This window comes from Lotus japonicus, chromosome 3 (assembly GCF_012489685.1).
Source record: "Lotus japonicus ecotype B-129 chromosome 3, LjGifu_v1.2".
NCBI lineage: Eukaryota > Viridiplantae > Streptophyta > Magnoliopsida > Fabales > Fabaceae > Lotus > Lotus japonicus.
Window position 1 is genome coordinate 9,808,064 of NC_080043.1, and position 277,162 is coordinate 10,085,225.

Below are 277,162 nucleotides of genomic sequence, written 5' to 3' on the forward strand. Positions count from 1 at the left end.
TGTTATGATTTCTTTAGGCAGAGTATGATCTGCCAAGAAGTCAGCTACTGCTTGCCCCTTAATTGCTTTTAATGGGGCATAAGTTAGTGAATATTCAGTTAGGGCCAAAGCCCATTTACCAATTCGACTGTGTAAGATAGGTTTGGATAACATATGCTTTATTATATCATAATGGGAAAAAACCATTACATCGATTGGCTTTATATAATATTTCAGCTTTACACAGGAGAAGTACAAGCATAAGCACAATTTCTTGATCGTGGTGTACCGAGTTTCTGCGTCATTTAACACTCTACTTAAGTAAAATATGGCACTTTCGTTGCCATCTTCATCTTCTTGAGCTAGCATGCTTCCAATGGTTTCATCTGTGGCAGAGATATACAGCTTCATTGGCTTCCCTCTTAGTGGTGGTACCATCACAGGTGGGTTGGATAAGTACTATTTGAGTTCATCAAATGCTTTTTGATGCTCTGCTTCCCAGCGGAACACGTCTTCTTTCTTAAGTCGAAGAAGTGAGGAAAATGACTTGGTCTTCTCGCTGAGGTTGGTAATAAATCTCCTCAGGAAGTTAATCTTTCCCAATAACGACTGCAGTTGTTTCTTGCTGGTTGGTGGACTGGTGTCGAGAATGGCTTTAGCTTTGTTTTTGTTGATCTCGATGCCCTTTTTATGCACCACAAAACCCAAAAAATTACCTGCAATAACACCAAAGGCACATTTAAGGGGGTTCATCTTTAAGCCATATTTTCTCATCCTCTCAAAGGATTTCCTTAGATGCAATAAGTGGTCATCCCTTGATGGGGATTTCACCACAATATCATCAATGTAAACCTGCATGAAAGTTTCAATAAAATCATGAAAAGTGGTATTCATTACCCTTTGGTAGGTCGCGCCAGCGTTTTTCAACCCAAATGGCATGACCACCCACTCATATGTCCCCAAGGCACCAGGGCATCGAAAAGCTGTCTTCGACACATCCTCTTCTGCTATGAAGATTTGGTTGTAGCCTGAATAACCATCCAACAAGCTTAAGTATTTTTGAAATCTTCAATTCTAGTGCTTCAAAACATCATGAACACATTTAAAATACTAAATAAGACATGTGAAGCATAAAGTTACACAGTTTTAAGCACAACTTCACAAAATCACTACCCTAGTTCTAAAAACACACTAAAACTCATGGTTTCCCAAAACTCTGGGTTCTATCTTGATTCACATAACTCAAAAGAGGATTTTTATCCTTAAAACTTTGAAAAATCAATCAAGAACCAAAAGTGAGGGATCCTAAGGTAATCTGAAAACAAAAACAAGAGAACAAGAGTAAGAAAACAACAACTATGCACAATTCACATATATACAACACACTTATGTATCAAAATCATCACTTCATGACTAATGACCTAATTAGGATTAGATTCACTAGCTGATTCATTCTAGGTCAGATTCAAAGAATTTCAATTCTCAAATCATGTTATAGGTGATCAGGCTACAACAAGAATTAATAACAAGAACAAATCAGTGAAATTGACACATAAGAACAAAGCATAGAATATGTACACTATTTACCTTTTTTACAACTCAAATCAACATTCCACTAGCTTCACCAACATTACAAACACAATCCCCGGCAACGGCGCCAAATTTGATAAAGGTTTTTTCCTCATTGTTTGTACTGGTTTTGGCGTAAACCTTTATGATTCAATCATAGTAAAGCAGATACGGGTTTATCGTCCTCAGGGATTGTGTGAACATTAGTTCCACCAGTTAAACATTGATTCGAGCAGATGAAAAGATGTTTGATAAATTGTTTTTGTAGTTTTTATATATAAAAGAAAACATCAAAAGAAGGTTTACTGGGGTAACACAGAAGAAAACGTATTTAGAAATGTCATCACCTAGTCCTTTGATTGTTTTCAACTCAAACACTTATGTAATGGCTCATTTCACTTATGATGTTGAGAGCTATCCACCTAACTATCCCTATCTATCAGTTGGAATTCCTAGACGTAATCCCTTACCATCTAGAATACCCAAAAGGAATAATATAGCTCAAGTTCTCTCTCAAAGACATTCCCAATGACCAATCTATCCTAAGACAAGGTATCCTAGGCTTGCGAATCTCCGTTCTCACCCGGAAACTCCTGTTAGAACTCATAACTTCCACCTGTCACGTAGAAATTCACTATTGTTCCTACCCAAGATATTCTCACCCTAAGACAATTGATACACTAAGAAGTTTCTCTCTTGGACCGGACCCACACCAATCTCTCGATCTAATGCTAGTCCCCTGAAATCTAACATGGATCAATCGATACTTGAAGCACAGAAAGCAGAACTTTAACAACGGTGTTGTAACCTAAGACATAGGTGTCTACTTTCATTGAACTAAGCATACACAAACTCACAATAATCTTCCGATCTATTTATGAATTAGTGAAACTCTTTTGATTATCAATTGATTGGTTAGAAGCATGGAGTGCAAAGAAAAACACAATACATGAAAGATTATCATTTACATTGTTGAAAGAGCTTACAACAATCAAAGCATCAAGTTATAACATCCTAAATACAAAAATAGAAACAAAAAGTACAAGGGAAAGGGAAGAAATAACCGAAACCCAAGAGGAGACGATGTAACCACGACCATGGAAGCTTTCCTAAGCTTTCCATGGCTTCCAGGAGGTTGTCACCGTCCTCCCATGGCTGCCATCACCATCTTGAAGCTTCAATCCATCCAATCCTAACCCAAGGACCCCTCCTCCATGAAGCCCAGTTCCCTTGCTTTGTTATGGTGCCAAAATTAGGAGAAAATCGAAGAGAATAGGAGAGATCCTTCAAAAATCTGATTTCTGGCCTTTTATATGTGTTTGAGGCGGCCACAGGGTGTTGGGCGCTCATCAGAGGCCGCCGGGTGCCCTGCTTCCTTCAGCATTGGGTTTCTTTAGCTACTTGGGTGCTCAGCGCTCTGCAACTCTAAATAATCAATTTTCTCTTTAAACTTGGATTCTTCATGAATATCTTCCCTGCATCAAAAGTCCAAGTTAAGCTCATGAAATATATAATATTTATATTATTTCTAAGTTAAAACTAAGTACTTACTAAATCAATTACTTTGGGGATAAAATGATAAAAAATGCAAGCATACAAGTCAAATAAGTGCTTAAAATGATATTCAAATATACGTAAAATGAGCACTTATCAGCTGTGTCATCCGCTCATGGCATCAGGTTTGCAAGCTTCATTGAGGTTCAACCCCCGGATGGGATCCAATGTCACTGAATACTCTGAGTATGGATTGAAATATTGATTGGCCACTGTGTCCAAAGGAGCAATTGTGGCTAAGCTCTTCTCGAAATTCTTCTTGCCAACGTAACTTGTCTCTGCTAAGTAGTAGCTTTGATCTGCTTGCACATTTTCGACGACCCCATCTGATTTCCAAATGGATATACGTTGGTGCAAAGTTGAGGGCACTGCTCCCACGCCATGAATCCATTCTCTCCCTAGCAGCAAATTGTAATTGGCCTTTAAAGGGACCACAATGAACAATGTGGAGCGGGCCACCGTTCCTACAGTTATGTTCAGCATGATTGCCCCCAAGGAAGAGCCCGTCTTTCCTTCATAATCGGAAAGTACCATATCATGAGGAATTAGGTCTGCTTCAGTTTTGCCCAACTTTTTGAGCATAAACTTAGGCATCAGATTGATTGCAGCTCCTCCGTCGACAAGGACTTTGTTAACTCCTTTCTCTTCGACTTTAGCCCAAACGAATAGTGGCTTCAAGTGGCTCTTCATCTGTTCTGTTGGCCTTTGGAAAATACCTCTCTCATCTTCGACAGACCCTTTTTGCATCACGTAGTAACACAAAGGGTTATCATCTGGCTCTTCTTTGACATAGTAGTCTACCTCGCTTTCTGTAACCTCTGAGATTCTATCAAATTCGGCAGGCAAGATAGACACTATGCAGATGATGTTGAGGTCTTCTCCATCACTGTCGTCGAAATCTTCGAGCATGTCTTCATCTTCGTCTTCAACAACATCTTTTCCTTTTTCCTTGGCCGGGTTTGGTGGCACAGTTGTTCCCTGTTTGATGGCGTGGTCCAGCTGATTGATAATCGACGCCACGCTAGGTTCATTGCGAGGGTTGTCTTTCTGGCTTTATGTCCCATAGTGAACGGAACTTGCCACCTCTTTCCCTTTCAAAACGTCTAAACTGAGTTCTGGTCATTTGCTCAGGAACATAGTAGTTCCCAGAGCCATAGAAGTAGCTTCGCGACACGCGAGAGTTGTTGATGTAAGAAGATCCCTGGCCCAAGTCGATTTTCTGCCACTTGTGGTGTTGTTTTGGCCTTGGAGGTGCTGGCCTGAACCATTGGTTTTTTGGTAATCCAGCATCAGGGACATAAGTCTTATCCTTGCCTCTTAACTTCTGGCCTTTATGGCCATCGAGTTCCTGGCCTCTCTCGACCCACTCTTCGTGGGGATACTTCAGCCTTCTAGACACATGCGCTTTCTTCTGATAATGTTTTTTCATTTCAGAATCTTGGTAGGCTTTGGCTGCAGACTTGTCGAAGACGGCGCTGCATCGATGGCACAGCATGACTTCTTTCTCGCCATCTTTGCTCCGGGATAGAAATTCAACAAGAGTTTCTCCGGCCTTGGGGTAAACTTCATCTAAGCTCACCTCTTTCTCGACCTCTGACTCCTCGACAACAGTGTTTTCCTCCTTCGCTTCCCCGAGTGTCAGGCCCAGATCTAGCTTTTCAGAAATATCGACCATGTCAATATAGAAAGGTTCCACATAGTTGGTCTCAGCTACCTGCAACGGGTCAGAGTCAATCTTCATTTGGCCTTTAGCTTTCTCATCATACTTGAGTCTCCCTGAATCCAATGCCCCCTGCACAAGGTCCCTGAAACGAACACACTGTGAGGTCCAATGACCGAAAAGTTGTGATATTTACAATACTTCTTCCCTTTCCTTTGTTCAGGAGAAGGAAGCTTTTGGTCTTTGGGGACCACAAGCAAACCATCAGACACAAGTATATCATAAATTGCATCACATTTGGTCACATCAAAAGTATAAGTTTTCACGGCAGGAATGGTGTTCTTGGGGTTTTCTTCCCCAAGTTTGTTTTCATATGGTTTCAATGCTTTACAAACGTAAGGATCGTCTGGCTGGAGCTCAGCCAGATTGACATCATTTATGTCGACGTCTGCAGGGACTTCTCGATAAATACACAGACTTTGACACACTGGGTCAGTGTCTATGTACGCTACTTTTTCCTTCTTTGGCCACTTAGTAGTCTTGGCCTTTTCTTCAGACTTTTCAGCCTTTAGTAATTCGATGTGCCTCACTCTGTCTGCGAGTAGGGACATATCTCGAATATATTGAGTATCGATTTTCTTTCTAATAGAATACTCTAGACCACCAGCGGCTAAGACGACTAGCTCATGTTCAGGGACATGAGTGAAACATCGAGATTTAAGCATCCTAAACCTGTTTAGATAATCATTAATGGACTCTGCTGTCTTTCTTTTGACACTAGCCAAATCCTTCAAGCTCACCTTGCACTCTCCCCTAAAGAATTGTTCATGGAAAATTCTTTCCAATTGGGCCCATGTATGGACTGACATTGGGGCGAGGGTGGTGAACCAGGTAAACGCATTCTTAGTTAAAGAACTTGGGAAGTACTTCATTTTTAAATTTTCATTAATGGCTAAGTCCCCTGCTTCGATCTGGTACCTGGCTATGTGTTCTACAGTAGACTCTCCTGAATCCCCAGAGAACTTAGTGAACTTGGGGACCTTCCAACCTCGAGGAAGTTTAGATTCGAGAACTTCTTCTGTAAAGGCTGACAAAAATGGGGTCTATTCGCGAAACCCACGTTGAAGCCATGTTGGTTCAACAATTGTTCCACTACAGCAGCAACATTTTGTTGCCCCCCCCCCCCCCCCGCGTTCTGGTGTCGAATTCGTTCCAGCACACCATCAGCGTGTTCATCCCTATTCACCATATACACATTTTGCAATGGTGGTTGCACTGCCTCGTTTCCCCTAAACAAAGGGTTTGCCCCCATATCTTGGTGTTGTGGCGCTTGATAGCGCACAGGAGCGGGGACATGGTTAGGCAATGAGATTTGATTAACCCCTGGTGCCGGTTGGATTTCGACTGGTGCCCCCAAGGCTGTAGCCAAACGATCCATCTGACGTGCCAAATGCTGATTATTGGCATTATTATTCTGGAGCACGGGGTTAATTATTTCACCTATTTGGCGAGATAGCATGTTAACCATTTCATGGTTACTATCATCTACTTGTTGCGTAATGGCTTGAAGTGAACCAGTGTTCATACCTGTAGACAAATAAATTTGTGAACTGGACCCAAGAATAGGGCCGGTAGGACTAACTCGACTTCCTAAGTTCAACATTGTCCCATTTGCCCCAAAGGGGGGTATGCTAAATGGGGGAACATTCTCGGGGAAAGTCGAATACGTGCCCTGTACGCCCTGCATTATAGATGTAGGCATACCATAAGGTATGTCTCCCCTTGTAACCGTTGGAACAATTTGTGCCTGCACTGATGTAGACACAGGCATTTCTGCAACTGCAGAAGTTGCCAAGTTCTGGGTTGGCATAGTGGTGCCAGGCCCCATCCCGGTAGATACTTCTTCATTATTGTTACCGCTACTTCCCCCGGGGCTGCTCTGATTGCCCACGTTAGATCCTTGGGGGGAGGTTCTTCCTCGATTGCTTGCCATACTTACAGTCTTACCACTTCTCAGGTGCATATAAAACGTAAATCACAATCAAGGCAAGTAACAAATACCAAATAGCATGCAACAAACCAAACACACAAAACGCTTCTGTAAAACTTAGTTTTCACAAAAACGGTCCCACCGGGCGTGCCAATTTGTTTACGGTGGTTTTTGGTAAACAAATATCTTCTTAGTTCGACTAAAGGAAGTTTAGATTCAGGGTCCTTTTGAGAAAACGTTTTGCCAAAGTGTTGTGTGTGAGTTGATATTTTTCGACAACAATGAGCAATTTGAACGAGACTGAATTTCATTAAACACAGATCGATTACACGAAGATCAAATAGTAACAAAGAGAAATGAAAACAACAGGAAACGTAGATTTCAACAAGAAACTACACAATAGGACTGATAGTTGACAAGCTTAAATGCAAGAAAACTAAACAACTGGTTCTGTAACGTACTCCTCCATCATCACGTCTTGCTCCTTGAGTCTCATTGATGTGGACATTTGAGCTTTCTGGTGATTTTTTAGAGTTGAGTTGGGAACCCTTTTCCTGATGATTCTTCTCGTATTTATAGTGCTCCTTTCTTCCCCCACGTTCTTGGCGGTTGTCCTTCATCGCATGATGGCTTCGTGGGTTTGAATTTTGGCGCCTTGCCCCACGTTCAGCCGGTAGCTTTGAGCACGTGACTTTAATTGTTTGTTTGCGACGTGGGTGGCCTTGAATCATGGGTAACCGCCGCCATTCGTGGCATCGTGGATATGCACACGTGCTGATAATTGCCCACCACTCGGTAACTGCTTCCTTCGCTGAGTTTGTCGAATTGTCGAATTTTCCCTTACTTCCTTGACTTTGGGGGATGTTACTTGATGAGCCTCAAGCCCCATCATGGTCCTTTCTGTCGAGAAACCATCTTCCTGACACCGGTGTCGAGGATCGTAGCGTTAAAGATCTTGGCTCTACACCTAGGTACTAATTATAGTATGAGAGAAAAAACTTATGGAAAAAGACATAGATACTACTAAAATTTTCGCCATTTCCTATGGATTTTCTCCAGATATTTGCAGAAAATCAATAAACAACAATATGAATTGTAATAAGAACTTAATGTATAAATAAGAACATAAAATGTAATCTATGTAAAAAAAAAAAGGACATAAAATGTAATCACAACACTTAAAATTAAATTTAAAGAAACATGAAAGAACATGAATTGAAAAAGCATTGAAAAGCAACATTGTATTAAAAGTGTAAGGTTCTAACAAACGCATATTCAAATGAATCCCAGAGTTGCTTCTTCAGTCATAGTTACTCGGGCAAACTGAGTACAAATGGTTTTATGAGTTTAAGTTTGCGAACCGTTATTACAATGAAGAAAATCCTATATCTACAATAGAACAACGGTCAACTACAAGATGGACCCATGACTCTGACTTGTCTTTTTCGATGATCTTTAACCAAGCCTATTATGTGAAACAAGCCTGATCCTAATTCGTTATCTAGTCCCTTAGATTCAATAAGTGAGACTTACAATTCTATATTACTTTAACAATATAGTGCACTTACTTTGCAAAGCGTGTATTATTTTAGTGTGACAAGAGGCGCTGAGACAACTCATTTCATTCTGGAAACCGTTAAGGTTCTCCCGAGCATAAGTTTCTCCTATATGTACAACTCGAATGTAGGTGACTTTAAAATATGTCTAGTATTTGCAAGGTTGTTGGGGCAAGGTGTAGAAGATAGAAATGGGAGAGATTCCACATCTTCATGGAGATGTAGAACAACTGTCATCTGTTAGAATTGAGTACCTCTAAGCCCAAATCACATTATATCGCTAACCATAGGGATTGCCACATAGGTCCCTTGATTCCAGGGTGGAGCAAAATGCCTAGTTCCTGAATACGTCACTGGACGGTCGCGTTGTCCGATTGTATATGTGCAGGGGTTGCTACGGGATGGCAACATTGCCTTAGAGCATCTCCAATGGAGTCATTATTTTGAGATCTTAAAATAAGATCCGGATCTTATTAGATCTCACCATTGGAGCTATCTTACATGGCATGAGATCTTAGCAAAAGCTAAGATCCGTGCCTTAGCTCAGGTACTCTCAAATGTGGGATCTTAAATAAAATAATATTTTTTTCTCTCTCCTCCAATACCATAACCAAAGTGAAAAATAAGGAGGGAAATAAATAATATAAATATATTGGGTATTGTGGGCCCGGTCAAAAGTATAATAAGATCTCAACCACTAGAGTGAAATGTGCATAGAGACCTTATGAGTGTCTTAAATCCTATGTGGCAATCTGGGCCCACAAAAAATGAGTAAAGTCCCAAAATAAGTTCCTACCATTGGAGATGCTCTAACGTTAACTGGGCATGGGGCTGCACATGGATATTATTTTGGAATTTGTGTGGTAAATGCAAGCCTGGAAAGAAATAAAGAGGGGTAGGGTGTACGGTGTACTTGAAGTGTGTCTCCTCAATGTTTATACATACATAGCATTGTAAATAACAAATTAAATATTATCCTATAATGGTAGATATTACCAAGGTTGACAGAATCGCGATTCTACGTAGGACGAGAAATGTGGTGCAAAATCGTAAACTCGTATAAACGTAGCAGGGACGCTACGATTTCACAAATATATAAATATATTATATGCATATAAATTCATATATTTGCATACAAAATACCTTAACATAAAATAAAAATCTCTTTAAAAGCTCTAATGTAGGCTAAGCAATTCATTCAAACTAACATCCATATAATCATCATTCCATTCAACTTCATCTTCATTTTCTTCATCTTCATTTTCTTCTTCATCTTCACATTCACCATGGTTTTATTGCTCTAGAATCTCTATATCCAAACTCTCATTCTCATTTTCATTTAGAGTTTCAAAATCAAAGTTGTCCACATCCAAGTCTTCATTGTTTTCATCAAAATCTTTCTCCATAATCCAGAAAGTAGAATCGGCGACGACCCGTGATTCTACGATTCTACCCGTAACAACGACGATTTCACCCGATTCTACTCGATAGCGATTCTACTACCGATTCAACACATAGGGGCCTTGTAACATCGTTGAATCGTACGATTCTACGAGTTGACTCGCGATTTTGTCAACCTTAGATATTACTTCAATTAAGAATTTTTAATTTGTTCTCATAATGCGTAGGAATTCCTCGGACCAAAGTACTAGTCCTATTATTTTATTATGCAACAGCTCCATTATTTATTTGCTTGAAATTTGGACTATGAAATGGGAGTGTCAAGAGATTGATATGGCAGCTCTCCTTGGGGCATCAGAATTACTGTTAGAAATATATAGTTTGGGCATATCTATCGCTTATAGATTAAGTTACCAACTTACTATAAGTTATCTAGCTCTCACCTTTTATATTCATTCCCCCAAGTCAAACATATCCATGGCAAGGGATCGAAGTTCTGTATTCAGCTTTCGATATTTCTGCTACCTCATTATCATCTTTTCCATTTGCTCTATCATGTTATATCCCTCTTGGAATCATTGCTGCAGCCAGTGTTATTCACCTTACCAAATGATAGTACCAAAGAAAAACCAACCAATTAACCTCCTTTCATACCCTTTTGCTTGGAACCACCTTAACTTTCCCTCAGATCCACCTGCAAAGTTTCTTAAGATTGCACTTTTTGTGAGGAAATGGCCACAGAGATCTCATGCTGGGGGGCTTGAACGCCATGCTCAGACACTCCACCTAGCCCTTGCCAAAAGAGGTCATGAACTTCACATTTTCACTTCTTCAGATCCCTCTTTCTCGAACCATTCAATATTGGTGGACAACTTGCATTTTCACTTCTCCAAGCCAACACCAGCTGGTTACCTTGACCAAGCTTTAATCTGGGAGCAGTTTCAAGGACAGAACTCAACAGGTAAACCATTTGACATTGTGCACACCGAGAGTGTTGGACTTAGGCATACCCGATCTCGATTTGTAGCTAATCTGGCTGTATCTTGGCATGGGATTGCATATGAGACCATTCATTCTGACATCATTCAAGAGCTTCTAAGAACACCCCAGGAACCAGAGTCAAATGCTGCAGCAGTGCTGAAAGAAAGAGCTATGAATAAGGTTGTTGAAGAGGTCAAGTTCTTTCCGAGATATGCGCATCATGTTGCAACTAGTGATCACGCTGGGGATATCCTAAAGAGGGTGTACATGATTCCAGAAGAAAGGGTCCATATCATTCTTAATGGTGTAGACCAACAAGTTTTCAAGCCAGATGTTTCCAAGGGAAAGGAGTTCAAGCAGAGGCATGGAATTCCAGATTCTAAGTCATTTGTCATAGGTTTGGCAGGGAGGTTGGTCAGGGACAAGGGGCACCCGTTGATGTTTGAAGCTTTGAAGCAGGTAATTAATGGCAAAATTTGACTACACTTCTTACTTACTTTGTAGATAATCAAAACTCTAAACTGCCACTTTTTTTAAAGGTTGTCTCACTTCGTAACACTCTCTTTTCAATACTCTTCATTCTATTGGTTAAATTTATGTTTGTCCGACTAAATTGAAGGTGGAACCTACATTTTTAGTGGTTCCACATGAATTTCAAACAATTAACAAGAGTATTGAAAAGGCTATTAGAGAGAGTATTGCTAGAATTTTTCTGTTTTATAGATAATCTTATTGGCCAACTCATATCAGTTTTTAATATTTATTGATCTGATAGCGGACTAAGATCTTCTGTGCTTATTTTCAATATAATTCTTCGTCGCACCAATCAAATTATGTACATTAAAAAAATGCATTATTAAAAGGTATAGCACAAATTTTAAGTGGGACATGGAAAGGAATACCAAATAGCTAGAGACATGATTTTGATCCATGTTATAATTTCCTCAACTTCCCTTTTCTAACTCACATATCATGTTGTAATTAGACACTGTATCTAAATTTGTCAAACAGTTAATTGCAGAAAATAGCACATTCCAAGAGAGTAGCATGGTTTTGGTTGCTGGAGATGGCCCTTGGGCTGCAAGATACAGAGAACTTGGGGCTAATAATATATTCGTTTTGGGACCCCTTGAACAAGCTGAACTGGCCTCATTTTACAATGCTATTGATATTTTTGTAAACCCCACTTTGCGAGCACAAGGTTTAGATCACACTCTGTTGGAAGCCATGCTAAGTGGTAAGCCAGTAATGGGTACAAGGCTTGCTAGCATTTCAGGGTCTGTAATTGTTAGCACTGAGATGGGTTATACATTTTCACCAACAGTGAGTGCTCTTAAGAAGGCCATGTATGAGTTATGGATTGGTGGCAGGGATGTTCTGTACAAGAAAGGTCAAGTTGCTAGACAGAGAGGCTTGCAATTGTTTACAGCTACAAAGATGGTAGCCTCTTATGAAAGACTTTTTCTTTGCATATCAAGTGCAAAGCATGAAGAGCAGTTCTGTAAATACCAACCTTCGATTTAATTTTGTGAAGGTTGGTAATTTACATACTCGCAGGGAATGGTCGAGTGAAGCATAACCTCATATATAACTCAAACGTTGCAGTTTCTAGCCTTCCCTAACGCTTTTGTGAAGTGAGGAAAATGTATTTGAGTGATTAGCCACCATCCCTCACTTTAATTTTTTTTTATCTAACAAATATTAAATTAATTGCAGCAAAAAAAAAGGGGGCTTAGCGTGTAGTTTTAGCAAGTGTTGTTTGAATTCAAACAAATTTAACATTATATTAAGTCATTAAGTAAGTAGTCCACATGCTTTCACAATATCTTAATTCTTAAGCTAGTTCACAGTTTAGCACCTAGGAAACTTGCAAAAACCATGTATGTTATACGTTTGGGGAATATAACTACTTGTATGGTACTCTGTTTCTCTAAAATTAGTTTAAATTGAATGGCCAAAGAGAATTCATCGCGAATGAAGGGTTAAGAGTTGGACCAAACTTTTTCTCATTTACACATTTAAGGACGTATTAAAAGGGTTAAGAGTTGGACCAAACTTTTTCTCATTTACAAAATGGATGTTTCTTAGATAGAAAATTAGTCTTAGAAATTTTTTAATCTTTAATTATTAGCTGATCGATCGCCTAGTCAATGATCTGGTGTGTGACTATGATAAATCTGAGAATTAGAACCACGGTCAATATTCTATTTTGAAATTTATATATAATAAGTGACATTTTGAAAAATATTTTATGTGTTGCATGTAATAAACCTTGTTCAAATGAGAAAAGAGGAAGAGCTAATATATGGTCCGGAAATAGTAGAATAAATAGCCTCAAACATTGTTATTATGTGCTTAGCTCATAACTAGCACGTTGTACACCAGAAAGTTGAGATCCTTAAATAGGCATCTTCCTTAAAAGTTGACCTTGAATGAAGCTGGAAAAAAGCAAAGCAAAGAAAATATGAGTAATGATTCAAATACAAAAAAAATTCATATTTCACATGATCTTGCCATTATTTTATATTTCTTTTCTTCGCTTATATAAAAAAAATTATTTTCTTCATTTTAACTCCTTTACTTTTCTAATTGTTTTTTTATATATACCAAACTTTTTTTAATGTCAATTTCAACTTTTTTTCTCTATTCATTTTCTATCACACCACATATTATATTTCTCATTTTCTTTTATATCATGTGGGTGGATTTGGTGTGAATAGGTTTATACTGCACCAAATACTCAATCAATTATGTGTACATTTTTTTTGGTAAGCCAAAGAAATGATATAAATAGGCACAAGGGGTGCCACCCATGAGATACAATAATTAAAGAAAGAGGGGAGAAGAAAGCTATAGCAGCAAAGAAAACTATAGCAGTAAAGCAGCAAAGAAAGCTAAGAGACTAAGAAATACAAATGAGTAAAGCTACAAGGTTCCAGAACAATTTTTTTTTAATTGTGTAACTATTTTTCTGAGCAAGCGTGTATTCTTGTGAGCGTCCAAGTAGAAGTTTTTCAAAAATAGTCATATCACAAACATCCAATTCACTTCAACTTATATGGTAAGATAAATATTTCTTAATCTTGTGAAAAAATTAAAATCAAATAAAGATTGAAAACATATTTACACATGTTGGCAAGAAAAGATGACAATAGAAAAGGAAAAAAATTGGAGCACGTACCTCTTCATGTAGTAGTAACAAAAGTCTGCCAAAATAAATGATTGAACCATCTCCGAGAAAAAAGATGCGAATAACCAGTAGTTACCATGCCCAACAAGAAAAAAATATTCCCCTCGAGTTTCGTATATCTAAAAAGATTTGAAATTATTAATAAGAAATGATTCAGTGTATTCCTATCAAGAGTTGGTAAAAAAAGGTAGACATCATGGAAAAGAAAAAAACAAAATCATCCTTGTAGACTACTAAAATTATGATCCCTAACCAGGACGGCCTAACATTAAATAAGGCTTAAACAAATTTTAAAGTGGTCTTTTTATCTAAAGAAATATTTACTTATTAAAATTTTTGAGACATTTTTTACTTAGTAAAAACAATTTGGAGGCCTTTTTCATTATGTTAAAAAAAAAATTGAAAACTTAAAGCCCTTGCTTGGGTGGCTTGACCCTTGGGCCGACCTGTACCTAACTAGCTAGGTTTACATTTTGTCTATATAAAATGTAACTTTAGCTACAGATTTTATTGATAAAGAATGCAATGATATATAATTGAAGAATTACAAATATAGTACCAATATGGATATATAAAATTTAGATACACTATAGTGAGTATTATTTGTGTTGTCGTAAATGAATGGACACAAATATATTTTATAAAACTATTCTTACAAATTCATGTTTCATTTTTTCTTTTTAAATACTAGCAATGGTTTTGGTAAATGTTTGCTTCTAAGAAATATATAATAATATAGGAGGAATATAACAAACTATGGAGAGAGAAAATTGATATCATCACCTGAATAATCCAATGACCCAATTGTAAGAATCTTGAAACCCCAAGTGCAAATACATAATATCCTGTAAATGTTTCAACCATCTAGAAAATACCAGAGTTATACAACATACTCTTTAAGGAATTGATTTTTTTATTAAAAAAAGTCTAGGGGGCATACCTTTGCATTTTGCATAAAACGAAGTTGAGGAAGAACTGAAACAGCTTCCATATACAAACTAAATGCCCACAAGATTCGAGATACGGGAAAATAACCTGAATCCGGGTGGATTAGGACTGCAAGAATTGCAACGGGTACCACCTAGATTACACAGACAACAAATGTTATTGTTATTATATGTGCATGCAATGAAAAATGACAAAAATTATGCTAGCTCTAGCTTTTGACCTTCAAAAAAAAAACTAACACACAACTCTTTAAGCATGTGTATACAATACAAGAAATGCAGTCCTTTACCAAATAAAAACAAGAAAAGCAGTCATTAGTGTATGCTAAAAGCCGATTTTAACAAGTCAAAATTGCTATGCTACAGCCGATTTAGCATCAGTGTTGAGGCAGATTGCCCCTAATTTGGACTTAAGAGTATGCTTGTGAGTTGATTTTTGAAGGGAGAAATAGTAGGGGAAGTTTTACGAGAAACTCTTCTATAGTTTGGGAGATTTTAAAAAGGGGGAATTTTTAGAGTATATATGAAAATATGAAAACTCTATTACACCCTCCTCAAAGTCTTTTCCTCACCTCCTCTCTTCTAAATAGGTCAAGAATCCTTGTTTGGGAAAAGGTCTAAGACAATGGATCTTATGGCTCCCTTTCTTTTCCTTATTGTTGCGAAGGGCCTTAATTGTCTTCTCAAACAAGTTATATCATTGCATAACTATATATACTAGTTCAAGGGTGGGAGAAAATTCGAAAGTTTATATCTCAATAATCCAGTTTGCAGGAGGACACAAATTTTCTTTGAGAGGCTACATTACATAATGTTTGTGGTACTTAAATATATCCCTTTTGAGGTGTTTTGAACTTGTTTTCAATGATTAGAGTCACATGCTTTAATTAACTGCTAACAAACTAACTAATAGAACCCCTAGCTAATTGTGTCTTTCATCTCTATATACAACTCATAAATCAAACTTCTAATGTTATGAGGAAATACAATATAGGGGTTCTAAGTGATAACATATTCATTATGCATATAAAAAAAAACATATTCATTATGCAAAGTTTTAAATTATGCTCTAAAGTTACACAATGCAGTCTATAAGAAATCTTATTTACTTACCACAAATGATCGTTTTATGCTATCAAACTCTTCGACATAGGATGACTTTAACTTGAATCTTATCGCCCATATTACAACTAACGTTGACAAGAGAGATATGAGATCTAGTACGGTGTAGATATCACCATCCATCAACGTGCTAAAACTTAATCTTGTTGCTAGGAATAACGCTGTGAGCTCTTGGGTCTTAAGTGATAAACCTGGAAACAGAATTAGAGAATTTTTCTTTAGATCCACTGGTATAAAATGTACATAAAAAGTTAAAGTTCATCTATCCATTTATGCTTGTATGCATAACCATGAGGTGATAATTTGTTTACAATATTGTAACGAAGACTTCAATTTATGTATAATATAAGACCCCTCACCCCAGAATTAATTTGGCCATTCTCTTCCCCTTTCTTCCTTTTCCTCCTCCCCTTCCCAACAACTACCCGGCCTCCACAACCTCCACAACTAGCTTCCTCCACGGATCGGAGTTGGCGCAATCAAATCAATTATGAATGCTAAGTACATATGATTGTGTTGATGAGAATATGACTATATATATATTATTCACCCTTCACTACCGATTTCTCAGACAAAGCTAACCAGCCCATTCCATATAAAATTTAAACTAATAAGCTCAAATTTTCATATTCACCTAGCTAAGGATGAGATTAATGTTGATAATCACAACCATTTTGACATGCAATTTAATTGGAAAAGAAACGTACCAGAGCATGTTTTGAGGGAAAAAAGCTTGTATATAAGGACAATGATCCCAACAAAATGGATTCCCTGTGAGCCGATGAAGGTATAGTAGGGGTTATTGACAGTGAACTTCAGAGCCACCAGAGCACAAACAAAAAGCAAAACCCCCAAAATGATCTTCTCTTTCTTAGACCGCTTCATCAACCATCCAATCACAATATTCTTTGGAGAGTCTCCCTTTGTTCCCATTGTGTATTCACCAAAAATTGACTCTATTTGCTTTGTGTTAGTATTCGCTCGGATACAGAGAGAGAGCAATACCAAAGACTAGAGATGAGAGAGGCGTTTCACAACAAGAGGGGATGCATTAGAGAATGGGGCTATATTAATGAGGTGACATTAAATTTCTTATATTTGGAATTGATTGGTCAAATTTATATTAATTTATCTTTATTGATAAATATTATAATTTTTCCAAAAATTATGAATATTTGTGAAAAAAATAAATAAAAATAAATATAATACTATTATATATTATTTGAACAAGAAAATTATTTTCATTACTATGGAAATGGGTCAAAAGCAAAAATGAAAATTAATATTTTTCTTTATAAAATAAAGGGAATATTAATGAGTTGAACTATTCCAATAGTTTTTAATGCTACATCAATTTTTATGGTTTTATTTGTCAAAAAATTGTGAATTTAATGAATATAATATAGATAATGGTTTGAATATTGAAAAAATTCAAAGTTGACTTATTTAAAAACTATAACAATGTAGAAAAAAAGGCTTTTAATAAAAAAAATAATTTGAATTTAAAATTTAACAATAAAATGGGTTTTAAGAATAAGAAATTTAATTATTTAAGGGAAAGGATGAAGTATATTCTGTTTCAGGAAACTTTTCAAAAATTACTTCTATTTTAAAATTAATTTGTGTGATTCAAATTTTGAGAGTAGCTAATTTTTAAAAAAAAAAATTTGACATAAAATAATGTTAATGTGATTTCCGTGTATATTTAATGAAAATTTTCCAAATTAATGTGATTTTAGTATATAATAAAAAATATAATTATAATAATGTAAATTATGAAACATATCTTAAATTAATTTAATATTTTTAAACATATATTTTTTGGTACATTTTGGTGTACTTATTTTTTCCTCCATTAGGTTTTTTATCCCAATGTGTTTTACCTATGAAGGTTTTAATGAGGCATGTCCCACCACAATTAAGCAATTTTTTTATGAATGAATTTTTGTAATAGGATATAAATATATTTTGGTATTTTATAAAATATTTTGATAAATATTTAACAACCCCACAAAATATTCAAGAAAATAATTAAGATGTCATTAAACACTTTCAAATTGTTGACTTGATCACCCAGTGGGTCACAGACTCACAGTGGTAATTATATATGATTGTTTGATCCTCTAAGTCGAGAGTTCGAACCTTAGGAGCCGAACTATTGAACATTAAATTATTTAATCACAATTATAATTATCAATAATTATTCAATAAAAATATCTACCAAATGATTATTCAATAAAAATATATCAGTAATATGTAAGTTATTCTTTACATATATTTATAAATATCAATTGATGATATTAAGGCCAAACCCTGCAGCAGAAGTGGCTTACTTGCGCTGTCCAATGCTTCTAGAATGTTGTGGGTTCAAACCTGGCACTCACCCACACCACCCCACAACAACTAAATTCAGAATATTAAGATTCTTCTAGATTATCTCCTAGAGTCTATTTATTTTTATTCAAAAATGATACAATGCATGTTTATCCAACACACTTAAAATGCATGTTTACATTACAAACATATATATCTATCTATCTATCTATCTATACTATACTATATATATAAAAGAAGAGTTTTAGCAACATGGAGGGCAATTTGGTACTTCAATAAGTTAATGCAAATGAACTACAATTTAACTATGGGTATTTCAGTAAATCTAGAAAATAATTAAATTGGAATTTAATCTCAGCCGTCTATTGCTTTTCATCTTTAGGATTTTGGCCAAACCTTTGCTGATCGCCCTCTCGCATTCGCTCCATAATTAGGATTTCCGATTTCTTTTTACCACCTCCTCGGATTCTTACGTTTTGGTTCCGCAATCAAGGCTTCTGTTTCCATTCCATCACTTCTTCAAACCCCATTCGTTTTGTTGCAGTATAAAGGGAACCGATGAATAGAATCAGAGAGATCAGTTCCGGCAGAGCACTCAATTCTCTCATATGCTTCTCGGCCGCTGTCATCACCAAAATCGCTGTCACTCCGCCCCTTTGAGATGTCTCCTTCGTGTCATAGCCAGGTTAGATATGTGTAGCATTCCCCCTTTCGTTAGATTATCTGCAATTCCGCATCAGAGAGATCGGCTCTGACATCGACTACTTTGTGCTGAAAAACTTTGAAGCTGAGAGAAAGGTCGAAGGACCTGGGCATGGTCGCAAGGTAACATTTTCTTATCATGTTTTGTTCGTCAAAATTAACATGTTTTTTTAACAAAACCATCACTTTCAATCTCACTGCGGTTTTATCTCCCATATCACAAATTCCATTATTCTTTCCCAGTCGAAATTTTACCCCCTCACATTCACTGTAACTTTAAGAGTTTCAGGTTGTGACACAATGTTACCCTTCATGTTCGCCTGCGCTTGCCGTGTTCCGGTTCGCAATTCATGGTCACCTGCGTTTTTTATCCAGAGTTGTAGCTAGATTTCTGTCTATTTTATATCCATGTAGAGTCAGAACAGGTTGAAAACGCAACATAACAGGTATGTAATTTACTTGCCCCTCAATTTCAATTTAATTAAGCCAGTCATAGTAGTCACAAATTATGCTCAAATGAAATTTCACTTTATATAGTTGGTTTTTATTCCCATTGTCATGTATTCTCTAATAAAATCTTTAGGTTCACCTGAGAGTCAGCCATAAGGAATGAATTTTGACATATATGTCCCCTTAGACTAGAGATTCAGCCCAGTAAACTGAAGGAGCTCAAAATCAAATTCTATTAATGCCATGGTTCAATGTCTAACATCAAATAAGAATCATTACTATAGAGAAGTGCTCGAAGTTTTCTACCATTCTACGGGATACTACTCATTTCTTTTCTTTCTATATAGTTCATCAACAAGACTGAGATAGCATATCAACTTGCCTTTACATATGATGTATATATAAATTGTCTTACCATTCTAATATTTTGTTGCTAGCTCTTCCAGCACAAATTGTCTTTGTTTTTATAGTATATGTCTCTCAACTTTTTTGAAATTGCAGGGTGTAAAATAAAACTATGTTTCAAATTAAACATAAATCTTCCACATACTCCTGATGTGGCAACAACCTCTTCAATTTTCATAATAGTACATCTGAATCAGTCACCAAGAAGCATATCCCTTAAGCAATGTTTCCAATCCTCTATAGTTTTTACATCTGAAACTGTGCATCGGGTGCAACACTTGATTCATGTGCAATACCATACAATTACTCCTGATGATTCATTACTCTGGAGCATGGGGATTATAGAACTCACAGCAACTATGTTTGAGATTATACTGTCATTGTTATTGTTTTTCTCATCTAAGATATTCTTTCTTTTGGTCAACATAATCCATCTTAGATATTTTCCCAAGCATCCTCACATTGTACTGCAAGGGTCTGTTGTCAACTGGACAAGCTGTTGCATGCTTTGTGGTTGGGGTGATTTGAAACTTTTGTATCTTGGTTTAAGACTTTGGTCTATTAATCCATGTATTTTCACTCAAAAAAGGAGAAAAAACAAACAAACAAATTGAACAAGAATAAGATGAAGCATAAAAGGGCCTAATCTTTTATGAAAAAGCATAGCTATGAATAGTGATTTTTTTTTAAGCTTATATCTGTGTTTTTTTTATCCTGTGAATTCAAACTTTTATATATTTGTAACATGTTCAATTGCCATTTCTGTTCAAAGTTTCCTAAATCAACCCTATAAACTACATTGATACGATCATGTTTGTTGGTTTAGTTGAATGAAAGGGATAGGAATAAGGCAGAGGAAAGGGAGCAAGAGAACCATAAAGATACAGAAAAGGAGAGGAAAAGCTATAGAGATAGGGAAAAGGACAAGGGGAAAGATAAAATTAGAGAGGAGGGGCAGATATATCGAGATAAAGAGGCAATTGCATATAATTTACCATGGGCAGTTACCCTATCTTCTTGAATAAGTTAAGGTGGTGCAGGATGTGATGGTGGAACCATCTCCGGAACAGGTTTATTTTCTGCACTACGAAATACTCCTAGAGCATATTTTACACATGGACAGCTAACAACTGATTAACCACCTTATCCTACTTGATTTTTCCTTTACTCTATCCCTACATGTGCTTTTTCCTTCAACGCTATCAAGGTTAGATTTAATTTAGCTTTATTTATAACAAGAGGATGATTAACTTGATCTATTCCACCAACTTTTTGTTCTGATCAGCTACTCGAGGAGGTTCCACTGTTACTGGCACAAATCCTGATCCACATAGATTAGGCATGGAAGGTAATCAAGAGGTGTGTCACATTTTAGTTATCTGCCATGAACTGTTTGTATTTATGTGAACCATAGAGCTTAATAAGAAATGTAAACAAGTGAAAACATTCTTCCCAAAAAAAAATCCACTTCTTAATTAATATCAATTATTTGTTTTTGTTAGTTTGTAATTATTTGAGCCTGTGTGCCTTTTTCAAAGCAATGCAGCTTATAATGTTGATGAAGAAGCAATAACCTTACAAAGTCACTATTTTGATCTCTTTTCTTTCAGTCAAGCGAACCTTAAGTCATGTATGATACTGGACAGAGAGGAACATTGTGGACCAAGAAGAAGAGGTGGAATGCAGAGACCAGTACGCCGATCAATCGAAGAACATCAGAGGCTTTGAGGGAATCCAAGGTGAAGTCAAGTAGAGTCCTTCAGTTTATTTTAAGCAATGGAGATTATGCGGATTTAAAACAGAGGCTAAAGGTACTTAATTTGCCTATTTGAAGGGGGGGGGGGGAGATTTGAATAAAGGGTCCGCTTTGTGTGTTTTGTAATGTGTTGATGTTCGATGATCAGTTCCCCATATCAGTTTTGTAGATTTGAAATCGAACAATCTGTTTGATTTTTGTGTGCTCGGAATAATAAATTTTACATAAATAAAGTGGTGGGTTCTGAGATGGATTGAGACTTAGATTTATTGATTTATTGGCTATTGCAGTTCTGAATTGGTTAGAACATTACCCTGTGGCATGATGTTCTTTGAAGAGTTCTCTTAACTTTCTAAAGCAAATATATATTTTCATGGTATTTTTCTTGAATCAGCATCTTTATCCCAGTAATTGTAGAGATGTGTTCTACATAGAGTTCATGATGTGGTTAATGAAAGTAATAATTTTTTCCATTGATTACTCAATCCGAATGTTTTAGAAAATATGACTAAGAGAATTTTTATAATGCCAAAGGCGTGAAATTCTCCATATCTTTCTCTATTAATCATATTCCCTTTCAGCTATATTTAAAGACTTGGTAGTTTCATTTTTATTTTGATCTTATTCCAGGAAACTCAGTTGAGAAAGTCAATTTGAATCTGCTACAGACAAGCAACGATGGCAACAGTGACTATTGTCATAAAAGAAAAGCAAAGAGTGTTCATACTCCCCTTATATTTCTCTGAGCCTGACTAGCAATTGTCCTTATACTGGCCTAAGGGTGCCTCCTAAGTCCTAACATCCTTTTTACTCTGCATTAATTCTACATTTGGTTGTCTGAGGAGAACTTATGAATGAAATGGTGCTTTAAGTTGTCTTTTGTTTTGTTTAAAGCTACTATATGTTGATATTTTTGGTTACTTATTCAATGAGTTATTTTCTCATATTGCATAAAGGTAGGAGGTTTCCATGTCTGCAAAATTCAAGAAAACACATTGGAGGCTTTGGAGAGAACATTGCTTAAAATTAAATTCTCTTAAAAGAAAAGAAGAGTAAAAAAGCTATAAATATAAGCATGGATATGGCAGGAGTCATTATCAACTCTGATGGGGGTTCTGATGAGTCCTAACCACATGTCTTGAATGTTTAGAAGCTTACAAAAAGGAGCTCTATATGTATGTTGATTTGGTCTTTCATTCAATCCTATTAACTTCATCGTCCCTGCAATCAAACAAGGAGAAGAAAGATGTTTCTTTTCAAATCTCCATCAATGTTTCACCATAAAGTTCTTAAAATCTTTTGATTAATCTATCTTTTGCTGCTATTGGGAAATTTCATGATGGGAAATGAGGAATGTACATATAGTTGTGCTCCTTTTCCCCGTGTATATTTGGCATTTGTTCATGTTATTTTCACCAAGAAAATTCTGAGATTTGATATTAGGATTTTGCTTGAATTACCCCTTATCCCAACTAAGAAGTCAAAGGAGATTAAAAAGCATAACATGTTTGATAAAGCTCATCAAAGATTCAAATGAACTACACTGAGACTTCATTTGGGTATAAACTAATAGAAATTAAAAAGTAAAAGAAAAGAACACAAAAAATAAAATAGAAATTAAAACAGTGAAAGTCTTCTTTTTTTTTTTTATTTCTCTGTGTGGGGTGAAATAGTTATAAATGAATCTGTTCCCTCAATTTTTTTTAGGGAATTGACTATTTCATCTTTTGTTAAACAGAAATGTGATAGCTAAATGATAAAATGAAGTCCTGAAAATCTGCTCAAGTTATTGAACTTTGATTTTTTTTATTGAACTTTGATTTTTTTTATTGAACTTGATTTCTTTTACCTTGGTTTTCTTGAGTACTTTTAATCTTCTATACTGAGATGGGTGTGTTTTTCCAGCTCATGATAGTGCCTTTAACTCTTAATCATCATGCCTATACTTGATAATTTTCCAGGGACCTATGAAGACCAAGCATTCCCAGCTTCACTATGAGTCAAGATTATATTAGTTAGTTAACTTAGGGAGAGAATATCCTTTTGTATGTTTTAAATATTTCCATCTAATTTTGCATATTTCAATCACATCTTCAATAAAGGATGCCTTCATTTTTTATCTACTGTCTTTATGGTATAGATAGGTTTTAATCCATTTAATTTATTTAGTTAGTTATTTAATAATGACTGAATTAGTAAAAAAACTAATTACACAGGCACATGTAATTTTTTATGGGTAACAGAAACTACTGTTGATATCAGTCCTTTGGATTTGGAATTTATAATTGATATATTAACCACTAAATTTTTTTTTCATTATTTATTATTATTTGATTTTTATGAGTTGTGAAATTCCAAAGGGAACACATATGAGGCACAAGGGCATTTTTTTTGATAGGCAGACACAAGGGTATGTGCTATGCAATGGACTTACTAGAAGACAACAAAGAATACATTGATTGAGTAATAGAAACTTTGCATTGGGGTTTACTGCAAACGATTTTAAAAGACTTTTTACTACTTTGTTGTTATCATATCATCTTTCAAGGCAGAATTTGTTTGGAATAAACTTGAGAGTATTTAAGTGATAATATTGTATAGACAAAGACTTCCTTTGCAATGTAGTCATTAGTACATTTTAATCAATGCACATAACAAAATGCAAAAACAACAAAGAAATAAAGTAATTGCGCTTTTACAAAATAAAAACATACATATTCATCGCGGAAAATAAACTTGCAAATTTATGTTTGCTTATATCTAAAAATAATTTTATCTTTTTAAACCATAAATTTTCTTTCAATAAACATAAAAAATAGCACAAATTTAGAAAAAATAACACAACAAACAAAAATGAATATCCACGTGCATCGCACGGGTAAAAGTACTAGTAAACTATATAAAGGAAGAGTTTTTGCAACCTTGAGGGTAAAATTGTAATTTAATATTTTAATGCATATGGGTGGAAAACTTTACATGGACAAATAGGTAAATTTGTGAGTAATTCAATATGAAATCAATCTTGACCATTCATTTCTTCTAATCCTAACCGTTAATCCTTTTCTTATGAAATTCTTTGTACAACATTTTCATATTCTTGGCTGTTTTATTTGTTGCTTTTGTAACTCATGATCATAGATTGTGGTTAAAAAATCACCAAGAGTCTCTTCCTTCTTCTCCCATGTATAAAACATCTTTCCATTCCTCTTTCAACTTATTTTCATCTCTCTCATTTTGATATTCAACATCTTCATTCATGTGCAGGAAATCTCTCTAATTTGGATTCTCTAACAGCATCATTTCAGCACAAGAATATCTTCCAATAGGTTAGAAATTTTTCTTTTGCATATTTTTCCTCTCCACCGGTCACTTCTTCTTAATCACTTTTAATTCTCAGACATTGAGTTTTACTTCATCATCATCTTCCATCCGGTAAGTGCCCTTTTTTCTTCGCCATATTTATCCATTTTGATTTATTTGTTCTGATTTCGCCATCATTTCTTCTTCAGATTTTATTCTCATGCTACGGTTCTTCCCAAACGGTCTTATTTTTTCTCATTCTTCATCCCCCACTCATGTAAGATTTAGTCTTTATTCGCAATATGCATTTTTTTATCACTTATTCAATAGATGAAAGTTACACATTTTATTTTACTTGTGTAACTAGAAATAATACATGTGCGTTGCACGGGTTGATTTATAATATTTTTAAAATTATATATAATTATTATAGTTTTAATAAATATAAATATAAAATATGTTTAATTATAAAATATAATAAATTAAATAATAATGGAGGTGAGACATTCATTGAATAGAATTAGAGTTCTCTAGATCTAAATAATTAATATTACTCAAATTAATAATTGATATTTAAAAAAAAAATATTGAAACGCAATAAAAATGAGAACAATCTTCTCATTTAGATAATTACATTGGATCACAACAAACCCTATCTGTTGTTCTCTACCACACCCTTGATTTACCAAAAAGTTCGTCATAGTGTTTCCCTCACGCAATACATGCACCACACCAACACACTGAATTACAAAAATCAGATGATCTATATGATTAAATACATTTTTCACTGTCCATGACCTCCTATCTCCCCTAGACACTCACCCAACCACTAAGGAGGAATCACTCTCAACCACCACATTTGAAAATTTAAATTGCTGGAAAAATAACAAAGCATGTAACACTACTTGAACCTTCGTCAAAAGCTCACAACAATCCAGTTCCTTTTGCAAAGTAACCACAAAACCCCGCCAATACCACTTACCATTGAGTTCCCTTTCGACGCCTCATCCACATTAAACTTCAAAATAGTGTGTCACAAGCGATTCCCTCACAATCTGACTTACGTTGTCCATTTTGTGTGTCACAAGAGGAAACCTCATCTCATCTCCTCTTCTCTTGCCCTCTATCATGGAATGTTTGGATGGCCTGTTATAAGTGGTTTGGATTTTATACGGTTCTTCCAAAGGATGGGAAAGAACATTTCCTGCAGCATATTTATCCATGGAGGTCTAATTCACAAAAACAATGTGCTTGGGTGGTCTGGACTGCGATAATTTGGGCATTATGGAACCTCAGGAATGGTAGCATCTTCAGGAATGATCAATTGGACATTGATAAGGTGCTGGATGGGATCCAATTTAGATCATGGAGCTGGCTCAGAGGAAGGAAAAAGGATTTCCATTGCTCACTCTATGAATGGCAAGTGCAACCAGCTCTTCTTATTGCTGCCCTGTAAATCAGTGTGACATATTCTGATTTATATATTATCTATCTGGATGCACTATCTTACACAAAAGCTATGCAGCAAAGCTATCCTTACTTTCGCTCCTGTATCTTCCTGGCTATTCCTATTGCAGATTCCGTGGAGCTATTAACATAAGGACTACTATTGGGACTTTTCAATTTGTTTACTTATTTAGTGGGGAACTTCTGTTAGTATCTTTTGTGTCGGATTTTGGTTTGCTCCTGCGTGAGCTTTCTCCTCTTGCTGATTTATTTAGTAGTTGGTGCTTTACTAACTTCTATCCTTTTTGTAAATGGTTGGAGTACCCATAGTACTCCCTTATATTTCAATTTTGGCTTACCTAAAAAAAAAACTTCAAAATAGTGGTCTGCGGTTGCTCCCAATACACTGTTCGTGGCATCTTTTGTTTTCGTGGCCATTCGATACGCTCAAAGCCTCTAGCAAACTGTTCCAAATTATATGGACAATCATTCCACTTCCCCTTGACCCACCAAACACACAAACCAAGCAATAGTCTCATATATGTTCAACACAAACAACTTTATTATTAAATACGCATGCATTTCTCTGTAGTAATTGATATTAAATAATTAGCACTGAAGTAGACTTAAAATTTTATTCATTTAAAAAATATAGAAAATCATTATGTGAATTTGAAAGATATGAAATCAAGTAATAAATTTTAATATCTTAAATAAGTTATAAAGACATATTTTTACACATTATATCCACAGTAAATTAATTTTAACTTTTAAAATTATAATAAGAAATGATTTTATTAGTGTAAAGAATTATTTATTAAATTTAAACTTATTCAACTTTGATCATAGTTATTTTACTCCGTTATTCTTTTTCAAGTAATTTCTACTAATATATAATAGATCAAATATTATATTTAAAGAAATTTTTCAACGAATACACACATATTATAGTTAATGGTAAATACTTATAAAGCGCCACTTTTTTATTTAAAGACAACATTTTCTTAATTATTTCTTATTAAATATTATTTTATTATAATTAATTTTAACTCTCAATTTTTTTTGTGTATCAAGATATTGGTAAATACCTATAGAGCGCCACTTTTTTATTTAAAGACAACATTTTCTTAATTATTTCTTAATAAATATTATTTTATTATAATTAATTTTAACTCTCAATATTTTTTTATGTATCAAGATATTACATAGTTTTATTTTAACTTTCTCCCCTTCAATTTATGATTGATAATTAATATTTTAACATTTTTTAATTAATACTTATAAATATTTTTTAATAAGTAACAGAAATTTATAATTAATAGTTAATACAATTAAAAAATGGGAGTTTTTTATTATTTAATATATTTTCTATTTTTACTATTTAATATATAGTACAACCATATGATTTAATGTAGTTTTTTTATAGTTGATGATTGTTTTCTTGAAATAAAGAAATAATAAATGGGTAATGTAAAAAAAAACTCAAAATTTAGTTTATAATTTTATTATTTAGTATAGGTAGCTAAATTAATCTTTATATTTAATTTATTTAATAAAAAAATATTACATAATTTAATTCAAAGGTAACATTATATTGGCATGTGTAAAGTCAAAAAATAAAAAGATTGACATGTTTCAAAAGTTACATTATATTGAATGTTAAATAGAAATTTAATTTGGTTAACTTCATGGTTTAATGTATTTAATACTTATAGCTCAAGTGAGCTTTACATATATATATATATAGATTTATGCATGTTTTTGTTCTTTGCTATTGATTATCAATATTATTATGATATGTTCATAACTTCTATTTCGTTTCAAACATATTTTTTCTACATAAACCGTTAAAGTCATCTTCTTGGTTATTTCTCTAATTGTGTTTCATTATTTTTCTTGAACAATTTTATGATGTTTGCTTCCATTTTTTTGACAATTTAATCTTCAACCAATGTAAGTTTCTTGCTTTTTTTTTTTAATTTTGATTAATTTATTATGAACTTAGTTGACCAAATAACAATCTTTTCTTCTAATGTGGTACAATGAAGCTTTTTTTCTCCTTTTACATTTCATTGATTTAGTTTCAATTTGTTTTTTCTTTCAGGTTTTTTCAATGTTGTTTTCCATTCTTCCAATGTTACATCTTGAAAACATGTAAGTTTCTTACATTTTTCGTAATCTTTATTGTTTCATTATGAACTTAATCGACTAAATGAGAGTCACCCTTATTTTATTTTACAACTTGGTGTGGTGTTGTCATCTTCATCGTTTATCTTAAGTTTAACTCAATTTATATCATTTTATTTATTTCATGAGTTATGAAATTCGAAAAGTTATTTTTATTTATTTATATTTATTTATATATAATATAAAGGAGAAGTTTAGAAACCTCGAGGGGTAAAATAGTCTATCAATAAATAATGTTTCATATATTTATTTTTATCTATGAGCTTTTAATTAAGTAATTATACATATTATTTCATATGTGATTTTTAAGAACCGTTCGATATTCAGCAGACTTTTAATCTCAACTGTTTGATATTCCTCTTGAATTTCCTCCATCAATGTAAGTATATAACTGTCTACTATTAAGCTCAAAATTATGTTAAATAAATTTATTATTATTTAATTTATATGAGTTATGGAATGTCATAGGTCAAAATTAATATTAAATATGATATAAGTTATGAATTTCATAAGACACATATTATTAGTTTAAGTTTGTTGAAGTATTAATTAACTAATAATTAATACTAATAATAAATCTTGAAAGTTAAAGGCCACTCAATAAAAAAAACTCCTATCTCTTCCTCTTGAACTTCAGTCATTAATGTCATTTTATAGACTTCTACTATTAATTTTATTAGAAAATAACTTCTACTATTAATTGAAAATTACTTAAAAAAATTATTATCTTTCTATTTTATATGAGTTATGAAATTCAAAATTTATGCTTAATACTAAATAAGATCTTACCAAAAGAAAAAAAAACTATCTCTAACCCTTTTTTCTACAGCTATATAAAGTAATAAGTGTCAATACTCATTTAACATATGCACTTCACATAAGCTTTGTTGAGGTATTTGCCTTTTTCTTTTCAAAGGCTCACGCTTCAAGACATTTTTTAAGGTACACATATCCAACGACTAACTATTGATGGACTAGCCTATAATGTTTACGTGTGTTCTAACATGGTTTTTATTTCATGATGATCTTCAACATGATTTCATCATGTCAAATTGAAACACCTAAAATATTATTTTCTTTTTAATTTTCTCAGCTTTTTATTTTGTAGGATGATTCAAACAGTTTGTGTACTTCATGCGTGGAAAACAAGAGATTTCAAAAAATCTCAAATTGTTAATAGTATTGAACTGCTCTTAATCATTGAAAATGTATTAAATTTCTTTGTTTTTCCGACTTTCATGGTACCTAAACCAAACTATTTATTGTTACCATAATTAAGTGAATTTTTAAAATTGTAGTTTTTCAAATGCTACAGTTTAGTGACACACTTTATGTATGACAAGTTTATGGGATTCAACATTTTATGGTTCAAGCATCTGCTATAAAATATAGAGTCACAAAGCACAAATATAAGATTACTTGAATGAGCATCTCAAAAACTGAAGAGGTTACAAGTGACACTCCTCCTACTGCAAAATATGATTTTGTACAGTTTAATATAATTGACATCATTTTCATGTAATCGATCATCTCTGAAGAAATCAAGGTTTATAGTGATAATTTAATATGGACTTATACTGTTAACTTCAAATTATTTTAAATAAATTTATTATTATTTATTTCGTATGAGTTATGAACCTCAAAAAGACAAACTTAATATTAAATAAGATCTTACAAAAAAATACTACTTCTATCTGTAAAGTACAATAAAATTGTTATATCAAAAGAATAAATCAAAAGTATCAATTAGATAAACAAGGACAAACAACACAAATTAAAAAATAAATACACTCATAAAAAAACCTACGACAAAAAAAAATATAAATTAACACTTCGACAAAAAAACCTATTTATCAAAAAAATATTTTTTTTTTCCTTTTCATACAAATAAATAATTTTAAAAAAACCATAAAAAAAACACAATACAAAATAAAATAGAAGGCCTCGTGCAACGCACGGGTAAAAAATACTAGTAATACATGTTTACTATCTATATATGTGTTGATGTATATAATATACAAATATTTGTAACATTTTATGAAATGTATATTTTTGTGTTGATATATTTAGTAAAATTAATAATATGAAAAAATTACATTGTATTTTTTATTTCTAAAAATTCATATTAATGAATTAAGTTTTTTAAATAATTTATATTTTTCTTTCTTTCTCGCAGCGTCTTTGCTTGTTGCTTCCATCGTTTTTGCGCCTCTCTCGTTCTCCCTGTACCTTTCAAATGGAAGCACCAATGGAGTTTTGGGGTGTTGAGGTTAAGGTTGGACAGACTGTTAAAGTAGAACCATCTGAACCATTCCCTGGATACATTCACATTTCTCAAGCTGCACTAGGGGAAGCAACAAAGAAAGACAAAGCAGCTGAGCCTGTTGAAGGTATGAAAAACGATAGAAAGGGGGTTTGAATAGCATTTTACAACTAAAAACTCAACTCACTTGAGATTTAAATAAATCTCTTCAAACACCAATGATAAAAGTGCAGAGATAAGAGATAAAGAAAGCACACAAATGATTTATCCTGGTTCACTTGATAAATCCCTCAAGCTAATCCAGTCCACCCGTTATGGTGATTTCTTCCTTCTTAGAATGAAGGCAATTCACTAATCAGAGTTTTGTTACAACTGCACTTGCTACCTGCAAAGTGACTAACAATACACTGACTTAGCTATCACTAAGATTCACTCTCTTAGTCTTCTCTAGGATCCGATCAACCTTGATCTCCTAAAGGTAAATCAAACAACTGTTTGAAGGTTTTGGGTTTACAAATAAGTGCTTCTTCAAAAGCTAATAGTAAACACACTTAGTTCTATTTGAAGAAAGATTGCTAAGAAGATTTGAAATATTTCTTGCGCGTGAACAAGTTTCTTAGGCGACATCTTTCAATCTTCAGCCTCTTTATATACTCCAAGGATTAGGTTTTGAACGTTGCATGGAGATGCTACCGTTGGAGGGCAGATCTGGAATTTCCAGGTTCTGCTGTGGCTGAATCAGTTAGGTAAGGTCGTCAGGAATGGTACAATTGCTTTTGTACTTTGGATAGCGACATGACCTTCAACCTTGTTGACTTTTGATCAGAGTGATGCTTCATCTTGGAACTTGTGAAGCTTGATGATCAGAGTCAGAGGGAAGCTTGGATCCTCTGACCTTTGTACCTTCTGCTTCTGGACTCAGAGGAGAAGTACTTGGTCTTCAGAGCCAGCTTACTCTTGGACTTCAGAGTCTTCACTACTCAGCTTCTGATGCTTCAGAGCTTCTGATCCTTCAGAGCGTCTGATCCTTCAGAGCTTCTAGTGAGCTGAATCCTTATCAGAGCTTTGTAATCTTCAGATCTTCTGAAGCTTGATCTACTGTTCAGATTGAACATAGTACGTGTGAAAGCGTTGCAGAGGTTACTCTTTGAGCATTGTGCTTCTGAATCATGTGAGATAGGTCCAGAGTCTTGGCCTGTCATTTGAACACTCAGAAAACAACGTTAGAGTACCATAATTGTTCATACTCAAAAGTTAACTTGTAATCATCAAAACATAGAGTTGTACTACTAGATCAAAACTTGATCTTACACCTGTGATTCTCTACTTGAAAGTGGAGGATAAGAAGTATATTTTGGGAACTCTTAACAGGGATGACATCCCTCATCTGTCTATGGATTTAGTCCTAGATGACAAGTCTGAGCTTTCCCACAACTCAAAGGGTGCTAGTGTCTGCATTTGTGGCTACAAAGTTCTAACTAATGATGGCAATGCTTCTGACTTCTCTGAAAGAAATGAAGAGGAAGAGGAATTGATGGAGTAAGAGAATGGCAAACCTGAAACAAAAATTGAAGATGCTAAGGTTGCTAAAAGGGAAAAACCTGCTGCCGTTGCTCGTCCATCAGCAAAACAAGTAAAGATTGTTGATCCAAAGAAAGAGGAGGAAGAGGCTGATTTGGATGTATCATCGCCTGATGTGTCTGGTTACGAAGATGGTCTTATAAGTGCTGATGAGGATAGAGATAATGAGAGTGATGATGAAAGTGATGATGAGGAAGAGACCCATACCTCTTCTAAGAAGGTGGATCAGGGAAAAAAGAGACCCAATGAATCTGCTTCAAAAACTCCAGTTTCTGCCAAGAAAGCCAAAAATGCAACTCCAGAAAAGACTGATGGTAAGAAAAATGTGCACACTGCAACTCCTCACCCTAAGAAGCAGGATGGAAAAACTCCCAACAGTTTTGGAAAGAATAAGAGTCCCAATTCTGGCGGAAAGTTCTCGAACAAAAGTGGTGGTAGCAAGCCTTTCAACTCCAACAAGGTGTAAGATCAAGTTTTGATCTAGTAGTACAACTCTATGTTTTGATGATTACAAGTTAACCTTTTGATATGAACAATTGTGGTACTCTAACGTGTTTTTCTGAGTGTGCTATTTACAGGCTCTAACCTCAACTCAATCTCACACAAATCAGAAGCACTGTGTATAAAGAGTAACCCAAGCAACGCTTTCGCATTCACCATGTTCAGTATGAACAGTGGAAAAGCTTCAGAAGTTCTGAAGTTATACAAACTCTGATGAGGACTCAGTCACTAAAAGCTCTGAAGATCCAGAAGTTCTGATAACCAAGAAACACTGAAGGTTCAGATGTTCTGATGGTGTAGAAGACTCTGAAGTTGCAGAAGCTGAATAGTGGAAACTCTGAAGTCCAGAAGCAAGAAACTCTGAAGGCCATGTTCTTCCGTCTGAGTTCAGAATCAGAAGATACAATGGTCAGAGGATCTGTGCTTTCCCTCTGACTCTGATCAACCGGCTTCACAAGTTCCAATATGAAGTATTCCTCTGATCAGAAGTCTCCTAGGTTAAAAGGTCAAGTCGCTATCCAAGTACAAAAGCAAGTGTACCTTCCTGACGACCTACCTAACATTCTCAGCCACAGCAGAAGCTGGATTTTCCAGAACTGCCCTCCAACGGTAGCATTTCCCATGCAACGCTCAACCCTAATCCTTGGAGTATATATAGAGGCTGAAGATTGAAAGAAGCGGCTAGAAGAAGTAATACACACGCGCAAGACATATTCAAAATATTCTAAGCTTTCTTTCATCTGAAATTCATTGAGTTTACAATTAGCTTTTTAGAAGCAAATCTCTTGTAAACAATTCTTTGATAAACAGTTTGTTTAGTTCCTTTAGGAGATCAAGGTTGATCGGATCCTAGAGAAGACTAAGAGAGTGAATCTTAGTGTGAGCTAAGTCAGTGTAATTGTTAGTCACTTGTAGGTCTCAAGTGCAGTTGTAACTCTTACCTGATTAGTGGATTGCCTTCATTCTAAGAAGGAAGAAATCACCTTAACGGGTGGACTGGAGTAGCTTGAGTGATTTATCAAGTGAACCAGGATAAAATCCTTGTGTGCTTTTCTATCTCTTATCTTTAGCACTTAAGTTCTCGAAAGATTTGTCTAAATCTTTAAGGTGGAAGTTTTGTTCTGAAAACGTTATTCAAACCCCCCCCCCTTTCTACCGTTTTTCATACCTTCAATTGGTATCAGAGCGCAAGTTCTGATTACCACACCTAACAGTGTTCAGTGATCCGGGCCGGTGTGAAAAACAATGGCTGCCACCACCAGTGAAACTCAAAGAGATGGTTACAATGCAAAGCCTCCTATGTTCGACGGTCAAAGGTTCGAATATTGGAAAGATAGACTGGAAAGTTTCTTTCTGGGTTTCGATGCAGATCTCTGGGATATTATTGTGGATGGCTACGAGCGTCCAGTTGATGCAGATGGCAAGAAGATCCCAAGGTCAGAGATGACTGCAGATCAAAAGAAGCTGTACTCACAACATCACAAAGCAAGAGCAATTCTTCTAAGTGCTATTTCCTATGAAGAGTACCAGAAGATTACAGATCGTGAGTTTGCTAAAGACATTTTTGAATCTCTGAAGATGTCTCATGAAGGAAACAAGAAAGTCAAAGAATCAAAGGCATTGTCTTTGATCCAAAAGTATGAATCCTTCATCATGGAGCCAAATGAGTCCATTGAAGAAATGTTCTCCAGATTTCAATTGCTTGTAGCTGGCATACGACCTCTCAACAAGAGCTACACAACAAAAGATCATGTCATAAGGGTCATCAGGTGTCTTCCTGAAAGTTGGATGCCTTTGGTGACTTCAATAGAGCTCACAAGAGACGTTGAGAATATGAGTTTAGAAGAACTCATCAGCATTTTGAAATGCCATGAGCTGAAGCGCTCAGAGATGCAAGATCTGAGGAAAAAGTCCATAGCCTTGAAATCCAAATCTGAAAAGGCTAAGGTTGAGAAGTCAAAAGCTCTTCAAGCTGAAGAAGAGGAATCTGAAGAAGCATCAGAAGATTCTGATGAAGATGAGTTGACTCTGATCTCCAAGAGACTCAACCGAATCTGGAAGCACAGGCAGAGCAAATACAAAGGCTCTGGAAAGGCAAGAGGAAAGTCTGAATCCTCAGGTCAGAAGAAGTCATCAATCAAGGAAGTCACTTGCTTTGAGTGCAAAGAATCAGGGCACTACAAAAGTGACTGTCCAAAATTGAAGAAGGACAAGAAGCCAAAGAAGCACTTCAAGACCAAGAAGAGTCTGATGGTGACATTTGATGAATCAGAGTCAGAGGATGTTGACTCTGATGGTGAAGTCCAAGGACTCATGGCCATTGTCAAAGACAAAGGAGCAGAGTCAAAGGAAGCTGTTGACTCTGACTCAGAATCAGAAGGAGATCCTAACTCAGACGATGAAAATGAGGTATTCTCTTCTTTCTCTACCTCTGAACTGAAACATGCTTTGTCTGATATCATGGATAAGTATAACTCTTTATTGTCTAAGCATAAAAAGTTGAAAAAGAACTTATCTGCTGTTTCCAAGACTCCTTCTGAACATGAGAAAATTATTTCTGATTTGAAAAATGAAAATCATGCTTTGGTAAATTCTAACTCTGTGCTTAAGAACCAGATTGCGAAGTTAGAAGAAATTGTTGCCTGTGATGCCTCTGATTGTAGAAATGAATCTAAGTATGAAAAGTCTTTTCAAAGATTCCTAGCTAAAAGCGTGGATAGAAGCCTAATGGCTTCAATGATCTATGGCGTAAGCAGAAATGGAATGCATGGCATTGGCTATTCTAAACCAATTAGAAATGAGCCCTCTGTGTCTAAAGCTAAATCTTTATATGAATGCTTTGTTCCCTCTGGTACCATATTGCCTGATCCTGTACCTGCTAAAGTTGCTAAAAACCCTCTTAAAAAGGGATCTTTCTCTATGACTAAATATCATGCAAACATTCCTTTAAAATATTATGTTGAGACACCCAAGGTGATCAGAACCTCTGGGGTAACTAACAAAAGAGGACCCAGAAAGTGGGTACCTAAGGACAAGATTATCTATGTTGCAGATATCCTTGATAGCTCCACTGAAACACCAATCATGGTATCTGGACAGTGGATGCTCGCGTCACATGACGGGAGAAAAGCGTATGTTCCGAGAGCTGAAACTTAAGCCTGGAGGCGAAGTTGGCTTCGGAGGAAATGAAAAGGGTAAAATTATTGGTACTGGCACTATTTGTGTAGATAGTAGTCCATGCATTGATAATGTTTTATTGGTAGACGGCTTAACACATAACTTATTGTCTATAAGTCAATTAGCTGACAAGGGTTATGATGTTATATTCAATCAAAAGTCCTGCCGGGCTGTAAGTCAGATCGATGGCTCTGTTCTGTTTAACAGCAAGAGGAAGAACAACATTTATAAGATCAGATTATCTGAGTTGGAGGCTCAGAATGTGAAGTGCCTTCTGTCTGTTAATGAAGAGCAGTGGGTATGGCATAGACGGTTAGGGCATGCCAGTATGAGAAAGATTTCTCAGCTGAGCAAGCTAAACCTTGTCAGGGGCTTACCCAATCTGAAGTTCGCTTCAGACGCTCTTTGTGAAGCATGTCAGAAAGGCAAATTCACAAAAGTCCCTTTCAAGGCAAAGAATGTTGTCTCAACCTCAAGGCCGTTAGAACTTCTGCATATCGACCTGTTTGGACCAGTGAAAACTGAGTCTATAGGTGGCAAGAGATATGGGATGGTTATCGTTGATGACTATAGCCGCTGGACATGGGTAAAGTTTCTAACCCGCAAGGATGAGTCTCATGCTGTGTTCTCTACCTTCATTCCTCAAGTGCAAAACGAGAAGGCTTGTAGGATTGTGCGTGTCAGAAGTGACCATGGTGGAGAGTTTGAGAATGACAAGTTTGAGAGTCTGTTTGATTCCTATGGAATTGCACATGATTTCTCTTGTCCCAGAACTCCTCAACAAAATGGTGTTGTTGAGAGGAAGAACAGAACTCTTCAGGAGATGGCTAGAACCATGCTCCAAGAAACTGGCATGGCTAAGCACTTTTGGGCAGAGGCAGTAAATACAGCATGTTACATTCAGAACAGAATCTCTGTGAGACCAATTCTGAATAAGACTCCTTATGAATTGTGGAAGAACATAAAACCCAACATTTCTTATTTTCATCCTTTTGGCTGTGTTTGTTATGTTCTCAATTCTAAGGATAGATTGCATAAATTTGATGCTAAGTCTTCCAAGTGTCTATTACTTGGTTACTCTGATAGATCTAAAGGTTTTAGATTTTATAATACTGATGCTAAGACTATTGAAGAATCTATTCATGTTAGATTTGATGATAAGCTTGACTCTGACCAGTCAAAGCTAGTTGAAAAGTTTGCAGATTTAAGCATTAATGTTTCTGACAAAGGCAAAGCTCCAGAGGAAGTTGAGCCAGAGGAAGATGAACCAGAGGAAGGAGCTGGTCCCTCTAACTCACAAACTCTGAAGAAGAGCAGAATCACTGCAGCTCACCCTAAGGAATTGATTCTGGGCAACAAAGACGAACCAGTCAGAACCAGATCTGCCTTCAGACCCTCTGAAGAGACCTTGCTGAGTCTGAAAGGATTGGTGTCCTTAATTGAACCCAAGTCCATAGATGAAGCTCTTCAGGACAAGGAGTGGATTCTGGCCATGGAAGAAGAATTGAATCAATTCTCCAAGAACGATGTTTGGAGCTTAGTGAAGAAGCCTGAGAATGTCCATGTTATTGGAACGAAATGGGTATTCAGAAACAAGCTAAATGAGAAAGGAGATGTAGTCAGAAACAAGGTCAAGGCTACAGCCAGCAGGAAGGAATAGACTACACTGAAACATTTGCTCCGGTAGCAAGACTGGAGGCAATCAGACTGTTGATCTCCTTCTCAGTAAATCACAACATAGTTCTACATCAGATGGACGTAAAGAGTGCCTTCCTAAATGGTTATATCTCAGAGGAAGTCTATGTTCATCAACCCCCAGGTTTTGAAGATGAGAAGAAACCAGACCATGTGTTCAAATTGAAGAAATCACTCTATGGTCTGAAGCAAGCTCCCAGAGCATGGTATGAGAGACTCAGCTCATTCCTTCTGGAGAATGAGTTTGTAAGGGGTAAAGTAGATACAACTTTTTTTTGCAAGACTTATAAAGATGATATCTTAATTGTGCAAATTTATGTTGATGATATTATATTTGGTTCTGCTAATCAATCTCTATGCAAAGAATTTTCTGAGATGATGCAGGCTGAATTTGAGATGAGTATGATGGGAGAATTAAAGTACTTTCTGGGAATACAAGTTGATCAAACACCAGAAGGAACATATATCCATCAGAGCAAGTACACTAAAGAACTTCTGAAGAAGTTTAATATGATGGAATCTACAGTGGCCAAGACTCCAATGCATCCTACATGCATTTTGGAGAAAGAAGATAAAAGTGGTAAAGTATGTCAGAAGCTCTATCGTGGAATGATAGGTTCACTTCTATACTTAACTGCATCTAGGCCAGACATATTATTTAGTGTTCATTTATGTGCTCGATTCCAATCAGATCCAAGGGAAACCCACTTAACTGCTGTTAAGAGGATCCTAAGGTATTTGAAAGGCACCACTAACCTTGGCTTGATGTATAAGAAAACATCAGAGTATAAGCTTTCAGGTTATTGTGATGCTGATTATGCTGGAGATAGAACAGAGAGAAAAAGTACTTCCGGAAATTGTCAGTTTCTGGGAAGCAATCTAGTCTCATGGGCAAGCAAGAGGCAATCAACCATTGCACTATCAACTGCAGAGGCAGAATATATCTCAGCAGCAATATGCAGCACTCAGATGCTCTGGATGAAACATCAGCTGGAGGATTATCAGATCCTTAAGAGCAATATCCCAATCTATTGTGATAACACTGCTGCAATCTCATTGAGTAAGAATCCTATCTTGCATTCAAGGGCAAAGCACATTGAGGTAAAGTATCACTTTATTAGAGATTATGTACAGAAGGGCGTACTTCTTCTGAAGTTTGTTGATACTGACCATCAATGGGCAGATATCTTTACAAAGCCCTTAGCAGAGGATAGATTTAATTTTATTCTGAAAAATCTAAACATGGACTTTTGTCCAGAGTGAAGATGGATCAGAACCTCTGACTATGATACTTCTTGATCAGAAGATGTCTAGTCCAGAAGGTAACTCAATCAGAGTGTGTGTGCCCACTGGTACTGACTCTGAAGCTGAGACAACAACACGTGTGTCAGAATTTCTGATGCATAATTCCTTGTGCCCGTGTGACAGTCTGTTATGATTGCGTGTAGATATGCTTATCTCCTGTGTGTGATTTGTGTATTTTACTGTTACTATCTATCTTTAATTTTCAACCGTTGATCTTAAAGTGCTTTTTGAATCAACAACGGTTATTTGATAAAACCCACTATACACACACGTTCTCGTTCACTTCCGGTTTTCACTCTCGCTCTCTCTGCTTTTCAAAACCGCCTCTTTCTTGATTTCTCTCTCGATCTCTCTTCATCCTTCAAACTTCATCTTCTACCTCAAACCTTCAACCTCTTCAAAATGGTGAGACAAACCAGAAGATCTACTGCAGATGCACCTCAGTTCCCTCACATGGTAGTTGGTCTAGCAACGGGTCAAAGGGGCTCTGAGAATCCGACACAAGAACAAGTTCAAGCTCAAGAGCAGATCGTTCCAATTGCAGAACGGGGCTGTGCCGTTCACTGCGTATTTGCTCCTGAGGAACTTCAAGTCCTGGCAGAATGGAGATTCGACCTCGACAACCTGGCTGCAAATGGGTATGATCTTCGTCCTGAAGTCCAAGCTCAAGGTTGGGGAAATTACTTCAACCGACTTCGAGGACCGGTGTATGAGAAGCTGGTAAAGGAATTCTGGAAGCACGCCGACTGCGATGATACTCAGGTGGTTTCTCACATTCTTGGAAGAAAGATCATCATCACTGAGAAGTCATTCGTGAATCTGCTAGGTGCAGACACTGCTTATGGGTATCGGTTCCAATTCACTGAGTCGAAGCTGAAACCCAGCACCAAAGACAAAATCAACCAGGCCCTGTACACCACCTTCAAACCGGGCAAGACGAGTTACAAGGTGATGGACCTTCACCCCAAACTCAGGATCTGGCACAAGATCCTACTCAACTGCATAAACCAGAGACCGAAGGGCAGTTCTCCAGACTACATCAACTTCAACCAGAAGGTGATGTTGTTCTTCATCCAAGATCAGGAGAAGATCTGCCTTCCCTACTTCCTGTTCTCCTACTTGAAGGAATGCATCCGGAAGTCTCGCACCACCGCCTCCATCAAGTCTGCGATCAAATATATCCCTTTTGGGAGGCTGCTCTCAGACTTTCTCATTGAAAGCAACCTGGTGCAAGATCTGGTTAATGCTGGATGTGTAGAGGATCTGAGCACAATTGTCAGTGATGTCTTCACTGCAAACTCTCTGAAGAAGATGGGTTTGGTCCAGAAGAAGATTGCTCCTGCTCGTGAAGACACATCCTCTGAGATCAGAAGCAGACGGATGCCTCTGAATGACTACCCACTGTGGACTCAGGCAGACAATCCTGAAGCCATCCGGTGCTATGTCGAAGACCTAAGGGCTCAAGGCTTCGAAATTGATCTTGATGATTTCTTCAGCAGACTGCCGCCAGCTCCAGAGTTTCCTTCTCCTCCCAAGAAGAAAGCTCAGAGGAAGATGGTTCTGGAAGAATCCTCTGAAGAATCTGATGTCCCTCTGGTCAAGAAGACGAAGAGAAAGCCTGATGATGGTGATGATAGTGATAGTGAGGATGGTCCTCCTAAGAAGAAGCAGAAGAAGGTCAGAATCGTGGTGAAGCCTACTCGGGTGGAACCAGCTGCTGAAGTAGTCAGAAGGACTGAACCTCCTGCCAGAGTGACTAGATCATCAGCACATTCAAGTAAGCCTGCACTTGCTTCTGATGATGATTTGAATTTATTTGATGCACTCCCTATTTCTGCTATGCTCAAACACTCCTCAAATCCCCTCACTCCTATTCCTGAATCCCAGCCAGCCGCACAAACCACCACTCCACCACATTCCCCAAGATCTTCCTTCTTTCAACCTTCCCCTACTGAAGCACCTCTCTGGAATTTGCTTCAGAACCAACCCTCTAGGTCAGAAGATCCAACCTCTCTCATTACCATTCCATACGACCCATTATCTTCTGAACCCATCATCCATGACCAACCCGAGCCAAACCAAACAGAACCACAACCCAGAACGTCTGATCACTCTGTTCCCAGAGCATCAGAACGTCCTGCTGTCAGAACCACGGATACAGACTCTTCAACCGCCTTTACACCTGTATCCTTTCCAACCAATGTTGCTGATTCTTCTCCCTCCAATAACTCTGAATCTATTAGAAAATTCATGGAGGTTAGAAAAGAAAAGGTGTCTACCTTAGAGGAATATTACCTTACTTGTCCAAGCCCTAGGAGATATCCTGGCCCTAGACCTGAACGTCTAGTTGACCCAGATGAACCTATCTTGGCCAATCCCTTACAAGAGGCAGACCCTTTGGCTCAACCAGCTCACCCTGTCCCTGACCAACAAGAGCCCATTCAACCAGACCCTGAACCCGAACAATCAGTGTCTAACCAATCCTCGGTTAGATCACCTCACCCTCTGGTTGAAACTTCAGACCCTCACCGTGGAACCTCTGAACCCAATGCTCCCATGATTAACATTGGTTCTCCACAAGGTGCCTCTGAAGCTCATAGCAGCAATCACCCAGCCTCTCCTGAAACCAACCTCTCCATCATTCCCTATACTCACCTCCAACCCACATCTCTCTCTGAGTGCATCAATATTTTCTATCATGAAGCCTCCTTGAGGCTCCGCAATGTGCACGGTCAGACTGATCTCAGTGAGAATGCTGAAAATGTGGCTGATGAGTGGAACAATCTGAGCACTTGGCTAGTGGCTCAAGTTCCGATTATGATGCAGCTCCTGCATGCAGAGGGCAGTCAGAGCATTGAGGCTGCTAAGCAAAGGTTTGCTAGAAGGGTGGCTCTTCATGAACTAGAACAGAGAAACAAGCTTCTTGAAGCTATTGAAGAAGCCAAGAGAAAGAAAGAACAAGCAGAAGAAGCTGCACGTCAGGCAGCAGCTCAAGCTGAACAAGCCAGACTAGAGGCAGAGCGACTTGAAGCTGAGGCTGAAGCCCTTAGATGCCAAGCACTTGCACCAGTTGTGTTTACTACTGCTGCTTCTGCTTCCAATCCAGATCCTCAAGCTGCTCAGAATGTTCCTTCCGGTTCTACTCAGCCAAGCTCATCCAGACTCGACATCATGGAACAGCGTCTTGACACTCATGAATCCATGCTGATTGAGATGAAGCACATGATGATGGAACTTCTGCGACGCACTGACAAACCTTAGTTTTAGGATCTCTTCTTTTTCCTTCTTTTTCGTTACCTTTGTTTTATCTTCTTATTAAACTCTGTTTCTTTTTATTTATTTATTCTTTTTTGTTCGTTTGTGATTATATATGCATATATATATATATATATATTTGTGTCACATATGTTTGCAAAACTCGTTTTATTCATAATCTTTCTGTGTTTACATCATACATTTCTTCCCTAAGAAGTCTAGAATGGAGGATCTCTCCTCATTCTTCTGCACTCCTGGCGCTGCTCTGACCTATCCTTCTCCAGACGATCCAGTACATGCTGGATGTTGCTGAGCCTGTTCTTCAGCTCATCCCTCTCCAGAATCTCTTCTGAAGTCTTGAGCTTCTCTTCCAAACTCTCTTTCTCTTCCAGCAGCTTGAGTTCAAGCCGGCTGAGTTCTTGCACCTCCTCCACGAAGGCTAGAAATTCCTTCAGGTCTCTCTCCAACTCTGGACGCAGGTCCTCTTCCAGCAGTGTCCGTGTTAGCTCCGCGATGGTCGTTGTACCCTCTGGATGCCTAATGTTCAGGAACAAGTCCTCTTCAAAGGCCTTCTTCCTCAGCTCTTCTAGTGCTACGTTGTATGATGCCATTTTTCACTACAAATTGTTCACGGTGTGAAGCTTACCTTTCTCTCCAACGCTTTATATAGGCTTCACTTTCTCTCTGAAAGTTAATGCTCTTACAGTTTCTCGAGGTTAGGTTCTTGGTAACTGACCCTTCTATTTACTTCCTTGACCGGTGGTAAACGTACTTCTCTTGCATTAACTCCTTTATCTATTTCGCCTACCTCTGATTCTTACATCGTTTTCATTTTCTTTAAACTTAGACCTTCTCTAAGGGGGAGTACCTTGTACTTCAAGCTAAGTTTTTCACACCCCAAGCTTTTTGCTTATGACAAAAAGGGGGAGTAAACCCAGTTTTTGATGTGTAAGATGTGTTAGTGTGATTTATTTTTCTTTTGGAGAATTTAAGAGTTCCACCTTCATGACCATAGATGTGTCACTGGGCAAATACAAGGAATACATTTCACTTCTTCTGAAGTGATTCTAAGTTGACTCTGATACCCAAGACTCTGATACCTTGTCCGTGACTCTGATTACTTATGCGCTCTGATTATTCGTTTTTCATCTATGTCATAAGTTTTTCACTCTGAACTCTTATATCATTTAGCTCAGAATCTAGACTTTACTAACGTTTTCATCAAGTATTAGATTCAGGGGGAGCTAAGCTCAGAATCAAGCAGTGACTTGAATTCAGTATGAGCAAGATAAACTATTCACATCAGGATAAGTATTATTCTATATTTCTAAACTCTGAGTGAATTTAGTTTAATGTTTAAGAATTGTTCATCAAAAATCTTAGTTTTGTCATCATCAAAAAGGGGGAGATTGTAAGATCAAGTTTTGATCTAGTAGTACAACTCTATGTTTTGATGATTACAAGTTAACCTTTTGATATGAACAATTGTGGTACTTTAACGTGTTTTTCTGAGTGTGCTATTTACAGGCTCTAACCTCAACTCAATCTCACACAAATCAGAAGCACTGTGTATAAAGAGTAACCCAAGCAACGCTTTCGCATTCACCATGTTCAGTATGAACAGTGGAAAAGCTTCAGAAGTTCTGAAGTTATACAAACTCTGATGAGGACTCAGTCACTAAAAGCTTTGAAGATCCAGAAGTTCTGATAACCAAGAAACACTGAAGGTTCAGATGTTCTGATGGTGTAGAAGACTCTGAAGTTGCAGAAGCTGAATAGTGGAAACTCTGAAGTCCAGAAGCAAGAAACTCTGAAGGCCATGTTCTTCCGTCTGAGTTCAGAATCAGAAGATACAATGGTCAGAGGATCTGTGCTTTCCCTCTGACTCTGATCAACCGGCTTCACAAGTTCCAATATGAAGTATTCCTCTGATCAGAAGTCTCCTAGGTTAAAAGGTCAAGTCGCTATCCAAGTACAAAAGCAAGTGTACCTTCCTGACGACCTACCTAACATTCTCAGCCACAGCAGAAGCTGGATTTTCCAGAACTGCCCTCCAACGGTAGCATTTCCCATGCAACGCTCAACCCTAATCCTTGGAGTATATATAGAGGCTGAAGATTGAAAGAAGCGGCTAGAAGAAGTAATACACACGCGCAAGACATATTCAAAATATTCTAAGCTTTCTTTCATCTGAAATTCATTGAGTTTACAATTAGCTTTTTAGAAGCAAATCTCTTGTAAACAATTCTTTGATAAACAGTTTGTTTAGTTCCTTTAGGAGATCAAGGTTGATCGGATCCTAGAGAAGACTAAGAGAGTGAATCTTAGTGTGAGCTAAGTCAGTGTAATTGTTAGTCACTTGTAGGTCTCAAGTGCAGTTGTAACTCTTACCTGATTAGTGGATTGCCTTCATTCTAAGAAGGAAGAAATCACCTTAACGGGTGGACTGGAGTAGCTTGAGTGATTTATCAAGTGAACCAGGATAAAATCCTTGTGTGCTTTTCTATCTCTTATCTTTAGCACTTAAGTTCTCGAAAGATTTGTCTAAATCTTTAAGGTGGAAGTTTTGTTCTGAAAACGTTATTCAAACCCCCCCTTTCTACCGTTTTTCATACCTTCACAAGGGTGGTCGTCAAAAGAAGTAAAGCATGGTGGTCAATGATATTGCATTTGTTACTGTATTAATGTGGTCCCTTGCATTACAGCGAGTATGCTAAGAACGTTTAATATTTTACCCCTGCTTTTAGGCTATAGTAAAATTTTGAGGTAAACACATGGTTTGGGAATTTTGTTTCGACAATTGTGACTTCTGAGCCCCTAATTTGTCATGCGTTAAGGATTAAGATCTTGTTCTTTAACTATACAATTAGTGATTTGAAAATTTATTAAAAAAAAAACTCAAAAAAGATCTTATTTCATTTCATTCCAACTCATCCTCAAATTATCTTATTTCATTTCAATCACAAATCCTCTAACATCAAATGAAATTGTACCATACGAAAAATCTATACAATCCAATATGTGCTGTCTATACATATGAATGTGAATCGCCCACACTACAACCAATCATCTTTCTAATTCATCAATGACACTATAAAACTCGCAACCATCAAATCTACAACCTCCAACTCCTCAGTTGACCACTGTTCACCGGGAGCAGCACCGCGAGCCAGAGGAGGGGCTGCACCGCGAGCCGCAAGGGTCGGACCGCGAGCTAGAGCCAGAGCTGTATCGCGAGCCAGAGCAAGGGCTGCACTGCGAGCCATAGCAGGGGCCGGACTGCGAGCTGGAGCAGGAAGGGTTGGACCGTCAGCTACGCGGAGTCTTGCGCACTGTTCTGCCTGATGGCGCCGGTTCTATGCAAGGTGGTATGCACAGTATGTCCAATCAGTAACAGCCGGGTTGCAGCAAGAATGCTTGTTGCATCATCTTGCACATTTGTTGTTGTTGTGTAGTATGAAAATTATGTTAGTTACATGATTTATTGTAGTTCAATTTCCTTTTCTTTAGAACAAAATGTTTGTTGTTATTAGAACGAAATCATGCTTGTCAACTAACTTATGACAATATAGACTTCAATATTTTATGTGATGGGTACAATTTATAACTAATGAGATGTAGTACTCCGTTGGTTTTTTTGCAGCATGTTCTGGACGCTGGTGCACTCCCACATTTTAAGGCGTTCTCATATGTCCTGCACGTTCTTACAAAAAGAAAGACTACAATGTCTTTAAGTGAAAAACATTTCCTGATGAATAAGTAAGGAGAACTAATTGGAATTGTACCCCAACAAATTGATTGTGGAGAGATGGAAGAGAAATAATAAAGAAAACACTACGTTACAATCATGACGAGGAATATGCAAATAGAATTCTGAAATATCTACCATCAGTATATCCTCCTTCACCAAGGAAGAAGGCAGTACTTATTGGGTTGGCAGAAAATTTAAAGTACATCCTAAAAGAAATTACGGGTATGGAAGAAATTCTAGTGAACAACTTTGGCTTTGACAAGAAAAACATTAAAATCATGGCAGATTATGGGACATACACAAAACCATCTAAAAAGCCATTTGAAGAACTGTTAAAGTTATGGTGTGCATAACTACTACAGATTATCATTAAAATAGGTTTCTACCTATTAGAACAATTTTAAATTTGTAAATATTTTCATTTTTTAATATTTGAATTTTTTTTGGTACCCCTTTGAAAGTGCAAGATTCCATATCTTTAGTCATGTTTTTTCATAATTATTTTTTAAAAATTTACAATTTAATCTTTTATATAGTAAAAAATGAACTAAAGTATATATACTATACCCTTCTATTTTCAATGGTTACCGAATGAATGTGCTTAATATTTTAATTTACAACACTTTTCGAAGCATCGAAAGAAAAAATTAATTTACTTTAATATTTTTTTTAATTGACAAAAAATACAATGCGCATAAGTTCAAAATCTTAAAAGTTGAAACTATAAACCCTAATCTAATTCCCATTCTTCTTCGATAAGCCTTCATGGCGGAAACTTTGGTTGAGTCACTATAAGACCCAGGATTTTAGAATTAAAATAAATTAATTAATTTCCACCTCACGCATAGGATTCTGTGTAAGCGTGAGAGGAACTTGACTTATGTTTGATGTTTGGATTAGTATTATGAGAAAGAAAGTTTAGGGAATGACTAAGAATAGTTAAATAGTCGCTATAGGTTATAGCACGAGTCTTATTCACTTCCGCCTTAGGGCAAAAACGTTAGTAAATGACTAATCTGCTCTTAAAGCACTATAGAAACGATATTCAAAAATAATCAGAGGAATATAAGAATTTCTCTTATTCCTTTCCTTGACAAGTGTTTCGACACGAAACCCTGGACTGTACGAACGACCGATTTCAATTCTCGGAAGTTTGCCGAAACTGAATCCCTGATAGCTCAATAACCTTAAAGTAAACTGTCGATGAAGACTTTTTCTATTCGAAGCTTCAAATGAAGATTCCACACGCGTACACCCATTTCTTTCGATGTTTCCAATCTTTCTTCAGAATGAAATTTTGTCATCCGATATCAACTACAAAAAGTAACTTTTCGGGTTAAATCGATTAACACCATTAGCGAATCGTTTGCTTAAATTCCAAGAAACCTGTTTCGAGTTTTGAAGTTCTGTCGTCGGATTCTATCTTATAATTCACAGAGGAATGTGCAGGAAAAATCAGAATCGCGAAATATTCATTTTCCCGCGTTTTCCATTTCCTATAAATAGCTTGAAAAAAATCAAAACTTCATCACCACCATCAACACCCCAAACCCGCGAGCTTCAAGGAGAGAAAGGGAGGAGAGCTTTTCGCCGATTCTTGTCTGATCGTCGCTCTGTTCGTTGCTACGCGTAGGCCTTGAGGTACTGATGCTTTTCCTTACCTCTGATCGTAAATTCTGTCGCTTTTCTCTATGTCTTTCTGTGCTCAAAGTTTTGAGTTTTTTGTAAAACTGTCCAAATAACTTGATTCATCTGTCTAAACTTATTCCCTGCATGCCCAAGATCATGTTTAGCGGATTACATTTCGCTGAATCTCGTCGAATCGCCGCAGAACTTCAATTCTGCTCAAAATACCCATTTTATGCTGAGGTTTCGCTTTTTGAGTCAAAACCTCTCGACTGAGCTTAGCGTCAGTAGGATTAGTTGTCATAAACGTCGTGGGTATCGACCTCATCCAATTTATTTTTCGAAAATCTGATTTTGAGTTTCCGAGCAAAAAAGTCTTGACCAAAATGCCCCCGTTCTAGTTTTCGATCTGATAATTTTCTGAGAGTTTCCCTGGCCTAGATATCGCCTAAGAATACCTAGGAATTGATTTAGATCGAAGAAAAAGTTCGGAAACCCTATTTTCCAAAGTGGCCGAAACCCATTTGTTAGGGTACCGTGTCCAAAAATAATTTTTGGGTCTCTATGACCTGAGCTATAGCGTAGCTCTTTCGATTGTCGAAATTTTGGCTCTGGTTTCGTGTCATTCCGAGTTCTGTAGCTTGAGTTATGCTCGTTTTAGCGAACGAAGTCTCCATTGTCCATTCGTGCCCAAATGTGAACTCTAAAGCTTTAAAAGCTTTCTTTACGATTTCGATTAGTATTATTAGATCGTGTTGCTCCTAGTGAGGCTTGTGTTGATGATTGTGTTTCCTTGTTCTAGGTTCGCAACTTCCATGCACAACTTCTACTCACGAAGGTAAGGGTAACTCAGTTTTAGCGCGTCCTTGAGTCTTGCATGCTTTTATCGCACTGCCTGCGTTTGAGATGAAGATGTTTATATTGATTGGCATTGGATTATGATTATTGTGTTGAACTGGGAAAATGTTTTCTGGAGGCTTCGGCCGAGTGAACTTATTGAGACGTGTGTCTCCGTTTTTTGAGAGGCTTCGACCGTTTACTGGTTTCTGTCATTACTGCTTTCTAGTGGATAAGACATGGTTATTGTTGATACCTTGATTGTTGTTATGTTGAAATAGTGAGCTGAGTTAATATGCATTTTGATGAGACGTATGTTTGTTGATAATATGAATAACATGTGATTATGTTGATTTGATTATTGAATTTGATATTGTTGTTTGAGTGACCACTGAGTTGGATGAGATGTTTTGGTTTGCTTGAAGTGGCGATGAGGTGGGTTTGTCCCACGGGATTGTCCCGTCTTTCGAGGCGTTATAAAGTGGCAATGAGGTGGATTTGTCCCGCGCGATTGTCCCGTCTTTTGAGACGTTAAAGTGGCGATGAGGTGGGTTTGTCCCACGGGATTGTCCCGTCTGTCGAGACGTTATAAAGTGGCGATGGGGTGGGTTTGTCCCGCGTGATTGTCCTGTCTTTTGAGACGCTAAAGTGACGATGAGGTGGGTTTGTCCCACGGGATTGTCCCGTCTGTCGAGACGTTATAAAGTGGCGATGAGGTGGGTTTGTCTGGTCTTTTGAGACGCAAAAGTGGCGATGAGGTGGGTTTGTCCCACGTGATTGTCCCGTCTTGCGAGACGTTATTGTTTGATTGATATTGTTGAGGTTGTTGATATCTGATTTGACATTATATTGTTGAGGTTATTGATATCCGAGTTGATTATATTGTTGGTTCTACTGATATCTGAGTTGGTTTATATTGTTGGCTTTGACGATATCTGATTTGATTTATACTGTGGATTCTGTTGATATATGAGTTGATTTGTATTGTTATTTTGTTGAATTTGATCTACATCTATATTGTTGAAGTTATTGTTACCTGAATTAATCTATGCTGTTAAGTTATTGATTCCTGAGTTAATTTATGTTGTTAAGTTGTTGATATCTGTTTTAAAACCATATCGTTTGATTCTGTTAAATATATGATTTGATTTCATGATCGATAGGATGAGTTGTCATCTAATTTGAGATAAGTTGCTAGTTTATTTACCATGCTAAGTAATCAAATTTGAATAGCATGTTTTTCTCTTTTATGTGTGGTACTTGTATGAAGTTAACCCTTTCTATTTGTTACTTGTTGTTTGGGCGCTTAACGCTATTAGGCGATGGAGAGCCTTCCGACGATGCTTAGCCATGCTGAGATTGAGGAGGGATAGTAACCGGCGGGGCAAGGATGGAAGAAGTTGTATAGTTTCCTCTTAGTAGTTTATGCTTTGAGTCTTCTTCGTTATCTGAAAACCCTGCTACTAAAACCCTGTTTTCGCCACTGTTTAAGTGTGCGTACTTATTTTGGAAACTTGCTTATGATATTGTAAGATACTATTATTATATGTCGGAAACAGGTTGTTTAAATAAGACTATGTTATGTATTCAACTATGTTTAGTTGTTTTGAAAAGAAAAAAAAATATATCGTGTTTTCTTAGGATTACGAAATAGTCCTTACACTTTGTTAGGTTACTAATGTGACTCCTCAGTTGAGAAATTGGGTCGTTACAATCACCATCATTTATCACCATCGGAGCCAATCCCATTCACCATTAGAATCATATTTATATTCTCCATTTCTCTAATTCTCTCTCTGAGCCACCACTGTGCGCTCTTCACTCACCATCGAAGCTATGACATTGAAGGACCAAAGGAAGGGAAAATACGATAAGAATGCAAGATACGGTTTAGGACCTACTATTTAAATAATTTTAATTATTATTTTATGTGAATTATTTGTGATATATGTGTTAAATAATGCCTCTGTGAGGGCAAGTATTTGATTTAGGCGAGGTTAGGCCTTACAAATATCTAAGCGTCAATGTACACAGTATTAATAGCATTTTGGCTGTAATATTGATAGTATAATATTACAACGACTTTTTAAGTAAAAAATGCCCCGACAACGGCGACGGGTTGGCAATTCCCGACGGCAGGGAAGATTTCGTATGCCACACCATATAGGGAGGTGTGAGGTGTGAATTAGAGGATATTCCACTTTCTCCTTTGGGAGGTTTTATTTAAAGGTAAATGATTTTATTTAATAATAAAATACATTTAATTATTTTATATTGGTAATTTATTAAATAAATAAACCTAGAGTGTAGGTGGGCTTAACCCTATTTCTTAGAATACTTTAAAATAAAATAAAATATAACAATCTAACTTTTTTTTTTTGGGTCAATTATAACAATCTAACTATGCACAAATTAAACTACTTTGATCCAATAGTTTATTGGGCCTATAAAATACTAGCCCAATATTCTCCTTCTACCACATTGAACACTGATTTTGTTCACAAAAGCGGGAGCATATTGCGTAGCAGCGATTCCACCCTCCCTCAGAAGGTGAGCAAATGAGTGTATTTCGTTTTTCTTCGTTGCAAATTCTTGGCCATAACTTTTCAATTTTTCAGTTTTATATGGAGATTGGGACTGAGATTTCAAGTTTTGTTTTCTTTAATTTAGGTGACATTTTTGTGTTTGATTGATACTTATTTTTGTTCTATACTACATTTTGTCATTTTTGTTTTCTATTGTTTAGATCATCTATTAAATATATTTAGCTCTATTAAGCTGTTGTGTTTTAGAGTGATTGAGACATCATACTGGATAATGCAATATTATGGTGGCAAAATGTGTGAGTGGTTGTGAGGCAGTGAACTGAAAACCTTTCATATCATTTTGAACATAAAACCCAGCTCCCCTCGTGAAAATTGCATGTCATTGACTTTGACGGTACCTTTGGTTCTGCTTGGGCTTGGAAATCAATCTGTTAAAAATGATTTCTATAAGATATGGACTTTCACATGCTTGAAAAGCTCAAAAGTTTAAGAGATCATAGCATAACTGAGTATAACACTAACACATAAACACATCAAGGGTGCAAACGACTCACTCACAAGTCACAAGGGTGTCTTGTGAGTGGGTCGGTCCCAGATAATATGTATCATCATCACTGATCATAAAGTTCAGTTTGTAGTCGAGGGGTCACAAGAATTTGCAATGGAGTTAGCTTGGGCAAGGTTATACCCAACCCTTCTCTCATATCAACAGGTTCATCAATTGGCACCTCCAAATCAAATCCTTGAAGCAAACGAGCAAGTGTCATGAGACTCACTTGTGTGGCAAATGTAGATCCAGGACAAGCTCTTCTCCCTGATCCAAAAGGAAGGTACTCAAAATGGTGACCTTCATCAAGTTCTCCATTGTCATTGATAAACCTCTCAGGTGAAAACTTCTCAGACTCTGACCAAATGCTTTGATCTCTATGCAGTTTCCATACATTGGCAAACACACGTGTTCCTTTTGGCACATAATAGCCATGAATATTGCAATCTTCTGTTGCTTCATGGGGTACCAATAGAGGCCCTGGTGGGTATAACCTCAGTGTTTCCTTTAGAATGGCTTGAAGATAAACCAGGTTTTTTATGTCTGAGGCTTCCACCCTTCTGTTCCTACCTACATGATGATCAATCTCCTCTTGTGCACGCTTCAAAGCGTGCTTATTTTTCAACAATATGGCTAGGATCCATGTCATTGTTGTGGATGTTGTGTCTGATCCCGCTAACATTAGATTCTGAATATGAAAAATTGACTTATTAACAAAATCAATAATAATCAAAAAGCTTAGTATGTTTTTCATCCTAGTAAAATGGACATATTTTCATTTTAGTTCCTGTAAAATTTTCATTCCTTTATAGTCCTACAAAATGCAAAAACCTCAATGATACTTATTTACATGAGTTTAATGGAAAGATAGTTTAATTGAGGTCAGAATACTTATGATTTTCCAGTGTTCATTCCTATGAATCAGGTTTGTAAGATTTCCATGGACAACTTCCTAGACAGGATTCCTATAACGGTAACCTCCTTAGATGAGTTATTCGGTCACAAAATGATCCACTGCAATTTGTACTAAATTTGGAACTGGAGTGAACAGAGCATCTCTGTTTTAAATGCAGGTGTTCTTATTCCATTTGGTAAAGCTGTCTAGCTTGGTTTCGATTTGTTGTTAGCCTTAAAAGGGAAAGTTAAAATTTATTTTCTTCAATTTTTACTTTTTGAGGAATGTTGCATTCAAAAGAGTCAAGAGAACATTGGAAATTCCATGGTTTGGTCCATTTGGTGGCAAAGAAATCAAATTAAGTTAAGGAGTTGGGTATGCTTAAAAGGAAAAGCAGATCATGTGTCTATTTAACAACTTGTGCAATTAATGAACCAATATATAAGAATGAAAACATATTGCAGAATTTGAAATTCATAGTATAAGAAAAGCTTACCATAATATTTGCCTTGATGATAGTATCACGGGTATGGCCAGAAGCAGGATCATCTTCAATCACACCCAGCATGACATCAATGAAATCATGTTCCTCCCTCGGCATGTTCACGCGATCAAAGCTCTTATGCTCTTCAACCCAGCTTCCAACAAGCATGTCCAAATCTCTCCCAATTCGCTTCATTGATTTAAGCACATGTCCTTGCACACCAAACCATCCAAGAAGTGGAATCAAATCAGAGGGAACAAACTCCCCAGATATGTGCATGAACTGTTTCATAAGCTTCACAATCCCATGTGCTTCTTCATCATCCACATCTTGCAAGTACTCAAAGTACCTCTTCCCCGCAATCATCTTTGTGATTATGTTGAAGGATAGGCGCTCCAACCATTCATTCATCACAACCTTAACCAAAATTTTGCCTCCAGCTGAAACAAAATTAAACATGTCACACATGAAATAAATTAAGCTAAACAACAATATGGTTTCTCTAATATACTGGTTAAATTATTACTTATTTTAAAAAATAATCATAAAAACAAGATGATTAGTTTCTTAAATAGAATATTGAGTACAACTACACTCAAACACTCTTGGTCACTTACGTGTATATTCTGGGTCTGCACTTCCAAGTCCAACACCTCCAACATACAAAGATAGATCCTTGATCAAAGTATCAATCTCGGATTCATAAACATGCCTTAGTGATTCAAGGCGGCGAGAAGAGAGTAATTCAAGCATGGTTAGTTTTCTCAACTTGATCCAATAAGCACCATAAGAGGCAAATCCAAACCCTGCAAAGTTGTAACCAAGGTAGACTCCATGGCTTGACTTTGGACGTGAGGCCAAGACTTTGTCGTTTGTGGTGAAACACTCTTTGATTGCCTCTTGGTTGCAAATAACAAGAGCAGGATATGCTCCTAGACGGATTTGGAAGATTGGACCATGTTTATCTGCCAAAGAAGCAAAGATTCTTGCAAGGGGTGTTTGACTTCCTAGTAGGTGGAGGTGACCTATCAAAGGTAAACCACCTGGTGGTTCTGGCGGTTTTAGGCCTTTGATTTTGTTGCTAGATTTTTTCTTCACCCTTCTTATGTTGTAGAGAAGGACTAGAGCTATGGCTATGGCTGTAAAGCCTGTAATTATTGCTGGTGAAAGGGAATCCATGTTAGCTAAATTCATGAATTTGTTGGGGGTTTGAAAGATGGTTAATTCACATGATTTTGAGAAGAGAAGTGTGCTAGTTTGCTTATAGTGGATTCCATAGTGTATTTGAAATGGGGTAGATGAAAGTCAACACTCAACACCAATTTTACTAAGAAAAAAGACAGATAGTGGAAGAGAAAAACAAGGGCTACATGACTCTCTGCTTTGACTTGTTCTTGAATGGGACTTGAAACCAATGGGAGTAATTGCTTCCAGACATGGATGGAGAAAAGTGGCTGATAGCTTTTAAAACTTTTGACTAATATATGCTGGTTTTCATTTTAATATAAAAAAATGTTTAAAGAAAATTTTGTTCATCATAACAAAATTTGACTAATATATGCTGGTTGTGAACAATAGTGTTAGTTTGTCTAGAGTCTATACATTACTACACATTGTATCAGTTAGTTAGTTATCCTGATGTTAGTTTTTTCTGTTGTACTTTCTCTTTCTAGCAAGTTGGTTAGTTAGTTAGTTAACATTTACTTCTATATAACAGATGTAGCATATTAACGTCTAGTTAATGAAGAATATAATTCCCCTTTTCATTCATCTTCTTTCTCCTAGATCTTTGATTTAGGGAGCTCTGCTGCGCACTCATGGAGCTAGAATCTTTGCGATAATGAATCTCGTTGTTCATCCAGCACTTGTTGGTGATACTCTTCATTCTTTTCATTCAATCGAACCCGCTTTCTATCAATTTATTTCAGTGATTTCTACCTATTTTGATCCATCTTTTGCCCATTGGTTGTCAGGGCAAACCCAATTAAGGATCAATAATCTCCATTTTCTTGCACGCCAATGAGAATCCAATCCACTCCAGTGAGCAATTTTATTCTAAACTCCACTCACCAGTGATAATTACCATTTATGATTAAGGGCTATGTTTATGGGCTCCAAATCAAAGAACAAGGTTCATTTTGTAGATGGTACCCTTCCTTGACAAGAGAATGACAATCCTTAGTTTGCATTGTGGGATCTATGCAACACTCTTGTCTTCTCTTGGGTCAATCAATCTTTACACCCTTCGATCGCACAAAAAGTGTGTTGTGGATCGAGATTGTAGAAGAGGTGTGGAAAGACTTGAAAGGCATGTATTATAAGGAGACATTCTTAGAATTTCTGAGTTACAAGAAGAGATTTATCTGCTAAAGCAAGGTGATCAATCTATCACTGCCTATTTTACTCAGTTGAAATGTCCTTGGCAAGAAATACAAAATTTTCAACCACTACCTACATGTAGTTTTGAAGTTAGATATGCCTGTAAGGTGATACCTGCCATCAAGTTATATGGTGAAAATGACTATGTTATCAGAGTCTTGAAAATTTTGAATGATCAGAATGCATATGCTTCTTCTGGATTTTATATAATGCCAATTGAGCCTCTTCCCAACATCGATAAATGTTTTCTTTGTTAATTCAATAAGAGAGACAACTAAAGTCATCTCTTGATGATCCTAAGATAATAGTAGCTCAAGCACCAAGAAACCGGGTTGAGAGACCACAAAACCCTGATGGAGTTTGTGGAATAGGGAAATTTATTGATGAAGATTGAAGATATGTCGGAGGCAGGGGACAAACTCAAAGGTGTGTTCCTGTTTTCAAAGAACTGGGAAATTGTGGACACATGTTACAATAAGCATGGTTTCCCACCTCAGTTTAAGAAAAATTATACAGCTACAAATTGTTTTAGCAAGGATACAGAGGATTTTGATGATAATGCTTCAATTGCATCGCGCAAGAGCAAGATAAAGAATCCAGGGAGTTTGTCTTTCACTCCTTAACAACACAAGGCACTTCTAGCTATGTTGAATCAGTGGAAAAAATACTCATATGGCAAATCAGATTACAGCTTCTCCACATGTTGATACAGTTACCGCTTGTACCATTTCTCCACAATTAAGTCTCATTCATTGATTGTGGACACATGTGCTACAAATCATATATATATGCCATGCTCTTCATTGTTTTCAATCTGTGAAAAGTGTAAAGCCTATCAGGATTAATTTACTTAATGTCAGTCATGTTATAACACAAATCTCAGTCACATTTTACTTAATGTCAGTCATGTTCTTTACATTCCAGATTCTAGTGTCAATCTAATTCTGTTTCTAAGCATGCAAAGCAGTTGGAATGTAGATTGACCTTCTCTAATCAAAATTGAAAGATCTAGGGGATTCATTCCTTGAAGATTATTGGTGTAGCTAGCAGCACTAAAGGAGGTCTCTACACTTGGATCGATGGGGTTCCAAAGACATAATTGCATCCACACATTGCCAACAATTCTTCCTAGAACAATGATCTTCGGCACACTTGGACATAGACATCCTTAAGAAAAATGATGTGGTTTGTGGTAATGATAGTAACTAGTAAGAGAGATCAGAACTCTCAAGAAAGAAAGTAAACCAATGGCAACGAGTTTCAATAATAATAATCTTTAAACTCATTACAAACACCAATTTAAACTACAACCACAAACACCAATATATAACCAACTAAAATTAAAATAACAACCGAAATCTAAGTAAAATTAACAATATACTTACAAACTCAACAAATGCACATCACAAAAAAATATAGATTATTTTGGGCAACATCTTATAGTACAAGCAAGACACTTTGTTTAAATAAATGAAACACATATCCCCATTTATTATAACATCATAAAAACTTGATTTAAAGGCTTTCATAAAGCTTCAATGGGAGACGTGGTTCAAGCACAACTTCAAGTGCATTAGCCTTAGGCAAGGCCACTCCTAATCCTTCAATCATATCAACAACACCAGCTTTTGTGCATATATCAAACCCTTGAAGCAAACGAGCTAGAGTCAAGTGCAGCACTTGCAGCCCAAAATTCATACCAGGGCATGACCTTCTTCCAAAGCTAAATGGGATAAACCCAAAGTCCTGACTCTGAAAACTGATATCTTCATGAGCATTGAGGAACCTCTCAGGTTGAAACTCATCAGGGTTGGACCATATCTGAGGGTCCCTTTGCAACTTCCACAGGTTAATAAGCAAACGAGTCCCTTTTGGGACTTGGTAGCCTGCCACTTGGCAATCATCAGTGGCTTCCCTTATTCCTGTTAAGGGTGCTGGTGGGTATAGACGAAGGGTCTCTTTGACAATGGCTTGGAGATATTTGAGGTCTTTGATGTCAGATTCTTGCACCCATTTGTCTTTTCCTATGTTGGTGTCTAGCTCTTGTTGTGCAGCCTTTAGGACCCTTGGATGGTTTAAGAGCAAGGAAAGTGCCCATGTTAGTGTTATGGCTGTGCTTCCTGAGCCTGTAAGGATAAGGATCTGCATATCCCAAAATTAGATGAGATTAGTTTTTAAAAGTTTTCTTGTTCTTGAAAATCATTGAAGAAATTTGAGTTAAACATAGATCCAAATCAAAGCATCAACTTGATATAATTCAGAACATTCAAAGTAAATGTAAAGTATTTAAAGATTTTCAAATTCGTTAAGGTTCTCAATTTGATAATATTTTGTCTAATGATAAACATCATGGAATGGTATTATTTTTAGAAGACAATTTTCAAATCATTGTGAAGTTAGTTCTTCAAGCAAGAAATTTTTCTACACATGTTCAAACATTTAGAACTATGCCTGTTTTACCTAAATTAACCACCTTTTGGTCTAATATTGGTAGTTTCGGTGCATAGCTAGCAAGTTAATAACCACCACATGTATCTCATTAGTTTTTTTTTTTTTTGAAACTCATGTATCTCATTAGTTACTGCATTGCATAATGGTTAGAAGAAAAATACTAGTAATGCTTACCATTACACTTTTTATAATGCGTTCGTTGAAATTTATTTTTAATGTTTATTATTTTTTTATAACGGTTTGCTAAAATTATAAGTTTATTTAATGAGTGTCAATTACAATCGTAAAAAGTGGTTGTTTAAGCATGTAAATATAAAGTTTAATTCTTTTTTTTTTATAGGCTAAAGTTTAATTCTTAATTAAAAACTACAGTTTTGACTTTTGAGAGGATATTTATTGCCACTCGGAATCTTTGTTTACAAGACCAAGTTAAAACGAAATGGGGGAATATCCGAATTTCAAGTATTCAATAGGGGTCACATATAAACAAAGAAGGTGTTTGCTGTGGTACCTTAAGCCAAATTAAGGCGTGGTACCCAGAATGAAATAAATTAATAGAAAAATAAGGCAATTTGAACTGAAAAGAAAATGATGGATGAAGATTTGCAAGTTTCAACATAAGTGAGGCATGAAGAAAGAAGATCCTGACAAGAAAGGATCTTAGATGATCTCTCAACGTTGAAAGTTAAACTTAAAACCCTAATTTTTCAAATCGTGCATTGAACAGTATAAACAAACTTAAATACAATATGTTATTAGTTCATTGAGTCATTGAACTTAAATTCTTAAAAATTGCAACAATAAATCTTTCATTTTTTTTAAGAAAATAACAAAATTATAACTTAAAGTATTATACGAGGTACCACACCCGAAAAAAAAATATGGATACCACAGAATTCACCAACAAAGAATCGTAGGTGTTTCAATTGTGAGGATTGAATTATTTTACGTGTTGTATCATGATTGCGACAATTGATGCCAATGTATTGTGGATGGCATTAGCTGCAATGAAATGATATTGGCCCACAAAACAAACATAAACCAATGCAATAATCACAAATTGAATTGAATGGATCTCTTCCTTAGAAAAAAAAAAATCACTCTTTGAGGAGTGTATACACGTTGTTGACCGAAGACAAATATATATACCAAAAAGGCTTAAATATGTTGGAGGCCCCTATAAAATAGGGTTCCTTTGGTTTAAGCCCCTACAAAATTTTTTCTTAGGAATAAGCCCCTAATGAGAAAATAATATATAGTGATAAGCCCCTGCCGTCAACTTCCGTTAAAAAATATATGAGTCAGCAAACGGAGCTGACGTGGACCTTTGCCACCTCATCAAGTGGGCCCACAAGCTGTTGACGTGGAAATGAGAAGAGAAATATGAAAATGTCAAATGTGGGATTTGAACCCAAGACCTAGAGCATAATGGGCAACATCCTTCCCACTAGGCTACAAGCTGCATCTTTAATACAAGTGCAAAATTTGATATATATCTCATTTAAACTGACAATTTTTTTTAAAAACACCATAATCAGGATTCGAACACCATAAATGGAGGATCATACTCAATGTCCTTACAATTGAGCCACTGGCTCATTTTGTTATTCATGCGCACAACAAAATATATATATATATATATATATATATATATATATATTATGTAAAAAAAAGAACAAGAATTCAACCCCACTTAAATCATAAAAAACTATTATTTTGTTCTTTCAGTATATATACTCAGTAGTACTTAAAAAAAGTCAATATATGAACTCTAATAAATTTGTAAGATTTAACTTTTTTACGTTTTAAAGTTTTGTAAATATGTTTTTCTATTTACATTTAATATTTTATTTTGTTTCAAATTGATACATTATATAAGAGCGTATAAGAGCCTAAAAATGTAATTTTTAGAACTACCACATCAAATTTATTTAGCATTATCAGTTTGTTTTTAAATATATATTTAGTTTTGCGCTAAAAATACATGCATAAATTAGGCATTGACTTAGTGGTTAGAGCCTCCTCCATGAACCTCTATGTTTTGGGTTCAAATCATGCTTAAGACATTTTTAAATTTTTGGTTGAAATATTAGCAGCTTCAGTTTAAATAAGATATATATTAAATTTTGCACTTATACTAATGATGCAGCTTGTAGCCTAGTGGGAAGGATGTTGCCCATTATGTTCTAGGTCTTGGGTTCAAATCCCACATTTGGCATTTTCATATTTCTCTTCTCATTTCCACGTCAGCAGCTTGTGGGCCCACTTGATGAGGTGGCAAAGGTCCACGTCAGCTCCGTTTGCTGACTCATATATTTTTTAACGGAAGTTGACGGCAGGGGCTTATCACTATATATTATTTTCTCATTAGGGGCTTATTCCCAAGAAAAAATTTTGTAGGGGCTTAAACCAAAGGACCCCTATTTTATAGGGGCCCCAACATATTTAAGCCTACCAAAAATGTATACACCAAAATATTAGATTTTTTTGTTAATTACTTTATACTTTTAATAAATTACTTTTATAGAATTTTTATGTTACTGACAAATTGATTAAAACTAAAATTTTTGAATTTTATTTGAGATAAAAGTGGAAAATAACACTGTCACAACACCAACATCTCTACAATTAAAATAGCAAGACACCCAACAACTAAAGTTTTAGTATTGTATTTAATTTCTTTCACAATTTATATCTTTTTAAAATTCAAATGTCTCACAATGAATACCACTCTTATGTAAGGATTGACTCTCATCTAATGAGTTTAGATAAGGAGTGAATAGTTAATTTAGTCCACAAAAACGGTTAACGCTAATGAGTTTGTCTTTAGAAGAATAAAATACACTTCATGAATCTTGATAGTGAAAATGGTGGTTAAATTAGTGCCGACGTTTTATCTCACCACAATTACTAATTAAACCAATATTTTACATTAAGGTTCGCAAAGATATTTTCTATCTTTTGGAAAAAACTAGTCAACTCCCTACGCTTTAAGGAATCATCAACCTCTACCAAATTACTTAAAAACACACATTATATAGTATGATGTGTGATTATAACGTACCATTGCTGAATCATAAGGGGTGGCACAAGTGGTGAATGTGCATTTTCTTAAGGGATTTCACCTAGGCTTCTGGCCCGGGTTCGATCCCCTCTGAGGTCAAAAATAAAAACATTTGTGCCCAGGGACATCACTACCATATCCCGAGCCAGATTAGTCACGTGGGACCCCTTTCCCCCGTGGAGACCGGTGCCCAAAGGAGAAAAAAAAAATAACGTACCAGTGCTGTTGCTTTGATAACTGTTTCCTTCTTGTGGCTCCAAATCACATCGTGCTCTTGGAACGTTGATATCAACACATCCATGAAATCATCTTCACATCCATCATTCTTAATCTCAGCTCTCTTTCTCAAATGTTCATGCATCCATTTATCAAGAATAATGTCAATTTCCCTAGCGGTTCTCTTCATGAAACCCACATACCCTCCAAAATCAAACCATCCAAGGCAAGGAATAGCATCAGCCGCCACAAAAACACCACTGAGATATGTGGCATCTCTAATTGCCCTCCTTAGCCTCCATGATTCACTATCTTCTTGGCTGATGGTTTCGCCGCTAAATCGCTTCCCGGCAATCATCCTCACAATTATGTTGAATGTCATGTGCTCAAATAACTCACTTATAGGCACTTGAATTGAGTCATTCATGTTTTTTGAAAATGAGGACAAATCTTTGACAAGAGAATATATCTCCGTGTCCCTCACATGCTTAAGCTTTTCAAGCCTGTGATTTGATAAAACCTCAAGAGTGGCAATTTTTCTCATTTCACGCCAGTAATTGCCATATGGGGCGAGACCGAGAACTGCATTGTTGTAACCCATGTATCTTCCGGCGGCTGTGTCGGGCCTTGAGGCGAAAACTTTGTCATTTGTTGTGAGGAACTGTTTCGCAATTTCGCGGGTATTCACCACAATGGTGTTGTGGCAACCGAGTCTGAGCGAGAAAATTGGGCCATACTTCTGAGCCATGGCTGAGAAGGTTCTAAAATATGGTACTTGAGCATTCAATAGATGGAGATGACCTATGAAAGGTAAAGAACCATGTGGTTCGGGTATTTTGTTTTGCAAGCTACTTCCTTTTTTAGATCCATAGGAAGATCTAATGTATTTGAACAAAATGTACACAATCAATAAGGCTAAAATTTCTACAAGAAATTGGTCATAAGAAGCAGGATCAGGATCCATGGGGTCACTTGGATGTTGGAGATGGTTGTCTCTTGGATGTTGGAGATGGTTGATTACCCACATTATTCTCACATCTATTTATAGAATATAATCTAGATCGATTCTCATGCATTATTGAATAATGATTGTTTATGGTATTCCACTGTATTGTGGTGTACCGGTGCACTGCTACCAATAGCTACGCTACGAGCACAGCAAATTGGTAGCTATCCAAAAATTGGCTCACAATTTTCTCATCACTATTTTTTTAAGGGTTAAATATGCTATTGGACACTATATTGTACCGAATTATTGATATTATCCTTGAATTAATTTTGAGTAATGATATATACACACCTTATTTTTGAAACACTTCATTTCCACCTCTTTTTATTTTTATCTCTCTCATCTTATCATCTATCACATCTAATACTTTCTCTCTCTTACTTTTTCTTTTCTTCTTATCTCTCTTTTCATTCCACCTCTCTCCACCTTAAAGAAAGATGTAAAGATAACATTATTGATTAATTTTTTATTGAAATACGACCCTTGACTTGTTGGCGTGTGAGGTTTTGGTCTCTAGAGCGATTTGACTGATAATTTGGCAAGGTGACATGTAGATTTATTCAGGGAATAAAATAAAATAAAATTGCATCATAACCTTTCATCTTCATCCTCCATCAAGAACCTAAACATTCATCACGAGCCTAAGAATTCATTAAAAAAATCCTGAAATTTTATAAACTTTTCCCCTTCTTCTCCCCATTCCCCTTCTTCCATCATTATCACCAAAATCCAGAAACTCAAAACAAACCTATAACTCTTGCTCATCTTGATGCCCATCTAATCAAACCCATTCACTTCTGCATCTCACTCATTAATCACCATAATCCAAACTTCAAACAAATCAATGTAACTGATTAAATGCTGGAAACGACAAGACCTCTCTCACGTACGTCACCTTTTCCTCTCGGCCACTCAATTCATCAAGTCCCCATTAAACCCTTATAAAACATGATTTAAACACATAATCCACATTCAGGAAAGTAGTGAAAAAGTGAAATCAAGTCATTTGGTTAATGGCATATTCGTGGTTATGATGAATGGATTTTTCCTCACTGGCAATTGAAGGAGAAGGATTTTCATGAGTTGATTTTTGGGCCTCATCGAGAAGGGACGAAATAGAGAGAAGAATATAAAGCAAAGTAGAGAGGGCGAGAAAGATGGGTAAGGAAGAAGAGTATTGTCACAACTCTTACTCGCTTTGTGCGCACATTGGGCTTTAAAGAGCAAATCATAAGTGGACTAGATACCACATCTTTCACCCAAAACCTTAAGGTAATGGATGTATGGGTCCTCACACTTATAAAACCCTCAAATTTATCATTATCTTCCAATGTGGGACTTACTCTCACGTGATACACAACAATCTCTCCTTCAAGTGCGAGTCCATCACAAACGAAAGTTGGGCTTGTACTTAAACAGAACCTCGGAGGCACTCATTCTGGGCTTTGACTCCTAAGTCTCAGAGGCCTGTGGTCCATGGTCAAACAGTCATCGGCTCTGATACCACTATTGGGAACCAGAGTGGCGCAGCAAAATAATCCACTATAGAAATATAATTGTTACAAAATAATGTCCCATGACATCAAAATCTTCACCCAAAAAGGTGGAAATCAACCCCCCCCCCCAATAAAAAAAAGGGAAAACTACACCAAAGGAAGGTGGAAATAGGACATAGCAAAAACCCACAACAAAGGGTAAACCACCCTTGACCAAAAAAAAGGGTAAACCACCCAAAAGATAGAGAAGAAAAATCTCAAATAAAAGGTTCAATATAAAGAGCTCATAGACAGAAAAGACATATTATAATTTCAACCAATCTGAGAACAAACGATGTACCGAAAAATCTGTCAATGACCCAAAGTCGTCTCATCAAAGAACTGTGGTGTGCCAAGTGAAACGATACACGTTGCAAAAGTTGTTGTGTCACTTCAAAAACACAGGTAAATAAACCTCATAGGCTAACATTTTTTTCCTTTCTCTTTAAAATTAAGTTGGGCCCCACTTAGAGGGACAACCCAACATATTGTCTTTTTTCTTCTTTTGATTCTAAGGTCAATTTTGTTGCTTGATGCACAAGACTTAAACATCGGGTTCACATTTTTGTCTCGATTGGTTGAAGCTTGATTCTACCATATATGTCTTTACTCTAAGAAATCAAACTTCATATCTTTCTCTTTTTTATTCTAAGGTCAATTTCGTCGCTAGGTTCACAAGATCCAAACCATGGGTTCGCAGATTTGTCATGGGTTCGATTGGATGAAGCTTGTTTTCTAAGTTTTATCCTATGAAAAGGCTTGGTGCATCTGGAAGCGGGTTCTTTTTTAGGTTTCTTTTTTGGATTTGCTTGTTCACTGAGTTTCTTCTATGGGTTTGGATGGTTGGGGTTCGTGGGTACACTCGCACCCTGTCTCTAGGTAGGTTGTTGTGAGCTTTTGGGATTCTAGATTGTTTTATTTTACTTGTTTGTAGATGTCATGTAGGTTTTTTTTCATTCAAGGTTTTTTGTCATATTGTAGATCGGAAGAAAGTTGAAGAGAGAGTGAAGGGGTGGCTATGGAGGCTTTTTTCATTCTAGGTTTTTTTCGTGGTTATTTGATCTGGGTTGCAAACCTTCGATCTCAATGTTGGTTTATGGGTTTTTTGCTATAAAGATGAAGATGAAGTTAAAGAGATTTTAGGTTTTTGATGAAGAAGTTAAAGATAAATTTGAGAATGTGGATAATTTTTTATAAGAAAAAATTTAATTACGATTTTATACAAGTGAAAAAAAGTTTAATTACAAAATTTAATTCTAAATTCCAACTCAGCTTCATTAAATAGGTGTTACTGCCACATCACTTCGGTGAAGACATCTGGCAAGGTTACCGAGCTACCAACTCTGGTGATTTGAACCAAAAATGGGGCAGCTTTTAAACATTATGGTAAGCATAAATATATAATTTTAGATGGTTGAAAAATGTCTTTTAGATTGAATTAGAAGTAACTTCTAAGATGGAAGAGAGGAATAGGTCTTTCACCAATGAAAGACCAAAATTACTTGCTATAGCAAGTGGTAGTGACCTGTTGAGAAAATAAAATTAAAACTAATAGTTAGAATTACCAGAAAATCCCCACCTACCCTTTCTCCCACCACCTCCTTCTTCCCCACCTGCATCCCCCCATCACCAAACTCTTCCGAGCAAACACCACCACTAGTGTTAACCCTGCCATCATCACCCTTTTTTATGCATATTTTTTTTCATTAGAACACAAGAAGATGGTAGAACGGGCCAAATCAAAGTAGACATAAGATGAGAGATATTTTTTTACATTGTTTGTATAAAATCTTCACATGCTCCCTTCATGTTTGTTACACCCTAGTGTATTAATACATGTTAAGTAGACAACCTTTAGGTACACAGTACCTTCTAGCCTTAATCACTATATCTCCTTTGCTGACTTGAGCGGTAAAGTGCCTTGCAAGTACACACATCTAATGCCCACTTGCTCACTAGATAGTGAAGACGAAGTCTCTTCCACGAAGAAGGACTCCAACGAAGTACCCCTTCGACATAGTTAAATGTGCTTATTCATGTTCGATGGTCCCTTACCATATCTTGGTTTGGTGTCATTAGTGGGTATTGATAAAATGTATTCTCATCCATATATACTATGACAAACACGAGAAAGAAAAATTGAAACTGAACTCCTTCCGGGGAAGGAATATCTATCATGGTCTATGAGGAACTGATCCCGCAAAATGGTGTTCACGTGGATGAGGTGGACTAACCGTTGCTTTAGCCGGAAACGATGTCGTGCATAACGTTATAATCCTACGCGATTAGCTCATTGAAGTGTTAGAATCACAATCGAACCGCGAAAGGGAACACAAACGAACGCTGGTGGTACCTCCTCTTCCTCTAAATGGCGAAGCAGAATCATTCCCTATAAAATGTATCAATGACTATACCCTAATTGAAAGATGTACAATAAATTTTCTTTGTTGACCAAAGCAGAGTGCCGAGAAACTAAGAAAGAATCTTCAGGTGAGAAATTGTAAAGTTCTTTTACAAGGGATTTGAGATAAAATTAGATGGAAGAAGTTCAACTAGCTCAAAGGTTCTACAACTAAGTGGAGACCATAGTGGTAGGCTAAATGACTGAGATAATGAACATCATGTCTAGAGGATAGCCGACCAGACGCGCCCGTCTCGATTAGTAAGGACATCACAAGGTTATATGAAGATAATTAATGTCTCAAAGGTCTTTCACTAAGACTTTACAGGACACAGAGGCTTGGACTCACAAGAATAATAATCACCATGTCTACAAATAAAATTTTGGTTATTTATTTACATATGCATTACTTATTTTGCTAACTTACAATTCTTCAGTGACTTTAAGATTCTCCCTTTATACTTTGGCATTAATTTGAGCGTCAAAATATCTTTACAGATATTCTTTATCGTGTCACGGTATCTCCATAGTGCTTGCTGAAAATTCTCGAGAATCATACACCACCACACAAAAATTAGAGCATCTTACATGTCATATTCTGCAACAAAACAACCATAAGTCAAGTATTGGTGCATTGTGTTATAACTTATATGTCATCTGCTCTGTAAGGACGCGCATGGGAACCACCTTTGTTGACTTCTCCAATCAATTTGTGACTAACAATCACCCGAATGTGTGGTCCTAGACCGTATTTAGTTCTCCATCACATGTTTATCAATTTGTTTTTGTTTCGACCACGCATCTAAGTATTTTCTATGTTTTTTTCTGTTAATTCCTTGCAAAAAAATATTTTGAATTTTAAACTTACACAAAAATTATATAGCAAGAAACATTAAATTTTGGGTTTAATTTCACTTTTGAGACCTCACTAATACCTTTTGTGCAAAACTACTTCATAACAAAAAAAAACATTGCAATTTTAATCCTCACTTAAACCTCTGCTAGCGCTTTTAGTTTTCCCTCTAAAATTAAGATTTTTGCTGATATGCCAATTTTTATTTATATTTTAGGTGAAAATATAATTTTTTTCTTAAATATATTCATTTTTCATTTCTTCTATCAGTTCTATGATTACAAAGTTCGTAAGTAAATAGTAGCTAAATTGGTGGAAAAATTAATGATGAATATTTTAGTGATAGAAAATTCTGTCACTAAAACCAAGATAAACATTAAGAAATTGTTTATGATATTTTTACAAGAATTTGCAATTAAATTTGTAAGTATTAGCTACAGATAGATATCTGTCACAAATTTGTGTCACATTATGTTTTAATTGGGGTGGAGAGTAATATTTGAGTAAGTTTAGAGTTTAATATCATATAGGAAAACTTCAAGATGGTGAAGTGTAATTTACTTTAATATTTTTATATTTTTACCAGAAAAAGTTTTCTTTATTTATTTTTTATAAAAAATTTAAAAATCGGATAACAAAAAAGCCAATATGAGTTTAGAAAAGATTAAAATTAGATTATGGTTATACATCACATTTTATATGAAACTTTGTCTGTGGACCCTCTACATATTTAACAAATATGGAAAGATAGACAAACACACAATAACAACAACCACATGAAAAAAAAAAGGATACTAGGGTGTTTAATTTTCCACTTATCACTTAATTTCTCATCACAATTTAATGTATTAAAATATTATAATACCCTCACTTAATATTATTAGTGAGTTATGAAAATTTGAAATATAAGTCTACTAAATGTTCCGAGATTTAAAATTCGAAACATAATTCAGATTATTCACTTATGCAATTTAAAAATTCGGTACACACACTAAAACACTTTTGAGAACGGTTTTCCGATGTATAAAAAAAACACTTTAGAGAACTTGAAAAATGAAAATGAAACCGAAAAGTATATCTTCAAATTTATATTTTTTTACACTACCTGATTTTAAAACCCGGTAGCTGTAGTGTTTTTTTTTTTTTAACTTATGTTTTTCAACACTATAGTTTAAAAACCCGGTAGTGTGCCAAGAAAAACTGAATATGTTTCCAATATGCATCACATTTCATACCATTTATCTCCTCATAAGCATATTTCTGTTCCTTCAAAATTTCAGCAGGATCCTTCCAGTCCACATACGAATTAGGGGCAGTGGAAACGGAAAGACAGAGAAGAAGGATTTGAGAGGGAGTGGACATGCATGTGGTGGTGTTGTGCATAGTGAAGAAAAAAAAGCCATGTCTGAAACTTCAATTGTCAAATCACAAATGCTTGAGTCTAAGTCCCATATGAGTTAAAAACAAATTTCTTCCTAGCATCTAAGACTACCCACAATGGTTTCAACATTCAACACCCTCAACACTTCACTTTTTCTCTTCCCAACACTTCACATCACCTTCTCTCTCCAGTTCAACACTTCATTCAACTTTTACCCACTCCAATGGTTTTTCATTCAACACCCTACCCCCTACCCCACCACTTTTATTTCATATTTTGATTTAATTTTATATTTTTCTTTTTATGATTTCATAAAATTAAAATTTAGGATAAAAATTAAATTAAATAAACTGATTTGGATGTTGATAATTGTTGGGAATTTAGTTAGAAGAATTCTGGGTGTTGAAATGGTACTTGTTGGGATCCATTTCAAAGCAAAGGGGATAGTAGAAAGATAATAAGATGAATAAGATGATGGAAAACTTGGTTTTTTTTTGTGTCCAAATCAAACGAACCAAGTCTCTATTTATAGAAAAAAAAAAATCATGAATTTTGGTAATTTTTTTATATTTTTTTTGAATGAAATAATTGAGTTGGAAAGATTAGGAAAAAAAAAATCGTCCGGACCAATCAACGCGTGACACGCGTCACCCTCAGACCGTCCTCTCTCTCCTCTGACGCGTGGCACGCACGCGCCTGTCGATGCCCAACCGACGCGTGCCACGCGTCCCACCACGGTCCCGCCTGCTGCCACGGCCTGCCCGTAACGCGCCCTGTCTGCGCGTGTGTGGCACGCGCCTGGCATCAACCAACCAGGCCGTGCCACGTGTCACCGCGGGCAGGTTTCAACACAGTTGAAAATTTTCAACACCTCTCTCCTCCTTCCAACTTTCAACACTCACTTTCAACACCATTAAAACCCACTTTCAACATTAAACTACCCACTTTCAACACCATTGTGGGTAGTCTAACAATAACACATACGGGGATTTAAATTCAGGATATGTTAAGAAGCACAACATTAAAAATAAAGTTTCGGTTTAATTTTTAATTCCTGTAAATATAAAGTTCGGTTTTTAAATCTTGGTATATTAAAAAGGGTCTCCCTAAAAAAAGTGGTGTAAAATTGCACCACTCTAAAAGTGGTGCATATTAGAGGTCACCTATTAAGAAATATAATATTAAATTTTGAAAATCCGGTATGTTAAAAACCAAGAGACTGTGGTGCGGTGCGTCCGTGCGTGCATGTGGTCGAGTGAGTAATGAAAATGTATTTTAAAGTTTTTAATATTTTTTTTTGAAGCTAAAGTTTTTAATATTTTTTTACTCCATCGGAAAATAAAGTTTTTAATATTTAAATAAGGAGAAAAATTATCTTCCAAAAGGGGTTGTCTAAATAACTCATGATAAAGTTTGGGTTAAATAACTCATCATCCAATCACATTAGAGATAAATGAGTTGGAAATAAATTAATAAATAAAATATAAAAATTCTAACTCACTTATCTCCAATGTGATTGGATGATGAATTATTTAACTCAAACTTTATCATGGGTCATTTAGACAATTAGACATCCCGACCCATTTAACACACTTAAGTTCAAAAAAAAAATTAACACACTTAATTGATGATAAGCATTCTTCACAAACATCATATGCGACTCGGAACATCAACACAATAGTTTTGTTGGGACCTATTAATGTCGCGTCACTTTTCAACACGTGAAACTTGCCATACCCGTGTGTTTCATGACCATGCATGATTCATGAACCATGACCAAAGAAACATAAGACATTTTAAACATCAAACGGGAAAGAACTCCAGCAAACCAACAATTCAATGGTTATAGGTAACTGGAAAAGGATAGTTAACTCTCCATATTCACTCGCACACAGAAGAGAGAGATAGGAACAGAAGAGAAGAAAATTAGAGATATGTATGATGGTGAAGTAATGGAAAAATAATATGAGATAAGAAATTAAAGTGAGTGAATTTTTTTTTTTGGTTACAAAAGTGAGTGAATTTTAGATGAAAGAAAAGATTTTGAAGCAAAGCTCAATCTAAATTGTGATGAGTGGCTCCAGTTCAAAAACTAAGTATGCAGGTGTCTTAAATAGTTAGGGGAAATATATCATTTTCGATAATCTATATTCGAATCGAGTAAGATTGTCTCTGATAGATCATATAAATATAAATAGTCTCAGTCCAAAAACTAAATTATTATTACTTTCTTCTTAGAGCATTTACAGGTTGCTTACTTTATTGCTTAGTCATAAGTAACGTTAGTTATCTTCTCCCATTTGAGAGTACTTATGTGGGGAATGTTGGTTGCTTAAAAATAAGCAATGATTGCTTTCGGAAGCAACGATTGCTTAAAAATATTTTTTGATTAAATACAATTTATTATCTCTCCCGCATCAACAATTCATTCTCTCTCTTGGGAAACCCAACAAAAAATGAAAAACATCCATTTGAGTAAAATCTACATGAGTTGCTTATGAATTGCTTAGATCCTATGTTGAATTTTGGATCTACAACAATATTGTTGAGCAACCAAAATTGGAGACAATCATTGTGAATGCTAGCAAAACACTTTCTTGTAAACACATTTTATGTAGTTAGTTTATTTTTTAAAACATCAACACAATTTTTGGCACTCAATTTTCTGAGACAAACTCGATCATAGTATATTGCTCTGTCTCTAAAAAGTAAAAACCCTAAGTGGAACATGCATGCATGTCATATTACAAGATGCGAGAGACTCCATTATGTAATTAGGGGCTCATAAATGATGTTTAATGTGAGGGTGAATATAGTGCAATTACATTGATGTGGATGAGTACATCAAGGAATTACATTCATGTGAAGAAAGAAAATCACGGAATTAAGTCATCAATTTAATAAGGGGGGTGCACCTAGACAACGAACTTGAGGGTCCATCTACTTGCTTGCATGATCCATGCGTTGGGCCAAAGGTTTTTGAGCTACTAATGTGTACTATGCCAATCAGGATTCTATAACAGTCCAACTTTTAATAAGTGAGAGAAACATAGATTTTTTTCTAAAATATTCATCACCAAGAGCGTGTGAGATAATGTGTTCAAAAGAGTTTGTTGCTATCACTTCTTATGCTTTGAATCAATTGTAGAAAAAATGTATTTTGCAAGCAGCACCCTTAATTAGCTTTGATACATTATTCAATAATTATAATAATTATATAAGACCTTTTGGAGACAAATGCGCTTATTAAGAAAACACGTAATGAGACTAATTAATGCATTGGTTTTAGGGAGAAACTTAGATCAAATTCCTTAAATCAATTTCATCAAGTTTATCAATCATGTGATGACACATGTGCAACTATTTCTAAAAATAAATGTCATTTATTAAGAATTTATTGTCAAAATTTGAAAAATTACACATAAACTTGATGGAATTGAGGTAAGGAACTTGATCTAAGTTTTATCCTTTAAAAAAAAGTACTCCCTCCGTTCCAAAATATAGGTTGTTTTAGGTTGTGCACATTGTTTAAGAGCTTCTTAATTGATAATTTTTTTGATTAAAATACCCCTCTTTAAAGTTGTGTTATATTAAGGAGAGAGAAATGTTATTATTGGTTAAGTGAATAGTGAGAGTTGTGATAGGTGAAAATTGAAAGTGGTAATTAAGATATATAATATTAAATGAGGGTATATAAGGAAGAAAGAGAGAAAAAGTGCATTGGTTTTGCAAAATAACTTATATTTTGGAATATAGTAAAAATTCTAAAACAACTTACATTTTGGAACGAAGGGAGTATTACACAATTTCATTTTACTCTTATCTCTTTTGTCATTGTGTTAATTGTATCCCACTATCTCTTTAATAATATCTCACTCTCTCTTATTTAATGTAATGGACAAATATGGAAAAATATAATAATTTTTTCTTTAAATTAGTAGGGACTCTTATATTAAAGGACACCAAAAAAAAAATCTAAAGTTTCTTATAATTAGGAATAATTAGGAACGGGGGAGTAAAAGAGAATCCAGATCCTATAAATAGATGTGCTAGCCTTGTGCCTACTCAATCCTCTCTAACATCCAAGTGTCCCCCATGGATCCTGATTCTTATGTCCAAATTGTTGTAGCAATCTTAGCCTTGTTGATTGTCCTCATAGTGTTTAGATTCATTAGATCACCAAATGGAGCTAAAGTAAACAAAGGAAGAACCAAGTACAACAAAATACCCGAACCATTTGGTGCTTTACCCCTCATAGGTCACCTCCATCTATTGAATGCTCAAGAGCCATATTTTAGAACCTTCTCAGCCATGGCTCAGAAGTATGGTCCAATTTTCTCCCTCAGGCTCGGTTGCCACAACACCATAGTGGTGAATAGCCGCGAAATTGCGAAAGAGTTCCTCACGACAAATGACAAAGTTTTCGCCTCAAGGCCTAACACAGCTGGTGGGAGATACATGGGTTACAACAATGCAATTATCGGTCTCGCCCCATATGGAAATTACTGGCGTGAACTGAGAAAAATCGCCACTCTTGAGGTTCTATCAAGTCACAGGCTTGAAAAGCTTAAGCATGTGAGGGACACGGAGATATATTCTCTTGTCAAAGATTTGTACTCATTTTCAAAGAACATGAACCCTTCAAGTCAAGTGCCAATAAGCACATTATTAGAGCACATGACATTCAACATAATTGTGAGGATGATTGCTGGGAAGCGATTTAGCGGTGAAACCATCCACCAAGAAGATAGTGAGGCGTGGAGACTAAGGAGTGCAATCAAAGATGCCACTTATCTTTTTGGTGTTTTTGTGGCGGCTGATGCTATTCCTTGCCTTGGATGGTTTGATTTTGGAGGGTATGTGGGTTTCATGAAGAGAACCGCTAAGGAAATTGACTTTATTCTTGATAAATGGATGCATGAACATTTGAGAAAGAGAGATGAGGTTAACAATGGTGGATGTGAAGATGATTTCATGGACGTGTTGATATCAACCTTCCAAGAACATGATGTGATTTGGAACCACGAGAGGGAAATAGTGATCAAAGCAACAGCACTGGTTAGTTAGCAAGTTTATTCTTTGTTTTGGATCCATATTCTACTCAAATTTCTTTAATGATTTTATTGAAAAAGACATTTTTTAAAGTATCTTTAATTTTGGAATGCAGATTCTTATCCTTACAGCCTCAGGAAGCACAGCCATAACACTAACATGGGCACTTTCCTTGCTCTTAAACCATCCAAGGATCCTAAAGGTTGCCCAACAAGAGCTGGACACTAACATAGGAAAAGACAAATGGGTGCAAGAATCTGACATCAAAGACCTCAAATATCTCCAAGCCATTGTCAAAGAGACCCTTCGTCTATACCCACCAGCACCCTTAACAGGAATAAGGGAAGCCACTGAAGATTGCGACGTGGCAGGTTACCCTGTCCCAAAAGGCACTCGTTTGCTAATTAACCTATGGAAGTTGCAAAGGGACCCTCAGATATGGTCCAACCCAGATGAGTTTCAACCTGAGAGGTTCCTCAATGCTCATGAAGATATCAGTTTTCAGAGTCAGGACTTTGGGTTTATCCCATTTAGCTTTGGAAGAAGGTCATGCCCTGGCATGACTTTTGGGTTGCAAGTGCTGCATTTAACTCTCGCTCGTTTGCTTCAAGGGTTTGACATATGCACAAAAGCTGGTGTTGTTGATATGACTGAAGGACTAGGAGTGGCCTTGCCTAAGGAAAATACACTTGAAGTTGTGCTTGAACCACGTCTCCCGTTGAAGCTTTATGAAAGCCTTTGAATCAAGTTTTTTAAGAACTTAATAAGAATCAATAAAGGGCCTTTACTTCTACTATGAGATGGAGCCTAAAATAATCTGAATGTGGTTGTTATTTTAGTTTGAGTAGAGGCAATGATGATATTAGTGTATATGCTTGTTGTTTAAATTGGTCTCTTCATTGTGCATCTTTAAACAATATGAAACCTCCTTGGTTTACTTTATTTCCTAAGAGTTCTCTCTTCCTCTCATTCTCGATCACCTTCATCTCAATAGTTTACTTACATAGTATTAGACATTCCATCAATAGAGCTCACCATTTCTGCCACATCCATTTCAAGATACCCCTCTTCTCTCTCCCTTTACGTACAGAAAATGAAAAACACAGCCGGCCGTCGTAAAACAGAAGCCAAGATGTAACTCTTGCAAATCAAAAAAAGATGAGCATTTTAAAAGTGACATTCATATTATGGGTTAGTCTTCTCTGTACAACTTATAAAATGACACGATTATACATACAGAATAATGAACTACAGATACTAGTAATTCATCAAAAGCAGACAAGACTCCTTGTTGTGATACATCACCAAGGCATTACATTCTCAAAAGCAGGATCATCACCTTGAGAAACCTCTATCACCCACACAAAAATTGTTAACAAGCGTTTCTCTCTATTTTTTCTGCTTTCCCTTCTTGCCCTGCTTCTTCTCTGTATGGCATATATTAAAGGAAATATTAAAACTAGTCACGTAACTTAGTTCAATAGTTGGATAATTGATATAGGTCCCTTGTTCCTAACCTTCTTATCTGGATTATTTCAAATACAGATTTATCTTAATGATTATGTAAACCTTATAAGATTAGCGCAGTTTTAGTGGATTATGACCGGAAAACAGAAATGATGAATCCAAAGAATCAGATAGTAAAGAGCTAAACTTTTCAACAGCAAGTTCAGTTGAGAATCAAAAATCAAATAACACACGCATAAACAGCTACTGAGTTTGGTTTCCTGTTGGAAAATCTCAATCAATTTAATGGGAAACCTCATAATCAATTTAATTTTGGTAGAGTAGAATAAATTCTAGATGAAAATATTGATGTTTGGAAGTCATTTTGGAGAATTGATTTCAGACCCCAAATCAATTCTGATAGAAGCTAGAGAGAGCAGCTTATGCGTTAAACATAATAAACATGAGTTTTTACAACTGAATTTCACAACATTACCCCAACAAAAACCACTTTTTAATAAATGTGTTCAAACATAAATCAATTCACTTTCAACTCACTTTTTTTACTGTAATCAATTCTACAAAATCAATGGGGACAAACGCTGATCAAAACATGCACTCCATTTTAATTTATACGTTTGTACTTTGTATGTATGAAGAGAGAGAAGAAGATAGATTAACTACCTATTTTCCTCTTAGCTTCAGATTTCGCAAAGAATTCCCTCCATTCATCAGTGAGAACAAAAACTGGTTCATCATCCTCTTCCTCGCCATCTAGCTCTATATTTTCAAGCTCTTGTGAAATTCTGATACCAACCAAAAGTGTCAGAACATAGATTACTTTGATTATTTGATATAAGATAAACAAAGAGAACAGATGAAGTAGCTTTACTGAAACCTAAGATTTGGTGTTTTATGGATCCTAATAATACCACACAAAGTGAATAAATGCCACGAAAAATAAAACCATGTACAAACAGAAGTACAGCCTAACCAGGACTGCACAACATCCAGAATCTAATAAGAAATTGCCAGGAAAGAATGCCACATATATTTTATTATTTTTAATCTGAGGAAGCAGGATAGAGAACAATAAAAACTTAAACTGACCAGGAAATTTATCAAAGGAAAACATCTGGATTTTAAGAGAACAGTGGCATATAATAGGTTTGTGATCTTAAGGAAAAACTCAGTTGGAGGGGGAATTCTACAAACCCTGCATAGAATTAACAGTAATTTGAGATCAGAGCTAGTCTCTTCCGTAATAATTGAACTTGTAAGTTGTAACTACATGTTGGTTTTAACTCTTTACAGTGATCCATTCTCTTTCCCTTGATTCATGGTGGAATTCATAACTCAGATTAAAACTCTCTTTGGAACTTATTTCAAAACTCCCAATCTTTGCAGTGCTCCCATTCGATTTTCTACTAGAACTACAATTCAGCCAGCCTGCCTACCTTCCATATTACCATTGCAATCTCATTGCCAATTCTTCCTCTTCTAAATATCCAACTTCTTCTTATCTAGCTTACACTCAATTATCACCCTCACATAGAAGCTATTCACTAGCTTTAACTACATCCACAAAACCCTACCACATTCAAGCAAGCAACTTAATTTCAATGATTGTGTTATGCCATGGATTCTGAACTTCAGGCTCTAGCTCTTAATAGCACCTGGCAGATTGTGGATTTGCCTCCTGGAGTTGTTCCTATTGGTAGTAAATCGGGTTACAAGATTAAGAGGCATGCTAATGGTTCCATTGAACGTTACAAATCACGTTTAGAATCCAAGGGATACTCTAAAGTTGAAGGAACAGATTATTTGACACATTCTCCCCTGTTCCAAAGATGACTACAATTAGACTTTGGCTTGCTTTGGCTTCAAATGATCGTTGGCATCTTCATCAATTGGATATCGATAACGCCTTTATCCATGGTGAACTCAAAGAGGATGTGTATATGCTCATACCCGATGTCTTAGTTATCAGATTCTGTTAGAATATGTTAGTAAGGAAGTTACATTCTACACTAGTTGTCTATAACTGTACTGGTTCGCACATTCTGTAACTAAGCAACGAGAACTTCACATTTCAGTTTTTCTCTCTAAGACTTTTCTCACAACTCTCTCCTCTACCCTATTTTACCATTTCTGATAAACCTTGTTTCACTCAAGGATAGAATATTTTACAACTTGTTCAACTACAGGGCTTTTACATTCAGAACAAAAATTCCATATACCTCTCTCCCTCCTCTCACGACAACCACACCGTCTTTTCTTCGAGTTCAGCATCATCACTCTTAGGTTTAACCCTTTCAAAGCTTTTGTTTTCCCTCATACTGTAATATTACCCACTACACACTCATACAAGTGATTATTTTTAATGGGAAAAATAACCATTACAGGCATCAACATCAAAACTCATCACACCCCTCCCCCAAATTTCACAAATTTCTATACCTTCTTCAACTTTCCTTAAGCAACCCAGTTCTTCAATTTCACTCCCAAACCCACATGCAAAGTTTCACCACCAATAACAGTGTAAAACTAACAAAAAGAGTAGAATTAGTTCTTAACAGAAGAAAAAACAAGTAAAACAGAGGAACTCACTGAGCATCAGAAGCAATGGGTTGTTTGAGAGGTGAGAGGTGTGGGATTTGGGGAAGAGAAGGGAAAAGTGGTGGTGGTTGGAAGAGAGTAGGAGGGTTGTGGAGAGGGCAGTGGTGGCAATGACGGCGGAGAGGGCAGTGGGAGCAGTGGTGTTGATGATGATGCCGGTGGCTGAGGCCGTGACTGTGAGGGCAACCTTGCGAAGCCATGGGGATTGCAATTACAATTGCACTTCAAAAAGTTTTTTTTTGTTTTCCCAAGGTATGTATCCCAACGGCCGACAGTCATGAGACTAATCCCCCGAGGCTCTGAGATCACGTTAAGTGGGTAGCCTCTCCCAACAAATGTTTCTCCATACGCACCACCCAGGAATCAAACCTGAACTAGATGCTTAAGGAGCTCAACTATCTACCAGTTGTGTTACATCTTGTTGGTGCACTTCAAAAAGTTTATTTAATCTTTGAAACAATAGGTTATAATTTATTATAGAAATATTTTACATTGATAAAATAGAAAATTATTTCATTTATGCATAATCAATTTCGTTACACAAAAGTTTAATCATAGATTAGGGGAGGGTCTCCGAGATGTAGGTCTGAACGGGGAAATTTAGGGAGGGTGACCTCTCTCAAAATGGTTATGGTTGTGGCGAGTGAAGGGCCTCAACAAGGTAGACCCGAGGGTCAGCCTCCTATCAATAAGACAAAGTTGGCAAACTAGCGGGTCACGTAGAGACTAGGAGAGTGCCCCTTCTAGATAAGTCTACAAGATGAATACTTACACATTTGGCATGCTAAGAGCCTTAGAGAAAACATGTAAGGGCTCTTGGGGTGAGTACTTATGATGCTCAAGAGTTCTTTTAGTGATTAGATCTTGGTAGGTGAGGACCTCGGGGTCGCATTTAATGAGCCTTTTCGGATTGGGTACGCTTGCGCTTCTCTTGCTTTGGCTAGATCTGCTCAGATATGTGGTTTTTTCTTGCTCTCTGTGGTGCACCATCGTAGTGGCGATCCCTAACCGTGGTAGGTGAGGAAGTTGGAGTCACATTTGCATAGCACATTTGGTTTGGGGATGGTACTCCGGGTTGGCAGCGTTGCTGGGCTCCCCTTCTAGGTTCGACACAGTGGTTTTGGGCGTTGTGGGTGTTGATGTGTTGGTTGTGGGGTGTGGTGCAGTTGTTCGATTCTTGCAAGGTTGATTATGTCGCTTCTTGCAGGGTTTTGGTTTATTGGTTTCCTTATAGGCTGCGGCAGCAAGTCGATGTGTTTTGGAGGCTTCGATTGAATTAGTCGTCGTTCTCCGATTGCAAACGAGCGTTAGAGCATGGTTGCATGCTTGTGGGGTTTGTGTTTGAGGTTTTTAGTTGGATTTTGCTTGTGAAGTTTTTTACGAGCTCGTGTGGTTTGCCCAGTAGTGGTTGAGTTTTAGCCAGTTTTTTGTTAGCTTGGTCATTGTACCCATTATTGAGTGGGGATGTTTTTCGAATATATAAATTATAAAAAACTTGAAATCCATAATAAACACCCAAGCTTGCAAGGATATGAATTTTAAAAAAAAATAACTAAAAGGAAGATTTAGCTCAGAAAAAAGTAAGCGTACATGTAGAACCTGTCAGCATGCTCGATGCAAACTCAAGTATGCATTCTAGGGACAGAAAAGGAATACATATTAGATAAGCTAGCATATGGATGATTATAAGCTGGTTCAAAACTAATTTGAGTTCCTAAATTCTAAATTATAAGCATTTATAGAGGCTGGGATGATAAGCCTAGCTCTTGTTTAATGACCCGTGGAGGATGAATCTGCAAAGTTCAAATAGAAGTATTATTAAAAGGTTCTTCGTGTAAGGAATGATAAATGATATCTTTCCAGAATCCTTCAGCCTATATCCAAACATCGAGTTTGGAAGAAAAACTGTAAGTATCTTTTTGAATAAATAGAAGGTTTTCTTGGATTCTAAAAGACGAATGATAAATCTCTATAGATTGCTCAGAATTTCTAAAATAATTTGGCCATTAAGGTGGAGTTTAAGGAAAGATATTCAACCAACTATCATTATAATCGTTTTCACTCATTTCTTCCTCCATCAAATAAATATGAACTGTTGCAGAATAAGCAGAGAGGTGTAGGATATACTTGAATCGAATCGAACTCTACAAAATTAAAGTGAGAAAAGAAAACGACCACACACGAACAAAGAACATCTAAAAAGAGGGATTAAATTATAGCTAGGTTGAGTGTTGGGTGAAAAATTATGAGATAAGAATAATCCTATTTGTAAAAAGTGATTTGGGGAAAACAATAATGTTCTAGAATAACACTTTTCTTTTTGAATTCCTTCATAACTCAATAAATGAGTAATTTAGGAAGCAAAAAACTACAAAAAAAAAAAGGTCTTGTTAATGGTCACGTTTTTATAAATTAGTCATAAGTTTCAAATCAAAATTGTCGAACACATTTATTCTTGTATCATAACGGTTCAAATTTCAAAAGCTAAAAAAACCAATCAAATAAATACAGAGGACAACCACCAGGTTAGAATGAAAACTGCAATGAGCACTTTATCTTTGCTTAAAATGAATGGTTCAAGTGTTTATTTTATATTCATCACGAATTGTATGTTATTTGTTTATCTAAGCAAGATTTACTACTTAATTTGACATTATTTTATCATGTTGAAAGACAGTTCCTGTTTTAGTTGCCTCAAATGACCATTTAGCCAACCATCACCCTAGTCGGCCCAATTGGCTACACAACCAATAATTGTCAAGTTGACTGATTATATTGTTATTCCAAACTTTTACCTCTGCTAGGGCAAAACATACTCAGCGCCGTCACCCCCCCCCCTTCGGGGGTCTCCTCCCCCATTGGGGAGTTTCTTTTCCTTTAAGGAGGTTTTTTCTGCTTTGGTAGTAGGTTTTCTTCCCACTTCAGGTGGGTTTCTTCCCACATCAGGTGGTTTTCTTCCACAGTAGGTGGATTTCTACCCAAATAAGTGGGTTTGTTCTCTTGTTTTGTCTAGGCTTTTCCCCCTTTCCTTAGCCTCCACCATCTTCCTCCACCCGCTACCACGCTTGCCTCCACCTTAGCCTTCTCTACCACCGCCATCTAGCACCGGGTTCCCAAACGCAGATCCAGTGTTCGGTTTGTCTTATCTAGAGGAAATCAGAGCTTTGTTGAAGCCTCTGTGTTTCTAGAAGCTCGATCCGCAGCCGAGATGCCTCGCCACAACCCAAGCCTGTGGCCATCTTCTCTTCGTCTCTTCCTGGCGGCTTTAAAGGTTGCAAGGGGTGGCCCTGTTTGGTTCTGTTTTGCAACATATGGGTTTAGATCCGGCGATTCACCGTCGACAACAATAGTTCTGGCTGCCATCTACAGCTCCGGCGACGGATCCAGCCACAGCCTCCACCCTGTTGGACTCTGCACTTAGTCTTTGCTCCCCTTGGCATCCCGTCTCCTCTTTCGTCATATCCATCACTTCATCGCCCCTCTGTCAGCTCCTGCTGCTGTATGTTTGGAATCTACAAAAAATCTCCTCATCCCCTTGCTAACAGAGCTGCTGGTTTTGACCCCTATTTGTGCACTTGAAGCCGCTGCTGGTTTCCTATATTGTTGCACTGCAACTCCGGCAGAGCCGTTGTGTTGCGTAAAGGGAGCGCTGATTAAAAAGTTAATCAAGATCTTCTTCGCTCAGAAGCCAATTGTTTCTCTGTTTTTAGGGTTTTAGGGGTTTCTGTACGTTCCTATGAATTTTACTTTATGTTTTTAGCTGGATGTATTAGCTGAGTGTGCATGCTTGTTTTTCATTTTCTTTGGGTTTGTGCATTGCTGTAGCACTCTTAGAGATTATTCTCGCATGATGTAAGTGTCATGAAGCAATCCTTTGGGTTATATTCCATTCATCTTTGACCAAAAAAAAAAGTTGACTGATCATGATAATTAAGTGCAGAACTTCAACACTCCTAACCAACTAGCTCAACATAAAAATTAAGATTTTGGTATTCTGGTCAAGTCCACCTAAATGAACTCAAAGTCTTAATGTCTCCTAAATGGTAGGTCCACAAATGGTTATCGCTTCTACTATCGATCAGACAATCACTTTATATATATGTTTGATTGAACTCTAAGTTAGGCACACCTCATTTCTTCTCTTATTGCTCTTTTTAAATTCTAAGTTTTCTCACTGTAATGTTAAGCCAACTTAAATGTTAAACTATTTTTTATGGGTGTATCTCTTATCGTAAATATTCACTGCAACACCATGCTCATCATTACATTCACCACCGTGCTTTCTGTCAAGCACCACCACACTTGATCGGAGAACCACTCTACTCAAACGATCATTAGATTTGACACCCCACTCATTAGAAATGTTACCCCACTTACGGAAACTCAATTTCTGAAATATTTCAGAAATAAGGTTTCTGAAACACTTTTTCACTTAAAAGTGGGATGTTACATGTATTTTAACACTATAAATCACGAATTAATTTCGGAATCTAAGATTCCGAAATAACTCGGAACTTGAAAATCCGAAAATTAAAGATGTGAAATCTAATGGTTGGGGTGACAAATCCAGCTCTCTACTCAAACTCTTGAAATGGCGAACTGTAGATAACTATTTCTTTTGCCAAATTCAACTTAGGCTGCTTGCTTAGTGCTTCCCACCAACAGCTCATGGTCTTTCTTTCATCGGCCCACAATCCAATTTTAGTTTTGCAAGTTGGCTTCTTTCCTAATCATTTTAGTCATTATTCAAGAAGAAAATAATTTTTTTTAAAAAAGCATTTATTAGATCTATTTCAGATCCAACCCTTAGTCATTTTTATATTTGAAATCAACCCATAGTCATTAGTCAAGAAGAAAATAATTTTAAGAGAAACATTTATCAGTATTTTGGATATGTTCGAATCGGGTTTGGATCCTCGTGTAAAAAAAATTGAGAGTGTCAAGTTTCATCATCTCACCATTAATTTTATTTTATTTTTCATTTATTATCTACACAAAAATTAATGGCGAGATAGTAAAAGTTAACACTCTCAAGTTTTTTTACACTTGAGAGGATCCTAGCACGTTCGAATCATAACTCAAGGCCTCAAGTGGTAAGGGTTATGATACATATGATTTGAGCGTGAGAAGTTCAAAAATCATTTATCGGAAGATGCAATTTATCTTACCGATATATATATATTCTATTTGCAATCCAACCCACTTACCACCAAGTCACCAACCCCAAAAAAAACGTAAAAAAAGAAAAAAAACCATAGCATCATGAATCTTCATCTTTTCTTTTGGTTGCACCGCCTCCATATATATATACCAATCAACCATTGCGCAAAAAACTCACACCAACCTTTCTTCTCTTGGTTTCGTTGATTGGTGGGTCCTCCTTTTGCATTCTGATTAGATTTTGTTACACTCAAATCTCAGAACCGAGGATCCACACATTCTAAGATCAACGTTAACCTCACGAATCCACACATTATCGTTTGTTCTTGTCGGTATTCTATATTTCTCTCATTTTTTCATTGCCAACACCAGATCTGTGAGAGCCTTTTGCATCCTCCATTTTCATGGTTTTGATGCTTATTGGTTTTTTGTGATTTGTGTGTTTTCTCTATCTTTTTGGATTCGTTTTGGCTTGTTCTGAGAATTTGGGTCGTTATTCTGTTAGACCCTTTATTTGTTTTTGCCTTTGTTGTTGGAAAGTTGGGTACTTGAGCAATTCTGGGGTTTCAAAGTTTTGTGGGTAGGTTGGTGTTTTTTTTGCTTTGTTTTGTGTGATTGTTTATTGGGGTGGTGATAGTTTTGTTGTGGGATTTGTTATCAATCAATGGGCTGTTTTGATGAGGGGCAGCATTTCAATGGTGAACTTGAAAATGGAGTGAGTGTTGGATGTGGTGGTGAGGAAGAGGCAGATAAAGCTGCCATTGAGGATGCTGTGAAGGTCCTCTTGTTGGGTCTTGGAGAAGATATCAACAGGGAAGGTATTAGAAAGACACCACTTCGTGTTGCCAAGGCTCTCCGTGAAGGAACCAGAGGTAACATTGAACCTTTTGAATTAATTAATGCTTTTATTGTTTGATCATGTACTTTTCAATAGTACCTTTGAATTCAATTTGATATCAATCTCAAAGGTGGCTTTGATGTTTCTTATATTGAATAAAATATATCTGATTATGTAAAATTGAAAGGGATGGACTTAATAAGTTATAGTACTAATTAAGAAATTGTGCATAGAGAAGATCTTGTCAAATTTTATTTTGTTTTTTTAATAGAAATCATGTATTTGAAGGAAACTACCCATTTGTCCTGTTTTGAGGAAAAAAGTATTTGGCAAAAGGGCTCAACCCTGTCACGGCAGTTGCTAGATGCATTTTCTGCTTGTCTCTTTTATGTTCCATTTTTGTTTTCCTGTTGAAGATGCTGAAAAGAGCTTATTTAAGCTTATCGTATAGCATAAGCGCTTAAAGTGTTTGGGATAACTTATTTAAATAGCTTATGGTCGCTATAAATTATTTTGAGATTATTTTCATAAACTGCTCAGTTTAGCTTAAGAATAAGCCGTACAACCTATATTGAGCTTATTTTAATAAGCTTATCAAAATAAGTTATGAATAAGCTTTTGTGCAATAAGCGCTTAATTAAGCTTTTTACCCAAATGCACCCTTAATACACTCGGAAGAAAGCTCTGAACTTGTGTGTAAAATGAGAAAGTAAGGGTGTATCCACTCTTGGAATTTTATGGGTTACTTACTAAATCAATGGTTGGTGGTTATTGGTTTCTTTGTTCAATTTAGAAGAAGCTCTAAGCCTTATCCCTAATACCCCATGGTTGGTAGAGGGAGAAGCCATTGGCATCCTACTTTACGCAAAAATTATGATCTTACTCCTTAATCAACTTCTTTGACCTTGAGCAACCTATGCACCTGCTTTTAATCCTCTAAATGTATAGGCTATCTTTAAGGCAAGAATAGACACAGTGATCATTGCATATTTATATAGCTGCATAACTAGTTCACCCACCATTACTTCAAGCACTAATTTTCTTCTTCTATCTTTGGGTTGGTGCCTTAAATGTTTGCTTTTCATTCTTTCTCCTCATGCATATGTCATTTGGCATCGTATGAAATGAAAAATTGTCTTATTTTCCTGCATAACATTGTTACTAATCTTGAGGAAATTGATCTTTCCCCAGGTTACAGACAAAAAGTGAAGGACATAGTTGAAGGTGCTTTATTCCCTGAAGCTGGTCTAGAAAATAATAAAATTGGTCATGCAGGGGGAGCAGGTGGACTTGTGATTGTTCGAGATCTTGACCTTTATTCCTACTGTGAGTCATGCTTGCTTCCATTCCAGATAAAATGCCATGTGGGTTATGTTCCTTCTGGCCAAAGAGTTGTCGGCTTAAGCAAGCTTTCTCGAGTGGCTGATGTATTTGCGAAACGACTCCAAGAGCCGCAGCGTCTCGCAGATGAGGTGTGTTCCGCTCTGCAACAGGGAATAAAGCCAGCAGGCGTTGCTGTTATACTTCAGTGTACACATATCCACTTCCCAGATATAGAATCAATCTTTCTTGAATCAAACCAGAAAGGTGTGATGATACTTGTTTCGTCCGGTTCTGGGGTTTTCGAAAACAAAAATGCAGATTCATGGGCAGATTTCTTCTTCCTTCTTAAATCTAGAGGCATTGACATGGACCAAATTCACCATAGAGGAACGCCTGACCAATACTGGTGTCCGTCTTTGTCTTTGTCTTCTCTTTCTGCTAAAGTTTCCTCCAAAATTGGACCAGTCAATCCTGCAATGGTCAATGCAGTATCTTCAATCCTTAAATCTTTGGGAGAAGATCCAACAAGGAAGGAGCTTGCAGGGACTCCTAGTCGTTTCGTGAAATGGCTGTCGACCTTCCAAAGCATTGACATGGATGTCAAGCTTAATGGTTCCCTTTGTGGTGGTGGTGTGATAGATTCTGTGAACTCCAATGGAGAGGTAAAGTTGAGTGAAAAACAGATATACTCTGAGGTGAACCTGCCATTTTGGTCACAGTGTGAGCATCACATACTTCCATTTCATGGTGTTGTTCACATAGGATACTTCCTTTCAGAAGGTTTCAATCCTATTGGGAAATCACTTTTACAGTCAATAGTGCATTTTTATGGTTTCAAGCTCCAAGTGCAGGAAAGGCTTACAAGGCAGATAGCAGAAACCCTTTCGCCACTGTTAGGTGGAAATGTAATAGTAGTTGTAGAGGCAAGCCATACATGTATGATCTCTAGGGGAATTGAAAAGTTTGGCAGCAGTACAGCCACCATTGCTGTGTTGGGACGCTTTTTGTCCGACAATGCTGCCAGGGCTGCTTTCTTGCAGAGGATTGCAAGTGCTACATCTTCTGGAGAGCAGTGATTCTTGTTGAAGCCCACTTGAAATGATTTAGCAGTAATTCCATTCATTCTCTGCATTTTTGAAGGTTTTACTACCAGCAGTGCAGCATCCTAGACATTGATAAGTTCAGAAGACATCCTTTGATGAATAATTTCAGCACATTTCAATGTCAACCAAATTTTGTTCTGGTGGCACAAGCTTACACTCTGAAATTGTCTATTGATTGATCATTAGATCTTCATATTTTGTCTTCTTGCTTTTATAGCATGTCTGAATCAGCTTCTCTTCACTCATAATCAATTATGTCACTCAGAATCCACTTATAGAAGCTTTTTCCCATAATTTATTTTGGCTTTGGAATCTGTTGAAGAAGGATTTCCAGATCACATGACTTTTGTCATGGGGCACAAGCTTACACCCTGTAATATTCTGATCATTGATGGTCAGATCTTCATATTTTGTCTTGTTGTCTTTTATTTGATCACATGATATGAATCCCCTAAGTTTAAAATTCAAGGGGTGTGTCACTTAGTCTAGATTTACATGTTGGCAATCTTTGGATCTCCCTTAATGTCATTGATATTCGTTGACTCAGGAAATTCTTCTCTATTTAAATTACAATGTTTGTTACTCATTCATATATTATGTAAGATTCAGTCCGTGTTTGGAAATTCTTTTCTAATTGATTTTCAAGTCGGAATTAGTATTGTGGAGAAGCTTCTCTTTAAGAGCATCTGAATGCAATATTTTTAGTTTTTATTTCTGAGCTTTTTAAAAATAAGAATTAGTTCTTATATAAAGAGTTTTACTTTTTGAGTTCTTAGCATAAAAAATTAATTTCTCTCTCTCATTCATCAATTGATTTAATTTAAGTATTGAATTAACATTTAAATTTAAATCAAAATTATATAAAAATAAAAAATATTATTAATATAATGGTATTGTGGGTCGGATGAATAATGTTAAGAACTAAGATCTCATGGTTTGAGCAAAATCTGCAAAAAAATTGCTTAAACACATGTGGCAGTACGGACTCATGGTTAAGAATAAGAATATAGTATTGGAGATGCTATTATAGCTTTTAAATTCCAGGATTGACTGAGAAAAGAGTTACTGGTTTAAACATGCACATGCTATCTGGGAATAAAGTGGTTGAATGGCTCACCAATAACATCTACCAATCTTGAAATAGTAGGTTATTAAAGGGTTTGGAACAAGTGCAAATTGAAGATTTGACAGAAACACACGGCACCAATAACTGAGGCACAGACCTAAACAATAATAACTACGTCAGGTATCTGCCTCTTGGATAGATTATTCTCCAAGCATCCATCTCATTCATGGACCAGGACCATAAAAGACGGTGTAGAAACATAATCCAAGAGCACTTGTCTTCCATTTCCCATTGTTGCTAATATCGCATGAATAGGGTGGAAAAAAGCCGGGGCGGCCTGTCAGGGATCTACGACTTGGCTCATTAAAGGCTTGACTTGGCTTAACTTGTTTATTAAAAAAGTTGGACCTAGGCTTTTTAAAAGGTTTGATTAACTAAAAAGTCCAGGCCAAAGCTATTAAAAAAGTCTATTTAGCTTGATAGGCCGGTTTATTTATATAATGTTATTTTTAATAATAATATAAATAAATATTATAACTGAAATATACTTAGACACTCTAGCACCAAAATAGTATATTATTTGATTTTCATGTTTATACAAATCACATACTACTTCATTATAGTTGTGTTTGTTTTAAATAAGTGAAGATTTTGTTCTTTGAAATGCAATGATATACAGACAAATTTTATTATTTGAAAGAGACATGCAATGATATATAAAAGACTTAATACATCAGAAGGCCCCTGAAATTGTAAAGGGAATCAATTCCAGGGCCTGTAAAAATTTCGCATCAAATTGGGTCCCTAAGAATTTTTTTTTAATTCAATTAAGGACAAAGTGTGTCAGCCGCTGATGTGGCTCGATTTTTAGTCCTTCACATTATCCACGTGGCTTTTATAATTTTTTTTAAATGACAACTTATGCCACATGTTTTAATTTTTTAAATCTTTAATTATTTTTTATTCCAACTCATTTCAATTATAAAAAACTAACCTATCTTTAAAAAAATAAAATCCTAACCTAATCTTCTCTTAAATTATCGATGAAGAAGGAAGAGGGAAGAAGAGAAGGAAGAAGACCATGAAGCCGCCCTTGCCTACGACGGCGCCGCTCGCTCCCTCCGTGGCCTCTGCCTCGACCTTAACGCCCCCTCTTCCGATCTCCACCACCACCGCTGGCCTCTGCTCGACCTCAACGCCCCCTCCCCTGATCTCCACCACTACCGCTGGCCTCTGCTCGACCTCAACGCCCCCTCCTCCGATCTCCACCACTACCGCTGGCCTCTGCTCGACCTCAATGCCCTCTCCTCCAATCAAGGTCAGATTCCATTTCAATTTCTTCTTCATAACTTGTTTCTCAATTTCCCCCCAATTTTTGATTTTGGGTTTACATGGTTATGTCTCATTGGTTTGATTCTGGGTTTGGTGGGTTTTGCAGGTGGGGTTTTATGAAAATTCTGCTGGTTTGATTATGGGTTTGGTGGTTTAATTCTGGGTTTCATGGTTTGATTCTGGGTTTGGTGGTTTGATTTTGGGTTTAGTGGTTTTCCAATCCAAGAGTATGTTTGATTTTGGTTTGATTCTGGGTTTAGTGGGCAAAAAAAAGAAGTTTTCCTTCACAGTATACGAATGGATTTCCAATCCAAGAGTATGCTTGGCCAGCCTATGAAGCTTTCATCTGCATGCTTAATCACAATTACATTTTGCTTACCAGCGGAAAGAGGGGTGGAGGTAACTGACGAAGTTGTTGAAGCTCCGCATTCAATTGTCTTTGCACACACAAAATGCCATAATGCTTCATGTACTTGGCAAGTAGTTTGTTAGATGATTATCTAATCTGAGGTTGAGCAGGATTAATGTACACTTGCAATAATCATTTCCTTCTCAGGCTTATAGAAGTATTATTAGATTAGGGTACTCATTAAGTTTTTAATTTTTTTTTCTGATTATTTAATTGAGTTGGAATTAAAAATAATTTTTATTATTTTTTTAATTAAAAAATAATAATAAAAGCCACGTGGAATTGATGACTGAGATAAAATTGAGAGCTTGCACACTTTGGCCTTAATTGAATTAAAAAAAAAATTCTAGGGACCCAATTTGATGCAAAAATTTTCTAGGCCCTGAATTTGATTCCCTTTATAATTACAGGGGCATTCTGATGTATTAAGCCTATATAAAAAGACATATTAGCCCGCGCCCGCTGGTCTATTAGCCCATAATCTGTGATCCATTAACCTTCTTTAGATATAATGATATATAAAAAGATATATTAGCTCGTTGGTCTATTAGCCTATAGTCCGCAACCCATTGACCTTATTTAGATGTAATTGTCTGTTAAATAAGCTTTTAAGCAGACTTGTAGACCAAGCCAAGCCTTAAAGTTTTACTTGTAAAAAGGTCGCAAGCCAGACTTAGGCCACGAAAAGAGAATGCAAGCTAGGCTTGGGCCACACAAAGTTTGGCTTGGCTTGATTTATTTCCAACCCTACCAATGAATGAGTTCAAAAGGAAAAAATTATCAGGTATTACATTCAACTCATATTTGAATAAAATAAAGGGTTAATGGTCAAATTAGTTTGTAAGCGAATTTAATTTTGGTCTTCTAAGAAAAATGATGTTTAGTGGTGGGTATTTTACAATTACTAGTGGTTTTTAACCGCCACTAAACGTCATTTTTCCTCAAAGTGACTAAAATCAAACTCTCCTACAAACTCAGGGACTAATTTGATCATTAACCCTAAAATAAAAATACAATAAATATAAGCTCAAATACAATAAAATTATAGCAATATCATATAATACATATGATGCAAATGATAGCTTAACACCATCTTTTTCACTTTGGAGCAAAGCTGATTTCTCCTCTTCATGACTGATTCTTCATCATCAACATCACCATGAACTAATTGAAGCAATCACTTGACCTTGTCTCTAAACCTGGCCTTCCTGCCCAATTGTACCATTCCTTCTAATCCTTCCTTCTCCTTTGGAATTTTTCACTAAGCTTTGAGCTTCGCTTGTTCATTTTGATTCTCTAAGCTTTCTCCTCGAAAGGAGTCGCTTCTTTTATTCTCAAAGTCTCTTTGACTTTTTCTTCCAACGTTTGGCTTGAATAGCTAGCTTGTCCTCTTCAACATTGTGCTTTGATGGCGCCTAAACTAATATGTTGGGTTTCTGGTTTGGGATTCTTTCAAGGACTCGACCCTAGGATTTCTGGTGTTTGGTAAGGGTGATGAATGGTTAGTGGGGTAGTGACGGATATGTGCTACTATATTATTTCGAATCTCGTATGCTTGCTTTATCCTTCGATCGGATTCAGCCATTGATTGATGAGTGGACTGGGCGAGCCCCTAGAGGGGCAACACCCAGCATGTATCCCGCCCTGAGGCGGGGCCCTGACCTTCAGATGGGCCTTGATCTCGGAGGCCCAATTGGCCCAATAGGTAGTACCCAAGCTCTATAAATAGGAGGTAGTTATCAACTGTAAGGGACTTTTGACCCATTTGATGAAGTAACACATAAAATTCAGCATTCTCTCTCTTACTCTCTCTCTCTAGCACAATCTCTCTACCCTTAGGTACTATACCTTTCCTCAATGTTCATTCCCAGAACATTTGGCGCCGTCTGTGGGGAACTGTAAACTTTCTACTCCCATTCACGTGGATTGATTGTGCATGAAGTTACCTCTGATTGTGATTAGGCAACTCTCTGGTTTTCCGATTTTGATTCTGTGACTAGTGTTGGTTTTCCGATCGAGTTTGCATCGTTTCTGGTTTAGATGGAGACTCGACGCAGGAGGCAACATCATTCACCAATGCGACAGCGGATTTCGCCGCCTCGGCGGCCTCATCGTGTGGACCTGGATTCTCCGGTGCGAACGGCAGGAGTACAGTCGCCCTCTCCTCCTCCATCACCACCGCCTCCTCCATCGCCTTCACAGGTGGGATCTCGGGAGCACTCACCAGGGAATTCACCTGCTCCGGAACAACAACCGGCGGTGACGCAGGAGCAATGGCGCCATTTGATGCGCAGCATTGGCAACATCCAGCAGCGGAATGAGCATCTACAGGCTCAGTTAGATTTCTACCGTCGCGAGCAGCGAGATGATGGAAGCAGAGAAGCAGATTCCGTGGCTGAGTTCCGTCCGTTCTCGGAAGATGTCGAGAGTGTGGCGATTCCGGATAACATGAAAACGTTAGTTCTGGATTCTTACAGCGGAGATTCCGATCCGAAAGATCATCTACTGTACTTTAATACGAAAATGGTGATAATTGCGGCGTCAGATGCGGTGAAGTGCAGGATGTTTCCATCGACGTTCAAATCGACGGCAATGGCGTGGTTCACAACTTTGCCGCGTGGATCGATTTCAAATTTCAGAGACTTCTCATCCAAGTTTCTAGTGCAATTCTCGGCAAATAAGAATCAGCCGGTGACGATCAATGACCTATACAATATTCGCCAGCAGGAAGGGGAGTCACTGAAAGAGTACATGGCAAGGTATAGCGCGGCGTCGGTAAAGGTAGAGGACGAGGAGCCTCGAGCTTGTGCTTTAGCATTTAAAAACGGTTTGCTGCCGGGAGGGTTGAACAGCAAATTGACACGTAAGCCGGCGCGCTCGATGGGAGAGATGCGTGCTCGTGCCAGCACTTATATTCTCGACGAGGAGGACGACGCTTTCAAAAGAAAGCGCGCGAAGTTGGAAAAGGGCGACACGTCGCCCAAGCGCGTGAAAAAGATAGGAGCGGCGAAGATAAGGGGGATGGCAAACAGCAGAGGCCAGGTAAGGGGAAGTCGGTATTCAAACCAACCAAGGAACAGTTGTATCCACGGCGCGATGATTATGAACAACGTCGGCCTTGGCAATCTAAGTCTCATCGCCAGCGGGAGGAAACTGATATGGTGATGAACACAGATGCATCGGATATGCTCCGAGGGGCAAGCGACGCAAATCTAGTGGATGAGCCGGAGGCCCCAAAGTATCAGCCACGGGACGCCAATCCCAAGAAGTGGTGCGAGTTCCACCGGTCCGCCGGGCATGATACGGATGACTGTTGGACTTTGCAGCGGGAGATTGATAAGTTGATTCGGGCGGGATATCAAGGAAATCGTCAAGGCCAGTGGCGCAATGGTGGCGATCAAAACAAAGCGCACAAGCGGGAGGAGGAGCGAGCGGACACTAAGGGCAAGAAAAAGCAAGAATCAGCGGCTATCGCCACAAAAGGGGCTGATGACACGTTCGCTCAACACTCAGGACCGCCCGTCGGGACCATCAACACCATCGCCGGGGGATTTGGCGGCGGTGGCGACACTCATGCGGCGCGTAAGCGCCATGTTCGTGCCGTTAATTCCGTTCATGAGGTCGCTTTTGGATTCGTACACCCTGACATAACAATCTCGATGGCGGACTTTGAGGGGATAAAGCCTCATAAGGACGACCCGATTGTGGTGCAGTTAAGGATGAACAGTTTCAACGTTAGAAGGGTACTCCTGGATCAGGGTAGTTCGGCTGATATTATCTATGGTGATGCATTTGACAAGTTGGGACTAACTGACAATGATCTAACTCCATACGCGGGAACCTTGGTAGGTTTCGCGGGGGAGCAAGTAATGGTGCGGGGATACATTGATCTAGACACAATATTTGGGGAAGACGAGTGTGCTAGGGTTTTGAAGGTAAGGTATCTGGTTCTCCAGGTGGTAGCATCCTACAATGTCATCATTGGGCGAAATACATTGAATCGCCTTTGTGCTGTAATTTCGACAGCCCACTTAGCGGTCAAGTATCCGCTAAGCAGTGGAAAGGTGGGAAAGCTGAAGGTGGACCAGAAGATGGCGAGGGAGTGTTACAATAATTGCCTTAACTTGTACGGCAAGAAGAGTGCGTTGGTGGGTCATAGATGTTATGAAATCGAAGCTTCGGATGAAAATCTTGATCCCCGGGGCGAGGGGCGAGTAAATAGGCCCACGCCAATTGAGGAAACGAAGGCGCTAAAGTTTGGCGATCGCACTTTGAAGATTGGGACCAGACTGACGGAAGAGCAGGAGACGCGCCTGACAAAACTGCTTGGGGAGAACTTAGACTTGTTTGCTTGGAGCTGCAAAGACATGCCTGGAATTGATCCAAACTTCATATGCCATCGATTAGCATTGAATCCAAGTGTCAAGCCAGTTTCACAACTTAGGAGGCGCTTGGGTGGCGACAAAGGGAAGGCGGTGCAACAGGAGGTCGACAAGTTGCTGGCGGCAGAGTTCATCAGGGAAGTGAAGTATCCGACGTGGTTGGCGAACGTCGTAATGGTGAAGAAGGCGAACGGGAAATGGCGAATGTGTGTAGATTACACAGACTTAAACAAAGCATGTCCAAAAGATTCGTATCCCCTTCCCAGCATCGATAGCCTTGTTGATGGTGCCTCGGGCAACGAACTGCTTAGCTTGATGGATGCTTACTCTGGCTATCATCAAATCCGCATGCACCCGGCAGACGAGGACAAAACGGCTTTTATGACTGCCAGAGTCAATTATTGCTATCGCACCATGCCGTTTGGACTAAAGAACGCTGGGGCTACCTACCAAAGATTGATGGATAGGGTTTTTGCTGGGCAGGTGGGAAGAAACATGGAGGTTTACGTTGATGACATGATTGTTAAATCAGTACGAGGTTTAGACCATCATCAAGATCTGGAGGAAGCATTTGGCGAAATAAGGAAGCACAGTATGCGCCTCAATCCGGAGAAGTGCTCTTTTGGTGTTCAGGGGGGCAAGTTTTTGGGATTCATGATCACATCCAGAGGAATCGAGATAAACCCAGAAAAATGCAAGGCGATTCAGCAGATGAAAAGCCCTTCCAATGTGAAAGAAGTCCAACGTTTGACGGGGCGAATAGCAGCTTTATCTCGGTTTCTTCCCAAGTCTGGTGACAGATCTTTTCCTTTTTTCAAGTGTCTTCGTAAGAATGTCGCATTCGAGTGGACGGCGGAGTGTGAGGAAGCTTTTGTTCGCCTCAAGGAACTCCTATCGTCACCGCCAATCTTGTCGAAACCAATGCAGGGACACCCGCTGCATTTGTATTTTGCTGTGAGCGATAGTGCTCTGAGTTCTGTGATGTTGCAGGAGATAGATGGCGAGCATCGAATTGTTTATTTTGTTAGTCACACACTCCAGGGCGCGGAGGTCAGATATCAGAAAATTGAGAAGGCGGCGCTGGCGGTCCTCGTCACCGCCCGGCGATTGAGACCTTATTTTCAGAGTTTTCCCGTAAAGGTGCGGACGGATTTGCCCTTGAGACAAGTATTACAAAAACCGGATTTATCAGGTAGATTGGTCGCCTGGTCGGTTGAATTGTCAGAGTATGGTTTGCAATACGATAAGCGGGGCACGGTTGGTGCGCAATCACTAGCTGACTTTGTGGTCGAGTTGACTCCAGATCGGTTTGAAAGAGTGGACACTCAGTGGACTCTCTTCGTGGATGGATCCTCCAATAGTAGTGGCAGCGGCGCGGGAGTAACGTTAGAAGGGCCGGGGGAACTAGTGTTGGAGCAATCTCTGAAGTTCGAGTTCAAAGCAACGAACAACCAAGCAGAATATGAAGCTCTCATCGCCGGATTGAAGTTGGCGCGGGAAGTGAAGATCAGGAGTTTGTTGATAAGAACTGACTCACAATTGGTGGAGAATCAAGTGAAGGGAACTTTCCAGGTCAAAGATCCTAATCTGATCAAGTACCTTGAGCGGGTACGGTATTTGATGACACTCTTTCAAGAGGTCGTGGTGGAGTACGTTCCTCGGGCAGAAAATCAGCGGGCGGACGCGCTAGCCAAACTGGCAAGCACGCGGAAGCCCGGCAATAACAAAAGTGTGATTCAGGAAACGCTGGCGTACCCAAGCATCGAAGGCGAGCTCATGGCCTGCGTGAACAGAGGGAGAACATGGATGGATCCCATAATATCTATCTTGGCGGGGGACTCGGCAGAAGTGGAGCAATGCACGAAGGAGCAGCAGCGGGAGGCGAGTCACTATACTCTCATTGACGGACACTTGTATCGCCGTGGTTTCTCGACGCCATTGTTGAAATGTGTACCGCCAGAGAAGTACGAAGCGATAATGTCTGAAGTACATGAAGGAGTGTGCGCGAGCCACATCGGGGGAAGGTCTTTGGCTTGCAAAGTGTTGAGGGCGGGTTTTTACTGGCCCACCCTCAGGAAAGATTGTATGGACTTCGTGAAGCAGTGCAAGGAGTGTCAAGTGTTCGCGGATTTGTCTAAGGCACCACCAAAAGAGTTGGTAACGATGAGCGCCCCGTGGCCTTTCGCCATGTGGGGTGTGGACTTAGTAGGACCTTTCCCGACCGCCAGGGCACAAATGAAGTTTATATTGGTGGCGGTGGACTACTTCACTAAATGGATTGAGGCGGAACCCTTGGCCAAGATTACTTCTGCAAAGATAGTCAATTTCTACTGGAAGCGTATTGTTTGCAGGTTCGGGATCCCAAGGGCGATCGTATTTGACAATGGGACCCAGTTTTCAAGCTGTCAAACAAGGGAGTTCTGCAAGGAAATGGGCATACAGATGAGGTTCGCCTCTGTTGAGCATCCGCAGACGAACGGGCAGGTGGAATCTGCAAACAGGGTAATCCTACGAGGACTAAGACGACGACTCGCGGAGGCTAAGGGAGCTTGGTTGGATGAACTTCCGGCGGTGCTGTGGTCGTACAACACCACCGAGCAATCTACTACAAGGGAAACCCCCTTTAGAATGACCTACGGGGTAGATGCAATGTTGCCGGTGGAGATTGACAACTTTACATGGCGGACTCGACCAGGTTTTGAAGAGGAAAATCAGGCCAACATGGCGGTGGAGTTGGACCTTTTGTCGGAAACGCGCGACGAGGCGCACATTCGGGAAACAGCGATGAAGCAGCGCGTGGCGGCAAAGTTCAACAGCAGGGTCCGCGTCCGAGACATGCAGGTTGGCGACCTGGTCCTCAAGTGGCGATTGGGAGCCCCGGGGAACAAGCTTACTCCCAACTGGGAAGGGCCCTACCGCATTATTAAAGTTCTTGGTAATGGGGCCTATCACTTAGAGGAGCTTGATGGGAGGCGGTTACCTCGATCGTTCAATGGTTTGAGCTTGCGCTACTTTTATAGTTGATCGCAGGCGAGAAAGTGAACAAGGCGGAATCGCCGGAGCCAGATATCTTTAAGATTTTCCGAAGTGTTCTCAAATTCTCCAATGTACTGCAACGACAAATCAATAAAATAAAACGAAAATTCACGAAATTCGTGTCCAAAAAATTCCAGGGATTCCCTGACGATCGGAATTGCCGATCGACATAAAGAATTACGGCGATCACTAAGTGGGACAAGCTTGATCCCCAAAGGGGCTTGCTGGAACCCTGAAGGTTGTGGCGATTCCACAAATGGCCTTTGACGCCTGGGAATCACCCTCCGGAAAGTCTGACGTGATCGCCGGTCCCGTAAACGATGTGCTGGGTAAGTCTCGCCAGAATACGACGAGCGCCGTTAACTAGGCAAAAGTCTTGGGACCCCCAAATGGCCATTGGGATCCAAGCATTGTAAGCCCCGAGCGGGCAAAGCCCCGGGCGAAGTCCTCGAGAATGGAGGCCGTTTTCTTCCTATTAGGGAAAAAACGTCTAAAGTCTTGGTGGTGGAATACCAAGCAACAAGTCCTAGTTAAAATTAAGGCACGAAATCGTTAGGCGTAATTCAATCATATGACGCGTGAAAAATAGCGCAAGATATAAGGTCGGCGAATGAATAGGAGGGAAGGCGAGTGGTGTACGGCGAAAGCATTCCAATATGACTTACAAAATATCCAACGGCGATATAAAAAGCTATGGCGAAGGGTTGCTTTAACATAGACGAATGGCGGAAAAGTACACTACAAGGTGACAGTAAAAGATAAAAGTAATGTTAAAAATTACATTATTCATTGTTTTCTTTCTCCTGTTCTTCTTCTTCCTCTTCTTCTTCAGTCGCTGTCCAGAGGTTTTGGTCAATCAGGGGAGGATCGTCAGGACCAACCAGTCCTGCGGCGGTTATCTCTTTCATTACTCCCATGGCGCTAAAGTCAAAGTTCGGGTACAAATGTTGGGCCTGATCTTTGGCGAGGTAGAAGCCGCGCTCGCGGTTGTCAAGGGCGATGTCAGCGGCTTGTTCCCTCGCCTCAATGGCTTTGGCCTTCTCCGTCGCCAGCTCGTCCTCTAGACTTTTGATCTTTGCTAGTTGGGAAGCAATCTCAGCATCTTTCGTGGCGAGGGCCTCGACATGAGTTTCGGTCGCTTTCTTGATCTCCTCGGACGTAGCCTGCATCACCGCCTCCATGTCAGATTTCGCCAAGGCCAAGGACTCCGCAGACTTTTTCTCTTGCTCCGCCAACGCCTTTTTCACTAACTCCAGCTCAGCGCACAGTATGGCAAGCTCTGACTCCTTAGCAATCAGCGCCTCGCCTCGGGCGATCAAGTCCTTTTCAGCTTGCTCTTTTTCCTTCTTGCAAGCTTGAAGGCTTGCATCAAGCTCATCTGCTTCTTCCTTCATCAGCGCCAGCTGATCCTCCAGCTCGCCGATTTTAATCCCCGCCGTGCCAATCATCTTGTCGGCATAGACTTTGTCTTTTCCTGCCTGCGTCGCCAGTTTGTCGAAACGCTTTTCCCAAGCAGCGGCGGCTTCTTGATGCTTAGCACTTTCGGCCTTCAACCGCTCAGCTTCAACGTTGGCGGCATTGAACTTCTCAAACGTGTGAGCAAAGATGCACCCAGCGCGTAGGAGGCAAGCAAGAGTCTCCTCCTTGGTGTCATTCAGGCCCCGACTCAAAACTTCTTTTTCTATAACGTCACGGTTGAGACCAGCAAGTAAGAATTCTGAGGGTTCAATGGCGTTGGGGAGCATATTATAATAGCTTGAAGAACCGACCTCGGGAGCAGGGGCTTGTTCAATTTGAGCTGCTTCAGAGGTAGTGGCAGCGCCAGGACAGGATTTTTCCCCTTGATGAGGCGGGGAAGGCATGGAGCCCGCATCATGTGTTGAGGGCGGGCTAGGAGGCGCATCTTGGCGAGGGGGAGACTTTGGGGTTTCATTTTCTTTTTCCTTATCTCCAATAGGAGTGTCGGAAGACGCAGCAGCTTTTGTGGCGTTAACGCCGGCGGAGGCGGCTGTGGCGCCAATAGAGGACTCAGCGGCAACAGCAGCGGTCGCACCGGCGGAGGCAGGAGAAGAAGCTGGTACGGCGGTTGGCTCGGTAGCTGCGGCGACAGAGGCTTCAGCGACATTTTTGCCTTTAGGCGCAGCAGTAGTGGTGGGCTGAGCGCCAGGGTTGGATGTGCCGGCGTCGGAGGAGGCTTTGGTCAATCTTCTCCTCTTGGGAGCTTTGGTGCTCTCGGCTTGGTTCTCAGCACCGCCCCGTTTTTTCGCGTCGCCCTCAGTGTTGAATTTTGGGGAAAAGCGAGCCATTCTCCTCTCGCGGGCCTTCAGGAGCTCGGCGTTCGTGAAATTCATATCTTCTGTAACAATAAAAAAAAAACGATCAGTGATAACATAGGAGTCGAGAAAGGAAATGTCAATAATAAAAGTGAGCTATGGGCAACCTAAGTATTTGGGAGTTCTTGAGAGGTCAGCACCCTCAAGGACTGTTGTGCAGTCAAGGATGGGAAGTGGGGCAAGGAGATTAAGAAAGGCTTTATCGTTGGCGGACAAGGAATCCTCTGAAGGATCGGTGATCCCGTTGGGCTTCTCTGTCCAGTAAAGAGGAAAGAGGGCGGTCCCGTCTCTGAGGGTGAATGCCTCTGGGTAGGCGGGATGAACCGCCACACGAAAGTACTTTCGTGCGAAGGAGGACTTCGCGTTACTTTTGTGGGGATGCAAACACTTCCGGCCGGCTCGGGCCTTCAAGGAAATCCATCCTTTGTTTTTGATGGACTTGGGGTCGACGTCGTAAAGGTAGAAGAAACCGGTGGGGGATGGGGCGATGCCGACAGCGGCGCTTAGGATTTCAAAACATCGAATGAAGGCCCAGGCGTTAGGGTGGAGTTGACAGGGAGCCGCGTTGATGTCGCGGAGGACGGTTTGGACAAAGGGCGAGAAAGGAAGCCTGATTCCAAGCTCGCTAAACATGTATTCGTACGCAAAGAAAAAATGGGATCTCTTTACGTCGCCGTCTGGCTTGTGAAGCCAGGGGCGATCCCCGGGACTGCAAACCCAGATCCTGAGTTTGGCGTTAAACTCATCGTCATTGGACAAGCCACCCAGGGAGTTCACGAATTGCACAATGGGATCGCTATCTTGGAAGATGGAAGGTTGATCTATAGCCTCGTGTTTGGGGGCTACTTGGACTGGAAGGGGCAGAGTGGCGTAGGTTTTTAGTCGGTGAGCTGGGATCTCCGGAACCTCTAAACGGAGGCCGCCGGCAGCGGTGGAGTCAGGGTCGCTTTCGGAGGAGGAAGAAGAGTGATTAGGGGAGGTAGGGTTTGAAGCCATTTTTAGAAGACAGTGAAGTGAAAGAAAGGAAAAGATCAGTATGTGTGCGATGTAAAGATAAGGACAGTGGGACTCACCGGAGTAGGATGTGAAGAGTGGGTAGCGGAAAGGGTGATAAGCGACGGCTCCGGAGCGGAAGTGGGCAGAAGGAGTTTGGTAAGCGATTAGGGAAATGAAGAGGGGTCTCGGAAAGGGATGACAGTGGGGAAGAAGGGTTTTTATAGGAGAAGGGGAGAAGCTGGAAGGGTGACGCGTGTTGGACGCGTGTGGAAGGTTGGAAGTCATGATGGTTTTGGGGAGGTGGGTCGCGTGCAAAGGGGAGTTACTGCGCACGATGGGACGGTTATGAAAGGTGAAGTGACGGTTCCGGAGAAAGAGGGAAATTGATGTAACCAACACATCACGTGGGGCAGCCACGTGAGGCAGATAGAAATTTGAAAGGGTTTTAAAATAAGGGAAAGCGCGAAAAGCCTCGCCACTATAAGGATCAAACGCCATCGCCTGACGATGGACACCAACAACGAAGTTCAGTCGCTCGCCGGGGTCACCGCCAGTCAATGATTGAATGATCGGCACATGACCCATGCCTGCCACCTTTCCCGCCGGCGAGCGATCATACACCTGCTCCAACTTATCACCAATACAAAGTAGTCGTTCTCGCCGCTTGCGGACTTGTGGACTTGCCAGCTTGGTTTGCTCGTCAAGTCAGTGGACTGGGTAACTGAAAATGCTAGTTTCCTTTTGCTCACGCCATGTTGGCGATATAGTTAACTTCTCTTTTCTCAAGCCATGTTGGCAGTGTAGATTCCGGTGTACAATAAGACATGTAACAGCATTTAAAAGACACCCTTAGCTCTCGTACCTCGAGCTCGGTGTCTTGTGGACTAGTGGACTGGGCGAGCCCCTAGAGGGGCAACGCCCAGCATGTATCCCGCCCTGAGGCGGGGCCCTGACCTTCAGATGGGCCTTGATCTCGGAGGCCCAATTGGCCCAATAGGTAGTACCCAAGCTCTATAAATAGGAGGTAGTTATCAATTGTAAGGGACTTTTGGCCCATTTGATGAAGTAACACATAAAATTCAGCATTCTCTCTCTTACTCTCTCTCTCTAGCACAATCTCTCTACCCTTAGGTACTATACCTTTCCTCAATGTTCATTCCCAGAACAATGAGTTTTTCTGAATCCAAATCAGACCAACCTAAACCACCGGTTTTTGATAGTACTATATTTTGGTGTATTTCATTGCTTCCGCAATTTTAAGCCGAGTATGACCAATATGAGCGGCAAAACCTATATAATATTGTGTAGTAAGAACTTCCAGTGAAACCATTTTTACGAGTATATCTTAAAGTATATTTATGACTGCCAGTTTACAATTTTTTTTTTGTTAGCCAGCCCCAGTTTACATTTAACACAATTGATGAAAACCCATCAATAATTTACAAAAATATGCCAGCGGTGGGTAACTAACAATCCAACACAGCCATGAGGTGTTCAAAAACTTAAAGCTTTTTGCAGACCAGCAGCATATTGTCGTGCCCATTGGTCATAGTGAACAATTTCTTCAAGTGAAGGAAATGCTACCAATTCTTTTTGATGTTCGTCACATGTTAGCTCCACAACCTTGAAAATATCCAGATAGCTAATCCTGGAAACACAAAACATAACCAATCAGAAGAAGCTAATCAAGCAACTGCATGAGCTGAAATTTTAAATGCAAAAATTGTACAGTGAAAATAACTAGAAAATACTTACTTTTCTTCAACAAACAATTCTACAGCTTTCTCATTTGCTGCACTAAGAACTCCTGTCATGGTACCTCCAGCTCGCCCAGCAGCGTAGCAAAGATTCACGGATGGAAACTTTGCGGTGTTAGGAGCTTCAAATGTTAGCTTACCATACCTGAGTGATTAGATTTGAAATTTATCAATAAGCTGAACAATTTGCAAAGTATTCCAATTATAAATGGTTCATCATACTGATCTGAGTTTTATATATAATGAAATAGCAGTTCTGGTATCATTAATTTGGGATTTCTTTCTCAACATGTTGCTTCCTCCAAATTCATTTTTATGTGGCCGCAAATTTGTGGTGAGAACAACTGAAATTCAACTAGTTCCCTTTAAAGTTCCCTATAACAATTTAAATATTTTAATACTATATCTATGATTACTCCTTTTGTGTCTTAGTAAATTAAGCAAACTTCAAACTTTGAAAAAATTTGAAACAGGGGAAATTAATTTTACTTGGTAAGATCAAGGCGAGGGTAAGTTATTTCAGAGCAATAGATTCTTTCTGGCCAAGACAATGTATAAAGGAGCGGCAATCGCATGTCAGGTATTCCCAACTGTGCAATAACAGATGAATCCTGGAAACACAAAAAAAATTAACATGAGAAAAGAGGTGAAAGTAATATTTGGTTATGTTGTCTCTTGTTTCTGTCTTTCCTTTATATTATATTTGAATTTGAACTTATAGAATACACATGATCAGGCCATTAACTTGGAGGTATTGTCATTTGTCAATCAGTATGTTAGTGAGAGTTTGTATGTACATTTAAATTAACAAACAACAGCTAAGACAGGATATTGTAAGAGGGCTAAACCTGTGTTTCAATCATAGAATGTATGATAGATTGTGGATGAATAACAATCTCAATATCATCATATTCTGCTCCAAATAAGTAATGTGCTTCAATTACTTCTAGACCCTGCAAAAGTAAATAAACTAGTATAAAGCTAAAAAATGTATTTGAGAGATTTAGAAGAAATCATTTTTTTTTTCATCCAAGAAAATATACAGTAGAAGGAAACAAACCTTGTTAAAAAGAGTAGCAGAGTCCACTGTTATCTTTCTTCCCAAAGTCCAGATGGGATGCTTTAGTGCATCAGAAACTTTAATATCCTTCATCTTCTCAACAGGCCATTCCCTATCAATTGAAGGGAAAGACTCATAAGTCAGGTCAATTATATTGAAAACTAATAAGGGTGCTTTTGGGTAAACAGCTTTATGAAGCGTTTCTTCATAACCTAATTTGAAAATATGTTGTGGATGCTCTTATTCATAAGCTAATCTGAACAGCTTATTGATAGGTAGGCCACACACTATTTATACAAGCTCTTCCAAACACTGTATAAATGCTTATACTATAAGATAAACTCAAATAAACTCTTCCAAACGGAACCTAAGTCATATGGAAACATTCAGGAAAGCCTTCTTGAACTACTTTCCATTACCTGAAAGCACCTCCAGATGCAGTTAATTGGATTTTCCTGAGTGCACCTATTGGCAACCCCTGGATACACTGTGCAGAGAAGAATCATTGAAGCATGAGTGATTATCAGTAACAACTAACAAGAAGTGGTGCAAACAATAATTTCTTTGTTATGATCCATTAGAAGGGATGCAATAAATGATAGGCTCAAATACCTGAAAAATTGCAGAATGTTCTGAATCAGCAGGAAGAAATTTTATATTATGCTTGTGGGCAAGAGGGAGAATAAAAGGGGCTCCAGCAATCATTGTCTCTTTGTTTGCCAATGCTATGTCTTTCCCTGCTTGAATTGCAGCAACTGTTGGCTGGAGAAAACAACAAGAGGAAGCATTAGTTGTCTGATAAGTAAAAACCAATAACTTTTTTTCTTCTGATTTTAGTGTCTGTTCTATTTATAACATGTTTGAATTAGCTTATATATCTTCAAAATCAAATACGAAACTCAGAAGCTACTTGAGTTTCTATCCCAAATTGATTTTAACTTTAGAATCAATAGTAGAAGGACTTTCAAACATGCACTACATACACTTAATTAATTAACTTTGCTTAGCAATTCATCAATATGAAAATAGTTGTACAGTTATTTTACATTGAAGTGTGAGAGAACAAATAGCAGTAGAGTTCTAAAGAAAATTACTTGGTTACTAGTTTACTCATCAGAAGCAAAATGGAATATTTCTATTTCTTTTCTTCTACTATTTCTAGGATACAAACTTCATTTATTTATATGTAACGTCTGACATTCTTGAAAATTTAAGTTCTAACAATAAACTCCTCTCAAATAATTACATACTTTGTAAATATGGCATGTTGAATACATTGGTTGAGAAGATTGAATGAAAGAGACAAGATTTAAAGTTACCTTCAATCCTGCACAACCAACTATTCCTGTAACTACAGTGGCTGCATCAGGGTGACCAGCAACCTGAAATTATTATTAATAATCAGAAAAAACAACACTAGATTCATAAGCTAAATCCTTATATTAGAGAAATGATGGTTTTCACCTCTACGACTCCTTGCTCTCCCACGAGGATTTCAGGTTTGTGGTCCAAATCAGCCAAAGCCTCTTTGAGTTCATCAATTCGAGACTCATCTCTAAGAGCAACAACTTGAGGCTTAAATGTCTTTACCTGAACAATATAATATATATCAGGACAAAATGATTCATTAATGATTCATTTAATCACATGAGATAATTTAGAGCTTTAAGAACTTCAGTCCCTTCTTCTGATCCAAGTTTTCTTAATTTACTAGTTGATTTGAACAAGAAATCTGCTGAGCCTAATTTTTTGGAATAAGAACTATATGAAGACCATTTACTGAATGACCAATGCAACACTAAATCACTGATTAAAGATTTAGTTCTCAACTAATTATGTGAATTAATAAAACAAAAGTTCATCTCACTTTGTAAGATTTAATATTCACTGTTGGTACTAGATAAAAAAGTTCTATTACCTGATCTGCAAGAAGAGTGACGTTTGAACCAGCTGCAAGCCCCACAATTTTAAATCTGTCTGAAAACTCTGCCACTATATTAAGTGTCTACAAAAGTAATCAAGTGAAAATTATTAATTTTACTATGAAACAAAGGCAGGCCAAACTATAGTAGAAGCAAAACATTATTTCAGGGTGAACTAACTGCTCATTTACTCTAAATAAAAAATTACACCTTAGTAGCAAAGACCCACACACAATCCAAATCCATCCAATATTGATCCCAAACCCAAACCATTGTCTTGTATATTTTTTGAAGTCACTTTCAAGCCCTTCCTTGTCCCTATGACCACCAAGCACCGCCATTTTATCCTGACCCACCACTTTCCACATCAGGAGTCGCTAGCAAAGTCCTCCCTTACCCTAAAAGAGATGGAATTATTTTCAAGCTATTTTATTGTGGGCTCAAGGTATCCACCGCCGACAACAATAATCATTTGTCGCAAATGCTCGCACTAAGCGGCCTGCGGTCCATTTTCATGGGTGAGGGTCGAACCCTGAACTTGTGGTTAAGAGACGAGGTAAGCAACCATCATGCTTTGAATGTGCAATTCGCAGGTCAAATAAGTTGTCAGGTCAACTATTAGTTTTTTGTTTTTGTTTTGAAAGACCTAGTGTTAGTTAATGTGAATAAATGTCATCTTATGTATATATATGCTTCCACCTCTTTTGCAGATTTTGCATGTAATTAGTCAATGAATATATTTTCTTTTCCCCTCAACCCTTCTAGCTTTTTGCAATGAAAATTGGGGATATCCAAAAGGATAATGCACAAAAAATTTAGTTTATCCAAATAAATGGACTACACAAGCCACACAAATGAAGGAGGTAAAAACACAACATTATCTTGAAAGGACCATCATAAGGGGGAATTAAATCATTAACTCAACAAAAGAGATAGGGAAGTGCAAGCAAACTAAGATATTTCAAGTTCTTGTTTGATTTCAAAGACTTATACCTGGGTTCCAATTGAACCAGTAGATCCCAAGACAGTGATTGGTTTTGGTCCATCCCATGTCTTAAAATCACTAGGCTCAGGAATAGCTGTTCCTGGCCAAGCTGATGGTGGCGATTGTGCAGAGCAAATAACTCGTCTCTTCACTGTTGTCTCAAGTTCTTTTTTCTTGAATACAAAGCTACCTGAAAAGCAAACCAAAATTAAAATAATATATTTAATAATTATATATATATATATATTGATATAATTTCAAGTTTTGTTTGAAAATAAAAAAGCAAGGAAAAGTAAAATATGCAGTCTCAAATTTTCATTTTTTATAAAAATATGTTATATGAACATAAATTAATAAAAATAATTTCTTTTGGTAAATTTTATAAATGCTAATATCTAATAATTTGAGTGTGTGAAATTCACTCTCTATTTAGAGAAAATAGAGAATATTAAAAATAGTCTCATTGAAAAAGTAGAACTCACGATAGCCTCATATTTTCGAGAATGATGAGTCTAGTTCATCATATGATATGCAGAGTTAGAGTAGATAACTAATTTTACTAAACCCGGGCAATCTTAAGAGCATTTTTGGAATTTCGTTCATTTGAAAATCACATTGAAACTAGAATTATAGTCGATATATTTATACTGTAATTTTAGTTTCAACTTCATTTTTGAACAAAGTTTCAAAATATGTCCAAAACATTATGATGACCCACCGATCGACACAATTAACAGCCATATATTCTAACATTCAAGTGCTTATACGTACTGTCTCATTCGTTTTAATTTATTCATGTATATCAGGTAGTTAGTTTGTCGTTTCTTTGTCTCTTACTACAAACTACACTTACACAACCACTGTTTCCTCAGGGATTAGTATATGAAAGCGTCATGTTCGTTTTTGCTTTTAAGGATTGATTGGACTGTTTTACTTAATAAGTTACCCATGATCATGAACTGCCATAATAATTAGGCAGAACAAGAAAGATAACTCGTGTAAATGAGCGACGAGGAAAGAAGATATCATATATAATAAGCCAGGCAACATAAGTTATTCACAAATATTTCAGAAAAGAGAAAGCTCTTATCATCATTATTATAAGTTTATCAACCCTAAGTAAGTTTTAGACAAAGACAGGAAGTAGAACCTGAAAGTTTTGTGGAGGTGTTTGAGTTAAGAGTGTCAGAGAAAAATAAGGGTTTCACTTGAGCTGGAGAGGGCAAATTCAGAGCCATCACCACCGAACTTGAACCAAGCACTGACTCAAGAATATTGCACAGACGAATAATAAAACAAGAGCCAATCAGAGAGTATTAATAAGTGATCAAAAGCACTTATCTTATGAAAAAACAATTACCACAATTTTTATGTGTGGCCATAGTAATGATAAACTCTATATGGTTTTAAACTATTGGAAATTTTGTCGTTATTGCTTTTTTCCTATTGGTACACTTGTCGTTGTTATAAGAGAAAATAGGAGATGCACTGTGACAGTGTAAACTTGTTTTACACATGCACCCAATTGATTTCCGCCACATCAGTAATTTATTAATTTACTAATTAAAATTAAAAAGATTTGTAACTACTTATGTGGCATAATGTGATTGGACGTCAGTGTAAAACTTCTTTACACTGATAGTGTATATCCATTAATTTCTTGTTATAAAAACAAAATATGAATAATGGCTAAGTTTAACCCTTAATGATAGGACCAATTAATTTAGCAGCTAGCACTCGTTATTGAGATATGGATTGTGAAGTCTTCGTACGTATCAATCATCATAACTAGAAGTTTCTATATTGCATATTTCATGTCATCCACACAAGAAGTGAAAGCAACTGAGGAACTTCTTTTATTTTTTATGGTCACGTGAGGAACTTGATTAATAGTCCTTCATTCTTGTACACAATTCATATGGTCCCGCAATCACAAGAAAATTGTAAGCTAATGTGTTCTTACGAAATGATCGAGGGTATATTTTAAGTAGCTAGGCTTTTCTAGTTATCATATTGGTTGGCACTCAAAAATTAATTATTTTCATAACGGCTATAAAGTGAGTTGAAAAGAAATATGAGAGCTGATTTGCAACTAACCAACTGTTTGTCGAGTTAGGGAAAATAATAGAAGAAAGAAACACCTCCATCATTTCCCTTAAATCCAATATTTAATTTATGGACAAATAATATAGAATCCTAGCCCGAAAAATCTAGGTTTAAACACGTGGACATTGGATATAATTCATTCCCTTAAATGTAGGAATAAATATTACAAGCTGGCTAGGAACCCGCTGATATAAGGTAGACTAATCTTCCAAGCTGACTAAGAATGAAAGGCACAAACACATTACGGTTTGTAGACCAATCTTCCAAGCTGACTAAGATTGGAAAGCACGAACTCCTCACGGCTTGTTGTGGCTTGTATGAAATTAGGACAAGGATTAGTGGTTATATAACTAAATAACTCTTGTAGTCAACCGAGACTCTCCCTATGAATAGGAAAACGATTATTTATACAAACACACAATCAAACCTTCAATACAAATAAAAAAATTGGCTTAATTGCACTTTTGCTCCCTGATCTTTCACCTTTGTGCGATTTACCTCCCTCATCTTTAAAATGAGCGAATTCCCTCCCTCTTCTATTAATATGTGCGATTTAGGCCCTTCCGTTAGTTAGCCGTCCAATTACTAACGGCGGTTGCTATTTTCACCCTCCCTTTTACTAACCACACCCTCATATCAGAAATAAAAATAAAAAAAATAATAATAAAATGGAGGTAAATCGCACAAAGGTGAAAGATCAGGGGGCAAAAGTGCAATTAAGCAAAAAAATAAAAAAATAAATGAAATAAATGAAATAAATTAAATACAATTAATAGAAAATAAAAAAAAACTGAAAAAAATATTTTTATAAAAATCAAAGAAAAAATAATAAAATAAATGAAATAAGTTAAATACAAATAATAGAAAATGAAAAAACATTTTTATAAAATCAAAAAAAAAACTGAAAAAAATATTTTTATAAAAATCAAAGAAAAAAATGTTTTTATAAAATCAAAGAAAATAAAATATTTTTTTTAATTGAAGATAGAAATTTAAAAATAAAATAAAAGAATAATTATTTTTAATTTAGTGTAGGTGGTGCAAATAGAAACAAATTCTTCTTTTATTTTATTTTTAAATTTCTATCTTCAATTAAAAAAAATATGTTATTTTCTTTGATTTTATAAAAACATTTTTTTCTTTGATTTTTATAAAAAAAAATTCAGTTTTTTCTTTGATTTTATAAAAATATTTTTTCATTTTCTATTAATTGTATTTAACTTATTTCATTTATTTTATTATTTTTCTTTGATTTTTATAAAAATATTTTTTCAGTTTTTTTTAATTTATAATTTTTTTTATTTTTTATTTTTTTATTTTTATTTTTATTTCTGATAAGGGGGTGTGGTTAGTAAAAGGGGGGTGAAAATAACAACCACCGTTAGCAATTGGACGGCTAACTAACGGAAGGGCCTAAATCACACATATTAATAGAAGAGGGAGGGAATTCGCTCATTTTAAAGATGAGGGAGGTAAATCGCACAAAGATGAAAGATCAGGGAGCAAAAGTGCAATTAAGCCAAAAAAATTCTATATACTATTTATATTCTGTAACATAAAAAACAATTTTATCTACCACATTTTAAATTGCAGAATGATAAAAAATTTGAGTGTACTTTTGGAAGTTACAGGACTTGGGATAATGGTTTTAGATGTGGTTTTAAAACGTGAGGGTGGTGGTTTAAGTTTTTCCCTTAGTTTAAATGGACCATGCTACCAGAGTTCCCATCTATATATACTAATCTATAGGGGGTCTGTTAAAAACCTCGACCAACAGAGCAAGTCATACCATTACCACCCACTCATATAGTAATTTCCCAAAATACCGGGGTTAAATCTCTTTCCAAAAATCAATATCCATAACACATTTTCATTTTGTACATACTGAAAATAAAATCTAGTGGTGTATATCCCAAAATAGAATCCAATATTGAATTTACTAGCGGGCAAATCGACATATAAAGAAATGTAACAAAGTTGAGTATAGTACCTAATCAGAATGTGTTTTTTAACAGCATAAAATAATCCATTTAAGAACATTATTTAAGAATTTCTTTATAATAAAAGTAGATTGAAATACATCAAAATTAGAACCCTTCAGTCGCTATGTGACATACAGTAAGCAAATCCCAGCAAACCAGTTCATGATACAAGAATGAGCTGATTATTTATACATGAAAAAATATACATTTTACAATATCATTTACAATGTAATTTCCTGAAAGAGGGTATGGCCGTATGGGTTATATAATGGAGAACTCAACAAATTTATTTACAGTACCATCATGTGGCAGTTTAGTATATGTATGAACTCCCCCTCTTCTAGTGTTGGAGGTTAAAAGCTGAAGCTATGAATCTTTAACTAAATAACCAAGAGCTCATATGCTTTCCTTTTCCCTGTTTGTGACAAATTTGGATTTGACATAGGGAATGGAAAATCCTCAGATTCAGGCAAGCAATAATGACATCTCATAGCAACATAATTTCAAGATCAACGACTCACAAGCCAACCCGGTTTAATTAGGACGTCTTCCTTAAAATTGCGGCCTGAGACAGACACTGACTCACCTTGACGGCGATAACACTGAAAAGGATTGCCCAAGTAAGAAAGTCCAGCAGTTAAAACAGTGCTAAAAAGAAGCTAGCTAAACAAAATTTTGGTCGAGAATTATCATGCAATAGGTCTTCAAAGAGGGGAAACCAAATTACCGGTAATTTAATTTTGAACAATCAGTCAGTTTTTTCTCCTAAACTTCAGTCTTAAAATAACTTGAATTCATTCCTAAACCAAACACGTTATAAATTAAAAAGAAAAACCCGCATGCACGCACGCGCACATGCAAAGGAGAATTACTACTTGGTGAAGATAGGAAATAAGCATGCATTAGTTGAGACCTGAGAAAGATACCTTCTTCCCATGAAAAAATGAATTTAAAACACATCTTGCACTTGGTATACTGAAGTTATTTTGCACTTACTATTTTCTCTATTGCACAGGAAAACATGTCAACAAGTCTTATAATTACACACATTTGGCAACAGGCCAACAACATAGAAGCACAATAAATATGGACGAGACATAAAAGGAAGGGATAAAAGCTCTATGTCAAGCATCAATTGAGAGGAGCTCAACCATACCTTGTAACATACAACACAGTCATCAGGGTACATTGCAAATAGCTTTGTGCCAAGGCGTGCATTACAGGAATCACAGAGACTCTCATCATTGATTTGCACATGCCTTGATCTTTCATCCAGTCTTGATAATCTTGCATCAATGTCGACGGCACGAGATAAGTTATGCACAATCTGCAAAATCTTGTGTTACTAACATGACCATTTCAACCTACTTGGTTGTCTACAGAGGTACGTGATAAGAGACTGTCAGTCTACCAACAAGTTATCTCAAAAAGATTGGATGCAAGGAATTCCTGCTAAAAATAGTTCAAGTTCAGGAAAAACTATAAACTTGAATGGTTAAAAATCGGCATAAACTGATAATACTTTACAACATACTCAAAAGATCATAGTAAAATGAGTCATACTTAGCTCAAAATATTTTGAAAATTGTTTTCGATGCAAAAATCTTGTGGAACGCACTCAGAACCTCATTTGGAGGGAACTCGCAAAAATCTTGTTTTTGATGAATTGATGGTAGTCCCCAAAATAGGTTTTGATTTCTCTGAGATTGAGACATGAATCTTTTTCTCTTTTGGTTAAAAAACCGCCTAAAAAAGCACCAGAAACAAATCTGGGTCGCGCTACCCGACCTAACTGAAGTACGATTTAGCATTGACTCGTGAATCCTGTGATTCAACTCTGATTCAGCGATACAGACTGGGATTCAGGTTCATTTTCAATTCACATTGCGACCTGTATCACTGCATCAAGAATCTGTATCGTATTGAGACAAGTATCGTGCAGTACTTATAACAATGATAGCAATTGATGCACGTCTTCAATCTGATTTGAGTTCTATTTTTCCCCCTATATCTCCCTATGTGGAGAAAATAGATTTGAGTTTAGGGCAATATATTCAGCATTTAAAAAACATGAAAGCACCTGTCCTTGACGATGATGATGAACTCTGGCCCTAAACATTCTTAGTAAAGTCTCAGAAGCAAGTTGAAGCGGCATATCTGGTGAAAGTTTCTGCATTATAAAGCAGAAATTGAGAATACATTATATATAGTTACAGTAGAGAGTGAAATCTGCAAATACTTAGATGAAGCTCCCTACCGCAAAATGTTAAAGTACATCCAATCCAGACAATTATATGTGAGGGTTATGGGGTATTTAATATATGAGTTAATGCAGCTTAAGCATTTCAAATGTTCTCTTCTGCTGATTAGCATGTCATGCTAATATTTTGATAAGCAGATGCATAAGCATGGTGTGTATATCGTTATATTGAATATCAGATTAGAAAACTTCATACCAGACACTTCGATAAAACATTTTCCTACTTATTCCTGCCTAAACCTCTTGTCAAATGCACAACAGTTTCAGATAAGTAAAGGCAGATAAACAATTTTACATCACATCCTACATGCAACTGGTAGAGTTTAATACCTCTAAAACTTGCAATGGGTCCAATGATTCTCCATGATTGTGGAGAAGGCGAACAGCAGCAGTAAACATGGGATCTTTACCATCTTGTGGATCCAAATACATATCTAGCAATCTGAGGACATGAAACAAAATAAAAGAGCATTTAAAACAAAAGAGTTAAATCACTTATACATTCAAAAAGAAAATAGTAAAAGGGAGACAAACTGCATGTAAGCATCAGCTCTGCCAATCTCAGCACAATACTGTTCCGCAGCTTCGCTGTCTTCCAGTTTCCTGAGAGTCAAAGATACTGATAGTAAATAAAAAATTCCACTTACGTTATTTTACACTTTGTAAGCTATTTCACTGAAGGGGTCCTCGTGTTCTAATATATTCACAATTCACACAAAAAATAAAAAATAAATAAAACAGATTGGTAGCAGTGACCCATGTTAAACCCTAATGACCTGTCAAGCTCATAATGATTAAAAAAACAAAACAGATTGGTAGCAGTAACCCATCTTGGGTAAATGACCTTTTTTTGGTAAACAACCTATCACCAACAAACTATAGATCTCAAGCGAACAACCCATTCTCTTCCTTTCCTTTTCAGTACTTTCTGATTTTCTATCTCCCAATATTTGCTCTGTTCTTTATGTAATTCGGTCTTCTTAAGTGAATCAAGAGCTTCTGCTAATGGGACTTTTGTTGAACTTTATTATTACAATATGTATCTAGTTTACTGTTCTTGACATAGGCTATTAATTTTGTTACTTTATTATACTTTGCACCATTTTTGGTATACTTTTTGTACATATATTAATATTACTATTTTCTTCTAGTTGTCATGCTCACACCATCATCTCACAAGGCCATCTGCCATATTGTTATGGCAGATTTTGGGCTCATTGCCATAATCTGTCATAACCATCAATAACAATGGGTAAATCCCAAAATCCTATCTTGACACAATTATTAGTTGTTCACAGTCAAATACATCGGTGCAAATGGTAGTTCACAATCAAATACAACTAGATAGCAGTGGCACTCTTGAAGATGCAAAGCTTGGTTAGTTACCAAAGGTTATACTCCAACATGTAGTATTGAATACTCAAAAGACATTTGCACCAGTAGCAAAACTTAACACTGTCAAAGTACTTTTGTCCCTTGCTGCAAATCTTGATCCTTAAAGCAACTAGATGTAAAGAATGCATTCCTCAATGGAGACTTGGAGGATGTGTATATTTATGCACAACCTAGTTTCGAACAAGGGTATTACCCGAAAGTATGCAAGTTGAAGAAGGCTATGTACTGACTAAAACAGTCACCTAGAGCTCATTAAAAAATAGGGATATTCTGAGGGACAAACAGTTCAACCATGTTTGTGAGTAGTTAAGCTTTACGGAAGGGTTTCTATATTGATTGATTCTTTACAGAGATGACAACATTTTACTAGAGATGGCATACCAGAAACGAATAATTGGAGGAGTCACTATCAGTAGAATTTGAGATAAAAGATTTGGCGACCTTAAGATATTTCCATGGGAAAGAGGTTGCTAGGTCAAAGGAATTGCATTCCCTCAAAAATATATTAGCCTTCTCAAGAAACTGGCAGGAGTGGTTGTAGACTAGCAAACATTAACATGCCCATGGACCCAATATTTAGAGTTGATTGATTCTGTTTTTCCTTTCTTACTCAAATCAGATCAGTCTCTGTTCCACTTATTCCGCAGTTTACTTATAATAGATAATGGCTAAGAGAGTTTGTACAATCTAACAAAACATATACAAGCTTAAACATGGTATCATATGAAAATTTTGACAAGCTTAAACATTATACAATATAGTTTTCGCGTGTATTAATATCAAAGCTAGTGCAATTTTGAAGCTAATTTGAAACTTACAAAGCCAAAATTTGGAGGACCAGTGTCTCTTGCCCCAGTCTTCTATACAGAATAGCCTGTCATGTAAGCCCGATTTCAGCACAAAAAAGGTTAAAAACACTTAACATCTATTTGAACATAAGGGAGTTTATCACCACTAGTCCCAAAAAATAGTATGAAACAAAGAACCATAAATAGAACATTCATCAAATTCAGATAAACAGAATTTAAGACAGCAAAAGTTATATAAATACCTTTTCTAGCCATAACTCTGATCCTTCAATCAAGTCAAGAACTTCTTCTGGATCATACAAGTCTGAGGATTGTAAAAAGATTTGTAATCTTTCCCTGACAGTAGTCTGAAATATTGAGTCCGTCAACATAGACAAACGTTTTGTCTCTATATTTCCACTATCAACATTTTCAGACTCAAAGGCTTCAATTGCTGATTTGGCAAGTGAGAGGGCATACACTGTATGAAACTGAGTATCTATGCAGTCCTGTTCTTCAATCAGCCATTGAAGATACCTATATAACAAAGAAACCGGAGTAAATTAGAGAAGCAGAATGTTAAAAATAGACTATAAATTTATATAAATACTACAACAACCAAGCCTAATCGCATAAGGTGGGGATATGGCAACAAAGATCAATCAACACCATTGGGCTCTATTGAAACCCAAACTCTCAGTTTAATCATTTAGATCAAGATCTTCTTTGATGGCTCCCCCGTATGATATCAAGAAAAAAATTTATGCAGCATAAGATAGAAGAAAACACAAGGGTAATTTAAGTTACTTAAAGTGAACACCAGTTTCATTATAAAAGAATATAATATTTGTGTGTATAGCTCACCAAATCTTCATCATATGTTGGTTTAGGTCATTCGAGTTTTCCGAAATTGAAAAAATAAAAATAGTTACATGTCTTGCGAAAATAAAAACTTCAAACTGCGAGACATGTCAGCTTGGGGAACATGTTTAATCTACTTTACCAAGGAAGATTGGAAATCAAATTGATTCTCCTTTTTGTGTGATCCATTCAAACATATGAGATACAAGTCATGTTCCTGCTTTAGGTTTTAAATATTAGATCATTTTAACTGATGAATTATCTCAATGTATTATGCTGCTCTTGATGAAAGAACATTATGAAATAGTTTTCATCTTCACTTTTTTCTATATGGTGAACAAACCCATATCAGGAAACAAGATACTTTTCTTCCACCTTCTACTCTTTCCAACCTCCACAGAGCATACCTTAGACCAAGAGTAATATAACTCGTGTAGCATTTTCTAACACTATACAACAGCTGCTATATTAAGATATGCTTAGAAAAAATACAAGAGGAATTAAAATGAGAGAAGAAAGTAATTAATAGCATACTAAAATCCTGAGAATCAATAACCATAATATCTTAAATTCTCACACAATTGCATACCTCTGTAAAATTTCTACCTTCTGCGGATCAATGGATGTAACAACTTCATCTGCAGTATGAAATGAAATTACATATCACTAATGATTTCAGAAATAAAATTAACAGAACAAAAAACATGATGATTAAGATATTTGACAACCCTTCAGCACATTGCACTAGATTTGTGAACTGTGATAGTAACCATCTAAGCAAATAGTCCAAACTCCAAACTAAGTAAAACAATACATTTTAAATGTGCACTCCTCAATATCAATGGCCGGAACATTATAAAGAATTAAGGAAATCAGAAGAGTGTGGGCATGGTTGAAGAATCAAGGCCAACCAGGAGAAAGCTGGATCTCTCGCTTGTTTGAAGTTAAAACGTCGACTGCAAGAACCTGGCTGATATCTGAAATCTGAAAAGATGAAGTTCAAAAGAATAATTATGACCATTTAAACAAATTATGATTCAACTTGCATTATAGATAACCTTCCTGATAACACATACCCATCCTAGATGTTGGAGAATCAAATCCTGGTCAGATGACCCCTCAAGAATCTTTGAAGCTTCAGCTGCAGCAATTGCCTTGCCAGAAATAAGGTTCTCCCCACTATCCGGTATATTATTCTCCAAAGCAGGGCCTTTCCAGAGGCCAGATGAATAATTTCTTGCAAGGATACGCCAAATAGACACAGCTTTTGAGCTCATCCCTTTACTTGCGTATAGGAAGGCAAGTGTACGTAGGTGCCCCGACTCTTCTAACATGTGTTCCAACTCCTCCTGCATGGAGATGTATTTTATAATGTCATTTCTTAGGCCAACCCCAGGAAACACCATTCTGTCATGCAAATATGCAATGCAACAACCTAAGTCCTTAGGGAAGCATGGATTTAGACAAGGGACCCTCTTTTGATTTTCCTATTCACACTCGTCGTTAATATTCTAAGTAGGGTTTTAGTTTCTTGCCTTCATAGTAGGTATAATTCCTATTTCCTATCACTAACACATTACTGTCCAAATTTTGAAAATGAATTGAAATCTCTTTAATCAAATCAGTGTTATCAAATATCGGCCATAGCGGCGCCATGGCGGCTCTACCATGGCCATAATCCGTCATCCGCCATCATAGCCACAATAAATAAGAAGAAGCAGCTAGAAACGCTCGCTTCTAGCCCTTGAATTCTTATTCACGAATGAATTGGGCGGGTACCCTCTACCATGGCCATAATCCGTCATCCGCCATCATTTTTTGTCACATATGGCGGGTTTTTGCCTCTCCACCATAGGCTGCCATCCACTATTACAACACTGAATCAAATAATTAAATACACACACTAAGAGATTTATATAATTACAAACATAAGAATTTTCACATACAGAAACATCAATAACAATAATCTGCACATACCACAACACACCAGTTTGTAGAAGATGCCAGCCTCTCCATGTCCTCAACATTATTTAGGGCTCTATAGAGATACATTAATAAAGTGTCAACTCCCTCGCGGACTGATTGTGACAGGTTTTTCTCACGACAGTCCTCCAAATACCTGTACATAATATTTATCAAGGTGATTATGAATGACAGGTCAAAAGTCATTATGGCTTGCGCGATATATATATCATTGGAAATTATTCACATGAAGGTCTCTTATATATGCATAATTTCCAATGCTATCATGATATGAGATTCAATTCTAGGCATTTCGACCAACATCTGTAGGTCCTAGTGGAAGGGGCTCAGGTCCCTTAAGCATGTGGTCCTATATTCGTTACTTGGATTCATGTGTATGCAAAAAATACTGTTGAGGCGAATCCCCACTTTGGTGCTTGATCGTACGTACCCAAAGAGATTAGTTTCAAACTTACCGGATAGGAGAAAACAAAAAAAAATTATCTAAACATATCAAATCTGAACTCATTATTATTATGGTCTTCCCTATAGAAAAATCCACGGTAAAAATGCATAGGAGATTTTGTTGGTGTTTCAAGCGAAATGAGCAACAATGTAAAGGAACTTAAACCTGCTAATGTTCTTGATCGCTGACTCCAACAAATCAGCTCTGTTCGGTGGATTGAGAAAAAGATCATTATCCACTATGGTTTCTACACCTGCTTTCCTTAGGAATGATGCCCTTTGAATTGTCATCAAGCCATCATCTACTACATCTTCAAGAGGGGCTGGCGGAGGATGCAAACCCCAATACCGATTCCTAGGAACCTACAAAAGTCAGTTTGAACCTCTGTACCACATTCATAAAGCACAACCTTTAAATATTTGAATAACTCATTTGTCTTAAGGACAAGTACAAAAATTGAAATCATAGCATCCAATATTCAAATTTATTGATCATGTAAAATATATCAAAGTGCTTCAAAATGAATAAACTTCAATTATTATGTCTTAAGAGAATATAGCAAGAAAACAATCCATAATGTGGTCAAACCAGATAACCATATAGAAAATCACTTGCACATTGCACAATCACATGGATATTTTGCTATTAAAACAAATATGTATTGCTATGGATAATGTTCTTCAAAGAAGAAAGCATAATATGGTTATATATTGGTGTCATTTACATGAACATGGATAGAATCATAGAACAGATTAACCAAATACCACAAATAAAAAATACAAATCTAGTCACTACATGGCATCCTATGAAATTCTAAACACTTTAAGTTGAAACTGGTTTCTGCAAAAACTGCATTCAGACTTTGAGAAGTGAAAACAAGGTATAGGAATTATTTCTGGTCTGACATGTCAGTAAGCCCGACGTTTTGGCCAGTTAGGAAAATCAAAAATAAAAAATTAACACTAGTTATAACTTTAGTGCCACAACAATATGTTTGAGTCATGAAAGTTCTCATCAGAAAATAAACGGACATAATTCCACCATGCCAAACTATTGGATTCAGCTTCAAAATTGATTAACAGTCATGAACAAAAGTTCTTTCTTAGCCTCCTTTATCATACTACTTTTACCATTCTCCAAAAACAAAAGTATACAAAGGACCAGATCTAGGATTACAAACCAGAAACTTATAGAATAGGAGACACAGTGACGTATAAAAGAAGACAGACATAAAATTACCAGTAAGGACCAGCGATTCGGATCTCGCATAATAAATGGGAATACTTCAGAAGGTTCCATTGTCTCAGAGCGCAAAAAGTGGTCCACCGCTTCTTCAAAATGCAAGTCGAAAAGCAAGAGGAACCCCACTTGAGCATGAACAAATGAGAGCAAATCTTTTGACATTTCACCTTCAGACTCAAGCTCCTCCACCAAGGATATGGCTCCCTTATAGTTCTTCTTCCTTAAAAGATCTTTTATTTGTTCTACAGAAGGTAATTTCTGATAGCACACTACCTAGTAATAATATATGTAAAAAGAAGTTTTTTAAATTATTCAATGAGCTAGAACTACAAGAGCATATAAGTCACCGTCATAATGAAATGGCTGCTTGCATTTTGTTAATCAATTAAAGTTGTAATGATAAGCATATACCAATAAAAGCTAGAATTGAAGTAAAAAATATAAAATATTAGAGCATATAGGTAGTAATATTGAGTGCATTCAATACAATGCAATGTGGTTCTTAGTGACACCAAATTCAAAAATACAATCTAGGACTGAAATCAATTCAAATACAAGCTTATATTCAATCAAATTCAAATCAGGCCTTCTTCTTTCTCCTTGAGCCAAGTCAAACCTGAAGCATATATTTACATAGTTTTGAAAACCAGACTGGACCATCCAGTTTGACTGGTTGAACCGGGAACGATCAAGCAACCCATCAATTTGATGGAAAAATCAGTAGATCTCAGAACAGGCCAAACCGAGTCAAAACCGGTGCTATTGAGCTGGTCATATTTTTAAAAAATCAGAAAAATTATATTTTAATTTTAATTTTAACAAAAAATATATTTTATTCAAATAAATGTATAATATAGAGTTAGAATACCCCAAACACACAACCAAGTGGGTTGACATAGTGGTTCAGCACTTTGTCCTTTAAGCAAGTGGTTGCGGGTTTGATTCCCAACTCTTGTGAATAGAAAACACACATTGGCCAGCCCCTTACGACTTAGTGCGCTGACCATGAGGCGAGAGATTAGTCTCACAGCCATTGCCTGTGGGGATACTTGGTAAAGACCAAAAAGAATACCCCCACATAGATGGTTTATTGTTTTATCTTTTTATTTTTCATTTTCTATCTTATCTTATAAAATATACATTATGATGATTTTATGTCAATTTGAAATTTAATTGGACCAAATTTCTTAACATTTTATGTTAATAAATTATTTAATATATTATATAAATATTAAAAACATACATTTAATTGTAACCAATTCGACCACGGTTGAACCGTTAAACCTTGAACCAGTGCCTTCACATGTTTAATGACCAATCCGCTATTTAAAACATTATTTATATTACCTAACAAGGCTTAATGTTCAAAGAAAACTCAAAATCAATCAAAGACTTGTTGGTTTCAATGTAAAAATTGATCGAATAATAGTGATGCTCCCCAAAAAAAATTGGCCCATGCTTTGTTCTATCGTAATGAATGAAATTTTGTCAAGTGTGTTACAGACTAGAAAGGAACAAATTTCTCTAGCAGTGAGCAAAACCCGTCACATTCTATATAGCACTGAGCAGGGACGGATCTATGTTCAAGTATATGAGGGCAAGTGCCCTCACTTGAATTTGGAAAATATCATTAGAAAAAAATTGAGTAGTAAAAATATGTGGTTTTTTATGATTTCTTTGATAAAAAATGCCCTCACTTGTATCTCATATTGTTAAATGCTCTCACTTGAGTAGTAAAAGTATGGTTTTTGATAACCCCTTTAGTAAAAAATGCTTTCACTTGTATCCGCTTTAGTAAAAAATTCCATAACTTCTAATAGTATATGTTAATTTTTTTTGTTACAAACTTATATATATATATATATTTTGCCCTCACAACATTAAATTTCTGGATCTGTCACTGGCACTGAGTGTACATAGAAAAGGGTTATCATTGGTCATCATGCATGGAGTAGGAATCCACAAGGCCCAAATGATGGAATCATTTATAATTCTGATAGGTACTCGCATATCACGTGGTATAGTTAGTTAAGTGAGGGAGTTATCACATAGTTAGATAGTTAGTTAGAGGGTTAGTAGGGCATGTTGCCTATAAATAAGAGTGGGTTAGAGAGCATTTGGAATCTTTGATCATATGGGAATTGGGTTAGGGAGAGGAGCTTAGACTCTTGGTAAAGTCAGCAACTTCGTAGTTCTCTATTGGAAATAATATCAGTATCTACTCTCTATAAGGGATGGCAAATAAGTGTAAAATAGGTATATGTTGTTATCATCAACTGGCCTCTATTTAGTTTATCTCAACAGTCCAGTAAAATATTTATAAACAAATCAAACAACTAGCTGAGCCGACCAACCGAGCTTACATCTTAGGACCAAACGAGCACATTTAATAACAAAACCACATGCATGTCAAAGTATATATTCAGAATGAAGACATCAGATTCACAGTAGAACATACCTTGGTAGCAGTTGCAACAGCAACAAGCTCCCCACCCCTACCTTCCTCACTGGCAACAATACAAGGCCCAATCCCTTCCCCACCAAACGGCAACACCTGAACACAACTCCCATTTTTCTTATGATACAACTCAATCTTTCCATCACTCACAATAACCACATAGGAAGACAACTCTCCCACGGAATCCAAGCCGTGCCGGAACACCAAACTACCCCCTACCGGCTGCCTGTGTGCATCAACAATAATCCCCACATTGTCCACCAACAACAGCACCCTCCACTCCTTGTGCAGCAACTTCAACCGCGGCGGCCGGGACACATCCGGCAACGAGAATATAACACTGCTCTGACCACTAACACACGAAATCAAGCTATAACCATTCACAGTGCCAACAATAATCGAATCGTCAATCCACAACATAGTACTAACAACCCCATCAACACACTGAATCTCCTTCAAAACCACAAGAGACCCATTCCCATCCTTATCACTCTTCCCACCTCTATTCCCCAAAACAAGCTCCACAATGACCAACCTTCTCCCAATAGCAAGAGCTAAAACACAACCACCCTCACCCCCCTGCAACACTTCACCCTCCTTCAATCTCAACCCTCCCAATTTCTGCAGAAACCGTTGACTATTACTAGCTCCCAAACCCAAACCCTCACCCTCACACTCCCCACTCCTCAACTTCCTCCTCGTCACAACACCAACCCCCTTCGAAAACCCCAACTTCACCGCACGATTGGAAAGCTCAGAATCCACCAAGAACAAAGAACCCTCGGAGAGCAACAAGACTTTCCCCAAATCCGCGAGAACCAAAACAGCCTCTACAGGCGATTCACTCACTGAAACGCTTCGTAGGAACGATAGCTTCCGGAGAAAGGAAGTCGAGTCCCCGTTTTGGACGGTGGTGTCGGCGGAGAGGGAGAAGAGGGTTCCGGAGTGAGTGCCGACGTAGAGAACGGCACGGTGGTGGTGCGAATTGGGGAGGGTGGCGATGGCGAGGGATCGGACGGTGGTGGTACGAGAGTGGGTGGAGATGTCGAACTGTGACAGTGGCTCCATCACGATTCGGGTCGTGCTGGGTTCAGGTTTCGCCATTTTTGCACCTGCACTCTGCTCCACTGTTTTTTTTTTGTCAGAACAGAGTGTGTTGTTTTTTTTTTTCTTTTTTCTTATCAATTTGTTTCAATTTTTGGTGATGTTATTTCGGGATTATCGTCGCTGAGATCACGGTCACCCCTCCCTCTCTCTTTGCTTCCTTAATGAACACTAATGACCTTAGTCAATATAACACTCATAAATTATAACATAGTCAATATATTTATAAGTTATGATCATAATTGTTTATTTTGATGTATGTATATAGTTTAATTAATTACTTGAATTTTTTTTATTCAAACGTAATTTTATCAATAAGCATGCCTCATATAATAAAATATATAAATAATAAATATGTACTATGTAAGTGTAAATGGTATGATATATGTATAACTAAAAGTATATATATTTGTGAATGTTCGGTTTGGATTGGATTGGTTCGGTTTTGGAAATTAAATCCGAAATCCGATCTGATCCAATAAATAATTTTGGTTTTTTCAATTTTCGGTTTGATAGAATTTCGGTTTTTTTGATCGGTTTTTCGGTTTTTTTGCATTGGTTCAGTTATGAACACCCCTACTTTAAAGTGCGGTAGGAACATACTTGAATAGAATAATGTTTCATCCACACCTCTCTTTGAGGTGGAGAGAGGTAGAATGAGGAGAGAGATAGGAAGAAAAGAAAAAGTAAGAGAGAGAAAGTATGAGATGTGATAGATGATAAGATGAGAGAGATAGAAATAAAAAGAGGTGGAGATGGAGTGTTTAAAAAATGAGGTGTGTATATATCATTACTCTACTTGAATATCCTCTTAAAGTTTCACTAGGTAATGAAAAATATAAAATATTGGCTTCATTGCAACTTTAGCCCTAAGATTAATAAAAATCACGATTTTAGTCTCTCACCTAATTTAATTACAAGACTAGTCTCTCACGTTTCCTCATGTTTGCAATGTTAGTTCTTTTGTCTAATTATTAACGGAGATGGCTTATGTGGCAACGTACATGTCTCTTACGTGACCAAGAAAAATGATTTAACTACACGTTTGGTCCCCTACTTATACACATTATGCAGTTTTGGTCCTTAAAGTTCAAAAATTTCATTTAAATTAATAAAAAAACAAAAAATGATGAGTATTAATCTTCTTCAAATATCTTCATCATAAAAACCCAGGAAAAAATAAAAAGGAAAACCTAGAATTTCGTCCATCATTTTTTGTTCATGTGCCACCATATACAAATATTAAAGATAAACACCTTCTAGAGAAATAATTCAAGCGTCTACATCCAGCGCCTAGATGCCACCGGATCTGAAGCCTCTGTCTTCTTCTAATTTGTGAAATCCGCTTAGAGACCACTAGCCCACCATCGGTCCATTATTTTCAACTCCTCCTTTCGGTCAACCTCAACCCACCCCACCTGATATGAAGTAAGACGACGGTAAGAAAGGTCTCAAGTTAGGAAGGAGAGCAGTAAACCCTCATGGTGGTTGGGTGATGGTTCGGTGATGAAACCCTTCAAGTCTCGCTTTAGCGCTCCCCTGTAAAGTAAAGGTTCTGGTGCTTTCGGTGTTTTGGTTAGTTTGATGATAGGAGAATATTAAGATGATGGAAGAAATTTAATGAAGATTTTGAAATAAGGAAATTCTGGGTTTTTTACTTGGGTTTTTATAATGAAGATATTTGAAGAAGATAAATACTCATCATTTTTTTTTATTAATTTAAATGCAATTTTTAAACTTTAAGAACCAAAGCTAAATAATGTGTTTGTACCAAAAAAAAAAGCTACATAATGTGTATTAGTAGGGGACTAAAAGTGCAGCTAAACCATTTTCCTTGGTCACGTGAGAGGCATGTATATTGCCACATATGCCTTCTCCGTTAATAATTGGACAGAAGGACTAACGCTGCAAACAGGAGGGAACATGAGGGACTAGTCTTGTAACTAAATTAGGTGAGGGACTAAAATTGTCAATTTTATAAATGTCATGACTAAATTTGCAATTAAGCCTAAAATATGATCTTTGTCATTTAGCAAATTTAAGATACTAACTTTTCTTAATTTTTAGGAACATATTATCTTGTTGATGGAGGATTTCATTTACATAACAAAATGGGGAAACCTGTGACAGATGGCTCATTCACGATTCGGCTCATGCTGGGTTCAGGTTTCCCCATTTTTGCAATTCTCTGGTGAACTAGTGCACCTGCACTCTGCTCCACTGTGTTTTCTTTGGTCATAACATAATGCAAGGATCAAAGTCGGGAACTAACAGCAACGAGCTATGTAGTTTCTTTTTTCTTTTTTTCTTTCTTTTTCTTTTATCGATTTATTTCAATTTTTGCTGATGTTATTTTGGGATTATCGTCGCTGAGATCGCGGTCATGGCTCAAGGGGGAGTTGTTTTTCCCACTAGCAGCAATAAGGGTAGAAATAAGTCGGACAGCTTGTCAGGGGCCTACAGCTTGACTCACTACAAGCTTGGCTTAACTTGATTCGTTTATTAAAAAAGTTTGGCCTAGACTTTTTAAAAGGCTTGATGAACTAAAAAGGTTAAGCCCAAGCTATCAAAAAAGCTTATTTGGCTTGATTGGATGACTTATTTATATAATATTATTTTATTGATAATATAAATAAATATAATATTTCCTTTTGTTAAAAAAAATAAAAATAATATAATAACTGAAATATACTTTAGAAACTCTAGCACTAAAATAATATGCTATTTGGTTTTCATGTTAATATAAATCACATACCACTTCCATTTAGTTGTGTTTATTTTAAATAAGTGAATGTTTTGTTCTTTGAAATGCAATAATATATTAATATACATACAAATTTAATTATTTGAAAATGAAATGCAATGATATATAAAAAGACATACTAAGCCGCTGCTCTATAGTCTGTTACCCATTAACCTTCTTAAGATCAGTTTTTACTTCACCTCATCCAATTGTTGTTGGAGCTACTAGTTTTAAAACAACCTCAGTTTTGAGTTACAGTTAAATAAGCTTTAAGCAGACTTGTAAGCCAAGTCAGGCCTTAATATTCAGCTTGTGAAAGGTCGCAGGCCAGGCTTGAACCACGAAAAGAGAATGTAAGTCAGGCTTTGACCACGAAAAGAAAATGCAGGACATGCTTGGGCCGCGCAATTGGAAAATTTCAAAAATTACTTATTAAACGCTAGAGCCCATGTATATGATTGTTAAGAGTGATGTTGAAATAACTCATTCGATTAATTTTTGATGAGATTTGATTCGAGCTATGTAGCATCACTCTTCACATATATTAGCTTCCCTAGTTGCTGATTCACTAAGTAAGGTAGGAACTAGGAAGTGGCTCTGCGCCATGCAAATTTTCATCAATTCAAGGTCTATTTTTTAACTTTCAATACTCACAACTACCAGTTAGCAAGATATATGTGATCATTGTTGAATGGTTAGAAGAATCCCAACTGCTGTTCACGATCAAACCTATCGATCTAAACTCCAACTACCAAACAATATTTGTTATGTACAAAAAACGTTGTTCATGTGGGCTACAGTACTGAGTAAGCTATTGTCTATTTAAATGTCCAATACGGTTCCATGATCACTTACTACTTCATCTCTTCTCTTTGTTAAAAGATGGGTTTAACAGGTAAAGTTGTCCATGAATTTGGTATTCAGAGTCCTTCTGACAAGTTCTTCAAAGTTACACCACCCAACTGTTGCATGCTTAAGGGGATGGTAATGGTAGAGGGTTGCATGCTTAATGGGCCTCAAGTTACAATGTCAATTATAATTAGTTAATATTGTTTCTATGTTTATTTCTAGTTTGTCATTTAGATCCATGTTCTAGAATATTCTATTACTTAGGATTGTGCCACATGTAAGGTCACTATTAATTCCTTAGAGTAGACAATTAGTATAAGTTGTATTGCCTTCCTTATGAAATGATAAGAAGAATATTGGCAAAAGCCTCTTTTATTTTATTTTCTTAATTTCCTTTAATTTTCTTTCTTTGATTCTGCTTGGTAGAGAAAACTCTCTACCAAATTGGTGCTTTCATCACTGATCTCTTCCTTCCATTGCATCATGGTGCTCAGCTATGATGTATTATCATCCATCCTCTCCGCACAACGTGATCCCAGATCCATCTTCTACACCCATTCTTCACCTTCCAGCCCCGCCATCAATGGTGAATTTTCAGGATCAATATCTGCAGATCCGTGGTTCCTGGATGAAGTATCATACCAGTACACCCAGCCACCTACAATCCCACCACAACCCCCACCCGTTCACCACTACCAACATCATTTTCTCCAACATGAGCCAGGTCCTTTCTCCCATTCTCAACAATCATATTACCCACAACCTCCTCCCACTCATTTTGCCCAGCAGATTCCATGTTCACCACCCACCTCTTCACCCAAGTTGAAACTCATCAAGTTCTCTGGATCGGATCCGAATTTTTGGCTGATGAACACAGAGTTGTATTTCCTACAGCACCCATGGCCACTGGAAACTCGGTTTGATTTTATTGCCCTGCATCTAGAGGGATTTGCTCTTACATGGTTCCAACTGTGGCGCCACCAGCTTGACTCATGGGAAAAATTCCGAGAAGTGTTCAAATTTCAGTTTATAACATGCAGATTTGCGCAAACTGGAGCCAGCAGATCTGAGAAGTCTTCTACGGTGTCCAACAACTTACAACCAAGGACAGCTCAGGCAGTGGAATCCAATTGTACAACAATGGAGAAACCTCAGTTTGAGACTTCAACAATAGTGGAAACCCTATTCAGATCTCAAGAACTTGCTATACCAGAAATTGGTTTGCACAGTGAAACTACAATGGGGGTAGGATCTGAATCCAGGTCCGAAGAAATCTTGGAGGATGAACCTGAATATGTTCCCAACACTAAGGAACAAGTAGAGCCTGCACAAGTGGATGAGAAGGATTCTTCCCACCGAGTTGATACCTGCTTGGTAGCAACAAAGGAAGTGTTTCAAGTGAATTCTTTCAATAGCGCAAGTCAGGCTGAGAGGGTCCCTAGTGTGACTCAGGTGATTTCTAAACCTCTACTCATTGCACCCAACCTGTTTGAGAAAATGCTTGTGACAAGGAATAAGAAGATATGTGTTGCTAATACTTTTGAAAAACTGTTAGTGACATACACCAAGCAATATCTAGACTGGCATAGAATGAGACCTGTGAATTTGACATCAGAAATTGCACTGTCATCATTAGATGTACCTGGTATGAAACTGTTTGATCCTGGCATTGTTCAAGTGATTGGAATTTTAACTCTGATATTTGATCAACATGACTATGATGCTATCTCAAGATATGCTACAAGAGATTTAATTTTGCACTACTCTGCCTTTCACGGTCTGCCCAATACTTATCCTATACAAGCCACACCTGTGGGAAATCAGTCACAATTCAAAAGTTGGGAAGACTTCAAAAGTGCTTTTAAAGTGCACTTTTGTACATCTTATAAAGCCCAGTTTTCAGAACTTTCAACATCAATTACGACAGCTGGCCTTGAGGGAGTGCACAATGTGGATTTTTCTATCGCGCATATGGATGAACCAGACACAGAGTCTATGAATTCCTCTGAACAGTGTATAGGAGATTCATGTTTGAGTTTCCTAGGTTATGTTATAGCAGCCTCTATCATTCAGAAAGCTACTATTTCTGTGGAAGATCATTACTACTCTACTTTATCTACTTCAGTCCTGAGTCTTCAAGCATCGCACCAGAGATCCTGCTTTGTCACGACTGCAAGAGCTCTTTTGGTCATGACCTCCTTCTGTCACTCCTCAGATGGTACTCCTCCCAAAATACAAACCATTAGGGACTCAGTGAGTATGGGAAACTGCAACAAGATACAAGAAGCTGTTATGTATCCGTTTACAAGTCAAAATTCAAAGCTAGATACAGCAGCAAAGTCCTATGCTACTATTGCTCATGCTTGGCAGCAATATGAATCTCACCATGTACTGGATATTGAATCTGCTTTTCTTATTGGTGTCTTTGCTGGAGCTGAGCTATCTGTCAGGTGCCTTTCTGCTGCACATGCACTATCAATTTCTTCCAGCCCCTTTTCCCCAACCTACATGACTGATACTCATCTTGGTATATACACCATTAAAAACTATGTGGGCATGGGACAAAGAAACACAGTTAACACTACAACAATGGGTTCCTTCAATCATACGGTGGCAACATACACTGGACAGAAATCCTTGCTATATTTTAAAAATGTTATGTTTAAACCTTGTTTTCCTGTTGCAGAGTGCCAATCCACATCTTGGGTTTCTTATAAGATTGCCCTTGATCCTAAGACTTCACACAATCTGTTTGTCAAAATGCCTAATCCAATAAGTGCGGCTGTATGTGATGGTTCACCTGAGCCACTTGATATCATGGTGCTTAAATCTGACCAAGTTGCTATTCACACACATGACCTCCATGTATTAAATCCTATAATATATGATCCTGACATCTTTTCCTTAGGACAGTTTGGCCTAGCCCACCTATATTTCTTGATCATGGATTATTATTTTGATGGGTCATTGGGACCTTCTTCACTACAGCTCCTTCTCCAACAAAGCTTACTAGCGTGGCATTGGGTCAACAAATGTATGGTCTTTATGTGGCAATGTCACTCTACTGGTGTTAGTTTCTTATGGCATAGCATTGTTGTGGACAAGACCATTATAGCACCTTTAGCAATAGGGCGTGGCATTGATTCTTGTTTCTCTGAGCCCCTTCTCAAAATTCATGGAATGGAATTTGACAAGACATGTTTAGTTTGCTTCAGGCCAGAGTTCATTTCACGGACCTTGTACTCTTTTCATGGACTTTGCTCACATAGCACTACACTTCTTGAGTGGATTCTTATTATTGCTTGGATAGTCTATTTCTCATCCTTGAGGACAAGGATGTTTTCAAGGGGATGGTAATGGTAGAGGGTTGCATGCTTAATGGGCCTCAAGTTACAATGTCAATTATAATTAGTTAATATTGTTTCTATGTTTATTTCTAGTTTGTCATTTAGATCCATGTTCTAGAATATTCTATTACTTAGAATTGTGCCACATGTAAGGTCACTATTAATTCCTTAGAGTAGACAATTAGTATAAGTTGTATTGCCTTCCTTATAAAATGATAAGAAGAATATTGGCAAAAGCCTCTTTTATTTTATTTTCTTAATTTCCTTTAATTTTCTTTCTTTGATTCTGCTTGGTAGAGAAAACTCTCTACCACCAACTCCACAGTGTTCAAAACGTTGCTCAAAGGGTGCATGACACAAAGGTTCATCAAGGTGACTGGCATGACATCGGTTCTGTTAAGATCTGGACTATTACTATCGGTATGTATTATGTACTTGTACGTGCTTCTATTTATTTTATGGAGCCTTTAATTCTCACTCTGGATATTTGTTTAATGTATGCACTACATCCATATAAGTTGCGGATCCAGGACCCGAGGTCAGGAGTTCAAATTTTTCAAATGAACACATCGGTAAAAATATATATACTTAAAAATCAGAGTTTTTTTTTATGCAAATAGGTGCAAAACTTGGTCTACTATAAAATTTTTAGGGGCTTCAAAAAAAAATTATACAAGGAGTTAAGTGTAATTTTATTTTCAAGGGCTCATCTGAACCCCCCAGGACCCGAGGTCAAGAGTTCAAATTTTTCAAATGAACACATCGGTAAAAATATATATAATTCAAAATCAGAATTTTTTTGTGCAAATAGGTGAGTCTTTAGTGCAAATAGGTGCAAAACTTGGTCTACTAGTATAATTTAAAATTTTAAGGGGCTTCAAAAAAAATTTTACAAGGAGTTAAGTGTATTTTTTTTTCCAGGGCTCATCTGATCCCGCCCCCCTCTCTCACAAGGGCTGGATCCGCCCCTGTCCGTATAGCGAATATTGAAAAGACACTAGAAGTGATCAGAAATGAAGAGAAGAGAAGTGAATAACTATAACATATGACTAAAATAAATAAATAGGGAGAAAATATGATGTTTAGACTGTTTGAATGTCGAAACATCATAATGAATTAATTTATGTAAATCTAAGCGTGTCAGTATATTTCTCATAATCAGTTATTTTTATATATATTCTAAATGCTTATGAAACTGCAGATGGAAAAGTAGAAACATGTAAGGAGAACATTGAAGTTATTGATGAGCAGAGTAAGTTAATAACATTCAACGTATTCGATGGCGAGATAAGTAAGAAATATAAGACCTTCAAGATCACCCTACAAGTGATTGATGTGGAGAATGCTGGTGGCGTTGTTAAATGGACTTTGGAGTATGAGAAGCTCACCACCATATGGATACTTGGACTTTGTAACTGAGACTGCAAAGGATCTTGAATTCTTGATGCTCATCTTCTAAAGGCTTAGCGTTGTGCACAATAAATAAAATAGATAAATAAAAGAGTGTGACTATGGCATGATGATAAGCTCTTGACAATGATAACATTATCTAAAATATTGGTGTGAACTATGATTACTAAAGAATAAAGTTTTATTCTTCTTCCTCTGCTGATCATTTCCTTGTACTGAGTGAATTAGAGAAGAAGTCAATCAATGTATTGTAAGCGAATCCATTCTTGTCAATATATTCATATGATTTTAAGTTTGATTAGCCTAATTCTCACTTGAAGCATTTTTAAAATATTTAACATATAATAAATTTATTGAATTTCAACCGTAGTACTAGTACCATAGGTATGCATCATGCTTCTGTTTAAGCAAATGAAAAGTTTTGGTCAATTTTTTTCATTTCAAAATAATCCTTATTCTTATTAATACATTGTTATATGATTTAAAGTTTGATTAGTCTTATAATCCTCACTTGACAGGAAAAAAATTCTCAATATTAAAATTTTGTGATTTTGAGATCAAAGTTAAACATGAATATACCAACAGAAATTTCTATTTCATTACATTGTTAATTAAATTAATTAAGTTGATCGATGACATCATCATAAATATGAAGTTGCTATGGTAATGATGATAAATCTATAAGGTGAAGACCCAGGGCATTTGTCTTATTGTAAACACCCAAGACACATGTGCCTTTTCAGATCAATTTAGGTTTTATAAGCAATGACAACCAAAAAAGTTCTATGACAACGAATAGCGGCATACTGGCTATACAGTGGCTTCGGCCATAAATCCACCCAGCAACTCATCGTGAATAGAGTTGGAAGAAGCACCAGATCTGCCGCTGACACCAAAGTTGCAGAAAGGCGGAGGAGAAGAAACGACATTCAACACTTCAAAAGCTCCAGTCCTAAACAAACCCAAAAACACGTCGCAGGAAGCATCAAGAAGGGAGGAGGCATTGATGAAGAGAAGAACACGCAAACCATGAAAAAACGAGAAGACCACCGCCACGCACCCAAGAACAAGCCGTCCAGATCTACCGCCGCACATACACTTAGAGAACCACCGCTGTCACTTCTCGGCGGAGACCCGTGAACACGCCAACCACCACCGAACCCATCGAAAGCCAGACCCGAACGAGCTACAGCCTCAGCAAATTAATATAAAAATGCATTATACGAGACCTACATGCATTAAAAATGACATAAATACTCGAATTAATTAATGAAACTATATGCGAAATAACTAAAAATAGCCTTGAACTCGGGTCATCAATGTTCAACCTTGATTCGAGTGTGATTTCATGGTGCTCAAAGAAGCATGACACAACGGCGCCGCAATCTTCACCTGAAGTTGAATATTTTAATAGGAGCGAACACTTTGGTTGAGAAGAATATTAGAAGATATTGGAAAGAAGCAAGGAAAGTCTCCAGCTTCATTGTAACTACAAATCAGTCATCCTCATGGCCAAGAGTCTTGTTTACATCGTCTAACCTAACATATTAACGTGAAGCATCACTTCATTCGAACTGTAATATTTGAAGAAGATGTGCATTTGGTTTTCTGCAATTCACAAGAGCAACTAGCCGATATTTTCACTAAAGCATTATCGAGTGAAAGATTTCAGCAACTTAGAGAAGTAATGAGAGTTCAAAAACAACACGTACATTAAGAGAAAGTATGTTGAGTAATGTGCTGAATTAATACTTAGAGGAGTATAACGGCTATTAGTAGAGAATTATATGTGTGGTTATGTTTAGTAGAAACATTTAGTGCTTACTGGAGTGAAAAAGTAAGCATTAAGCAACTAGTGGTGACTCTTTGTTAATTTTGTACCAGTCACTCTTCATGCTATACGTAATTGTGTATGAAATGCAGAAAAAATAAGGAAAATACAAAAAAATTCAGCCGCCAAACACTTTCTCTTACTCTACTCTGATAGTGTGATTTCTGTTAAGTTACGTAGTAAATATAGCTTATCCTATTTTTTTTATCTGTTACTCTCTATTTCCAACTTTGAATACCACCAAAAAAAAATTGTAACAAAAAAACCCACGTGAAAAACGTGCCATAAGCCAGTTCTACAATATCTTCCTTTTAAGTCTGGTCATTAATAATTATAAATCAATGTTTTCAATCACTTTCAATCTGTCTCCCTCTTCGAATTCTATCCAGATATCAATTTTACTAGTTTTACTCAAGTCTCAACCCTAAAAACAAAAACTAACAAAAAAAATAGAATACCCCTCTAAACTCGCAGAGTAGGAGTACCTGCTTTCATTTCATGTGCTACAACACTTCTATCACATATGTGAAATGGTAGATGAATCAAAACGAATTCATAGCCCTCTGTATTGCCTTGCTTTCATTGGAAAATTTCAAAAATTATTACTTATTAAACACTGGAGCCCACTATGTATGATTGTTAGGAGTGATGTGATGTTGAAATAACTCTCTCGTTTAATTCGTGGTGGATGATTATGTAGCATCACTCTTCACATATACTAGCTTAACTAAGGCATGATCAAGTGGCTCTGCGTGCGCCATGTAAATTTTCATCAATTCAAGGTCTATTTCTAAATTTTCAATTAATACCAGTTAGCAGGATATGTAATCAATATTGTTGAATGATTGGAACTTGGAAGAATTGAATCCCAACAGCTGTTCACGATCAAACCTAACCTAAGCTTCTCTATCTAAACTCCAATATTACCAAACATTTATTTTGTACAAAAAAATGTTGTTCATGTGGGGTACACTAAGTAAGCTATTGTCTATTTAAATGTCCAATAAGGTTCCATGATCACTTACTACTTCATCTCTTCTCTTTGTTAAAAGATGGTTTTAACAGGTAAAGTTGTCCATGAATTTGGTATTCAAAGTCCTTCTGACAAGTTCTTCAAAGTTTACACCACCCAACTCCACAGTGTTCAAAACGTTGCTCAAAGGGTGCATGAGACAAAGGTTCATGAAGGTGACTGGCATGACATTGGTTCTGTTAAGATCTGGACTATTACTATCGGTATGTACTCGCGCTACTATTTATTTTATGTAGACATCCAACAAACACTTAATCACCTCATTTTTCTTTCTATCTATTTTTTCTATCTTGTATCACATTAATTACTTGTCTCTAGGGAGCATATCATGTGAGAGGAGTGTGTTATTATGAGAGATGAGAGGACCCAATATTGATCGTTGGATTTAAATCGACGGCTGAAATGCAGTCTCCCTTAAATGTTTCACGTGACACTTCTTTTTCGTGGTATTTCCAAATCCCACGCGCACCTGTCAATTTTCTGAGTATCTGATCCTCCCTGCTCCGTTCGATCTTATTTTGGCGAGCACCATCAACCTCGCCGCCGTCGCCGTCAATGGCTTCTGTGTGAACCGCCGCCGCGCCGTCACAAGCTCCACTCTTGCGTAACAGCACTGCCACCGCGAGCTCTGCATCACGCCGTCGCAGCAACTCTCTCCGTCACTGGTCGCAGCTCTCCATGACCCACCGGAGTCGATGCCGGCTAGGCAGCCTCCTGTGCACGGCACGAAAGCTTCTCCCCTATTCTTCGTTTGACCGCTGCGTTTCTCACACACAGAAAAGCAGCATCACCACTGTTCTGTTCTCCTTTCAGATCTGCGTTTTTGGTTCTTCCTATTCTCATCGCCATCATCGTATTCCCTGTTTTTTCCATGAATTAGTCATGCCATGGGTGAATAGGCTTGAGGCTTGTATTTCCTACCATCAATTGTTGCAAGCACAGAGCAAAACCCCAAGTGAAAATGGTGATCATTTTAAATTGCAAAAAACCCAAAATCAGTAGCAGCATGAGGATATTGGACGGAGAGAATGATTGAATATTGGTTTCATGCTGGGTAAGTGTTGAAATTGCATCTTGATACACAAAATTGAAAAAGGAAAGAGAAGGCATCCAACAGGAATACAAGATATAGAATCGGTGGCAATGGTAGAAGGAAGAGAAACCAGAACCAATAAAACGCACAGGCACAGCAGAGAAGACGAACGGTGGGTGTGGTTCACGCGCAAGAAGAAGGAGTGGAATTTGTAAGATAAACATTAAAAAGAGTCACGTGGATTTTCTAGACTGGAATTGATCCTAACCGTTTATCAAGATCAAAGGGTTATTATTGGGTCCTCTCACCTCTCACAATAACACACTCCTCTCACCTGATATGCTCCCCTTGTCTCTATTCTCTTCCTTTAATTCTCACTTTGGGTGTCTTAACGTATGCACTACATCCGCATAGCCAATATTGAAATAACACCCAAAGTGAGAAATTAAGAGAAAAGAAGTCATAACTATGACATATGAATAGAAGAAATAGATAGAAAATTTGATGTTTAGACTGTTTGTACGTCGAAATATCATAATGAATTAAATTTATATAAATCTAAGCGTGTCAGTATATTTCTCATGATCTATTATTTTTATAGTATTTTATATATATATACTAAATGCTTGTGAAACTGCAGATGGTAAAGTAGAAACATGTAAGGAGAACATTGAAGTTATTGATGAGCAGAGTAAGTTAATAACATTCAATGTATTCGATGGCGAGGTAAGTAAGAAATATAAGACCTTCAAGTTCACCCTACAAGTGATTGATGTGGAGAATGCTGGTGGCGTTCTTAAATTGACTTTGGAGTATGAGAAGCTCAGTGAAGATATTACACCACCATATGGATACTTGGACTTTGTAACTGAGGCTGCAAAGGATGTTGATGCTCATCTTCTAAAGGCTTAGCGTTGTGCACATGCAAGAAATAAAATAAATAAATAAAAGAGTGTGACTATGGCATGATGATAAGCACTTGATAATGATAGAATAGGATATTATTTATTCTCTTTGTAATTACGCCTGTAATTAAGGTTTCATATTTATTGTTAGTCAACTAGGTAAGTTGTATATATAGGGTATTTCATTATCAATAACAGTCACGGAATTGATTTCCTTCATGGTATCATTGAGCAGGTTCAGATTCTCTTTTCTGACCTAATTTGTTTTTTTTTTCCTTCCTTCTGTTATTTTCCTTGCTACTTCCGCCCCTCTTTGTCCTTCTCTTTGCCCAAGCCGCCGCCGCCCCACTCCTTCAATAGTGTTGCCGCCGCCGCTCCAACCTCCAGCCGCCGCGTCTACCGTCGCGCCGCCGCTCCGTCGTTGCTCTCTCTCGCAACAACCGCTGTGCACGTGTGCTTCCCGTGCCATTCCACAGCCACGATCCGCGTTTTTCCTTCTTGGAACGTCGATCCCGCCGCGCCACGCCGCCGCCCGCGCCTCCTAGCCACGCCGCCGCCTGCACCTCCGTGTCGCACGCCGCCCCTGGACAAGGAGCCCGTCACAGCATCACCTTCATCTTGCTGTGCAACAACCCGTTTCCCACATCCAGATCCGACCCGTTTTGCATTAAAGCAAAACCGGTCCGACCGGCCCGGTCCAACCCGGTCTGCCAGTGAACCCAGCCAGCGGTTCACCCAGGAATCTTAAAAAAAAAAAAAAAAAAAATTTAAATTCCATTACATTTATTTTGCAGATTCCATGGCCACCTCTAGTTCTACCCCTGGCTCTCCACGCGGCACCCCAACTAGTGACACCGCCACTACTATGGTCACTCCACCTATTCCGCCGGTTAAGCCTGACTTTCATCCGGCCCTTGCTGTGACTAACATCAAAAACAACATCCCTTTCAAACTCGAGCTCGACAAGGATCATTATGCTTTGTGGGCTGAGTTGTTTGAAACTCATGCTCACGCTACTCAGGTGCTCCACCACATCATTCCTCAAGTTGGCATGGAGCCTCCTACGCGCACCGATGCTTCCTATGCCCGGTGGGCCACTCTTGACTCTACTGTCAAACAGTGGATTTATTCCACCATCTCCTTTGACCTTCTCGCCACTGTTATGGAGAAAGGTTCTACTGCTATGGCTACTTGGAACCGTATAGCTTCTATGTTTGAGGACAATCAGAACTCCCGTGCTGTCGCCCTCGACCAGGATTTCATCTCCACTCGCATGGAGGATTTTCCTAATGTTTCGGCCTATTGTCAACGTCTGAAACATATCTCTGATCAGTTGAGGAATGTTGGTGCCCCTGTTAGTGATCATCGTCTTGTTCTCCAGTTGGTCTCTGGTCTCACTGAGCCTTTCCGTGGTGTTGCCACCCTGATCCGTCAGAGTGAGCCTTTGCCTCCTTTCCTCAAGGTCCGCTCCATGTTGATTCTAGAGGAATCTGGTCTCGCCAGGATGTCAGGTCCGGCCTCTCAGACTGCTTTGCACACCTCTGCTTCCCGTCCACCGGCCTCCGTTGACTCCTCTCAGCAGCGCCCCACCTACCGCAGCGATCAGGGCCACTCCAACCATCGTTATGGGTCAGGGCAAAATCGCAATTATCAGGGTGGTTCTGGTAAACCTAGGAAGAAAGGTGGCTCCCGTTATCCTGGATCATCTGGCTCCTCTGGTTCCTCTGCTGCATCCCCTCCACCCTGGCGCCCACCACCGCAGGCATCCTGGAATCCATGGGGTTGGGCTCCTCCCCCTGGTTGGGCTCCTTCCCCTTGGGGCATGCCTCCTTGTCCTTACCCCACATCTCAGTGGTCGCGTCCCATGGGTGTTCCGCAGCAACCCGGCGTTTTAGGTCCGCGTCCTCAGGCCTACACCGCTACTGCTTCTCCAGCACCCACTGATATCGCTGCTGCCATGCACACCATGTCCTTGACTCCTCCAGACACCACGTGGTACATGGACACTGGCGCCTCGTCCCATACTGCGGCATCTCAAGGTACTCTCACGTCTTATTCTAATTTAAGTCATTTAAATCAGAAACTGCTAGTTGGTAGTGGTCAGGGCATTCCAATTCAGGGTTCAGGATACACTTCTATTCCTACCCCTCACAAACCTTTAGCACTCAATCATGTCTTGCACACTCCGCGAATTATTAAAAACTTAATTTCTGTGCGACAACTCACTACTGACAATAATGTTTCTGTTTCTTTTGATCCATTTGGATTCTCGGTGTCTGACTTCAAGACGGGGATGCCTCTCCTGAGATGTAACAGCCTCGGCGACCTCTACCCAGTCACTCGTTCCTCTCCCTTTGCTGGTCTTGCTTCTAGTGTCTGGCACAATCGACTTGGTCATCCAGCTTCCTCAGCTTTAAACCATCTTAGGAATAATAAACTTATTTTTTGTGAACCTTCGCGTTCTAGTTCTGTTTGTGACTCTTGTGTTTTAGGCAAACATGTCCGGTTGCCTTTTAGTTCATCTGCAACTATTACTTTGAGACCATTTGATATTTTGCATAGTGATTTATGGACGTCTCCTGTTTTAAGTACTGCTGGTCATCGTTATTACGTTTTGTTTTTGGATGATCACACTGATTTTTTATGGACGTTTCCGATTAGCAAGAAATCTCAGGTTTATGAAATGTTTACTACTCTTGCTACACTTATTAAAACACAATTTTCAGCAAATATTAAATGTCTTCAATGTGATAATGGACGTGAATATGACAATGAATCCTTTCATCGGTATTGTGATGCTAATGGCCTTATTTTTCGCTTCTCTTGCCCTCACACTTCTTCTCAAAACGGCAAAGCAGAACGGAAAATTCGCACCATTAACAACATGATCCGCACCCTCCTCGCTCATTCGTCAGTTCCTCCTTCATTTTGGCATCATGCCCTTCAAATGGCAACATATCTTCTGAACATTTTGCCACGCAAGACTCTTCAGAATGATTCTCCTACTCAGCTGTTGTATCATCGCGACCCTTCCTACTCCCACTTACGTGTCTTTGGTTGTCTATGTTTTCCTCTATTTCCTTCCGCTACAATAAACAAATTGCAACCACGATCGACTCCGTGTGTTTTTCTAGGGTATCCGATGAATCACAGAGGTTATAAATGTTATGATTTGTCACACAGAAAAATTTTAATATCGCGGCATGTCATTTTTTATGAAACCCGATTTCCCTTTGCTGACCTATCCTTGACTCCTGCCCCTTCTTATGAGTGTTTCACCGAGGACCTCCCTCCTTCCTTGATCCACCATTGGCAAACCGTATCCTCCCGCCCACCTGACCCTCCGGTCCAGCCGTCGAGTCCCACTGACTCTTCGCCTCCCTTATCGGCTCCCGTCTCCCCTACCGCTTCTCCCTCACCTTTGCCCTTGCCTCCGGTCCCTCCTGCACCACCCGTACGGACCATGACTACCCGTAGCATGCACGGCATTTCCAAACCTAAAAAGCCTTTTAGTCTTTCGGTCTTTATTGATGACCCGTCCATCTCACCCTTGCCTCGTAACCCAAAACAAGCCTTATCCGATCCAAATTGGAAGTCCGCTATGCAGTCTGAATTTAATGCTCTTATTAGAAATAATACGTGGGAGTTGGTTCCCCGTCCTTGTGATGTTAATGTTATTCGTTGCATGTGGATTTTTCGCCTTAAAAAGCAGTCTAATGGTTTGTTTGAGCGGTATAAGGCTCGTCTTGTAGGTGATGGCAGGTCTCAGATTGCAGGTGTGGATTGTGATGAGACATTCAGCCCCGTGGTGAAACCGGCTACCATCCGGACAGTTCTCAGCATTGCTCTCTCCAGATCTTGGCCCATACATCAGTTGGATGTCCAGAATGCTTTCCTGCATGGTGATCTCCATGAGACTGTCTACATGCATCAGCCTTTGGGTTTCCGCGACCCTCACCACCCGGACTATGTCTGCCGTCTGAAGAAGTCCCTTTATGGTCTTAAACAGGCGCCTCGTGCTTGGTATCAGCGATTTGCTGATTATGTTTCCTCTATTGGATTCCGGCACAGCACTTCAGATCATTCTCTTTTCATCTTCCGGCAAGGTTCTGATATTGCCTACATACTTCTCTATGTTGATGACATCATCCTGGTTGCATCATCGCATGATCTCCGCAAATCCTTTATGGCACTTCTTGCATCCGAGTTTGCTATGAAGGATCTCGGTCCTCTGAGTTACTTTCTTGGCATCGCTGTCACTAGACATGCAGGTGGCCTTTTCCTCAGTCAGAGCACTTATGCTACTGAGATTATTGCTCGCGCCGGCATGGCCTCATGCAACCCTTCTGCTACACCGGTTGACACCAAGCAGAAGCTCAGTTCTTCCTCTGGGACTCCTTGTGAGGATGCCTCCCTATATCGGAGCCTTGCTGGTGCCCTACAGTACCTCACATTTACTCGTCCTGACATTTCCTATGCTGTTCAGCAGGCTTGCTTACATATGCATGCACCCCACACCGAGCACATGCTTGCCCTCAAGCGGGTTCTCCGCTATGTTCGTGGCACATTGACTTATGGGCTACATTTGTATCCCTCCCCGGTTGAAAAGCTTGTTTCTTACACTGATGCTGACTGGGGGGGCTGTCCTGACACCAGACGCTCCACTTCTGGTTATTGTGTTTTCCTCGGTGACAATCTCATATCTTGGTCCTCCAAGCGGCAACCCACTCTCTCTCGCTCTAGTGCTGAAGCTGAATATCGCGGTGTTGCTAATGTTGTCTCCGAGTCCTGCTGGATCCGCAATTTACTTCTGGAGCTTCATTTTCCTCTCTCTCAGGCAACATTGGTCCACTGTGACAATGTTAGTGCCATCTACCTCTCTGGGAATCCAGTGCACCATCAGCGTACCAAACATATTGAGATGGATATCCATTTTGTTCGGGAAAAGGTCGCGCGTGGCCAGGCTCGCGTCCTTCATGTTCCTTCCCGTCATCAGATTGCGGACATTTTTACCAAGGGCCTACCTCGGCTTCTTTTTGATGATTTTCGTTCCAGTCTCAGCGTCGGTGAACCTCCCGCTTCGACTGCGGGGGTGTGATAGAATAGGATATTATTTATTCTCTTTGTAATTACGCCTGTAATTAAGGTTTCATATTTATTGTTAGTCAACTAGGTAAGTTGTATATATAGGGTATTTCATTATCAATAACAGTCACGGAATTGATTTCCTTCAGATAATGATAATATTATCTAAAAGATTGCTGTGAACTATGATTGCTAAAGAATAAAGTTTTATGCTTCTTCCTCTGCTGATCATTTCCTTGTACTGAGTGAACTAGAAAAGTCAATCAATGTATTGTAAGTGAATTCATTCTTGTTAATATATTCATATGATTTTAAGTTTGATTAGCCTAATTCTCACTTGAAGCATTTTAAGCGAATCCATTCTTGTAAAGACCCAAGACATGTGCCTTTTCGGAGGATCCACTCTTAAGGTGACCCAATGGCCCCTACTACAAGTTTTAATAATTTTCTTCTTATACTAGTATTGGTAACCAAAAATTCATAACGACTAGTAAGGTAGCCGATGTGTTTCGATCGGCCAGTATAGCGAACTAGCCGATGGGACAACTATTCGTGGCAAGGCAAGCAGTCGATCGCTCATAATGAAATAATTGAGTTGTTGAACGAGGACAAGATCTAAGCAGAGGTACATGGTCCTCAACGCGTACTTAACAAAGATATCAATCAAGGGTTTCTAGAAGGCCCACACAAGCTTTAAAGGAGCAGTTCATCCCCTCAAAGTAGGGGCATTTGCTGCTTAAAAACCAGGCGATGCAAAGGAGTTTGGCTCAAATCAAAACTCTTAGGTTGATCAGGAGAAGCAACCACCCATACCCCACGATTGTAAATGCTTGTAAAAAAGCAGAAAACGTGGATAAATGACAAGGGTTGTTAACTGTTATAGGTTTTGCCTCTATAAATAGATGAAGGGTCATTTGTAGAACACACAATCAATCAATCAAAACTACAAATTTCCCACATTTATCGTTACCTTTTACTTTCATGTATTTACATTTCATGTTGTTTACTCTTAGCCATTTTAGTTTTTATCCATCCATTTTCGTTTTACCTTAGTTTAGTAGCCTCTATCATCAATACAAACTTTTTAATGGCGATTACTAAGAGCTTTTTGGAATGTTAGCAACGTGCACTGAGGATCAAAGACCCTTCCTGTTTAGTTATACTCTGTACGTTCTGTTATGTTTTGACCTGTTTATTTCTGTTACCAAATGCCACATATGCCTCAATATTGATACCACTCTGTACAATCCAAAAGCAAATCACATGGTATTCACTACCATCATCTCACCATTGAAGTACAAATCTACTTCTCTAATACTATACTACACATAAATCTTGAGTTCCTAACAATTCCAATGTTCCTACGTAAGAATTCAAGCTATTCAATCGAGAATCTGAGATCAAACACTTGTCAGGACCAATTCAACTAAACCGTGAAGCTGGTCACACATTCTATTCATATATAAATCATAGATTATAAATATAAATATATATAACAAAGGGACGAAATTTTTATATGAAAACATATTACAAATGATAAACAAATATATATACTTTTCATTGAAATCGAATATCCTTATAGAATTCGTTCAGCAATTACATTCTATTTCGCCATAACGAGAAACTATTACAAATGCTATACAAAGCTGTACAAAAAATTTACCTAAAATGAAAACTATTGTATGCATCATCAAGATTCAAGATCATAGTGCATTAATAGTTCAAAGTTCAGTCAATCATTCAAAGGCAGTGGCCGCGCTGGCAAGGGGAAGACAGAGCCAAAAATGGTGTAGTTAAGATGTTAGGCTGCAAAGGCTGAAATGAAAATCCCGCTGACTGTGGAACTCCAATTGGCGGATGTTGAACTGATCTGTTAAGAGAATACAAAATAAGGGAAACCACAAATCATGTATCACTTGCTCAGTTTGGACAACAAATAGTGATAAATATCTAATATCATAAAAAGTACAACGTTTCATCGCTTAGTAGTGATGCAGTTAAGAGTCCATTAGGTTACCTGTTTTATTTTTTATTAAGTGTGTTTAGGCTATTTTTTGTGAAAAAAAGTGTTTTAGTCTAAAAGTATGCTAAGGTAGCGCATCATGAGGTCAAAACAATAGGTTTTCTTTGGTTCGCCCTTTTAACTCAAACCAAAATGTATCAGTATCACTTACTTTATGTCCTATTATATTTCTTCTTTAACTATACATCAAACATAAAATAAAACCAATGCCCTATCCTAACCTATCTTAAAGACCTATAACTGATCACAATTTTTTTTTACTCGTTTTGTAAAAGCATAAGTTAAACTTCTGTTCTGCTTTACCTTGGTCAATGACATTTTTAAAGTATCACTAAGAGAGAGATAATGGCATCATCCATAAGGATGAGGAAAAGCAGTGTATAGCAAGAACTTACCCAAATGACAATGACAAGGAAGTCTCTGCTGAGTTATGAACTCCGTTTTGATCAGGAGACAATAATGTCCAAAACACTAGATCACACAATAAACGCCATTCGTCATTATAAAGTAAAAACAAAGTGAAATTTCAAAGAAAATTCTCAAAAGAGAAAAAGTAGAAGTGTCAAAGTTGGTACCCAGCCCCCCAATTAGTTAAGCAGTGGTAGCTAGAGAGGTATACTATGATGTATACAAAGATCTAAGGAGATCATCTTAGTCACTGGAGAGACTTCTCCATTAGGAAAAACTGATTTTAGTGATGTGATGACATAAACATAGTTTTGCACAATTTCAAAAAGAAGATTATATTATTCAGGTCAAATTATGTCAACAACAAAAAAAGTTAGTGATTTTAAAGTTCATAATTGTTCTTCCTAACAATGTTTATGCAAAGCAGTTCCTGAATAACATTTTACTTTAATATCATTTGTTAACAGAAGTAATACTCAAAAAATTATAAAGCAACCCCAAATACTCATGTCTTTGCGTAAATTCAGAATAGAATGTAAGGACTAGATTTTCCCATTTCTATTTCATAGTTGAAGCAAAGGTAGAGGTCAGTTTGTTTTATCAACGATTTATGCAGAGTTGATTACTGAACTATTTATTTTTTTGTTGCACAGCTGCTTAGTCATGTCGAATGCTCTTAATCTCATTTACAGAGAGCAATTGGTTCTCAGCCAGAATTTGCAGCATCTTATTATTAGTACTTCGTTGATTGATGCCATATTTTCAATCAACCAGTTAGCATATTAGTTCAAAAGTGGCAGTTGTTCAAATAGACATGTTCATTTTCTATATCCTGAATTCCTGATATGACGGTTCAAATATTTCATGTGTAATCTTTATGTTAAACACCTAATCTGTTTTACCATTATGTAAATAAAAGGGTCTCTTCTTTTCATAAGTTATAAGCTATCTCTTCTCTGTAAACATAGCTAAATTGGTTATGAAAGATTATATTGTAAATGTTAAAGAAGGTAAGAAACAAAGAAACACCTGATCGGTCTGAATGATCATTAAAATCTGGGCAAAATAGCACATTCTGCATTTTCATATAAAGCACTAAGTCAGAATGCAGGTAAGTTGTCATGTTAGCATTACAAAACATTAGACTTGAAAATGCCTTGATGCTTTATTTAAAGTCATGTACACCAACCTCTCCCATACCCTGTGATACATTTTGGACCATATCTGCGAGAAATGGCAATTAATTAAATGGTCAGGGATGTCTACCACTAAAACAACGAAGGAGAAAATGAGAGAAATTTAATATGCTGAACCGCTAGATTTGCAAAATGTACTAAGTAAAGAAGAATAGTAATGGAAAAGCTCAAGCATTTCAAAAAAGTGTCAATATCATTCAATAAACAGTACATAGAAAATGCAGGTTTGAGCCAGGGGTTCCCAGGAGATGTTAGAACATTTTCTCAAGATAGAATACTAAAAACTCAAATTCCACGACTCCCTTGAAAAAGAAACAAGTGTAGAACTACAGCAATTCAAACAATCAAAGTAACACTAACATTCTACATTCTCTTCAATGGGTAAATAAGTCATGAATATTGCTTCATTAACATGTTTAACTGACATACATTTGGATAAATGAGCATTCAACCAGAAGACCTCTACTAACTAGGTAGGTTCTAAACCCATTTTTTATCACTCTTTTAAAAGGAAAAAAAACATCATTTATTCTCTTTTCTCTTCTTTTAACACAACCATTGAAAGTTTTGAAAGAAAGGCAACCAAATCATCTGTCCAGTGTGAGTGCTGTCGAAAGGACAAAGACTGCCAATGATATGATTAAAGAGGAAGTCAAGTACAACTTAACCACAGTTTACCAGGTAGGACATGAAGATAATTTATTAACTGAAATTAAAAATGAGAATTCAAAATGAAAGAAACCAACTGCTCTTTGTTGGACAGAACTTAGTTCTACTTTCAATCTGTGCCCTTGGCATTACCAAAACGGCACAACCTGAACCTAACTTTTAAGATAGCACATTTGGAAAGCAATCAAGCAGCCACCATAAATCTTAACTTCGAAAATAGAGCCATGCAAACAAGAAATAGCAACAAAAGTAGAAGTAGTCATCGTTGATTGTGGTAGTGAACACTCCCTATAGGAGACTTTTGTCTCTGAGACAGCAAGCCTATTGTTGTATTGTATGTCATTTGTTCTGTAATGCATATTTCATTAATTTATCTCTGGTGCTCTATCACAATAATACAAAACACTATTTACTAAAAATGGGTTGTCAAAGAGCAATCATTTATGCTATTGCTAACTTATGAGTGACTTTTTTTATAATTGAATGAATAATTAAGATAGTATTTACCAAAGGTTGAAACACTGGGCTTTACAGCTAATGTCAAGCCAAGAAAACAATCATCGGGTTCCGGGCCAAAATCCTGCAGCTTCAGCTCAAGATTTGGCTTAGCCCCTGTAAGTAGTACAGGAAGAAAGCAATAAATAGAGGAGCAAATCCTCATCACGATGCAATCATCATTTAACATTGTAGCGATCTAAACAAACTAAAAAGGTTTAAAATGAGATACAAGACAGAAAGAAAACAGAAATTCCCTTACTCTTGCTACTCAGCTTCAGCTCAAGGGGATCACTGAGTGGACGAGGAACCCATGTGTCCACCTGTCCAGTATATGTTAGGAAATTGAAGACATTAGAGTAATATAGAACACGCTTTAAAGAAAATGTTACATGGAAAAACGGATGTTGCAATGACTGATCTGCATCTGGCCTTCTTGATGGGTCCCATGATAACAGTTGCTACAGAATTAACAAATTCAGTAGAAATTAAAACTCAGCACTATTTATAAAGTCTATTAAAATTATAGGATTAACTCTTCTAGTTTATGAAGAGAGAAATTGGAAGTATTCTAAATAACTGTTGATACTTGATTAATTACTGATTTAGAAGTACAATATTTATAGACTAGATTTCTAGAGGTTTCCAGTCAACTACTAACTCTAAACAATAAAATCTTATCTTATCCTAACCTATCATAACAAAATCATAGCAATACAAAATTTAATCCTAACAAACCATATCCTAACAAATCGTCTCAACAAGATATATCCCAATCGATATTTCTTAATAGATATCTCAACAAAGTCAAACAGTAACAAATTTTGATATTGATAATTGCTATGTCGACAGGCAAATTCTATTGGCCAAAACCTACCGTGATCAAATCTATAGCTTCCAAGCCAGCATTTGGGATGATATCGGAAAGCTTCACAGGTGTAACCTGAACAAGCATCATGGCAATTAAAGATAGGGGAGTAGAGATGCAATGAGAAGATCACCAGACTTCTGTGACAAGAATACTTACAACTTCATGTCCAACAAAGTCCAATAGCCGATAGTTGTCTGCCCCTGTGCTGAAAGCAGTTGAATCTGGCATACCGAGAATTTGGTATATTTTGTACAGTTGATCAATTTCACTGTCAATAGAGAAAAGGAATTTTACAAAATGTGATACAAAAGCCAGATAGTTCATTTTCTTTTGGCAGGAATATATAAGATCTTCCCCAAAACCAAATAGTTGTTTTGAAGAAGCTTCCAGTTAGATATCAATTATCAATTCCAGCAACAAATTACAGTGGAGTAAACTCAGTAAAGTTCCATATATACAATGCATATATAAAAAGGCTAAAAAATATCCCAGTATTTTTACTTGAACTGTGGGAGTGTAAGATACCTTTCACCCGGAAATATGGGGGTCAAAGTAAAAAGCTCCACTAATATAGCACCAACTGCCCACATGTCTGCAAATAGATTCTATTTGTTATTCACTACCTCAAGAAGAAAAAGAAGAACAATGCCCTCTCAGACTGACAGCATAAATGCCAAACAAGTTTGACCACATATGATGTGTACATTCATGAAATTGTTTCACCTTTATGCACCAAAAGTCAACTCATCCATGTAAGAATATATTTAGATTCAAAATAAGAGGAAGTGATAGCTCTATTTGACATTAACTCGAACTTCTTTAAATAGGAAATCAAAGCAATAAAAGGGAGTTAAGCTAATTGAGTCTTGGAGTTAATTCTGCTTGCAAAAACCAGATTGATGCATAAACTACAAATTGTAACTTCTGCCTCCAAAATCACTCCTGATAGTTCACAAAAACTAACAACTGCACACTGTTAAGGCATCTATATTAAAAAAAAAGAGAATAGATAAGAAATTATAATATAATATGTCATGAACCAACAACTTCAAAGCTTGTCCATAATGGTTTTATATATCTAAGATGCCTTCTCACAAAAAGGTCTTTGGGTTTGATTTTGAAGTGTGAACAATGCAAAAGTACATCTAACTTGTACTGAAATTTAACTTTTTTTATTTAAAAGAATAGGGGTAACCAAGATCGAACTGCAGACCACATGGTCATAGAAGCTCTCATGCCATGTCATGAACTAACTATTCCAAAAGTTAAAGTTGTTAGGTGGAAAACATGAATAATTTTACATCTAACATAAGAAAAAATATAAATTCAAAACTAAGTGATGCCTACCAACAGCAGGAGTATAACATGAGGACTGCAACAAAACTTCTGGAGCTCGGTACCTGGATCCCCAAATCAAAATGTTATGAAGTTAATGACGTAATGATGCATGATGATGATGAGAACAATAACTCTAAAATTAACATTTACTTGCCAACAGACATCCAAATATATCCATGGAGAAATTAATGCACTCATGTGAAAAAAGACAGACAGACAAAGATGTCATGACGGAATAAGACTCACCACCGTGTAGAGACATATTGAGTATATGGAGGCAATGATGAAACTTCTCTAGCCAGTCCAAAATCAGCAATTTTAAGAACATCATTTGTCACCAGCAAATTTTCTGCATAGAAAATATATTAGATCAAGTCATCAAGATCCATGACTCTTCAGACAGATTGAACTGGTGAGTACAACACAACAGTGTCCCATCAGAAATCCGCTAAATGGAATTATATGCCTTACCAGGTTTTAAATCACGGTGAAAATATCCTCTCTTGTGCACGTGACTAAGTCCTTGCAGCAATTGTTTCATAAAGCACCGTATCTGTTCCTCTGAAAAGGGCTTTTCTCTCTCTTTTATTAATTGATAAAGATTACATTCCTGAAGAGATGAAATATAGTGTCAAGGACTTGATCAAGACAGATCTTCATCCATTTCCAACCTTAAGCTTAAACATTGGGGCGTTTTTTATGAATTACACAGGACTGCATAATTTTTCCAGTATATACCCACGAAGCAGCGAAAACACATAATAAATTATACTGCATTTTCCAGTAAAGATTAAGAATAATGGATTGCCCTGGTCCTGTGCTACTAATAAATATGCACGTAGCAGCGAAAACACATAATAAATTATACTGCATTTTCCAGTGAAGATTAAGAGAGAAGGGATTGCCCTAGTCATGTGCTACTAGGCTGTTAAAATGGATTTTGTCAATGGAATCACAATGGTATATCAGTGCATTGAAGTCCAGATAGTTTCTCTCTACTATTTTTGGTTGTCTTGAAGAAAAATTTTATTCCTCCTCTTCTCTCAGCATTTTTTTCTTTAACTTTTACAGGATAAAGTAATAATAATATATTACTACTCTTCAACTTGATCTTTACATGTTATAAGATACCTCAAACCGCTGAGATACATCTTACATATATAAATCATAACTAAATAAAAAATGAAGGATAAGAGTTTCATTACCATGTATTCAAAAATGAAAAACAGCTCATTATTTTCTCTAACAACCTCTTTCAACTTTATGATATTTGGGTGATTCATTTTACGAAGGGCCTGCAGAAGGAGAAAAATACAAATCAGTGAAGAGAAATTGACATTTAAATACAATATTTATTACAGTTCCAGGATGTGAGTAAACCATCTATGACTAAGCGCATACCTTAACTTCTCTTAAATTTGTGCATTCTTCCCAGAAGGAAAACTTTCTTTTTAATCTTTTGACAGCAACCTAGTAGATAAAATGAGCAACATAACATCAGAAGAATGATATAACGTAAAAAATGCACATTTGAAGCTCAATGTTACAAAAGCAACATCTAAATCAGCATGGATTGGCTATAACACTATCTCATGAGGGGGCATCAGAAAATGTAAGACATGATTTTATAATTTATACAATTTTATAATTTATACAAAAATAATATATCGATTTTGACCTTCAATCCACAATGTATAACTGAATTCATAATATCTTCATCATGTTCCTCTCAGAATACCCTATGAATCTATGATACATCTTACTTTAAACATGTTATACACTTACTTTATAACTTTAGAAAAATGTATAGAAGGATCTGCACATATCACTGTTGTCAATAGAATTCATATTATTCCATGATTCTCTAACAACTTCTAAAATTATCCATCAGTTAGAGAGAATGTAACAATTGAATGTTAATTGTCGTTATGCAATGTGTACATATGAAATAATACATATGCACTACTACTAGTTCCTGAAAACAAACATTTTCAAAAGTGATTGAGTGAAGCGAACCCCACTAAAATAAGCATAAACACATTTTTCCTTATGCTTAAGCTATTAAATAGAAGCACTTAGATACTAAGAAAATATGTCTTCTTGCAGAACATAAAAACTATGCTTCCAAGTTCCTATATTCTTGATGAAAGAAACTTTATTAGAGAAAGATAGAGATGGAAGTATGAAAGATTGGATCTCCTAAAAACCAGTAACTGTAGGATGAATTTGACACAATGAAGGATAATTTAGACAATATCAGTAACAGAACATAAGTAGATGAATATAAAGTTGAAAATATTGCTTTTATGTAGCTAGAGTGGCTTACAATCTCGTAACTCCTCATATCACGGGCTTTATATACATGACCGCAAGAGCCATCTCCAAGCTCTCTCAAAATTTTATATCTGAAGAAAAAGACAGGAGAAATTAATTAATCTGATATGATTGAAAGCCCATTAACTGAACACAGGTCAATGAAGGAGAAGAAGCTAACCTTTCCATTTTTTAGATTTACAACTCTATAAGCAAAAGCAATTTAAAGAGACTGGTACAGATTCCATGTAGAGATGTCTATCTGTCAACACAGTGTTGGCACTTAGTTTGAGGATGTGGGTTAGAGTTAAAATATAGCTTGAAGCAGTTAAGATCGTCAATAATCCACTTTTCATTGTAGAAGTGAACCACAGACAGTGAGCAGTCTGTCAAAGTGTTGTGACCTTCAGAACCCCAGTTAACTAGCTGATGGCTTTAGCATAATACATGTAAATCCATTTTGATTCCATAGAATTCAAATTTATCCTGTAATATTGAAAAACACTCAATAAGCAACAAAAGACAATAAAAATTGTAGTGCTTTCTAAAAAATATGATGATGATCGTGTGCTGTTACATAAAAAATTTAGCCTTTCACATACCCTTTACTTTTACTTTCACCATAAACGTGAATTCAACTCAGACAACTCTATTTAACATATCCATGAAAATCAAAATCTATTTGCCAACATTGTGCCAAAATTAACAAGCCAATCAGATCAAATAAATCGATTTCAGAAAACACAGAAAAGAATACATAAAAACTTAATGTGTATCAATTAGCTTAAATTGTGGAAATAATCACTTTTTATTCAAAAGCTAGCTATCCCAAGCAAACTAAATAAGTAAAGGAAAAAAAAATTTGTATACCCATATAGCTTATTCAACCCTACAATGAAAATCAAATAAATCAAAGCATAAAACAAAAGTTATATTCACAATCTATCCAGAAAAATCATTCCTTTATGAGTTCAACAACAACATATCAACAGAACACCACGCTCAATACACCTCAAAAAGTAACAGAATTTCAGATTTCGTTCATTGTTATAAATCCATAATCTACTAATTCAACATAAACCAGTGACAAAAATTCATTTTTATCTTCAATTCCTCATTCTCTCAAAAAACAAAACACCGATCATAAACAAAACAATAAAACAAAGCACAATTCAAGGTGCATTTCAGTTTCTGAGAACAGCACCGAGAATTGGAAATTGACGAAATTGAAGAAAATTGAGGAAGAACAAAATATTGAAAGGGGGAAAACTCACCTTGTTCGATGAATGAAGAGGATCAATGAACACACAAACACAGATCAGCAATGCGATTGAACTTTCTTGTGAAAGAAACGGGGAAAATTGATTTCTAGAGAGAGAGAGAGGTGAGGAGAGAGAAAGGGTTAGAGAGAGAGGATTTGGATTTGTGAAGAAGCCATGAAGAGAGAGAAGGTTGATTCCATGGAAGAAAAAGGAAGGAGAAGAAACCAAAGAAATAAATATATATTGTTTTTTTAGTAAAATATAAAATACATATTAAAAAGTAATTAAAATATTGGGGAAAGAAATATTCCTAGCCTTTAATTGGTTGTTTTATTCCTTTTAAAATCTTGGGTGCAAATTTTTTTATATTATGAGCATAATGGTGGATTATTTTAATTCCTTAACAATTTATAAGAAAACATTAAAAATGGAATTCAAGTCAACTTAATTTTAATTATAAGATAATAAAATTATGATTTAAATTTTAAATAATCTGTTTTTTTAAGGAATATTCATGTTAGATGCTAATATTGATTTTTTTTTGAACGTGAGGCTAATATTGATGTTAATACTTTTTAGTGAGTTAATATAAATTCATATTAGTATTTTAATTTGTTATATATATTTTAAGGGAATTGTTATTAGACCCTCACATCTAATTCTACCCCTTTTTATACTAAGAAAAGTTTAAAATACCATTTTTAAAGTAACTTCCACAAACCCTCCACCACCCCACCTCTTCCCCACTTCTTCCATTTCAAATTTTCCCTCTAAACCTCCCACCACCTCATACCCCATTTCCCTTTCAATTACAACTTTATTTTCACCATCCTTTCTTCATCTTCCTTTCATTTCTATATTTTGATCATCTTTCTCGACCGAAGTCGCAGCCTCAACCATTGCGTTGCCTATCGTTCCCCGCCGTTGCGACCGCCTGTTCTCTCGCGCACTGTCATTGCCTTCTTCCCCGTTGTTATTTGGTTAGTTCTCGATGCACCAGTACTATAACGATTCACACTTTAAAGTGTGTCACATGAGCAGTTTTTAAGTGCGATACTTACGCACTTTAAAATGTGTTTGGTCAGTGTTTAGTGTCCTGTTGCAATTTCATTTTTGTTTAGTGTCCTGTCTAAATCATTCCAATCTTCGTACAGATCTGGAAAAAGAATAAAGAATGCGAACCATCCACGTGCCCCGTGAGTCGACGTCATCCGATGGCGTCGGAACGTAAAAGGCGTGAAGAATCTCGTGCAGTACCTGAGCCTGAACCTAAAGATGTCCCTCCCATTGTAAATGAGCCCCAGGAGGATGATGATATGCGTGATGCTAGAGTTGATGAGGAGCAGGAGGAGGATTCTGAGGAGGAGGAGGATGAGCAGGGTGGGCAGGATGAGGATGAAGATGTTCAAGTGGAGGAGGAGGAACTATACTTCCCATGGGGTTTTTAAGTTGAATTTGCTGAAGAGTTTCAAAATCTCCAAACTTCTGATCAACATCCTCATAGGTGGGTTTATCAAAGGGTGGTATATTAGGAACAGTCTACACAAACTGAAACTGCCTCAAAACTCGCTTCGGTAAGTGAGGGTGTACCATGCCAGAGCAGCGGATGAACCACTGTACAAGTTGGCTGGCTGAAACGACATGTGTTGCATGTGTTTGGTGTAGGTGCTAAGATGACGGAGCCCGTAGAAAGGTCATCCAAGGCAATCCTCTTCGGGTGGATGAGCGTATTCGCCTTCTGCGTTTTCCATCGGTATGGCCTTTGGGCAGGGTTCGACTTCCTATCGAAGATTGAGGCAAGAAAATGCTCAAAGATCTAGGTGTGTATTCAAAAAAAAGTAATTTGTTACACTTACTGAAGAAAAAAATAGTCACTTTAGAGAAATCAACTTGCAAAATGTGACAAACGTGAAACAAATTCAAGTACTCTCCACAACTGTTGGTGTTATCCCTGATGGCATCTTTAAGATGGTCATTAGGGGTGGGAATAGGCTAGGCCGCCGACAGGGGCCTATGGCCTGGCCTATTTAAGGCCTGGCCTGTTTAGTAAAAAGGCTAGGCTCGGGCTTTTTGAAAAGCCTATATAATTAAATAGATCAGGCTTAGGCTTACAAAAAAGCTTATTAAGCCTGATAGGCCGGCCTGTTTATTAATCATTAATTTAATATATTATATTTATTAAGTTAATTAAATACATATCACAAATTTTGATGATTGATTTTTGGAGAATCTCATCAGTCCCCCTCTGATTATGTCAACTTTCCAATTCTCAAAATCTTTAGTTTCACTTTTCCATAATCATAAATTACAATATTAATTATAACCTTTTATATTTCTAACGTTATTCTCAATTGTCACACTTACATAACACTCTCACTCACCTTGCCGTTTTAGTTTTCCCTTTCACGCTCTCACTCTCACTCACCTTGCAGGGTCGCGTTCCTTCTCTTTGCCTCGCTTTCCCTCTCCCTCTCAAGTGCAGTTTCAGTTTTCTGCTCCTTGCATCGCCTTCCCTCTCCTGGTCGCGTTTCAGTTTCAGTTACCTCTCTCTTCTTGCGTTCTCTCTCACGGCGAAGGTCACCCTCCCTCACCGCCGTCTTCTTCCTTTTCCGGTAAGTGCTCTACTGTTCTTCATTCCTCTGTTGAAAATCCATAATTGAAACCCTATTGTTATATTGGTACTTCCCATAGGGGTGGGTTTTTTGTCAATTTTGTGATTGTTATGTGTGGAATTTTCTGTTGTAGTATCAATACAGAATTTGATTGCTATATTGGAACCCCTATTGCTATATTGGTACTTCTAACTGTCTTAATTCTTAAACATAATATGTTCTTAATTTTGCCATTTGGAAGCTATAATTTTGCAAGCATACTAATCATCATGCTTATCTAAGAGAATTGAGATGGAAAAGATTTAAGCAGAGGCTAATGATTTGTATTATGTGTTAAATAAACTTTTTTTTTTGGCAAAGCTTCCATTTGCATCTGGAACAATTTATGCACTGGAAGTCAGACATCTGAATAATTGATACTAAACAAGGTTCTAACATTAACAGCTAGTAATCTATAACGAAATAAATTTGACTTCAAAAAATTACAAATTGTAATAAGCTTTTATCTATTCATCTAGCAAAAGAGAGCCTGATACACAAAATTGTAGGTAAAAAAATTACGTTTAGTATCTTATTAGTCAACAGACCAGATCTGATAAGGAACTAAATGACCTGTACAATAAGCAGCTGAATTTGTAATGTTTGAAACAGATTGGGTGTTATAGTAAGCACTTATGTAAATATGTAGTTGTCAAGGTACTTTCATGTTCATCTTGATATCAAATTCCATCCCTTATGTAATCTGATTCTTCATTATATTCTTGGTAATAAATTGAGATTGTGGTTCAAAATTGAAATTTTTCTGTGCATTATCTGATAACTTGAATTAAAACTAGTGGTCTCATGCCCCTTCACAACTTATGTAGTCTCTTTGAAGCAAATGAGTTGAAATTGTTTGACCGGCATAAGAATCGCATATGATCATCAGAGCAATCCATGTGATTCTTAGAATTTCTAGGTGCATTGTATGCCTTTATTTATTTGATGGAAAAACCTTCAAAATATCTAAGAGATCTTCTTGAAAAAACTTGTTTCTTTGATATACTTGTTTTGGTACTGATTTAGAATGAAATTTAGGTTGGATGCTATTCTTTGATATACTTGTCATGGTACTGATTTAGAATGAATGTCTCATTTTCTTCATATAAATGTGCTTTTTTGGATCTTTATAGCTACTAGGAGCCACACAACTTTCGTTATTCTCTAGATTTACTACTATGTTGCTGACATGAAGAATTAAATTTATTTTCAGGTCCACAAAATGGCTTCTGCACTTGAGAACAATGAACCGGTTTCAACCAATCCTGTTGTTATGGCTGTGGATGAACTTGTCCAACCCGATTCGAGTCAGCTACAAGAAAATGAACAAGGAAATGATCTAGTAGGCGAAGAGGCGGTTGTCAAGAGAAAGAGGAAGAAAACATCATCTGTTTGGGAAGATTTTTATGAAGTTAACCTTGTCGGAGGTAAAATGAAAGCTGTTTGCAAGTATTGCAAACAAAAATTTGCAACTAGTGGAGTAGGGGCTAGTACTAGCCATTTGAGAAGGCATGGAGAAGTTTGCACACAAAAGTCGCTGCAGAAGGCTAGTGAAAAAAAGCAGAGTGTCATTCCTTTTCAGCCTTCTAATGGTAATCCATTTATAATATCTGGTGCTAGATACAACAATGAAAAGATGAGGGAGATAATTGCTTCTGCGATAATGGTTCATGAAATGCCTTTTAATGTTGTTGAAGATGAAGTTTGGATGTGGGCATTCCAGTATGCAAATTCTGATTTTACAAAGGTGACTCGTAAGACTATTAGAAAAGATTGTTTAGCATTGTATGAGGCAGAGAAGAAAATTTTGAAGACTATGCTGAATAGTGTGAACAAGATTAGCTTGACAACAGATATGTGGAAATCAAGCCACAAAGTAACTGAATATATGGTGCTCACAGGTCACTTCATTGATGTTGGGTGGAAGCTTCAGAAAAGAGTTTTGAGTTTTGTGAAAGTTCCTGCTCCGAGGCGTGGGGTTGATGTTGCTGATGCCATTTTCAAGTGTTTGAAAGTTTGGGGGCTTGAAAATAAAGTCTTTTCTGTTTCTGTTGACAATGCTGCCTATAATGATACATGCTTAAAAAATCTCAAGGATACCTTATCATTAAGCAGCAAATTATTCCTTAACGGTGCTTTGTTTCATGTTAGGTGTTGTGCGCACATATTAAATTTGCTGGTGCAAGATGGCCTAGGAAAGATCAAGAGTATCATTTTCAATGTTCGTGAAAGTGTAAAATACATCAACTACAATGATGCAAGATTAAAGAACTTTTGTGATGTGGTTGAACAGAAGCGTTTGAAAGAGAGGAAGCTTATCATGGATTGCCCAACAAGATGGAATTCAACATTTCGTATGTTGGCAACTGCTTTGAAATTCAAGACTGCATTTGATGCTTACAAGGAAAGAGAGCCCCATTATGATTATACACCTTCATCTGAAGATTGGAGCAAAGTTGAGAAGGTTTGCAAACTTCTAGAAGTGTTTGATCTAGCTACTCATGTTATATCAGGTAGTGAGTATCCGACTTCAAATTTATACCTTGCGGAAGTTTGGAGAGTTAAACAAGTAATCTACTACTTCTTATTCTTGAGTTTGGTTTTTACTATTCCTACAAGACCTCCAATGGCAACTCGCCACGTGTCCTGCTTTTTCAAGGTTTTTTTTTTCCCAAGAGGAGCCTGGTAAACGACATCGTTTTTCAATCTTCAGCATTCTTTCTCCCCATCTCCAATCAACCTAGCTGGCTTAACGTGTTCATCTCCCTTTCCCCTACCCACTCCGCAGTACCATTCATCACCTTCTTTTACTTGATTCTTCTTCCACAGCTTGCATTTTCTCCACATCAATCCATCAATTGATGGCTTTCCCTGATCTCCGGCGTCTTTCCATGGCTTTTCCGGCGCTTGCCATCACTTCCCGCTGTCAACCAATACGTGGGTAAGTCGTCGTAACAGTGCATCGACACTCTGAACCATTACGTTTTTCCCTAATTTCATCCTCTTTCGAATTTTTAATGTTATCTTTTTGAATTGATGTCCCTTTTTTGTGGGATATGGTAGTTGGTCTGGATTGTTATCTTCAGTTCTTTGATTTTTGATGCAGCTGTCATGTCTAATCTGATTTGAATTTGGGAGTAGGTTTGTAGATGGAGAGTTGTAGTGGGAAGGTTTTACAGAAGCTCTCCTATTATGTGTGTTTCTTTAGATGCATTTGGCTATAAATATTCCCATTGCTTATCCCCATTCCCTCATTCCACCACTCTGCACCTTGCCCCGTCTGCAATTTAACCATTGAATTGTTTGTTATCAATTGTTGAGATGATTGCCCATATTAATTCAAGTTATTTGTGATTTTGCAGATGTGTCGCAGCTGTCAATTGGTGGTTATGGAGCATTTCAAAATGGTGTGTGTTTTTTGTTTCCTTCATCTTTGTTATCTATTGTAGAGTTGTTATCCCAAGTTTGAATTTGAATTCAATAATGATATGTAACAGCGGTGTGTCTATCTTAGATAACAACCATTTAAATTTGCATTCCTATTAATTAGGATTTAGTCATTTAGTTGTTATAGTGTTGTGTATATGTATAGGTGATGTAACACTCTGATTCATTAATTCAAAACAATTACTCTTATTTCTATGACCTTTGTGGGTAGTCTTTTATAAATTTATAAATAATTAATTTTTTTATTTATGTTTTATCATCTCCAATTGTGTCCCAAGTTACTGCAACATTCAATCATCTCATGCTTTATGCTCACCCCAGGTTATTACTGGCTTCAATTTTTGCAATTTTTGTTGTTCTTTATATTATCATTACTCAGTGTTTAAAATATATCATCTACAACTTAAAACTGTGGCTTTCGTAACTGATCATACTGAGATGCATTCCATGTGTTCACCCCAGGTTAATATTGAGATGAATTACCAAACAACACAATGCATAATTCATCTCTGGATGCTTTCACTACTAGACTCAAATAAATTCTTTGGGATAGCCTTTGTCTCATCTTTGATATACTGTGTTATGTTTTTTTTAAGGAATACACTTCAGTGCTAAATAATATTCCTATGGAATGTGATGGACGAATCACAAATAATGGGAAAGAATTGAAGAGAGGCATAAAAGCAAGGAGAAAAGAAAGGGAGAAAAGAGTTTTCTTCAATTGCAAGTATGTATTTATGTTTGAGAACAATTAATAAAACTCATATTCCTCTATCCATTGTTACTTATCCATCTTTTATCATTGTCAGTGACCATCCAATAGAGAAAGGATGTTACTTGTGAGACTGAATACTTCCAAATCTCTTAAGATATGTTAGGTTATTAACCTTCAAATATATTTAGCCCTTCACCCATTGGTTCTTAATTTTTTACCTATTTTTTTTTTAGGATTATCAAGGAATCAAATGCTTAGAGATTGTCAATAAATGAGGCAGAATCAATCATGCAGCACTTGATGACCTTGGTTCAATTTACAGCTGTGAGTATCACTAAAGACTGAATAGTTACTTTGAAGCTGAAAATATTGGAAAATTAAGGAAGAAAATGAATTCTTGGTAGGAAGTATATGTAATACAGAAACAATGAACTCAAGTGGTTAATTAAGTTCATAAATGACTATTCATTAACTTAAACCACTCTTTCAATATTGTTAAGTATCTTAATTGAATTGATTTTCACTACAATGGCACGCTAGGAATGGAAAATTGTATGCATATAACAAATGAATATCCTCTTTGTAAGTTCTAACAAATTTGTAGTCTTTAATCTTTGATTTCTCATCCAATAGATGTTTTGCGGTGTATCTATCATAAAGTACCATGTAGTGCTTGTGCAGAACATTACTGAAAATTAAAATAATCACTCATCCATGCAGTAGCATATTCTATATGCAAGCCGTATTACAGAGTTTTAAATTTCAAAGTGAGCCCAAGCATGCAAATATAGCCAATGATGTGAGGGTGGATGGTATGCTTCCTTATATTGCAACATTATCATTGTTTGTGTATGTATGTGCACATGTGTAAGTGACTGAGTGAGTGATAGAGAGGAAGATACTTTGATAGTTTTTGTTAGCATTTGAATGTGCTTTTGTACACATTTGTATTTACCAAATTTATTAATGGTCTGATTTAGGAGCTTCCAAGGACCATACCACACTAGGAAATATATTGAAAATCTTTCACACAAAAGAATGTCTTTTTTAGCTCGATACAAAGTTGGCTTTCTATTTACTTTAGCAACTTTGCTAATATGTTCATATCATTCCAGATATGGTTGCTACTTTCCATCATATGATCCACAGGTGTAATTTCCTATGTGAATTTGTAGATTTGCTACTCTCTGCATAATTCTCAAGTAGTATTGTTCACTTCACTCATAACTTTGCTTTTATGGGGTGCATTCTTTTCTCTTTTTATTTATGTTAATCTATATTTTCAAAGGATGGGGTTAGCTGGGTGGTTTGTCAGTAACAAACTATATCCTCAGTTAAGTTTTTTCACTTTTTGAAAAAAGAATTGCACTATGGGATGATTAAAAGAAAGAGTCAATCCACTCTTCAATAAGTACATCAAACATTATATTAATCCCTACAACGAACTGTTTATAGTAATAGCTTATATACTTGACAGTGACATTATGTTGTTTACATTGTTTGCTTAAAGCTTATGGGATGAAGCATTATTATGAATCCTTTGGTAACAACTCTTTTTCTTATTTTTATGTGATTAGTGTGCACTGTTTTTGTAAAACCTATGTACAAAGTTTCAGTATATGTTTGCCCAAGGAAACTGAGGGATGGGGTGAAGGATTGGTGTCTCTTTAATAATGTTCTCTTGGTCAAATGTAGATGAAGATTGCTACTTGAAAGGGATAGCCTTTGATGCTAAGTATACCCTGGTGGTGAGGGGAGCTTAGAAGTTCCTGTAAACGCATCAGTGTGGTGAAGGTATTCAATAGCAAAGACCATGGTGCCATTACCACTAGCTGCTCACCATAAATTTCATTTTCATAACACCTTTCAATTCTAATTTGCAAGTCTTTAGATGATTGTTTTATTCGAAGTTAGAAGATTACTATTGCTTGGTGTCCACTTCCAATTTGGTGTAAATTGATGTGAATCTTTGGTTTTTAGTTATCTTTCCCAATTTGTTTGGTAATAAATTTGCCATATAAACAACACAAGGCTTAACTAGCTAGAGAATCTTGGGTGACTTTGTCATAATTATAAAAATGCAGTGATGTGAATCTCAGGAATTTTATGTCAAATCCCTATACTGCAGGTGAGAAGAGAATACAAGGTGGAGAGAATGAAGCTGCAGAAGCCACTTCATTGAAGATGAGATAAAAAGTGCTGCTTCTGAAGAAAATTTCTAATGGAATCATCCATTCATTGGCAGATTTGTATTTGCCTAAAAAAGTTGCTTGAAGCATGAAGTCGAGAGAGGATCGATCCTTATTAATTCTTTTGCTCCATTTATCTCTAACTATTTACTTTTATTATATTTTTCCCTTCATTTTCCGTCATTAACCAGTTCATTTTTCTATTTCTGCTGAAATACGTTTTCTCAGTTGCACAAATCAATTCTTTAAAAAAAACTCGCTCAAATCAATAAACATGGTATTAGGGAATTTCTTCTTCCTTTTTTACCCGCTGATGTGTACTATGGTTAAATTAATGTATTAAAGGCATATACAATAGTGTGTATGAAGGGTAATTTATGACAATATTGTCTTAACAATTTTTTTTTACTTAGAAAAGATACACGGTCTTCAGGGCCGGCCCTGGGCCTGTGCAAGCAGGCCCACAGCCCAGGGCCTCCAAAAAGAAGGGGCCCCAAAATAAAAAATTTCATTAAACGTTTATAACAAAAAAAAACGCTAAATTATTAAAGTAAGAGATGTTAGTACTGTTGGCAACATTAAGGCTAGTTATAACCTCTCCTCCCTTGGTGCCCAGGTTCGAATCTGACTTGCTACATTTTGTATGATGTTTTTAAAATTTTATATTTTAAACATTTATATAACGGAATTAGTGACGGAAACTTTCGTCACAAAAGTAGCGACGAATTATCTGCTAAATTTCTTAAATAAGTGTAACATATTTTTAAATTTGCTGATGCTATTTACAATTTAAATAAATAATGTTCTTTAAAAAAACTTATTAGGGGTCTATTTTATTATTTGCTCAGGGCCTCCAAAATGTCGGGACCGGCCCTGACGGTCTTAACATATTTAGTGGTGAGGGAAATTTTCAATAAGAATGTCATCAAATATCATTTTTGTACACTTAAAGAAATAAATGAGAAAATTTAAAATAATCCAATTATTATCACATATTTTACGGTAAAGATTGCGCCAAAGAACATGTCGACAGGGGAATTGGAGAAGTAGGAAGACTTTGGCGGGCGATTCATAATGGATATCGAGGCGATTCATAATGGGTATCTAGAATATCTATGTCCTAGGACATAAAATATGAATAATTAAGATAAAAACATATCTAATCTAAGAATTATTAGGTTGTATACCTAATTTTTTTCCTGGGATTGTAGTTCAATCGATCAGAGCACCGCCCTGTCAAGGCGGAAGGGTCAAACACAGTTAACATTTGAAACTTAACTAATTAATATATATAAGAAAGATAAAACATTTAAACATAAACATAAGATAATAATGACATATAAGTGTTTGACTAATTAAAATTGTATGTCTTAGTAAATACATCATTGTATTATTCCATATATATCAAATACTCAATAATTGTAATTAACAGTGGAGTTCGTAAAAAATTACCCGTGCATCGCACGGGTAAACGGGTTATATCCTAGTTGATAATGCATCTGAGGATGAAGATCTCTTCATGAGAGAAATGGCAGCTCCAATGAAAGAAAAATTTGACAAATATTGGGGTGAGTGTAATTTACTTATGACAATTGCTAGTGTTTTAGATCCTAGGTGCAAATTTCATATTGTTGATATTTGTTTTCCCATGATATACAAACCTGCGAAAGTTGCCAAAATGATAGAGAAGGTAAGAAGTTCATTGAAAAATTTATATGATGAATATGTGTCTTTGAGTATTCAAGAGTCATCCTCTGCGACTGAGAATGCAAATGGTGGTGGTAACAATCCAACATCCTCATCTGAACCTAGATCTTCATTCACTGGATTTGACCAAATTATGAATCTTGTGCGTGAAAAGGAAGCGGTTCCTCCAATGAAATCAGAACTGCAAGCTTATTATGATGAAGGTGTCTATGTTCCAGATGGTGATGGTAACTCATTCAACGCATTGGACTGGTGGAGGAATAATAACTTTAAATATAAGGTCTTGTCGAAGATGGCTGCAGATATATTAGCTATACCCATCTCTACTGTGGCATCAGAGTCTACATTTAGTGCAGGAGGGCGAGTTATTGATGAGTATCATTCTAAATTGAACGATGAATCTATTGAAGCACTCATTTATGGTGGGGATTGGCTGCGTCATAAGTACAATTTGATGAAGAAGGCAAAGGTAACTTGCTGTTTTTACAAGTTTTTTCTTAAACCTGTATAACATTATTATTTACAAAATAATTTTCAGTTCAATGACATTTTCTTATTTTAATTTGAAGGTGGATGAAAGACATGCGGTGATCAACTTGAAGATCTGATGCAATGATGTCATTCTTGAAGTTGAGGCTGGTTATGAAGGAAACAAGTAGATCAATATAAAGATGTGATGTTTTTTCATTGAGATTGTTTTGATGTTATTTGTGTTGTCAACTATATTAAGTATTGTGTCTGTTTGTGAGTTGTGACTCTATTATTGTTTTAGTTTCCTTTTGGACTTCTTTAGTTATGATTAATTGATTATGTTGTCATGCTCGTGTTGGTGCAGCAGGTGGTTATTTTCTTGTTCTGGTTTTGGAACCTTTGAAGCTTTATTAATATTTTATGATCTTTCAAGTTTATTATGACAGGAAAGAAGCTAAATTTCTAATATATTATGCTGCATTTTGTGCTTGAATTGTGCTTCTGTTGGATTGCTGCTGTACAAAAATGAGGTTGTTCAATGTTGGTACTTGATGTTGGTTCACTTATTTTGTTGATTGTGTCTTCATAAAGAATTGTAAAGTGTTGTTGTTCACCATTGGAATGCTATCTTATTTTGTGAGGTGGTTTATATTGTTGCAGAATTACATAAATAAATAAAAAATGAGATGGTTATATTTGTATAAAATTTATTCTGAAATAGGCTATTAAATAGGCTACCAGGCCAGGCCATGCTTTCAAAAAGGCCAGGCTAGGCAAAAAAAAAGCCTATGATAGATAATAGGCCAGGCTAAGACCTTAAAATTTTGAAGTAGGCCTGGCCTATTTATGCAAAGCCTAGCCTGGCCTGGCCTATTCCCACCCCTAATGGTCATATAGAAAGACTAATGCAGTTGCACCCAAGAGAACTGCCTACTTTAGTTAGGTCACGAAACAGCTGCAAGTATGAAACCTCGACCTTGTTGTTGTCCTTTCCACAAAAGAAGGTCATCATCACCAACCGCAGCAAGAATGCTTTAGCAGCAGCCCTCCTGTTCACACTTGTCTTTGTCCGTGCAACCTCGTCAAGTCATAACTCGTAAGTAACGAACATATGCTCCATGGCACGTACGAACCTCATCAATAGCCTCATACTCATTCACATGAAGTTGGGCAACCAACACAGCAACAACCTCCTCCCGAGTGAGACTGACAAGTTAAAGAAATCCCTTGTGACAGGGATATATAGAAATGCAGAGACGTCGTCCAGCGTAATAGTGATCTCACATAACGACATATAAAAGGACGATGTCTCAGGATGTTATCTCTCTACAAATGCCGACATCATGACCTTGTCAACGTTGGGCAGATTGCATGTCATCAAGGGCCCAAGACCAACAACGCATACCTTTTCTTTAATGAAATCATTGTGGTACTATGGTTGATTATGAAAATGTCTGCCATGATAGTAAACTTTTAAAAGGTTCCGACATGTCTCATCATTTGGCTTAGTGTAAGCCTTCCGTACTTGACAACATGAGACTTAAAACTCCTCAACAAGTCAAAAGGCCCCCCTTGAAAGTAAACATCGTTGTCATCCTCATCATCATCATTGTCATTGTCCTGATCATCATCATCAACCCCGTTAGTCATATTATCATCCTCCTCAACCTCATTCACATTGTACGCAACCTGCTCAGTTTTAGGCTCAATCACCGGCTCAGGTGCACGAGATTGGGTTCGCCTTCTATGTTCCGACGTTGTCATAGGTCTGCGCGCGGAGGCATCCACGGGTGATTGATTAACAGGGGTTGAAGTGGGTGATTCAACTTTTTTGTCCTTGCCATATCTGTACCAAAATTGGGAAGTGGTTCAAAATAAGTGGGGAATGGTTATTGCACATGGAACTAAGAAAACTCTTGCGTAGGAAACGCCTTTAAAGTGCAAAGGTAACGCACTTAAAAGTGCGAAAAAAAATAAAGAAGTCAAGAGGAAAGGTTGCTCACCAGTTTGCGACGATTGAAAAGGAGAATGAGTAGCGACGATGAACGACGGCGAGTGACGGGGCGAAGGTGACAGCGGCGAACGACGACGACTGTGGTGGTGGTTTGGTGTGGGCATATCAGTGCTTGGATGGAGAAGACGAATAACCGAGCAAGGAGGGAAAAGAAGAAGAAGATCTAGTTTGTTTAGTGAGAGAGTTTGGGAATTAGAGAGATGGTGACCAGTGTTGAGAAGAGAAATTGAAATGAAAATGGAGTGGTGGGTGGTTTGGAGAAATTATTTCCTAAGAGCAATTTACAGTAGTTTTTTTGCACTTTTACGAGTGATATAACTAGAAATGGGTGGTGGGAATAACAATTCCCTTTTGTTTTTCTTAAAAAACTAAAATCACCCATCTCGTAGCTAATTAAAGTCACCCCTTTCGTAGCCAAATAGAGCCCACACCGAAGCGAATTCCCCTTCAAAACCAAATTCCCAAATCCAACGCTGAAATCCCTAGCTAATTCCCTACAACCAAAACCCCCTTCATTCTATTCGAGCTACACCCACCCAGGTAAATGCCATGCATTTCTCCTTCGCCAAATCCCTAACCATTTGGCTCTCTCTACACCTAGCCATTGTTCATGTCTCAGTTTTTGGGTTTTTCACAACTGTGCATTTCTATTTAGCCTCATTTTTTTCCCTTCTAATTATTCTATTTTACTTTCAGGTAATTAGTGGGCACCAGGTTCATCTGCTTTGAAGGTAGTGACAGCATTGAAAGGTAAGCCCCTGCAAGATATCATCACAATCTTTGTTGTGTATGCATGCATGATTCAATTAATCATGAACCTAAACTTGTTTGGTCTGCATTGGGTTATGTTGTCATTTTTTGTTACAAGTCTCACATTGGTTAGAGACATGACGTAGATAGCTTTTATAAGTGGTAGAGCAACCCTCAACTCCTGAGCTAGCTTCTGGATTGAGTTAGGTCTCCCAAATTCTAATAGTGCGGTTAAGCTTAGGTAATGAAAATCCTGTACCAAATTGTTCTTTTACTACTAGAAAATAGCTGTGGTTAAAGTCCTGTTATAATCTGAAGAAGCTAGCCGAGTAGCTGTAAAACCATTCTCGGCTGGAGCTGAACTTTGACTAACGTTCGAAGCTTCCTCTATGATTTTTCTTTTTGGAATGCTTCTATCAAGCTCATCAGTCATTTTATTTGGGTAGCTAAGTGATAGAAATGAAATAATAGATTCTTGTGATGCTTAGTGTATAAGAAATATCATGCCTGAATTTTACATCAATGGAAACTCATCTTAATAGCTTTTAAATGTAAAACAAGAAAGTTCACAGTAAATCAGAGAACTCAGAATTAAAGTTATATAGAACTCCTCTCTACTGATTATTGTTTCATTGTCTGTCAGTGCTTCTTCCTCTGGAAGTGTTGCATATATGATTTTTAATGTGCTGCACATAAATCTTTACAGTTTATGAAGACAAGCTGAATTGAGAAGGTAGTCAATTCTAACTCTCATTACTGTCTTAAATAGTATATGGGTCATGTATTGAGATGGAACTTAAAAAATTAAATGTGTCTATTGAACATTTTGCATATTGGCGTCTTTAAGCAACTGTATTCCGAATCTGTAAATCCCATATACCTCAATTTTATTGAGTTTTTTTCACAATATTGACTTATAGTTTCTTAATTATGTCTTATTATTCAGATATTCACCATGCAAGTTCGACGTAGAGGTACTAGACATAATGGTCAATGGAGAGGGCAGAGTGATCCACCACAACCTTCTCAACTACAGACTAATTTGCCACCACCACAGCCTACTCCACTCTCCCCTGATCCACCACAGCCTTCTAAACTAGGCGCTAGACACGGTCGAGGGAGAGGACGCCCACGGTCTTCTCATCTACGTGCTAGTTCACCACAGCCTACTCTACTCTCCGCTTATCCGCCACAGCCTGCTCTACTCTCTGCTGATCCACCACAGCCTACTCTACTCTCCTCTGATCCACCACCACAGCCTACTCCACTCTCCCCTGATCCACCACAGCCTTCTAAACTAGGCGCTAGACACGGTCGAGGGAGAGGACGCCCACGGTCTTCTCATCTACGTGCTAGTTCACCACAGCCTACTCTACTCTCCGCTGATCCACCACAGCCTACTCCACTCTCCCCTGATCCACCACAGCCTTCTAAACTAGGCGCTAGACACGGTCGAGGAAGAGGACGCCCACGGTCTTCTCTTCTACGTGCTAGTTCACCACAGCCTACTCGACTTTCCGCTGATCCACCACAGCCTACTCTACTCTACTCTGATCCACCACAGCCTACTCTACTCTCCCCTGATCCACCACAGCCTACTCTACTCTCCCTTGATCCACCACAGGTTTCTAAACAACACACTGGACACGGCCGAGGGAAAGGACTCCCACAGTCTTCTCATCTACACAGTAGTTCACCCCCACCACAGCTTTCTCCACTCCCCCTTGATCCACCACAGCCTACTTCACCCTTTGCTGATCCACCACAGCCTTCTAAACAACACACTAGAACTGGTCGAGGGAAAGGACGCATGAAGTCTTCTCATCTACGCACTAGTTTTCCACCACTACAGCCTACTACACTCTCCCCTGATCGATCACAGCATACTCCGCTTTTCCCTGATCCACCACAGCCTTCTAAACAACACACTAGACACAGTCGAGGGGAAGGGCACCCACAGTCTTCTCATCTACACACTAGTTCACCACCACCACAGCCTACTTCGCTTTTCCCTCATCTGCCACAGCCTTCTAAACCATGCACTAGACAGCGCCGAGGGGAAGGACGCCCGCAGTCTTCTCAACTATGCTCTAGTTCGCCACCATCAGAGCCTACGCCAAACATCCCAGGTACACATGTATGATTCTTTTTTTCACTAACTTTTCTTAACCATTGATTTCTATAATTTAAGGTATATGTATTTTCTTTTGGTTACAGTTATGTTTGGCACTACAGTTGCTAGTCCATTGATCAGTGGTGGCCTATCAAATTCTTCATCATGCTCTTCTGACTCACCATCTAACCTATCAAATTCTGCAGCACACTCTTCTGACTCACCATCTAACCACCCGATTTTAATGCCTTCATATGGAGGATCTCAAGGAGAATTTGATAGGAGAAAAGTTATATCTGTGGAGGCTGTCTCTAATCCGTAAGTAATAGTGAATGTTATGTTTTATACATTTATTTTATTTATTTTTAACATATTTTGTACTTGTAGGAGGAGGTTTATCCCACAAAGTGTGACTCGTGACATTATAACTACAGTGATCATGGAATTGCCTATTCCAGCTGAGAAGTGGCATAATTACCCAATTGACACAAAGAACAAACTTTTTAAGGATTTTATGGTAAGTATTGTATATCTAACAACTAGCATCATGTAGTATTTTCATCTATATATAATATACTTATATCATATTGGTGCAGGATAAATACAAATTTACATCAGATTATGATCGCAATATTGCAAGAACGGTTTGGGAAAGAACATGCAAGGACCGCTACCCAGATTATTTAAAAAATATGAGGAAAATGGCCTTAAAACAGGCAAATTCAACAAATTTGGCTGACACTAAGGGCCTTAGGCCCAAAGGGATAAAGGCAGAAATATGGAATGGTTTGGTAGATATTTGGCTGTCACCAGGGTGGAGAAATAAGTCTGATGCATGTCGAAGAAATAGGTGGGCCAATCCTGATGCAGTGTTGCACACCGGAGGCTCGATAAGCTTTGGCGAACATAAGAAGAGGATGGTAAAATAGAAGTTTCATACACAATTGTATTGATTTTTGTTATATGTTCTAATAGCTGTTGATTACAGGAGGCGGAGTTGAAGCAACCGGTTTCTGCCAGAGATGTCTACGATCATGTTCATAAAACGAAAGGCGGGGAATATGTCTCTCAGTACTCGAAGAAATTTATTGTCGGTTAATTTAAAATTAGAAGTTAATCATATTTGTTAATTATTGTTTTTCATCATTAAATATTCTTTATTTGTTGGTTTAGGAATCATATGACAATGCAATGTCAAGGAAATATGGAAGAGACCCTTCAAGGCATCCCGTGGTTGATCCGGAAGTGTGGGCGGTGTCAGGTCCCAACAAGAAAAGACGGATTGTTGTAGGTAACAGCTTAGATATTAACATTGATGAACCGACGCCTGGTTCATCTTCCCAGGTCCCTGGTTCTTCCCGCACAGTAGCTCCAACTCCGGCACAAGGAGGCATAAAAGAAGCTGTAGATTCAGCGATGAGTACTTTTGTCCAATCACAATTAGTGCCTATGTTGGAGCCCATCTTATCTAGGATTGTTGCCTCCCAAGTGAAAAATTTTGTAACGCCGCAAGGTGGTGGAGTATCAAGAGACGATCTTGATGATGATTAGCTATACTTTTAGTTCTTGTTCTGTACAACTAGAGTTACAGTAACTGTGGATGGTCCTATGTTGTTATATTTAACATGATCAAACACTGTACATAGTAGCAAATTTAGTGTTTACCTTCATTCAGTAAGCTTCAAAGACACCCGGTTGGTATAGGCAACTTGTTGAAATCCTATCATGAATAACTTCACCAGGTATTGATGGTTTGAATTAACAACATAATTGTGCAAGTAAGAGTTAACAAAGTCATGTCACTGACGCAAAACTAATTACAGTTGTGTTTTAAATCTCTAATTCATTGTTTATGCATAAGTTTTTAATATTAGAGACAAACTTGTTTGAATTTTTTTAACATCAAACCATCTATAAACTATTCAGAGTTTTTTACTTAACAGGTTTTCGAATTAATTGATTATTTAACATGCTACTAGCTTCTAATTGGTCTAAAAGTTCGATTCACTTAAGCTTTTAGGATAATTGGTTCTTGACATCCATTTAGTCTAGGAACCAACACTGAACTGAGCTCTTAATGGAGAAGGAAAGAAAATCATTATATATGCTAATGTGGGTTAATATATTTCTAATCACGTTAATTTACCATGATTATAAAGGGTGTCTTGCAAGTTTCTTCTAAATAAAGAGAAAACAGAGCATTGCTTGCTCATTGTCTTAGCGTGGCAATAGATTTGTGAACGCTTAACTGATTTGATAAGGATGCTATCTAATACTGACTAGTGCCACCATCTTCACATGTAGGCCGCAATAAAGATTCAAAGAATGTTACGTACAAAAGATGACCAAATGATCAGCACCATCTTTTTTTATATTTTTGTGGCCCTGAACAATATCAGGATTGTGAAATCCACAAGCTTTACCAACTCATCACTTGAGGCTCATGTACAAACCCCCAAGACATAAAGATGCTTAACTTTTGCAGTTAAGGTATCACATGCAGGCCATACTTGGTGCCGTGAAAGAAAGTAAGATGTCAACTTCAGCTAGGCCTAAGGAATGAAACATGGATGAATGAAACATGGATGCATGAAACATGATAGAGTTTTGTAGTTTCTTCCTACCCTTGTTGACCCATGAGGATTCTTTTAATCTCAATTCCAATTCTGTGCAATGAAGGAGACACAAATTCTTTTATCTAATGACATCGATCATAACCATCATATAAAAAACGGAAAATTATAAAAAAAAGGAAAGAATGAAGAGTGTAGATTCATATACAACCTCATCACTATTTCAAATCTCTAAAGAGTAAAGACAAGCAAAGCATTAAACTGTACATTATATAGTACACAAAACGTGTACTAATAATAATATACAATATAAACATAATCCAACTTTCTACTGCTAAAACCAAAACTCACTATATACACAAGGAGAATTCTCTCAACAACCAGTGCCTTGACACAGCTTAATTATCCTTAAGCTTATATAACATGTCAATGTAATCTTCTGTCTCCCACAGGAAAGATCCAAAAGCAACAGCTTCCAAGACTAGCCTCTTGAGGCTAGAAAATGAAGTCAAAATCTCATCATCCTTCTCAACTGAACCAGAACCCTCATGGTTAAAAAGGGCAAAACTATAACTCTCAATCAAATTCACAGCCTCCTTAGATCTCAACCTGGCACATCTCTGCAATGACCCAGGATGAAAGCTCATAACATAACATTTTAAGTCTTCAAGTTCCTCTTCTTGCCTGATCAACCCTTTCCCTACGGAAGATGGCATATTGCTCAAGCGGCCAAAGATGGTATCTTTCAATCCATTACACATATCATTATAAGAGAGGGAAGTCTTATGACCATGGTTATCCAGAGATAGATTTCGTTCTAGCTGGTACCTCAATGAAACAGACTTCAAAAAGTAACCATATAATATCGAAGCAACATATATTCTAGCAAGTAGGAACTGTCTAACTTTGGTTGTTGCCCAACTCTCTGATACACTAGATTTTGCTCTTAATCCAGTTACAGTAGTTACGTGTTCCCGAATCATGTCCAATACTTCCACGTTGTGAATGGACTCAAGTTCCCAGTCCTTAGAAGGCAATATCTCTAGCCTGCCATTGTAAAGGCACCTAGAAAGCTTTGGAATCAAAGGGACTCTGATCTCAGAAAATTTGTAAAATATCAGCAAAGACATAATATCTTCTACAGCAACTTGACATTGATTCTCTTTTAGTTGTGCAATCCTCCTAGCATTCAGAAAAAGTTTCAAGTCAACATTTGTTCAACGAATATATCTACAATTGTACTACGCAACTTACCAAGGAATTTAAGATCTTGGTTTAACTGTTCTGCTCATATCACTCAACCATAAGATGTCAATGCCAGGCAATACCCCTGGTCATTTAATCATGCAGAAACCATTTAAGATCCAACAAGTCCATAAATATTTGACTCCAATCAAAACAACATAAAATAAATTATATGAAAGCTCAGATCAAAGTGGGCAGAGAGCCTATATTTTGAGGCGGTGAAAATTAAATCATCTCAAATCTAATAAAGGCTTATACATTCTGTTTGAAGACTTAACACCCTCCTAGTTCACCATGAATGGTTTTCTTTTTCTCGGACCCTTTCACACAAGAGTCCTTCGGGTTGAAGTGTGGACATTGTACAAACCCACCCCCTTGTGCTGAATTGAATTCAATTTTTTTTCTTATGATAATGAAATTGGCAAGGATTTTAACTCTATATCACTTGATCAAAGGCTCTAATACCATATCATAAGTCAACTACCGCAAAAGTTTAGGTTGTTAGGTGAAGACATACGAATGGTTTAATATTATATTTTTAACAATTATCATACATATCTTTGAAATGGTAAGAACATTTACAAAGCATTTTAATAGTATAGGAAGGTTTTAGTATTAACCTTCCTAGAATCTACAGAATTTTCTTGTAAGAAAAAGGAAATGAAATAGGCCATTCACTGAACTCCATCTAGAGAACATAGCAACCCAAAAGATGTTCATCACTCGTCATGACTAATATTTATTTAAGGGGCAGAGTCAACAAAATCAGGGCATTCTATCAGGAATTTCCTAAGAAACATAAAACCCTGATCCAAATCAGAGACATTCCGTTGATCAAATCTTATTAGTTCTGATATAAATGACTTGTGACAAGTCACAGGCCTCAGTCACATTCCTGATAAGTGCTACGTACTGCAATTTCCAGCACGCGTTGGAACTTATTTTTAAACAATTAACGTTCTTATAGATTTTTTTAAGGGATCTCCATAGTATTAGATGTGTCGTTCTACTTGGGACAGGTTCAAATGTTTAGTAATTCAGGTTTTGATGAGAACATGGAAGCCAAGGTTTTGTGCTCTGGCCTATATGATTGAAAATTTGGACTTGAGAGTGAAATGCTTGCATCCTCAACTCAAGGGTCTCGCTTTGCCCCCCAAAATTTTCTACGGGATACGTTAGTAATTTAGACTTTTCCTTGGTATCCTGCTCATGAATGTTTCAGTGGAGTTGCCATCTCAAATATGCTTTCTTCTTGACTTCTAACTTTGCTCACTGTTGTATCCTTCTCTATCTGTAGTATAAGATACTTACCTTCCCTTCAGTTATAGATTCTCTCTTTACACTCAAAGTTTCTTTTTCTATTAAAGACAAAACAAGGAAAACGATAACTTCATACAAATCAAGCCTGTTAGGATCACAATATGGTTCATTCTCCATACTTACATTCACTATTACCATACAAATTAAAAGTAAAAAATCAAGCCTCTACCAGTTTAGAAACTTGAGTTCAACCTTCTTCTCCCTCTAACTAAAATGAAGTCAACAAATATACAAAGCTTCAACATAAGAAAAAAAAACAAAAACATTAATGTTGACCAATTAAATCAGGAAAATATTACTTGCTTCACACACACACACCTCTACCAACAAAAATATGATCAATAAAAATATGTAATTTTTTTGACACACATCCACATATAACAGCAAGAACCCTGATTAAGAGAAGCAAAGCTCATATATATGATCAATAAGCAACAAAAAGGGGCATCACGATTTGGCCACAAACCTGTGAAGCAAGGACTCATCAGAATCAGAAGCCAGAATCAAGCGAGCATGTGCAGCATCTCGATCATCAGCCAAGAGCTTCAGCTCTTCCCCAACAGCAACATGGAAGAGCTGGCGATGGTTCTGCAGAACCCCACTGAGGAACTTCCCCACCAGAGAACGTGGCTCCAGAGGGGAATTGAGGCTGCATACACCAGCACTTGCTTTGATCTTAGCCCTTCTGATTGGTCTGCAAGTAAGGTGCAAAGAAGAAGAAGAAACAACAGATATAGGCCTTGTAAACAAGAATCCTTTGAAGGAGGGTGGTGGTGGTGGTGGTGATGAGAGTGGAGAAGGGTATGTGAGGGTTGTGTGGTGGTGGTGGTGGAGGAGACAAGGTTCCATCAACAGCAGAGTGAGTTTTCGGAAGCAACAAGGTGAATGAGTGAGAGAGTGAGAGAGAGATGATAGGTTGTTGTGTTGTGATTGTGAGAGAAGAAATGGTTTTTTGATTCGTTTTATGTTTGTGTTGTGCTGTGTTGAATTACGGAGAAACAATTCAATAAGGATAAAGATAGCTCAGTTAGGGTGAGTGTGTGGGAAAATATTTCGGTTCAACCTCTATACAATATACTTTGTCTGGGAATGAAGAGTCTTAACTGTGACTAAATCTTAAATTTAGCCGTATCTAAAGAATGATTGGGTACCGGTTGTTTATAATAAAAAATAGTAAAATAGCACATAAAAACAAAGTGGAGTGAACTTGACAGAAATATCTATTTTATTATAGGCAATGCAAATGGATAGGATAGGGTTTTGAGGCTTTTGAGGTGAGGGAAGGGTCAAGGTTTAGGTTTCTGTGTGCTGATCGATAAGTGATAAGAGCGTATTCTAGTGGACAGTTGTTATGCTATCCGACAAGGCATTCATTGTTACTTATTGTATTGTTTAAAATATGTACTACTAGTCATTACTTGCATATTTAATTTCCTTTGAGAAATGGTAGGAAGATTATCTTTTGAGATTCTATTTCCAACACAATATTTGTTAAAAATTTTTCCGATGTAACAAAAAAAACAATATTTGTTAAAATTCATCTACATCCATCATACTCACTAAAATATCTACACTTCATTTTTTAATATTCTCATAATGTCATATAATTTACACCACTTTACTAATTTTTTACTCCAACTCAATAACTCTTAAAAGTTTCTATAGTGGATCTCATCATCAACATCACATTTATATATTTTATTATTTATCTTTATTTTAATTAATTATATAATCTAATTATATTAATTGTAAGTGTTTGTAATAAATACAAGCTCACTTTTCAAGTCTAGTGTAAAGTATTTATTCTCACATACTCATCTTTGCTATGTTGGAATTGAATATGTACTCCAATGGTAATAAATATTCATATGAGCATCTATTTAACATTAGATACTACCATTAGAGATGCTCTAATAAATTATATGAACATCACTCTTAATTTGTTGGGTCGTTCATGTATTTTAACGAATTAAAAAAATTAGAAAGGTAGTAGTGTGCTCATCTTCTTTTGGGTTACCTTTCATTTTAAAATTAATTATTTGTCTACTATAATGTGTAATGACTATAATCAAGTGATAAGGTATAAAAAGTTTGGCTATAACTTTAGGCGTATATTACAATTCATAAGTGAATTTTGTCTTTTTAGTTTTTTAACTGAACTTAGTCTTAGATGGGTTATAAAACTCTCAATAAAGGAGTATAATAGAATTCAAAACATTTTATTCTTAAAAAAAACCTTTTTCCTTGTACATTAAAATGTTTTTATAATGGGTAGTTAAGTAATTTTGGTTAACATTAATTAGTTTTTGACTTTTTGTTTTGAAATCCTACACTCTCTTTCGCTTCATAATCTAGAAATTCATCAATGAGTGTTTATCAAGTAATCGTATTCAATATGGAAAAAAATCATGTTTTGAAATTCCATGTCACAATAAGTTCACAACACAAGTCTTCATTTCAACATGCCTTTTTTTCTTGTGTCGTGCAAATGGACACAAAGGTGTTACCCAATCTATATCTATATCTATATAAATGCAGATAAGAACCATTGTTAGCTTGCTAGTGTTGAGATGTCGACTCCAAATTCAATTGATCTACATGTCATGAAACTTTTGCTGAGATGGCGTTACTATAAGCGTTGAGAGTACGTGTCAAGCTCATAAATGTAATATCCTAATTTTCATAAGGGAATATCAGTGATTAATGTGGAATTAAACATGCTAAATTATTTTAAGCTCAGTGAACTATGAGTATTTTTTTTCTTGAACCAAGGATGCATAAATAAGATGAAATGCAACTAAGTAAGATATAACCATGAACTATCAGTCATAAATCTCTTAGTGAAGATAGTTTTCCGAGTTACGTTTAAATAAACATTAGGCTTAATTCCAGTTTGGGCCCCTGATGTTTCACAAATGTGCGGTATGCACCCCTTGTGTTTAAAACGTGCGGTCAAGGTCCCTTATCTATCTAAAACGTGATAATGATGCCCTTCCGTTAACTTCCGCTAAGTTCCTTCTGTTGACCAAACGGAAATGCTGACGTGTCACTTATTTAATTGGTGACAGAAATAATCCGTCACAAAACCCTTCAGCCAACACCTCACGCTCTGCCTCTCTCACCCGTTCACTCACATCTCTCCCTCTCACTCTCGTGTTTTCCTCCTCTCCCTCACAACTGAAGGTGTGAAAAACGACTAGAGGGGGGGGGGGGGGTTGAATAGCGTTTTCAATATAAAAACTTTCCCCTTAAGATTTAAAGTAAATCTTTTCGGTTTCTCTAAGATAGATGGTGCAGGGGATAAAGATAGAGAGAAGAGAAAAGCACACAAGTATTTTATCCTGGTTCACTTGATAAATCCCTCAAGCTAATCCAGTCCACCCGTTAAGGTGATTTCTTCCTTCTTAGAATGAAGGCAATCCACTAATCAGATAATTGTTACAACTGCACTTGAAACCTACAAGTGACTAACAATACACTGACTTAGCTCACACTAAGATTCACTCTCTTAGTCTTCTCTAGGATCCGATCAACCTTGATCTCCTAAAGGAATCACCACTAAGATTCACTCTCTTAGTCTTCTTAAGGATACTGACCTACCCGGTCCCTTAAGGAAAATCAAACAACGGTTTGAGGTTGGTGTTTACAAAGGTTTGCTTCTAAATAAGCTGAGTGTAAACTAAATAAGAACAGATGAAGAAAGTAGAGGCTTGAATCTTTTCTTGTATTGCAGCTCTTGGTTTTTCCCTCTTAGCTTTCTTCTTTTCTTCAGCCTTTTATAGTCCAAGGTGCAAAGGATATTTCTGTTGAGAGAATATGACCGTTGGAGGGCATTTCTGGAACTTCCAGAACCTGCTGTGGCTGAACCTTGGTAGGTAGGCTTTTCAGAATAGTACACTGCTCTTGTACTTCTTGATAGAGACATTTGCCTTTAACCAATGACTTCTGATCAGAGTTATGCTTCGTGTTGGAACTTGTGAAGCTTGGTGATCAGAGTCAGAGGGATGCTTGGATCCTCTGACTTTCGTAACTTCTGCTTCTGGACCTTCAGAGCTTCTGGACCCTTAGAGCTTCTGGTCTTCAGATCTTCTGATCCTCAGATCTTCTGATCCTCTGATCCTCAGATCCTCTGATCCTCAGATCCTCTGATCTTCAGATCCTCTGATCCTCAGATCCTCTTATCTTCAGATCCTCTGATCCTCAGATCCTCTGATCTTCAGAACTTCTGACGAATATATCTTCTGGTGTCAGAATCAGAACCTGTTTGTCAAAACACTCAAGACAAACATTAGAGTATCATAGTTGTTCATCCACAAATAAATACTTGTTATCATCAAAACATAGAGTTGTACCACATGACCAAATCTTGATCTTACAATCTCCCCCTTTTTGATGATGACAAAACCATGTATTTTGATGAACAACTCTAAACAAATAAACTGAATACACTCAGAGTATAAGGTATCAGAGTTAAAACTTATCCTGATGTGTATAGTTTTTCTTGCTCCTTCTGAATCCAAGACTCGTGCTTGATTCTGAGCTAAGCTCCCCCTGAATCTAATACTTAATATCAACGTTAGTAATATCTAGATTCTGAGCTAAATAATATAGGAGTTGTCAAGATACTATAAGTTCTCCCCCTTTTTGTCATAAGCAAAAAGAATGAATGTGGGAAAAAATAGTAAGAGCATAAGACGAAATACTCCCCCTCAGAAGGAACACCAAGGGATACTTGGCTGCTGATTAGTGTATCTTCTGATGAGAGCAGAAGTGTGGTTCTGGTGACATCTCCGTTCTGGACAAAATTTCATCTTCAGATACTTCAGAATGAGAAGCTAGGAACCAACTCTTCTTCTGATGACGCAAGTCAGAAGTTGTAGTAGCATCTTCTGATGTTGTTGCTTCTGGTTCGTCAAGTTCTGAGTCTTTGTTTCTATCTGAAACAGTCATGCTCATCTCTACAAGCTTTTTCAGCTAGCTTTGACTTGTCAGAGTCAAGCTTATCATTAATTCTAACATGAATAGCGTTCAGACTATCAACAGAGGGGTTCTTATCAAAAACCAATGATTCCTTGACCAAATCTTACTGTACTGATGCCTCCAAGATCAACTTCACCTTCAGGTTCAAGTTTTGGATCTTGGGACATATGCCTTTCTCCCGTCATGTGTTGCCTGCATCCACTGTCCAGATTCCATGGTTGGAGTTTCGATGGACCTATTGAGGATATCTGCAACATATATAATCTTATCCCTAGGTACCCACTTTCTGGGTCCTTTCTTGTTAGTTAGCCCAGAAGTTCTGACAACTTTGGGTCATTCAACAGGATAATATAAAGGAATTTGAGCATGATATTTTGACATTGAGAAAGTTCCTTTCTTAAGAGATGATGGAGCAACTTCAGAAGGTTTAGAATGACCAATGTCATATATTCCAATTCTGCTTACGCCATAGATCATTGAAGCCATTAAGCTTCTGTCTACGCTTTTAGCCAGGAATCTTTGAAAAGACTTTTCATACTTAGATTCATTTCTACAATCAGAGGCATCACAAGCAACTATTTCTTCTAACTTAGCAATCTGGTTCTTAAGCACAGAGTTAGAATTTACCAAAGCATGATTATCATTTTTCAAATCAGAAATAATTTTCTCATGTTCAGAAGGAGTCTTAGTAGCAGCAGATAAGTCCTTTTTCAACTTTTTATGCTTAGACAATAAAGAGTTATACTTATCCATGATATCAGACAAAGCATGTTTCAGTTCAGAGGTTGAGAAAGAAGCGAATACCTCATTTTCATCGTATGAGTTATAATCTCCTTCTGATGCTGAGTCAGAGTCAACTGCATCCTTTGACTCTGCTCCTTTGTCTTTGACAATAGCCATGAGTCCTTGAACTTCACCATCAGAGTCAACATCCTCTGACTCTGATTCATCAAAAGTCACCATCAGACTTTTCTTTGGTTTGAAATGCTTCTTTGACTTTTTGTCCTTTGATGAGCCTTTGTATTTGCTCTGCCTGTGCTTCCAGATGCAGTTGAGCTTTCTGGATATCAGAGTCAGCTCATTTTCATCAGAATATTCTGATGCTTCTTCAGATTCTTCTGCTTCTGCTTGGAGAGCCTTAGCCTTTTCAGATTTGGATTTCCAGGCTATAGACTTCTTCTTCTGATCCTGATGTTCAGCACGCTTTAGTTCATGACACTTTAGTATGCTTATGAGTTCTTCCAAACTCATCTGCTCAATATTTCTAGTTAGCTCCAAGGAAGTTATCAAAGGCATCCAGCTTTCAGGAAGACCTCTAAGGATCCTCATGACATGATCAGCAGCGGTGTAGCTTTTGTTGAGGGGTCTTATTCCAGCAATAATCAACTGGAATCTGGAAAACATATCCTCAATGGATTCGTCAGGTTCCATTTGGAAGGATTCATACTGCTTGATCAAAGACAACGCCTTTGTCTCTTTTACCTTTTTGTTTCCTTCATGTGTCGTCTTTAAGGAATCAATGATACACTTAGCGGAATCTCGATCAGTAATTTTCTCATATTCTTCATATGAAATGGCACTTTGCAGAATAGATCTTGATCTGTGATGATCTCTGAACTCCTTCTTTTGATCTTCACTCATCTTCTTCCTTGGGATCTTTACACCATGTTCATCGACAGGAGGGGTGTAGCCATCAACAACAAAGTCCCAGAGATCAGGATCAAAGCCAAGAAAGAAGCTTTTGATTCTGTCTTTCCAGAAATCAAATCTCTGACCATCAAAGATAGGTGGTCTTGCACTGTATTGATATTTGCTTGTAGTAGTGGTGGAATCCATGAGTTTTTCACACTGGCCCGGATCTACTGAACACTGTTAAGTGTGGTAATCAGAACTTGCGCTCTGATACCAATTGAAGGTGTGAAAAACGAATAGAAGGGGGGGGGGTTGAATAGCGTTTTCAATATAAAAACTTTCCCCTTAAGATTTAAAGTAAATCTTTTCGGTTTCTCTAAGATAGATGGTGCAGCGGATAAAGATAGAGAGAAGAGAAAAGCACACAAGTATTTTATCCTGGTTCACTTGATAAATCCCTCAAGCTAATCCAGTCCACCCGTTAAGGTGATTTCTTCCTTCTTAGAATGAAGGCAATCCACTAATCAGATAATTGTTACAACTGCACTTGAAACCTACAAGTGACTAACAATACACTGACTTAGCTCACACTAAGATTCACTCTCTTAGTCTTCTTAAGGATACTGACCTACCCGGTCCCTTAAGGAAAATCAAACAACTGTTAGAGGTTGGTGTTTACAAAGGTTTGCTTCTAAATAAGCTGAGTGTAAACTAAATAAGAACAGATGAAGAAAGTAGAGGCTTGAATCTTTTCTTGTATTGCAGCTCTTGGTTTTTCCCTCTTAGCTTTCTTCTTTTCTTCAGCCTTTTATAGTCCAAGGTGCAAAGGATATTTCTGTTGAGAGAATATGACCGTTGGAGGGCATTTCTGGAACTTCCAGAACCTGCTGTGGCTGAACCTTGGTAGGTAGGCTTTTCAGAATAGTACACTGCTCTTGTACTTCTTGATAGAGACATTTGCCTTTAACCAATGACTTCTGATCAGAGTTATGCTTCGTGTTGGAACTTGTGAAGCTTGGTGATCAGAGTCAGAGGGATGCTTGGATCCTCTGACTTTCGTAACTTCTGCTTCTGGACCTTCAGAGCTTCTGGACCCTTAGAGCTTCTGGTCTTCAGATCTTCTGATCCTCAGATCTTCTGATCCTCTGATCCTCTGATCCTCAGATCCTCTGATCCTCAGATCCTCTGATCCTCAGATCCTCTTATCTTCAGATCCTCTGATCCTCAGATCCTCTGATCTTCAGAACTTCTGACGAATATATCTTCTGGTGTCAGAATCAGAACCTGTTTGTCAAAACACTCAAGACAAACATTAGAGTATCATAGTTGTTCATCCACAAATAAATACTTGTTATCATCAAAACATAGAGTTGTACCACATGACCAAATCTTGATCTTACAACAACATCATCTTCTTCATTTTTCTTCACCGTCTCCCTCCTTCACTCTCTTTCGTATACCTCATCATCTCAACGACCTCTCTCTCTCTCTCTCTCTCTCTCTCTCTCTCTCTCTCTCTCTCTCTCTCCCTGTTCGATTCGATTCAACCTCTTCCCTCCGTTGAATCCATGGCCGCAGCAGTGTAACACCCCAATTTCTCAACTGAGGAGTCACATTAGTAACCTAACAAAGTCTAAGGACCAATCTGCAATCCCTAAAAACCAAGGGAATTTTTTTTCTGTAAAACAACTAAACACTTCGGCTAAAAGGTTGGAAACATACCATAACTTTATTTAGATAACTTGTTTCCCGATATACAGTAATAATAGTTTACAATACCATAAGTAAGGTTCAGAATAAACATGCGCACTTTAACAGTGGCGGAAGCAAGACTTTAATAACAGAGTTCTCATAAAGTAAAAGAGACTCCAACATAATCCACAAGAAGAGAAGCAAAGCTGCTTCTCATACCTCTACTCCACCGCTTACAACTCGATCTCCAACTCGAGTAGCTATGCCTCGGCGGAAGGATCTCCATCGCCTAATAGCGTTAAGCGCCCAAACAACAAGTAGCAAATAGAAAGGGTTAACTCCATGCAATTACCATGTATAAAAGAGAAAAATCATGCTGTTCGAATTTAATTACCTGGCATGGTAAATAACTAGCAACATAACTCAACTCATATATCAACAACTTAAACATAAATCGGACTCAGATAATAATAACCTCAACAATGTAACATCAAATCAGATATCAATAAACCAATACGAAAATCCAACAACATAGGGTCAGGTGTTAGTTCCCTATAATGCAACTATATGCTGCTAACAAAATGGATCGATCAATATCGTCTCTCAAGACGGGACAATGATAGGACACACCTCCTCATCGCCACTTATAACGTCATACATGACGGGACAATCATAGGACACACCTCCTAATCGCCACTTAACGTCACACAAGACGGGACAATCATAGGACACACCTCCTGATCGCCACTTAGCACCTCGCAAGATGGGACAATGATAGGACACACCTCCTCATCGCCACTTGACTCAAGCCCTATATGCCAAGTCAGACAATAACAAAGCCCACCCAAGGACCAATCCAAAGTAACCACATGTTCCATCCACTAGGAAGCAGTAACGACAGAAACCAGTAAACGGCCGAAGCCTCTCAAAAAACATTTTCCAAATTCAGCATAATAATCATCATCATCTGCCAATCAATATAAACATCTTCATCTCAAACACAGGCAGTGCGATAAAAGCATGCAAGACTCAAAGACGCTCTAAAACCGAGTTACCCTTACCTTCGTGAGTAGAAGTTGGGCATGGAAATTGCGAACCTAGAACAAAGAAAACACAATCATCAACACAAGCTTCACTAGGAGCAACACGATCTACTAATACTAATCGAAATCGTAAAGAAAGCCTCTAAAGCTTCAGAGTTCCTATTTAGGCACAAATTGACAACGGAGACTTCGTTCGCTAAAACGAGCATAACTCGAGCTACAGAACTCAGAATGACACGAAACCGGCGCCAAAATTTCGACAATTGAAAGAGCTACGCAATGGCTCAGGTCATAGAGACCCAAAAATTATTTTTGGACACGGTACCCAAGCAATTAGGTTTCGGCCACTATGGAAAATAGGGTTTTCGAACTTTTTCTTCGATCTAAATCAATTCACAAGGTAGTTTTAGGGTAAAACTAAGGCAAAGAAATTGTCGGAACAATTTTCGGACAATCGGGTCGAAATACGACTATCCAGGGGCATTTTGGTCCAAAATAAAGGCTCAAAACTTCAAAGTTATCAGTTCGGAAAACAAATTTGACAGCATTGATCCTCATGACATCCGTGACAACAAATCCTAAAGGCACGAAGTCAGATTACAGCTTTTCGACAATAAAGTTTCGAAATGTGCGACTAATGGGGTTTTGAATCAATTTTTCAGATCTTGGACAACTGAATCGCAATCGGCGATTACTGACAGAGGTTTTAGACTCATGGGAACATAAGGAACATAACCCAACCAAGAAATCAAGGAAATCGGACAATTTTAGAAAAAGCTCAAAACTGTGAGCACAGAAACGACTTCAGAAACGCAACAGAAACAGTAAACAGAGGTAGGATTCATGCTAGTTACCTCAATACCTAGAAGTAGGGACGAACTGCACGAAGATTGGTCAAGTTTTCGCGAAAATTTCTCCTCTCCTCCTCTCTCCTTGCTCGCGGCCTTGAATGGGTGAGAATGAAGAGATTTTGCTTTTTCGAGCTATTTATAGGCAGGTGAAATCGCGGGAAAATGAAAATTTCGCGATTCCGATTTTTGCAGCACGTCCACCGAGGAATTCTAAGAGAGATTCTGGCGTCAGAATTCCAGAACTCAAAACAATTATCTATGATTTGGGAAAAACGATATCTAAAATCCCAAAGGCGGTGTAAGTTAATCTGTTCCGTTAAACTACTTTTTGCTGTGATGCTCAGACGACAAAACTTCCTTCTGAAGAAAGATTGGAAATGTCAAAACAAATCTGGCAACGCGGACGGAAACTTCGTTAGAAGTCCCGAATAGAAAAAGTCTTCATCCATCGCTCGAATCTAGGGTTTCGAAGCAAGGAAATTAGCGTCGTCGGACTTCCGAAAAGTGAATACTATCGTGCGTACAGTCCAGAGTTCCGAAATGAAACGCTGGTCGAAGGAAAAATAAAGAAAATCTTTAAATTTTCCCAGGATTCGAAATCTCACTTAAAACGTTGCTCTAAAGCGAAATTAGCCTATTCTGGACACGCTTGCCATAAGGCGGGTGTGCAGACGACTCGCTCTAATTCCTAAAATGACTACGCAACATTCCTCAAGCAATTCCTGAACTTTCTTCTTCATTAATCTTTCTCAAATATCAAACTCCTGTCACGCTTACACTGATTCTACGCGTGAGTCGGAAATTAGCTTGTTCTGAAAATCCAGGTCTTACAATACTACCCCCCAAAAAGAAAGTTTCGTCCTCGAAACTTAAGGCTCAGTGAAGAGTTCCGGATACTGTTCCTTCATCCTCTCTTCTAGTTCCCAAGTAGCATCGCCCGTGACTTGGTTCCAAATCACTTTTACCAGAGGAACCTGCTTGTTCCTCAACTGCTTGATCCTACGTTCCTCAATCCTCATTGGTGCCACTTCAAAAGACAAGTTGTCTCTAAGCTGAATATCATCTTCCTTGATGATGTGAGAGGGATCAGGAATATACTTCCTCAATTGTGACACGTGTAGCACATCATGAATCTTGGAAAGAAAAGGTGGCAACGCAATCCGATAAGCTACTTTACCGACTCGCTCGATAATCTGATACGGTCCAATGAACTTCGGTGTCAGCTTCCTCGACTTTATCGCTCTTCCCACTCCGGTAGTTGGTGTCACGCGAAGAAACACATGGTCTCCCGCCTCAAACTCTAACTCTCTCCGTCGTGTGTCAGCATAACTCTTCTGTCGACTCTGTGACGTCCTCATCTTCTCTTGTATTTGCTTCACTTTCTCAGTAGTTTGTTGTACTAATTCAGGTCCAACGAGAAGATGTTCGCCATCTTGAAACCAACATAAAGGAGTTCTACATCTCCTCCCATACAAAGCCTCATAAGGTGTCATTCCAATACTAGCATGAAAACTGTTGTTATAAGTAAACTCGATCAACGGCAACAGCTCATCCCAGCTTTCTTGACTATCCAAAACACAGGCTCGCAGCAAGTCTTCCAATGACTGTATTGTCCTCTCTGTCTGTCCATCCGTCTGAGGGTGATAGGCAGAGCTCAACCTCAACTTCGTCCCAAGCGCCTCGTGCAACGCCTTCCAGAAATGCGAAGTAAACTTCGGATCTCTGTCAGAAACAATACTCGATGGTACTCCATGAAGTCGTACAATCTCAGCGACATACACTTTTGCAAGTGCCTCCACATTGAACGTGGTCTTCACCGGTATGAAATGTGCTGACTTCGTCAGACGGTCCACAATGACCCAAATGGAATCAAATCTCTTCCTCGTAGCTGGCAAAGCTACCACGAAATCCATAGAGATACTGTCCCACTTCCACTCCGGCACATCAAGTGACTGTAACATACCCGCAGGCTTTTGATGTTCTATCTTCGCCTTCTGACATGTCAGACATGCCGCCACAAACTCTGCTACATTCTTCTTCATTCCTGGCCACCAAAAATTCAACTTTAGATCTTGATACATCTTTGTCGATCCCGGATGAATACTCAATCTGCTCTTGTGACCTTCGTCAAGAATCATCCTTCTCAACTCCATGTCCAATGGTACGCAGACACGTCCTTTGCAACGCAGAATGTTGTCGGTTCCTACCTCAAAATCCGGCGCTTTTCCCAAAATGATCAAGTTCCGTTTCTCGATCAGCTCCTCATCTAACAGTTGTTTCACCTTGATCTCGTTCAGAAAATCACTAGTGATCGTCACCATCCCAAAGCTCAATTTTCCAGGTGTCACTTGCATACCCAAACTGAGGTCGCGAAAAGTCTCGATAAGTTCCAATTCCTTAATCATCAACGATGAAACATGAATTGTCTGGCGACTCAGTGCGTCTGCTACAACATTTGCTTTTCCTGGGTGGTACAACAAAGTGAAATCATAGTCCTTGATGAATTCCACCCAACGCCTTTGTCTCATATTCAGATCCTTCTGATCGAACAGGTACTTCAAGCTCTTATGATCACTAAAAACAGTGAAAGTGCTCCCATAAAGATAGTGCCTCCAAATCTTGAGCGCAAATACCACAGCCGCTAACTCCAAATCGTGCGTAGGATAGTTCCGTTCATGTATCTTCAATTGCCTTGAAGAATAAGCCACACCCTTTCGGTGTTGCATCAACACACAACCCAAACCTTGGTACGAAGCATCGCAGTAAACCTCGTAGGGTTCCTTCTCTTGTGGTAATGTCAGAACTGGCGCGGTCGTCAAACGCTTCTTCATATCTTGGAAACTCTGTTCACAATCCTCTGTCCAAGCAAAAGGTTGGTTCTTCCGGGTGAGTTTCGTCAATGGTCCTGCAATCTTAGCAAAACCTTCGATGAATCGTCGGTAATATCCAGCTAAACCGATGAAACTCCTTATATCTGTCACAGTCTTAGGACGCTCCCATGCAAGTATCGCTTCCACTTTACTGGGATCCACAGCAATACCCTCCTTTGAGATGACATGTCCTAAAAACTTTACTTCTTTGAGCCAAAATTCACACTTTGTCGCGTTAGCATACAGTACCTTATCCCGAAGAACTTGTAATACTTGACGTAGATGTTCCTCGTGTTCTTCACGATTCCTCGAGTAGATCAAGATGTCGTCGATGAACACCACAACGAAGCGATCCAAGAATGGATGAAAGATCCTATTCATGTAGTCCATGAATACAGCTGGTGCATTCGTAACTCCAAACGGCATCACCAAGTACTCATAGTGCCCATAGCGTGTCCTAAACGCCGTCTTTTGAATATCCTCATCCTTGACTCTAATCTGGTGATATCCCGATCTCAGGTCAATCTTCGAGAAAATAGCAGCACCCTTCAACTGATCCATCAAATCGTCAATCCTTGGCAACGGATAACGGTTCTTTATCGTGACTTTGTTCAACTGTCGATAATCCACACAAAGTCGCGATCTTCCGTCTTTCTTCTTCACAAGCAGCACTGGCGCTCCCCACGGAGAAACGCTAGGTCGGATAAACCCCTTCTTGGTTAAATCTTCGAGTTGACTCTTCAGCTCAGTCAGTTCTGCCGGTGCCATACGATACGGTGCGATTGATATAGGTCCAGTGCCTGGGACTATATCAATTGTGAACTCCATATCTCTGACCGGAGGTATTCCAGGTACGTCTTCGGGGAACACATCCTCGAAATCTTGCACAACAGCAATTCCTTGTACTCCATTCTCCTTAGCTTCCACCACGGTTGTAGACATGAGAGAACTCAAAGCTCCTTTCCTCAAAGAAAGCTTTGAAAAGTACGAGTTCAGGAACTCAGCGAGTCCAGCATCGGGAAAGATAACTACCTTATTGGCGCAATCAAGAAGAACATGATGGTGGGACAACCAATACATGCCTATGATCACATCCAATCCCTAAAGGGGTAAGCAGGTCAAGTTAGCTACAACGTTCTCTACCTAATACATGTTGTTCGATAATAACTAACTATGTATATACTTATATCAGATGTATAATTAACAATAACTAGCATAAGGTTATTCACTTACGAATAACCTTCAAAAATAATCTATATAAACAGTAATCAAGCACACTCTTCCTCCGATTGACACCCCATCAATCGGTCTCAGAGTTCAAACATCTTAAGCAGGCACTCTACCCAAAAGCTCTGGTTTTCTAGACCAAAGCTCTGATACCACAATTGTAACACCCCAATTTCTCAACTGAGGAGTCACATTAGTAACCTAACAAAGTCTAAGGACCAATCTGCAATCCCTAAAAACCAAGGGAATTTTTTTTCTGTAAAACAACTAAACACTTCGGCTAAAAGGTTGGAAACATACCATAACTTTATTTAGATAACTTGTTTCCCGATATACAGTAATAATAGTTTACAATACCATAAGTAAGGTTCAGAATAAACATGCGCACTTTAACAGTGGCGGAAGCAAGACTTTAATAACAGAGTTCTCATAAAGTAAAAGAGACTCCAACATAATCCACAAGAAGAGAAGCAAAGCTGCTTCTCATACCTCTACTCCACCGCTTACAACTCGATCTCCAACTCGAGTAGCTATGCCTCGGCGGAAGGATCTCCATCGCCTAATAGCGTTAAGCGCCCAAACAACAAGTAGCAAATAGAAAGGGTTAACTCCATGCAATTACCATGTATAAAAGAGAAAAATCATGCTGTTCGAATTTAATTACCTGGCATGGTAAATAACTAGCAACATAACTCAACTCATATATCAACAACTTAAACATAAATCGGACTCAGATAATAATAACCTCAACAATGTAACATCAAATCAGATATCAATAAACCAATACGAAAATCCAACAACATAGGGTCAGGTGTTAGTTCCCTATAATGCAACTATATGCTGCTAACAAAATGGATCGATCAATATCGTCTCTCAAGACGGGACAATGATAGGACACACCTCCTCATCGCCACTTATAACGTCATACATGACGGGACAATCATAGGACACACCTCCTAATCGCCACTTAACGTCACACAAGACGGGACAATCATAGGACACACCTCCTGATCGCCACTTAGCACCTCGCAAGATGGGACAATGATAGGACACACCTCCTCATCGCCACTTGACTCAAGCCCTATATGCCAAGTCAGACAATAACAAAGCCCACCCAAGGACCAATCCAAAGTAACCACATGTTCCATCCACTAGGAAGCAGTAACGACAGAAACCAGTAAACGGCCGAAGCCTCTCAAAAAACATTTTCCAAATTCAGCATAATAATCATCATCATCTGCCAATCAATATAAACATCTTCATCTCAAACACAGGCAGTGCGATAAAAGCATGCAAGACTCAAAGACGCTCTAAAACCGAGTTACCCTTACCTTCGTGAGTAGAAGTTGGGCATGGAAATTGCGAACCTAGAACAAAGAAAACACAATCATCAACACAAGCTTCACTAGGAGCAACACGATCTACTAATACTAATCGAAATCGTAAAGAAAGCCTCTAAAGCTTCAGAGTTCCTATTTAGGCACAAATTGACAACGGAGACTTCGTTCGCTAAAACGAGCATAACTCGAGCTACAGAACTCAGAATGACACGAAACCGGCGCCAAAATTTCGACAATTGAAAGAGCTACGCAATGGCTCAGGTCATAGAGACCCAAAAATTATTTTTGGACACGGTACCCAAGCAATTAGGTTTCGGCCACTATGGAAAATAGGGTTTTCGAACTTTTTCTTCGATCTAAATCAATTCACAAGGTAGTTTTAGGGTAAAACTAAGGCAAAGAAATTGTCGGAACAATTTTCGGACAATCGGGTCGAAATACGACTATCCAGGGGCATTTTGGTCCAAAATAAAGGCTCAAAACTTCAAAGTTATCAGTTCGGAAAACAAATTTGACAGCATTGATCCTCATGACATCCGTGACAACAAATCCTAAAGGCACGAAGTCAGATTACAGCTTTTCGACAATAAAGTTTCGAAATGTGCGACTAATGGGGTTTTGAATCAATTTTTCAGATCTTGGACAACTGAATCGCAATCGGCGATTACTGACAGAGGTTCTAGACTCATGGGAACATAAGGAACATAACCCAACCAAGAAATCAAGGAAATCGGACAATTTTAGAAAAAGCTCAAAACTGTGAGCACAGAAACGACTTCAGAAACGCAACAGAAACAGTAAACAGAGGTAGGATTCATGCTAGTTACCTCAATACCTAGAAGTAGGGACGAACTGCACGAAGATTGGTCAAGTTTTCGCGAAAATTTCTCCTCTCCTCCTCTCTCCTTGCTCGCGGCCTTGAATGGGTGAGAATGAAGAGATTTTGCTTTTTCGAGCTATTTATAGGCAGGTGAAATCGCGGGAAAATGAAAATTTCGCGATTCCGATTTTTGCAGCACGTCCACCGAGGAATTCTAAGAGAGATTCTGGCGTCAGAATTCCAGAACTCAAAACAATTATCTATGATTTGGGAAAAACGATATCTAAAATCCCAAAGGCGGTGTAAGTTAATCTGTTCCGTTAAACTACTTTTTGCTGTGATGCTCAGACGACAAAACTTCCTTCTGAAGAAAGATTGGAAATGTCAAAACAAATCTGGCAACGCGGACGGAAACTTCGTTAGAAGTCCCGAATAGAAAAAGTCTTCATCCATCGCTCGAATCTAGGGTTTCGAAGCAAGGAAATTAGCGTCGTCGGACTTCCGAAAAGTGAATACTATCGTGCGTACAGTCCAGAGTTCCGAAATGAAACGCTGGTCGAAGGAAAAATAAAGAAAATCTTTAAATTTTCCCAGGATTCGAAATCTCACTTAAAACGTTGCTCTAAAGCGAAATTAGCCTATTCTGGACACGCTTGCCATAAGGCGGGTGTGCAGACGACTCGCTCTAATTCCTAAAATGACTACGCAACATTCCTCAAGCAATTCCTGAACTTTCTTCTTCATTAATCTTTCTCAAATATCAAACTCCTGTCACGCTTACACTGATTCTACGCGTGAGTCGGAAATTAGCTTGTTCTGAAAATCCAGGTCTTACAAGCAGCACCACTGTCAGATCCCGTCGCATCTTCCATGCACCACACCTACAATCTCAAGCAAAAATCCCTCGGCCTCTTATGCACCAAGCACTCTTCTCTTCCATCTTCTCACCCCTTTCCCCCCAATTAAACCAATTAATTAATCAAATTTAATTTTCTCATTACCACAGTTTCTTGAGCTTGTACAATCGAGACAATATCCACTTCATCGGTCTCGATGATGCCGCTTCGAGATTAGGTTAGTCTCTCTGCTCTTGTTCCTCTGATTTCTCCTTCTTTTGATAAATTGGATATGAAACTTCACTGTTCCTTTGATTTTCAGGGGTCGAGAGAAGACGGATCTATGATATAGTCAACGTTTTGGAGAGCATTGGCGTGCTCTCAAGAAAAGCCAAGAATCAATACACCTGGAAAGGCTTTCGGGCAATTCCCCACGCTTTGCAGAAGCTCAAGGTAATTTAAATTTCCAATCCCTGTGGCGCGTTGTGTTTCGTTGAAATTCAATTAATTTTACGAAGTTTGCCGATGAATTTTCAGTTTCTGATTGTTTATTGATTTGTAAGATGAGGGTTTAAGGGAGAAATCAAGTGACTTTGATGGTGGTAATGACTCTGGAAAAGTGAGTGATTTGTGTTGCAATTCTCTTTTTTTTTTGTTCCTTCGCTTCGATTTTTTCGTTCTCAGAAGAACAATTACTAGGTTGGGTTGAGGATTAATGTGGTTTTATTGATCTATTTTAGGTGTCAGATGATGAGGATGACGAGGAAGGATTTGGGAACCCCAGTACTGGAAGTTAGAATAAAAAGTCGATACTCGATTCCACTCTTCCCAGATCTATGAAAAATGGCAACTCTATTTCAAAAAAACAAAACCCATTTGAGATATATGAAACTATCTTTCTCTTTTGAATTTGATATGAATATTAGTCAGTTTGATTGAGCGTTAGAATGATTGTATAGCCTTCAGAAGCTGCTGCTATTGGTAGCTTACTAGCTTATAATTTACATGTTCTGTAATGAGATGCAATTTTACTTGTTTTTCAAACATGCATTAGTTGGTTTATTCACTAATCTTTCTCTTTGTTTACCCATTGAAAATCCAAGTGTAGGAACAAGCTCAACTCCCTTCAAGAAGGGTGCTGCCATGGTGTATTGGGTTGCAGAGGAAAGGGTAAAGAAAAATGAAGAAGATGATGTTGTGAGGGAGAGGAGAAAAACACGAGAGTGAGAGTGAGAGATGTGAGTGAACGGGTGAGAGAGTGAGAGCGTGAGGTGTTTGCTGAAGGGTTTTGTGACGGATTATTTTCGTCACCAATTAAATAAGTGACACGTCAGCATTTCTGTTTGGTCAACAGATGGAACCTAGCGGAAGTTAACGGAAGGGCATCGTTATCACGTTTTAGATAGATAAGGGACCTTGACCGCACGTTTTAAACACAGGGGGTGCATACCGCACATTTGTGAAACATCAGGGGCCCAAACTGGAATTAAGCCTAAACATTAATGCATATACACTCTTTTCACTTTTGAAAACGTTTTGTACTCATGATAAATATGTTCATAATATAGGCATTTGTAGCACACTGATTTTGACCCTCCATCGACATCTCAAAAAGATTAACCTATTCACCAGCCTCATTCGTTTGTATTGTATGGGATTGGCATGAAGGCACATCCAGGTCTAAGGTTGTCCGCCATTGTCTGGTGGAGACGCCCAAGGTACATCCACAAGAAGAGAAAGATGCAATGATCAACTTCATACCATATAGTTATCGTAGGACATACACATACAACATATAATCTCACACAACAATACATGGTAACACGCGTACAAATTTTTAGAGAGCTCAAGAGCCCAACATTAACAAAAGGTTCAACTTCAAAAGCTCAACTTTACAAACTTCTATACCATCAAGACTTAAACTTTTTTAGAACAAAGCACATGATTCAAAATCTCTTTTCTAAGGCTACAACTTTAGTAAAAGCACTTAGTTTAAAAATCATTTCAAGTCCTTCTAACATGAAAGCTTAAACATTTCACATAACCAAAAACATTTCTATGAAGCTAAGGAGAAACCTAACAACTTTGAAAAAAACCACCATGGGTTTTAAGGCAAGATAAAGGTCAAGAAAGCTCACTTTTGAGAAATGAGATAACCACAAGAAAGCTTACCTCAAGACCCAACTCCTTTGTGAATGGTTGAAGAGCAAAGGATGAGTGGAGGATGGTGTTTGTGGGTGATGAAGCAAGGATTTCAGTTAGGGTTCCAAGCAAGAATATGAAGATGATTTCTTTCTCTCTTAATTGCTCACACTATTCTCTCTCCTTTTCTCTCTCAACACAAGAGAAAATAAAATATGAACTTTGTGTGCATAAGGGGCATCCAGCCCTATATGGAGAGAGAGAGAGAGAGAGAGAGAGAGAGAGGAGTGCATATTTTTCTCCCCAATTGCTTAGCTCATGAGCCATGCACACGTCCCTTTCACCTAAATGCAAACCCTTGTCTTATGTGTTTCCCTCCAAACCTTGGTCCTTCTGTTGGTCAACACTCATTCATCAAGTTTTGGAGGGAAATATTCCCATATTTTGGATTGGTTCATTTACAAGCTGAACTCAGGTTTTTCACGATCTGAAAACATTGTCTGTTGAAATTTTCGACCTCATAGCAATATTACAGTCAAAATTCACCAAATCACTCCTACATTATCATAGTGATAAATAATATATTTAATTTCCAATCAAACAAAAAATCAATTCTTAAATCTTGCTCTAAGCGATAACATTTCGTTTTTTACCGTTTTTTGAAACGTAACCAAATACTTCCATGACGCCTATAATGAAACGCCCGGGGAAATAACTTTGATCTTAACATTGAAATATTTCCATTGAATTAAATCCATCATACGAAGCCACACATAAAATCATGCCAACAAGCATTATAGCATTAAACTTGGGAATTAATCTAGTTTAATTCCTTTAATTAATCTTAGGTCTTATAGGATTATATTCATTGGGTGGAAAAATAAAGCTCTATAACTAAAATGAGCTTGGAGATATGGAAAGAGAAATGTCAGCTTATGGAGAGCACTGATAAGTGCAAAATATGGCATACATTTTTTTTATAAGCGCAAAATATGGCATACATAACATGTCTTTACTGTTTCACTTGGCAATGGTTTACGCAGGAGTGGTTTCTCGGCATGCAAGACACGGTCAACACAATAAAGGTGAATACTATGTTACCTTCTAGTCGTATCTACAATGGTTTTTTCATTCAACACCCTCCTTTTTTCACTTTTTACATTCTACATCATCTTCTCTCTCTTCCACCTAATAATTCAACACGCATTCAACTTTTACTCACTACAATGGTTTTGTTTAATAAAATTCAACACCCTACCTCGCCACTTTTATTTCATATTCTTACTTTCTTTTATGTTTTTGTTTTTGTGATTATATATTAAAAATAATTATCGATTTAAATTAAATTAAAATAATTAAGAGTTATTTTTTTTCTTTCTAGTTTAGTAATTTATTTTAGTTATTTTATATTCTTAATTAATTTTTTCTTGCAAGTAAAAAAAAGACGAGATATATGGATAGTCATTATTAAAACAAGAGTTTATTGGAGGCTAAATAGAAAAAGTAGAGGGGAAAAATGTCGTTTTTTTCTGTCTCCAAATCATATGAATCAAGTCTCTATTTATAGACAAAAAATGATGAATTTTGGTGAAAAAGATAAAAATAAAATTAATTTACTACGTAATAATTGACCCCAAATAATTAGGATGAGATAAGAATCTGGAAATTACAACAACCAATGAGATTTTGCCACGGGGAATGAAAGGGACTAAATTACTGTTCATTCAACATGTTGAATATTACACACCCTATTCAACTAGCTCATTGGAGCAATTTAACTGTTGAATGAGTTATTCAACAGCATTCAACAGTCATTCATGCCCATTGTAAGTAGTCTTATGAATAGCCCCACATATGCTATCCATGCTCTCTTTTATTAAAGCAGAAAGAAAATATCCAAGCTTGGTATTTGTTAGACCATCTCCAATGGTTTCAACATTCAACACCCTCAACACTCCACTTTTTCTCTTCCCAACACTCCACATCACCTTCTCTCTCCAGTTCAACACTTCATTCAACTTTTACTCACTCCAATGGTTTTTCATTCAACACCCTACCCCCTACCCCACCACTTTTTTTATTTCATATTTTGATTTAATTTTATATTTTTCTTTTTATGATTTCATAAAATTAAAATTTTCGATAAAAATTAAATTAAATAAACTATTATTGATTTGATTTAATTTAATGTTTTTTTTATTTTTTTAAATTAAATTAAATTAACGTAATATTTTTTTAACGTAAATTAAATTAAAACACTTAACAATTTAATATATTTTTAAAAAAATATACACAATAATTTATTTTATTTTATTAACTTCAAATGGAAGAAAAGAAACTAAGCACAGAATAATATATTTTATTTGCTTAACTTAAAATGCAAGACAACAAACTAAGCACACAATAATATATTTTATTTGCTTAACTTAAAATGCAAGACAACAAACTAAGCACACAATAATTTATTTAATTTCCTTAACTTAAAATGCAAGACAACAAACTAAACACACAACACACAAATAGCGTAATTAGTACGATACAAAGCATATTTAATCATGATACATTCCAAACTTTGCCCAGATGTGCTTCACTAGATCTGCTTGCAGTTCGTGATGGACATTTGGATCACGCAACTCGGATCTAGCACGCACATGATCCGCAAAAGCGGGTAACACCTCGGTCGAGTATGGTTGCGGTGTACTAGATCCACTTCCCTCAGCTTGCTCAAAATCGGTCCAGCGTTGAGCATATGAATCTCGTTCATCCTCAACAATCATATTATGTAATATGATGCATGACCTCATGATGATACCCAAATCAGTTATGTCCCACAAGCGAGCTGGTTCACGGATGATTTTAAAACGAGCTTGAAGCACTCCAAATGCACGTTCGATGTCCTTCCGACATGCCTCCTGATGTTTTGCAAAGCACTTATCGGGTTCACTTTGAGGAAGTCTAATAGATTTGACGAAAGTTGGATAAGAAGGGTAGATATCATCAGCTAGATAGTATGCCATATTATAGGGACGTTGATTCACGATGAAATTCACACTTGGAGCGTTTCCCTGTTCCAATTCATCAAACACTGGTGACCGGTCTAGAACGTTTATATAGTTCAACGTTCCCGGACATCCAAAAAAGGCATGCCAGATCCAAAGATCAGGAGATGCAACTGCTTCAAGAATAACTGAAATTCTAGATCCCTTAGAACAAATGTCCTGCACGATGCTGGGACAATCGATTAGAACATCATGTGACTGAAAAGCATGAACACAAAAAACAACTAAAAGACACAAGACACAGAAAGTTGTTAACCCAGTTCGGTGAAACTACACCTACGTCTGGTTAGCTTTCGCCCAATGAAAAGGAATTCCACTATCTCAAGATCTAGGTATTACAGACACACATGAACACATCAAGTTCATTGTTCTTAACCTAATCTACCCAGTGGTCTTCTACTTAGAACCACAGCCTAAGTATGAGAGCCCCTCTCACTTTTCCTCAATCACTGCCACAGTGATTGGTAACAACAATAACACAAGGTTTGTTTGACACTCAAACACAACACAGAACTCAGTCTCACTTTATAGAATCAGTGAGCAAGACTAGTTCACAACTAACAAAGACAAAGAACAACTTACACTCTTAAGAACACTTGATCTTCAAGGTAATTCTCTCGATCCCGTCAAGCTACAGGTCTTTGTCTATATATACTTCAGCAGAGACGGCTAGGGTTTGTTTGGGCTGAAGAACACTTTGATCCAACTCATATCAGTAGAGAATCTCCAAAATCTGATATGAATGATCAACAAATAAAATAGAAACAAATCTTTTAATCACAGATTTGTTCCAACAATAAACAACCCGAAATTGGCTCCCAACAATCAGTTACTTAACCTTCAAGTAAGCACAAAACATACCATAAAACATAACCATAAGGGACCCACTTGCATGCCAGCAGGGGCGGATGTCCTGGCCTTCACCAAGGCAGATGTCACAACATCGGCTAGGACATCAGGTTGTTTTTAACAAAATTGATGACAACAAGGAACAACAATCTCCCCCTTTGTCAAATTTTGTCTAAAAACAACTTCACTACTAGAGAGGGAAATAAAAATAAAAATCATCAGAGTCAGCAGCAGAAATACTCCCCCTCAAACCAATGCATCCACAACAGCCAAAACATGGAGGAACTCCCCCTCAAAAGATGCATCCAAATAAACACTGCCTGAAGTATATAGAAACCATATGCATAGCAGTACAAACTAAAACAATCACACTTGGTAATACTTGAACAAAAGCTAGCTTGAAGCACTTGATCATAGAAGATCGCCTGAACTTGTCTTCACAAAGCTTGATCGCCTGAACTTGTCTTCACAAAGCTTCATACTTATTACAGGACATAACCAGAATACCAAGTCATCAAAAAAAAAAACTACTACAACACACTACTACTCCCCCTTTTTAGCACAAATTTGGCAAAGGTAGAAGGAATTGAAGCACAACCAAATAAAAGTCAACTAGTACACAGACTAGGACAAGCACTAAACACCAGAAGAAGAGGAGTTTTCCTCATCATTTTCTGCAGATCCTTCCTTCTCAGCATCAGCTACATGCTCACCTTCTTGACCAGCTTCCCCCTTGAGAGTTTGGATGAGAGCATCCACCTTAATCTTCCTAGCAGCAGCAATCCTGATGGTCTCTTGAAGTTCCTTGGAGATGGCCTCAAGTTCAGCAATGACATTGTGAGATCCTGAGGCAGACATAGAGGCAGGAACAGATGTCCTATTGGATGGCAGATCAATGTCCAGGACATGAGGTTCCAGGAACAACCGTTGGTCCAAAGTGATGGGAGTGCCTTTGGGCACAGGAACATCATCAACAGTGAGGATATTAGGATGCTGTTTCAGAATGATAGCAGTCAGTAAAGAAGGAAAAGAGATGGGGAGTTTCACAGCACATGTCTCTGCATGCTTCAAGGTTTGGGAGAACACAAAGTTGCCAAAGTCATAAGCAATTTCAGTCCCAATGCGATAGATAAGCTTGGCAAGCATAGCAGAAACAGCAGAAGTATGGTTAGAGGGAACCCAATTCACCACTCCAATCCTATTCAAGATAGCATACTTCACACTCAGAACCCCAGTTGACAGAAGCTTCTTAGCAGGCCACTTCTTTACTCTTCCAGCAGTCAATTCCTCAGCAACCGTATCCAGAGAAAGTTCTTCTTCAACAAATTCAACCACACTTCTTCCAAGAGTTTGGTTGATGATAGCAGGAGAGAAATTCACACACTTACCCCTGACAAACACTTTCCTGAATTCAGGACTGGCAGAATTATTAACATCATCAGAGAGATTGACAATAAATTCCTTCACAAGCTTGTCATAGCATTTTCCTATGTTCATCACAGTCTGCCTCAACCCTGCTTTGGCAATCAAGGCAATGATCTCTTTGCAGGCTAACACATCAGAATCAATCTCCCTCTCTTTGGAAACACGCCTTTGATAGACATATTTCCATTTGAAGGCATTTTCTGGAGCATGAATAGACACATTATCTAGAGGAACATTAGGAACATCTGAGGGAATACGCTTACCAGAGAACATTTTCTTCTCAGAGGCAGTGATGTCTAGGACATCGCCTTCAACATCTGATTCAATCTCCAAATCAATTCTGGAAGCTTTCTACTTTTTCCCAGTAGTCTTCTTGACTTTCTTCCCAGACGATTCCACAGCTTTCTGCTTGCCTTTCCTTGACACATCGGTTGTCCTTGATTTTGAAGACCCAGTGGTGATCTTGGCTTTCTTCTTCTGGACAACAGGAGTTTCTTCAACGGATGCTCTTCTTCGTTTAAGCATTCTGGCAGCAACACTCGCCAGAGGCACATCCTCTGAATCTTCATCATCAGAGACATCATGAACAATGGGAGGGGTCTTCATCGACTCCTCTGACAAGACATCCGTTGAGTTAGCAGCCTTGGAATCAGAGTTCTTGGATGAAGAGGAAGAATCCTTTGAGAGTGAAACCTCCTTGGCAGGCTTATCAGACAATGTCTCATCGGAGCCATGGGAAGATGTCTTGACATCGTCTTCATCATTTGCAGAGACAGAAGTGTTTGAAACATCCTCAGGTACAGGGGCTTCAGGATGTTGCATTGAGGTTGCACGAGACTTGTAGTGCTTCTTGGAAGGAGTTCTTGAATTCTTCTTGGATTTAGTGGAAGAACTTGGGTGCAAACCCATAACCCTAGCACCACCAGCAGTTCTCTCTATCTTTCCCTTCACATACTCTTTCTTGCTTGAAGACATGATGAAATGGTAAAGCAAAAAGACAAATACAAGAAATTGAGAAAAATGTAAGTGATGAGAAACAGAGATTGTTAGAGCAAGATTGGCAACGTGTTGTGAGATTGTGATGAAGCCATTGGTGATGATTATATAGCAGTTGAGTGAGAAGGAAGCAATGATGTCACAACGACAGTTAATGGTAGTGACGAGGAAACTAGCCGTTAGACAGAAAAGGGGCTTTAATTGCTATGCTCCTTCGAAGAGGCAAATCCCAAGATTTCCTCTTAATTTATCAAATGTAGCAGCATCTAAGGGCTTGGTAAAAATGTCAGCCAATTGTCTCTCTGTGGGGACATGTTCCAAAGTAACAATTTTATCCTCCACTAATTCCCTGATGAAGTGATGTCTGATATCTATGTGTTTGGTTCTGCTATGTTGAATAGGGTTCTTGGCAATATTGATAGCACTCAAATTGTCACAGTACAATGTCATGACATCTTGCTCAACTTCATATTCCTTGAGCATCTGCTTCATCCAAATAAGTTGAGTACAACTGCTTCCAGCAACTATATATTCAGCTTCAGCTGTGGATAAAGACACGCAGTTTTGCTTCTTGCTAAACCAAGAGATTAAGTTGTTTCCAAAGAAGAAACATCCTCCATATGTACTCTTTCTATCATCAGCACTTCCTGCCCAATCTGCATCACAATACCCTACAAGAGAAGAGTTGGTATCATTGGTATAAAGAATCCCATAGTCACAAGTACCATTTATGTACTTAATGATTCTTTTCACTTGTAAGAGATGACTGGTCTTTGGAGCAGCTTGATATCTTGCACAAGCACCAACAGCAAAGGTAATGTCAGGTCTGCTAGCAGTGAGGTACAACAGACTTCCAATCATGCTTCTATATAAGCTTTGATCAACATCCTCTCCCTGATTGTCTTTAGACAGCTTGATATGTGTAGCAGCAGGAGTCCTTTTATGTCCAGATTTTTCAAGTCCAAATTTCTTGACAATGCCCCTAGCATACTTACTCTGGGAAATAAACATGGAATCTTCCATTTGCTTGATCTGAAGTCCCAGAAAGTAGTTCAATTCACCAACTAAGCTCATCTCAAACTCTGACTTCATTTGTTGGACAAAATGTTCCACCATCGCGTTCGACATCCCACCAAACACAATATCATCAACATATATCTGTGCAATCATGAGTTTTCCTTTTTCATTTTTTACAAATAATGTCTTGTCTATTCCTTCCTTGCAATAGCCATTGCTCACCAGAAACTCTGTAAGACGTTCATACCAAGCTCTAGGAGCCTGTTTTAATCCATACAAGGCTTTCTTGAGTTTGTAGACATGATTAGAATGATGTGGATCTGTGAATCCCTTTGGCTGTTCAACATAAACTTCCTCATTCAGATAGCCATTTAGAAAGGCACTTTTGACATCCATTTGGAATAATCTGAACTTCAACAGACAGGCAACACCAAGCAAAAGTCTTATGGATTCCAACCTAGCCACTGGAGCAAAGGTTTCATCAAAGTCTACTCCTTCAATCTGAGTGTATCCTTGAGCCACCAGTCTTGCTTTGTTTCTAGTTACTACACCATTCTCATCTGACTTGTTCTTGAAAATCCACTTGGTTCCTATGATGTTTACTCCCTCAGGCCTAGGAATGAGATCCCATACTTCATTTCTTCTGAATTGATCAAGTTCTTCTTGCATAGCATTTATCCAGTATTCATCTGTCAGAGCCTCCTTGACATTCTTGGGTTCTAACTTGGATATAAAACATTCATGAGCAATATAGCTTCTAGCCCTGGTAGTCACTCCTTCTTTGAGGTCACCAATAATATTCTCTTGAGGATGATTCTTTTGAATTCTGATCGATGGAGCTTTATTTGCAGAGGTCATCTTGTGATCTTGCTCATCAGAACTGGTTTCTGATTCAATGTCGAGGTCAATAGTTGGGACATCGGCTGTGACATGTGGACCATCATCATCTTCAGTTGCACCAGTGTCTTCTCTTTCATTTGGTTGATCATCAATAGAGACATTTACAGATTCCATCATAACCTTTGTTCGAGAATTGTACACTCTGTAAGCTTTGCTGTTTGTAGAGTATCCCATGAAAATTCCTTCATCACTCTTAGGATCTAGCTTTCTTCTTTGTTCACGATCAGTCAGAATATAACATTTGCTCCCAAAGATATGAAAATGTTTCACAGTTGGCTTCCTTCCTTTCCAGAGTTCATATAGAGTGACTGTGGTTCCAGCTCTAATGGTTACTCTATTGTGAATGTAACAGGCTGTCTTCATGGCTTCTGCCCAGAACTTGTTGGAAATCTTCCTTGCATGAAGCATAACCCTGGTGGATTCTTGGAGAGTCCTATTTTTCCTTTCAACAATTCCATTCTACTGAGGTGTAATTGGAGCTGAGAATTCATGGCTTATTCCTTCTGAATCACAGAAGTCAGAGAATTTGGAGTTCTCAAACTCTCTTCCATGATCACTTCTGATTCTTACTATAGAGCAATTCTTCTCGGTTTGAAGTTTCAGGCATAGCTTTTTGAATATGTCAAAGGTTTCTGATTTTTCCTTCATGAAGTCAATCCAAGTGAACCTGGAATAATCATCAACACAAACATAAACATATTTCTTACCTCCTAGACTTTCTACCTGCATGGGTCCCATCAAGTCCATGTGAAGAAGTTCAAGGACTTTTGTTGTAGTTGGATGCTGAAGCTTTGCATGAGATGTTTTGGTCAGCTTTCCAATCTTGCATTCTCCACATATCTTTTCTTCATCTATTTTCAGTTTTGGTAGCTCTCGAACAGCATCTTTAGAGATAACTTTCTGCATACTCTTGAGATTGATGTGACCTAGACGCTGGTGCCATAGATTCAACTCATCCATCTTTGATATCAAACATCTAGACACTTGGGCTTTCTCTTGTGGAATCCACATGTAGCAATTGTCTTTGGACCTGACACCTCTCATCACAATCTCTTGATCACTAGTGGTAACCATGCATTCAGTCTTGCTAAACATCACATTCAGCTCTTGATCACACAACTGACTTATACTGATTAGATTTGCTGCCAATCCCTTGACAAGAAGAACATTGTTCAGATTAGGAGATCCAGAGTTTACCAATTTCCCAATGCCTTTGATTTTTCCTTTAGCACCGTCTCCAAAGGTGACTGATTTACTAGAGTATTCCTTGAGATTTTCCAGATACTCCTTATTCCCTGTCATGTGTTTTGAACAGCCACTATCAAAATACCAGTCTTCACTTGATGAGACTCTAAAAGATGTGTGTGCTATAAGGCATGAAACTTCTCCTTTGGGTACCCAAGCTTTCTTAGATGATTTGAGAACCTGCTGAATCTGAGGATATCCGTATAGCTTGAAGCAGTAGGGCTTAATGTGACCAAACCTACCACAATAATGACATCTCCATGGAGTTTGAGCAGTAGCCTTCTGAGTAGTAGGATGTTGAGGCATATGTTGTGACATCGGGCTTGACATCCGATAGTTCTCTGGTTTTTCAAACTCAGAGTTTTCCTTAGCTCTTACAAACTTCCTTGTTGCTTTCTGATTTCCTCTATTCTCAGACTTGTACCTGAAACCAATCCCTTTAACACTCTTTCCTTGCTTGCTTGTTTCTTCCAGAATCTCTTCAAGCATATTAGATCCACTGTTCAGCATACGCACTAACTTGTAGGTATTTTCCAGTTTGGCTGTCAGTGTAGCTACTTTCTCTTGAAGATCAGCTATAGTTAACAGAAGCTTGGCTTTTTCAACAGTTTCAAGATCCTTTAATTTTGAGTTCCATTTATCCAAGTCATCTTGCAGTTTATCAATGGTCTCCCTCAGGTTTTCATTTTCAGTCTTAACTTGTTCCATCTCATCTTCTTGCTCCTTCAGATGTTTGCAAGTTTCCTTCCATTTAACATGTAAGAGTTTGTAAGTCTCTTCCAAATCCTCAAATGTCATTTCATCACCACTGGAATCTGAGTCATTGACAGCCCCTGAGAAGGCATTAACCTTGTTGGCAGATAACTCTTCCTCATCCTCAGTATCTTCATCTGACCATGTCACTACCATGCCTTTCTTTTGTTTCTTCAAGTAGGTTGCACACTCAGATCTAATGTGACCATAACCCTCACATTCATGACACTGAACACCCTTGTTTTGGCCTGATTTGTCCTCTTCTTTGACCTTTCGCTGGAAATTGTAGGATTTAGAGTTGTCTGACTTAATGTCCTGGACATTTGGCCTAGTCCTTCTGTCTATCTTCCTTAGAGCTCTGTTGAATTTTCTAGCAAGAAGTGTCAGAGCTTCAGATAGATTCTCACTTTCACTATCAGCATCATCTCCTTCAGTGGTGTTGGATACAAAAGCAATGCTTTTGGTCTTCTTTTCAGGTTTTTCACCCAACTTTAACTCATAAGTCTGCAGAGAACCAATCAGCTCATCCACTTTCAAACTGCTGATATCTTGAGCTTCTTCAATAGCAGTGACCTTCATTGCAAACTTGCTGGTTACAGACCTCAAGATTTTTCTCACAAGCTTTTCATCTGACATAGGTTCTCCCAGAGCAAATGAAGCATTTGATAGATCACGCACACGCATGTGATATTCAGAAATTGTCTCATCTTCTGTCATTGTCAAGTTCTCAAAACGAGTAGTAAGCATCTGGAGTCTAGACATCCTCACCCCGGTTGTACCTTCATGTGCTGTTTTCAAAATCTCCCAAGCATCTTTGGCTACAGTGCAAGTATTAATCAATCTAAACACGTTTTTGTCCACAGCATTGAAGATAGCATTCATTGCTTTTGAGTTTGCCAGAGAAGCTTCTTCTTCAGCACTTGTCCATTCATCTTCAGGTTTTTCTTCAGGAGTAGATGTACTTCCTTCTGCTTGAGCTTTGACAGGATGCTTCCAGCCTTTGACAACAACCTTCCAAGTTTTGATATCAATAGACTTGAGAAAGGCTATCATTCGAACCTTCCAGTAGTCATAATTGGAGCCATCCAGGATTGGTGGCCTGTTGATCGATCCTCCCTCCCTATTGTCCATGAGATCAAGAAAATATCTCCCTGAAGCTCACCCACACAGAACAGGGGTGCCTGCTCTGATACCAATTGAAATTCTAGATCCCTTAGAACAAATGTCCTGCACGATGCTGGGACAATCGATTAGAACATCATGTGACTGAAAAGCATGAACACAAAAAACAACTAAAAGACACAAGACACAGAAAGTTGTTAACCCAGTTCGGTGAAACTACACCTACGTCTGGTTAGCTTTCGCCCAATGAAAAGGAATTCCACTATCTCAAGATCTAGGTATTACAGACACACATGAACACATCAAGTTCATTGTTCTTAACCTAACTACCCAGTGGTCTTCTACTTAGAACCACAGCCTAAGTATGAGAGCCTCTCTCACTTTTCCTCAATCACTGCCACAGTGATTGGTAACAACAATAACACAAGGTTTGTTTGACACTCAAACACAACACAGAACTCAGTCTCACTTTATAGAATCAGTGAGCAAGACTAGTGTTGAAAGATTTTTTACCACTCTACGTTGAATCTCTCAAGACTCAATTGTAGTATAGTAAAGGGTTTTGTCGTATCCACAGGGAGGTGTAATACTTATGCCGTTCAATAGCTAACAGACTTAAATGATGGTTTACAAATATATTGGGTGTTTGTTTAAAAACATAAAAACGTAAATAAAGAAGATAAAAGAGTTGGATTCACCAAGGTAGATAGTTTTGCTGAGATTAGAGTTTCGTTGTCTGACCTCTATGTATTCTATTGATTCACATACAAATATAGTTCTATGAAATTGATTCCTCCCACCATTTCTTATCTTACTACCCAGTCCCCCGGCGTAGAAGATTATCAACTCAGCTATATTAACCCTCAATCCCTTGATCGATTAACAATAGTGAGTAGCATTAAGCATGGATGTTTGAATGGACTAATGATCTAACCCTATCCCTAGACCTTAGAATCATTAGATGATTTTACCTATTTCAGGTTTAAATAGCTAGTTCCCACCATCCTATTAAACCTAAATTCATGTTCTAGGTGATCAATCCAAAACAAGCATAAAGCACAAGGTAAAATCATTGAATCATGGCAAAGATACATATGATTAACTCTAGTTCAGACTCAAGAACGTGTGAGTTCCCTACACAATTTTGAATCAATCAAAATACCCAAGGGGATCAACCTAAGATATAGCATGAAGCAAAAGAGAAAACCATTGATTCTTAACATAGAAACATCAAATTTGCATGAAAGGAAATCAAATAGATTACATGAGCATCAAAACAACTAGTTCTAATCCCAACAAATGAGAAATTAGCTATCCATTTCCATGGATAGCTTTACAATCATAAAAGAGAAGAAGAACGATGAAAAACCGAATCCGTGACGGTTCCCCGGCGATGAAACCGGCTCCAAAGCCTTCTCTCTAGCCTCCTAGACCTTCCTTGATGATCTCCTTCAAGTTCTCTCTGTTTGGGTTCTGTTCTAAGTCTCCAAAATCGAGTTTTCTTTTGAAACTGAAGAAAAATCCTTTTATAATGATTTCTGCATCTGTGTAGAGTGCTGGGCGCCCCTTTATGGGCGCTGGGCGCCCAATTACTTCAAGGTTGGGTTTCTGGAACCGCCATAGGCGCTGGGCGGCCACTGACAAGCGCTGGGCATCTTGATGATCCAAAAATTCTTCAAGTCTCATGAAAATATACATTTTTCCTTGAGAACTTAGACCCTACATCAAAATTTGAGAATATAATCAATCATAAAACACATTTGAGCTTAATTCTCAATCAAATAACAAATTCCAATCAAGATGAGGAGAACTAATAAGGATTTCTCATGAATCACTTAAGATAAGTGCCTAAAATGAATTCAAATAGACGTAAAAATGGCACTTATCAACTAGTTCACAACTAACAAAGACAAAGAACAACTTACACTCTTAAGAACACTTGATCTTCAAGGTAATTCTCTCGATCCCGTCAAGCTACAGGTCTTTGTCTATATATACTTCAGCAGAGGCGGCTAGGGTTTGTTTGGGTTGAAGAACACTTTGATCCAACTCATATCAGTAGAGAATCTCCAAAATCTGATATGAGTGATCAACAAATAAAATAGAAACAAATCTTTTAATCACATATTTGTTCCAACAATAAACAACCCGAAATTGGCTCCCAACAATCAGTTACTTGACCTTCTTGCACAAAACATAACCATAAGGGACCCACTTGCATGCCAGCAGGGGCGAATGTCCTGGCCTTCACCAAGGCAGATGTCACAACATCGGCTAGGACATCAGGTTGTTTTTAACAAAATTGATGACAACAAGGAACAACAATAACTGTGGTGGTTCCCTTATCCCCTCTAGCAAATTGACCTTCCCATGCTTTAGGACAATTTTTCCACTCCCAGTGCATGCAGTCAATACTCCCGATCATGCCTGGGAACCCCCGCATTTCACTAACCTGTAGTATTCTTTGCAGGTCCTCTTGGGTTGGTGCTCTCAGGTACTCTTGCTCATACAATCGTATGATTCCTTTACAGAATCTACGTAAACACTCCAATGTTGTAGTCTCTCCTATTTTGATGTACTCATCGACTGCATCTGCTGCCACACCATATGCTAACATTCGCATTGCTGTGGTGCATTTTGCTAAGGGCGATATACCTTCTTTCTTCGCTGCATCAACTCGCTGGGTGAAGTAGTTATCACTACTTGAAAGGTCCGCAATGATTCGAAGGAAAACATGTTTTTGCATCCGGTACCGGCGACAGAATATTCCATCGTCGTATGTAGGCTCATTGGCAAAGTAGTCGTCAATTAGCCTTTGGTTTGCCCCTGCATGATCTCTACTGAGATGGTTTCTACCACGAGGTGCACTATCCTCCATTATTAGATTTCGACGCTCCCTAAATCGGTTGAGTATATAAGTGTCTTCTCTCTCACTTTTTTCAAGGTACGCTTCGAGATCAAACTCTGGTGGATCCATTTTTTGTGAAATTTGAAGTAAATGGGAAGAGATACATTGAATGGTGGATCTATGAGTCCATATATATAGATAAATTGAATGGTGGACACTGACGAATTCGAAATAATATGAACTATAGTTAATTATCGGATAAGGACTAGATTCGAATTGAGTGATACATATTCAAACTCGGTAACCCATACATTAAAGCCACTGACAACACTGAAAAATTATTAAAGCAAACACTACAGACTTGACAACACTGACAAATTATTAAAGCAAACACTACAGACTTGACACCACTTGAAAATTAATAAAGCAAACACTACAGACAATTAATTTCCAAAGAGCTCTTGGGACAACCGCTTCAACAGCTCTTTCTTGTGGTCACTGAGATGCTCCTCTTCACTTAACTTTAGAAATAATTCCATTTTCTTAGCTTCAGTCTCCTCTTTCCTCAATTTATTAGCCTCTTGTTGCATCGATGCTATCTGCTTTAACTGTTCAACCTCTATCTCCTTGACTTGTTTGTATTCAGCCCAATCTTTCTCCATCGCCTCCAAGGCAGCTGTTGTGCTCTTCTTTTTACCCTTTTTTTTAGCTGCCTCCCTACCCATTGGACGGGGAATCGATCCTATAGAGTTTGAGCCACATGCATCACTCTCGCGAGATCTCTTAGATCCACTACTTCCTGAGCCAACATTTCCTCCTGCTTGACTACAGTAACGTGGTTGATCACGAAGAGCCTGCCATTCTGCCATCAAATTAAATTGACCCTTCTTCCCATCTGCGTATAATTCTTGCGCTTGGGTCAAAATATCATTCTCCGACCAACCGCTTCGTTGCATACGCTTAGCGCCATCATAAGCGCCAATCCATTTATTTATTTGCTTGCTCATATAATTATAACGGTTTCGGCATGTATTTCCATCCCGCGGAGGATTGAATGAGCAATGCTGATTACAATACTCAGCAATTTGACCCCAAAATGTTTCTCCTTTTTGGTTTCTCCCGACAACACTGTTTGTTCCATATTTAAGCCACCCACTAATTAACACCCAATTTTGATTAGTGTTCCATGTTGGTAAGTGACTTCTCCTGCTCGTAGGAGTTGAATCCTCTTCATTTGGAGTGGCTTCATTACCAGCTGTCATGCCACCAATAGTCATTTGTGTTGAAAATTCAGGAAATTCAGGTGCACCATCATTAGACGGCGGTGTTGGAGATGGATATCTGAACATAGATCCATGATGGGGATGAGGACGTTGGTTGAGAAATTGATTTGGATCTTGAAAATTGTTGGGATTTTGGTAGTTGGATTGATTTGGATCTTGATAATTGTTGGGATTTTGGTAGTTGGAAAATTGATTTGGATGTTGATAATTGTTGGGATTTTGGTAGTTGGAAAATTGATTTGGATGTTGATAATTGTTGGGATTTTGGTAGTTGGAAAACTGATTTGGATGTTGATAATTGTTGGGATTTTGGTTGCTAAATGAGTTAGAAGAATTCTGGGTGTTGAAATGGTAATTGTTGGGATCCATTTCAAAGCAAAGGGGATAATAGAAAGATAATAAGATGAATAAGATGATGGAAAACTTGGTTTTTTTTTTCTGTGTCCAAATCAAACGAACCAAGTCTCTATTTATAAAGAAAAAAAATCATGAATTTTGGTAAAAAAATCATATTTTAAAATTTTTTTTTTGAATGAAATAATTGAGTTGGAAAGATTAGGATAAACGAAAATCGCCCGGACCAATCAAACGGAGCCACGTGTTGATCTGCAGCCCCTCTCTCTCTCCTCTAACGCGTGCGTGGCACGCGCCTGTCGGTGCCTAACCAGGGCGTGCCACGCGTCCCACTTCCGGAGCCACTGGGTCCCACACTCAGCCAACCTGCCACGTTATGCGCCTTGTCGGCGCGTGTGTGGCACGCGCCTGTCGGTCACCAACCAGAGCGTGCCACGTGGCTCCGAACGCAGGTTTCAACTATGTTTAATTTTTTCAACTCCTCTTTCCCCCTTTCAACTTTCAACACTTCATTTAAACACCATTGCACACCCCTTTCAACATTAAACACCCTCAATTCAACACCATTACATATGGTCTTACGAAGTAGTTCATAATTTACCCAAGGGTCCATCCAAAGTCTAATGTTCTTTCCATCCCCTACACTTCACAATAGTCTATGAGGTAAATGGGTGTGGTACCTGGCTTATTTCTGAAATTTAAACTCTTTCTTTCCATCAGTAGTTCAGTACTTTGTGAAGTTGATTAAATTTAGGTAAATTTTGTGGTACCCTCAAATTGTTTAGGGTATGGTACCCTCATTAAGTAATTTTATAGATTATTATCATGTTATTCAAGGTAAATACTACATTTTTAGATTTTACTTTACTTGTCAATTAACTTTATCTCATGGAATTCATTTTTTGATGAAAAATGTACGAGTGGTGGAAACGAATAATGTTGATGAAGATGCGCGTAAAATGATCATGGTTGATGGATGCACAAAGCTCAGAAAACACAACTTTCAAATATCACGTCCCTAAGAATGGAACGCTGCATTACTGCAATAGAACACAATCAAAATTAACCGGTACATAAGTCTTTACTGTTGAACCGACTCATTTTGAATATTACACCTTAGTCTGGCTTAAGGTACTACAGCAAGCACCTTCAATATTGGTGCCTTCTCAACTTGGGTCTTTTATCTATCAAATCATTGTGTAGCTAGGCAGATGAGAAAATGTTTGGGATTGTTGATATGCAGTACTAGAAAATATAAGAAAGGCGATCCCTCCCAAAGTATGGCTTCTTTATTGGAAAGCATGCAACAATAAAGTTGCGACCAAACAAAACACCATAAAGAGGGGTGTGATCTCGGATACAATCGCATTATTACACTTAGATGAGGAAAGCAACAATCATATTTTCCTTCACTGTAGCAAAGTATGGAAAATAAGGTATGGCATTATAAATGGAGAAGGGAGACAATGGGGTGTTCCAGCATCTTTAGGTAAGTTCAGATACAATTCTATGGGATCTAATTCCTTTTTCATATGGATTTTCAGAAATGATTATTTGTTTAGAGAAAAGCTTCAATTCACAAGAGGTTTTGGATATGCATATTTTGAGAATCTCATGGTGTACGAAAGGCTTTTGGAAGAGTTGCGTATATGAGAATGCTCGATCCATGAAAAAATTTTGCTCCATCATGATTCCTAAGCAATCAATAGAGCAGAGATTGGGAATTTTGCGCCACCACTCATTTGATTGTCAAACGTCAATCTAGACAGATCCTCAATAGGGAATATGGGTCAAAGCGGAATTGGGGGTGTGCTTCGCAATGACAATAACGAAATATTGGGATACTTCTCAATTAACATGGCATATGGCTGGGCCCGTGAGTATGAGGAGAGAGCAATTCTCTATGCTCTTTTATTTGGGTAAATAGCCAAGTTGGTCTCTGAAAGTGTCAATCGCCTTCAAATTGGTCCCTAAACTTCTAAAATGCCTCCCGCAGTCCTTAAATGTAGCAAAAGTCATTCACATTAATCCCTGACATTAAAAACTGAGACGGCTGTTAACGGAAACAATGACTTGAATTTTTATTTTTTTTACCTAGGTGGACTGACAATGGAACTTGAATAGTGGAAAAACATTTATCTGTCAAATTAGTCCCTCAATGTGGTAAATTAATCCTTAACATAAAAAAAAAGAATTTCTATCATTGAAAACCTCTGTTATCTTTTCCATCTTCAAGTTTAAACTTGAAAACCCATAAAATTTTCCAATTCCAGAAGAAAAAAATTAGAAAATTTAAAACCCCTAATTTTTTATAATGTTAAATTCATCTTTGTTCATCTTCTTCTATTGAATATCAAACCCATAAATTTTTCAATTCTTCTCCTCCAATTCTACAACAACTCACCTCTCATCACAACTCAAAAGAGGGAGAAGCAAAACCCAGAAACACATTCAATGAAATCTACCCACATGCAAGCAACTCCAAGGAAGAAGATGAAGGTTGGGTTGTTTGATTTTGTTTTAAGTTAATTAAAGTGGCAGGGACCAATTTGACCACCATTTTTGCCTATCAGCTGCTGACACATGTCCTGAGAGTTTCTTTTTTGGGGGGAAAATAAAGAATTTCCACATCAGCTCTCCCAGATGGGAAAAAAAAATTCCAAGTCACTGTTTCCGTTAACGGCCGTCTCAGTTTTTAACGGCAGGGACTAATGTGAATGATTTTTGCCACATTCAGGGACCGCAGGAGACATTTTAGAAGTTTAGGGACCAACTTGAAAGCGGCTGACACTTTCAGGGACCAACTTGGCTATTTACCCTCTTTTATTTTGTCAACAATACATCTTTAGAAATATTGTCATCGAAAGTAACTCCAAGCTTGTTGCGGGTTAGGTGAATACCAAACAACATAGACCATGGAAACTTTTTAATGAATTGAAATTTTTTGATTACTTGATCATTGAAGTGAACTGTTGGGGGGTTAGTCACATATATAGGGAATGTATTGATATTGCATATGTTTAAAGAAGGTTGTGATAGATTTGATGCTCTATGGATATGTAATGAGGTCATGAACCTTGTATAAGTAACTTACTTGAGATATGTGTTCTCATGCTTATGTTTTCTTCTATGATAATCATATTTGTTTTAGAAAATGAAATATATATATATATATATATATATATATACATATATAGGGGATGTATCATATGAGAAAGCTCAACTTAAATGAGAATGATAAGAATATTTTTGAGCCTTTAGATTAAAATAGATGGCTGAGATTAGATCATTCAATTAAAAAGTCACATGCTTTTTCATCCCTTCCAAAATTCCTTCCACGCCACTGTTTGCCCTGATTTTCCATCGGTACCTTCAGCCCCCATCACAAGCACATCCACAACCCAACATCTGACTTGCCACCATTGAACCGCCGTGCAAGATTTTGATTGCCTCCATTTGCGTATCAAAGCAGCAGCAAGATTTCTTCAATTATACTGGTTGTTGAGGTTATCGACAAAAGGCAAACAGATATGACCGACATCTTGTTAATCTGGAGGCCTCCCATCAGGATTTGCTAGATTTATTGCCATCATGACATCAATTACACAAAAGGAAGATGCAATTAAATTCACAAGTTGTTTAAAGCAACCTGTGCAAAGGATTAGCCATTGAGTGCTTGGTCAAATTATGGACTATTTTTACATGCCTATAAGTGGGAACGGCTTGCTGTGGTGAAATTTTATGGCGCTGGTCGCAGGTGGGAATGAGTGGCGGTGGGAGAACAGCAAAAATCTGTCGAGCGCTGGTAGCACGTTGGAACATAAAGGGGGAAATGAGAGGGGCCAAGAAGCACAATTAATTGGAAAGTAGTCACAGGACTCTTTTAATTGAATGATCTAATCTCAGCCATCTATTTTAATCTAAAAGCTCAAAATTATTCTTATCATTCTCATATAAGTTGAGCTTTCTCATATGATACATCCTCTGTGTGTGTGTGTGTGTGTGTGTGTGTGTGTGTGTGTGTGTGTGTGTGTGTGTGTGGATGGATTTTACTACAACCCAACCAAGTTCGGATCGGATTTTAGATTCAGTTCAAATCCATCCAACCCAACCCAGAATCCATACATATAATAATAATTTTTATAATTTTACTCATACTTGGAGTGCTAGTGTCGGAGTGATGACTTTTTGAAACTTTGAGACTTAAGAATTTGTAGTTATTTGTCATATTTGAACTTAGAGTATTTGTTCGTAGTTATTTGTTACATATTTATATATAGTTACTAGTGTTTTTTACCCGCGCGTTGCACGGGAAATATGTCTATTGTATTTGATACATTAATTAATACTTTCATTATTAAAAATATATTAAACAACGAATGAAATAGAAAAGTCAGAATTGATGAGTAAAGTGGACATAAAGACTTCTCTTCTAAGCCCGATTGAGACCAAGAGGAACTCGTTTCACATTCTTCGTAAATATGAAGACGGTAACACAAATCATAGATATAAGGAATTATCAACATATTAATCTTAAAAAAAATTAATGTGATAGTAGCACAAATCAGGATTGTGTAAGATATATCATAAAGTATAACATTATTGTGTTTATTCCAACTAAGTATGGATGACAATGGGTAGGTACTATAGTACCATCTCCATACCCGCGTGATGACCCGGGATTTAAGACTATTTTTCTAGTTTATTTGCATGCATTTTAATATATTATTTAAGATATTTTAGTCATTTTAGGACACTTTAGACTTATTTCATGCATTTTATATTTTTATTTAGTTTTAGTATTTTTCTACATTTTATATTATTTCTCTAGATTTTATTAGGATTTAAATTAGCTTTATATTCTATTTAATTATTATTAGGATTTATTTACTTTAATTTAGGATTAGATAATTTTATTTTAAGGTGTTATCTTATTTTTATCTTTTATCTATTTTTATTTGCTTTATTTTAGGAGAAGATAGAGAAAATTCATAATTAAAATAGAATTATGGAGGCTGGAATCATGCGATGTGCAAGTGCACGAGCTTACCATGCACCTGCGCTGGGATCGTGACACGTGTCAGTGGCTGGAAGAAAATGCACCAGATGCACGCGGGTGCACCGTGTTACAGTGTACCTGACATCACCGGATCATCTGCTGCGCCAGAAAAGGACAAAATAGGCCCAGAACACGAAACAACACTATAAAATCAATTTTTAACCTATTTTTTGGGATCTTTTCATCTTTTCTTTTCTCCAAAACCTAAAAAACATCTTTGGGAGACTTGGAGGCAATTTCTTGGTGGAGAGGAAGGCTAGGCTCTTGAGGGCCGGTGTCAGGGCCATGGAGGAGGTGACAGCTTCTCCGGACGTCCATGGCTCCGTTCTATTTTGGGTTTTGTTTTTCTCTTTACCTATTTTTGTGTTGACTCTCTTTTAGTATTTGGGATGACTTAATTTGATTTTCTCTCTTATTCAATATACTTTTATGCAATTATAAGTATGGATTTCCATTATTTGGTGTTTCTCTCTATGATTAATGCTTCAATTGGTTAATTGGTGTTCTAAAGAGTTTATATTAATTCATAAATAGATTGGGAAATTGATATGGGTTAATGTAGGCTTAGTTCATAGAAGGGGAAAAATTCTAATGTCTTAGGTTATTAATTCTCTTTGTGCGTTCATGTATCTTTTGCCAATATGATGATTTTTAGGATTTGCATGACAATTGAAAAGTTGGTGTGAGTTTAGTTAATGAGAGAAACCACTCTTGCATCAGTCATCTTAAGAAAGACATGTCTTAGGTAGGGTTGAGGTTTTCTAGGTGACAATAGGAGACATTAACTCTTAGGTATGAATATCATGAGTTGGAAAAGAGGTCTAAACCGAGTGACTAGTCGGGATACTCACCTCTCTAGGATATGATTATCTAGTAGGAACTATTGGAATTTCTTGAGTGACAGTCAGAGATTCTATCCGCTAGGACATGAACTTCTTAGGTTAGGAACAGAGCTTGGGAATGTCTTATCGAGTAGGTATGTGCTATAATGCTCCTTTTATGATCACTAGGGCTTAAGGAAGTAAGGCTAGGTTCTTAATTGGTAGATTCACTTAGCTAAGAAATTAGTGGGTGAATAGCTCTTATCGGCATCTTAAATGTTAATTTCATCTTATAAGAGTATATTGGTTGATAATAAGTAGTAAATCAAGTGAACTCATTTTCCAAATACACTTTCTTCTTTGTTTGCCTCCGTGAAACTTCTTTTATTGCTTTAAATATATTTTCTCTTTTATTTACATAAAATCACATTTTACTTGTTAAATCGATCATCCAACATCTAGCTAGTGAGATTAATACGTAGCAACACAATCCCTGTGGAGACGACAAAACCCGATACTATACTACGATTGAGTCTTGAAAGGGATTTGATAGTAGTTAGTGGAGGAAAACCTCTTCATTAAATATCCTTTCATCACCGCGTTTTTAAAAATTACATGTACCCGTCTCCATACTCACGTGGGTAGCAACTCAAAGCTCTCCACCTTTAGACAATTCAATGTCATTACAGGAAACTATCCATCTTTGCCAAAATCTAAACCTATGGATGACAATGGGTCTCAAAATCATTGGGTATCCTCAAAAAATACCCACTATGGGTAGGGTAAAAAATCGCTAAATGGGTATGAGGTTGAGTATAGATAATTACCCGCAAAAAATATAGGGTATGGGTGCGGGAATGGGCACTATAGTACCCAACCGGCCCATATCCGCACACACATGTTATCATTATCATTATCATTATTATTATTATTATTATTATTATTATTATTATTATTATTATTATTATTATTATTATTATTATTTGGGAATATATTAACAAATTAATTTAAGCTATAACTTTCAAACTCACTCTTTTTTAAAAAAAGTTTGGGATATATTAATTAATACTCTAAAAGAAAAATAATAAATAAATTAAGATAAAATCAAGAAATAAACCACCTAAATCCTAATCAAATCTAAAATTTAAAAATGTATTTTTTTTACTCTAAAAATAAATCAAAAATAAATTAAGATAAAATCAAGAAATAAACAACATAAATCCTAATCAAATCTAAAATTTTAAAATGTATTTTTTATGAAAATTAATATGAGAATGACACGTGTTATTTTTTTTTCCAATTAGTGAATATTCTGCACCCTAGAAGATTTTCTTTTCCTCAACCCTTTTGCTTTTGATTAAGAAGAGAAAAGCAGGAATCCTTGAAGCATATGACATCTTACAATTAGTTGAAGAACAAAATCAATTCATGAAGAAGATTGAAACATAAACAAAAAATGAAGTCTTGAAGAACAAAATACCCTCCTTCACCAATTTGAAAGGACTGTGGTGAAAGAATTGTATTTAGTGTATTTGTTAATCTTGGGGTGGAACTCTTGTGAAACAAAAAATCAAAGGAACATTTCAGTCAAGAGAAACAAAAAATGGTGTACTGCCCCATATGTGCGCACCCCAGCAAATTATCTATATATGTGAGAAAAAAACAAAATAATTCTCCCACCCAAAATAATTGTGGTTACTTCACCAATAAACTTATACTAACAATCAATTTAAATTGAACTTAAGGAAATATTTAGAGCAAAGTAAGATAAGTCACCCAATTGACATACTAAAACATGAGTATATGCAAAACTAATGAGTTTGAGGAAAACATGAACCATTAATCTTAAGAATGGGCTAAACATACTCATGAAGATTAAATGTGAGCTCTTCATATGCTTTCATCAATTTGACTGACCTGTGCATCATTAAAAAAAAATTAGTAAGTTGTGCATCATTCACATACAGTGTAAATAGTATGCTTATACACACAACTCAAACATGATGAATAAAAACGTGCAAAATTTGAGAAATGAATATAAATTCAGGCTATCCTAAGTTAATAAATTTCTATAAATTATACCAAAATCTGGTTTAGAATTGCTTCACACGCATGGATTTCTACAAACTATACTAAAATCTGGTTTAAAAAAATACAAAAGCGGAAGAAGAACAATAGAAAAAACATTACATCAGAATCAAAACATTACGTCTTCAACAATGATTCGTTAAAGGGTCTATGCAAAAATTTGTAAACTTTTGGATCAAAACACATAAAATATGTGAAATTTAAGAATCCATGATTGAATTACGAACAAAAGATAAACTGAAATGGCACAAACCATCAATCACAACATGATAAACTCTTCTTCACGTAACATAATCTTACGGCATACCTCTGTCCTGATCGCGACATGTGGCAGAGGTAGAAATAGCAGCTATCAAATCTCCGCGTGTCCATGGTAGCTTTGTGAACCCTCAGCACCAAATCAACTCCCTTTTCTTAGAATTAGCATTAACTAAATAATAATATAAATTAAGATAAAATCAAGAAATAAACAACATAAATCCTAATCAAATCTAAACTTTAAAAAGGTACTAAATAAATATAGATAAAAACTACCAAAATCTAGCAAATCACAATAAAAAACTCATAAAATCCTGAATTAAATAAAAATATGAAAATTCAATAAAAAATACCATAAAAATTCATTTATACTCTAAATGTAACTCAAAAATAAAATAAAATATTTCATTAAATTAAAATTAAATAAATAATAAATAAGTATAGATAAAAACTATCAAAATCTAGCAAATCACAATAAAAACTCATAAAATCCTGCATTGATTAAAAATCCGAAAATTCAATAAAAAGTAATTATTATACTCTATAAATAAATGTAAAATAAAATAAAATATTTCCTGGAAGTAAAATTAAATAAATAATAAGATAAAATTAAGAAATAAACAACCTAAATTGTAATCAAATCTAAAATTTAAAAAGGTACTAAATAAAGTTAGATAAAAACTACCAAGTCTAGCAAATCACAATAAAAATTCAAAAAATCCTGAATTAATTAAAAATCCAAAAATTGAAGAAAATTTAACTAATATACTCTAAAAGTAAATCTAAAATAAAATAAAGTATTTTATGGATTTAAAATAAATAATAAGATAAATTAAAATAAAATTAAGAAATAAACAACATAAATCCCAATCAAATCTAATATTAAAAATGGTATTAAATAAAGATAGATAAAAACTAACAAAATCTAGCAAATCACAATAAAAACTCATAAAATCCCGAATTAATAAAAAATTCAAACATTCAATAAAAATTAATCAATATATTCTAAAAATAAATTTAAAATAAATTAAAAGACCAAATCTTATCTTTTAAAATAATATCAATCAATTATTTTAGAATATATAAAATTAAAACATATATCAATTGAAAATTATATCTTCTAAAATAATATCAATTAATTAGGTTAGAATATATAAAATTAAAACATATATCAATTGAAAATTATATCCTCTAACAAATTGACACGGGGAATAATTTTTATGAGAATTAATCTGGTGCTGACACGTCACTAAGAATTAATCTGGTGCTGACACATCACTATGAAAGTTCTTCTTTTCTAATATATATTGATATTGATTTGGCATGTTGGAGACATCTAAGTTCTAAGTTTCATGGCATGACATTTAGTGTTGTTTTTCACTTTTTAGATACTATTTATATTAGATTGTTTCATGTCATTTAGTAATGAAGTTTTATGTTTTCATGATATTTGGCTATATGTCATTTATGTGGTATTATTTCTATAACTTTTTGTGTCTTTTTCATACTATTTATTTTTTATAACTTTTTTTGAATTTATAATAATTTTTGCAATATTTTTTAATATTTCAGATATAATATTATTTTAATATATGGACCCAATAAATCCATCCAACCCAATCCAAACTTCGTCGGGTTGGTTCGGATCGGGTCCGAAGAAGAAATTCGTGAAATCCAACCCAACCCAACCCAGACAATTTTGATCGGTTCAGATTTTATCTTGACCAAAATCTATCCAACCCAACTCATGTGCAGTGTGTGTGTAAAAAGTTGTGAAGCATTCCTTCTTAACATGGGTATAGTAACTAAGTTAACAAAATGTTTGCAAAACCCAGCTCCTACGACAAAAACCTCTGAAAAAACCTACAAGCATAAAACCATGCTTTAGCACCTCACCAAACAACCGCTAAAGCCTACAGAGGTCTCCATTTGATCCCAAAAGCAACGATAAGAATAACCGAAAGAAATACTAACAAGCCACACAACACTTGAAACAAAGATCCAACTAGTAGTGCAAAACAAAAAGACCCAATAGGATCAGAGAACCACACTCCATATAGCTGGGACCCAAAGCCTAAGCAAACAGGAACAAAAAAGAATAACCATCCAAGGCCTCAAAAAACAAGAAACAGAAGTGACGATAAGATCGACCAAAACGGATCCAGCAAACATCTTCACAGCACGAACCATGGTAGCAGGGGCATCTGAAAACCCAAACACAAACCGGGCTCTACATCGACTCAAATCAACCATGCCTCGCCTGACCAAAAGCAAAAAGAGCTAAAAGGAGTGTCGCATAAACTAATCCAAGCGCCACAACACAAAAGATCACTCCACATAACTAGAACCACACATAGAAGGAGAAAATAAGACAATCACAAATGATATAGGTTACCGCCACCGCCATACGAAGCAAGTCTGAGCCCACCCTTCGTCACTGCTCAAAAGGAACGACCCACAACTAGGGACGCACCACAACAAGAAAAACCACCCAACCACTGTCCTGAGAACTCCACCACGCGGACCTGTGAAGGAGAACAAAGGATCAGATCTGAGAAAGAACATATCTAAGGCATATCGGGCATAGACGACGAGCCCAAAAACGATCTGTGGCAAGCACGATACAACCATCGAAGAAAGACGGCGGGAAGCCCAAGCAAACAACTCCGGGATGAAACAGACGAAGCCTTGCTGCAAGGAAGAAGAGGAGCCATCACGAATTGAAGCACAAAGAGAAGCAGAGTAGGGGGCGATGGCTCACAAACTGCGGGTTGGAGGACGAGGACGTAAGCGAAGGTGGGGAAGAGGAAAAGGAAGCTGAAAGAAGAAAAACGGAAGGGATACATCGTCGACAAAAGGGGTTGTCGCTGTGCCGGGAATGGCGCGGTGCGGAGCCCACCCAAACAAGTCTGAGTCGGGAGAGGGTTAGAGAGAGAAAATTTAAGAGAGAAGGATGAGAATAACATAATAGAAGATGATAATGATATCTTTATATTTTAAAAAATATATATAAAGATCAATAGAGTAAAAACAATATAATAATTATAAATTTAATTAAAATTTGGACAGGTGTTAGCAACATATGAAAAAGGTAATTAAAAGTATCTTTGACCGAGGAAAGGTCAAAGATACTTTATGTATTAACAGGTGTCAGCAAAAGATGAGAAAGTTTCGAGATAAGTTATAAACCTTGATAATTTGAAGCTCTACTGTAGCCGAAATATGGCAAACAATGTATTTCATGAGCTAACATAACTATTAAGTGTTAAGACGATCGAGAGTTTTAACAAATATCTTGGTTTTTCGACTTTAATTGGTAAGTCCAAAACTCAGGTTTTTAACTTTGTTAAGGAACGAGTATGGAAAAAGCTATAGGGTTGGAAGGAAAAAGCTCTCTCACGAGCAGGGAAGGAAGTTTTGATTAAGGTGATAGCGCAAGCTATTCCTTCTTATTTTATGTCATGTTTTCATTGTTTTGTATTATCGGATGACTTATGTAATGATATTGAGGGGATTATTAGCAAGTTTTATTGGGGAGGAGATGTGGCAAATAGATTTATGCACTCGGTTAAATGGGACCGTTTGCGTACTCCTAAAAATGAGGGGGGTCTTGGTTTCAAAAAATTTAAGTCTTTTAATTTGGCCCTTGTTGCCAAGAATTGGTGGCGAATAATGTCGCAATCGGATATTATTCTAAGTCTCCTTTTTAAGGTTGTTTGTGCACCTCATAACTATATTTTTAGGGCAAAGAAAGGTTACCGCTCGAGCTCTGCAAACAATAGGATCCTCCGATCTGGATGACTATTTGAGAAAGGGGCCTTAGGAGAGTTGACAATGGAAAATCTATTAAAGCTTCGAAAGATAGATGGCTTCCATCCGATGAACCTCCGGTTTATAAAGAGGATGTTACAACAGAGTTGGGTATCACTTTTTTTTCTAATTTATTATTACCAATTTATTTTGTTTGGAACACGTCCCTAGTGGAACATATTTTCTGGCCCCCCATAGAAAGGTGATCCCCTCCATCCCTTTGCATGTGCATAACTAGGATGATGCCTTTTTTCTAGGCTCTTACCTCTGATGATGGCATGTACACATCCAAATTCGGGTATAATTTTATTTGCAGTGTTTGTTCCCAGCTTGCGGCTCATAGGCTGCCTAGCAAGCTGTGAATCATTTTTGGAAGACTTCCTCTTTACCACACTAAAAAGGAACTGGTTGGAAGGAGACCGTGGGATTGTTGCTGATCCTCTGTGTTTGAGATTTTTATTAGTGTTGGAGTCCATCTACCATGCTCTTTTCCTTTGCCCCAAGGTCCTGGAGGTAATCTTCTCAACTTTTTTCTGCTATTCTTAGCGGAGGTAGATGTTTCTGTGGTGGGGCTATTCTTGTCTATCTTGTATTGTGTATGGGAAGCTAGAAATGCTTGCTAATTTCATGGTGACCCTTTTTGCTTTCGGTCAGCTTTGACCCGAGTTTAGTCGGTGATTCCCTCGACGATGATGTAAGCTTCGGTGGCTGCCCCTTCAACGTCACTCCCCATTGCTTTGTCTCGTCTAGATGGTGATGTCGTAAAGGTCAATTTCGATTGATCGTTTTATTCTTTAGGGATAGCAGGGTTGGGTTTCATTCGCGTGACTATGATGGCTTGGTATTGGCTTCGGCAACCTCTTCACGAAGGCTTTCTCTCTGGTGGTGGAGGAGGCCATGTGCCATTAGTGGGCTCTCACGTTGTACTTAGATTTGGGTTTTCATTCTATTTTCTTTGAAACTAATTGTCTTCAATTGTTTGAGAGGTCGATGTAGACCTCTGCGGGGGATCCTTCCTTGAATCTATTATTGAAGATTGTCGCTGTTTAGTTTCTTGTTTTGATGTTGCTATTTTTTCGTTCGTTTGCCGTACTTTTAATGCTATTGTCGATAGCTTGGAAAAAGTTTCTCTTTTTGTTGGCTTTAGAATCTGGATTGAGGAGGCTCCTGAAGGGATCATTTCTGTGGATTGTATGGGTCATGAACAAATGACTGCTTTTGTCATATCTACTATGTATATTGTCATTTTATAGCTTTGATGATTAGAATACGTATGAAAATGCTAAAGAAAAATGAAAATAAAATAGAACTAGCAATTTTCAATGAATCAAGTAATAAAAGCCAATTATTATATCTAGAATAGTGCTTCCTAAAACCTTATTTGATTATTTCGCCAATGGAGGAACAAATACATTATTTTTAGACATTGTAATTTAACAATCAGGCGGGCAAGGACACCAATACCATTTCTTGCATGTGCAACAAACAATACCATTTGGTGTCGTATCTACCCCTAGTGCATATCCTATCCCATGTGCATTGCTATAATTAGCAATCTCTTGTGCCCTTTCTATCATTTGTGCAGTTCCCACAAGATCAATGCATACAATAGCAAAAAAGAAAAACTAACAACTTCAACGCCATACGCCATCTTTGAGAAGCCATTATAACCTGACATGTTTTGTAGATAAATCAAGAAGGCTCACTTTTTATCAATAAAATCAACCTATACATGTTTATATGCACATATGAGATTTTTAAATATACTTTTAATTTTCTATTTTTATTATTTTTTAAAGTTTATATGTTTATTATATTCAACAATGATATTATTATAAATATTAGATTTTTAATTATTTCATCTTATAACATTTAATATATTTTATCATATTCTAATATAGGTAAAATTGACATGAGTTTTGAATATACTTGAAATTTTTGTTAGCCTTAAACAGAAGTGTTCCACAATGTTCAGAACATTGTGTAGAAGATGCATACAATAGAACACAGTGTTAAAAACAAATCACAAGTAACAACGACTACAAAGTAAATAACACAAGAGATGGTAACCTAATTCAGTGCAACGTCACCTACGTGTGAAAGGCTTCAGCCCGAGAAAGATAATCCACTATTATCGAGAATCAAGTACACAAAGGTCTTAATTATATTGAGCAGTCATTGTTCACATCCTTTCTACCTATTCCTACCAATGAATTATTACTTAGAACTCCCCAAAGTATGAGACCCCTCTCACTTTTTCTCACAATCACTGCCACATGGATTGAATCACAAGGTACAAAATGGTTGTAGAGAAACACTCCCAACGAAACACAACAACTCAGTGTTTATTTGATCAATAGAAGCACATGAGTTGATTACAAAACTCACACAATGAACTCACAAAGAAAACCCTGAATACAACTAAAAAAAACTGTGAATCTCTCTCGTACACCAGCTAGGGTTTCTTCAACACCTTAAATAGATATTCCACCGTTGGTGTCTTCAATGGGCTTGAGCATCAAAGAGTCCATGTAGCAAAGTGACAGTAAATCTTCGAAAAGATCTCCTCCAAAAAATAACACACCAAGACCAATTCCACATTTAAGTTGGTCTACACGAATTAATCATATTTCTCCCAATAAGTTAATTCCCATAATCACGGAATATGCGTCCAGCTTATAAAAACGAGTGATTACACCGACGAATCTTCACAATTAAAACACAACGTGAAACACGTAAAGAACTTCTAGCAACCTGAATCACAATGTCCTACCAGATACTTCAGACATGAGATCGCACATCAGACAAAGACAATGTTGTTTGTCACACCACTAAACACATCAAACAACATAGACAAAATGCAGGCAACACTTAGAAAATTTTTATCAATACAAAATACTCAACAATACTAAATATATCAATTGTCATATTTTGAGATATGGGTCAACTCAATTTTATTGTCACTTATTATTATTATTATTATTTAAAAATATATTTGAAGATGTCATTAATAACATGAAATATGAAAGTTTCAAAATTAGTAATTAACAATAAATTTTTTAATTTTTTTTATGAATTAAAGGGTTGTGCGTTGTTAGTGTAATTTTTTTACACAAAAATCCAATTAATTTCTACCAAATCAGAAAAATAGATTTCACTTAAGTAAAATTATAAATGAATGTAACTATTTATCTTACGTGCATAGTGTGATTGGATGTAAGTGTGAAACTATATTATACTGACGGTGCATATCCATTAAAATCAGTTTTATTAGTTTTTTTTCTAGATTACCTATGAATTTCTCTCTCCAAATTAAAAACATATCAAAATAAAACTATCTCTTTCATATTGAATATGAGGTTAGCTTTAGAAAATAAATATTAAATGTTTTATTTTTATAGTATTATAAAGTTACTTATATTTTTGGACAATAAATACTCTTAAAAAATATCTTATAGAAGGGGATGAGGGGAGTATAAATAAAGTTGACTTGAACAAATATTAAATATCTTTTTTTAAAAGCAACAAGTATTAAATGTACGTCATACTCAATATACTTATACATAAATGCTTTAAATAAAGTAAATAAATACATAAAATTAATGTGTATATATATATTATATATATATATATAAATAAAAGTTGACTTGACCATAATGAGAGAATTAAGACTTAAAATAAGTATATTTATTTAAAAATTTATCGATACTAAATATATCAATGGACATATTTTGAGATATGGGTCAACTTAATTTTATTGATACTTATTATCATTATTATTACATAAAAATATTATGAAGCTCTCATTAATCACATGAAATTGGAAATTTTTAATTAATATAAAAGGTTATTGATAAGTGATAACTAAGTACTATTGTTATTAATGTGAATGCTAAGTCAATTTTACATTTACTTCTTATTATTATTATTTTTATTTTTCTCAAGTTCTCATTAACACTTACAATTTAAATAATAATAATAATATTTTTTAATATGAGAAATTGAATAGTTTTACGATTATTAAGTAATATAATGAATAATATAAAATATTATTAATAACTAATTATTTTTATTAATGTATAAGTCAAGTTGATCAAGTCAATTTTAATAAAAAATAAAATAACTAATGATTTTATGGAGTTAATAAGAGGAGGCACAAAATAATTATAATCAAAGTTCAATAAATTGAAAGTAAATAAATAAGAGTTTAAAATAGTAAATTATTATAATTTTAAAATTTGAAGTTATTTCACTTGTTGATGAAAGTATAAAAAGTATGTTATTATAAATTATAACAAAAACTTAATAGTTGAGTTAAAAATATTTCATATTCACTTAATTTTTTTTATCAAAGGTTTATGTTTGAAATTAATATTTCATAATTTATACTTTAAAAAAAATTGGTCAAATTTAATGTGGAAGTAATTATAATAATTATATTAATAATATTAAAAATAACAATCAAAACATTTATTACCATTAATTATATTTATTAATATAAAAATGTTAAATTAATGAGTAACTTTGACTGTATTAAATAGTAAATTACATTAATAACTAGTATTAAAAATAAAACAAAAAATGCGAATAAATTTTTTTATTTATATTCGTACAAGGCTACAAGCTCCTGTCACACAAGCAGTTCTTCCCACAACACAATCATATTTCTGAAGACCTAATTTCCCGTCAAGGATGACAAGCCCAGCAGTAAGGAAGGAAGGGAAACAAAGTGATGACATGATTAGCCAACTCCCAAATGAGATTTTGCACTGCATCCTCTCTTCCCTTTCGTTCGACGAGGCTGTGAGAACCAGCATCCTAGCCAAGATATGGATCCCCTTGTGGAGGCATGCCTCACGCCTTGACTTTGATGGGACTCGTATGATTAGGCCGTTATCCATGCTCCAGAATCCACACTACAACTTTTTCACGCCCAAAGCTGCCCGTGAGTATGGTGAAATTGTGAAGGACACCATTCTGAACCGTCACCTCAGCGGTGACTTGACCATGTGTCGTTTTAGGCACTACCCTAAGAGCCTTGTCTCTGAAGAGTTGGAAGCTTTGGTTCGGCTCGTGGTGGAGGTATACAAAAACTTGAGCTCTCTTACCCTGGATTGTTGGTGTCACCCAAAAGCTTTAGTTCAACCTTCTGAATATGTGAAGCTTTATTTAATGCCTGGGATCTTTTCAAATCTGTGTTCGCTCGAGTTGAACAACTATGTGATGGACAGGGCTACTGCGTCTGCGTTTGAGGGTTGTGGGAAGTTGAAGACCCTCAAAATGAAAAAAATGATCATGGAAGAGGGAGCTATCAATGATGTTCTGAAAAAATGCTCTAGTTTGGAGAGGTTCAGCCTGGTAGAGTCAACTGGGTTCAAAAAACTTAGGATTTGCAACACCTGTCTTAAGTTCTTGGAGCTCCGGTGGTTGGTCGTAAGTGAGATAGATGTTTCGGTTGAGGATCTTCAGGAAGTGGTGCTCGATTCTCTTGTTTGCCCATCAAAGGGTCTTAAAATTGATGCTGTGAACCTCATAAAACTTCGTTCAGGTTGCAGCTCAATTGCTCAGAAATTTCTATCTTACTTCTCAAAGCAAAGCATTATAAAAACCCAGGACATTCTTGAAAATTGCAGCGATCTTTTTGTAAGTTCTCTTTCATTCTCAATTGTATTTTCCATTGAAATAAATGTTTTAAATTGTTATAGCCATTTTATTGCGATATTTGCAAACAAGTAAGGTTGATGTTATTACAATTGTTATGCCTTTACATGATTCAAAAGTTAACCACATTACTTTTGCAAACCCTTATCTCAAATCTGATTGAAATAATGCTATAATATTTAATGAATTGACGAAAAAAATACATTATCACATTTGTGGTAACATCCAAAACTTGATCCTTCAATCACAATTGTGACTACGTAAGAAGATTGAAGGCGCAATATCTATTTCTAGATTTATATTATTTGAAAAAAATACTGGTTTTTTTGTCTTCATAAATTTGTGATATTTTATTGCTAACTAGGGTTTATATTTTAGATAAAATATCTTATGATGCTGATTGTGATAATCTCTTTATTTTAGGCATCTCGAATGATCAATATTTTTCGAAATCTATCATCCATGTCCATTGATTTGAATTTGAACAGCATAAGAGAAGCTTTAGCACTATCATTCGTACTAAAATCATGCACCAACCTCCAATCTCTTGAAATTACCATACCGGTATGTGACTTGTAACTTCCATTTGGTTATTTACTCCAATATTATAACTTCCATTTGGTTATTTACTCATTAATATGAATATTGAGTAATGACATTCTACTTTATTGATTGTATTTTATATATAGGTAAAGGAGAATTCATATTCGAGTGATGATTTTGATGATGGCGCTCTACCATTTGCCAAGTCAATGTTCTGGGAGAAACGACCAATAATGTACAACTATCATGATCACGAGTTAAAATCTGTTACTATAAGGGGGTTTACAGGCAAAGAACTAGAAGTGAAGTTTCTTGAGAATTTGATTACAAGAGGCATCATGATGAAACAAATTACTATAATTTACAATTCCTCAGTAGTGGGTAAGGCAAATTATTTATTGTCGCTACCAAGGGCATCATTTTATCTCTCCATCATATTGAAGTCACAGAGTAAGAATGATTTAACAGAGGAAGCTAAAGTAGTCCATGGCAGACTGACACATCTCATCAGAAATCGCAAGTTTAGCATGTGATAAACTACATTGTCTGCAATATTGAGTTAATTTTATATGAACTGGGTGATCTGCTGAAGGAATGGAAGGCTCAAGTGTGGATCATGTTTTGCTTTTCGGTTTTTGTTGGTTTTGTATTTTGGTTTTTTGGGTGGTGTTACCACCAAAATTTACAGTGTTGGTGAAAAGTGGTCGAATTTAGCTGGACTATATTTCGACAAAGCTTTTGTACTTCGATCAAGAGTATTTCGACTAAGATTTCTAAGAGCTCGACAACTGCCTCGACCCAATGCAAAAATATAGAAGTGGTTGTTCAAGTGGAATGAAGGTGCAACTGACTTGAAGAAATAATGGGATTAACTGAAGATGACAGTTAGCAAAATGGAAGCTAGTGGAAGTTACCAGTGGCTATTAAAGTGGAGTAGAGGAAAATGTGGTAGTTAGTTACTGAAGATGCAACATGGAGTGTGGCTTGGAAAATGGAAGTGGCTGCAAGTTATTGTTTTTGAACTTATGCCAAGTGTATGGCTCTAGTGTAGGGAGTTATTTTCTAAGATTTAATCTCTACCGTAGGATCTAGTGGCAGTTTCATTTCTTATTCTATAAGTAGCAAATCTGATTGTAAAATTACTGAGACTCACACAATTACTCAAAACTCTCCATGGATGCCTCCAAGTCTCATGTGACATATGGCTACAAAGAGACTAAGAGTGTGCTGTGATTCTCACCTTTAATTTTCAATGCAATGTTATTTCCTTTGCCATTTTGATTTCCTTTTACTTTCTGTTCTTCTTTTTTCCTTTCAATTTTCTACTCTTTTTTCCCTTTTGTTCATACCGTTCTTCACAAAAACCCAGCCTTGACATTTAAAACGTCTTCACTAAAGAACCCGAAGAGGACTCCGAATCCGGTCCTTAAATTGCTTTTGGATTCTATTTGTTTACCAAAAATCACCGTAAACAAATTGGCACGCCCAGTGGGACCATTTTAGTGAAAACTAAGTTTTTCAGTGTCATATACCAATTCTGAATTTCAATTGTTGATGTTATCACGTTGATTTAAGATATTGGTCTAAGTATACCATTTGATTTCAAGAATTGGTTTTTTCAAAACCAATATCAAGAAGACCAACGTATATACTATACTGCCGTGCAAAGCATTGAATTCTATTTGAGTTCAAAACGGTACTTGGCCACCAATTAGTGTATTGGAGTTTTGTGAAAATGTCTTATGGCAGAATGAGAAATGATGTCATTTCTGAAAATTACGGCAAAATAATAAAGGATGCCATTTATGAAAATTTTGGGCAGAGAGCAAATCAAAATGGTCAAGAACATACACAGTTCAGCACATTGGGAATGACCATGCCTTTGATTCAAAGTGGTTCATTGAATTTATTTCCTTCAAATTCAACCACTGATATTGATTTACAATCAATTAGGCAACAAATTGATGAGAGTAAGTACAACATGATGAACATGTTGACACAACAGATGTCAACTATGTTTAATCCTCTCATTCAAAATACTCAACACTTGACTCGACAATTGTGTCGAATTGCTGATGTTCTTGGAGCACCGCCTTTGAACCAAACGTTCCAGCAAGTTCCTGATTATGGTCAAAGTGTGCCTCTAAATTTTACTCAACGTGAAGTTCAGAATTTTAGTCAAAATGAACCTCAAAATTTGACTCAATATCAGAATTTTGGTACAAATGAAGTTCTAAATGGACAAGAAAATTCAGTCCAAAATCAGCCACAGAATTTTGATCAGAATTTAGACAACAATGTCTTAGTTAATCAAAATCAAAATGATTATGGGGGGCCACAAAATGTGGCCAATGCTGTCGAAGAAGTTTTAAATCATCATGGTTTCAATGTTGGATATGTCGATCGTCCAAATTTCACGTCTCCGTTTTCTGAAGTAGTTCTTCAAGCAGAACTCCCAAGGGGATGGAAGGTTCCAAAAGTTACTAAATTTTCAGGAGACACAGGTGAATCAACTGTTGAGCATATTGCAAGGTACCGACTTGAAATTTGTGATCTTGCTAACAATGAACTGTTGAAAATGAAATATTTTCCAAGTTCCTTGACGAAAAATGCTTTCACTTGGTTTACTACTCTACCTCCTAATTCGATCCATAATTGGAATGAATTGGAGATGGCTTTTCATGAGCAATTCTTTAGAGGAGAAACCAAAGTGACATTAATGGACTTGGTTAATGTTAAGAGACAGCCGAATGAGTCAATAGATGACTACTTAATTCGATTTAAGCATATGGAAACTAGATGTTCTACTCATGTGCCTGAATTCGAATTAGTAAAAATGGCTATTGGGGGCCTAGACTATTCGATTAAAAAGAATTTGGTTAATGATGAGTTCATAGATATGACTCAATTGGCTCATAAGGTTAGAAGAGTAGAGAAACTAAGGCTTGAGAAATACGAGCCTGAAGGAGTTTTTCAAGGAGAAGAAAGTTCTTGCATAAGAGCCACTCAAAATCCTGAAATTGGTCAAGATGAAATTGATCAATCTGATGAGGATAGTGATAGTGATGAGAATGAAGTGAATATGGCTGAATTTAAGCCAAAGTCTCCCTATACTTATGAAGATGAGAGCAAAGGGAAATTTCCAGCAAAATCCTTCAAAGGATTGAAGACTACAAGTGACTATAAGAAGGTTATGGTGAAATGGAGCCAGAATTTGCCAAGGACCTCAAACCCAAAAGGGATTGGCTGAAGCATGAGTACCTTGATTTGAATTTCGGCCTATGTGGCCGAAAATAAAAGAGAAACGACCTTCATGGCCGAGAACAATGAATAAGCAGTTCTAATGGTGCTTCATCAAAGTTGAAATGATTATTTTGAAGAGCCATGCAAATTCGAGGAAAGTAAGAGGTTAGTCGAAAAAGCTACTTAGCATGGTAAGAATTTATTATTTAAATTCTGAACCACGACATAATGGTTATAAGCTTTAAGACTCCAAAATTTTTAGTATAAAATTGGAGAGGAGTATAAAGCTTTAAATCAATGTTTCACATGCCAATCAAATGCCATGGTTATATGTTAATATATATTAGGTAGACTTTGATGGCAATGAAGTACTGGTTCACATGCCATTTAAGTTCGACACTTAAAGTTGATCGTGAGTATGTTTCAAATGACTAAGGATATTAGTTGGTCTAGTGATGGTTGAAAATGGTCGAAAAGTTTCCAATCGAAATGATGAAAACTTTTGACCAATATATTAAGAGGTTAAGACCAATATATATTCTTTGAGAGTCATTGATTCATTTCTTGACTCAAGTCAAAGAATAAAAATGAAGAATGGCATGTAGCCTTATCATCTTGGCTTTGACCAGAAAATATATTGTCGAGAAATCTAATGTCATTGGCAAAGCAATAAATCAAGTCAAGTGTTACCAACCCAATATGGCAGTTAGCAATCAACGTGAAGAGTTACAAATTCAAAGGAAAAGTGGCTAAGTGATTGCAAAAGGCCATAAGGTGTTTGCTCAAAATTTTGGTGATATAACTCAAAATGTTATTCCTCTCACTTCATTCGAGAAACAACATTTTGGGGGGCCTCTGTTAACACCAAAATTTACAGTGTTGGTGAAAAGTGGTCGAATTTAGCTGGAGTATATTTCGACAAAGCTTTTGTACTTCGATCAAGAGTATTTCGACTAAGATTTCTAAGAGCTCGACAACTGCCTCGACCCAATGCAGAAATATAGAAGTGGTTGTTCAAGTGGAATGAAGGTGCAACTGACTTGAAGAAATAATGGGATTAACTGAAGATGGCAGTTAGCAAAATGGAAGCTAGTGGAAGTTACCAGTGGCTATTAAAGTGGAGTAGAGGAAAATGTGGTAGTTAGTTACTGAAGATGCAACATGGAGTGTGGCTTGGAAAATGGAAGTGGCTGCAAGTTATTGTTTTTGAACTTATGCCAAGTGTATGGCTCTAGTGTAGGGAGTTATTTTCTAAGATTTAATCTCTACCGTAGGATCTAGTGGCAGTTTCATTTCTTATTCTATAAGTAGCAAATCTGATTGTAAAATTACTGAGACTCACACAATTACTCAAAACTCTTCATGGATGCCTCCAAGTCTCATGTGACATATGGCTACAAAGAGACTAAGAGTGTGCTGTGATTCTCACCTTTAATTTTCAATGCAATGTTATTTCCTTTGCCATTTTGATTTCCTTTTACTTTCTGTTCTTCTTTTTTCCTTTCAATTTTCTACTCTTTTTTCCCTTTTGTTCATACCGTTCTTCACAAAAACCCAGCCTTGACATTTAAAACGTCTTCACTAAAGAACCCGAAGAGGACTCCGAATCCGGTCCTTAAATTGCTTTTGGATTCTATTTGTTTACCAAAAATCACCGTAAACAGGTGGGTTGGTGTCTTTTGTTGGGTTCTTTAGATTGTATTTTGGCCGCTCTTGATTGTGGTACTCTTTTTCCTTCACCATAGGTTTTTCCCACTTGGTTTTTCTTGGTAAGGTTTTAATGAGGTTCATTCTTAAGTGTGCTTTCGTTGGGTTTCTTTTTGGTTTCATTAGCTTCATGAGAGAGGGTTGTTCTCATATTTTTGATTTATTCAATAAAGTTCTTGTTTTCTAAAAAAAATTACCTGACCTCATTAAATAAAAAATGAATCTCTCCTAATGAAGAGTAAGATTTTTATCATTTAGTATTATAGTATCCAGGTTTAAATTTTCGGGGATTAGATATAAGGAAGAATGTACTCTCATGTTAAAGTTAGAATTTGTACGTTTCCATTATTGAAAGTAATATATTATGAAAATATTATCTTAGCGCCCTAGCAAATGCAATATTTTTTTGCTAATGTTAATGAGATGAAACTAATCTTGCATGTGCATTTAAATTCGTAGCTAAGGAGTAACAATTACTTCATGTAGATTGAAAATAAGGAAGCATATGGACATTGAACTGCGATCTGAGGCAACAATTCGACAAGTTTTATTCAATGCCGAAAGTTAATAAGTTCTGTTAATCCATGTTTGGATTGATCTCATATCCCAATAAATCCAATTGAGTTGGCTGCAATGTTAAAAAAGTGGTTATTTGAACCTCTAGACCTAAAGTTCAACTCTTAGGAGTTGCATCTTTTGGGGAGGCATTTAGCCTTCACCATTTTGGCACAATGTGTTCCATCCAAGAACATAGAGATAGGGTATAGCCCCTAGAGTGTGAGGATTGCACTATGAGAGAGAATCTAGAGAGAGAAAATAACTGAATATCAAATGTGTATTTCTCAAATGAGCCCAGAGTCCTTTACAATTGGTCACCGACCCCTATTTATAGACTAAAGGTTGGGCCTAGCGTCCCTAACTGTCCTAAGTGGGCCGGTTGGGCCTCTCTGGGGAGGCCCAACTCCCGGGCTCGCGCGTCGCCCTTAGGCAAGCGACCTTGGGCGAGGGGCCCCAGGTCTCGCCCAGTCCACAATGAGAGAAAAATTTAGCACAAGAAAAAAAATAATATCCCAAAAAAATATGAAACACATCAAAGTGGCTAGGTGACCTTTATAAAAAATAAAATAAATAAATTTCAGTCAGATCATGATAGTAACTACACATGGAAGATTGCCTAGTGAATTGGGGCACATGTGGACGACTTTATTAAGCTTTGAAAGTATGGAAATAACATGTGCTCAAGTTAAAAAGTTTGGCTAGGTTTTTTTATGGTTCTGATAAAAAGGTTGTTCAATGGTTGATTCAACAATTTTAAAAAGAGGAATCTTAATGAAGAAGAGCCTAAAATCAAGTTGATGGGTGGAGGGTGAGAACTTTTCAGAAGTTTCCCTTAGAAGCTTGTGGTTTTTGAACAATTCAAATTCAAATATGATGAGACATTTGCCTTGTACCATATTGTGCTAAATAGAATCTCCTCAATAGAGAATACACATTGTAAAAAACGAAATCACTGTCTATTGCACTAAACTAAAGAATAAATCTAAAAAAAACCTTCAATCGTTAATTACATATGTTACAATTATAATTTTAGTAATATGATAATTATCAATATATATATATATATATTTTTAATATTTATTGAGAATTTTAATTTCAAAAATTTTAATTAAAAAAATATTTATAAATAAAATTTGAAATTATGAAAGGTTAATTTATGCGGAAAATAAATTTGTTGTATGTTTTACGATAAAGTAGGGGAGAAAACAGCTTTCGTAGAGAAGCTAATCTGCTCATTTCATTTCATAGAAAAATACCTTATTTTTTAAGATTTTCTTTCAAAATAGTTTAACCAAACTTTTAGTTGAAAGTAACTTTTAAGATCAATAAAATATGGGTCAAATATTACATCTTACAATTTAATATATTATATATTTATGCATATGAATTTTTTCCCTTAAATTACATACTTGATTTTCTAAATTATGTGAATGTTCTTAGCATATAAGCCATACATGACTGCATGTGGAGGAATGGTCTAAGTTTGATCGGGGTGAAAAAATTGGGGGCAAAGGAAATATCACTAGAATTCGAAAGCAAAGGAAAGAAGTCGAGCTTTCTACAGAAGGAACGAGACTATTTGTTTGAGAAGTTCATAACTATAAGCCATGACAGCTTGATGCGAACAGGATCAAGCTTTTTGGTGTGGATAAAGGTGAAGAGAGTGCCTCTTCATGCCTGTAACCCCAACTATTTTTGTCCAGGAGTTATGAGTTTTGGAGGTGTCTATATACATATATATATGAGAACAACATGTTAAAACTATGTATAAATGCGAAAGGAGAGCATAGTTTTGTGAAGACTTTCAAATATCTAACTATACTTGAAATTCCACACCTTTTTTCAGTCTCAAACAAAGTGTTTTTCTTCATGTGTGATATCCACACCTTGTATGGATTTTATTTTTCTCTTTTGAAGAATTTGCGATGCTTCTTAATTATAAGGTCCAGTTTTTCCTCATTTGCTTATAAATGGTTAAAACTATAAGATTTCTTAGAAATTTGTATATCTTGTTAAGTCAATTTTGTGGGTGCTAAAGCTATGTGTGAACTTTCAAGAAACTCATCACTCAATGATGTTCCTAAGGAGATTAATGGAATGGTTTCATTATCTAAAATGAAGAACATTTTCCACCAAAGGACTAGTCCAATAATACCACTGACGTGTAAATATCGCAATACTTCTTCGTGAATTTCCGCTATTTGAAGAATGAGGATAGATATTACCATTATTTTAAAGAATGGATTGGTGCAATAGATTGTATTTACATAAAAAAATTGTTCCTCATCAACTCCATGAAACTTATACTAGTAGGAAAGATTACACGACCCCCAATGTCATGGATGCTTGTGCTTTCACATATGTTTCACTTTTGTTTGGGCAAGGTGGGAAGGTTTTGCACATGATACTAAGATTTTTGTGGAGGGTCTGTGGAGACCATCATTGCATTTTCCCTATCCTCGTCATGGCACGTAATATTTACAATTTATAAATATATAACTTTGTTACACTTATGTATTAACATGTGATAATATTTTATTGTTTAGTTAAATATTATCTTGTTGAGGAGGGATGATCTCATTTTATGTGTTTTCTAAGGCCACACAAAAAAACAGGTATCATCCTCTGCAATTCATAAATGAACCTAGTATAAGAGGCAAAATTGAGGTGCTCAATTATTATCATTCTAATTTTTGCAATGCGATTGACCTTTCATTTGGTTGTTGCAAAGAAAGTTGGAAGATACTGGGTAACATGTCTTATTATGATTAGAAGACTCTAAAAAAAATCATTTCAGCTTGCATGGTTTTTGATAACTTTATTATAAGAAATGATAGAAGTGATGAAGAATTTGACGAAAACTATGAAAATAAAGACAATGAAGATAGAGGGGAAAATGAAGTTAGCCTGAGTACATAAAAGTTCCTCACAAATAGAACAAATCAGGGAATGCATTAAAAATATGTTCCTGCACAAGTTTAGTTTTTTTCCAGTTATGTAAATTCATGTCTTTTTATTCGTAAGGTGATATGATTATATGCGGGACTACGAATTATGATTTCAATTAACTATATGAATGATGTTATTATATTAATAATACTTGATATGTTTTGACATTATTGTCAGAGCATGATAACATTGTTAACGTCTCCTAGACAAGCGACACCGTTGGTTTTGGTTTGATAGCGAGGAACAATAGGGGGAAGGTGATGGCGGCTGGAGTGGATGGTCCATCGCCGGTTTCTTCTTCCCTCATGGCTGAGACGTTGTGTTTTCGTTGGGCGATGATTCTAGCTCGCGAGCTGGGGTTCCATCGTGTATGCTTTGAGACCGACTGTTTACAATTATTTCAGAGCTGGAGTAGGAATAGTGGTGGTACCTCTTATTTTATGTCTATTATTAATGATTTTTGTGTTTTAGTTTCCTGTTTTACTCGTTTTCAGGTAACTTTTGTTCATCTGTTTGAGAACTCAGTAGCGGATTACTTGGCCCGGCATGCCGCCACCTACGGTTCTCATGTGTGGGTAGAAGGGGCTCCGGTTGAGGTTGTGTCTTTGCTAGACATTGATATTTTGGCTTCAGTGCCTATTTCTTGAGTTTAATGGAAACTACTTTAAAAAAACATTGTTAAATTACTACTAATTAGTTTAATAAATTTTTTGACAAGCATAATTAATATTAGGATGTTATGTATAACTTTTTTGACGTTAACGTCCAACTTTCATTTTGTATTAAATAAAAAGTGAGGAAATCTATTAGAGATTCTTAATCTGTGTATTTAATTTTTTTAAATTCTAACATAAACAAAAAATATTTTAGTGTTATTTTAAAAAATAAACAATGTTAAATATTTTATTCCAAAAATATTTCACTGAAATCTATAAATTAATCGAAAATAGTAAATATAGATTCATAATTTAAATATTTTAAATAATAAATAGTTTAATCATGATTTTTTAGTATGTTATTTGTATTTAGAGTTCGCAGAGAAGGAGGGTGCACGGGCCTGCTAGAGGGGAAGTTCTCGGGTCCCTTTTCTTCTACTTCTGATGAGTTCTGTTGTCTGGTCCATGTCAATGGCTGTGTGCAAAGGACTCCTGTGGATTTCCTTTTTCCAGAGATCATCCCTCGGCCTCTTCGCTCAGAGGTGGAGAGTTCCCCTGCAGCTTCCTCTCTGTGGTCTTCTCTCCCTTCTGTAGATGGTCACGAGGTTGGAGCGTTTGATGCTGGAGCCAGTCTTGGGGAGGAGATGGAGGGTACCTTTCCTGGTCAAGAGGGGGCGGCTTTGCTAATGCCTAGGGGGCGGGGGCGACCCAAAAAATTGGTTTGCAAAGCCCAGTTGAAGATGATTGCTGGCTGTGCAGATGGTGATCGAGGACCAGAGTCGATGAGTGCCCGTCGTCGAGGTCGGCCCAGGAAGGGTGAGAACAGAGACAAAGAGTTGAGCACGGGCACAACCTCTTATAGCTTGCCACCGGAGGACTCTTCTGAAGGGCGCCAATTGATGCTTTTGCCGGCGGAATTCTCAGAACCGCGAGGCGTTTTGACTAGGGCAAGGAGTGCCCTTTTGATGGGGAAACGGTTGGGCCTTGTTTACTCTTGTTCTGATGACGTGGCCTTGAACCAGATTGCGGCTCAGATTTCGGCGCGTGGAGCATCATAGAGCTAGCTTTCTTGGTAGGTGATTGCTTGTTTGTTTGGTGCGGTTCTTGTGATGGGTGGGTGTTTCTTTGGGGTTTTGAGGGATAAGAGGTTGTTGCTATTTTGAGCTTTTAGGAGTTTTGTTTTGGCGGGTATTTTGTTGTATAGGGAGCTTGGGCTTTAGTTGTGGGTGGTGTATAGAGATTTTTTGGTGAGGGCGAGCAATCATTCTCTTTCCTAAGATGGTTGCTCATTTGTTGCTCGTTTTTATATTATCAAGATATCTTTTGCTTTCGAAAAAAAACTATATTTTAATATGTTAATATTATAGTCATGCCATTTTTTGTAATTATATTAAGTAGAAGTGTTTATACAAATATATCCAAACATCATTCTCTACTTGAGCACTTATTCATGTGTGCATCCAAACACTAAATAGTTTATTTTGGAGAAGCTTTTCATTTAAGGCTTCTACAAAGAGCTCTTTAAAAAAAAAGAGCTTATAAAGAAGCTCATCCAAATTGGACCTTTCTCTTCCTCCATGCATTTGGAACTTCTTGTTCTGAAAAGCTGTTATTCTGACCTCCGAGGAAATTTCTAGTCTCGTGTCTTTTGCCACGTCCTCAGCACGTGTTCTACGTTTTTTGCTGGCATGTATTTTATTTTCTCTTGACCCACTTGTGCTCCCAAGCATAAATGCCACTACTTTAAGTGCAAATGCAGCTTTGGTAGTTTTAGGATCCCTTTATTTTTGCATATCATAATGGACAATTCTGTAAAGTTCAAATGTTAGACTAAAAAATCTCTAATCTTATGTTTTGGGTAATAAGAAAATTCTTGATTGATTTATCATGAAATGAAACAAATTCTCTAAAGATCTTATATCGTGAGCTTTCAGGGAACTCAATGTTTATATTATATATCGTCCGAGAGACAATGAAAAGGAAAAAAAGATTCATCGTTCATATATCCTATCGTCCGTGAAGCTCAAGTATGGTCTGAATCTCACATCGTCCAAAGATAAATTGACCATTCAATGAAAATGATTGCTACACTCAGTTGAAGAAACTGAAGCAAGCCCTAAGTGATACATGGCTCGAGGAAAGAGAAGTTATCACGTGAGCTACAAAAAAGAAAGTTGCACAAAGAAGAAAAGATGAAAGTACAACGTTGTCATATCAAGTCAATTCGGACAGCTATCTACCAACCCTAAACTTTCACTTAAAAGGGAAAGGATCCACTGCTCTAGAAATCCTACCTAACACTTGGATCACCTTTTTGAATATCTTCTCAACAGCAAGTACAAAAACGGGAAAGAGCTTTCAATGCAAAGCTTATGACCGTTTTTACTTTGCAAGAGCGTGGATGATCAAGCAACGAGGAGATGCAACTTCCAACTATCTACAAGGAGTATATAAAGAAGACTTAAGTGCTGGAGAAAACAACAATTCTTTCAATCTTCTAAGCATTCAAGCAACAAGCTAAAAAGTCGAAAGTATCTTTTTCATTGAGAATCAGAGCACCTGAGAGTCAAATTCTCTCTCTGAAATACTCTTGAGCCTATTAGTGCCAAATCTCATACACTTGTAAATGAGTAACTTGTTCTTGATTTTTCTACATCACTCTTTGAGAAGAGATCCAAAGTAGAAGCAAAATCCTTTCAGATTTAGGAGCAAAATCCTTTGTATAATACTTGTTAGGAGGAATCATGTTGAATACTCGTTGGGAGAAGTCTTGTTGAATACTTGTTGAGAGAAGTCTTGTTGAATACTTGTGTAGTGAAAATTTTGGTGGATACCAAGGCCTGGACGTAGCTCATCGATATTGGGTGAACCTGGATAAAATATCTTGTGTTGCTCTTGTTTGTTTTAGGTTCTTTATGGCTAAAGGCTTTAATCGATCCGCTGCACATAAACTCGTTTTTCAGAAAAAGCTTTAAGAACTTATATTTTCTGGATCTGGTGTTAAAATGTTGTTTTATTAGACACAATTTAAACCTCCTCTTTCTTGTGTCACTCCTATTTATATGAAATTGATTTCCCATTATTATTCTTATTATTTGCAGCAATCCCTGCAGATTTTGTTCCTAATTGCTTGGGACTTTTTTTGTTTCTTGTTATTGTCATCTAATTACAAATCCTCAATCAAATTTGAAATTTTCTGATCATTCGCTCCCTTAGTATCTACCACCTTATTACCTCCAATATTCTCGCCATCTTTTATGGGATTCTCCTCATTTTGTGGACCTTCCATAACTGACTTCTTGGTGCTTCCCCATGTCCATCTTTTTTGCTGCTTCCACGTGCTAGAGTTTGTTGCGACTCAACGAGCTTCGTCACCTAAACCTCTGAAGACATTGTTTCCACCACCGCCAAGTTGGACGAAGTGCACTACTTGCTTCTACGACCGTAGCAACGACATTTAGTAAAATCACGTGCACCCCTTATACTCTATCTAGTACCAATAGCCCTCAATACATGCCTACGACTGTTCGGGTAAGATCTAGTTTGACACAGATTCTAGCAAAGCATCCTCTATCTGCCCTAATCTTATTTATATCCACCTTGGCAGACTTTCTAATCATGCAAGCAACCGATATTAGGAAACTTTCTCCATGGAGTGCGTGTGTGTGTGTGTGTATATATATATATATATCAACCTTGACAAGCTTTCCAATCATGAAGGAAATCGATATTAGTAAAATTCTAGAGAGATAGATTCTGAATTCCATGTAGTAACAAGCAGGTAGTGATAAAAAAATCATCCTGGACCCTGCCTATATGACCTTGTTCCAATCCTCCTCTACATCACATTTCACCATATAAAAGTTGTCGTCCATGCCCAAGAGATCAAAACCTCCCGTGAGGTTCCACACACTCGCCAACTTTGATTTCATAGTCTGGAAGCAAAGCTTCTTCCATAATAGGAACACGACAAGTGCCTCTTTCCATGGTCTCATTGATCACTAACTTGTCCACTAAGATATTTAGCAATAGAGTTTCCATTCATGAACTTGAGAGTCATCACACTTCGAAGGGAGAGAAGCTTTCCTTCCCGTGAATTTGTCTCTGAGTGACATGCAATTGCTATCTTCTTCTTCTTCATCTGGTGCCTTTTTTTCCGACCGTGATCATCTACCCCTTCCGATAAAGAAATCCTAGTCGTTTCTACCTCCATACTCTTCTTGGTATAAATCCTAGTCGCCTTTTATAAAATTCTTGCTAAAACGTAAAATATATTATAATTTAAATAATATTAAAAACTCTCATATTTAAAAAATATTAAATTTTATTTTTTAATTTATTAAAAATGTGTGAATTGGGGTTTAACATTGACATTCTCTCAGTTTTTTTTTTGAAATGAACTTTTCATTCCTTGAGTTTTCACTGGTGAAGACTACAATGTCTCCCATTTTAGGGGATGCACGAGTGTCCCCTAAAATTTTAATGTGAGATTACAAATTTGTCCCTTATGTATTCTGGCGGTTTTCAACCCCCAGTAGCAGGCTGCCAAAAAAATTGTCTTTCTCCTCTGTAGTTTCTCCTTTCTTTCCTTCTTCCTTCATCTGAGTTCATCTTTCTTCCCAATCAAAACATAAAACTCAACAATATCATTTGCCAGAACTAAATAGGAGAGTAATTGGAACCAAAGCCACAAATAGAAAATAAAATATCAACAAAAAATTTAACCCACAGTCGTTGAACATGAACATACAATACAACATTGAAAAATGAAACAAAATAAATCCCAATCACTTTTTTTGCTAATGATAAAAGAAGACAAACAACTAGAAGGAAGCACAAAGTTGTTATTCACAAGACCAAATCCACACTGCATTAATTTGGTTAATGAGTTCCATGATTTGTATGCTGTCAAAATGAACATTGCAACGGAAAAAAAAAAAACAAACTGCAAGAAAATGTATCTAGATATCAGGAGATGCAATTGGTCTCAGATAATCGCCTTCCAAACTGACCAATGCTTGAAAATCCCTATCTGCCTCCATCCACTTTGTACCGATCACTAGAAAACAGATTTGGGTTCACCTAAGATGAAAATAGTAAAATAGATCTGAAAACAGATCTGGGTACCATCGAAGGGAGAGAAAAAGGCTGAACAGAGGTGGAAAAGTCTGTGAACCAAAAATGAAGCACAGATCTGGAAGGTGGTATTTGATGTGCGGGTTTTGGGTGAGATTTTCGGACTCAATCAAAGGGGTGTGGGGGTGGCTGTGGGAGGCGGAAGTAGTCAACATTGTTGCACCGTAGTGGGCGGAGGAGGACCGGACATTGGAAGAAGGTGGTTGTCGAGATTGGGAGGAAGAAAGAAGAGTTTATTATTTTTTTTTTTCTGAAGTGAGGAGAAGTTAGGGATTGAAATGGGTACTTTGGTCAATTTGTTGATTCAATCTCAACCATTTAATTTTATAAATATTATATCAATGGTGGAAATTAAAGAGGTATTAAATGTCCCCCTTTTATGAAAGTTTTTTTCATGGGGCATGGGTGAACCCCTTTTTAAGGGTGACACCATAGATTTCACCCTTCCGTTTTCACCGATTCGAAATAAAAAAAAACATTGTGTTACCAAAAAAAAAAAGAAATAAAAAAACATTGTCATTCACAGTTCACAATCTGCTGCGCACATCGTCCCTCACAGCAAAGCGCCGCACCACCGCTTTCCTCCGGTCGCCGACCACCGCCACCCTCTCCTCCGCTGTTGGTTGAAGCTTGACAAGGTAACAACACTCTTCACCTTTCCTTCCTTTCTCACTCGTAAGTTTTTGCCCCCAATCTCATCCTCACTCACTTCAACCCTAAATCAACAGTGTTTGATTTTTGCGTTTTTTCTTTCTCTCTTTTGTTTGGGGTTGTTTAGGTTCTACAACATCAATGGCGGATTCGGAGACTGCAGAAGGTTACCAGCCTCCTGCAGAATTTGAGGAAGATAGCAATGGAGCACTCATTGATCTTCCAATGACTGGCTCCACTGAGCTTTGGCTCCTTAGGTTGCCTTACTCCAAAGTAAGTTTGTTCTTTATGGATATGATTTTTTTCTTCTGAATTGAATCTCAATCATCATCATTATTATTATCATTGTTATTATTATTATTATTATGTAAGAGTGAAAATTATGTATGTGTTAAATCATAATCTCCTGAATTTTTGTGGTGGAAGTGCCCCTTTTTGATGTCATGCTAATCATTGTCATTGTACTCTTACTTGCTGTATTTGTCATGTTGGCCAGGATTTTTTATCTGACATTCATGGGAAGGAATTGCCTGTCAATCTACAAAATGATGGCAAACTGGCCTGGTTTGAGAGTTCATCTGGTAAATAAATTAAATACTGTGGCATTATATATGCCGGTTGTCTCTTTCACTTTCTTTATCTTGATCTCCAAAATGGCAAATTATTTAATTCCTTGATGTTGGTATGGTATGATGTGATTGCTTCGCAAGTGCCTTAATTTTCATGTCACTATGTTGCCAGGGAAAAGGTACGATTTTGTCAGCTATGCTTGCCAGGAGCCAGCTGAAACTGTTTTCATTCCCTCTGCTACAGACCCAATAATTGGTATGCATCTATAGATTTTTTAGATCCTCTCTGTTTCTCTAACGATAGGAGTTCAACTTACAAGAATATATAAAGTCTGACAATGGTTGGCTTTGCAAGCTGGCTTGTGACTATGTTTTTGATAATAAATCTATAGGAATTACATTGGTTTTGCACCAATAGTGGACTTTACATCCATACTTACATTGGTGTTAACGAACTTATTGGAAATGAAGTCTATACGATTATTAAATGCAAGTTAGTAACGTTTTGCAGGTGAAACTGGGGATCACATCTTACCTCTTGTAGGCGTAGCCTATTTTTTTGGTACCTTAGATCCATCTTAATTAGTTATGGGGTATAATGCACAGGATTCTTGTTGGATAGTGATAGGTCTTGACTCCCTATTAGGAGGGTCTATGAGAGTAAGAATAGGAAATACACAGATGATCAAAACCCTTGAACTAATTGTAACTTCATACAACTGTGTAACTAACAAGTCATGAAGTTTGTTAGTTAGATATGATTGTCAAATTGCGAATTAGAGAGGGAAATTGTAGCACTTTTCTAGAATTTGAGTGAGAGGTCCTGGGGATCTAGAATCATCCAAGGGATCTGTTCTCGTATTCTACTGCTCTTTCCTTTCCAATTCAGCTTTCAAATAGGTACTGGATTGAGTCTAGGACTATAGGCTTCATGAATAAAACTCATTCTATTCCTATTATACTCTAGTGGTTGAAAGGAAAAAATGTTTATGTCAAACTATTGGAGATCACATCCTATACTATGTATTAAGCCCAAATATTCCAAAGGTGCTAAAATATGAGTGTCGTACTCATATCCGATACCGATACACATACCACATTCCTACACTCCTAGGTATGTATCCAAGAAGCATCCTCCTTTTTTTTGAAGAAATTATCAGCTGTTATGATATGGATACTCTCGCTCTATACGTTAGGAGATAACTCATGGTACAACCTTGTTCTTCACCATGTTTTGAGAGAAATTAAGTGCATATTCTTTTATTCATTTTTTGTAGAGAAACAAAATGGATCCTAAAAGGATAGAAGATTTTAGCTTATGTTTTTTCCAGCCTCTGTCTGACTTTTGTCTAGGAAACATAAAGGATATACTAAAAGAGGGACAAGGTTGTTGGATATTAGTTGAGATGTACATGACCTACCGGATAATGGTGGACTTCTTGAATTGGCAGAACTGTCCAAGATTTAGAAGCAATGTTTTCTTGAATGATGATAATGGGAGAAGTGAAAATTATACAGTGGATAGTAGGCAGTTGAATAGAGTTAATACTTCTTCAAACAGGACTTATGAGGTTTCTTAAATAACATTGGTGGAGAAAAAAATAGTAATTTTGATGACATATCTTTCAGGGAATGAGTATATGTCGATATGGACAAGGAAAGGGAAATATATGTCTCTGCTTTTTTGTTATGAATATGCTCACAAGTATTTATTTTTAATTGTGATCATCATCTACCAACATGGTTATATGTCAATCAGAAATATCACTGTCTCTTTACAAATATTATGTCCTTAAGTAAAATAAGGGCTTCATATGATATGATATCTTCCGTATTGTATCTTGAGTTTATTAGAATTTCCCATATCCCCCCGCGTGTGATATCATACCTGTGTCATATTATGTATAGGAGCTCCATATTATATTGTGTTGCCTGATTTTGATACCTTGGATCCATCTCAATAAGTGATGGAGAATGGGATTACACATAAGATTCAACTCGGGCATTCCCTCCATAGTGGAATAAGATTATGATTGTGAATTGAAGCGCCAACTATAGTAAAAAAGTTAGCATAGTGCAGATGTGAATCCTGAGGTCAAATGATAAATCAATGGACATATAATAAAATATACCATTAACAACAAAAGGTATTGGGTATCATTTATTAAGAAGTTGATGGAAATTTGCCTAATGTGGCTTTTTTGAGAGGGAACCGATTGACTCAATTCAATCGTGTTTCATGAGTGGTCTTTACAATCATATTTTATCACACGTCACACATGTTTTCATGTCCATTCTCTGATGAATTCTTCTTCTGTCAATTTGAAAGTACATATAATATAATTGAAGGGTATTCTGGTATGATAGTTTTATATTTGTCCATCTAATACATTTTCCTCAATCTCTGATCTGAGGCTTGACAATTTTCTTTCCATTCATTTTTTCATGTTTTTCTTATATAAAGTACATTAAAAATTCAATGTTCATGGAAGCTCTTATAAGTTGCTACTAATTCACCTTTGCAATCGACCAGGGTCATCTTTTGTAACCATGTTTTTCAGAAGCACTACGTCGTGATTCATATGGATCTATCTCATTCTCACTTCCATTCTTTGTTTTCTCCCTTTTTTGTGAGAGACTACTGGATTGGATTTACCTGTGTTGTGTTTGACCACTTTTTATTGTCACAAGACTGATTCTTGCTAATTTTATCATAGTACTTTTAGTCTTGTGGATCTTTAATATTTTATCTTTTGAGTTCAACTACTAAAGGAAATAATTTCTCTCTCTACAGGAAAGGTTTCACGGCGAGTTTCCACTGTCCATTACTCTGATCCTAAAGAACTTGAAAAGCTTAGTGCAACCAGTGCAGGAAAAGTACATCGAAATTCTGCAGGAGCTACGGGGACAACTTCATCCCGATACTTTCCCATGCGAAGCGGTAGAAGTTCACAATCCGGACGTGCAGCTTCATCTAAAGGTAGCAGGCAGAAAAGCACTGTATCTGAAGTTACTGACCCATCATCTAAACGTGTGTCTAAGTCTACTGCCTCTGAGGACATATCTAGTGGAAGTCATGTGCCTGAGTCCTCCCATGGTCATAGCACTGGCATTTCATCAATGTCCTCTGATCAGTCTCATGGAGCAAAATCAAAGAGAAGAAAACACAAGGAGTGATTTTTCGTTGCCATTTAGCCAAATTAATACTTCAATATTTCAATTTTGTTTTCTCTCGGGCCTTTTTGGTGTAAGGAATTAATAGTGCTTGACTTTTGTGTTACAAAAGGATGATAAGAAAAGAGTCTACTCCCTTTTTTTTCAAATTTTCATTTGGTCCAATTGGATACTGTTATCTATTGAAGAACCCTTCTTTTTATCTTTTCTTTTCCTTGTGTATTAAGGTCTCTATTAACTTTGCTGTGTTTCTTTTTCTTTTTTGTACTGTAAATAATTGAAGCCATGCTGTCACTGCATCTAGGAAACTAAGAAAGTTTCACTTATCACAGCCAACAAATAATGGACTGGGAGTACAAAACATAAAGTGAAGTTAAGTTTCATGTTGTTGATTCCAACTTCTAACACTTGTTTTTGGCTTTGTTAGATATAGGACCCGTTTGGAAAAACAGCTTAATTAAGCGCTTATGACATAAGCGCTTATTCATAAGCTATTTTTAAAAATTTATTGAAATAAATTGTAAATAACCTGTACATAAGCATAAGTTGTTTCTCATAAGCTATCCTGAGTAGCTTATGAAAATAAGCTGAAAATAGCTTATGGCAGACCATAAGCTGTTTGCATAAGCCCTCACAAACACGCATAAGAGCTTATACTGTCAGATAAGATTAAATAAGCTCTTTCAAACTGGCCATACTCTAGCATTGTGGAAGGGTTGCTATCACAACTCCACTGGTAATTCTTTTTGTAACAATTTTCAGCTGAAATCAGAAATTTGAATGGAAGACACGCCGCTCTCTGAACTAGATATGAGCCGTTGGTTGAAGCCCCTGCGGTAGAGATGATGAGTACATGAGATATAAGGACTAAGGAGGGCGAGGTGAGGAGGATTAATTCTTTTTGTTTGACTAACAGAAAACCAAAAGAAGGAAAAATCTGCCCATTCATGAGTCCTGTCCTCTACAAACTAGTTTTATTTGAAGAGAAAAATGACGCAATTAGAGTGTCAATATTTTACCCGTTTATTTTTTAAATTTTATCAATAAATACATATAATTATTTATTATTATTATCATTATGGAATTTGTTTTACCGGTTTGGTTTCTTAGTTCGGAGACTGTCTCCTGGCCTAGAGAAAGCAAAAATATGGAATTTGTTTTGAATTTAGTTCAATCATGCTTTTAAGACTGTCCAAGTGACACTTTCTCCATTAACACCGGTTTAACGTTATTGGACCTATACGTGAACATTTTGTGACCGACTATTAACAACATTATACGTGAACATTTTTTTAGTTTAAATACGAATCAGCCAGCGCCTCAAATTTTCATTGACCATTCAAATTTATTTGATTTGTTTCCTCCTCATAACTCCTAGAAACCACTTGGACGAATGTGAATAATTTGTCACTCATTTTCAGCCGTAGATACCAAAAACTTATGTTTTGGGCAAAAGTAGATCGTATTGATTCAGTAAATTACACGGTCCTTCTACCATAGATTGGGTGAACTTTTTTTTTTTGAACTCATGGATTGGGTGAACTTATTATTATGGGTATTCGATTTAACAAAACAAATATCATTCATCAACACAACTTCTCCTTGTTTGGGTACTAGCCACTAGGCATAAATGACTGTCCTACCCAATACTTATCTTGCTATTCATGAATTGAAAAGCAACAAAAAATAAATCACTATGAAAAGGATTCTAATTTCTAATGCAGTGAGTTGCAATCAAATGTTGGATTAACGAAACTGCATTGGCTGATTATTTTGACTAGCATTGACTCCTTCAAAGGGTCACACTTGGGAACTTGCAAGATCCATAACCTTCAAATAAAACAAAACATTCAGTGATTCAGAAGGCCAAACATAGAAGAATCAATGGAAATGAAGATTTTTGCGACATGAAATAAAATGTGTGTTTCTTCATTTTCTGATAGTTATTTTGGAACGGAAATCAAATAGTAATATAGAATTTCATTTAATTTAATCACTATTTGTTTTTCTAAAATTAATAAACATCTTTTTTTTAGTTTTTTAATGAAATTTTAAATAATAATAATTACTGCAAGATAATATTGTAAGCTTCTCATAATATAAAAAAAAAATAGTTAAGAAATTTTATTAAAATGGTATGAATAAAAGTGATGATAAATTAAATAAGTTTTATGTTATAAGCTACCTCAAGGCTCAAGTAAGTTTTATGTTATAAGCTACCTCAAGTAGCTAACTAAAAAAAGATTAAACTATTACTACTAAAGTAAGTTTATTTATCAAAGACATTTGATGAGCTTACAAATAGGTCAAATAAATTTTAAACTATTCAAATACTGAGTTTTTAGCTAACTTAAAAGCCATGTCAAACAGTCTTACTTAGAACATAAAGAAAAAACATTTATTTCATTGGGAAAAAATTGTTATAATCTTCAGAGGGAAAAACTTGTAGAAAATATCGTGTGTCAATTTTATAACCCATTAATAAAAAGATGTTCAAAAACATTAAAAAAAAAATTAAGAAAAAAAACTAGAGCCCTTACTTGGATTTGTTGCAGTTGCGATGCCGAGTCCATTGAAGAAACAGGTTCCCCCAACAGGTCTCATCTGCGCCCAGTAAGAGCTAAATGCATAGCTAGCGTGCCCTACAACGGTGTCGGGTTTAAAGCACGATTTCCCAGGTTGGATCGGGTCACAAGTTCGGTTCCCTTGCGAGCAAGCATACGACAACGCAGCCGCCACCGCAGTCTCGTTCGCCCCCTCTGCCACCACGCACCATGCCTTCCCCTTGTAATCCCCCGTTGTCGGCAACGACGCGAGCTCTGACTCCGGCGTCTTCCCCGAGAGGTCAATCTCGTAAACACTCGACCCGTTCGGGTACAACAATCCGAAGTTTCGCTCAGTGCCCAAACCCGGTTTCAAGTTCTCATTAAACAATGCAAAAATGAAAGACGGAAGAACCGAACCCGGTCGAGCCGGAGTCCCAACCGGCGGTTTTCTAGTAACCTTCTTCACGAAATTTCTATTATATGTGCCGGCGTTGTGAACATTCGCTCCAATTTGGTCCAGGTTTCCTTTACTGGGCCAACCCGTTTCCGCAATGAAGATCTGAATACCTGGGTACCCGAGCCGCTCCATTGCGAAGTAAACCGCGTCCACCATCTGGTCGAACAAATTGGTGTAAACCAAACCCGTACCCGAATCCGTTACCCTGATGTTATCGCCCGAATCAAAAAGAGCGTAACTGAGGTTAATATTGACCGGATCCGAAGCCCAGGCGAAAAACGGGTACACATCCAGGAAGAAAAACGAGCTGGTTTTGTGCAAGAATTCCAACATGGGCTTGATGAGACTAAACGCAATGTCGTTTCTGAAGGTACCGTTTGAGGGTGGAAACGACGATTGCAGAACGTCCATAGCGAAAGGGGTTCCAACCTTGATTTTGTGAAGATGGAAGATCGTGAGGGAGTGTTTGATTCTGCGCATGGCGGGGACGATGTGAGGCCACGTTTCGTTACCGGTGGAGCTGGTGAGTTCGTTGCCGACGAGGAGGTAGCGGATGAGGGTTTTCCGGTAGAAGGGTACGACGTTGGATTGGATCCAGTGGTCGGAGAGTGTTTGGTTGGTGGAGATGTTGGTGACGAGTTCGTTCGGGACCATGATGGAGACTTGGATGTCTGTGTTTTCGAGGGCTTTGAGGATTTCTGGATTTGTGTCGTAGATTTTGACGCGTTTTGCTTTCAGGGATTTGATGAGATTCACAGAGGTTGTTGGTGGTGGAAGATTGTTACCCAGTTGACCATAGTTCACTCCTGGTTGACCTGAGATTTCTGCATCTGATGAACATGGGGAAACAATGGGGTTAGTTCATGTTTTGGGTTATAGTTTGCATCTTTCAGAGTTCAATTATAAGGTTTATGAGTTGAATTTGATACAAATAAGCTTGTAGTTTGCATCTTCCAAGATTCAATTATAGGTGTATGAGTTGAATTTAACAGAAATGAGCTTATAGTTTGCGTCTTCCAAGGTTCAATTATAGGTGTATGAGTTGAATTTTGCAGAAGTGACATGTTTGATGAATCTAGATTCATTTATATCTAACTATGATTCTGAATTGCAAATCAGAATTTAAGTAAAAAGAAAACACTTGCTATTTTCTGAAAATACATTGATTAATCTCTGCTACAATCTTTATGTCGGTCATATTGATTTGTTTTCAAGAACTAATGTGTGTGATCATAAAAATTAATATGATAGATATGTAGAGATTTTGAGAAAGAAGATGAATTTTTTGTATTTTCAAAGGGGGGAGTAGCTTACTTGATATGTAAAGTTGCAAGAAGGAGAAGACAAACAGAGAAACCAGAGCCATATTCATTGCTTTCTTTGCTACCTTGTTGGGTAACTTGAGCCCACCCTCCTTGATGGCATTAGTTTTAGGATTTGGTAAGATAGAATGAATGGAAGTTGTGGACTAGGCAAGGTTTATAGGAATAGGTTAAGATAGAATTGAGTGTGTTCAATCACACTATGTAAACAGAGCATAATTGTTATTACACCAGTTGCATCATGTATATATAACTTTATACAATATCTAAAATTGTGAAGTAGTCATAATTAGGACCATATAACCTTGTTTGACAGCATATGAGATGATAAAGCACACAGGGAAAACGATGAGGGAGTTGGACAAAAACAAGGGCATTGTCTGAAAGGGAGAGTTTACTGGCACAAATAATTGCAAATTGGGAATATTTTTAACTATTTTATTTTATTTATCATCGTATTTTTGTATGGGTATTATTCAAAATATAAAAGCATCGTCATCATAAATTTATTGTCAGTTTGTGTTCGTGGAAGACTCTGGCATTGAAAAATATACAAGGTGTTAGACACGTGGCTGCCACAGCTCAAAGGTTTTGTGTTATGACGCGGCTGCCGGCGACGTCAACCGTAGCTCAACGTGCAACTTCGTGTGTACGAATAGAGAGTTGACGTTGACTTCAAGTCATGTTTGGAAAAGTAAATATTAATGATAAGAAATAAGGCCAAAATGAAAATAACAATACCAAAAAAAATATCATTAATAGAACTATATCAATTGGATGATCAGTGGTTACATCTAGGTCTTAAAACGGCCAAAATGTGGATCCTCTAATCGAACCAGAGTGCATAAATAGCCTATTACATGGATTCTACATGCAAAGGTTTTTTATAGAACTGCAGCAGAAGAGACGAAGAAACCACACTAAGAGAAGAAGCAGCCATGCATGCACCAGCAAGCCATGGTGGCAATCTGATTCCAGTAAACGGGTATAAGACACCAGCAGCAATTGGCATTCCTAGAATGTTGTAACCAAGAGCCCAGATGTAGTTCAATCGGATACGAGACATGGTTTTTCTAGATAGATCTATGGCGGTAATAACATCTGCTAAACTGCTTTTGACTAGAACTATATCAGCTGCTTCTATAGCTACGTCAGTTCCGGCACCAATTGCCATGCCAACATCAGCAGCAACTAAGGCTGGCGAGTCATTTATTCCATCACCCACCATTGCCACAATCATTCCCTTCCCCTGCATCCAGTGTCAATTTCAAAAATCAGAAAATGATAACATATTTTTCATAAATATTTGATCTAAGGGCTTTCATATGTGATTATGAGCCTGTTTGGACACAGACATAGGGCGTGTTTGGGTAAACTTAGTTAAGCGCTTATGGCAATAAGCGTTTATTCATAAGCTAATTTGAAAAAGTTTTGAAATAAGCTGAAAATGGGTTATACGTAAGCATAAGTTCTTACTCATAAGCTAATCTGAACAGGTTATGAAAATAAGTTGCAAACAGCTTATAGGTCAGGTCGACTATAAGCTGTTTACATAAGCTCTCTCAAACACTTGCATAAGCGCTTATGCTATAAGATAAGCTTAAATAAACTCTTCCAAACAGAACATTGGAACGTATTGTAGCTTATCTACTAAAAAGGACTAAAAAAGTTTCAAAAGTGCTCTTTGTTTGCATCCAAACGGGTTCCACCATTTCCAACAAAAAACTTCGAAAACAGGAAATAAAATAAATATAATGGGCATGTTGCAATTAAAACTAAATAGGAAATGAAAATAGGCAGGAAAAATGGAAAGTAAATATGCCCTAAAAAACTGGCTATTTGCATGAATTTCAAATAAGCTAGATTGGCTTATAAAACTTACCTGCAAGTCTTTCACCCTATCAGCTTTGCCAAGTGGATCTGTCTCAGCAAAGACCTTATCAATACCGACTTCCTTTGCAATAGCAGTTGCAGTAGCACGGTTATCACCAGTTACTATGATGCTTGAGATTCCCATGGAGTGTAGATATGATATGACACGTTTAGCCTCTGGCTTTACAGGATCAGTTACAGAGAATGCTCCAGCTATCTTTCCGTTAATGGAAACTAAAACACATGTTCTAGCCAGAATTTCATTTTCAGAGATGTACTTCTCCACCTCGGAAGATATTGGAACATTACAAGCATGCATCAGTCTCTTGTTTCCAACTAAAACAGTCGTATCACCAACCTTTCCACTTACCCCAGCTCCCATATGTACCTCAAAATCATTCACATCCGGGACTTCCTCATTGCAGGAACCAAATTTCGGTCGCAGGCTCTTTGCATGTGTCACAACAGCTTTTGCTAGTGGGTGTTCGCTACTTCCCTAAATATTTGTAGAAATAATTACCTTAGATATCATGGAGAAATTAAGCTAAGATATTTGGAAAAATATCACTTTAATATTCTTTTTGTTTTTCATCTGACATCTCTATAAACAAAAACAATATAAACATCTGGGGACCACTTCATAATTTTTTCCAGATCTCTTAAATGAAAGGCAAAACGGTATTGCTATTTGTTTTTTATGTTTATTTATTTGGCATCTATTTTAAAATAAATCACTTGAAATCCACCCAAGCCAACATTCTTGCCTGAGATAAAACCAAAAATTTCTTCGGTAAAAAAAACTAGATTCAGTTTCTTGTTTTATACGCTTCAATATCTTTTGCAAGGGTTCTAAGAATGTTAATGTGAGTAAAATCAGTAATGAAACATTCAGGTATCACTAAGAGAACAGTATGCAACAAAAGAAAGAAAGAAAACCTCAACAGCAATCGCCATGTCACATAACTCCTCCATGGAAAATTCAGAAAACAGCACTGCACTAACTACCACTGGCTTCCCTACTGTTAGCGTCCCTGTCTTATCAAACACAACAACTGTTACCTGCATCAGGAACAAAGAACAAGATTTCAATTTTAAAAATACTGAAAACATAGGGAATATGTAGCATGCTAACATCAAATAAATACTTGATAACCTATACTATGTTATGCGTGAAACATGAATTTCACTGATACAATGAAAAGTACCAAAAGGTATGCCTTCGGTGATGATTTTAAAGCAGTCCTGATTGCATGACAGCAGAACCTATGAAGTATGAACAAAAGTCTAAGTGCTGTCAATTTTTTTGACCTTGCTTCAGAAAATATGCACTTTATTTATCAGAGTAATCGGGCTGAGTCGAGGATAAACGGAAAGAACTGCATCACCAAACGACAGAAAAGGCTAATAGTAGAGGTTTTAGTATTTTACAACAACAAAATCAGAATGCTGAAACAAGGGAAAAATCAAGAAGTTGGCCCTACAATACGTGGTTTATTACCTTGCAGTCTAAGGGTTGTCACAAATAACTGCAGGCATTTTTATAGTTGTTTACCTTACAATCTAGTATCATCTTCCAAACAGTTCAAATATAATAAGGAAAAATTCAACGAAGGTTTACATGGATTACTCTCTTAAAGCGAGCACAACTTACATATTATAACTCAAGATATGGAGTAACAAGAAAAAGAAATATAAATACCTTGTGTGCCTTTTCCAGGGCATCTCCACCCTTGATGAGCACCCCTTGAGAAGCACCAATTCCTGAAGCAACCATGACTGCAGTTGGTGTTGCTAGGCCCAGAGCACATGGGCATGCAACAACTAGCACAGAAATAGCAAACTGCAAAGCAAGCTCAAATGCATCCATGCCTTTTGGAATCCAATGTTTAGGGTAAATACCAGCTTCTCCAGGAATGAGCCATCCCAACCAAGTTAAGAGTGCCACAACAACCACCTAAGGAAGCAAATACAAGCTAAGCAGCTTCCCATGCTAAAATATTGTTGCAATGCAGATAAGAGATAAGATAATGCAGGACCTTTATCATCTCTTCATAAAATTAGCATATAAACAAAGATGAGGCAAGAAAAATAACTACAGAACTGATGGCACATGTCATTATGTCTTAAATGCATCTACATGGAGCATAATTCCTATAACCCAAAACTAGAGTGATCAAAATTATTATGTGCATGCCACATGCAAGATGGAAACAAAAAAGAAAGAAAAACCCCCTTTCGTGATCACTGAGTAAAAAAAATTCCCATCCAAAATATGCTTATCTCTGGAGTAGTTTGTTCTCCATAATCACCATATACAAGTTCAGTCTCTCTGTATATATTACAACTTGAAATTTGTTAATATACTCTCGAAGGAATAGGTTAACAGCAGACTGCTTCTAAAAACCAAATAGGAGTATATTAGCAAACCCTTTAGTCACATTAAGGCACTACTCTTGGATAAAACCTTATTTTCTTGACAAAAACTATAAAAGTAAGGGTCTGTTTGGACAATATAACCAAAATCATAGTTTCGAATCCTAATTTCAAGTTGAATTCTATTAAAATTGGAATTGACCAAGAATCAAGAAAATTATAACATTTGAAACAAATAAAAAATCAAGATATAGAACGAAAATTTCTAAATTGAATTGGGATTCTGTTATAGGATGATGATGACTAAGTGAGTGTTTGTTTCTCGTTTGCGTTGAAACAAGACTTTTCCATGTTGGGTTTAATGTGGATCGGCATTGTGTTCAACGAAATCCAAACACACTATTGGAGGATACTGGTAGTGATGATAGTTAGAGGATTCTTGTAACCATGGTTTGGTAATGGCTATGGTCGGTAGCAGTTACAGGATGCTACCAAAGGTGGGGTGGGAGGACCTACCAGCAGTGATAGTTTCAGGATGCAGAAGGTAATAGTTAAATTTCACTTCAGGAGAATTAAAATTCCTATTTCGGTCTAAACACCAATTCAAAGGCTCAATTCCAAATTCAATTCCATGCATCAATTAACACTTAAAAAGTACAAATAAAGGGGAAAAATACTCACTATTGGAACAAAAACCCTTGAAATATGGTCTGCAAGTTTTTGAACTGGTGCTTTGGCAAGTTGAGCAGCTTCTACTAGTTGAACAATTTGAGAAAGTGCAGTGTCTGATCCAACATGTGTGGCTTTAACTACTATGCAGCCATTCTCATTGATGGTTCCACTGATAACCTGTCCAGCAGATTTAGAGAAATGTTAAATGTTCTCACCACTCTATTATGTCACATTTACACGAATTTGAAACACTAGAACTTGGAGGAATTAAGATGACACACATTTTCCTACATCCCCTTTGCCAAGAAAAGAAAAAGAAAGATATCAACCTCCTGAATCCAGCATGTGCACATATACACATGACAGAATAATCCACTCTCTCACATGTTGGTTTCACTTTCACCAGTGGATAGACATTCCTATTTGTCTTGGAGCTCTTCCCCTACAACATCAACACTCACCTGCATTAATGTTTTATCATTTTTGTCCCTAACTTGTTGGATTATTTCTGCTGTTCTTCTCTCTAATCCCTAATAAAAAAAACTAGCAACTATGAGTCCTAGCACATGAATAATACCTTGTCTCCTGGACTTTTATCAACAGGTTTTGCTTCCCCAGTGATCATACTTTCATTCGCATAGCTATGCCCTTTAATAACAACCCCATCAATGGGAATTTTGGCCCCAGGAACAATCTTAATTATGTCATTCTTTTGTATAAGTTGAGTTTCAATTTCTGTTTCCGTGATGACATTTCCATCAGCATCAATTATTACCAAATAAGCTTTATCAGGAACAAGTTGAGTCAGCTTTCCTAAAGCATCTGATGTTTTTCCTTTAGCCACCATCTCCAAATACTTCCCTAATAGAATAAAGGATATCAACATGGAACTGGTCTCAAAGAAATCTTGTCCTTCAAAGGTATCTGAAGTCAGTGCTTTTATTACAATATACAATGAGTAAAAATAAGCAGCATTAGTGCCTAGTGCAACCAGCACATCCATGTTAGCAGATCTTCTCCTCAGTGCATGATATGACCCCACATAGAACCTAATAATAATAGCCATAGTAAAATGATTATAAAAAAATCGATTTATAAAATTGATACAACACAACCCATCTTCCTGCTATCAACTAATAGAACAGTAACAACAAACTCGAATTAAACAGTCATTAATAAAAATAGTACCTTTTGCCAACAATGAACTGTACGGGCGTGCAAAGGATCCATCTTAAAAACAACCCAAGAGTAAGCATGTTATGGATTCTATAATTTAACCAGTTGCCATACGGAGGAAGCATGGGAAGCACCATGGCAAACACGAACACCGGAACAGAAAACAAGCAGCTGAACAAAAATTGGTCCCTATACACACGAATTTCATTCACTTTATCCCTTTCTCTTTGTCCAGAAGGCGAATACAAAGTTGCTCCATAAATCTTGGTGCCGCGACTAGCAGCCTTAACACACTCAATGAGATATCTCGGACCGGTAACGTCAGGCTCATAGCTAATTATAACTCTACGCTCCGAAAAATCCATCTCAACACGATTCACCCCTGCAGCTAACTCAAGAGAAGCCGCGAGAACATTAGCATCTTCTTCCGAATCAACCCCTTCGAGCAGTAAATGCACCTTGTTCATATCATTCCCGGAGCTAATAAGCTCAGCTCCAAACCCTGCATCTTCTACCGCTTCGATTATCTTGTCCGCACCGGTAACGCTAGGATCAAAGTGCACTTTCGCCTCCTCTAAAGCCAGACCAACTATCGCCCTTTTCACCCCATCAACCATTTGGAGAGCATTCTCAATAGACTCAGAACAGCTCGTGCACGCCATCCCTTTAATCCTAACTCGGCACACCGATATCTCTTGCTCGTCGTCATAAACCTCATCAACTTTAAATCCAGTTTCCTCTATGCTCTCTTTTATCCTTTTCACCTACAATATTACATCCATACCTCATCAAATTTAAAAAACATCAAAATTTAAAATGAAAATATGAATAAAAGTATGACTTACGGTTATTAAGTTGGGTTCGAATTTGATGGCGGCGCGGCCATCGAGCGGCGAGACCGCGACGGTTTTGATGCCGGCGAGGGTTTTAAGTGCGGATTCGATGGAATTGACACAAGAGGCGCACTTGATGTCAGTTATTCGGAACGTAACTGTCTTAATGGTGGCGGCGTCTTGTGGTGGTGGTGGTGGTGGTGGTTGCAACAAGGGTATCTTAACGTCGTCGTTTTCCATTTTTCGCAACCCTCTGATGGAGCGAGAGAGGGTTTTTGAGAAATGGAAAAGCGATGAAGAGAATATGAAGTTGGCGTGGAAAATACGAGGGACGGAAGAAAAGAGAGGGTTACGGAAGTTACGAGAAGTGGGGTGCGAAATTGGTGTGACTGGGTGGGTGCGGGAATCGGTTGTGGTTCGGTTTTGTTTAAACTTTTGAATTGGTAAGGACGTGCGTTTGTTCTTTTTTCCCACCCAAAGGATGGTCCCTGCAGGTTTGGACCCTTTTTTTGCGTCGTGCTTATTGGCGGTGTGAGTGTCATGGGCTCCTGACAGGGACTGATTTGGTATAAACAAAGCCCTTTTGTTTTTATTCTTGGCATGATTTGTGCTGTCTGGTGTGTGTTTATTCGAGCATAAAAGTCTAACCATTCTTTATAATAATAATTTATGAACACATCAACATGACATAACAAAACACTGCCTGAGGATTTTAGTAGGCTTATTAAAATGTGTTGAAGACCCGTGTAATTATATACTTAATTAGTTGTTATTGGGTTAGTTAGAATTTAGCCTATAAATAGGAGATTTGTAATCATGGTTCAAAATAATTCGCTCGGAATTTCTTTGAAAACGCTTACATGTCTGCACGGGTGACAAATAACAATCAGGAGAACTTAGAGTATGATTTCGTGTGAAACTTTTTATATTTCAATACAATTTATGTGCTTTATGAAATCCTTTTATTTGAGTTCTTCTTCTTCATTTTTCTTTAACCATTTTCTTCTTCAATTCAAACTTTTTAGAACGTTTTTCTTCGTCTAACTTTTTGAAAATAAAATTTGGCACTTAGAACGTTTTCACTAAAGAACCATAGAGGACTTGAATCCAAACTCAAGATTGTTCTTAGATTCTCAATTATTTACAAAAAAATTAGTAAACAATAGGCACGTTACAGTCCCCTCCAAAGTGAAAGCTTCTGATGTACATGACACCTCTAAGTCCCCCTTTCCAAGGCAGAACCTCTAATGGGTGCAACACCATTATTCAAGCACATTAAGCCCCTCGTCTGAAGCAAAAGTTTTTTATGTGCACGACGGCATATAATTCCCCCTTCACCTAATGCAATACCTCTTATTGGCGCGACACCTTTGTTCGATGCGCATGCACGTTAAGACCCTAGTCTGATGCGAAAGCTTCGAATGCACGCGACACTTAAGTCCCACCTCGTATGAGGCAATACCTTCGATGGGTGCGATACCTTTGTTCGACGTGCAAGCACATTAAGGCTCACATTCGAAGCGAAAAAGTCTGATGCACGCGACACCTTTAAGTCTCCCTTCATCTAAGGCAGAACCTCTTATGGGCACGACACATTTGCTCAACTCGCAGGCTTTTAAGGCCCTCGTCGGAAGTGACAGATTTTGATGTGCGCAACACCTAAGCCTCCCCTCATCCAAGGCAATATCTACAATGGTGCGCGACACCTTTGTTCAAAGAGTAGATACATTAAAACTCTCATCTCTGTTGCAGACGACACCTCTAGGTGTGGGGAACTTCGCTCATGTTGACCTATAGTTGTGGCTCCATCCCCTGCAGAACTGATTTCAAATCTGTTCTCAAACCAGTTTAGAACCGGTTCATAAAAAACCGGTCTGTATTCAGGGAAAAAAACTGGGTTGGATTTAAAATTTTAACCATGAAATGGTTTATTCCGTTTGCTTTTTAAGAAAAAACTGAACCATGCACAACCATAATCAACACTAATATTTAAACATCACCTAACCTAATAGCTAACATACACCGAAACTATGAAAATGGTTTTCAACCCTGCACTATAAAGCAGTAACCGGTAGGTCCATCCTAGTAGCAACTGACTACATGTATAGTAACTCAATAGAACCACAAGAAATCGTTCAACATCCAATCAAAATCAGTCTTTTTTTTTTGGTCAAGAGACCACATCCTGTCAAAACTATATTTTTTAGAGACACTTGAACATGGTCTAATGGTACCTTGTATCTTGCCCTTGTAAGCAGAGGCTGTTTCATCATTAGAAACAATTGGCCTGTGCTTATTACTCGTGTACTCCCAGTATAGCTGAAAAAACCTTCTGCATTTCCGCTCTAGGATCCCTGTCAAGCCCTGAAATTGTATGCCAGGCAATATGTTCATCAGGTCTAACTAAAATAGCCCCTCTGTTGGTCATGTTACACATATCCCACCAATTTGAAGTTGTTGACTGAGATTCAACAACATCTGCATAATTCTTCCAAGGCGACAATGCTGCTTTACTTCCTTTATCTAGTCCTTCAACAGAATCACTAGACCAAAAAACACACACTTTGAGTGAAACTTGTCGTTCCTCGGCCACCTTGAATGCTTCACGAGCTAGATGATAAGATTCCTTCACAGGTGCTATGATCAGAATGAACTCAACTTTATCTCCAGACACAAGATCAAGTGTAGAAACAGTCTCCTACAAAACAATCATTACACTATAACAACAAAAGAAGAAGGTTGATGTTTTAAACCAGTGATAACTAACTACTAAATGAAACTAGCAGTTTCAAATTGCAGTTTCTTTAATAGAAGCAAAAAAGACCTGCTAGATGGAAGACAAAAATAGTCTTCGATCATTTACCTTAATATTAATAATTACAAATTATAATAGCAGTGCTACAAACCTCACTTAATGGGTGCATTACTTTCACAAACAGATGAGGCAGTCTCGATCCTGGGTTTGCTGAAGGAATGTAGTCCCTCCTACGACCTGTAGGTATTAGTTGAGGGCTCTCATCATGATTACTCTCAGGGATAATTGCTCCTTGTAGGTACCTAAGATCAATGGCATCAAGCTTAGACAGACTCCCCAAAGTGCTCATTCATCTCATGACCCATCCATCAAAATGCTAAACATAATGGCAAATGACTAAAAAATTATGCTAACCATAAATTTGGCCCAATAAAAATGTAAACTAAGGAAAAGCTAAAGCTAGAGGCATAAGAGAATGGTTATATATAATATAATATATATATATATATATATATATCAGTGGTACAAAATGTGGAAAATTGATATTCAGAATGATACCTAAACCCGAGATCTTCAGCAGGGAACTGAAGTTGAAGGCTTTTGCCTTCTTTAAATATATGTCTTAGCTTAGCCAACCTTGAGGATCCAAGAGGATTGCTTTCATTTAAGAAAGATTCTGAGAGCTGTGCACGACCTATAGCAAAAATTCCATCCAAAGCTACCTTCTGCAACCCAGATGGTAAGATGGAACCAATCCCATTAATAACCAATTGATGGACTGCAATTACATGAGGAATAATCAGTTAATTTTCAGTTAATTAGCAAGGAAGGACATGAGCATTACTATTTGTAAGATTACTAGGTTGAAGATGAAGAAAATCATTACATAATAATTTTGTGTACCTGTGTTTGCAATTGTTGGACTGAGACCAAGTGTAGCAGGAACAGACATGGCAGCCTTGAAGTTTTCTAGACTTAATCTTGTGTTGAATACAGCAATCTGACAAAACAGAAGTCAACAAATGTCAATGTGACATCTAAATTGAGTTTAAATACACATTCAAACAATGTAACAGAAGATTAAAACCCTACCGGTCTACGTTCCATGTCATAGGTATTTAGCAATGAAAATGGGGCAATACCCCTGACCACAGAAGCTATTTTCCAGGCAAGATTATGGGCATCCTGAATGCCAGTATTCATTCCTGCAATACCCCATCAATATTTTACATAAAATGTCCCTTTTAAACAACATCCACAAAAAAGTTAAATTTACTAATACGATAAAGGTTTTACGAACCACTATCCTGGCCTGGAATTTCACGTCTGCGCACACACAAAAAAGTGGACCTATCTTGACTCTTAGATCTTTTAAAGCATAATATTGAACTACTAAAATTGTTGCTAACCAAGCCATTTGGGGCACTTATATAAGTGCACTTTCATTCAGTCACCTTGAAAATAATTAAGAGAGCTACTTTACCAAATATTTTTTAAATGGATTTTGATGAAATTATATGGTAGTCTTTAAGTATAGGAAGAGCAAAAAGGAAATCAAAGAATATTAATTGATATAATATATTGGGTACAATATTTCAAAAGACAAAACACTTACCCTTATTTATAGTAATGGCTAGACTTTCTAATTCTCAACTCTAATGTTAATCACATGGTCCCATCCTCAATATGGTAGGATCCCACTCCCAATTTAGTGGGGACCACACCACATGAATTCCAACCAACAAGACTACAAGAGTGTGTTGAAAAGAGTGTCTTAGAGAATGTTCCTAGCACTCATCATGTCAATAAAAAGGAACAAGGGATGTTTGGAAAGTTACTTTCACTCAGTTTAAAAATATTTCCAAATATAGAAGTTTTTTCTTAAAATGAAAAATCCCCCCCTCCTCTCCTTTCCCCTCTAAGCTCCTCCATCCATCATACCTTGAGGATAATGACAACTCCATGTTCAGCTCTCTCTGAACAACTCCCAAAGAAAAAGCAAAAAAAAAAAAAAAACTGAATTCTCCCTTATTTTTCACATATATGAAGCAACGCAGTACAGTAGATAGTTTCTTATTTACACCAGTAGACATCTACTATCTGCATAAAGATAGAACAAACTAACCAAATCCACCAGCAGGAGGAAATCGATGAGCAGCATCACCAGCAAGTAATATCCGGTTGCCACAACATATAAACCTCTCGGCAACTTCAGCATGCATAATCCATGGCTTTATATCAATTACATCTACGTCTCGAAACTCTAGACCAACCAGTTTGCTGATTAATTTCTCACATGCCTACATAATATAAAATCCTTTTCAGCGTGTATTAACTCCATTTATGTATTACACTTTATCACAAAAACAGGGAGATGACCAATACTATGCATGATAGTTTAAAAGAAAGCCACAATATATTGTTGACCTATTTACAAACCCTAAGTTTTGACTTTAGTGAAGATATTCTATTCCTCATATTAATGACAAATGTCATTAAAGAATTTGTCATTAAAGAAAAGTACAAATTCTCTGTTATGGTTGGATGATACCTTTGGACTGAAATCCTCAATTGTTTGCTGAGGTGGATAGAAGGGTATCTGCAATAATACAACTAAAATCATTCATTTGACCGACAATAAACCAGTTGCGAAACAATATATTGACAATTTCACATTTAATACAGCATGTTATACCTGTAATACAAACTCCCCTTGCCTGAGATCATGAGCAACAAGGACCCCAATAACTTCAGTATTGAAGATAAAGAAAAGCATACCGGGATTCTCCTTTAGCAAAAACTGCCCAAGGCCTTTGCTAAAGAAATGGACACTGACAAGTTTCTGCAAGTCTTTCTCACCCTTCATGTCTATTCCAACGAGATTTCTCACAGTACTTCCTGCTCCATCTGCACCAATGAGGATGCTACACTTGATATTCTGTTCAACTCGCTTCCCATTATTCATAGAAGATGCAGTAACAGTTACAAAGTCATTGCTGGCATCAACAGATACACACTCATGGCCTGTCATTATTTTCTTTTCCCAATGTTGCTTATTTCCTTCTGAGCTTTCAGGTGCACATATTTGAAAGCCTATATTTTCAAGTCGCTTGAGTAGCAACATAGTTAGCTTGTACTGTGAGAAGTGTGCAACAGAGACTGGGCTGACAACACGCTCAAGATCTGATAATAATTAGAAGTTATATAAATCTTCTGAAGCGTAATGCTTTCTGAAATAAACAATATCATGTGGTCTATTTGTTGATACTGCATATTTTCGAGGCTATGTATAAATATGGTCAAAACTACACTGAGAATAGTAATCTTCTTATTACTATCAGACTGGAAATTGGCTCTCATGGACTACAGAATAGCACCTTGAGGTTGCATGTGATCTACAGATCCAAGAATTGAACCAGAGAGGGAAGTACAATATATAAATTTCCTCCATAAATCTACTGGTGGTTGAGACCTTTGGATCTCTTCAACAAGGCCATCAATTTTGCGGAATATCTAAAATGGCACAACTGGTCAAAATTAATTGAAATACATTTTTTTGCTTTCGGAAATAAAATGATTTATCAAAGTGTTCGAACCTCCATGGACCGATTGTTGATGAAGTGTGCTTGTGGATGTTTAGAAAATGTCTCGTTTTTCTCCAAAACTGTGCAATTAATACCTGTAATAAAACAAAAGGAAACATATACTAAGAACAACACGGAACATGAATGGAAGCATGGGAGTAATTTGATGATTCAAGAAGAAAAACTCAATCTGGGCAACATCATTACGCACATTGTTAATAAAAGTAATATGAGTTGCACAACAAAAAGATCAAATAAAAATTTCAGCTAAGAAATTTTTTAATACAGAATATATAAACAATAGAGAAGAAATTACATTTCCATGACCAAGTTATACACTGAAAACATTATTTACATTTTTATTGTTGTTGTAGCATTCTCAGATAAGCTAAGCAGCACAAATTAACAAGGAAACTCTATAGCTCATTTCAAAACTTTGCTTTATCTATTAAAGAATTCTTTGAAACAGATATATAAACACGGGAGGAGAAGTAAGATTATTATCATTGGAAAATTCAAACTGAAAACATGATATATCCCATCATGTTTGTTGCAGCATTTTCAGAGATGTTAAAAAAGAAACTCCCAAGCCAGCGTTACTCAAAACCTTGCATTGGATACCAAAAACAGTAAAAGCGCATATTGTTGAATATTTGTTAGAAAAGAGTATGTGAATATGAATGCAGTTTACAAACGCATTATTATCAGGTCTACAGCATCCAATACAAGCAGTAGGCAATAATCATATGGAGTTCTTTAACTTCAGAGTGTACCTAATTTTGTGAGAAGAATCGAAAGAACAAGACCCACAGGTCCCGCGCCAATGATCAGAACTGGAAGCACTTCATCATTGCTCTTGAAGACTTCAGCCTTTGAGAAGCCTCTCCTTTGAACTTGCTGAATTGAATATGGTCTATTTCGGGTTTTCCCTTTGAAGGAGTAATTATACCTTCTCAAAAACCTTAGAAACCCCATGAACCTAGATATGAAAGGCAGATTTATTTATGACAGAGAAGGCTCAAGGCTAAAAAATAATTGGAAAGTAAGAGTAAAAAATTAGGTAATAGCGTGCAAACAAAGATTAAATGAAGATAACACTTGGTCATTTGGAGAGGCAACTTTTTTTAATCTTATTCATTGTTCTTTGGTGAGACTGAAAGATTTGGTTGCAGACTCAATGGTTCTTTGCTTGTTTGAAATAGTGGAAATTGATAACATTGATAATTCCAAAACAATGATAATATACTAGTTTAATGCCATAACATTGTGTCAGCAAATCAACGTTAAATGGTGAGGCTCGCAAATTGAAGACAAACCTGAGACGAAGGTGGGGGAGGCAGTGTAGGGGTAGCGCGGTGGTTTAGACTAAGGTTTGTCGCTGAGGCGGCACTGAGGGCTGGAGAAGAAGGCTTGGAGTTGGAACAACACAAGTGATCTCCGAGATGCTTTATCCTGTGGAGAGTATCAATCTCCGTGCTGCCGTGTGCGGCACCCCGTCGACAACATTAAAGAGTTAGTTGAGGTTGGGATGGGTGAATGAATATACTATTTTATTTTATTTATTATATTTTTCTGTTTTCTTTTAATTTTAATTTTAATTTTAATTTAGAGGTATGGTCTTTTGAGGTTGGGCTGGTGGGCAGGTATGGTCTGTTGTTTATTACAGGATTGTGGGGTGTTTGGTGTTCGCGGAACAACCGGATTTTTTATGTGAGTCTATGTGAGCCTGTGGATTGTGTAGATGACCGTCCACAATGTTAGGCATGATTACAATGATTTTGTGCGGTTTTGTCAGGGGGATCAACAAGGTTGGTCCAACTCTTGGTGATGCGTGAGAACTTCATCGCTAGTGTTTCTCAAACTAATCAAAGATGAAAGTTTTTGCGAGGATTAGAATACATGGGTGGGGTGTGTTTTCCAGAACGCTAGTGGTTATTGAGCTTTTTAAGCTTTGAGATTGGTGAGTCATCGTTCATAGTGGAGGCGCGAGCAATGAGGGATGACCTCAACGTTGCTTGGAATTGGGGTTACTGTCAAGTCATTCGTGAAACAGATTGTAAGGACCTTGTAGAGGTTCTTGAGCATGCAGAGGAAGTGAATCTTCATGTAGAAACTCTAGTGTTGTGGTAAATTTTGGAACTTTTTTCCCGGAGTTGGAGGGTTAGTGTTGCTTGGATACGTCACGGTGGAAATGGTGTGACAGATTTGATTGTTAGGAAAGGAGCTTGTAGTCCCTGACGGCTATCTGAGTGGTTGATCGTCTTGACGTAGAGCTAGAAACAATCCTGTTGAAGAGTTAGTATTTTTTTCATCTTTTATTAGTTTTTCGATGGAGAAAAAACATAAAATCCCAACCCGTTCGAACCGATTTCTAACCGTGACAATAAAATCTTTTTTCTAATTAAAAAAAGGCTTAATTGCACTTTTGCTCCCTGATCTTTCACCTTTGTGCGATTTACCTCCCTCATCTTTAAAATGAGCGAATTCCCTCCCTCTTCTATTAATATGTGTGATTTAGGCCCTTCCGTTAGTTAGCCGTCCAATTGCTAACGGTAGTTGCTATTTTCACCCCCCTTTTACTAACCACACCCCCTTATCAGAAATAAAAATAAAAAAATAAAAAATAAATTAAATAAAATTAATAGAAAATAAAAAAAACTATAAATTAAAAAAAACTGAAAAAATATTTTTATAAAAATCAAAGAAAAAATAATAAAATAAATGAAATAAGTTAAATACAATTAATAGAAAATGAAAAAATATTTTTATAAAATCAAAGAAAAAACTGAATTTTTTTTTATAAAAATCAAAGAAAAAAATGTTTTTATAAAGTCAAAGAAAATAACATATTTTTTTTAATTGAAGATAGAAATTTAAAAATAAAATAAAAGAAGAATTTGTTTCTATTTGCACCACCTACACTAAATTAAAAATAATTATTCTTTTATTTTATTTTTAAATTTCTATCTTCAATTAAAAAAAATATTTTATTTTCTTTGAATTTATAAAAACATTTTTTCTTTGATTTTTATAAAAATATTTTTTTCAGCTTTTTTTTTTATTTTATAAAAATGTTTTTTCATTTTCTATTATTTGTATTTAACTTATTTCATTTATTTTATTATTTTTTCTTTGATTTTTATAAAAATATTTTTTTTCAGTTTTTTTTTTATTTTCTATTAATTGTATTTAATTTATTTAATTTATTTCATTTATTTTTTTATTTTTTACCTTAATTGCACTTTTGCCCCCTGATCTTTCACCTTTGTGCAATTTACCTCCTTTTTTATTTTTATTTTTATTTTTATTTCTGATATGGGGGTGTGGTTAGTAAAAGGGAGGGTGAAAATAGCAACCGCCGTTAGTAATTGGACGGCTAACTAACGGAAGGGCCTAAATCGCACATATTAATAGAAGAGGGAGGGAATTCGCTCATTTTAAAGATGAGGGAGGTAAATCGCACAAAGGTGAAAGATCAGGGAGCAAAAGTGCAATTAAGCCTTAAAAAAAAAACTGTGACACAAAAATGTAATATACCCGACCCGATTGAACCGCGTACCGTTCCAATGTAGTGATGCTATTTAACTGACTGAGACACAGTGCATAAGCTTGGTGTGTAGTGATGGCAAATTTCAGCTATTCAATGAAGGCATTTTCAATTTTCCTCTTCTTCCTCCTCGCTTCAGCATTAGGTATTGTACCCTCGCGTTCTTCACGATTCTTTGATCCCATTTTCACAAAACACATCGCATCACATCACATCACATCAATTTCTCTCTATATGCGTGATTATTTCAGATCTCGTTGATTTTTCCCTTCAATTGATCAATATCTGTTCTGTTTTTTTGTTTGTGCGCATTAGTTTCTGCGAAGAAAACTGCTGATGTAACGGAGTTGCAGATCGGTGTGAAGGTAACCTTTTCTCTTGATTCAGAACTGTATCTTCTATTTCATTTTTAGGTTTTATACAAATTGCATTTCTTTTTGTAATACTTTATTTCCTTGGTATTTATTATTTAATTTGGTATCGGTATCAGGTCGCGTTGATGATTCCAATTTGTTGGGAAATGTTTTACTGTTTTGTAGCTGTTAGATAGAATAACCCCTTTGGGAAAACGGCTTAATTAAGCGCAAAATGACCATAAGCGCTTATTCATAAGTTAATAAGCTATATATAAGCATAAGCTCTTTTCATAATCTATCCTGAGTAGCTTATGAAAATAAGCTCAAAACAGCTACCAAAAGCTGTTTGCATAATATCTCCCAAACACTAGTACAAGCGCTTATGCTATCAGATAAGCTCTCCCAAATGGGGCCTAAGCAGATTGTTAAAAAGCACATAAATGTAAATGCGGGGTAATTTGTTCTATAGATTAAAACTGGTAAAGAAAAAATTATATATCTTTTCCCTAGCAATGACACAACATTCTTAATTTTCATCAATATAATATTGTTACTTATCCATCTGCATTGTGAAAGCTATAATACAGTGAAGCTGGGATTTATGTCTTCTTTTTTGCTTACTTATGATTTATGTTTTCTGTCTCATTGCAGTATAAACCTACATCATGTGAAGTTCAGGCACACAAAGGTGATAAAGTCAAAGTACACTATCGGGTGAGTAATTTATCAGGTTTCTGTTCTCTTCCATGAAGGTAAGCTTAAGAAATAAGCCCAAGATATGTTTGGGAGAGGGAAGGGAAGAGGATGGGAGACTAAGAAGCTAAGTAATAACTAATACGTTTCTTTCACTTTGTTTGGATGATTAAAACCCCCCAAAACGTGGAAAGTTTAAAATGTTCACATTGAGGGAATATCAAACAAAGTGAGATATGTACGTAAAAACCTTTTTATTTTCTAACTTATCGTGTATTCTCCTCTATTTTAACATACACTAAATATCTATCATATGAATCATACACAACACAACATGGACAAATTGAATATAAATGACAATTTTTGTAAAGAACTCACATCCCTTGTGTTTTACGGAAGTTATACTGACCTCACTTACATTTTGAAAACCTACACAAACATAAGTAGCTCCTAACTGACTCTACAAACTAACCAACACATTACACATCTGTTTAACTAACAGTTCACATACTCTAACAAAGGTCTCTGTAATTTACTGATTTACTCTCAAAATCATATAAATACATAAAATATTGGTAGATAACTATATTAAATTATGAAAACATAAATAACTTAAGATGGCTAAAACTTAAAACCTGTATTTTTGAATTAAAGGTGAGAGTTTATAACAGTTGTCTAACTTTGAGATATTTATCTATTTTTACAAGAGTTTTTTTAGTGCTTCGACCCATGGAAGACTCAGACACTGACTCTGCTCCTTTCTCTGAGCACGAACTCTCCATAGATTTTACTGTACTAATTTCTGTACTTAAAGTATTGGATGGGATTACTTGTAGTTATAACCTTATTCTAGTTAAAGAGTGGCTATATGTTTGAAGAAGTTAATAGGAATTGCAGCTGCTAAAATCTTCTTAATCTTGAAGTTCTGTGAGATGGATAAAACAGAAGTAGCAGACAATCAAATACCGCTTGTTGTTTAATTGGGTATCCTTGTTCTGTTATGTCTTTAGTGATCAACAGCAACAACATGGGAAGGCTTTTAAGCTACATGCTTTAAGGGCTTTTACATCTCACATATTTGTTCATGTAATGAGGAACCATGCTTTAGTTAATCTTTTGTCTATCATGTTCTTACATATTCTTTTGCAGGGAAAACTCACTGATGGAACTGTTTTCGATTCTAGCTTTGAAAGAAATAGTCCAATCGATTTTGAACTTGGCAGTGGTCAAGTGATAAAGGGTATGTTGTGCATAAATAACTTTAGTTTTATGAATTTCTGGTTTCATTACCAATAAAGGTGATAATAAACTAGCTACTGTATTTTCTTTCTGAATTACTGAATGATAGCTAATAGGTTAGAGGGTAGCTAAATTAATAGAAAGTGAGAAAGTATGCTGCAGATTGTCCAGAAATTATGTCATGTCACAGTAGCATAGGGGAACAAGTTGTAGAAGTTGAGAACATCGCTTTCTTGAATTTCTCACCCGCCCAGGAAAATGGTTTATTTTGTAACATGTAAATTGGATATTTCAATTTATTTTAATTCTATTACTGGAACTTCAATTAGTTTGGCCCTACATGTTACATTTGCCAACTTAAGAAACAATTAGTCAATCACATATGCTACCAGCCTTGCTGGCCCTTCAATTTATTTCATGCATATTGAATCTCGAATATGCTCAAAAGGGTTCTGATACTTGTAGGGGGTGTACGATCTATATAGTACTATTACTGGATATCACCTTGTAGGGTGTGTATAAAGCTTGTATTTCATAAATATCACCTTATAGTTTATATTTTATCTCCACATCTTCTCCTTCTAGTATCTTGTTAGCACTACATCAATAGAAAAGAGAATCCAGCTGATAATTGCATTGTAGACCAACTCCAGGCCTATAAGTCATTACACCCTTATTTCCTTATATTTTATGTGCTTTTTACCAATTTTCCTAGCCAAATATAGTGGGTACATGCATGCATGGTTGTATTTATACAAGCGTGCAACTATTTAAGATGCAATTTTACTGCAAACTATTGGTTTATGGTTGATGGAAGATATTGAGGATTCATGATCACTGCCTATCTTTGCAGGGTGGGACCAAGGATTACTAGGAATGTGTTTGGGTGAGAAGCGTAAGCTCAAAATACCAGCAAAACTTGGCTATGGGGAGCAAGGTTCCCCACCCACTATTCCAGGTAATTTATTTTATGATATTGACAATGATAGTAATGTTCAAATGTCAAAATGTTTTTCTAGTTAGTAAAATTATGGTCTGACCACTAGACAATGATCTGTTCGCCCGTTTTCTTCAACTGCGGATTGGTATATACTCTGCTAAAAGAGGATCTGATCTTGGTCCGAGATAAATTTTTGCATGACTGGACTACATTAGCTGTTCTGATTCTGGTTATCTCCTTTAGGATTTTTGTTTTATATCATATTAATTCCATAAATTTTTTAAAGCAATTCTATTATATGAAAAAGAAATGCATAAAAAATGGTATGAGATAATTGCATTTCCATGGATGTTAAAATTTTTAGATTGTATTGCTCTCTGCATTTTATAATAAGCCAACTAGCTATATTATATTATTTATATAAGCTTATATATGTCTTTGAACTTACAGGTGGTGCAACACTGGTATTTGACACTGAGCTTGTGGGAGTGAACGACAAAAGTCTTCACGAAGAGACACCAGACTCCGAACTGTAGACAATTCAAAACTAATAGAATACTAGACTTTTGGTGATCTTTGTTAGCTTTTTCTTTTAGTCCTCAATAATGCTTTCATCTCCAGGGATTCAGTGTTTTAATTCTGAGGCTAATGTAGAAGGATTTAGCTGGTTTACTGTATCAGTTAAATACATCTCTATCTGGTATTTTTTGGCGATTATAATATTTTGAGAATTCAGTTTTTGTCTTTGCCATTTGCGCCATTATGTTTTGACCTCTTAATTGTTTGCAATCGAGATGGCTATAGGTTGCTTGATAATCCCTTGTGCTGAACATGTTAACACAATCAATTAAAAAGTACAATATACAAAAGCATATAAATTCGTGGATTTATGACGAGGAATAGTATTAACATTTTTTTAACATGTTTTTCTTTTTGACGAACACTTAACGTGCTTTTCTCTAATTGCTGTTTTTTACTTGTTGAGATTATGTAAATAGTGTGTTTGGATAATGGATTTTAATGAGGTACTGTATTTGTTGAGGGGATTATAAATGTATTTTAATAGTGTGTTGGGGGGAATATTTTGAATCTTCCCAAGATTTTTATCGGCTAATTGTACTCAAAACATAGTATTTGAAATTTCACCATATAGGAGAATTTTGAAAATTCCTCTCTGATCTTTGTTCTTTTAGTTGATGACTTTCTTCCCCTTACTTCAAGAAGGTGAACTTCACTTAGAGGTTAGAACAAACCATCCAATTGTAGCTTCAAAAATAAGTCAAGTGTAGATATTGGTAGGTGATATTAGAGCATCTCCAATGCAAGGTTCTTAGTTCTTATTTTTGAGTTAAGAACTAAGAACTGAGCTCTTAACCACTGGAGGGGATGACGTGGAGTTCTTAGTTTTTAAAAGTAAAAACTAGGTTATATAAGAAGTTTTACTTTTTGAGTTCTTAGCATAAAAAATTAATTTTTTCTCTCTCATTCATTTAATTAAGTATTGAATTAGCATTTAAATTTAAATCAAAATTATATGGAAATAAAAAATATTAATATAATGGTATTGTGGGACCGAATGAATAGTACTAAGAACTCATGGTTAGAGCAAAATCTGCAAAGAATTGCTTAAGCACATGTCACAGTACGGGCCCACATAAATAGTGCTAAGAACTAAGAACTAGCATTGAAGATGCTCTTAGTGCTTCATGTGGTGTGTGGGCTTTTGTATTGGAAATGAGAAAAGAGTAAAAAGCTTCTTGAAGCAGAAAGATGGTTTATGACACCTTGCTGTATCTAATAACAGTTCAGTTTTGAGAAAAAAAAACTTTTTTTTTGAACTTGAGAAAAAAAAAAAAAAACTTATTCGTGTATAAATTGGCAAACTTCTCGTAATGCTTTAGTCCCTCAACTGAATGATGATTTGGCTAACCAGTTTAAACCAATTCAGAAACAATAAAGCACACACGAATATCCATTTATTTATTGTAGTATGACGAACCCTTTAACATAAACTTCACCGAGAAGCATGCATCTTTACTTTACACAAATAATTAAAGGAGCATCTCGATCAATTATTTTACATGTCAAACTTCACACTGATTATATATATATATATATATATATATATATAGATATGCACTTTATTCCCCAAACCAAGCCCATTTATTTATTAATTATTTGCTTTTTTCTTCATCATAACCTGTGGAGCTGATTAAACCTTGAAAAGATTAGCATCAATGTCTCCAGTGCATTTATTCAAGTAGTCCACCCAGCCATGTGGGGGTTCATTATCCTCATGGAGCTTCTCATATTCAATAGTCCATTTAACAGCAGCACCACTGCCATCAATATTATCAGTCACTTGAAGGATGAGTGTAAAGGTCTTAAAGTTGCGACTGATATCTCCACCGAAGAGGCTGTATTTGATTGTTTTGTTGTGTTTATCAATGGCTTCAATACGCTCATCACATGTGTTTACCTTGCCATCTGTGGTCAATTTCACAATTAAGATAGAAAACAAATTAAAATGAAGTATGCTAGAATCATACACATAAACCGCCCAAATGATGGTGTATTAGTATACCACTAAGTTAGTAACTCATTATAGAAATGACAATTTATGACAAAGTTTGTAATTTATCTTGTTACTATATTTTTTCCGAAGGTATAGCTATGAGCCTATTCATCTCAAGACTCATATTTCATTAAGTGGGTAGATCCTCCCCAACAAATATTTCTTCATAGCACCGCCCAATAATGTTACTTACTTTATAAACTTTAATCTAATCAAATCCTATAGTTAAGTTACAAGTATTGTATCAGGACACCATCTATGATGCTATAACTTGGAGTCAATATTCAATTTCGTCTCTGAAACTATAAGCGTCGAGCAAGTTAATCCATAGAAGAAGGAAATATCATCGCGGTGCTTGATTGTGTTAAATGTCGTCACAATGACTAACTTGACCAACGTTTTATCTTGACCATATATATAGATTAACATGACCGACATTTGACGTAATCTGGGACCGCATGAGTATTTTCTTCTTTTAAGGACAAAATTGAGCATTCACTCTATCATTTATAAAAAAAAAATCCAATTTTCTAGTGCATATTAGTTGAATTAGACAAACTTAATTACCTATAACGTAAGTCCAGTTTATGACCGAGCCAACGACATGCCAGTCACCTTCCTGAAGCTTGGTTTCAGGCACTCTCTCGCAAAGATTTTGGACACAGTTAAGCTTCGTTGCGAAGAGGTTGTAGAACTTGGCAGCAGGGGATTTGATACCAAGTTCAGTATTAACCTTACGAGGAAGTGCCTGCTGCATGACTGGAAAAACAAGCTATATAGAAGGAAGGAATAGAACAAACAAAGCGATGAGAGATGAGGTAGGGTATGCAGCTAGCCTTATATAGACAAGGAAAATGTTCCATAGACACTTTAGAGGGGGTAGATTCTGGGATAAAAAGAGAGAAGTTATACTGTCAACAAAGTGAGAAATGTCACATTTATGGAAATAACTTCCCTTTATTATCTAGCTAGCCCTATTATCTATTACAAGGAGTTGAGTTTTTTTTTAATAAATTCCAAATTGAATTTGGAAAGAGCTTCAACTAAACATTGGTATCAGCATAGGCTCATATGCTTGTCGTTTTAGAGCATCTAAGTCGATAGGTATAGTGTGGACAAAGCAACACCTCACAGTGTTGCTATACAATTTTGGATGGATCAAGGCAGTTGCTAAAACTTATATATATTGAAACAAAAACTTGTTGAATATGTTACCACCTGTTTTTTTTTCTTCTGAATTTAAGGTGGGTGTAAAATGTGTTGGGTGAAATATTGTTTTTTAACCCTTTTTCATTTGAGAGAAATTCTTCAATTTTATCTACTAAATAAGGCCAATTTCTATAGGGTATTAGTTGTTTGATAAGAATTCTGATATCTTTACTCTGTTATTTTTTTTTTGCGCTATACTTGAACTTGTATTTTTGTTCTCTTTGTAATAGGTTGGGACACCCTTATGCTCTCCATTAAATATTTGGCTTAAAAATATAAGGCGAATTTTCAATTTTCAAAAAAAAAAAAACAACAAAAATTTGCTACTAACACTTAGGCAGAATTCGTGAGTCTTCTTGTTGTAGTGTATATATGATCAACATTAAATTTTGTAATCGTACTCGTATGTGTGGCTTCATCTGATTGGCTGGAATTTTACTAAATCCTACGTATCATCCATTGCTCTGTCCTCCTTCCCTTCATTCAAACTACGTTGTTTCCCTACATTCATCCTCCTTTTCTTAAAACGCGATTTATTCCTCACACACCCATTTCGCGATATCATTCTTACTAGGACTCAAACCCACTCCAAGACCTGCTCATCCATGTTATCATCATTCTCTCAACTTCATCTTATAAAGTCTTCTCTACGCGATCTGATCCTGTTAGCCATCATCGTTCTCTCCGCTTCATGAGCGTCATCATCCTTGCAGACTATGTTTTCACCTTTTGATAGCCCCTTTCTCTGATCGACGTCATCATCGTTAGGGAAGATGTTCTTTGATGAGTCGGATAAAGTTGGGGATGGCCAAGTAAATCTTTCAGGTACCATTTTCATCCTTGATTCTCAACATCTTTTTACTTTGGATGTTATCTGAAGCTATTCTCTGCTTTGTGGGTCTTTGGATTTTGTTGCTCTCTTTCTGCCGTGCCTCTCAATGTTGGAACGGGGCACTACTTTGCTGGTCTTGTGTGGCTTGTTATGATCCTTATATATGGTTGCTACATCTTAGTCCCTGATAGAGTCCCCTTCTCACTGGGTTGATTGGTGCCTTATCTTGGTCTCCTGGTTTTGGGGTGCTTGTTTTTGAATTGTTATGTTGATAGGTTTTGCGAGTTTAATTTGCAAGTGTTTGTTTGATTTTGGGTTGCGAATTTTGGTTTGTGGATCCATGAGATTTTTGGTTCTTTAGGCGTTTTATCATTCGTGGTTGGGGAATTTGTTCAATTTGCGTTATAGATTTTATCTAGTTGGCTCTTTGTATTTTAAAATCTATTTCAAAATTTTGCCTAATTTATTTATATAATTTCAGCTTTGGAAAATAAAAAACACTAACAATGAGTGTTCTATCATATCTCTTCAAGGGGAAACTCACTCTAAAAGGAGGCTCCATGCACACTTCGATTGGATTCGTATCCCATCCTTGTAAAACTAATCAATCCACCAAATAATTTAAAACCTATCATAGAATTGGTCAAGCCTATTAAACATAATACAAATTAAAAAATTAATGATGCATTCATCATACCTCTTTATTTTATTCTATCATATCCCTTTATTTTATCATATAATATCTTATGTACATATAAGTAAATGTCATATTGGTCAATATGGTATTTAGACTAAAATATTTGAATTTTCTTAGCAATAAATAAAACATATTAAATACTCTTAAAAATTATTTATTAAACATATAAATTAATTGGAATAATTTTTTTCATCATTTAATTTATTCAATATATTTTATCAATTAATATAAAATTTTATTAGAATTGATTCAAACATTACTATAGTTATTAAAGTTTATATTTGTCAAATATAAATAGTAGGTGTAATAATAAATATTAATTACATTTCATACAAATTTTAATATCTTATACTTATAAAGACATTAAATAATTTGAATAATCCCACGTTATTACGCAAGAGATGAGTTTTTTTTGTCGTTTCGCGATCTTTGGCCTCTATATATTTCATTCCTCACTCTCCTCAGTTCATATCTTATAAACTGACAAAAGGCAACCGGGTAACTTCGATACAAGCTGTGTAAGAGGTATGCCTTATTTTCCTTTTGATTTGCCTCATGTGATCCTCTAAACATGTTTTCTGTTCTTGAATTTATATATCGATAGTATGAGGTAGATTCTCCTGAAAATGACTCAATTTATGAGTGTAAAATATTTTGAGCATTTTGATGTGAAATTCTCTTTTGACACTTATAAATTGAGTCATTTTCAGGATAATCTACCTCATGTTATCGATATATAAATTCAAGAACAAAAAATGATTTAAAGAAGATAGAATGATGCAAAGCAAAAAAGAAAAATGAACGGTAGATGAAAGAAACATGTATTTTGTCAAAAGCAAAATAAGGCATAACTTTGACGCAACTTGTACCAAAGTTACCTGATTTCTTTTTGTCACAATATAAGATATGCGCTAAGGAGAGTAAAGAATGAAATATAGAGGTCAAATACCTCGAAATGATAAAAAACTCTTCTCTTACGTAACGACGTGAAAATATTCAAATTATTTAATGTCGTTAAAGGAATAGAGGATATTAAAAAATTTATGACATGTAATTAATATTTAATATTAAAAAATTTATGACATGTAAAAAATTTATGACATGTAATCAAACTATTCAATGAGTTTCTAGTGGAAGAATGTCTAAATTAATGCAGTTTGATAGGATATCATGTAAGGTATCTCTCGAGGGTTAGCTCAAGTGGTAAGAGCTATAGGACATAAGGGTTGGGGAGGGGAAGGTCCGTGGTTCGAATCCTGTAAGGAAAATTTGAAGGAATTTTCTAACTTCCACTAACATTTGCCTATAAAAAAATGTAAGGTATCTAGATTTTCATCTTGTTTATGAAGAATTCTCCTTACTTTTTGTCTTCTAGTTAATGTTTGTTTGTATTGGTGATAGCTGAGTCTTCAAATATAGTCTAAATATTTCAATTTGTTAAAGTTTTGCTTAGAGAACGAGATTGAAAGATTTTTTTTTGTTACAATAGGAAAATAAAACAAGCACAAAGAAACTAAACAACTATATCGTGACAAAGGAGGGGAACCACAGTCGACGGCGGGATCTTCCATTCCCTCCAATCCCGGTTCTCCGTGACGACAATCTTAGCCATTGCATCAGCCACCATATTCCTTTCCCGAGGGACGTGGACTACTGTGACGCTCCAATTCCGGGCTAGCAAAGCTCTTCCGGCGAGAATCTCCTCACGACAATTTTGATGAAAGTATACTTAATGAAGAGGTTTTCCTCCACTAAATACTATCAAATCCCTTTCAAGACTCAATCACAGTATAGTATCGGGTTTTGTCGTCTCCACAGGAATTGTGTTGCTTCGTACTAATCTCACTAGCTAGATATTGGATAAACAGTTTAAAAGTGATGTGTTTTATTTAGATTTAAATGAAGGAAAACAATAAATAAAGCGATAAAAGAAGTTTACGGAGGCAAACAATGAAGAAAGTGTATTTGGAAAATGAGTTCACTTGATTGACAACTTATTCTCAACCAATATACTTTTATAAGATGAAATCAACATTTAAGATGCCGATAAAAGCTATTCACCCACTAATTTCTTAGCTATGCGAATCTACCCATTAAGAACCTAGCCTTAATCTCTTAATTTCCGTTTTTTAATGATTTTCTCTCTCTTCTCAAATCTTCTCCTAAAATAACAAGAAAATAACATAAATAGAAGATAAAAATAATATAACAACTTAAAATAAACTTATCTAATCATAAATTAAAGTAAATAAATCGTAATAATATCTAGAAAATAATATAAAATATAGAAAAATACTAAAACTAAGTAAAAATATTAAAATGCATGAAATAAGCCTAAAGTGTCCTAAAATGACTAAAATATCCTAAAAACTATACTAAACTACATGCAAATTAACTATGAAAATAGCCTTAAATCCCGGGTCATCAGTGCCAATAGCTCGAAACATCACCACTGCTAAACAACACCTCCTGAAGTTGGATACAATCCACATAACAATTAACCTGTCGGAATCCTAGATCCCATGTGTGAAACAAACCTTGAATCACAGCCACGAGCTCAGCTTGAAACGCATCACCAACACCAAAAGTTGAGAAATTAATTTTGATAAAAAGAACTATTAGGGACCAAAATTACATATTAGGAGCGTACTAAAATTAATTCCCTACACATATTCCTCTTTCTTTCATCCATAGATTAATTCTCTTGCCACGAGTAAACTAGCCTACTATTGATACGGTTAATTATGCCACATGGAATTAAGCACCTAAAGAGGAAACACAATTATAAAATTGAATTAAACATAACATATATAAAAAGAACGAGGTTTAAATCATATCCCTCGTTGAAACCTCGAGAGAGGGCATGCAGCTACTCATGTTACAATAATAAAGAGTAGGAATCATAGTAGCTATCATCACACAAATACCACTGAAGAATAAACCTCCCACGATTTTTCATCTCTAGAGCTATGTTCCTTCTTCATCTTTTGTCTTTTCCACAGTCTCTACACAAACTCTTCACGAAAAGATCTATTTGTCGAAACAACACTACACTAGTAACCTCATGATCATTTTCCTAAGTCTTCTCTTAAATAGAAACAAATAGGTTAAGTTGTACGACTTCTGACTGCACCATGAAGCACAATTGTGACTACTTTACAAGTCTTTAGCCAAAGGCAAGCTAGGGGATGCACGATCATGGAGATTTGGTTGGCATAGTCGTGGCCTATGGTAAGCACAGTCGTGCTTCTTTGTCAGCACATGAAAATCCACTTGAAGCCCCATTTTTGCCTCCATTACCATAATATTTTTCTTTTTTCCTCTTTCCACCTGCATTTTGCAAATAACCTTAAAAGCATATGAGTTCTTAATATAAAGTTCAACAATCAGGCATAAAATCATGGTAAAAAAAAATAGACATGCGTTTTGGACGGGTATCACCTACCCGTTTGATCGTTGCCATAACACTCAATTTTGGATCAACGAATATGTATTACTTACTTAGTCATTTCCTTCCCATTTCGTCATCGTCCAATACCCTCCACTGTAACCACCTATGGGCATCCTCCACCATTACCTAATAGCCT

At 36.9% G+C, this 277,162-nt stretch overlaps 23 protein-coding genes, 2 long non-coding RNA genes and 3 pseudogenes across 38 annotated transcripts; 14 read left to right on the top strand and 14 right to left on the bottom strand.

The window, feature by feature from the left end:
- The first annotated feature begins 10,061 nt into the window (after positions 1–10,061).
- LOC130749833 (uncharacterized) lies at positions 10,062–12,610 on the top strand. Its single transcript, XM_057603196.1, has 2 exons — positions 10,062–11,149; positions 11,702–12,610. The coding sequence occupies exons 1-2, from the start codon at positions 10,187–10,189 to the stop codon at positions 12,212–12,214; spliced, it is 1,476 nt and encodes a 491-aa protein (XP_057459179.1). The 5' UTR covers positions 10,062–10,186; the 3' UTR covers positions 12,215–12,610.
- Positions 12,611–12,953: 343 nt separating this feature from the next.
- Positions 12,954–16,987, bottom strand: LOC130749094 (ER lumen protein-retaining receptor-like). The gene is made up of 6 exons (XM_057602381.1): positions 16,657–16,987; positions 15,941–16,140; positions 14,821–14,961; positions 14,664–14,744; positions 13,872–13,999; positions 12,954–13,128 (listed from the first exon to the last, which is right to left on the bottom strand). Exons 1-6 carry the CDS (start codon positions 16,880–16,882, stop codon positions 13,089–13,091), a joined length of 816 nt encoding a protein of 271 aa, XP_057458364.1. The 5' UTR covers positions 16,883–16,987; the 3' UTR covers positions 12,954–13,088.
- Positions 16,988–18,678: 1,691 nt separating this feature from the next.
- LOC130748087 (uncharacterized) lies at positions 18,679–22,551 on the top strand. 8 transcript variants are annotated; one of them, XR_009022580.1, is made up of 5 exons: positions 18,679–19,108; positions 19,275–20,910; positions 21,126–21,199; positions 21,451–21,651; positions 22,227–22,551. It is a non-coding gene; the product is annotated as an uncharacterized LOC130748087 (long non-coding RNA). The 8 variants fall into 8 exon arrangements; XR_009022585.1 differs by having other exon boundaries at positions 21,126–21,188; XR_009022579.1 differs by having other exon boundaries at positions 19,275–19,431; positions 20,667–21,199.
- An 8,148-nt stretch (positions 22,552–30,699) lies between these two features.
- Positions 30,700–44,997, top strand: LOC130742376 (histone deacetylase HDT1-like; annotated as a pseudogene).
- A 6,498-nt stretch (positions 44,998–51,495) lies between these two features.
- LOC130748689 (cytochrome P450 CYP82J17-like) lies at positions 51,496–54,404 on the bottom strand. Its single transcript, XM_057601929.1, has 3 exons — positions 53,610–54,404; positions 53,005–53,432; positions 51,496–52,301 (listed from the first exon to the last, which is right to left on the bottom strand). The coding sequence occupies exons 1-3, from the start codon at positions 54,184–54,186 to the stop codon at positions 51,678–51,680; spliced, it is 1,629 nt and encodes a 542-aa protein (XP_057457912.1). The 5' UTR covers positions 54,187–54,404; the 3' UTR covers positions 51,496–51,677.
- Positions 54,405–56,711: 2,307 nt separating this feature from the next.
- LOC130748786 (dimethylnonatriene synthase-like) lies at positions 56,712–62,123 on the bottom strand. Its single transcript, XM_057602032.1, has 2 exons — positions 61,104–62,123; positions 56,712–57,513 (listed from the first exon to the last, which is right to left on the bottom strand). The coding sequence occupies exons 1-2, from the start codon at positions 62,064–62,066 to the stop codon at positions 56,887–56,889; spliced, it is 1,590 nt and encodes a 529-aa protein (XP_057458015.1). The 5' UTR covers positions 62,067–62,123; the 3' UTR covers positions 56,712–56,886.
- A 10,170-nt stretch (positions 62,124–72,293) lies between these two features.
- On the top strand, positions 72,294–74,270 carry LOC130748647 (dimethylnonatriene synthase-like). Its single transcript, XM_057601881.1, has 2 exons — positions 72,294–73,339; positions 73,449–74,270. The coding sequence occupies exons 1-2, from the start codon at positions 72,377–72,379 to the stop codon at positions 74,073–74,075; spliced, it is 1,590 nt and encodes a 529-aa protein (XP_057457864.1). The 5' UTR covers positions 72,294–72,376; the 3' UTR covers positions 74,076–74,270.
- Positions 74,271–74,498: 228 nt separating this feature from the next.
- Positions 74,499–77,626, bottom strand: LOC130748648 (uncharacterized). Its single transcript, XM_057601882.1, has 3 exons — positions 77,390–77,626; positions 75,464–75,585; positions 74,499–74,760 (listed from the first exon to the last, which is right to left on the bottom strand). The coding sequence occupies exons 1-3, from the start codon at positions 77,596–77,598 to the stop codon at positions 74,723–74,725; spliced, it is 369 nt and encodes a 122-aa protein (XP_057457865.1). The 5' UTR covers positions 77,599–77,626; the 3' UTR covers positions 74,499–74,722.
- A 5,026-nt stretch (positions 77,627–82,652) lies between these two features.
- On the top strand, positions 82,653–86,373 carry LOC130743284 (GTP cyclohydrolase 1-like). Its single transcript, XM_057595462.1, has 2 exons — positions 82,653–83,430; positions 84,588–86,373. The coding sequence occupies exons 1-2, from the start codon at positions 83,223–83,225 to the stop codon at positions 85,793–85,795; spliced, it is 1,416 nt and encodes a 471-aa protein (XP_057451445.1). The 5' UTR covers positions 82,653–83,222; the 3' UTR covers positions 85,796–86,373.
- A 14,318-nt stretch (positions 86,374–100,691) lies between these two features.
- Positions 100,692–106,438, bottom strand: LOC130748863 (1-deoxy-D-xylulose 5-phosphate reductoisomerase, chloroplastic-like). Its single transcript, XM_057602107.1, has 12 exons — positions 106,251–106,438; positions 105,109–105,290; positions 104,112–104,198; positions 103,658–103,783; positions 103,513–103,575; positions 102,806–102,955; positions 102,613–102,680; positions 102,194–102,305; positions 101,982–102,086; positions 101,623–101,744; positions 101,132–101,278; positions 100,692–101,024 (listed from the first exon to the last, which is right to left on the bottom strand). Exons 1-12 carry the CDS (start codon positions 106,336–106,338, stop codon positions 100,871–100,873), a joined length of 1,404 nt encoding a protein of 467 aa, XP_057458090.1. The 5' UTR covers positions 106,339–106,438; the 3' UTR covers positions 100,692–100,870.
- Positions 106,439–109,351: 2,913 nt separating this feature from the next.
- Positions 109,352–121,887, bottom strand: LOC130743308 (vacuolar sorting protein 3). Of its 3 annotated transcripts, XM_057595499.1 has the most exons (14): positions 120,621–121,885; positions 118,160–118,435; positions 117,086–117,282; positions 116,470–116,611; positions 115,569–115,841; positions 115,404–115,476; positions 115,082–115,130; positions 113,895–114,168; positions 113,662–113,717; positions 111,983–112,051; positions 111,779–111,890; positions 111,269–111,358; positions 110,345–110,515; positions 109,352–109,790 (listed from the first exon to the last, which is right to left on the bottom strand). In XM_057595499.1, the coding sequence occupies exons 1-14, from the start codon at positions 121,722–121,724 to the stop codon at positions 109,698–109,700; spliced, it is 2,979 nt and encodes a 992-aa protein (XP_057451482.1). In that variant the 5' UTR covers positions 121,725–121,885; the 3' UTR covers positions 109,352–109,697. The 3 variants fall into 3 exon arrangements, with proteins under 3 accessions (XP_057451482.1, XP_057451484.1, XP_057451483.1); XM_057595501.1 differs by lacking the exons at positions 109,352–109,790; positions 110,345–110,515 and adding an exon at positions 110,522–111,087 and having other exon boundaries at positions 120,621–121,887; XM_057595500.1 differs by lacking the exons at positions 109,352–109,790; positions 110,345–110,515 and adding an exon at positions 110,522–111,100 and having other exon boundaries at positions 120,621–121,887.
- A 3,356-nt stretch (positions 121,888–125,243) lies between these two features.
- Positions 125,244–135,094, top strand: LOC130743571 (MLP-like protein 43). The gene is made up of 5 exons (XM_057595817.1): positions 125,244–125,362; positions 128,961–129,083; positions 129,865–130,076; positions 132,957–133,140; positions 134,611–135,094. Exons 1-5 carry the CDS (start codon positions 125,350–125,352, stop codon positions 134,880–134,882), a joined length of 804 nt encoding a protein of 267 aa, XP_057451800.1. The 5' UTR covers positions 125,244–125,349; the 3' UTR covers positions 134,883–135,094.
- A 580-nt stretch (positions 135,095–135,674) lies between these two features.
- Positions 135,675–136,972, top strand: LOC130743572 (uncharacterized). Its single transcript, XM_057595818.1, has 2 exons — positions 135,675–136,914; positions 136,956–136,972. The coding sequence occupies exons 1-2, from the start codon at positions 135,675–135,677 to the stop codon at positions 136,970–136,972; spliced, it is 1,257 nt and encodes a 418-aa protein (XP_057451801.1).
- A 4,522-nt stretch (positions 136,973–141,494) lies between these two features.
- LOC130745457 (serine/threonine-protein kinase MHK) lies at positions 141,495–150,729 on the bottom strand. 3 transcript variants are annotated; one of them, XM_057597734.1, is made up of 19 exons: positions 150,548–150,729; positions 149,678–149,759; positions 149,455–149,535; positions 149,287–149,365; positions 148,362–148,430; positions 148,166–148,255; positions 147,432–147,570; positions 147,207–147,309; positions 146,970–147,022; positions 146,148–146,214; positions 145,779–145,890; positions 145,629–145,694; positions 145,144–145,212; positions 145,014–145,074; positions 144,764–144,868; positions 143,581–143,615; positions 143,421–143,466; positions 142,379–142,454; positions 141,495–141,830 (listed from the first exon to the last, which is right to left on the bottom strand). In XM_057597734.1, exons 3-19 carry the CDS (start codon positions 149,460–149,462, stop codon positions 141,701–141,703), a joined length of 1,308 nt encoding a protein of 435 aa, XP_057453717.1. In that variant the 5' UTR covers positions 149,463–149,535; positions 149,678–149,759; positions 150,548–150,729; the 3' UTR covers positions 141,495–141,700. The 3 variants fall into 3 exon arrangements, with proteins under 3 accessions (XP_057453717.1, XP_057453718.1, XP_057453716.1); XM_057597735.1 differs by having other exon boundaries at positions 149,623–149,759; XM_057597733.1 differs by having other exon boundaries at positions 149,455–149,759.
- A 2,171-nt stretch (positions 150,730–152,900) lies between these two features.
- On the top strand, positions 152,901–159,696 carry LOC130748152 (zinc finger BED domain-containing protein RICESLEEPER 1-like). The gene is made up of 6 exons (XM_057601314.1): positions 152,901–153,147; positions 154,400–155,755; positions 156,549–156,593; positions 157,230–157,360; positions 157,582–157,672; positions 159,477–159,696. Exons 2-5 carry the CDS (start codon positions 154,409–154,411, stop codon positions 157,604–157,606), a joined length of 1,548 nt encoding a protein of 515 aa, XP_057457297.1. The 5' UTR covers positions 152,901–153,147; positions 154,400–154,408; the 3' UTR covers positions 157,607–157,672; positions 159,477–159,696.
- A 1,322-nt stretch (positions 159,697–161,018) lies between these two features.
- Positions 161,019–162,010, top strand: LOC130748987 (zinc finger BED domain-containing protein RICESLEEPER 1-like). The gene is made up of 2 exons (XM_057602236.1): positions 161,019–161,713; positions 161,814–162,010. The coding sequence occupies exons 1-2, from the start codon at positions 161,057–161,059 to the stop codon at positions 161,850–161,852; spliced, it is 696 nt and encodes a 231-aa protein (XP_057458219.1). The 5' UTR covers positions 161,019–161,056; the 3' UTR covers positions 161,853–162,010.
- Positions 162,011–164,112: 2,102 nt separating this feature from the next.
- LOC130748580 (uncharacterized) lies at positions 164,113–168,262 on the top strand. 3 transcript variants are annotated; one of them, XM_057601806.1, is made up of 9 exons: positions 164,113–164,269; positions 164,426–164,479; positions 165,123–165,212; positions 165,426–166,608; positions 166,697–166,910; positions 166,980–167,109; positions 167,189–167,512; positions 167,581–167,682; positions 167,766–168,262. In XM_057601806.1, the coding sequence occupies exons 4-9, from the start codon at positions 165,435–165,437 to the stop codon at positions 168,141–168,143; spliced, it is 2,322 nt and encodes a 773-aa protein (XP_057457789.1). In that variant the 5' UTR covers positions 164,113–164,269; positions 164,426–164,479; positions 165,123–165,212; positions 165,426–165,434; the 3' UTR covers positions 168,144–168,262. The 3 variants fall into 3 exon arrangements, with proteins under 3 accessions (XP_057457789.1, XP_057457791.1, XP_057457790.1); XM_057601808.1 differs by having other exon boundaries at positions 165,186–165,212; XM_057601807.1 differs by lacking the exon at positions 165,123–165,212.
- Positions 168,263–169,364: 1,102 nt separating this feature from the next.
- LOC130743338 (UV-B-induced protein At3g17800, chloroplastic-like) lies at positions 169,365–172,754 on the bottom strand. The gene is made up of 2 exons (XM_057595543.1): positions 172,197–172,754; positions 169,365–170,347 (listed from the first exon to the last, which is right to left on the bottom strand). Exons 1-2 carry the CDS (start codon positions 172,577–172,579, stop codon positions 169,564–169,566), a joined length of 1,167 nt encoding a protein of 388 aa, XP_057451526.1. The 5' UTR covers positions 172,580–172,754; the 3' UTR covers positions 169,365–169,563.
- A 1,027-nt stretch (positions 172,755–173,781) lies between these two features.
- Positions 173,782–189,929, top strand: LOC130743573 (E2F transcription factor-like E2FE; annotated as a pseudogene).
- Positions 189,930–196,847: 6,918 nt separating this feature from the next.
- On the bottom strand, positions 196,848–197,471 carry LOC130743574 (uncharacterized). Its single transcript, XM_057595819.1, has one exon. The coding sequence runs from the start codon at positions 197,469–197,471 to the stop codon at positions 196,848–196,850; it is 624 nt and encodes a 207-aa protein (XP_057451802.1).
- A 19,757-nt stretch (positions 197,472–217,228) lies between these two features.
- LOC130749156 (uncharacterized) lies at positions 217,229–218,379 on the bottom strand. The gene is made up of 2 exons (XR_009022861.1): positions 217,869–218,379; positions 217,229–217,765 (listed from the first exon to the last, which is right to left on the bottom strand). It is a non-coding gene; the product is annotated as an uncharacterized LOC130749156 (long non-coding RNA).
- Positions 218,380–223,742: 5,363 nt separating this feature from the next.
- LOC130744972 (putative F-box protein At1g67390) lies at positions 223,743–224,262 on the top strand (annotated as a pseudogene).
- Positions 224,263–239,963: 15,701 nt separating this feature from the next.
- On the top strand, positions 239,964–244,106 carry LOC130749086 (mediator-associated protein 2). Its single transcript, XM_057602374.1, has 5 exons — positions 239,964–240,141; positions 240,282–240,427; positions 240,651–240,735; positions 240,896–240,979; positions 243,518–244,106. The coding sequence occupies exons 2-5, from the start codon at positions 240,296–240,298 to the stop codon at positions 243,898–243,900; spliced, it is 684 nt and encodes a 227-aa protein (XP_057458357.1). The 5' UTR covers positions 239,964–240,141; positions 240,282–240,295; the 3' UTR covers positions 243,901–244,106.
- A 1,324-nt stretch (positions 244,107–245,430) lies between these two features.
- LOC130748221 (probable glucan endo-1,3-beta-glucosidase A6) lies at positions 245,431–248,493 on the bottom strand. Its single transcript, XM_057601396.1, has 3 exons — positions 248,215–248,493; positions 246,438–247,730; positions 245,431–245,727 (listed from the first exon to the last, which is right to left on the bottom strand). Exons 1-3 carry the CDS (start codon positions 248,270–248,272, stop codon positions 245,690–245,692), a joined length of 1,389 nt encoding a protein of 462 aa, XP_057457379.1. The 5' UTR covers positions 248,273–248,493; the 3' UTR covers positions 245,431–245,689.
- Positions 248,494–248,948: 455 nt separating this feature from the next.
- On the bottom strand, positions 248,949–255,584 carry LOC130743255 (copper-transporting ATPase HMA4-like). The gene is made up of 8 exons (XM_057595420.1): positions 255,161–255,584; positions 254,328–255,079; positions 253,717–254,188; positions 253,149–253,316; positions 251,794–252,048; positions 251,031–251,153; positions 250,105–250,590; positions 248,949–249,471 (listed from the first exon to the last, which is right to left on the bottom strand). The coding sequence occupies exons 1-8, from the start codon at positions 255,386–255,388 to the stop codon at positions 249,079–249,081; spliced, it is 2,877 nt and encodes a 958-aa protein (XP_057451403.1). The 5' UTR covers positions 255,389–255,584; the 3' UTR covers positions 248,949–249,078.
- A 1,593-nt stretch (positions 255,585–257,177) lies between these two features.
- Positions 257,178–263,009, bottom strand: LOC130743225 (uncharacterized). Its single transcript, XM_057595368.1, has 12 exons — positions 262,804–263,009; positions 262,261–262,466; positions 261,500–261,582; positions 261,281–261,416; positions 260,599–261,086; positions 260,455–260,502; positions 260,029–260,203; positions 258,996–259,108; positions 258,807–258,903; positions 258,462–258,681; positions 258,055–258,205; positions 257,178–257,846 (listed from the first exon to the last, which is right to left on the bottom strand). The coding sequence occupies exons 2-12, from the start codon at positions 262,460–262,462 to the stop codon at positions 257,445–257,447; spliced, it is 2,115 nt and encodes a 704-aa protein (XP_057451351.1). The 5' UTR covers positions 262,463–262,466; positions 262,804–263,009; the 3' UTR covers positions 257,178–257,444.
- Positions 263,010–265,059: 2,050 nt separating this feature from the next.
- On the top strand, positions 265,060–269,002 carry LOC130743226 (FK506-binding protein 2). The gene is made up of 6 exons (XM_057595369.1): positions 265,060–265,179; positions 265,350–265,399; positions 266,042–266,104; positions 267,233–267,323; positions 268,176–268,280; positions 268,713–269,002. Exons 1-6 carry the CDS (start codon positions 265,110–265,112, stop codon positions 268,796–268,798), a joined length of 465 nt encoding a protein of 154 aa, XP_057451352.1. The 5' UTR covers positions 265,060–265,109; the 3' UTR covers positions 268,799–269,002.
- A 1,214-nt stretch (positions 269,003–270,216) lies between these two features.
- Positions 270,217–271,658, bottom strand: LOC130749861 (MLP-like protein 31). Its single transcript, XM_057603226.1, has 2 exons — positions 271,405–271,658; positions 270,217–270,749 (listed from the first exon to the last, which is right to left on the bottom strand). The coding sequence occupies exons 1-2, from the start codon at positions 271,592–271,594 to the stop codon at positions 270,475–270,477; spliced, it is 465 nt and encodes a 154-aa protein (XP_057459209.1). The 5' UTR covers positions 271,595–271,658; the 3' UTR covers positions 270,217–270,474.
- Positions 271,659–277,162: the final 5,504 nt, after the last annotated feature.

Coding starts and splice junctions, on each gene's coding strand:
- LOC130749861 (XM_057603226.1), bottom strand. CDS start 271,594: ATGCAGCAGGCACTTCCTCGTAAGGTTAATACTGAACTTGGTATCAAA. Junction 270,750..271,404: donor AAACTGGACTTACGTTATAG/GTAATTAAGTTT, acceptor AATTGACCACAG/ATGGCAAGGTAAACACATGT.
- LOC130743572 (XM_057595818.1), top strand. CDS start 135,675: ATGGCCACCTCTAGTTCTACCCCTGGCTCTCCACGCGGCACCCCAACT.
- LOC130743226 (XM_057595369.1), top strand. CDS start 265,110: ATGGCAAATTTCAGCTATTCAATGAAGGCATTTTCAATTTTCCTCTTC. Junction 265,400..266,041: donor AGTTGCAGATCGGTGTGAAG/GTAACCTTTTCT, acceptor GTCTCATTGCAG/TATAAACCTACATCATGTGA. Junction 267,324..268,175: donor CAGTGGTCAAGTGATAAAGG/GTATGTTGTGCA, acceptor CTATCTTTGCAG/GGTGGGACCAAGGATTACTA.
- LOC130743571 (XM_057595817.1), top strand. Junction 129,084..129,864: donor GATCTGGACTATTACTATCG/GTATGTATTATG, acceptor ATGAAACTGCAG/ATGGAAAAGTAGAAACATGT. Junction 130,077..132,956: donor TATGGATACTTGGACTTTGT/AACTGAGACTGC, acceptor CTTTGTTAAAAG/ATGGTTTTAACAGGTAAAGT.
- LOC130748689 (XM_057601929.1), bottom strand. CDS start 54,186: ATGAATTTAGCTAACATGGATTCCCTTTCACCAGCAATAATTACAGGC. Junction 53,433..53,609: donor TGCAGACCCAGAATATACAC/GTAAGTGACCAA, acceptor ATTTTGTTTCAG/CTGGAGGCAAAATTTTGGTT. Junction 52,302..53,004: donor TCATCAAGGCAAATATTATG/GTAAGCTTTTCT, acceptor TTTCATATTCAG/AATCTAATGTTAGCGGGATC.
- LOC130743255 (XM_057595420.1), bottom strand. CDS start 255,388: ATGGAAAACGACGACGTTAAGATACCCTTGTTGCAACCACCACCACCA. Junction 252,049..253,148: donor CAAGGGTTTTTGTTCCAATA/GTGAGTATTTTT, acceptor TTGCTTCCTTAG/GTGGTTGTTGTGGCACTCTT. Junction 249,472..250,104: donor ATAGGGTGAAAGACTTGCAG/GTAAGTTTTATA, acceptor CACTGGATGCAG/GGGAAGGGAATGATTGTGGC.
- LOC130743225 (XM_057595368.1), bottom strand. CDS start 262,462: ATGGGGTTTCTAAGGTTTTTGAGAAGGTATAATTACTCCTTCAAAGGG. Junction 259,109..260,028: donor TCCTCCTGCTGGTGGATTTG/GTTAGTTTGTTC, acceptor GGGGTATTGCAG/GAATGAATACTGGCATTCAG. Junction 258,206..258,461: donor GCTGAAGATCTCGGGTTTAG/GTATCATTCTGA, acceptor CATTGATCTTAG/GTACCTACAAGGAGCAATTA.
- LOC130748863 (XM_057602107.1), bottom strand. CDS start 106,338: ATGGCTCTGAATTTGCCCTCTCCAGCTCAAGTGAAACCCTTATTTTTC. Junction 102,956..103,512: donor TTGGTTGTGCAGGATTGAAG/GTAACTTTAAAT, acceptor TGTTTTCTCCAG/CCAACAGTTGCTGCAATTCA. Junction 101,279..101,622: donor CCTCGCCTTGATCTTACCAA/GTAAAATTAATT, acceptor CTAATCACTCAG/GTATGGTAAGCTAACATTTG.
- LOC130748152 (XM_057601314.1), top strand. CDS start 154,409: ATGGCTTCTGCACTTGAGAACAATGAACCGGTTTCAACCAATCCTGTT. Junction 155,756..156,548: donor AAGTTTGGAGAGTTAAACAA/GTAATCTACTAC, acceptor GTGATTTTGCAG/ATGTGTCGCAGCTGTCAATT. Junction 156,594..157,229: donor TTATGGAGCATTTCAAAATG/GTGTGTGTTTTT, acceptor GTTTTTTTTAAG/GAATACACTTCAGTGCTAAA.
- LOC130748648 (XM_057601882.1), bottom strand. CDS start 77,598: ATGGCTTCGCAAGGTTGCCCTCACAGTCACGGCCTCAGCCACCGGCAT. Junction 75,586..77,389: donor CCCATTGCTTCTGATGCTCA/GTGAGTTCCTCT, acceptor GGTTGGTATCAG/AATTTCACAAGAGCTTGAAA. Junction 74,761..75,463: donor TGAAGCTAAGAGGAAAATAG/GTAGTTAATCTA, acceptor TATGCCATACAG/AGAAGAAGCAGGGCAAGAAG.
- LOC130749094 (XM_057602381.1), bottom strand. CDS start 16,882: ATGGGAACAAAGGGAGACTCTCCAAAGAATATTGTGATTGGATGGTTG. Junction 16,141..16,656: donor TTCCCTCAAAACATGCTCTG/GTACGTTTCTTT, acceptor TTCTGTTTCCAG/GTTTATCACTTAAGACCCAA. Junction 14,000..14,663: donor TGGGTCATTGGATTATTCAG/GTGATGATATCA, acceptor AAATCTTTTTAG/ATATACGAAACTCGAGGGGA.
- LOC130748647 (XM_057601881.1), top strand. CDS start 72,377: ATGGATCCTGATTCTTATGTCCAAATTGTTGTAGCAATCTTAGCCTTG. Junction 73,340..73,448: donor TGATCAAAGCAACAGCACTG/GTTAGTTAGCAA, acceptor TTTGGAATGCAG/ATTCTTATCCTTACAGCCTC.
- LOC130748786 (XM_057602032.1), bottom strand. CDS start 62,066: ATGGATCCTGATCCTGCTTCTTATGACCAATTTCTTGTAGAAATTTTA. Junction 57,514..61,103: donor TTATCAAAGCAACAGCACTG/GTACGTTATTTT, acceptor TGGGATATGCAG/ATCCTTATCCTTACAGGCTC.
- LOC130749086 (XM_057602374.1), top strand. CDS start 240,296: ATGGCGGATTCGGAGACTGCAGAAGGTTACCAGCCTCCTGCAGAATTT. Junction 240,428..240,650: donor TTAGGTTGCCTTACTCCAAA/GTAAGTTTGTTC, acceptor CATGTTGGCCAG/GATTTTTTATCTGACATTCA. Junction 240,980..243,517: donor TGCTACAGACCCAATAATTG/GTATGCATCTAT, acceptor CTCTCTCTACAG/GAAAGGTTTCACGGCGAGTT.
- LOC130748221 (XM_057601396.1), bottom strand. CDS start 248,272: ATGAATATGGCTCTGGTTTCTCTGTTTGTCTTCTCCTTCTTGCAACTT. Junction 247,731..248,214: donor CTTGCAACTTTACATATCAA/GTAAGCTACTCC, acceptor CATGTTCATCAG/ATGCAGAAATCTCAGGTCAA. Junction 245,728..246,437: donor CGCAACTGCAACAAATCCAA/GTAAGGGCTCTA, acceptor TTTTATTTGAAG/GTTATGGATCTTGCAAGTTC.
- LOC130748580 (XM_057601806.1), top strand. CDS start 165,435: ATGCAAGTTCGACGTAGAGGTACTAGACATAATGGTCAATGGAGAGGG. Junction 166,609..166,696: donor GCCTACGCCAAACATCCCAG/GTACACATGTAT, acceptor TTTTGGTTACAG/TTATGTTTGGCACTACAGTT. Junction 167,110..167,188: donor AACTTTTTAAGGATTTTATG/GTAAGTATTGTA, acceptor ATATTGGTGCAG/GATAAATACAAATTTACATC.
- LOC130749833 (XM_057603196.1), top strand. CDS start 10,187: ATGGCAAGGGATCGAAGTTCTGTATTCAGCTTTCGATATTTCTGCTAC. Junction 11,150..11,701: donor TGTTTGAAGCTTTGAAGCAG/GTAATTAATGGC, acceptor TTTGTCAAACAG/TTAATTGCAGAAAATAGCAC.
- LOC130743284 (XM_057595462.1), top strand. CDS start 83,223: ATGGGCTGTTTTGATGAGGGGCAGCATTTCAATGGTGAACTTGAAAAT. Junction 83,431..84,587: donor TCTCCGTGAAGGAACCAGAG/GTAACATTGAAC, acceptor ATCTTTCCCCAG/GTTACAGACAAAAAGTGAAG.
- LOC130745457 (XM_057597734.1), bottom strand. Junction 146,215..146,969: donor ATGTTATACTCCTGCTGTTG/GTAGGCATCACT, acceptor ATCTATTTGCAG/ACATGTGGGCAGTTGGTGCT. Junction 145,695..145,778: donor ACTTTGTTGGACATGAAGTT/GTAAGTATTCTT, acceptor ATGCTTGTTCAG/GTTACACCTGTGAAGCTTTC.
- LOC130743308 (XM_057595499.1), bottom strand. CDS start 121,724: ATGGCGAAACCTGAACCCAGCACGACCCGAATCGTGATGGAGCCACTG. Junction 114,169..115,081: donor AAGGTAGAAATTTTACAGAG/GTATGCAATTGT, acceptor TTTGTTATATAG/GTATCTTCAATGGCTGATTG. Junction 112,052..113,661: donor GTCCTCCAAATTTTGGCTTT/GTAAGTTTCAAA, acceptor TTTGACTCTCAG/GAAACTGGAAGACAGCGAAG.
- LOC130743338 (XM_057595543.1), bottom strand. CDS start 172,579: ATGGAACCTTGTCTCCTCCACCACCACCACCACACAACCCTCACATAC. Junction 170,348..172,196: donor GATGAGTCCTTGCTTCACAG/GTTTGTGGCCAA, acceptor TCTGAATGCTAG/GAGGATTGCACAACTAAAAG.
- LOC130743574 (XM_057595819.1), bottom strand. CDS start 197,471: ATGTCTTCAAGCAAGAAAGAGTATGTGAAGGGAAAGATAGAGAGAACT.
- LOC130748987 (XM_057602236.1), top strand. CDS start 161,057: ATGAGAGAAATGGCAGCTCCAATGAAAGAAAAATTTGACAAATATTGG. Junction 161,714..161,813: donor ATTTGATGAAGAAGGCAAAG/GTAACTTGCTGT, acceptor TTTAATTTGAAG/GTGGATGAAAGACATGCGGT.